Here is a 243,793-nt window from a genome sequence, read left to right as displayed (position 1 = left end):
CTGCTGTGGGGAAGATAAAAGAAGAGCTAGAGTACTAAAGGTCCACCCTACAAATTACACCAGGGAAAATTAGAGATCATTTTAGCAGCTCAGCGAGTCTAACATATTCTGGGCCTGTTTCAATTCTGCATTCTCCTCTACTTGTTTGTAGAAACATAGTTTGGTAGGACTTCCACCAATTCCAATTTCAAGATCTGTCACCACTTCCTAGCAGGTAAAACTGGGCAAACCTAAGGAATTTGGAGATGGGTAGAGAAAAATATGTTCCCTCGTACTGAGCCATCCTACCCTTTCTTTGAGGGACATGTGACTCTAACGAGTTGGCCTTAGAAACAAGCTTGAGCCAGGTAAGATGGAAGAAGGAGGTCATCTCAAGAGTTGGCAGCAACGCCTTGACCATCTCTACTGTCCTGGCAGTCTCAATAGTTAAGAATCTGGTTCAGCCAAAGGTCTGGGAAAGAAGCACGAATGAATGACGAATAATTTGAGTCTCCTGGTTCTTGCAAAAGGCTGACCAAAGAGTGACTTTAAGAGCTATGAATCATTTGTAGCACACACTCTCTGCCCCCTAATTTGCAGATGCTCGCTCTTCTGAGATTTCACTTTACACACACCCAGTTTAGCTGCAAAAGCAAGACAGCTTGGGAATCTCAGTTTGCATCTGAAGAAAACTCACACTGCCTTCTTGAATTTCCTCAGGTTCCCCAGTCGACATTGTCCAGGTCTTCTGAGCCTCATAAACCTTTATATAACTCTTATGATCTGTGTGGTAATTCCATCTTTTTTAGGTTATTTCTGCGTGTTCCTTAGGGGCCAGTACACCCTCACTCAACGCGCGCGTCTCCAAAGGCCCCAGCCCCTATATTAGCTGAGGGTGGGAGCATCAGTAATGCAGGTGGAAAGGCACAGGACCCTCTAATAACCTTCTTCAACCTCGGATTTCCGAAGAACTATGCCGCTGGGTCTGCGCGCAGCGCCCCCCAGCGCTGGCCTCCCCAAGGCGAGCTCGGACTCTTGCAGCACGGGGCAGAGAGCCGGGCGCGCATTTCCTGCCGCGAGGCGGCCGGGGGAGGGGCTTCAGCCACTAGCCCCGCCCCCGTCCTGCTCCCACCTCTCCCGCCCTCTTACTCTCCCTCACTCTCCCTCCCCCTCCCGGGCGGCCAGGGTGCCGCGGGGGTGGAGCCGCGAGGGGTGGGCGGCGTGGCGGAGCGGGCGGGGAGCAGCGGCCCGGGTGCCGACGGACCGAGGCGGGCTCGGGCGCGGAGCCGGGGCGCGCGGCGCGGGAAAGCACAGCCTAGCGGGCAGGACGACGAGCCGGCGGGCGGCGGCGGCAGCGGCGGCTCCCACCCGGCCAGTGCAGGGCCTCGGGTCGAGCCGTGCGGGGCCTCGGCGCGGGGCGCGGGCAGCGGGAGGAAGCGGCAGCGTGCGCCATGGCGGGCGGACCCCCCAAGGCCCTGCTGTCCTCGGGGCCCCACTCCCTGCGCGACATGCCGCACCCGCTCGCTGGCTCCAGCAGCGAGGAGGCCGTGGGCGGCGATAGCACGCCCAGCCCAGACCTGCTGGTGGCCCGCAGCTTCGGTGACAAGGTAGGGCGCCCGGGGCTGGGCACGGGCAGGCTTCTGTCGCCCGGAGGTGGGAGGGTGCTGGATCCAGAGCCGCGCGAGGCCGGGCGCCGCGCCCACCCTGGCGGCTATTCCCGGGGTACGGACGCGCCGTCGCCCCCGGAGCGCTCGGCGAAAGCATCTCTTCTGTGTGGCCCCCGCGGGGTCGCAGCGCAGGGGAGCGGCCCGGGGACCGCAGTCTCCGGCTGTGACTGGTTGCGAGCGCGAGGGTGACAGCTGGTGGGGAGGGGTCCTGTTTGCAGGCTGCGGCCAGAGTGGAGCGTGCTGCGCCCCGTGCGTGTGTCCTAGACTGGGGGCCCCGGGTTTTTGTAGGTGCACCCCTGCAGGCAGAGCCATCGAGTAACTTGTAGCGCCTGGCGTTCCCTGGGACTGCACGGACGCGAGCGAGAGTTAATGGCTTTGTGGGTTAGGACTGGGCAGCTTCGTCTTGCGGGCGAGAGCTGTCTTCTCAGTCATGTGGGGAGTGATCTTTGTTTAGGTTTGCTGTTTGTCCTAAGTAGTCACCTGACTTAGACCCCAGCCAGGCAGGAGGAGTGTCTTACTGTGGTTTTCTGTCTGGGGCTTCATTCATCTCTGATGGCCTACCACACTGTTTAGGTTTGGCAGAGGCAGACTTTGTGGCTGATGGAAAGAAGGCTCGCCCTTTGACCTTCTTTGTGCAGTGGGAGGCTCCTGATTTTCTTAGAATGACACAACCTTCTTGCTTTGAGAGACAGAAGAGTCCAGAGAGGGGAAGAAGCGCCATCTCCCCTGCCCCCATCACAATTTCTGCTGTGATCAGGATTTTGAGCAGTGATCTGTGCCTCTGTTGCCACTTAGTCATTAATTGTAGACATTTGGATTGTTCTCAGTACTTATCAGAATTTCCTCCTTTTAGTCAAATACTAAATGAATTCCACCCTGTCCTAACATTAGTGGAATAAGGAGAACTTTCTTCTCTGCTTAGATGGGAGGGCACGTGGTATAGTAAAAACGAGTATAAGATGAAACTTGCTGACCTTACAGTCAGAAGGCCCAGAACATTAAAAAAGAAAGCTGGAGAGTGGGGCTGATATATATCTTCTGGAGAAGGTTTGTAAAACATTAGGAAGAAAATTTAAGCTAATGAATGCAGTGGATTGTGCAGCTCGAGATGTGTGTGCATGTGTCTTTGTAGTTATTTCTTTTTATTTTATAGAATATTATAGACTATAAAGGCTCATGTAATTTGAAAGTATCTTTCCCAGATTTGACACTCAAAAAACTAACTTGATGACTAAATGATGAATTTGATGCTTTGTTACGAACAGAGAAATTAGTCTTAAATAAACTTGTGTAGGTTGGGATTGAGGGTTAAACTTTGTGATTTTCTTCTTAGTTTCGTATAGGTTAATGAATTATCTATTGCTGTTAAACAAATACCTCCAAATTTAGCACCTGAAAATAGTGTCTGCTGGTCAGGCATTTGGGAGCAGTTTACCTGGGTGATTCTGAATTAGGACTTTGAGGAGGCTGCTGTCCTCTGAAGGCTGGATTGGGGGAGGGTGGTCTTCCACGTCCACTCGTGGCTATTGGTCAGTCTTAGTTACTGTCCAAAAGCCAGCTGATATGACAGCTGGTTTCTTCTGGAGCAGATGATCCAAGAGTGCCCAAAGACTTGTATGAGCCAGTCTTGTATGAGCTAAACCTCTGCTGTGTTCTGTTGGTCACACAGATCGATACTAGTATAAATGTAGGAAGAGGGTTTGCATATCAGGAAGTGAAGGACATTGGTGTCATCTTGGAGGTTGGCTATTACAGATAGTTTTTAAATTTTATTGTATTTTTTGTTCTTCTGAGACAGGGTCTTGCTATATAGTCCAGGCTGGTCTTGAACTTGTAGCCTGGGCTGGCCTCAAACTTGCAGTCTTCTTGCCTTAGTCTCCAAAGTGCTGGGGATTACAGGTGTGTGCCATCACACCTAGATCAAATAGCTATTTTAAGGTAATTGTCCAGTGATCCATTCTTGGATGATTCCTGACTCAGAAATGAAACCTTGTTACTAATAAATGACCAGTACTGCCATGATCTGGTTAGTTGGCAGAAAGTGAGGCCCAAATTTGATTATTGATGGCTTCCTTTACAGGATTAAGTTCCTTGAGAGAGACAGTGTTGAAGGCATTATTATTAATTATTGAATATTTAATAAGTCTCCTAACAACTGTGGGGAGCATCTAAATGACATCAGTCTCCAGGGCCTGATTTATAATAAGCCACTTTTCCTTAGAGGCTAAACATTGTGATTTGTTTCTCTGACTGGAGTAACATTTTCCTTGAGATTGGCGTACACATGTACTTTTATAAATTTCTATAGTGAGAGGCTAGGCAAATAGCAGAGGGGAGTCAGAACGAGGGAAAAAGCCTTCCCTCTGCTCTGCTTTCTCTTGCCTTAGGAAGCTTGGGGGTCGTTGGATGGTAAGAGGGAGAGCTGAGTATTTTGGTCTGTCTTTGAGAAGAAGTCAGTTTTCTTACCCTTTTGGACATTGGGATTATGATCCTGGATGATAAGGATTTGTTTCTGGGCAAGAACAGTGAAGATTTGATAGGCTGCCCTTAATGCAGGGTTGCTGTGTAGAGGGGACTTGCTTGCTGTGGGCCAGGATATAGGTTTTGTGTCTTGCTCGGGCTGACCCTTCTGATTGGCCTCTACAAGCGCTTGAGTAAGAGAGAATGACTGCATGTGGCTAGCTCTTCACCCATCAGCTTCTAAGTCATTCAGACTCTGGTATGATGGGAGGAATCCTGACCAGTTCGTCTGTTGCCAGCTAAACCCACCAGGCCCTAGATCTCTACATCTTTTCTCTCCACCTAAAATGTAAATAAATCACTTGACCTAATTGCCTTTTTTTTATTTGTACCTGCGAGTTGCCCTGAGCTGTCTCTCCTCCGATTCAGTCTCAACTTCACTCTGCCTCCTGAAGCTGAATAGCTGGCCTCTCTCCTCCTGGTCTGTGGTTAACACCCCTTCCAGCATCCTGACCTTTTCACTGACTCTTCCACTTACTTTCTACCCCTTGGGGCACAACTTTCCTGAAGTCTGGAATGGGAATGTCTTTTTCTCCTCTACTATGTTTGTGTCAGTGTCTCAGGAGGTAGGAATCAGTCTTGTCCTTTCATTCTCAGTTGCCATTTTTTTTTTTTTTTTTGTGGTACAGAGGATTGAACTTAGTATCTTTACACTGAGCTACATCCTCAGGCCTTTTTTATCTTGTATTTTTGAGAGAGTCTTGCTACGTTAAATTGCCCAGCCAGGGCTTGAACTTGGGGTCCTCCTGCCTCACCTTCCCAGAATACTGGATTACAGGAATGTTCCACCATGCCCAGTTTCTCAGTTGGTTTTATACACTAAGTTCTGCACCTTGGAGCTTGTGTCATTATTTTGCTCAGCAAATATTTTGGGCCTCCTCTGACCCAGATGCTGCTTGAGGAACCTGAGATGAATAAACGAGCCAAAGACCTTGCCTTTGTGGGCGTATATTTTAATGATTGTATCCTGTATTATGCAGTAAATGCTGTTTAAGGAAGAAAAAGAAGAGCAGGGCAGGGGTTCAGGATCATTGGCCAGAAGACTAGAGATTCAAACAGGCCTTGGTGAAAACTTCAGGCTGAGCAGACTTGAAGGAATGAAGGAGTTAGACTGGAGAAGACTGTGATGATGGGGAAGAGCTGAAGCACAGGCCTGAGGGTACGGGTCTCCCGTACCGTGTGTGGGGAGCAGCCAGGAGGGCACTGTGGCTGGGGCAGTTTGAGCAATGGAGAGCAGCAAGCTGAGGGAAGCGAGGGGTCTGTTGGTGGGGGCTGGGGGGCCCTGGGGACTTCAGCCTTTGCTTTGAATGCCACAGGAGTTGGGACATACAAGGTCTTGAACAAGTGGAAGGCATGGTTGGATTTATCTGCTGGAAAGGAGCTTGCAAGAATTGAGATTACCTTTATTTGACTACTATCAAATCAGTTAGGATTCTTTTCAAAGGACATAGCCAAAAGCGAACTAGGTTAAAAAAAAAAGTACTGAGTGCAGTCACTGAAAAGCCCTGGGGTATTCTGGCCTGAGCGATGGCTGCAGCCAGGTTGAAGTCCAGAGCCGCGTGTCACTTGCCTTCTCTTGTCTCTGCTTTCTTCAGTGCTGGTTTTAGTCTTAGGTGAGCGAAGGGATGTGTCCGGCCTCACATCTCCAGCAGAAAGAGAGTGCCACTTTCCTGATAGTTACAGCGACGACAGCTCTAGGCTGGTGCCTTGTTGGCCTAAATTGGGTCAGGTGCTGACTGATAGCGCAGACTTGGGTCAGGTGCTTTCCCTTTGCAGTGAGGAGAGGGAATTACAAAAAAAGGGAAGTATATACACGAGGTGGTAGACTTGTGCTGGTATAATTTAGATAATAAAATGTATTTGTGTAGCTTAGAGAATAATAAAATGAACATTCACGCTCCATCCCCCATAGCAAGACATGATTATTACTGGTATGTTGGAAGTCCCCTCTGTGCTGGTGGCAGGAAGGGGATGGTTCTCATAGTAACATCAGGGAACTGTCGCTAGAAGGAGGACTGAATGTTGGGTAAGCAGGAAACAATGAATTTTCATGCAGACTTTTCCATACCTTTTTCTTCCCTTTTATTTTCTGATATCATTACTTTTTACTCTTATTCATTAAAATCTTGAAATCCAGTTTAATGTCTTTTCTTTTTTCAGTACTGGGAATTGAACTCATGACCTTGTGCTTGCCAGGAAGGCACTGTGTTGCTGAGTAATGTCTTTTCCAATCATGTCCTGTGCCCAGTGTGGTGGTAATCCTAGCATTCGGGGGGCTGAGGCAGAAGGATCGCCTAAGTGCAATGCAGGCCTGGCCCACAGAGTTCAAGCCCGGCCCGTAATATACAGCAGTGTCTCTCCCCCACACCCCTTCAACTAGGTCTTCATGTTGGGGAACCTAACCATCTACATGGTTCATCTCTAAGTCTCCACAACTATCAGTACCTTAACCTTTCTGTGTCCAAACACCATCAGTTTTTTGGTAGTTCATCTGCCTTTTCTACTTTAGTTCTTAAATAATGCCATTTGATGCATTAAATTTTTTATCACATATATTTTAGGTATACAACATAATGTTTTATATATATATATATATATATATATGTAGTAAAAAGCTTACTGAATTGAAGCAAAATAACATGTCCTTCTCACATACTTACCCATTTTTTGGTGGGAAAAGCTGCCAACATCTCCTTTATCAAGAATCCCATATACAGCTGGGGATTTAGCTCAGTGGCTTGTGCCTGCCTTGCAGGTGCACAGCCCAGTTGTGAGTTTGATCCCTGGTACCAAAAAAAAAAAAATTCCCATGTACAGTACAGTTTTGTTACTGATTGCCCTCAGTATATGTTAAATTCTAGACTTGTTCATGTCTGTATATCTGCTACTTTGTCTTCTGACCTGTATCTCCTTGTTCCTTCCCCTGGTGTAACCACTATTTTGTTTTCTGTCTCTGTTTATTCAGTTTTGTTTCTTATATATTTTTTTTATATATTAGATTCTATAGCATTTTCTATCTGACTGATGTCATTTAGTATTATATTCTCCATGTTCATCCATGTTGTAGCACTGACTAAATTTTGTCCTTTTTTGTGGATGAATAATATTCCAATGTGTACACATACCATAATTTGTTAGTGTATATTTAGGTTTGTTTGTGTATCTTGAAACTTGTGAATAATGTTGCAATAAACACAGAAGGGCAGATGTCTTTTTGAGGTGGTGGTTTATTTGCTTGGGGTGTCATATATTCTTAGAAGAGGATTTTCTGAGTCATATGATAGTTCAGTGATACATTGGTTCTTAAAACAATTTGGTTCACACAGAGAACATCTGGCAAAGTTTTGCTTTGGTTCGAAACTCTGTATTGGGTGATGTACGCGACCACGGCCATCTTTTCCGGAACCGTAGAACAAATGAAGTTCATGAATCCAAGTAACATTGTATTTTCATTTTCTTCAGAGACCTCTGTGCTGTTTTCTGTGACTGATCCAGACGGCATTCCCATGGATAGTGCACCAGAGTTCCGCTTTCTTCACAGATGCTGTCTGCTCTGGGTTCCCCAGACCTCCTTCCGGTTCCGTAGTTTCTCTCTATTGTTCCTGCTGCCGTCTTTTCCTTAGTACCCTTTCCTTCTTGCTTTTGTGTCCAGCCTGGGCCACTCCTTTGCGTCCACCTGAGCCCAGGGTGTGGAGATGTGTGGAACCTTGCTGCCAGGGTCCAGTCCCGGGTGTCGGGTTTCACACCCAGCTGGGGCAGAAGCAGGCTGGGTGCTGCCTGAATGTCCCCAGGAGGCCCCCATTGCACAGTGACGAGGATCACCAGCTTTTATTTTCTCCTTACACTTCTATTGTCTGCTTTACCCACCTGTTCTGCTTCTACTTTTTTTTTTTTTTTTTTTTAATTTTAATGTTTTTCTGGTCCTGAGAAATGAACTTAGGACCTTGAGCTTGCCAGGTAGGCAGGCGCTGTGCCGCTGAGTTGTGTATACCCCCAGCCCCTGCTTCTGCTTTAGAGAGATAGAAGCCCCCACAAAGAACTTCTTGTTACCAAATTACAAAATAACCTGAATCCACAGGCCTCTTTCCCTTTTTGCCCCCATTTCAGTAGCAGGGATGCTAAGGCTGGCCCTGGGTATAGCCCCTCCTGTCTAGCCAGCCCCTTGGAAACTCTACTTTTGCAGACCCTGTCTGCTATGCTTTGTGTCCCCTCGTGTGCTGGGAATTTGGTGTTTGGGTGGATATTGGGAAGTGGCGTGAGCCTTTAAGAGATGGTGCCTAGTGGAGAGCCCGAGCTCACTGGGGCTCGTCCTTGTGAGGGGCCGTGGGAGCCCAGTCTCTTTCTGCTTCTTGGCTCCCATTTGCTCCTGCCTGTGCTCCCACCAATACCACTTGCCATCAGGTCCTCACCAGAATTGAGCCGACGCAGATGCCATGTCCTTGACCTCTGAAACCTAAGCTAAAAATGCGCTTTCTTTTTGTGGTGTTGGAGAGAGATTGAACCCTGGGCTTTGTGAATGCTAAGTATGTGTTTGCTGTACCACTGAGCCCCACGCTGGCAGCCTAAACCTTTTCTCTATATAAAATGAGTTGCCTCTGGTGTTTCATTATAGTAATGAAAGCAAATATACATATCCTCTCCCATGGCTCAGTACCATCCACATTTAAACACACTCGGATTAAGAGGGAAGACAACTCTGTTGTAGCGCTCTGTCCCTCCATCTTGGACCCAATTTTATGACTCCTCTTCATAAACAAACTTCAAAAGGGAGGTTTGCTGCTCTCCCAGCTTTTGGCTCAGTCTCAGCCTCCCTCATGCTCCCTGGTTTCTGGTTCTCCTAACTTCCTTATTGCAAATGCAGTAAGTAGATGCTTCTAGTTCTCACCTGGCCTCTTGGTAGGCGTCACCTGATCCTGTTTAGAGCGCTCCTGCTTTAAGCATTTTCTTTGGCTTCCTGTTCTGGAGTGTGTACTCGGGTTAGGTGGTCTGGATTTGAATCTCAGCTCTACCACTTACAGTCTACAGTCTTGGTGATAGCAAATTACCATTGTTAGTTTTTCAGACGTGTACAGAGACCTGTTAGACAGAATTAAAAGCCTATTTGTTTTTAGTGTTTTATTTTTTTGTGACAGGGTCTTGCTATGTAGTTTAGGCTCACTTTGAACTGGAGGTGATCCTCTTGTCTCAGTCTCCTGAATGCTAGCTTTGTAGGTGTGTGCCACCACACGTAGCAGTTTCTGGTTTTTTGAGACAAGATCTTGCTTTGTGTTTCAGGCTGACTTGGATTCACTATGTAGCCCAGGCTGGCCTCAAATTTGTGATCCTACTTCAGCCTCACTAGTGCTGGGAGTATAGGTGTGTGCCACCACACCTGGCTTGGACAGAATTAAAAATACAAAGGTGTCAACAATACATTATTTAGCCTTTTTGAGCCTCACTTTCCTCATCTGTGGAAAAGAGGGAATCAGATGTACTTGCATTACTGAGTCAATAGAAATATCCAGTGAGTTCACAGAGTAAGCATATTGCCTGAAACAGGGAGCCTTTAGTGGATGGAAGGTGGTTATTATTCCTTAGTATTGCGCTCTCCACCTTTTCTTACTACATTTGTGTCTATTCTTTGTCAATTTCTGTATCCATTGTGGGCCTATCAGGGAATAAAAACCCCCGAAGCTGCTTCAAACTAAGAGACTGTAGTTCAGGGAATTAGTTACCTAGGTGACCTGAGAAACTACTTGGAGAATGGTGCAGTAGGGAGCTGCTCTCACCTGGGCCAGAGGGTCAGTGGAGAGGTGGTATTAGCAGAATAGGGAGCTTCTGTAGGAACCAACATGGCCAGAGGCCACTCCCAGCTCAAGGGAGAGTGCCCTGCTTTCTGCGCTCATCCTGCCTGCTGGTCTTTAAGCACGTTCTGCTTTGCCCAAAATATGGTCCTTAGTGGACCTGTGACTGTGGCAGAGCCAGTCTGTCTTTCCTGAGATTTGTTAGATACATGCTAGGGGGAAATCTCTGTAGATCATAGGCAGTTGTTTCCTGCATTATGGTGAATGCTTGCTCAGGAATGAAGCCAGAAGCCAGTTGTGATGGCACATGCCTGTAATCCCAGCATTCACAAGTCGGAGATAGGAGGATGTCTCCAGTGCAAAGCCAGCCTGGCCACATAGTGAGACCAGCCTGAACTGCATAGTGAGTCCCAGTCTCAAAAAAGAGAAACATTTACAAAGGTTAACCTTAAAATACAAAATTGAGTTTCACTTTGGGAGTTTTGAGAAGGGATCTTTAATAACTTGCAGGTGGCCCTGCCGCTGCGGTGCAAGCCTGCAGGTCAGCTCAGGTGGTGTCTTCACTGGGTCCTTGAAGTGAGAGGCATGGGTTGGGAAAGGCATCAAGCTGTGGGAGGGGTTGAACTCAGCTTCCAAAGTGGAGAGGCTGTGCTCACAGGAGGAGGATTGAGCTGGGTCAGTTTGAGGAGTGGGTTCTGTGCATGTTGGCAGGAGGTTAGTGAGAAAAGTCGGGGCAGACAGGTCAGAAGAGGGCTGAAGACTGCTCTGAAGGCTGTGATGGGCAGGTAACTTTTTGCTTTAGGCAATAATCAGTCTTAGAGGGTTGTTGAGGATGGGGAGTTTGTGTTCAGTGCTTGTGTTGGAAAAAACTGGCAGAGAAAGAATTAAGGGAGTAAGGGGTTAGCCTGGCTGAGGTTAGTTTTTGCCTGGGAGGGAAAAGATTAGGAAATCAAAGATGACTTGTTCTGGAATAGTGGGTATGACTTTTCCTAATCCAGGAGCTCAGCACTCCCTGAGAAGAGAGGCACAGAGATTGGGAAGCAAGTGTGTGAGTTACGTGTAGATGACGCAAATGTGGTTTTATAAAATCAGAAGTTTGGGAAAGGTTGTCCAAAGTTTGCTATGGAAAGGCTGCTCAGAGGCTGGCTCAGTGAACTTGGCACAGTGGAGCATGCACGGAGTTCTAGCACTCTGGGGGGCTGAGGCAGGAGGATTGTAAGTTTGAGACTTAGACTCGGTCTGAAAATTAAAAAAGAAAAAAAAAAAAGCTGGGATGGTAGCTCAGTGTAAAAGGCCTGGCTTCAATCCCAGTCCCAAGCCCCTTCAAACAAATGCTGTCTGTGGGGTGCTCTACTATTAAATGGATATGTAATCATTGTAGATCCAAATTTAGAGATGGGAGTGAAAGATGTAGAAATTGAGGTTGGAAGTGGTCATTGACCATAGAGAGGGCGAGATGTTGTAGCAGTTTGGGACCTGAGTGTTAATGGAAGCTACTTGGAAGAAGGCAGATGTTCTGTGATACATAAGTGCCTCTCAAAGCAAAATAACTAAAACATCAGCTTGGCCAAGGGGCACTGATTCATACATGAACAAACCACAGTAGTAAACATCAGAGGGATCATCTGCCTTGCCCCACAGAATTCTTCAAGAGTTAAGGTTGTTTGTGTGGATTTGTGTGTGTGTAGATGGAAAGGAGGGATATTCAGGAGTGGCTTTCAGGGATCCTGTTTGAGGGAAGGCACAGAGGTCAGAAGAGCATGCAGCATGCTTGGTAGATCCTTTTTAGAACCCCTGTCCCCTGGCTGCATGCTGCATGCTGGCTGTGTGCTAGATCTTGGGGTGTAGAGAAAGATTAAAAGGAAAACAAGGTCTTTCCCTTGAGAGTTCATGGGCCAGTGAAGCAGAGAGGCACGTTAGCAGATGGCTGCAGTAGAAAGTGAAAAATGCTGTGGCCCTGGGAAAGTCCTTGACTTCAGAACACCTCCATTGTCCCCATCTAAAATTTGAATTATTTTACAGAGGTGCTGTGAAACTCAACTGAGTGTTTAGAATAATAGGAGCTGCCTCACAGTAATTGCTACAAATTAAGTGTCCCTAATATGAAAATCTGAAATCCAAAATGCTCCAAAGCCTGAATGGTCTGAAATCTGAAACTTTTAACAGTTTGGAACTTTGGAGCATTTCAGATTTTGGATTTCTGGATTAGAGTTGCCCAATTGGTATATAATTTATGCAAATCTTCCAAAACAGGAAGTACTCTTACATCTGAAACACTTCTGATCCCAAACATGTAGGGTAAGGGCTACTCAAGCTGCATGCCGGTGCTTGGTGGTGTTGCCTTACAGGCAGACCCCGAGAAGGGATGCGGCTGCCTGTGGTTTATGTGAGAAGTGAAGAAACAGCATTAAAAGAGCATTTAGGGAGGTGAGAAAGTGAAGGGAAGGTAAGTACAGGCTGTGTTCCTGCCATTATCTGTTATCCACTGGATCTAGCTCCTGCTTTACCCCACAGAGGGAGTCTCTCGAGAGCAAGGGAGCTGGGGTCTTTAGCAGCAACTCTGTGCTACTGCTAGACAGCTGCTTGGGTGGTGTGTTCGGGTTTGCATTCCCAAGTGTTTTCCAGTGTGTCCCATGGTGAGCAGAGGGAGGTTCAGCAGTCAGGGGAAGCGCTGGGGCTGGGGATCCAGAGTCACGCCAGCCCGTGCTGCAGTGGTCAGGAGGAGGTGGGGGGTGGTGGGGGGACAATAGCATCTGCTACAGTGATGGTGAAGGTTATGTATAGGAGATAAAGCGAGGGGTGCTCTTACGTAGGAAAATGGAGGTTTTCCCAAAGCAGTCATGTTTGAGCTGGAGACTGAAGTAAATACTTTACAAATAGACACAGGAAGAGCAACTCAGACACCCCTGCTCCCCTAAATAAAACCTAGAATGTGTCAACACTTAAAGGTGTCACTTGATGCATGTGGTATGTGAGGGAGGTGGTGAGTGGTGAAGCTGGAGAGGTTGCAGCCTGCAGCTGTGGTCTGCAGTAGGGGCAGCTTGTAGAGGTTTTACCCTGAGCAGTTGAGAGCCCAGTCAGATATTAAAGAGGGGAGGAGCAGGGTCGGATTTGTGGTTTTAAGAGAGATCATTGTGACCCTGTCCCTAGCAGGGAATGGTGGGAACAACCTGGAGACAAGAGTCCTGGGAGAAGGCTGTTGCGGCAGCAGGAGGTTGGGGGAGGCAGGTTCACAGGCTTTACTCACTGGGTTTAGGGAGTGAACTGATCAGTTCTGTTTGCAAATGATAATAGCTAACTTGCATTAACTCGGGAATAAAGGTGAACCTACTCACAGGCTCTCTAATCATAGGTGAGAGCAGGAACCTCTGAATGCACTGAGGGTCAGTTGTATTCTCCCAGACTAGTTTTGTCGTTGTCCAGCAAGGACAGCAGGCTTGGGTCACGTGGCCTCCTCAGACCAATGGACTTGGTCTTGAGAGTGAGGTGCTGTGATTGGCCCTGCTTGGCCAGGAGCTTATCCTGGGCCATCAGCTATGGCTGGGGAGGAGTCTGAAAGAGTGGCAGCCTTTTTGGAGCCACAGAAGGAGGTCCCAGAAGCATGTAGATGTGCTTGGACAAACAGTAAAAGTGTTACTTACTGTATATAGAACAGGTTGGTTTTAGATGTTCTTTACTCACTGGCCTTGATGACTGACTAAATAATCATGAAACAAGAATTTGGGGAGAAGCAGGTCAAAAGTTAAAGTATATGTTTTCTAAAGCATATACACATTTTTTAAAATGGGATTAAATTGGCATGCCATATATACATTTTTTTTTTTTTTGAGACAGTCTCACATATGGCTCAGGCTGATTCTCTTGCATCAGCTTCTTGAGTAGTTAGGACTAAAGGTCCTTGCTAGTGTACCCAATCACAAAGTCATCATTAAAAAAAATTGAGACAGGGTCTTGATAAATTGCTCAGGCTGGGCTTGAATTTATGGTCCTCCTGCCGCAGCATCTCAGATGCTGAAGACACAGGTGTGCACCACCATGCCTGACTGCACCTTTTTGAAGCATACAGTTGTAGTGGTCTTCAGTATATTCATGTGATTGCATAATTGTCATCCATACCTGATTCCAGAATGTTTTCATCACCTCAAAAAGACAGCCTGTATCCGATAGCAGATACCCGCCACTGTTGGTAACTCCTCATCTACTGTCTGTATGGATTTGCCTGTATTGGCTGTCATGCAAACAATATGTGATCTTTTATGTCAAACTTCTTTACAGGGTCATCCATGTTGCAGTATCTATTTTATGGGTGTCTCACATACATTTATGCACTGACTAGTCAATGGATATTGGGGCATTTTTTAGGCATATGTTTTTTCTATAGTAATTTTGACATTTGAGATTAATGGTAATTTTAATTATTTACCTTTTAATGAATATACAATAAGATGGTTTTCAGTGCCCCCCATTACCATGTTAACCATTTTTAACTATACAGAACAGTAATGTTAAGTATATTCATGTTGTTGTGCAACAGATCCCTAGAGCTATTTTGTCTTGCAAAACTGAAACTCTTAGACCTGTTTCCTCTACCTTTCCTCCTCACAGCCCCTGGTAACCACCATTTTACTCTGTCTCAATGAATTTGACTGCTTTAGATCTCTCATGTAAATAGAAATGAGATGGTCACTCAAACTTACTCAAAGTAAGTTTGGTGACTTACTTTACTTAGTATAATGTCTGCAGGGCTCATTCTTGTGAGGATTTCCTTTTTAGAGGCTGGATAGTTTTCCATTGTGTGCATGTACCACATTTCCATTATCCATCTGCCTAACAGATGTTTAGACTGCTGTGAAGGAAAAAAAAAAACTGCTGCACGCTGGATATGATCGTTCATAGCTGTAGTATCAGCACTCTGAGAGGCTGAGGTAGAATTGCAAGTTCAAGTCCTGACTGGGCAACTTGGCAAGACTCTGTCTCCAAAAATAAAAAGGTCTGGGCATGTAGCTCAGTGCAGAGATCCTGGTTCAATTCCTAGCACACACACACACACACACACACACACACACACAAATCCTTCAGTGATGCAGGTGTGTAAATGTTTCCTTAAGACTGTGTTTTAGAAATATACCTAGAAAAGGATTAGTAGATCAAATGGTGACTCCATTTTAAATTTTTAAACATTTTTTGAGAAATCTTCATCCTGTTTTCCAAAGTGGTTGCACCATTTTATAAATGCATCAAGAATGTGTAACAGTTTTAATTTTTTCACATTCTTGCTAACATTAGTTATTAATTTTTTAAAGAGTTGCCATTGGAGTAGGTTGAGCTTATATTTTACTATGGTTTTGATCTGTATTTCTGTGGTGATATTTGGTATGTTTTCATATGCTTGTTGGCCATTTGTGTATATTCTTTGGAGAAGTGTCTATTCAAATGTTTTTCTCACTTAAAAAATAGATTACTTGATTTTTAATTGTTGAGTTATAGGCCATTATCAGATATATTGCCTACAAAGATTTTGTCCCATTCTGTAGGGTTACTCTGATGATTCTGTCTTTTGCACAAAAGTTTTTGTCTATTTTTGTCCCTGTGCTTTTGGTATTATATAGTAAATTACTGCCAGGTCTAATGTCAAGAAGCCTATCAGCTATGTTTTCTCCTAGGGCTTTATAGTTTTGAGTTCAGTATTAGGTTTACAGTACTTTTTTGTGTGTATGGTATAAGGTGAGGTTCCAGTTTCATCCTTTTGTATGTGGATATCCATTTTTACTAACACTTGTTGAACAAAACTGTCCTGTCTCTCCAGAAAGTATGTATACTTTCTAGCATATGTGCCACTGAAGGGTGTGCTGAAAGTATATACACTTTTTTTTTTTGGTCTTTTTGAGACAGGGTCTCACTATGCAGTTCAGGCTGGCCTTGAGCTCACTTTGGCTCAGGCTGGTCTCAAACTTGCAGTGATCCTCCTGCCTCAGCCTCTCAGTGCTGGGATTCATATATACACTTTTAAAGCTCATTTATTTCTTAGAAAAATTAATACACCTTGTTATGTTATACTTGAAGTGCTAGGATGAATTTATTCTACCAGAGTTTGAATGCTTTTTCTTTACTAAGGCATTATGCTCTTTGGGAATTAAAGCTATCTAAATTCTGAAAATGTCTGGCACAGTTCAAGTCTCAGATATTCCAGGTAAACACTGTCATTTTGTAATTGGGATAAAAATGGTTGTGGAATAGCTGTTGTATCACACAAATGGAAGCCTAGACCTTCCTTAGAACTATTAATTAGGACAGAGGTGATCCTTAGCAGCTGGGCTTGTCATACTGCTGGCATCAGCATTTGTGCTATAAAAATGCATTATAACAGCATTTCTGTACATCATCCGTTCAAGAAAATCTGGTTTATTTTATTACTTGCATCATCAATTGTGAAGTCCACTTCGATTTTTTATTCATTTGTCAAAGACGTCTATGGGCCTAAAATGCGCCATGCCTGGGGATGTATAGGTGCATACCGTAGCATGATCTTACCTTGTAGGCCAGGGGTGGTATATGTTTTGTTAGTGATAAAGCCTGCTGTGACATGCTTGCCATAGGTTTGCTACCATTATATAGGAACTAGGAAGAGAGACAAGAGGCTCTATAAATGAAACGTGGTTTAACATAGTGTTAGGGATATATACAGACTGTCACCATGAAAGGTGATGAGTGATTTTTGGAGAGTTAAAAAAATTCTAAATTGAAGTATATTTGAAGGATCTTTTGGATTACCTACTTCAGGTAATAGTCTTTTAAATTACTGGTCAATTTTGGGGTTTCATTGAGAATTTGAATAGATTTTCTTATGTATATATTCATCTAATTAATGTTTACCAAGGTAGCCAAGATTGACTACAAGAGTTTGTGGGGCTCAATATAAAACCCAAAGGCCTGTCTTTCTTTTAAAAAAAGTATTAAGAATTTGAAGATGGTGATAGCAGAAATCCACTCTGGGATTCTTTGGGGCAGCTGCAGAGTTCACTTGCCCATGATGGAGGCCCACAGTATACCCTGGGAGGTATTATAGAGGGCCCGTTCCCATCCTTGTCGCAGTCCAGGGAGGTTTATATTTGTAATACCAAGAAGTTGTTGGGGTTCTAGTGAGTTGAATTCCAGTCTACCACTTCCAGTGCAACCCAAGGCAAGAATAAAGACATTTAAGACATATATACAGTTGTGGGGAACCAAGGGGTCCTAAATCCAGCCAAGATGTGGTTCACTGGAACAAATGGCTGTACCCAGAGCCTAAGCTGGGTTTTATTGATTCTTCATGAGGGGAGTGACTCAGGGATGAGTGACAGTGAGAATGACGGGAAATATGTGACTGCTGTGATCACCATGAGCTGGGCTAGGTAGGAGGTCTGAGATCACCTTTGCAATATGCAGAGAAATGCAGAGAGCAATCTGCCTGACACAACTGAGATAGTACCTAATAATTTGGGGTTGGTGCTTTTGTCCTGGGAAGTCATAGCCTCTTTCTAGAGGCTTGGTCCCAGCTGACAGTGTGAAGCATGGCTCTTCATCCCCGGCTCAAATGTGTGTTTGGGGAGTCACTGGGCAGGGTAACACTGACCTGTCACTTTGCTTCAGGGATTATATATCAGCTCCTCAGGGAGTCCAACTAATGTTGGTTAAAGCCAGTTGAAGGGACAAGGAAATAGCCTGGCCAACTCTGTACATGTCAATACCTGGAGGCAGGGCCAACTTTATCCAAAATGGAGATAGTTGTTCTTCTTTTTAAGGAGAGTCAAGGAGAGTTGTCTGGGTCGTTCCCACAGATATGATTTCCAGGATCACTGCTTACGCATTGGGTGTCCTTGCCTTCCCCATTTCCCTTCTCTGCTTGCAGAGGAGTTGGGGTGCCCAGGGCTTGCTATTCCAGCCTTGACTGACTGTGGAGCTTGCCCGACTAATCTGTCCACTGTCAGCATTCCTTTTCAGCACTACCTGCTTGCAGAAGATCTTAAAGTGGTACCTCCTTGGCCTAGCTCTTCATGTTCCATGTGTTTGGCACTGCACTTCATTTCTGTAACAGTTGCTTCCACTCTTTTCCCTTTGTTCTTGTCTCTCTTGTGTTAAGGGCATCTGGCTAATGCCCCTCAGTTATCCTCTCCATCTCCCAGAGGTACAGTAATAGTGATGTGTGTTTCTGTGATGGTCACTAACACGTATAGAGCCCTTACTTTGGGAAGGAGCTACCTTGGGTTGTTTCAGTGTCCTATTTCACGATATAGCTTAGTAATCTCATTTCCTTTTGATGATTTCCTCAGCTTTGGGGACATAGCTTTCGGAGATAAAGTACTTTTCCAAAGTTACAGCGCTAGAAGAGAGGGAAGCTAGGGCTTGAGTTCAAGCCTGTCCAACTGGGAGCCTGTTGCTTCACCACCACCTGGCTCTGGCACTATGCTGAATGTGTTGCGTTTCTTGTGGGGAGCAGTTTTCAGGATACCCTCTACTGTGTCTAATCTGTGCCTCTGTTTCTCGCTTTGTAGGCCTCTTTCTTCACACTGTACCTGTTTGGCTTGTTAGAGGAGTTTTCTAAGACCTCTGCCTCCTCTCCAGAACCGCCAAACCTCTCCCTAGCATCACCGAGTGCCCAGGATGGACGGCCTCTGCACTCTTCCATCTGCCTCGCCGTCTGTCTTTCTTGCCTTGTGTCATGCTTGCCAATAGCAGGTCCTACCCCAATCACTCATGGTTTAAAGAAATCCAAAGCTGTTTCCTGCTGTAGAATCCTAGACAGCTTGAACTCCAGAGGCCGCGCAGATCATCTACTCCAAGGCCGCCTTTTTTTCAGTTGCGGAGACTGTGAGAGAGTAGAGAAGACACAGTAATGACTTGTTAGATCAGAGTCACCCAGAGATGGCACTTGCCAGAGCTGAGGTTAGGACCCAGGTTTCCAGATCCCTTGTTCAGTGACTGTTTTCTTTGACTGACCTCTGAACCAATTTCCACCCTTTTTTTCTTGCTGTGTCCTTTCTCAGGGTATCTGTTTTCCTCAGCCTAGTATAGTTGCTTAATAAATATTCCCTGGCTGAGTTAGCTTTTTTTTCTTGGTCCTTTCTGGCTGCTTCTGTGTCTCATCCCTCTTTTTTCTTTGCCTGAGTTTTGTTCACCCTCTCACCCACATTCTTGCCTTTTGCTTCTTTCTTTCTTTTCTTTTTAAAAAGTCTTTTTTTTCTCCTCAAGTCAGGGTTTTGCTTTGTAGTACAGGCTGGCCTTGAACTCGCAGCAGCCCTCCTACCTCAGCACCCACCAAAGTGCTGGAATTACGGACGGGAGTCAGCAAACACCACACATCAGGGTAGAGGATTCGCACAGCTTCATTTCTAGCTCTACATTTGTCTTCCAGGTTTTTCTGTAGTTCTTGTTTTTAGCACCTTCTAATCACTCTGTGTAAGTATATTTCAAAACTGTACCTTTCTTCCCCTCCCCTAAGAATCCCTTCCTGCCTGATACCACTCTCTGGCCTGTCTCTCCTGTTGTTACTGTCCTGATCTCAGTCAGATCTGATACTGGCTCTGGCTCCTGTTTTCATCTGGCCAGGCCCCTGCTCCTGTCCAGTCTTTTCTGACCCCCATGGCGAGTGGTCACCTTCCTCAGGTACTGCCTTGCATGTGTCATCCCCATCTGTAGAGACCTGTTGTGAGCCCCCTTTGCTTCTTCAGTAATGGTCAGAGTTCCTGGCCTGGCCTTCTGTGATCAGGGGCCTGTTTACCTCTCTGATTCTCTCCTAGGAAGTTGTATTGCTGCCAAAAGATTTTCCTCATGAGCTGTCTGGCATGTCATGTGAATTCTTTCAGTTTTGCTAAGCTCATCTCTGTGTGTGTTTTCGGCTGGCTTCTATGTACTACAGCAGTCCCTCCTGTCAGGGGGGGAGGTATAGTCCAAGACCTTATGTGGTGAAGACTGAACCCTGTTTATGGATTGAACCTGGAGCCTTCACACTGAGCTACAACCTCAGCACTTTTTAATTTTTTAATTTTGAGACAGGGTCTTGCCAAATTGCAGTCAGGCTGGGTTAGAATTTGTAATTCTCTTGCCACAGTGTCATGGAATGCTGAGATTATAGCCATGCACCACCAAACCCAGAGATACAGTTTAGTTTTTAAGTGGGGCTCAGTAAGAGATTAACAGTGAAAATTAATAATAAAATAGAACAATTATAATAATATAATAAAAATTCTGTGATTGTGGTCTCTTACTCTTAAAATATCTTATTGTACTCTTAGATTTTTGGATTACTGTTGACAACAAATAGCTAAAACTATGGGTTATGGAAGAATTGCTGGATTGCCTTAGAATCTTGATATTCGGAGTGTAGTCCATGGAGTAGGGGCATTGGTAAACCCCCTGGAGATGATTGGAAATATAGAACCTCAGGCTTCATTCCAGACCTATGGAATGAGAATCTGTATTTTGCATGATTGCTCAGTGATTTGTGTACACATTAGAAATTGAGAAACACTATCTTAGAATAAGGTTATCAGCCATGGCTAAACATTCAGATCATCTGAGGACTTTCAGGATACTTGAGCCCTACTGCAAGAAATTTAGATCTAACTGGGTTTGGTGACACACATCCATAATCCCAGCACTTGGGAGGCTGAGGCAGAGGAATTGCCATGAGTTAGAGGCTAGCTTAGACTGTAGTGAGATCCTGTCTCAAAAAAAAAAAAAGTTGAGATTTAACAGGATGACCATTGGACCCCTATTTTCTTTGTAAAAGTTTCTTTAGATAATTCTAATGGGCAGCCAGGCTTAATGTAACTTATATTAGTATTCTCTGATTCATGCAGGGGAAATTTGTCTTCAGAAAAGCATCTTTCAGTTTTTCTTATTTATCGTTGCCTAGTAAGTGTAGCCTTATATGTGACTGATGGTTCAAATACCTTTGGAGGCAACTTGAAAACATCTTTCAAATTTACAAATAGCTATTTGCTTTGGTTTAATATTTCCTTTCTATTTGTATCTATCTTGCAGGTAAACTAGCACATAAAGAGGAATGACTGCCCTGTCTACCACTAGCTAGCATCATTAAAGACATCTGTATTGAGAACATTTCCCTCTCTCATCCTCCCTTCACTTAGTGCTCTATGCTGTGGGAAGTACACTTGGTGTACTTCCTCTTCACCATAGGGAAATGTCATTAATCTCAACATCATTGGCACTCCATTTCCCACAGTCTCCAGGTCAGGGTCTCCATCAGTAGTGGTGAACCTATGGCACTTGAGCTGCAGTGGGCTGCTTGTATCATTGAAAGCTCTAAAAGGTTCTCAATCATTGGCCTCCACCATTGTAGGTGTAGCTGTTTCCCACGTAGTATTCCTGGGGGGCACAGCTGGAGCATCTCTGTTGTTTTGTGTGGACCGTGTACCACCCTGGCATATGATGAGAGCTGACTTTTTACATGGCTTTTGGAATGTTACTCACTTTTGGTCCTTTTTCTCTCTCTGTTTTTTTTTTTTTTTTTTGACAGGGTCTTGGTTTGTAGTTCAGATTGGGCTTGAACTAGTCCAGGCTGGCCTGAGATTTAGTAGTCCTGCTTCAGCTTCCTGAGTACTGGAATTGAAGTCATGTCCCACCATGCCTGGAAAGCATCAATTTTTGTAGTGTTGGAGATTGAACCCAGAGCCTTGTACAGATTAGGCAAGTGCACTGAACTTTCCTCCCAGCCCACTCACTTTTGGTTCTTTTTGTATAGCTCTGGTGACTGCCCTTCCTTCTGTCTGTCTTGTTTGACTCTCCCTTCACAGTAGTGGTTTAAGACAGGATCTTATTATGTAGCCCAAGCTGGCTTCAAACCCCTCCTGCTTTAGCTTCCTGAGTGCTGAGATGATAGTTGTGCTCTGCTTGTAAATACTGGAACCCTCAGGTCTCAGTCCTGACGTGACTTCTCCACATCTGCACAGTGTCCTGCAGCCATCATGTGCAGCCTCACATCAGTAAATGCCACCCGTGCATTGGTGACTCCAGGCCCAAACCCTGTCCCTGAGTGGTGGACCTCTTGTCTCACTGCTGTCTTGACATCTAGACCTGTAGCTCCCAAAGACATCTCAAGGGAACCTGCCTAGGTTGCTGTTAACCTTCACTCACCGTGGAGATGGGAAAACCACTCCTTCCAGTCTTTCCTAGCTGGTGCCTTTATTACTCTAGGTTCCTGGCCAACAAAAATGAAGAACCCTGGAAATCCCTGGAATTACCTTTTGCTATTTTTTCTTTCTCATCCCACACCCAGTCCATCAACAAACCCTTTGAAATACATCTAGAGTCTGACCATGTCTTACGTCATGCTGCTGCTCTGACCCAGCGTCATTTGCTGGGTGACTGTTACCACCGTTGTAGCCTCTCAACCACCTCAGAAGTCTTCCTGCTTCCATCTGCAGCCAGACAACCAGCGTGAGTTTTTAAAACTTGAGAAACCGGGGCTGGGGATTTAGCTCAGCGGCATAAGCGCCTGCCTTGCAAGCAGGCAGTCGTGAGTTCGATCCCTAGTACCGGTAAAAACGAAAAAGACAAAAAAAAAAAAAAAACAAAACAAAAACTTGAGAAACCAAAAAACAAACAAGCGCAAAACAAAAACCAAACCAAACCAAACCATGGAAAACCCTGGTCTTGTCCTGTCTTTGCTTCACCTTTGTTCACAGCCATCCAGAGACGGAGTGCTCACACAGAGCCCTGGCAGTCCTCCTCAGGACTACACAGTGAGACCCTCCTCAGCCTCCACCCACTGCTCACTCCCTGACCTCAGGGGTCAGTTCCCTCTGCCTGTTATGTTCCATTCCCAGATGCCATTGGGGCTTATTCATGTATTTCCTTTATGTCCCCTCATCACACAGCCTCCCCAAGCCACAGCTTCCACTTGTCAGTTGTTTGCTCTTATCCACGTTTTTGCTTTTCAAGCTTTCAGTTACTTGTGGTCAGCCACAGTCTAAGAATATTAAGAGGAAAATTCCAGAGACGCACAATCGTAAGTTTTAAATTGCATACCATTCTAGGTAGCAGTCTTAAATAATCTCACATCTTCCTGCTCTGACCCTCCCAGGACATAAATCATCTTTTAAGTGGTGTGCCCATACTGTTATCAAACCAGCAGTTTTAAACTGGGCATGGTGGCACACGCCCATAATCCCAGCATTTGAAGCCGGGAGGATTGCCGTACATTAGAGGTCAGTGTGGGCAACATAGGCCAGCCTGAATTGCATAGTGAGACCTGTCTCAAAAAATAAAACAGTTGTGGTATCACAGTGCTTCACCCTTATTTTACTTAAATAGCCCTTATTTTATTTAAAAATGGCCCTAAAGTGCAAAAATAATACTGACAGTTTTATTATTGTATAATGTTATAGTTACATTACATTTACTATATGTATTGTACTTGTTTTTAATAGTTATTGTTGATTTCTTATTAGCCTCATTTCTAAATTAATCTTAATCATAGTTATGTATACATAGGACAAAATATATGTGCACTGGTATCTCAGTTCATGAACTGAATTCCTTTCATGATTCTGGTTGCAGAATTTGTACCATGATTCCAGAACCTGTAACCGAATTACAAGTATCCAGAATCGTGGAGATAATCAAATTCATGAGCTGAGGTACCACTGTGTAGGGTTTGGTGCCACTTGTGGTTTCAGCTGTCTTCTGGGGAGATCTCAGCACCAGTGGCTGTCGGGAAGGGGGACTGCAGTAGTAGGAGGCCCCTCCTTGCTGCCCATTTAGCTCCACCTTTATACTATTTTGTGTTATAGCACTTACACCCTACTTTGTTTATTGTCTTGTACTATGCTGTAAACTCCTTGAGGGCAAGAGGTTTTTATCTGGCTTGCTTACTATATAATTTTAGTTTATGAGCAAAACCTAGGATGGGGTGGACACAGATCCTTGCTGACTCAGAAATGGACATGTGCTAAATTATACATGTACAAGAGTATGTGTTGCATATTACTATTATTATTTTGGCTTTTTTGAGACAGGGTTTCTCTTAATAGTGCAGGCTGGCTTTAAACTCACTACATAGCCCAGGCTGGTTTTGAACTTGCAGCGATCCTCCAGCCTCAGCCTCTGGAGTATTGGGATCACAAGTGTGTACCACCACACCCAGCCTGCATTATTGTTTTTAATAGCAAAAGAAAAGCCCATGACCATCAATAAGGAACTGCTTTGGAAACAATGGCACTTTTTGAAATGCAGTATTAAAAAATAGTAAGACACTACACTATATAGGACTTGTCATACATACCCTCACGCACAGCAGCCACAAAATATAGTAAGTAAAAAATAAAGTAGACTGTGTATTTATTATTTGTGTATATGGAGGAATTCATATGTAAATGTGTGTTCTAGCTTCTCAGAAGGGTCATTTTCTGACTCTTCGGCGGTATGCTTTTCTTTGGAGGCTGTTTGAACGTCTTAGGAAGAAAGACTCCTTCCTCTTCCTAATTTGGTTAATTATGGTTTATAAATGATTATAAAGGAACATGTGAACTACTAAACCAGTCACTAACCCTGGTCATATTTCAAAAAAGAGAGAAAGGCTGTTATTTATTGTTCTGTTGGGTGGATATGCATATTGTCCCTGCTAAAAATTGAATCATACTTCCTGAAAACTCACAAGTCATAAGGCTGCTTTATAGATAAAAGAGACTGTGGCTGTCTTGGTAGTTTTTTTTTTTTTAATCTATCTCTTTAAATACTGGTTTGCGGTGAGTTTCACCTTGCTGTGTCCTCTTAATTTTATGTATTATCTTTTTGTCTTCTGTTAAGAAATTCTTTTGTTTTTGCCAAGTCAGGAGGGGCAGAGCCTTTCACTGGGTCACAGTTGTCTTGACTTTTTTTGGACCTTCATGTGCAGCTCTTGCTTTTGTCCTGGCGTAGATGGCTGTTTTTGTGAAGGAGGAGGAGACATGGCTTTCCAGCCCAGGGACATTAGCTCTTTCCTTTCTGGTTTTCCTCAGAGCATTGGGCTACTCTGGGAGAGAGACAGAGACCATCAGCTTTACAACATATGGAGATGCAAGAATGTTTTCTTGGGGTGGTTTCTTAGTGATTTCTGTGGCACCTCTGTGTAAGATGAGGCAGTGAAGGGCTCTTGACTCTCCAGCTGCAACAACTTCTCTTCTCTGCTGGGAGGCCCAGCACATCATTTTAGGCATTTGTGAAGCTATTTGAGTAACCCAGAAGGTGTTTTATATAGTGTACTAGATTTGACATGGCTTAACTTTTGGATCAAATGAGCCCCGCTGTGGGCTGTGGCACTCACGTGTGCACCTCCAGGTTTCTCGGCACACGATGTAAGTGAAATAGTCGCTTTGCACTGAAGCACAAGGTAGCCAGCTGTTTTGTTTATTAGTTTGATTTTCTCAAGTCATTTTCTTAGACCTCGCTGTATCCAGTGCTGAATGCGAGTGGAAAGGGTAATATTTATGAAAGACACATTGCTGTGTTCTAAGACTGTAAATTACAAAAGCATTGTTTGCATTTCTCATGGACTGATGTTGACATCACAAAGATAAATGTGTTTCCAAGTGTTGACCTTGACCCCATTTGCTTCTTAACCTACTACAAAACACAACATTTTTCCATTTAATCTTTGTGTTTAAATTATGATGAAGCTACTAGCAAAGTCATGATTTATTCAAGAATCAAGGAAACTGTATATCTATAGGTTTATGATGTTGCAATAAATGGGTAAAGAGAATCTGTTGTGAGAGAAATGTTACCAGAAACAAATAATTTGCTATCACATATTTGCTCCATAGCAAGTATGTTGGTAACTTTTCACTTATTGCTGAGACAAGATACCTGATGCCCAAAATGAAGGAAGGAAAGGTTTATTTAGCTCACAGTTTGTGGAGATTTCAGTCTATGTCAGTTGGCTCTAAGGGTGATGTGGCTAAGAGGCAAACTGTTCATGGCAGCCACAGGCAACGAGAGTGAAAGGGCAAAAAGGGAAAAAGCACGCCTCCTTCCCTCATATTGTATGCACCCTGGGCAGGTGCAGCATTGGCACTTCCAATCTCAGCACTAGACAATGAACCAATCATGAAGTCTAGAGTCAGCTGCCTTCAAACCCCCCCACACCCCATGAACTCATGAGGCTTTGAGGCCGGCATGTAGACATAAACCCTAACAGCAGGTATTAGACTGAGTGAAGAATAGTCACATTTAGAGAGGTTACTTAGAGCAGCACAGATCCAAGACACTTGCAGCTGAGTGAGCAAAATGGAGCATTTAGAGCCAGCCAGAGTCACTTCCTGACTGGAAGTCACTTTCCTCCCAACCTCTATTACACATCAGTGCAATGGGGATAATAATACTGTAGTACCTTTCTTGAAAGGTTATCCTGATAACAAGATTATGTATAATAAGGCCTTTAAGACCTGTTCTTATATGATTCTCATAACTCATGTGAACATATTTTAGGTTCACATGAGTTCACAACTATTTTTTGCTTAAAAAAATTAAAAAAAAAAAAAAAGCCAGAGTCTCAGTATGTAGCTTAGGCTGACCTTGAACTTGCAGCAGTCCTCCTGTCTCAACCAGTGCTGGAATTACAGGTGTGGGTACTGCATCCATCTCTTTGCCTTTTTTTTTTGTATTGGGCATCAAACCCAGGGCCTTGTGCTTACCAGGCAGTTGCTATATATCCCCGGCCCTCTTTGCTTATTTTTAATAGATTCTGATAGCAGGGACAGGTGGATCTTCAATGTATAGGGTATTTTAAACATTTAGGAAGTAAGAGATGAAAGAAAGGAAAGGAAAATTGCTTGCTAGAAGAGCAAGGTTGGATAGTGCAGGATTATTACAAAACTAAGTTCATACAAAGAAGAGGAAATACACTCCATTATGCAGAAAAAAATGCATAAATTGTGGGAAGAAAATCCTGAGTCAGCTCTAGGATTCATATACTGTGACTTCAAGGCCAAATTGTAGATAGCCTTCTAAAATGAATAGCCTGCAATAAATATTCAGTTATATTTACATTACCATTGATCTGATTATTATTTTGATCTCATGGTAGACATACTCATTTCCTCTCCTTTATTTGGTTTTCATCTTATTTTAATAAAAGTATATTACCCTTGTCTCATTCAATATGATGATGCTAAGAAACATATTTTTGATATGATAAGGAGAATATAGCTGGGTGTAAGGTGCTGGGTACAGCACCTACTTCATCCCGTCACCCTCCAAAGGCCGCCTCTGAACCCGACAGGTCTTTGGGAACATTCTCTGATTGTAACAACAGGTCATCTGGGCTTTTCAGAGTCCCCTTTTTCTGCTTGAAGATTAAATTACAAGCACATGCTTGTAATCCCAGAACTTGGGAGGCTGAAGCATGAGTGAGGCCAGATGGGCTATATAGTGGGACTCTGTCTGGGGCCAAAAAAAAAAAAAAAAAAAGGTTATATTTTTGATATATGAGCTCAGTACTTCTGGTAGAAAAGTTTTTTTTTCTTTTTTTGTACTGGGGATTAAATATATGATCTCACACTTGCCAGGTAGACGCTTGTGCTGCTGAACTAAATCGCTGGCTCTTGAGCAGAAAGGTTTATTTCAAGTAGCAAGAAAACAAAATTCTCTCCCAAAGAAAATGGATGAGAGAAGCTAGACTTAATCAGGAAGTTCATGTTCCATTCTTCTTTTTTTTTTATTGCTACTGGGATCGAACTCATGACTGCATGCTTGCAAGGCAGGCGCTTATGCTGCTGAGCTAAATCCCCAGCCCCCATGTTTCATTCTTTATTCATCAAATATTTATCAAGTTCTGGGTACTGTGAGAGGTGTGTCTAGCCTACTGTCCTTTTGATGGGTATCTTAGTCACTTTTCTTGTGGCTAGGACAAAATACCTGACACTCGCAACTTAAAGGAGGAGAGTTGTGAGAAGTTGCAGTCCATGGTTGTGGAGTTCCAAAGCAGGCAGGGCATGGTGGAAGGGCCTGCTGTAGAGGAAAGCTGCTTGCTTCATGGTGACCTGGGAGCTGAGAGAAGAGTGGAGCCAGGGAGACAGACATAGCCTTCCACGTCGCCCTCAGTGACCTGCGTCCTGCCAGGGCCACCTCCTAACAGCGCACTGAGCTCTGAACGCATTAATCTCCCAAGGGGTACAGCACCTACTTCATCCCGTCACCCTCCAAAGGCCGCCTCTGAACCCGACAGGTCTTTGGGAACATTCTCTGATTGTAGCAACAGGTCATCCGGGCTTTTCAGAGTCCCCCTTTTCTGCTTGAAGATTAAATGATGGAGGTCTAAATCCCTTATTGTTCTGTGTAGTTTTTCATTGCTTATTGGAAAAGTACTTTCAAAACATTTTATCTTGCATGTAGCCAGTTGACCTCCTGCTTTCCCAGACATATCAAATGATTCATTGTGTATTTAGAAAATCCAAGGAAATCATACTATTTTACAGCCCCTTTCCCTCTTTTTCTTTTCCTTTCCTTTCTTTCTTTCTTTTTTCTTTTTTTGTTACAGGGCCTCACTAGCCCACACCTCTTAATGCTTTCTTTCAAAAGCTTAAAGTTTTTTTTTAATTGGATTGGATTTATTGAAATTCTTTAATAAAATAGTGAGAGCATTCTTATCTTGTTCCTTGTTAAAGGGAATATATTGTTTTCTCATTAGATATAATGTATGCTACTGGGTTATTACCAAATTAAGACCCCCCAAGTAAGCCATTTCTGGCTTACTAGTTTAAAAAATCAAGAATGAGTAGAGTAGAGTAGTTTTAAGGACTTAGCATTAATGCCATATATTTTGTTGTTGTTGTTGTTTGGGGTTTGCTTTTTGCGACAGAGTCTTAGTATGTATTTCAGGATGGCCTTGAACTTGCAATGTAGCCCATCCCGGGCTGTCCTCAAACTCATGGTGGTCCTTCTGCCTCAGCCTCCTGAGTGCTGGGATTATAGGCATGCCCCACTATCTCCAGATGCATTAGTTTTTTGATATAGTTATTGACTTCTTACTGACTTACTCTTACATTATTACTTGGACCAAGTCCTTCTTATGGACAGTTTGCTAATTTTTTAATGAAATTTTGGACTTATTCTTTATTTTCTGTTTATTGTGCTTTCTTTTTCTCTGCCTTTTCTCCATTTCTTGAGTTTAGTTTGACTGATTAGTTTTGTTTGCTTTAATTTTTCCATATTCTATTTCCTATTTCTGCTTGACTAATATGCATAATTATATTTGTCCATTTTAGGAAGATGTTAATGTCTGTAACTTTCTGTAGAACAAAGAGAGATCTTTGGGCTTGGTTTTACTTCCTTTTCTAGGTTTTATTGATATCATTCTGAATTAGAGTTCATTATTGTGACTTATTAAAAGTTAATATTCTTTCTATTATGAATACTTGAATAGTTGTATAACATCAGCTATCTGTTAAACTAATGTGTTTTTTTCCTCCCTTCACTTTTTTTTTCTTTTGTAGTGCAGGGGATTGAACTCAAGGCCTTGTACTTATTTAGTATGCATGTAATCTACCATTGAACTATACTTCCAGCCTAATGCCTTCTTTCTTGAGCAAAGCTTTATTCTAGTTTTTTTTTTATTTTTTTGTCTTTTTCATTTTTATCGGTACCGGGGATCGAACTCACGACCGCCTGGTTGCAAGGCAGGTGCTTATGCCGCTGAGCTAAACTCCCAGCCCCTCTAGTTTATTTTTTAATGTGGTGCATTATGCCTGTATGTTAAGGGGAAGAAAGGAATGCCTAGATGGTATACCTCGTATAAAATGCCAAGATGTGGTATCCATTATTCTTTTTCTTGTCTGGCCCTAGATTCCATAGGCCTCTGCTCAGGCTGCAAAGATTGGGACCGAATGAGATGAGGGAGGGGAGAGGAGAGCATGGAGGCCCCCAGGTAATTGGGTTTGCTTTCTGTGCCTGTAACAAGACTATAGGCTAGTTGACCCTTTTCAATTGAGGAGGTGGGGAAGAGCGTCTCTGCACATGGAGAATCTCACAGCTGCTCCCCAGATTCCTTTCCTCTCTTTTTTTGTGTTGTACCATCAACTCACCCTGACCCCCAATCTTTTGATTGTCCCAGCCTCCTTCCTTCCCATTGCTTCATTCTGGTCTTAATGCTTCTGTACTGTTGTCACTGATTAGGTGCCCCATCCCCCTAACCAGCTGTATATGGAAAATCCCATCTTTGCCTCTTCCAGAATTTTCTACTGTGGCTCATTTAGTTTCTCAGATGCGTGACATTTGATTTTTCTGTGTATTTGATCCCTGTCTGCTGAATCTCTTCCAAAAATAACTAGAAGTTTTTTATTGACTGATGGCATCCATCCCTATTTTCTGGCTTTTTTAAAAAAATGGAATTGTTTGTATTTTTCTTTTTCTTTTGTCATTTCCTGGGAACATAGAGTAACACAAGAGTCAAACACAAAGCTCAGGCTGCTGTTACCATCTTTGTGGACTTAAAGTGTCTTATTACTTTCTCTTGGCAGGGATATAATAACCTCATGAGCCAGTTTCTCTCCTAGTTTTTTCCCTTTTCCTATAATTGAAAAAGACTACTATGCACACAAAAGAGCCGTGCATACTAATGGGATACCACGTAATGGTCAGTACATGCATACATTGTGTAATATTTAAATCAAAAATATATTTTATCTCCTCAAACGTTTACCAGCTCTTTGTGATGGAAACTTTGAAAAATCCTTTCTTCAAGCTTTTTGAAATGTACAGTACATAATTTTTTTTTTTTTGTCTTTTTCATTTTTATCGGTACCGGGGATCGAACTCACGACCGCCTGCTTGCAAGGCAGGTGCTTATGCCGCTGAGCTAAACCCCCAGCCCCCAGTACATAATTATTATCTATAGTTACCCTACTGTGCAGTTGCACATGAGAGCTACTTACTCCTATTTCACTGTAACTTAACACCTACTGATCACATTTTCCCTATCCTCCCTTTCATGTAATTTTAATAGTAGTAGCAGCTATTAATTTGAATGTTTGCTGTGTGCCATGAATCATATTATTGCTAATTCAATTGTTTTTTTTATTTATTCTAGTTGGCCAGGCAGACATTATTCTGATATGTTTTGCTGCTTAACAAGTCACACAAAACTAGATAGGTTGTAATACAAATTTCCTGTTATCTCTCATAATTGTTTTGACTTTAGGTATGTGGTTTTTTTTGGTTGGGGGTATCGCATACAGTTGGAGATAGTTATTGGCTATGGCTGCATTCAACCAAAGGCTGCATTAGGCTGGTTGGGCAAGATACTCATGGCTGGTATTTTATTAGAGTGCCTACATGTGACATTGTCATGTGGCTTGTGCCACTGAAGCATGGTGGATGGGTAGCTGGAGGGCATGTCCCAAAGATAAGCATTCTAAAGGTCAAGAAATGAAAATTCTGGGACACTAAGGTCTTTGCTTAAAATTAGCCCAGCATTACTTCGTCCGTATTCAAAAACACCCAGATTCAGCACTGTCTCTTGGTGAGAAAGCAGCCTGGTCACATTATACCTCAGTGTGTAGGATGGGAAATATTATTATAGCCATACTTTAAAAAATGCAGACTACCACAGACACCATGCTGGAGACACAGATCCTGGGTACCAGGTCCAGGCTGTCACACATCTAATGGCTCAGTGACAGCGGCAGGTAGATAAGTAGTGACAGTGCTGATGGTAAGTGCTGAACAAGTGCTGGTGGGTGGGAAAGTGGTTTGAGAAAAACGGTGTCTTAGAGGGATTATCTTTAGAGCTGGTTTTTTTTTTATTTAAGGAGAAAAAGAAAAACAAAAAGGGTACAAGTAATACAAAACTTAAAAAATAAACAGTAAGTAATCACTAGTTAATAGATTACATATTCTGATCTTAGAAATAGTTGTTCAGGTTACAAAATTGAAGCATATAAAGTGGTCTTTCTTTTTTCTTTTTTGTCTTTTTCATTTTTATTGGTACCAGGGATCGAACTCACAACTGCCTGCTTGCAAGGCAGGTGCTTATGCCGCTGAGCTAAATCCCCAGCCCCTAAAGTGGTCTTTCAAACAGTGAGAGTGCAAACAGTTTTGTTCAGTGATCCAAAAAAACACATACACTTAAACATATATGCAGTTATAACCTTTAGAGCACTTTCTTTTCTTTTCTTTTGTACAATGACAATTATACATTTTGGGTTTTATTACTCCCACAGTTCTTTTTTTTTTTTGTCTTTTTCGTTTTTATCGGTACCAGGGATCGAACTCACGACTGCCTGCCTGCAAGGCAGGTACTTATGCCGCTGAGCTAAATCCCCAGCCCACTCCCACAGTTCTTATTACTTTTTTTGAAGAGAGTAAAACCAAATGCGACATATCACAACAGAGTCAGTCAAAACAAAAGGATGGACATAATAGATAATGTAAAAACAAAATATAAGGTGATCAACAATGGTTACCATACTGCCTCTTGCTATTTTAAGAAGAACTGCCAGTTATAATAAAGTTGAACAAAACAGTAAAGAATAAAACCAAAGCATTGGAGACATTACAGGACTTTAAAAGAAGATAATAGTCAACTGGAATGGGCGTCATAATGATTCTTATTGTCCTCACAGTTTTGCCTATACTTTCGAACTTGGTACTATCAGGCAAAGCAGAATAGGGGAAAATCAGTCAAAACAAGATGGTGAGGGCAATACAGGATTTCAAATCATGTTAATAGGAAATCAAAGTAGGTTACTATAATGTATCCTGCTATTTTTTATTTTTCCCTTAATTAAAAAGATAAAAAGAAAAAAGCAAATAATCTTTTTAAAAAAGGGATTGAGATAAAAGAGGACATAACAACAGAACAGCACAGGTCAAAACATAACCATTTAAGCAAAATAGTGTTTCACTACAAGATACCCTGACCTAAAAATAGCTACCATAGTGTCTCTTTCCTTGAAATCTTTGAGTATAACTTCGTATACTGTAGCACCAAACATATTAAGACACTATAAAACCATTCAAGACAATGACATTATTACAGGGTATTTAGAACCAATTAACAGAAAATGAACAATGGTTTCTGTATAATCTCCTTGTCTATAAAAGTTTTTACTTATATTATCATATATAATAAAATCCAATGAGATACAACCTTTTAAGACCGATGGAGACAGAAGAATACAAGTTTGATGGGACTTCAAAACAAGATGATACTAAATCAGCACTAGCTATTATGATGTCTTGTTTTCTCCAAAATAACTGTTCCTACCATCTGATCTTCTCTGCCTCATTTCTGTTGAGCTCTTTTTCTGTCGTTTATTGTCACTTTGTCTTCTTCATTTTGTTTCTGCTCCATTCATTGTGGCCTTTCTGCCACTATTTCTGGAATCTTGGTATTTTCCTTTTTTAGAATATTCTGCAGTATTCTCTGTAGAGTTGAATTGGTGGTTACAAATTCCCCTATTTCCTCTTTATCCTTGAAGCACCTTGTTTTTCCATCAATTCTTAGGGACAGTTGTGCAAGATATATCAATCTTGGCTGGAGGTTATTATCTTTCAAAGCTTGACTTATTTCCCCCCATGCTCTTCGTGATTTGATGGTTTGTGCCGAGAAGTCTGCTGTAATTCTGATATGTGTTCCCTTGTAAGTTATCTGTTTCTTGTCTCTGGTGGCTTTTAATATTCTGTTCTTCTATTGGATTTCTGGAATTTTGATTATTATATGCTTGGGTATAGCTCTGTTTGGGTTGTAGGTGGCTGGGGTCCTGTATGCCTCTTACATCTGAGTATCTTTACCATTTGCTAAATTAGGGAAATTCTCTTGGATTATTTTTGTGAATAGCTTTTGTAGTCCATTTGTTTGTGTCCCTGCTTCTTCTTTTATGTTCTTAATTCTTAAGTTATAAATCCTTTTATCATCTTCTAGCCTTTGTATTGTTGCTGTTTTTTCTTTGTTATTTTTAAGAAGTTTTTTACTTCATGCTCCCATATTACAAATCTGCCCTCCAGTTCAGATAATCTATCCTTAATTTCTTTCAAGCTGTTGTGTCCGTTTTGGTAGAGTTTTTAGTTTCCTGGTAATCTCTTTGAACCTGCTTCACGTATTCTATGTTTTCTCTATTTTCTCCATCAAACAATTCTCCCCTTTTTTTCTGTTCTTCCATTCCACCATCTGTTTTTTCTTGGGCGGTGCTTAGCATTTCTCTAACTACTCTAGTTATATCTTGCTTCAGGTCATTAATAACTTCATTCCTGAACTCGTCTATGAGGCTCTGGAGATAGCGCTTTATGTCTATTTTTTTTTTTTTATTTTTATTTTTTTTAATTTTATTTAAGGAGAAAAGAAAAAAAAAGCAGGGAAAGGGTACAAGTTATACAGATTTACAGAAAAAAAAATGAACAGTAGGAAATCACTAGTTAATGGATTACATATTGTCATCTTAGAAATAATTGTTCAAGTCACAAAATTAAAGCTTGTAAAGTGGACATTCCATCAATGATACTGCAAACAGTTCTGTTCATTGATCCAATAAAACTCTGTGATATCATTTTCTATCTTATACACTTAAATATACATGCAGTTATATAGTTTGGAGCACTTTCTTTTCCTCTCTTTTGTACCATGACTATTACACATTTTGGGTTTCATTGCTCCCACTGTTCTTATTACTTTTTTGGAAGACAGTAAAACCAAATGTGACATAACAGAACAGAATTGGTCAAGTCAAAAGGGTGGACATAATAGATAATGTAAAAACATAATACAAGGTGATCAACAATGGTTACTATAATGCCTCCCGCTATCTCTAATAGAATTGCCTATATCGTTAGTTATAATACAATTGAACAAAACAGTAAAGAATAAAACCGACAAAACCAAAACATTGGAGACATTGTAGGTCTTCAAAAGTAGATAAAAGTCAACAAGAATGGGCGTCATAATGAATCTCATTATCTTCACAGCTGATGCCTAAACTTTCGAACCTGATACTATCCAGCAAAACAGAATAGGGGAACATCAGTTAAAAACCAGATGGTGAGAGTAATACAGGGCTTTAAATCAAGGTAATGAAAAGTCAAAGTGGGTTACTATAATATATCCTGCTATTTTTTTCCTTTAATTAAAAGGATAAAGATAAAAAAGTAAATAATGGAGTGGAGATTGAGATAAAAGAGGGCATAACAACGAAACAGTGCAGATCAAAACATAACCATTTAAGCAGAATAGTGTTTCACCATCAGATAATCCTAACCTAAAAGTAGTTACCATATTGTCTCTTTCTTTGAAATCCTTGAGTACAACTTCATATACTGTAGCATTAAGTATATCAAAACAATGTAAAACCATTCAAGAGAATGACAGCATTACAGAGTATTTAGAATCGACTAACAGAAAATGAATAATGGTTTCTGTATAATCTCCTTGTCTTTACAAGGTTTTTGCTTATACTATCGTACATAATAAAATCCAGTAAGATACAACCTATTTAGACCATTAGAGACAGAAGGACAAAAGCTAGATGAGACTTCAAAACAAGATAATACTAAATCAGTATTACCTATTAAGATGTCATTTTCTCCAAAATAGCTGTTCCTATCATCCAATCTTCTCTGCCTCATTTCTGTTGAGCTCTTTTTCTGTCAGTAGCTGTCAGTTTGTCTTCTTCATTTTGTTCTCTGCTCCATTCGTTGTGGCCTCTCTGCCATTATTTCTGGATTCTTTGTATTTTTCTTTTTTTAGAATATCCTGCAATACTCTCTGTAGAGTTGAATTGGTGGTTGCAAATTCCCCCAGTTCCTCTTTATCCTGGAAGCACCTTGTTTTTCCATCAATTTCCAGGGACAGTTGTGCAGGATATCTCAATCTTGGCTGGAGATTATTATCTTTCAAAGCTTGAATTATTTCCCCCCACGCTCTTCGTGATTTGATGGTTTGTGCCGAGAAATCTGCTGTAATTCTGATGGGTGTTCCCTTGTAAGTGGTCTGTTTCTTGTCTCTTACAGCTTTTAATATTCTGTTCTTGTATTGAATTTCTGGAATTTTTATTATTATATGCCTGGGTGTTGCTCTGTTTGGGTTGTAGGTAGCTGGGGTCCTGTATGCCTCATACATCTGAGTATCTTTACCTTTTGCTAAATTAGGAAAATTCTCCTGGATTATTTCTGTGAGTAGCTTTTGTAGTTCACTCGTTTGTGTCCCTACTTCTTCTTTTATGTTCTTAATCCTTAAGTTATGGATCCTCTTATCATCTTCTTGTCTTTGTATTATTGCTGTTTGTTTTTTTGTTATTTTTAAGAAGTTTTTCATTTCATTCTCCCATTTTACAAGTCTGCCCTCCAGTTCAGATAGTCTGTCCTTAGTTTCTTTCAAGCTGTTATGCCAGTCTTCTATAGACTTCTTAGTATCTTGGTAGTCCCTTTGAACCTGCTTCACGTATTCTATGCTTTCTCTGTTTTCTCCATCAAACAATTCTCCCCTTTTTTTCTGTTCTTCCATTCCACCGCCTGTTTTTTCTTGGGTGGTACTTAGCATTTCTCTAACTATTCTGCATACTTCTAGCTTCAGGTCTTTGATAACTTCATTCCTGAATTGGTCTATGAGGCTCTCTATATGGTGCCTTATGTATATTGGTGCGGTGTCTGCTGCTTTATGTCTATTGATGCCATGTCTGATATTGCATGTTCTCAGGATTGGGGGCCGAGGACCCTTTTTTGTTGCTCCCTCTTCCCATATTTTTTGTTTCTTATATATAAGCATATATAGGAGGCCCAGTTTCTTTGTCGGTTACAGTTTGTTTGAATTGCACCAGGTTGGTGTTCCCACCCACTGCAGTGTACTAGGGAGACACAGACCTGGGCAGCCTATGCTGGGCTCGCCCCTCCAGGTCAACCTATCGAAGGCTTCACTGCTAGGGTGCACCTCCAGGTGCTGGGACCTGGTTTGGGCTAGCCTACTGGGTCTTAGTCAGCGGTGTCACGCAGGCCAGGCACTCCCCACCAATCCCGCTTGAGAGGGGAATATGTGACTGAAGTCACTGCAGCATCCTGTTCTGGGTAGTCTTCCCGGTCCCAGTATGTCCTTTGCTGAAGCCTCCTACTCTATGGAAGGGTCCCCGATCCGCTCACTCACCGCAGGTCGATGTAGGGCTCCTGGCCAGTCCCACTCTCAACTCCATTCACTGCTTCCCACTCTCAGAGCTTTCCTGCCTCTCTCCTTGCCATGCCAATTGGGACACAGCAGCGGCTGCAGGAAATTCAAATCACAGCTTCCAGTGGCACGGGATCCAGCTTCCGCACTAAGATCTTATCTGTTCTTGTTGTATCACCGGGATTGCATTTCCAGTTGGCTTCTCTTACTTTAATTCGTTCCTGGGTCGGCAAAGTATATCTCCCCTTGCTTAGGGTTTCTCGCTCGGCACCATTCCTGGATTTTAAGTGCGGTTTCTCAGAGAGCCTCCGAAGCTGCTGCTATCTATCCGCCATGTTCTCCTGGAACTCTAGAGCTGGGTTTTGAAGAACAAATGTGTTTTGACCAGTGAACATGGCCAGAGAAGGCATCCTAGGAAGGGGAAACAACTCTCCAAAGTCTTGGTGGGGGTGAGGGAGCTGGTGGCACTTTGAGGGAATTTCTGCGGGACTGAGATAGACAAGAAACTGGTGCTGCTGATGGTTGGGAGTGAAAGCAAAGATCAGTGAGGCCTTGGCCTGGCCTGGCCTGGCTGGTGAGGGGCCCCAGCTGTTCCTGTATCCAGATTATATTAGTGGGACTCCTTGTGAGAGTTTCCTTGTGGGAGATGAATGGGCTGTGTGAGGGGTCTGGTGGAAGAGCAGGTTTCATCACCTTCACTTTGGGAGCTTTTCTTGGCTCTGCATCATTCTCATTCATTTCTCCTTTTGTTCCTTATTCTGTTTTTCCCTTCTGAGTCTGTAACTCCGGTGAGCACGTGGAAGAGGATTCTGTGCAGCACTGAAAGATAAAGGCAGGTGAGGGAGGAGGGGATGTGAGTGCATTGGAGAAGCAGTCCTATGGAAGACTTATGGCTGAGCATTCTGCACATTTTCTCTTGTTCCAGATTACAAGACAGTTGTTATTGTCTCTACTTTACAGGTGAGGAAGTGGAAGCTTTCAGAGGGAGCCTGGAATCTCTCAGCTAGTGAAGATCAAGGGCCTAAGTCATCTTCGTCCTCCCCAAATGTTTTTAGGCACCTGATTATCTTTACCAGCTTATCTTCAAGGAATGTGCCTGGGATTATGATCTTTGCCTACTGCAGGATCTGACACCTGTATTCGCTTTGTATGAATGTAACAAAATACCTGAGAGAAATCCACTTGTAAGAAGGGAAATTGTATTTTGGCTCATAGTTTTAGAGATTTCACTCCATGGTCTGTCAGTCTGTTGGTTTTGGGGCTGTGGCACATGGTGGAAGAAGCTGCTTAGCTCAAGACAATCAGGAAACAAAATGACAGGAAGAGACCAATATTTCAATTTCCTCTTCAAAGCATGCTTCTGGTAATTTAACTTCCTTTCACTAGGCCTCATCCTACCATCTCCATTAAAAATTTAGGCTGGCACCAACCTCCTGACACATGTGCCACATGCTATGATGCAGCTGGCATAGGGCACCAGTTTCAGGTCTGTGAATAATGGAGTTACTACACCATGGGAGGAGAGGCAGCAGGAAACCCATCCTTCTCCAGTTTTGGTGTAAAGGAAACAGTTTCTACAAGTGCAAGTAGACAGCTTAGAGATCCTCTTCCAGCTGCCAGCAGCTTATCCAAACCACACCACTCTTAGACTTAAATACTTTCAGTTCCTAATCCACAACTATGGGCATCTGCTGCTTCTGCTTTTTTGCTAGACTCATTCTCATCCTTGAGCAGTGGGGTTTGTTCTTGTTTTTCTTTTTGGTTCTGGGAGTTGAACTCGGGATCTTGAGCTCCCTGGAGCTATATTCCTGGGGTTTGTTCTTGTAGTGGGGTTTGTTCTTGTAGTTCCATGTTTGTGTGGCCACATGCACATTGACTGTTTGTATGTATAAACATGTACGTGTGTGCACAAGCAGGAGGGGTTGTGGGAAGGGAACAAGCCCGGTATTGGCCTAAAAGGGTTTTAGCTAAAAAGAGAAGAGTACACACAGAAGTTTTAGAGGTTGCTCCTAAGCAATGTGACTGGATTTAAAATTAGCAAGTGAACTGTGCATTTAACAATGGTTAGGATGAGGGGCTGGGGATTTAGCTCAGCAGCATAAGTGCCTGCCTTGCAAGCGCGTGGTCGTGAGTTCCATCCCTGGTACCGATTAAAAAAAAAAAATCTAAAAACAGTTAGGATGGTAAATTTGTTACTAAACTGAGAGAGAAGCAGAGACAGACAGACAAAGAGGGAGAGAGAGACCAAAAGAGAGAGGGAGAGAATTCCTGCTTTACGTAGTCAGAGGAAATCATTCTATAATCCTTAAGAAACTTGTCATGTGGGTTTGCTGATGGCAGCTGGAAGAGCTCTAAGCCATTTACTTGCACTTGTAAAAGCTGTTTCCTTCACACGACAGCTCAAAAGTATGGATTTCCTGCCATCTCACCGTGGGCTCCTCCTTTGGTGTAGTGGCACCGTTATGCACAGAATTGAAACTGGTTCCTTATTCCTAGCTCCAGCGCCACATTTGGCAGACTGCCAGTTGTCCTGTGCTGCCTTGAATGTTTTTTTTTTTTTTCTGGTACTGGGGATTGAACTCACAACTGTGCGCTTGCAATGTTGTGCCTGCTGAGCTAAATCCCCAGCCCCCTGCCTTGAATGATTTTGAGGCCGGTTTGCTTTTCTGGGTCTTGAATGTCATAGTAACATAAAATTCACTAGGAATAAATATTACTGTTTGTCATTAGTCACAGTTGACAGAGTAAAAGTGTGTGGGTTGTTGATCTGAATGGATGCAGTACTGTGTTTTTTGCTGTTGGATTAGGCGTTGGTGACACCCAGCCATGGATGAAATTGGTCTGTTAACACTAGTCCTCTTACCAGCATTTTCTCTTTGGCTCAGATAGTTAACCAGTTAAAGTTCTCTAACTATAATATGATCATCCAGCCCATATTTCCCCTTCCTGTTTGCAAAGTCCTTCTTTTATCTTTTGGCTCTAAACAGGGCTTTGAAAAAGCCATTTTATTTTGAGGGTGTTGTGCTGTGTATGGTGGAGTTGAATAGTCTTGGAGGTAATCTTTTTTTTTGTTTCAGTACAGAGGATTGAACCCAGGACTTGCATTGAGCCACATCTCTATCTCTTATTTTTCACTTTGAGGCAAAGTCTCACTAATTTGCTTAGCTTGCTTGTACACTTACTATTTGCTTCTTTTTTTTTTGTACCAGGGATTGAACTCATGACCTCATGCTTACCAGGCAGGTGCTTAAGCTGCTGAGCTAAATCCCTGGCCTACACTTACTATTCTCTTATCTTAGGTGAGATTACAGGCATGCACCACCATGCCTGACCTATCATTAACTATTAATCTTTACCTATTTGTTGAGAGAAATGATTTCATATTCTCATTTTCATATTTACTATCAATATGAGGAATTATTGTTTATTGGCTGTCTTTACAGTTATTCACTTTTGTATAGACTCTGTATCAGTTTCAAAATCATTAATATGTTAGTAGACAACTTTATTGTTAAATGTGTTCAGATCGCCCCAGTTTGCTATTTATCTTTCAATTTGTAATTGCTTTTATTTTTTAAATTTTTTATTAGTATAGGTTTGCAATGCATAATAATTATGGTCATAGTTGAGGGGATACCTATACATACCACATCTTAATCTTTTTACTTCCTTGTCTTTGACATAAAGGAAAAAATCAAATCTGCTAGTCTTTTTTCTTTATGGATTCTGCTTTTTGGTTGAGGTTTAGAAATTGCCTTCCCCAACCACAAGATTTTATATATTATTCATCTAAGTCAGAAGTTAGTATACCTAGACCAGAAGGCTACATCTGGCCTGCCACCAGTTTTTATGTAGCTCATGAGTTTTATTATTTTGGTTTCATTTAAAAAACTTTTTTTTTTGTATTTTATTTTGAAGTAACTATAATTCACAGAAAGTCACCAAAATTTTTTATAAGGAAGCCTCAGGTACTCTTTACTTAGTAGTTTCTTGTACACTTGGATAATAATAGTAGGAAATTAACATGGTGCAATTCATAGGACTTATTCAGATTTCACCAGTTTTATAGGCATTCTGCATGTATAGGTCTGTGGAGTTCTATCATTGTAGATTTATTTTTCTTTTTTCTTTCTTCTTCTTTTTTTTTTTTTTTGGAACAGGATCTCATTATATAGTTCAGGCTGGCCTTGAGCTCACTTTGTGACCCAGGCTGGCCTCAAACTTGTGATAGTCCTTACGCCTTAGTTTGTGTGTGCTGGGACACAGGCATGAGCCACCACCCCCCACTATCATGTGTAGATTTCTGAAACAGTACCATGATAATGAAGATATAGAACTAGCTGAGTTTGGTGGTACACACCTGTATCTCAATAGTCTGAGATGTTGAAGCAGGAGGATTTTGAGTTGGAGCCCAGCCTACGCTACATAGTGAGTCTGGCCTGAACTATGGTGAGACCTCGGCTCAAAAAAAAAAAAAAAAAATCCCAAAACAATAACAAATACAGAACTGTTCCATCACTGTAAGACTCCTGCTACCCTTTTATTGCAACTTCTACCCCTGTTCCTGTTATCACCATTAATCTTAAAAGTTTTTTACATTTTAAATGGCTGAAAAAAGTACATTTTGAGTCATATGAAAATTATTGAAATCAAAGTTTCAGTGTCCATACCCGGGGTTTATTGGAGCATAGTCACACTCTCCTGTGTAGAGCCACCTTTGTTCTTCTATAAGACCCTATGCAGGTCTTACAGCAGAGACCGTAGGGCCTGAAAAGTTGACAGTACTAAACCCCTAGTACTATCACACACAAAAAAGGGACACCCCTGATATATAAATCATCTATTACTATTTTTTAATTTTTCATTTAGTTCTTTATAAACAACCTGACCTTCATTTTCACATTTAGAGTTAGAGAAGGTGTAACTTGTATCTTCCTGTAACTAGTTAATCAAATTCTTCATCAGCATTTCTTGGGTAATCTATTCTATCTTTACTATTTGAAGTTCCATAATTGTCATGTTTAAATGCAGGTCTGTCCCATCAGTGTGGGGATTACAGGGTGAGTCATTTGATGAGGCAGATGTTGCCCAGGTGTTCTCTGGAGATGAGAATCCTTCTCTCTGGTGTCTGTACTGAATGCTCAAGCCAGATACCCTTGGAAGATATCTGACCACTCCATTTGCTTAAGAGCAGACACTGTCTGGGGGTCTTGTTTTATTCCTGGGGCCCATGGGGATTGATGATGGCCAAATGAGCTGTTTGTTGGTGGTTCTAGTATCTTATGTTGGGTATTCTCTGGAGTTGGCTTGCTCTTAAAAATCCCTTGATAGGAGACGTGTCTTGAGTTGTTTTTCTGATTCTTGTGGGTCAAGAATATGTCCCTTTGTTTTTGAACCACATTTATATAGTTATAAAAATAAAGATTTGTTTTTGGTCTTTTTTTTTTTTTTTAAAGAAAACACCAGCAAAGGATTGAGGATTGGTCACCACCAGGCACTTCTCTAGATGCTGAAGATGTCAAGGTGAACCTGGAGGTAGTTGGGTTCTTGTCCTGTAGGACTTTAATGAAATCCTCTGAGGCAGAGGCAGATGGCGGAGGAATTCCAGCCTCTCTGCTCTGGAGTTCGGAGGCAGGGTCCTTTCCCTTCTTCCTGTTATGTAGGAATGACCTTGGGCTCATCTCTTGCTATAATAAGACAGGAATAGTAAAATTCTGTCTCCTTTCCAACTTATTTTAAGGATTAATTGAGGCCCACTGTGTAGGGTGACTAGTAGAGAATATAAGTTTAAATACTTAATGTCTTTATTTTCCCTTCTCTTAATTTACATGTATAGATTGCTGTGAAAAAGATAGGTTTTCGTTTTCACATCATGTAATCTTTCTTAACCCTAGCCTTTGCTTTCTGTTTGGAGGTTTTATTTTCTTTTTGTTTTTGAGTCAACTCATAGCCCAGGGTTTTGGATGTCAGGTGGCTACCATTTGCTTTCTGCCAAGGATGGGTTTCCATGTTCTAAGAACATCCTGGTCAGGTGTCAGGGCTTGGCTGTGATGACAGTCTGTGGAATGTTTGTGTATATGGCCTTCTTAGGTGGACAGTGGCTCGGATGCCTCTTGTGTGTGCTGGTGATGAGGACTGCTGATCGGTGACAGTGGAAAAATAGTCTAATCAGGTGTTACTAAACCATATTCCCCAAGAGGAGTGACTTGTGGGAGGCAGCTCGCACAGAGATAAGAGAATGTCAGGTGCCGTGTGACCTTGCTTTAAGGCTTTATGGAACACAGTCATTTCAGTGGGACAGGATTCCCCTTGCCCTCTAGTTCTAAAGGTAGAATCTGTACAGGGCTGATGAACTTGGGTCTGCTTGATTTTGCTAGAACTATAGCAGTTTCTAATCTTTAGTGATTTGTTTTTGAAACATAATTTTCCCTGTGTGGCCACAGCCTGGTAAGCAATCACGAGAGTTTCCCAGGCCACCTGACCTTACCTAGCCTGAGGACAGCTCTCATCTGCCCTTGCCACTCTGGCATCTCTACCAGTTCAGGTGCCGCAGGAGGTGAATGATGTGTGCCTGGGCCATTTAAGAGCTCCTGCATTCCCTCTTCTGCCCCTCTTTGTTTGTTTTGCATGTTTTTTTTCTGAGGTATTTCTGTAAAACTTACGTGCCTGGTTGCCACTTCACTGCTTAAAAGCTTAGTCATTGCTTAAGGAGTGCTTATCTAATTCGTAAGCTTGTTAAGATTCACCAGTCTGGAGCTAATCTGCTTTCTAGGTCATGTTTCTTGTTACTCCCCTCTGAGCAGCTCATGTCCATTCACCAGTCCCCAGCTGTGGCTGTCACACTGCACCCTGTGGCAGTTTTGCTAATGCAGTGTTCCATGCTTGGAACCCCTTTCTCTCCCCTTGAGTGGCTCTTCCCTGTCTGTGCAGCCCCAGAGCCAGTAGTAGATCTGGCAAATAAACCAGTCTTCCTGTTATTCTGTCAAGCCAGGTCAAACTGCCCTCTCTGAATTTTTCCTTAGAGTGAATTATTCTCCCTTGTCAGCTCTAGCACAGCCTGCCCTTCCCCACCCCTTCTGGTTCTGGGGATGGAACCAAGGATCTCACTCTGAGCTACATTTGCAGATTTTTATTTTTATTCTGCGCTCTAGAGACAGGGTCCAAGTTTACCTGTGCTGGCTTCGAACTTGTGATCCTCTTGCCTGAGCCTCCCAAGTAGCTGGGATTACAGGCTTAAGCTACCATATTCAGCTTTCGGGCTTATCTTTATCATGTATTTATTGCAGTATATCATATGGCATTTCCCATCCTGCACCCTCAACTGGATTCTTCAGTCATATTCCTTCTCAGCTTGTTTTTCTCTAAATGTGGAATAGCACCTGGAAGTCAGTAAGAACTCAGTGTTTGGATGAATGCATGCATGAATAGATTTTGCTTTCCATATCCTCTAATTTGTGGTTTAGGAGAGTATAACACCCTGGTAATTAGGCTACTTAAAACTTGCATGTGTTGGAAAACACCTATATTTTGGTCTGTAAATAGGGAGTGATAATTATTTTGTTCCACTCCCTCTGCCATTATATAGAGACTAATCAAGTATTCCATTACTCCTAGAAAGGTGCTTTAACATGTTTAATTATATATATTTTAGGAATGTAATCTTTTAGCTAGATTTTTATACAACAGCTGTACCTGGGAGAGGCTTCGAGGAAACTCAGCTCTTCTATAATCTGTCACGACACTTTAAGAGCACAACAAAAATAATATTCTCCAATTTGGGCAGCTGACATTTTCCTCCACCATACATGAAGTGTAATTCAAAGCATCCTCAGAAATTCTGTTACTGATCTCTTGATCTCTTATGTGTTGGGTTCAAGACATGGCTCTACACCCATCTGTAGAGATGGGACCCAGAGCTGTTCCTGGGCTGCTCTGTGGGAACTTTGGTTTATACCTCATAAGATGGACACAAGTAGGTTTGCAAGATTTGTTTCCTCATTCATTCCTTACCTCTCTTCCTTCATCTCTCTCTGCTTCGCTGCCATCCATATGTTGTCAGAAATAAGGATTTCAGGTCACTGACCCTTATTCGCAGAGCTCATTTCTGTGTCTGAGCTAGAAAGCCCCCATGAGAGGACCAGTGTGACCACTGCAGTCCTGTGTTGTTTCCCAATGGAAATACATTTTGAGAAGCACACTGTTCATGATTTTGTCACTATGTGAACATCATAGCGTTAGTACTTACTTGAACCTAGATGTGTAGCCTGCTGTACACTAAGGTACAGCCTGTCATTCCTAGACTACAAACCTGTACAGTGTGTGACTGTATTAGACACTGTACATGCAGCTGTAATACAGTGCTCTTAGTGTGTCTGGATACATTTAAAAGTAGAAAAGGTTCAGTAAAAATAGGGCCTCATGATAAAAAATGGCACACTTCTTTGGGGTACTTACCTTAAAAGGAGCTTGCAGAACTGGAAGTTGCTCTGGGTGAGTCAAAGGTTGACTTTTGCTATGCTAAATGTACACTTTTGCTATGCTAAATGTAATAAAAGTGTTTTTCCCTCTTCACTAATAAATTAATTTTAGATTTCTGTAACTTTGTAAACTTAAATTTTTTAGCCCCCTTTGTAGTAACACTTAACTAGAAAACAAACCTATTGAAGGCAACAGGAATTTTTCAGCTTCATTTTAATCTCAACAAGACCACCGGCATATGTGTCATGGGTTATTGACTGAAACATCGTTGTATAGCACATGTCTGCTTTTTTTCTGAACTGACTTTGGTTAGTTCATTGTGAAGTTCTTGAGAGGTTTTGGTTGACTCTGATGCCTGCTTTTTCTTTCATTCCTTATTGATTCTGTTCAGAGAAATAGTTGAGTACCTTTTTCTTTTCCAGTCACTAAATTCACCGTGAAAATAAAAAGGAATCACCCACAGTCACTGTGAATCATGATAGTAGGAGTGTGGAAATTAGACCTGGCTCTGCAGCTTGGAAATTCATCTGCCCTTTTGGGTTGCACATGAGCACACTTGAGGTGTTTGAAGAAGCTGCTGTGGGGTGAGTGCAGCCTGGAGAGATTCCCCAGAAAGCATTTCTTCTGGCTTTGGCATAGTGAGATAAAGATCTGAATCCATGCAGCATTGTTTAATGCCTCAGAACCAGTAATGAGAAGCTACCAGAGGAGAGAATAATGAAATGAAGTGAAAACTTTTTAAAACGAAGTACAGTTTGTTTGGCTATAATCACAGATCTACTTCTAGTTTAACACATTCTTGTCTTGTCTTGGGTTAGTTTTAGGTTTGAGCTGAGGTTCAAGGACCTCTCATTGCCAAAAGGTAAGGTGTGTGTAATGAATCATTGAGCATGAGATTATTCTAGCTGAAGGTAGTTTGGATTTGGTATCCAACGGAAGTTGAAATATAGTTCTGTATCTAGGTCAGAGAGTTTAGAGTCTATAGTGCCTAACTTTCATTTCCTCATAGGTGTTCTTTTTTTTCCTTTGGAGGCTGGGACTTGCTATTTGGTTCAGGCTGCCCTGGAACTTACTATGTAGCTGAAGCTGGTCTGGAACTCAGAGAGATCCTTTCTCAGGTTCCCAAGTGCTGGGATTAGAGGTGTGTGCCACCATGCCCAGGTTCCTCCATCGTTTAGGAAGCTGTTCTGGACCTTGTATTGGTCCAGAATTGTCCACATTTGTAATTCAAGGAGAAAGTTATTGGAATTCTAATAAGTATTTCCAACCTAGCACTTCCAGTGCAATCCAAGAGAGAATAAAGACACTAAGGCATATTTGTGGTTGTGGGAGCCAAGGCGGGGGAGGAGACCCTAAGTCCAGCTAGAATGTTGGCCAACCTGAACAGAAGCTTTGACCCAGAGCCAAACCTGGGTTTTATTAATTTGTGAAGAGGGGAGTGGCTTGGGGATGAGTGACTGAGAGAAAGGCAGGAAGTTTGTGTGTGCTATGAGCTGGGCTAAGTAGGAGGCCTGAAATCACCTCTGCAATATGCACAAAGAGAGAGAGAGAGGTGTTGAAAGAGTAATCTGCATATCACAAATTGGGACAGTATCTAGTGTTTTGGGACTGGTGCTTCAGCTTTGATGTGTAATCATCATGCCCTGGGATGTCATGGCTTTTTTCTCGCAGCTCAGTGTGAAGCTCAGTCTTAGCTGACCTTGTGGTGGTGTGGGTCACTGGCCTGGCTACTACTTGGGAGCTGTAGGCGGGGCATCACTGACTGACCTGTTACATTGCTTCAAGGGCTGTATGTCAGCACCTTGGCTAGACCCATTTGCATTGCTTGAAGCCATTTGAGGAGACAAGGAGATAACCTTGCCAGTTCTGTACACATCAATTCAGGAAGGTAGGACCAAATGTTCTTCTTTCAAGGAGAGCCGTCCAGGTGGTTCTTCACAAATAGGTATTTTTGAGATTGAAAATTATAAACTCTCTCCCAAGGAAGATTCACTTTTGGGTGTATATTTGCAAAATTTGTCATGCAAGTTTTGGCCCTATGCTGCCTTTGGATTGCAGAGAGAGTCCATGTTGTAAGGAGCATTGAGTTTTTGGTTACTCTGAAGTAGGACTCTTAGAAAGTCTTGTTATGGTACAGATCCTTTAAACACAAACAAGAAGTGTGAGCAGTAAGAGCAAACTTCACAGTTACCATTTGGCAGTTGGCATGGATAGTCAGTCCTGCCCTGTTCTGTTCCTCACTTGAGTGCTTTCGTGCCCTTGAGAGGATCAGGTGTGGGGTGATGATTAATCAAGTACTTGATCACCTATAATATAATTAGCTATGTATAGTGTATTGTTGCTTCTCGGCCTTTGTTCTGAATGCCCAAAATTCTCTTTCCTTTAACTTTCTGGAAGTATCTGGCTTGTTTTGTTAAACAGCAGGGGTGCTCATTCCATCCTTACTGTGTTAGGTGGTAGCACAGTAGTGTGCAACTTAGGACTGTGCTTTGTACGCTGTGAACTGGTTAAGAGGCATTGGGTCGTGGGCAGGAGGAGAGGAGCCAGCATATTAAGGAATTACTCTAGATACTTGTCCCCATCTGAGAGAGAAGAAATAGCACCTGGATTATGGTATAGCACAGCCACCCATGAGAGAGCAAGACCCGGGCTCTGTAGTACCTCTTAAGTGATCTTCTGTATGTTGTAGATAAGCCTTTGCCTGTAACACACACAACCCAGATGATTTCTACTCCCCTAATGTCAGTGGAGGAATGAATTATATTATGTGTAGTATTATTCACATGTTGTGCGATTATCATTACTGTTCAATTCCAGATTATTTTTATTATCAAAAGAAATCCCATGATCATTAATTTAGTTTTATGGGTTCTCAGTTGGCAAGATCCTGAAAATAGCATTGAAGAGGGCAGCAGAGAGAGCAGGTTTATAGGTAGTCTTCTGCCTGAACTGAGCTTTTTGGGAGGTTTAACCTAACTTCTTAGAAGGCTGCCTCTTTGGATTTCAGAGTCATCCACATGGCATGTGTGCACTTGACCAGTAATAGGAATGGAATCTTCATGTTGTGATTCTTAGAGCCAAACTTCTGAAACTACCTCCTTCCTGTTAAGGTAACGATTCCTCAGCCCAGCTCCCCTCAGCCAGTGTTGCCATTTGGCGGTTGTACTCTCTGTTCTGAAGTTGTCTTTGCATGCTTCCCTTTCCCTCTTTGTTGTACTAGGCTCTGTTGTAACCAGTGTTGCGCTGCATCGTCCTTAGAGGTTTGTATGTGCGTACCCCACCTAGACTGGGTTTAAACACAGGTGCTCCCAGTCTGCTTGCCTTTGGTAGCCCCGCGGCTCTTTAGCGCATATCTATTAGGCATTCAGAATATGCTTGAAATAGTAGATTCTTAGAAGAAGTGAACAGGAATCCTGTTTAAATTCGGTTGGGAGTTGGGGGAAATCTTTGTTCCCAAGAATCACAAGAATGTCTGGAGAAGTGCTTGCCAGTCTGGAGAGTTTTAGAAAAAGCCAGTGACAGATACTAGAAGCTTTGCCAAACAAAGAACGTGCACTGGGGCTCTTTCATTTTGAATTTTTTTGTGATCTTGTTAAGGTGATATTCTTTTGCGTTGGACCAATGCATGGGTTTTACCAACAACAGCATTGGTTTTTTTAATAGAAAACCTAGGGAACACATTCAGATGCTAAACATTATCAACCCATTGATAAAATAGGTGGTCTCTGAACCCATGTCTAAAGAAACACCTTTGCCTTATAAAAATGGTCCAGAATTCGAAGTGGGAAACTGTAAACCTATTCAGGGAATGTGCTAGCCCAGCAACTACAGCCTGGCAGCTTTGGCAAGTTGGAGATACTTGTGTGAGCAACTTTAGAGGATTTGGAGAATATCTGATGTGGCAGTTTGGGGGTGGGGGGGTAAGGAGTGAGGGTGGGGACTGAACATTTTACTAATAAAAGGTCCCAGAACTTGGTATATACTTGTTAAGACATGTTTGAATGTCTAGGGAAAAAAGTAAATCTCTGTATCTTAAAATTCCATAGTGTTTGTATCACTGTTTCTTATCTAGATTTTAGAAAACTATGTAGTATTTTTCTAATTACACGTACTAGTCAGCTTTGCTGTGGTAATAAACAACTCCAAAAATCCAATGATATGCAGCAAACATTAATTATACGTCATGTTGTGTGTCAGTGATAGTGAGTCATCTGTGGTGGCTTTTTCTGAGTCTTTCCCATTCTGAAGGAACTGCTACGTGTAGGACATTCTAGTTTCAAGGCAGAGGAGGGGGAGAGGGAGGAAAAGGAAGAGGATGAGAGAGAGAGAGAGAGAAAAAGAGAGAGAGACTGAGACTGAGACTGAGACTGAGACAGAGCCTGCCTGAGACCTGTTGGAAACCCGTGAAGGCTCCCTAGCTTCTGCTCCCCTCTGGCATATTTTGCATTCATTCATGTGGTATTGGCCAGAGGAGGTCATGTGACAAAGACCAAAATCAGCAGGTAGGATGGTTCTTCCTGTAGGACATCACCCGCAATAATAACTATATGGTCCTTGTGATAGAGGGAGGTTAAGCATTGTGAATGTTAGTTCAGTCTACCATGTGGTCTGTGTCTTTTTTTCACTGAGCATTATTTAATAAACATATCACTCCAGAGCTATCCTTTTTAAGTGCTTTAAACATATTTTCTCCCTATGTTATAGGTTAAAGTTTAGATTAAGGAGAATTTGACTTGCTGCTATTAGGTGAGGGGGCAGATCATTGAATGTATTTCGGTATTATTCTGTGTATCACTGCATTGCCTAAAACTTTCAGTAATAATAGATAGCTGGCTCCAGACATGTGTGATACAGGTTTGTGACCATTGACCTAGAATCTCAAGAGTGCTTTTTAGTAATAACAAATTTAGGTATTAGAATCTCACTTCTGAATTTAGTAGGTATGTTTCTAGTGTTTTACATTATTTTGTGTCATTTTATTATTATTGAGTACACATGCCATGAAGTTCACCGTTTTGAAGGCTCTAATTGAGTGGTTTGTAGTAGATTCACAGGTTACGCAATCATCATCACTGTTCAACTCCAGATTATTTTTGTCACCATCAAAACATGTCCCTTTGTCACTCCATTGCCACCCCTTTTCCAGCCTCTGACAACCAAAAGTCTGCTTCCTGTCTCTAGATTTGTCTGTTTACATTTCATATAAATGGAATTACAGGACATATGGCCTGTCTGGCTTCTTTCATTTACAATAATGTTTTCAGGGTCCATGCTGATGTTTGTTGATAGATACTCTTTTTTTTTGTTTTTTTATCGGTACCGGGGATCGAACTCATGACTGCCTGCTTGCAAGGCAGGCGCTTATGCCGCTGAGCTAAATCCCGAGGCCCAATAGATACTCTTTAAACATGTTTACAGATTTTCTTTTGTAAAGCCATAATTTTACTTAGAGATTTTAGTGGCTCCCCTGATATTTACCAGTAAATATTGTTGTGGATATCTTCAACACATTATAGCACAAACTGTTTGATTATATACACAAACTGTTGAGTAGCCTTAGATTTCTTAACATTAAATCATCCTTGTTTTTCTGGAATACATGTGGACTAGATCCTGGTATATTTTTCTTTCTATAAAATTCTTTTAATACACATTAGGTGTTTGTTATTGACATTTACAGTTAGATCTAATTTCCTTTTTGTTTTAATATTTTGATATTGGATATTAGGTAACCTTCATAAATGGTTTTAAAGCTTTCTGCATTTTTAAATATGTCTTAGAATATTTGAATGCAATAGGACTTACTTTTTTAGGATTTGTTTGTTTTATTTTTGCTGTATTTTTATCTTTTTAAAATTTCATTTTAAAGAGAATAAAACCAAACAAAATAAAACAAGCCAATCAAAACAAAACAAAACAAAACAGTGAAAATGATATAGAACTTCCAAACACGATAATAAGAAATCAACAATGGTTACAATAATACTTCTTCTTATCTTCAAAATTGCTGCCCATACCATCAGATGTAATACAATCAAATAAAACAGAATAAAACCAATCAAAAGAGAACACTGAAGAAAACAAAATAGTCAAACAGAACAAAACAAAACAGTGAGACCCAAAAACAAGACAGAAGGAAACCCCTTATAGTTGCTCATTGAGTATTGTTATCTTCTAAATAGATGCTCAGGCCACCAGCATTAGGCTCACAAGGTCAGTCACACTATACAAGCATTAAGTTGTTTTTGTACCTCAGTTACTGTCAACTCAGCCAGTTGCTTATGGAATGGGGCAGGGGGCTTGTCTCCCAGCCTCTGCACTAGCTGGCTCACAGGAAGGGCAAAGTGGCTTCTTGTTTCTTTTCCTGGCCCTGGATGGCTGCTGCTGGCTCATGGAAGGGCGAATTGGCTTCTTGACCTCACATGGCTGTTGCTGGTTCACAAGAATGGCAGGTTGGCTCAGGATTTACTTTTAAAAGTTTATTAGGACTCAACATAAAGCTGTTGGGGCTTTGCTTATCTTTTAGTGCGGTTTCTCTGACATCACAGCTGTGGTTATTTATCTTCAGGTTTTCTGCCTCTACTTAATTTTACTTTGCCCATTTTTTTTTTTTTTTTTTTTTTTGAGAAAACCAATCTGGATTTCCAGATTTATTGGTGTATTCTTAGCACATCCTTATATTTTATAATCACATATGGAGACTATTTAAATAGCTGTATTTCTGCTCTATTTTCATTTTCCTTCATTCTATATTGTGTAGGCTTCCTCAGGTTTATATTCTTAAATTCATCTTTAGAAGAATTAAATTTTGGTGTATAACTCTTGCCCTTTTCTGTTTTCAATTTATGCTTTAAATTTTTTTCTCTCTACTTTTCACTTTTTTGAAAAAAAAAAGACTGGAGCACAAAGTAGATGTGGCTTAAAGTATATTATTTTGTGTAATAAAGCTCTGTCATGTGTGTATTTATCTGCTCTTGAGGACTCTGGATTACTTAATACATGCTTTAGTTTTCTTGGATCCGAATGCTGACATTATGCAGTCTTAGGGTTTTTGTTTACTTTTACTGGATGATGAAATAGCGCAGGCCTGCTTTAGCTTCCTATCAGAGCAAGCAAATTATCGGATCAGCTCTGTTTCTACTTGGCATTATTAGAATTGTCTTCTTGGCAAGTCTCGTGGCACAAACCTGTAATACCAGCACTCAGGAAGCTGAGGCAGGAGGTTTGACACAAGTTGGAAGCCAGTCTGGGCTACATAGTGAAGGCCAGCCTGAACAACATAGCAAAGCCCTGAATCAAAAACAAAAACAAAAGAAAAGCAAAGTCTTAGGGGCTCAGCAGCATAAGTGCCTGCCTGGCAAGCGTGAGGTTGTGAGTTCGATCCCCGATACTGGGGAAACAAAGCAACAAACGAAACGAAAAACAACAACAACAACAAAAAAGTCTTCCTGACCTTAAGTTGTTACGAGTTGAGCTGTCTGTCATTAGAGAAAGGAAGACTGAAGAGTACGGTCAAGTCCTGGTCTTTGCAGTCAGGGAAACACGGGCTGGCTCTGCTCTGTGCGTGGATTCCCTAAAGCCCCAGTTTGTTCTTGCATGAGCAGCTGACCCGTAGTAGTCCTGCCCCTCCAACTCTCTCTTGTTTTTATCTGCTTTGTGCTTGTTGGGCAGATACCAGGCTGCCAGCCCAGGTGCCACCCTCTTCTTCTATTATCTTGCGTTTCTCTCCACCATGTAGTAAGAAGGTCCTGTGAGCAGGACCCTGCTGGTCATCCTCCCTGTTCTTGCTGTCAGGTCTCCATGTCCCCCTCCTCCCTGACAATGGTATTTTCTTTCTTTTAAAAAATTTTTTTTATTTAAAGAAAAAAACAAAGGGTAGAAATAATACATAATTTCAAAAAAATAAACAGTAAGAAATCACTAGTTGATAATTACATATTCTTACAAATAGTTATTCAAATTACATAAGTGAAGCATACAAAGTGGATATTCAAATAGCAAGACTGCAAACAGTTCTGTCCAACTATCCGACAGAAATTTAGTAATATGGTTATCAATCCTATACACTTAAAACATATATGCAGTTATATCCTTTAGAGCATTTTCTGTTCCTCTCTTTTTTACAATAGCAATTACACATTTTGGGTTTTATTACTCCTATATTTCTTATTACTTTTTACACTAGAGATACAATGTGATATTTATAAATATGGTTCTTGCTTATTTCATGAATGAGGATAGCCTCAAGTTGTCTCCATTTTCCTATGAAGGCCTCAAAATCATCCTTTTTATAGCTGAATAATATTCCATTGTAGAAAAATACCACATCTTTTCATCCACTCTGTGTTTGATGGGCATGTTGGTTGTTTCCAAGATTTAGCTATTACAAATTGTGCTGCTATGAACATGGGTGCACATATGTCACTGTGACATAACCTTTTCAGTTTTTCTGAGAAAATACCCAGGAGGGGAATAGCTGGGTTGAATGGAACTTCCAATCCTAGTCTTCTGAGAATTCTCCATACTGATTTCCATAGTGGTTGCACCAGTCTACACTCCCACCAACAGTGGAGCAGTGTTCCTTTTTCCCCACAGCCTTGCCAACATTTGTTATCAGTTGATTTCTTGATGGCAGCCATTCTTTCCGGAGTAAGATGAAATCTCAATGCTGTTTTAATTTGCATTTCTCGAATGAACAGTGATGGTGAACATTTCTTCATATATTTATTTGTCATTTGTGTATCTTCATCTGAGAAAGTGTGTTCATCTCAGATGCCCATTTTTGGAGAGACTCTTTGAATTTGGGGGACTTGATGTTTTTCAATTCTTTATATGTTCTGGATATAAGTCCTTTGTCTGAGGAGTTGCTGGCTATAATTCTTTCCCATTCTGTGGGTTTTCTTTTCACTGTGTTGGTGATTTCTTTTGAAGTGCAGAAACTTTTCAATAATATGAGGTCCTAGTTGTTGATTCTTTGAAGTGTTTCTCGTGCAGTTTGCGTTTTGTTCATGAATTCTCTGCCTACCCCTATGTCTCCAAGATTTCTACCTACCTTGTCTTCCCATAGATTTAGTGTTTCTGTTTTAATATTTAGGTCTTTGATCCATTTAGACTTTAGTTTTGTGCATGGTGATAGGCATGGATCTAGTTTGAGTCTTTGGCATGTGGAGAGCCAAAATTTTTCCAACATTATTTTTTAAGAGGCTGTCGTTTTTCCAGCGAACATGTTTAGCACCCTTGTCAAATATCAAGTGCCTGAGTGTCTTTTTAGTTGTGCTTGCATCTTCTAATCTGTTCCATTAATCCTCAGGTCTATTTCTTTGCCAGTATCATGATGATTTTATTGCTGTGGCTTTGTAGTATAGTTTCAAGTTAGGAACTGAGATGCTTCCTGCTTTGCCTTTGTTGCCCAGAACTGCCTTTGCTATTCCAGGTTTCTTCTGTTTCCCCCAAATGAATTTTAGAAGTGTTGTATCTAGATCTGTGAGGTATGTTAATGGTATTGTATAACAGTCTTGGGAGTATGCCCATTTTCACAATGTTGGTTGTTCCTACCCAAGAGCAGGAAATATCCTTCCATTTTCTAATACCCTCTTCAATCTTCTTTTTAGCATAGCATAATTTTCAGCATATAGATCTTTTACTTTCTTAGTTAGGTTGATTCCTAAGTTTTTCATTTTTTAAGATGCTATTATGAAGGGTGATATTTCCGTATTTTCTCTCTTGGTGAATTTTTTGTTTATGTATAGGAATGCTATTGATTTTTGAGCGTTTACTTTGTATCCATCTACATTGCTGAATTTGTTTATTACTTCTAGTAGTCTTTTAATGGAGTTTTTTGGATCTTCTATATAAAGTATCATGTCATCTGCAAATAGTGATACTTAACTTCTTCCTTTCCTATTTCTATTCCTTTTATTTCTCTCTCTTGTCTATTGCTCTGGCTAGTGTTTCCAGAACTATATTGAATAGGAGTGGTGATAGTCGGCATCCTTGTCTTGTTCCTGTCTTTAAAGTGAAAGCTTTCAGTTTTTGTCCATTTAGTATTGAAACTGTTGGCTGTTGGTTTGTCATAGTTGGCCTTCATAAGATATAGACACTGTGTATTATGAGTTTCTGAAGGATTTTTATCATGAACATGTGTTGGGCTTTATCAAAAGCTTTTTCTGCATCTATGGGGATGACCATGTGGTTTTTGTTTCTGGCTCTATTGATGTGGTGTATTACATTTATTGATTTGCATATGTTAAACCATCTCTGCATTCCTGGGATAAATCCCATTTGGTCATGATGTATAATCTTCTTGATGATTTACTGCATTCTGCTGGCCAGGATTTTATTGAGAATCTTAGCATCAGTGTTTATTAGTGAGATTGGCCTATAGTTCTCCTTTTTTGGTTGGATCTTTCTCTGGTTTTGGTTGGATCTTTCTCTGGTTTTGGTATGAGAGTAATACTTGCCTTCAGGAATGACTTAGGGAGGATTATTTCCTTTTCAATTTCATTGAAAAGTTTAAGGAGTATTGGCATCAAATCTCTAAATTTCTTGTAGAATTCAGCTATGAATTCATCAGGACCTGGGCTTTTCCTTGTTGGTAAGTTTTTAATTACATTTTCAATTTCAATAACCCAATAGATACTGGGTTATTCAAAATTGCTATATCTTCTTGGTTGAGCTTTGGTAGTTCATATGTTTCTAGAAATCTGTCCATTTCCTCTGTGTTTTCCACTCTATGTGAGTAGAGATTTACAAAGTAGGTATTCATGATCTTTTGAATTTCCATGGGATCTGTAGTGATTTCCCCCTTTTCAGTCCTTACAATGTGAATTTGAGTTTTTTCTTTCTTTTTCTTGTTAAGGTTAATTAGAGGTTTGTCAGTTTTGTTTATTCTCTCAATAAACCAGCATTTTGATTCATTAATTATTTGTATTGTTTTATTAGTTTCAATTGCATTGATTTCTGCTCTAATCTTTACAATTTCCTCTCTTTTATGAGCTTTGGATTTAACTTGCTCTTCTTTATCTAGAGGCTTGAGATGAAGCATTAGGTTATTTGTGCTTTTTCTGTTTACTTGATACGACACTTTATTGCTATATATTTCCCTCTTAAGACCGCTTTCATTGCATCTCACAAGTTGCAGTATGTTGTTTCTGCATTTTCATTGAATTATAGGTATTGCTTTATTTCTCCTTTAATTTCATCTGTTCAAAAGGTTATTATTTAATTTCCATGTATTTATGCAGGTTTTGCAATTTCTTTTGCCATTTCCAATTTCAGTGCACTATGATCAGATATTATGCATGGGATAATTTCAATACCTTTGCAGTTACTTAAAGGAATCTTTTATGGGATAATATATGGTCTATTTTGGAAAATGTCCCATGCACAGACAAGAAGAATATGTATTCTGATGTGATGGGTGGAACACTCTGTAAACATCTACTGAGTCCAATTGCTTGCAGGTATGATTCAGTTCTATTTCTTTGCTGACTTTTTGTCTACTTGATCTATCTTTTTGTGATAAGGTCCCCTCTTATAATTGTGTTCTTGTGTATTTGGTTTTTCATGTCCATTCGTATCTGTCTTATATAGTTGGGTGCTCCTGTATTTGGTGCATATATATTTATAATTGTTAGTTCTTCCTCTTGAATTTTTCCACTAACAAGTATGTAGTGACCTTCTTTATCTGTTTTAATTATTTTAGGTTTGAAGTTCTCATGGTCTGCAAATAGAATTGTTACCCCTGCTTTTTTTCCTGAGTCCTGTTGCATGGAATACTCTTTTCTATCCTTTGACTTGTAATTTATGAGTTTCCTTTTTGGTCAGATGTGTTTCTTGTATACAGCATATTGTGGGGTCATGTTTCTTGATCCATTCGGTCAACTTGTTTCTTTTGATAGGTGAATTGAGGCCATTTATATCTATGGATATCACTGATATGTACTGGCTTGACTTTGCCATATTATATTCCAGTTGTTTGCTTTCTGTTTTTCCCCCCTTATTTAATTGCTTGTCCTACCTGGTGGTTTCCTTGTGTTGTTGTTCTGGAGATTGTGCCCCTTTTTATCTCTATCTCGTATGTCTTTCAGTACTCTTTCTAGGGTTGGTATGGTGGACGTGAATTTCTTCAGTTGTTCTTTGTCATGGAAGTATCTTGTTTCTCCATTAAATTTGAAAGACAGTTTTTCTGGGTACATCAGTCTGGGTTGAAAGTTGTTTTCTTCCAGGGCTTGAAATACCTCACTCCAAGCTTGTCTTGACTTGAGGGTTTGTGCTGAAAAGTCTGCTGTGATCCTAATGGGCTTTCCTTGATAGGTGAGTTGTATCTTTTCTTTAACAGCTTTTAGTATTCTGTTTTTATGCTGTATGTCTGAAATCTTAATTATTATATGTCTGGGTGTAGATTTATGTTGGTTGTGACTGTTTGGTGTTCTATATGCCTCACTTAATGTGCATATCAGATTTTCCCCCCATGTTTGGGAAATTTTCTGCTATTACTTCTGTGAATATTTTAGTTGTGTCTTTTGCATTGACCCCTGCATCTTCACTGATGCCTATTAAGCTTACATTGTTGCTCTTGTCATCATCTTGAAGCTGCTGGATTGTCATTTCATGCTGTTTTGTTATTTTTAAAAGTTCTATCCTTTCATGATCACTAATTGCAATCCTGTCCTCAAGGCCCAAAGTCCTACCCTCATTTTCATTAAAACAGTCCTGCCAGCTCTGAATAGAATGTTTTGTTTCTTGGTTGTCTCTTTGAGTTTGTTTCATGAATTCTGCTTGTTTTTTATAGTGTTCATTCAAGGTTTCAATCAGTGTCCCTTGCTCCTGTACTTTTTTCTCTATTTCTTCTTTAGCTGTGCTCAGCAGCTCCTTTACTGTGGTTGTTATTTCTATCTTTACAGGGGAGAGTACTTCTAATTTGATTTGCTCTACAGCCTCATGGAGTTGTTTTTCTATTTCACTTGCTATCTTCTCAGAGATTTCTGGTGTGTTACTTTTGAAGTTCTCTATTTCAATGTCTCCTGTACTTGCTCCTGGTGTACTAGATGTTTGAGATTGCATTTTGCTTTTTCATTTTGCCATTTTTCCCTTTCGAGTTAATATTTGGTCCTTCAATCCCACTATGTCAACTGTAGGTAGTGTGTATCTTGGGGTCCCAATGTAAGGTTGGTGTTTGTCCAGTTGCTGAGTCCCTCACTGAAGAGATGGCCAGTCATCTGACTTCCCCCTGCAGGGCCTGTTGGGTGAGTCCTGTACTCTTCCTGGGCTGACAAGCCTAATAGTATTGATGTAGGTCAGCTTTTAGTTCCTGTTATTACTTTATCTTCAGGTTATTCCAGGTCACCAAATCTCCCTGTCTATAGTATTGACAGCTAAGGCCCTACTGTGTCCCTATTGTGTGCCTGAGTGTCTCGTAAGCCCTTTTGATTTTCTCCAAGTTAGGGGAGTCCTTATTGGCACACTCCTCACCCTGCCTGTTGTTCTCTGTGTGCAGGAAAGGGTCACCCACACTCTTGCCAGACTCACCAAGGTCTTACAGTTAGTTGGAGGGAACTTTACTGCTGGCCCTTTTTACCCACCGCACACCTCTATTTTAGGGGCCTACTTACCAAACTGACTGGAGCCTGCTGAGATCCTCTGTTTGGGTGAGGCGGTTATAGTTACTGAATCTCCCTTCAAGCTAGCACAGTTAATCCGCTGTAGTCCAGGGTTCTGGGAGACAGGGTGGGAGCTGAAGGTCAACAACAGGTCCAGGAGGTAGGGAGTATCCCCGAGGGGCCAGCAGGTGTCCTGAGTCCGGGTGTCTGCTGGGCATGTGCCAAGGTCCCAGGGCAGTGTGGCGTTCCTCAGTGCTGACTGGAGTCACGAAGGAAGTGGGCGACTGTGCAGGCCAAGGTCCGAGGGCACCACCGTTCCCCAGGCCAGCACAGGAAGCTTGTGGCAGCCCAGGCCAAGGTCCCAGAGCAATGTGGCTTTCCTCAGTGCTGGCTCAAGTTGTGCCTATTTTCAGGTTTTGGGCGATGCTTCAAAGCTTCCTCAGTGCACTGGGAATCAGCTGGCCCACTTTTGGCTCCTGAGGCAGACTGCTGGCAACTGTTTGTCACTTGGAGCTCAGTGGGTGTGGGACAGTTGGGCCTGAGGGGACTCCCGGTGTCTTTTCGTGATTTCAGATGCAGGGCATGGTCTTTATCGCTGGGAACAGAATTCCAAGTTTTCCCAGTGGGCTGAAATTCAACCAGCATGCACAGTCAGGGCCCCAGACTGGATTTGACAATGGTATTTTCAAACTAGGAGTTGAGGACATTTTCTTGGATGACTTCTTGGAGAGCCTTGCTAACCTGAAGAGACATGAGGAATTAGGGTAAAGATGCTCTTTAGTTCTGTTTTCATTTTTTGTCCTGGTTATATCCTGTTGTGGTTCACAACTGTGGCACAGTGCAAAGGATGAGAGTATCAAAGTCAGTATCTAGTTCAAACTCCAAGAAGACCCAGAGGGACTGCCCTTAACTGAGACCCCTCAGTGTGAGAGAATCTCTTAAAGACAGCCCCATGCTGAAGATTCCATGGCTTTTTATTAGTAGAATCAGGAAGCACAGGGGAAGGTCAGGGTGGTCTGTTACATGATGGATCTTTGGGCCAATGTAAGTGAAACATTGGAGTATGGGGAGGAAAGGGCTGGAGCATTCATTCTTTAAGGCAGTGTGTTTTGGTCCTGCTTGGACTCATGGCCCTGTGGGCTTTTAATCTCTAACATGCATTCCGGGAGGTTTTAAGAATGTGGCTCCAAAAGGCCCTTAGCTCTGCATATCCCTGTCACACATCCTCTGGCCCAAAGCCCCCCACAGTATCCAGCGGACAATCTTAGCAAGTTTGATATCATAATACCCTTCCTAATTACTACTGTTGGTAGGACTCCTGTCACTATTTTTCTTTTTGTTCTCCTTTTTTTCCTTTCCTCATTGCTTCTTTCTATTTCTATTCTTTAGATTATTTAATTAGCATGGGTAGAAAAGGGAGAAAGCAAATACCAGTGGTCATCTTGCTGAGTTTATATAGAAGTCTCAATTTGCAATTTTTAATGAGTGCATGACATTCTATCTTAATGTAAACACGGTCATATCCTGGTTATTGAGCCTTTGGGATTTTTCCAGGTTTCATTGTGTTCTTTGTTCTCTTATAAACATCTCTGAACAGAACATTTTTGAGGTCTTTCCCTTTGCGTTTATTCTCTAGTGTGGATTTAAATTCAAATTTACAGCAAGATCTGCCCTCAGGAGGATTCTGTAGGACACACTCAGGCATCTGCTGGGTACCTAGCCTGAGAAGGTGAAGTATGGCAGGTGAGGCACAGGAGGTATCAGGAGAGCTGTGCTTCCGCCCTTACTGTGAGGACACCTGGAGGGGCTTTGCCAGACTCTGCCTAAACAAGGTCACGTGGTGCCCGTGGTACCCTCCAGCAGTTATCAATGAGGGAAAGTCCATTAGTTTAGCATGACTTGCTTTTATCACTTACATATTGTATCTTAATAAATGCTACTTTCATAAACCATATGCTTAATGCAATAGAGAATTTCACTAGTGATTTATGTTCATATTCTGTCTTATGGCTGCCTGACCTTGATAATAGATCTTAAAACTAAATTCTTTGTATCAGAATTTTTAAAAGCAACCCAGCTCTGTGTCTGTCTTCCTGGGGTAAAAAAGCAGGCAGGGGAAGGAGTACTGTTGTAGCTGCTGAGAATGAGCATTCGGTAGCAATAGATCTTTTCTTTTTTTTTTCCTTTCTTTTTTTTGAGTCAGGGTCTCACTGTATGGTCCATGCTGACTTTGAACTCACTGTGTAGCCAAGAGTGGTCTTGAACTCATGGAGATCTTCCTGCCTCAGCCTCCCGAATGCTGGGAATTACAGGTGTGTGCCATCATGCCTGGCTTAGTTTCATTTATTTATTAACTGTGTAAATTCTCTCCACAAGGCCTGTTCTACAATACAATCATTAACTAAACATTAAAACACCAACTATGACTCTAATGCAATTTTTGTTTTCAGCAGCATTTATTGTGTACTGTGAACCCAGGCTTAGAGTTTATAAGAAAATGCAAAAATATTTAGCAGACACATCTTCATTTTTTATAATGTGTGTAAATAGTAACATAGCACCTGACGATGTTTCTGCTGCTTATGTATCCCGTTCCATTTACTTCTGTATACTAACTTATGTCATTATAGCAATTCACAAGTGAGGCATCTGGGCTCAGAGAGATGAAGACTCATGCTTAACTCACACTGTTAGTGAATAGTGTCATTGTGGTTAAAGACCAGGCAGTGTGTCTCAGGTTAGCCTTAGTTATGTTGGTTTTCACAGACATTTGTTGAGTACCTTTTGTTGATAAGGGATTGAGTTGAGTCATTTCTAAAATTCATTTGTTCATTTGTTTGTTCATCAAATACTTTTGAGTATCTACTGTCTGCTAGGGGTAGCACAGTTTCTGGTTTATGGGATTCATAGATTAGTAGGGAGTTGGACAATCAAAGCATAGTAAATTTTCAAGTAGTGGAAGGTCTTGTAAAGAAAATAAATCCAGGGAAGGGGCTAGAGAATACTGAAGGGGTAAAGGACTACTTCTAGATTTCATGGTCTGAGAAAACCCCATTAGGTGGTGTTTGAGCAGACACTTACTTGAAAAGAGCTGGACCATCTTGGACGCTGGGGACGAGGCATGTTCTAGGTAGAGCAAGCAGCAGGTACAAAGGCTCTGAAGTCAGGATGAGCCAGGGCAGTGGGAAGGCCATTGTATCTTGAGTAGAAAAAGGCAAGTGCCAATTTTGTCAGCACTTGTGGGCTGTGAGAGGGAGTTTGGACTTTTCTTCTGAATATTATGGAATATGTGAGAGTTTCAAGAGGAGCCCAGCATATTTTTATTATATATATACTTTTTTTTTTTTTGGTACCGGGAATCGAACTCATGACCTTGTGTGCTAGGCAGGCGCTTACGCCGCTGAGCTAAATCCCCAGCTCTTTATTTATATTTTTAGAACAGCATGCCAGCTGTGGTGTGGAGAAGTGACTGTAGAGTAGCCAACATAAGGCAGAAGGCCTTGGCTTGCACTCAGGGATCCCCTCACTCCTTGGTTCAAGAACTCATGTTTGTCCTAGAGGGTCACCACCTCACAGCACCTGCCCGCTCGGTGCTGCCATGCTCGCCCCAGGAGGCCTCTTGTGGGCTGAGAAACCAGGTCATTCAGGTCACCTAACCTGTGTCCCCAAGATTTTCATGGTTCTCCTTCGCTTTTATTTTTCATGAGGACATGTCTTGAGTCATTTGGGGATAAACTAGTATAAACCCTCAAGGAAAAATGTTGTTTCTCCTTGATTGCCTTTAAAAGCAGAAGCATCATGGAAGGGGGAGACGGGAAAGGAGGAAGGATCTAGGTGTGCTGTGTGTATGTTCCAGTTCCCCGGATGAAGTGTTTATTATGTATGACAAGCATGTATGAAAAACGAAACAGAAGCTTTGTGCCTCCCCAGAAGGGTTTGTGATCAGGGCAGTGGTAAGGATGTGAAGCCCCAGTGGAGGGGATTCAGCTGTAAGAAATGTTAAGAACCAGAAACCTGATCAGCCTTTGGTGCAGCAAATACTGACAGTATACTTCTGTGCAAGTGACTTTGTTTTTACCATTTTTTGAGACAGGCTGGCTTTGAACTCAATGGTGATCCTCCTGCCTCAGTCTCCCACATACTGGGATTTTAGGCGTGCACCACCACACCTCACAATGTAGTCTTTTTGAGTCTTCATGGTGGAGGTGATGCTGGTCCTGCTTTTCAAGAGGCCATCATAGAGTACAGTGCCATCAGAATGAGATGTGCCCTGGGAGTCCCAGGAGGCAGCTGTGCTGCTTGGGAGATGACAGGCCTTTGTAGATCCTTGGCTATTTCTGTATGTTCCATTCCCAGGGCACCCTGGGATGAGGGCTGGGGGGGGGGTGCTTTCCCTGGTTGTGTGGGCCCAGGAGGAATCTGGAGCACATGACAATGATATGATTGACTCTTTCCTCCGTTCTGTCTGGCCACGCATTTCAGACCTTAGTAGGCTGTTCCTGAAAGGTCCCCATCCATGGCAAAGGTTAGAGGGGTTGGTTTAATCACTTCCAGGCCTGGGGAGAGACACCAGATAATTATACCAAACCCACGCACATTTACACACTCATACACACGCACACGTGCACAGGCACACATGCACACGTGCACAGGCACACACACATGTACAGATGAATCAGGCATCCATAAATATTTTATTATATATTTCTAAAAGAAGTCTTTGAAATGCTTTTGTTATCACACTTAGTGACTTCATAATACTTAATAATACCAAAATACAATTGGTGAATATTAAAAATACAACTGGTCAGTGTTCAGATTTCCCTGAATCCTGTATATCTTTTACTTTTTATGTTTCATTTTATTGTATTTGGTAATAGTTCTTTTTAGTTTTATGTTTAGGTGCTGCTTCCATGTCCCTTTTTTCCTCCTCTTGGAATGTGTTTGTTGAAGAATCTGGGTCTTGATTCTCTTTCGCTTCACATAGTATGAGTTTTGCTACTTGTATCCCCAGAGTATTATTTACTGTGTTTCTCCTTCCACTGTCTTTCCTGTAAATTGGTGTTGTGTGCAGAGACTAGTTCAGGGTTCAGATACATTATTTATTTTTTTGGCAAGCACAGTCCTTAAGTGGCAAGGTGAACTTCTTTCTTGAGGCACATAAGTTTTAGTTGTTTCTTTGTGATGACTGAGTTGTTAAAATGTCCAGTGCTTAACTGAGCTCAGGCCTTTTAATATTTACCTTGGCCCAGGCGGTGGTCTTTAGAAAGGGCAAAAGAGGGTTGGATTTGGTCTGCTCACACAGTTCTTTCTCTGTTGAAGTTTAACTGTAGGCGGTTCACTGCAACCAGTGTTGCTGGGAGGTAAATCGGCATGAACTTGGTCTTAGGATGCTGCCATCACTTTTCTTCTTTCTTTCTTTCTTTCTTTCTTTCTTTCTTTCTTTCTTTCTTTCTTTCTCTCTCTCTCTCTCTCTCTCTCTCTCTCTCTCTCTCTCTCTTTCTTTCTTTTCTTTCTTTCTTCTTTCTTTCTTTCTTTCTTTCTTTCTTTCTTTCTTTCTTTCTTTCTTTCTACTGGGAATCAAACTCAGGACCTTGTACTTGTGAGGCCATTTATTTCTCTTGGTCTTAAAAGATCTGTTTGCTCAAGGAACTTTGAGTGTGGAGAGGCTCAGATATTTCAAAAATACTTTTGTGTTTTAGAGGTGTGTTTTGGTTTGGCTAACCCAGCTACTTTTACTGAAGTTCTCCATTGTGTGTTTTCACTGAACTGAAAAGGTAATTTTTTTTCTTTCTTTAGGATCTCATTTTGCCCAACGGTGGCACTCCGGCAGGTGCTTCCAGCCCAGCCTCCTCATCGTCCCTTCTGAATAGACTTCAGCTTGACGATGACATTGATGGTGAGACTCGAGATCTCTTTGTCACGGTTGATGACCCCAAGAAGCATGTCTGTACAATGGAGACCTACATCACCTATAGGATCACCACCAAAGTAGGTTGCTTTGTTTTATGATGCCGGGGTTAAGTGGTCTTGCAGAATTGGGGTCCTACCTCCACGACTTCTGCTTTGCTTTCAGTCTCCCTTTGTACAACCCCAGTCACCATTATTACAAATATGGGTGTATCATTTTTGGAAATAGTGGACCCAGTAAAATAATAATGATAATAATAATAATGCCACCACCAACAACAACTATTATTATTTTGGTTTTTGAGACAGGATCTTTCTATATAATTGAGGCTTGCCTTGAACTCACTACGTAGCCCAGGCTAGCCTTGACTCCGCAGCAATCCTCCTGCATCAGCCTCCCAAGAGCTAGGATTATAAGTGTGTACTACCACACTCATCAAGAATAAAAAGGATTATATAAGATTAAAATTCTTATAATGAAGGAGAAATTATTGAAGTATTTTAAATAAAGCATTTAATATCCATACTTTCGTATATTTTCTGTCATGCTGTTTAGCATGTTCATATCATATTGCTCTTAAGATTTATGAATCACCATAGCAGCCTAAATGTCTTTGGTGAGACCCTGGTTATAGTTTGGCCTAATTAGGTCTAATAGTGTGAGGATAAAGGGGTAACAGGACTAGAAATGATATTTATTGATTCTCTGCTGTGTATTAGGGAGGTAGTGAGCATAGTTCTGAGAGTTAATTAACTTTCACAGCATTCCTAAAAGTCTGTTAGTTATAGTTTTGCAGATGAGAAAACTGAATCACAAAGCTTGAGTAAGTTATTTAAGGTTACAGAACTGGTAACCAAGACTTTAACTTGAATTTCTAATACTGTAAAGTCTATATTTGTATTTTGCAACCCTGGTCTTTACATAATTGCATTTATACAAGAATAACTTTAATTCTTTCTCTTTTTGTGCTGCTGAGGATTGAGCTCAGATCCTTGTGCTCTACTCCTGAGCTATACTGTCTGGCCTATATTGTTGTACTGAGCATTAGTTTTTGAGTATTTGAAGTAAAACTTTAGGCTTGTCTTCAGCATGTACTAACATTTTGGTTTTTTTTTTTTTTTGTCTTTTTCCTTTTATCGGTACCGGGGATCGAACTCACGACTGCCTGCTTCCAAGGCAGGCGCTTATGCCGCTGAGCTAAATCCCCAGCCCCAATGTACTAACATTTTGGGCAGAATCATACTTTGTTGAGCACCTGGATGCTGTTAGCGTGTATGCATACACACACAGGGACACACACCCATTTAACAGCCAAAATAGCCTCCAGACGCTGTCAGTCTCAGGGGAGCAGAATTGTCTCTGAGTTGTAAAGCACTTGTCTGCATTATCTATTTTATTAAAAAGAAAATTCACATTGTTGCTTGGTATTTTATAATTAAAAAAAAGTTTTAGTGTTATATTTCTTGTAATTAAAAAAAAGTTTTAGTGTTCTGTTTCTTGTATTTCCCTTACCACAGCCCACATAATGAAGAAGCATTTAGAGATAGATTCAGAACTTTTTTTGTTTGAAACAAATTTATTTTCAGAATAATGCACAGAAGTCCAGGTTAAGGCTACTGTTGGAGGCTTCCTCCCTTCTTCTTCCTCCTCCCCTTCTCTGAATTCAGGAAGAACACTGCTGAAGGAAACATACAATCACAAACAATGATCAACTCTAAAGACAAAAGGTTGGGTCCAAAGGAGCTCAGCATAATTAATCTAGTTACTGTGAACAGCTTTACTGAGTAGGATTAAGATACTGCAGATACAGTGTTTCCTGGGGTGGCTGGCTGGCTCTTCCATGCACCAGCGGGGCCTGCTTGAGGGAGATGAGTACCAAGCATCCTTGTCCTGCTTGCTACGTGCTGGCCACCCTGCCCATTCCCACTGTGTGCCTGGAAAGTCTCATCAATGCCATTACAAAGGCTGCCCTGCTGCCCTGCTGCTTGCTTTTTTTTTTTTTTTCCTTGCTTTTGTTTTTGGTAGCTGCCCGTCCTGCCTTGCTTAACGCTTGTCTTCCTTACTGCTTGCTTTCCACTCTGCTTCTTTCTCCTGAGCATTGGCATCCAGGGGCTTCCAAATGTTCAGCTGCTCTTCTCTCCATTCACAGATACTTTCAGGTTCTGACTGCAATCGATCTGCTTGTGAAGTAGCTGCATAACTGGCTGTTGGACCATTTACTCTCCTGGTGGTGTTCTTCATTCATTATTCCATCAACAGCATTTGTGTTGTACACTGGGCTGGCAGGCTGTGTGACTGAGGCCTGGGGGTGTCCCCATCCAGGGTAGTGAGGCCTCCTCATTCTTAGTGCCTGGGCTCTCGCTCTCCTGCTGCACCAAGAAGGCTGTGGCAGGGCCAGAAGTTTTAGTAGATGGAAGTATGTTTATGGGTGGTATTAAGAAGAGTTTAGATGAACATGTACTCTCTTTTCTTTTACTGTATCTTTTCTCTTTTTCACTGCAGAAAAATTTTATTTAATTGTTTTTCCTGTTATTTATTTATTTAATTTTTGAGATAGGGTCTTGTTATATAGTTCAAGCTGGCCTTGAACTCACTGTGTATCCCTTATTGGACTTAGAATGTACAGAGATCCTCCTGCCTCTGTCTCTCACATACTGGAATTATAGATGCATGCTACCACGCCTGGCTTTAAAAAAAAAAAGCTTTTTTTTTTAATTGTGAAAACTTAGATTTTTTTCTGTTTAAAATCTATAGAAAGACAATGAAATATACTCAAATGTTTCTTTATCTTTTATTGGTTGTGAAAATATTATATTTTAAAAATCATATGAGTGATCTGAGTGCATTGTCTTAAAAAACATAAAAGAAACAATGCCAAAGACCAAATACAGAGTAGAGAACTGTGCCTCTTCCCTGGTCCCACTCAGATGTTTTTCTGCCAAAAGCAACCATTGCTCAAATGTGGTGTGTGTGCCTCCAGTCCTTTTTCATTTACATATATGCATGCAGGAGCAGGTCGATTGCAGTGTACATTGCTCTTTCCCTTCCATTTGATGATATTTTTGAAGCTTTTGCTCATATGTAATTCTGTCTAGCTGATTATTTGTGTGGTGTCTTCACATCTCTTTGCTCTGTGTACGTTTAAACCTTTGTCAGTGTTTTGAAGTTACTGCCCTGTTGGGTCATTCTGTTCCTGGTTCACACTCAAAGCTTTTCTGTACCTGGGTGTCTTTCTCCATTACTGCCTTCGGCAGGTGCTTATGTAGGTAGTCTTTGCTTTCAGCAGAGGTCCTAGTGTGAAGTGGGTAATTCCAGGAAATATTTCCTTTTGTTTTTTCTTAGGGTACACTTTTTTTTTTTTACCCTGTGGTGAGTGAAATGCAAAACCTGTTTTTCTTGAATTGGTACTGTAAACAGCCAGGTGACAAGGTGACTGCCTTGGGACAGCAGCACTGGCCAAATGTAACATTTTCTCTTTGAGCTTGGTCCCATGCCCTGCACTTAACCCTACTCTGACCACAAAGCAAATCTCGTAGGACTGTTGTGAACTGACTCAGAGGCTGATGTACCTGCACAGCTCACCAGTCTTTCTGTGGCATCTTTTTTATTAATTCCCTCTCTGTCCTTATTTCTTATTTAAATCCCTTCTCCAGGGCTTACTTGATTTCCTGTAAGTGAGAAGCTGACTGAGAGTATCGTTTTCCAAGTTCTAGTCCCACATTTTCACTTGGCTGTGATGCCAGTGCCTTCGGATGAACTTGTTGCAGAATTTTTACTCCTGGAATTTGTCTTCCACTTCTGATTCCACACCAGACTCGCCTCTACTTTTCCTGTTTCTAGAAATGAACCAGGTTTAACAGCTTGGTGGTACACTTGGAGCCTTCTTTCTGAAAGCTGTGTTAAAGGATATGTAGGAGTGTGGGGACGAGAGGGAGGACAGGCAGGGATACGAGATTCCACACCTGATCCTGGCCTGGCTGCTTTTGTTCCGGGCAAAGGTAATTGGTCAGAAAATGAAGTTTACAAATGCTTGTTTTATTCCTCTGAGGCTGTAGCTTCTCGATCCTAATTCAAGTTTCCTGATCATCAAAGCTGGACAGAGCATGGAGCTCTGTTTGCCTGAGTTTAAATGAGCCCAAGGCTGAGAGCTCTGTAGGACAGAGGTGAGTGGATAGATTTTAGATTTAGTGACTAAGCCGGATGTGATGGCCTATGCCTGTAATCCCAGCATTTGGCAGGCTGAGGCAGTAGGATCATTGTGAGTTTGAAGCCAGCTTGGACTACATAGTGAGTTCAGGACCAGTTTGAACTACACAGTGAACCCTGTCTCAAAAAAAAATTTTTTTTTTGTTTTTAATGACCAGAAATGCTGTACACATCTATGCTGTAAGTGTCTCTTTCCATGGGAGTACACCAGCCAGGCCTTGCAGGGCAGGCAACTCCTGGCTCTTTTCTCTGTGGCTCTAGAAAGTCACATCATAATTACTGGACATTTATCAGGTGCTTGCCTTTTTTAGAAAAAGCTTAGCTTTCTTTATACAATTCATGTTCATGATAGAAAAGTTAGAAAATGCAAGTTAAAAACATTAATGAAATATCTATAAGCTCAGCAGTCAGAAATAATCATTGCTGTCTTTCTGAGCCATTTTTCCATATTTTGTGTGCACCTGGCTCACTTCATATATTGCAAGTATCTCTCTGTGCTAGTGCCAGTAAGCACACTCATGCATCATTTATAAGGCTACAGTAGCATTGTGTTATATAGATATTCCATTATTTGTGCTAAGTGCTTCCAGTGCATTAATCTTCACACTTCGTGAAATAGATATTGGCAGTTTTCTTTACAGATAAGGAAATTGAGACACGTAGACATTAAGACAGTTGCTGAGACATTCAGCTAGTATGTGGGGAGGCTTGAGTCATGGGCTCTGTGATTCCATTCATTGTGTCTCACTTCTGAGGACCGTCTTCCCAGAGGCCTTTGGCTCATATGTGGAAGCAGACATGAGGTTGAGAAATACACATCACCAGCTCCTTTAAAAGCCGCCTGTCCTCAGTCAGTCATTACCACCTTTTGCTGCAGCGAATTCTTTGCAGAGGCCTCTGTGGTCAGGACCGTCTAAATATCTCAGAGGTCAGGTTATATATAAGGACCACAAAGTGGACGTTAGATTTAATGACAAGGTTGTGAATGACTGTGGTGAGAGCAATTTTGTTGGTGTGGTGCAGAGCCCAGTTGGCAGCGGGTTAGGACGAATGGGAGGTAAGGGGCAGGACATGTGACTGCTGCAGTTTGGCAGCAGAAACAAGAATAAAACAGAACAACAGCAGTACTTGGAGGAGGGTGTGGCCTTGAGGGAGGGAGAGGCTTGTGTTGTATATGTTTATATTTTGTTTTTGTTTTTGCTTTTTGAGGCAGGGTCTTGCTGTGTAGCCCAAGCTGGTCTCAGAACTCTCTTTTCTCCTGCCTCAGCCTCCTGAGTGCTAGGAATCACAAGTGTGTGCCACCATGCCTGGCTGTGTGTGTTATTTTTAATGGATGAAGGAGACCTGAGTGTCAGCTGGGCAGTATTGGTAGAGAAAGAGACAGTGGACTGAAGATTGGAGAGGAAGGTGGAAACCAGTGTGGAGGTGGAAAAAGAGAGTGTGTTGAATGCAAGTTGAGAGATTGGCTTCTGCTAGGGAAAGGGAAGCACTTTTTCCATCATTCCAGGAAAAGAAAGGAAGCTTCTTCTGTAGCGGGAAGTTGAGGGGCTCTTTGCTGATAGCTGCAGTTTTCTCTATGAATAAATGATGAGATCTTCCACTGAGAGTGAGGGGAAAATTTTGGAGTGGGGTTTAAAAGTCTTCAGAATTTTAACAGACTTTTTAATAAATGATGCAGAGAGGGAGAGAGAGTTGCAGGAAGGAGTATTAAAAGTCTGTTTGACAGTCCAGTTGTAGAATTCATTGTGTCATTGTGTTTGCCTAGTTTGTTTTTCCTCCCGCAGTGTTCTCACATACCCAGGCCTGCTAAAACAAAGAGGGGTGGTGGTGGTTTAGCCTAAACTGGGTAAGTGGACAATGGGAAGGAGCATTAGGTATTGTGGATGGAAGTGATAGGGCATGGAACTGATGCCAAATAGGGAAGGAAGGAAAGGAATGAATGGAGAGAATGCTGAGAAACTCAGCCCCAAGAGACTGAAAAGCAGTGGGAAGTGGAAGGCGGAAGTGTGGGGGCCCTGTTTAGAGAGGGAGAGGCATGCATTTCCACCTGATGGCAGTCTGGAGAGGCCGTGACACTGGTGGACAGGCAGGTGTTGTATGGCGAACCAGCTGGCTCTCAAGGGCAGGAGGGCTTTAGAAAGGAAGCTGGGCGGCCAGGTGCTCCAGTGTTCAGGGTGCCAGGAGAAATGACAGAGTGTCAGTAACTAGGAAAGAATGTGGACTTGAGGGAAGACCAGCCTTTTGTGTATTTTGTTTTGCTTTGTTTTTGGCGGGGAGTGGTGTTTTGCTGTGTAGCTCTAGATGGCCTCAAGCTTGTGATCCTCTTGCCTCAGTCTTCTGAGTGTTGAGAGGTGGGGTAGAGGATGTATACAGCATGAGGCTCAGGTTTGCAGGGCTGTGGAGGAGCAATGTGGAGTGAAGGAGCTATCTGCATCCACTCCTTGCTGTCTGGTGAGGATGCAGAGTAGAGATCATGAGCAGTCCGCAGATGGTGGATGGCCGGGAGGCTGTGTACTCAGGAGAGAACCAGGTTTCAGATTTGACTACATCGCCTGTGAAGTGGATATTCCAGAGAGCCTGGTGGAGAGATCTTTTCTCCAAGGAAAGCAAGCCCAGAAGAGCATGAGGTTGAATGACCAGAAGCCCACCAGGCATCATTCTCAGGGGTTCTCTTAGGTGGTGAGGTTTTGAAGCAGAATGGGATTAGCTGCTATCATTTGGTAATGGAAGAGGTTTTGGTGCTGGGGGACAAGTGCCACTTCAGAGGTGCTAGCTATGCCTAGGGAGCTGGTACTCAAGATGAAGACCAAGTTTCTCTTGAGTGAGTTATAAATATTGGATTGAGTGGACATTCTTTGGCATGGCACTGGGCCACAATTGTTGTGTACATTTGTTCCTGAGGTGGAAGGAGAAGCCTGTTTGGTACGGTGAGGCCCAAGGAGTGGGGTGCCATGTGGAGTGACTGACTAGAATCTGGGTTTGTGACAGGTTTTTTAAAGTTTGGAAGCCCTTCCACAGATTGTCAGGGTTGCCCGGAGATGACCAAGGAGTGTTCAGATAGACTGTTGGTGCTGAACTTTTAGTGCTGTAAAATTAAAGATCCCTTACTGTGGCCTGTGTGTAGTTACCTGTTCTTAAATTGGACTTTAGGTGTCTTTTTTTTGGTCTTTTTCGTTTTTATTGGTACCAGGGATCGAACTCACGACTGCCTGCTTGCAAGGCAGGCGCTTATGCCGCTGAGCTAAACCCCAACCCCTGGACTTTAGGTGTCTAGCCAGGGCCTTGTGATCTTTATTGGACATTTGTGGTTGTAGACACACAGAATGACAAGGACTGAAATGTTGTAATGGTATCTCTAGTTATGCAGTTGTGGCTGTGAATTTTTTTTATTGTTTTGTTAACCATTGATACTAGAAAATAAGAAGTAAGTATACATTTGTTTTCCTGAGATACATGTTTTCCTCAAGCATAACTTCACATAGGAAAGATTTATTACAAACTCGTACTTGGAGTTTTATTATCTGCATATTTTATGAGTACCGTTAGTGTTATAACTGGAGTTCTCCAGAAATTCACAGTGAGATCTGTGGCCCAGTTTTAGCTGGTGTGCCAAGTGGCACTGCAGATGCATTTCCTAGCTTCATTTCTGGTTCTGCCTTTTCTCTGCTCTTGTTTTTCTTTTCTTTTCTTACCTACTTTTAATTTATGTTATTTAATTGTATTTTGTTTGTGTCCGAACAAGCTGTGGTAAAAGTAAGTAAAACTAATACTAGGTGAGAGAGTGTGAACATCTTTCTGTTTCTGATGATTTTTACTTACTGCTTTCCAGAGCACCAGACAAGTTTCATTGTGGATTAAATCCTGAGCATTTTATATGTGTGACTGTAGAAATATTATGAGGATCACATAAGATTTGGAAACAACAATCACAAATGATTGGGAAACAAGGATGAATATGAAGAGGACAGTTCTCATTATCAGTTCTAAATTTTTCTTCTAATTTGTGTGTGTGTGTGTGTGTGTGTGTGTGGTGGTGGTTGTGGTGGTGCTTGTGGTGGTCGTGGTGGTACTGGGATTGAACCCAGGGGTACCCTACCACTAAACCATACTCCCAACCCTTTTACACTTTGAGGCAGAATTTTGCTAAGTTGCCCAGGCTGTCCTTGAAGTTGTAATTCTGCTGCCTAAGCTCCTGAATGACTGGAATTACAGGCATGTAGCACCATCCTGGCTTTCCTACTCTTTTATATTTAGATTTTAGCACAAATAAAATTATAATATACAGTATGCACAAATAATTTGATGTTCTGTTTTCCCTTTAAACTATACTGAAGCATTTTTGTCATTATAAATGTCTTACAAACCTAATTACTAATAATCATGGGATAAATATAATTTTCTTTTTTATTGTTGGACATTTAGGTTGTTTTTTAAATATTGCAGTGCAGATCATGATGAAAATATGTTACTTTTGTTTTGATTCTAAAAATAGGTAACTGAGCATAATAATATTTATTTTTACTATGCTAGAAGTTTAGCATCATCATTCTGTATGAGTATCTCTTAGGTTATCTTTAGGCATCTTTGGCAATATTTTTTAAAGAAAAACACTTGTCATAGCCTGCCTGTGTTGGCCTTAAACTCCAGGGATGAAGTGATCCTGTCTTGTCAGCCTCCCAAATGACTGGGACTGGACTGTAGCCGTGACACCCTGCTTGCTCGCCACTCTAGAAAACATTATTCTCTCAGTGGGATATGCCTAGAAGTAGAGTAACAGTGCTTATAGGCATGAATGTAAAAGAAAACCATAAATAAAGGAGAGGATACCGCAAAGTATGTTGATCAACTTGTAACAGAGGTGGGCTTTTTGTTGATGGTACTAAATGTGTCTGCTTTAATGAGAAAAATGAGTGAAACCTACATATTTAAAATTCTGCATAAAATGCTATATTTGGAAATTATGATAGGTAAATTGTAGTAAAGAGCTTATACAAATGAAAACTGAAAAAAAAGAAAAGTGCATAATTAGCAAACATTTGAAAGAATGTTTTAAATTTAAAAGTAAAAGAAGGATAATATATTACTTTGCAGTTATATATCTGTCAGAGATAACTTGTTCCTAGAAATATGTGAAGAGAACATAAATTGTCATATTTTTGAAAGCAGTATATCAGTTAAAATATATATGTATACTTTCATCCAGCAAGTCTATCACTAAGAATTCATTTTAAGGGGATTATCAGATCGGGACTAATATTGTCTGCTGGAGCATTATTGAAAAAAATTTAAATGAGAATTTGATGTACATTCATCAGGATGCTATGCATGTTAAAAATGATGTCCAGGGCATGTGCCTATAATCCGAGCACTCATGAGACTGGGGTAGGAGGATCAAGGCCCAGGTGTCCAAGATATATTAAAATAATAAAAAACTGAGTGAGATGCACAAAATATGGAAAGAGATAAAATTTAACATGATTGTTTTTCTGTTTAGGTGGATTATGGCTGATCTTGTAGTTTTCATTTCCTTGTTTTTCCTGAAGTTTTAAAATGTCTATATAACTTGAATATATATAGAAGGAAGAACAAGAGCCAGTTTCCCAAATGTGAAACTGGTTACAGCAAAACTGAACTTGTATTTTATAATGTATTTTATGGTTACCAATTGTTGATTTCAGATTTAAGAGCAGAAATGTCAAATAACTGTAATTTATGAAGTGAAGTTGAAAAACATAAGATAATTGATGGGCGGATGAGCATCTAATATTGAGATTGGAAAAAAGGAGAGCACCTCCGGTTGACCATGGAAATCAGTTGCTATCCTTCATCTCCTTTCAAATTCTGCCTTTCACAGGCCTGGAATCATTGTCAGATCCTCTGCTGGAGCCTGGAGGGTCTGTGGGGGACTGAAGGTGTCCCCGTCAATTCTGTTCTTACCTAGAGGAGGCTCTACAGTGAGGCTCCGAGAAGCTTACTCTCTCGGCTGGGATCCACCATCCTGATTCCTTTGGGAATATTCTACTAATTTATAGATAGCTAAGTTGAATGAATTTTCTCACATCTTCCCGCTCTTTCACCCCCAACTTAGGGGAAGCTTGTGTTTCATGGGTGTTTGCAGGTGTGTGGGACTTTGAAAAGAGGAAGCTATGCAGGAAGAGCTAGTTTGGTCACTTCAGACTGGGTCCTTTCCTTCGCAGTTTAGCTCGGGCCATGAGCACAGATTTGGGGGCAGATGAAATCAGTTTTCAATACCAAAGCTGTTCACAGCCTCTCTGATAGATTACTCTTCCTATGTGTTTTTAAGATTTTCTTCATTTCTTGGATTAAAACAGACTTTTGACTTGAAAAAAATACATTTTTATACTGTAGCTTGAGCCATTTATAGCTTGTATTCAAACCCTAAGATCAGTAATTAGTGGCACCCTTTTAGGAGAAAATGGTTTATTGGAGACATGATTGTAACTGAGGAGTCCAAATCTTGTTTTGATGTAGATCAGCTTAGTTTCTTAACACTGGCTTTATTATTAAATGGCTACAATCACATCATAGAAAACAAGGAAAGGGATAAGATTATTAATATTTTTCTGCTATTCAGTGGAATTTTGTTTTTTCCTTTTATTATGCATCTTGAATGCAATATGCTTTCAAGGTCATGGTTCTGAGGTTCTGGTAGAAGATGACAGTAAACAAAATCTTTTCTATTTTCATCTAATCTGCCTTCTAACCGAGCAGGGCTTTGCTACCTTTTTATTACTTTCCCTTTGCTTTCAGCGAAGCTTGTCAGCATATTTAGCAGAAGGTAGAGACTTAATTTCTTTTTGCAAGATTTGTAGTCAGTAGTAATATCCAAAGAGGAATTATTCTGCACAAAGAAATTCCTGGAGTTAAGGTTAGAGGAAATGAATCAAATGTTCTAAACAATTTTGAGAGATAGGTGAATTCCATTTCTTGAGGATCAGGAAAAAACAAACCAAAAACCTGGTGCTTTTGATTCATTTTTGTTCCTCAAATTTTCGACTGTGCCTTGAGGCCCAGGCTAACCATTCCTGATTGGTGCACCCCAACATTTGGTTGGTGTGTTTGGTGGAAAGAGAGTGTTTCTTGCCCAGTTTGGTTATTTGAAAGGAATGATTTTCCTTCCCTTTAGCCAAGATACGCTGCTATTCCTTATGTTTATTTTTTTCCATTCTGTTCTTTTTTGCAGAGTACTCGGGCAGAGTTTGACTTGCCAGAATATTCTGTTCGCCGAAGATACCAGGATTTCGACTGGTTGAGGAGCAAACTGGAAGAATCTCAGCCCACCCATCTCATTCCCGTAGGTAGTAATCACTGCAGCTTGTTTCTCACTTCGCCTGTGTTGTCTTTCTGGCAGCTGCTCGCTCAGCTCGCTCAGCTTCCATGACTGATACACACTGCTGTGCACTTTATACCAGAGGCCCCCCTCAGATGCATGTAAGACATACTGGACAGTGTATTTCACCCTTTGGCTTCTGATTTGCTAGATAGTGAGCCAGTTTTGGGGTGCCATGCGGTGGATTTTTGACCATTTGTAAACAAGGTTTTTGCTGAATGATAAGTCAGCTTTTCTGACGAGCTTTTTGTGGGTTTTTGAGGAATGGGGGAGCCCTAATTTCTCTTTGCTGCCTGTTTTAAAGGTGCAAGCCTGGAAGCGTGAGCCTTGCTGAGGCTGTGCCTTTTCCCCTTTGGTGGACGCTGTTGGGTGGCTGCCACCAGGTGGAGAATGACAACTCAGACTGTGACTGGCTGAGCTGTCTTCGGACAGGAGTAACTCAGGGAGCAGGAATCTGCACACATCATTCATCCAACTCAGTGTTTTATTAAAAAAAAAATAAAACTCACGCGGCCTGTTTATTGCAGCACTATAGCATTTACCTATTAATCACATCTGTACATTTTTGTTTCACAGAACCAGAGCAAAAAAAACCCCATGCATAATATATTAAATACATTTCTGTCTGTGTTTTTTTGAAAATAGAAATAGTGACTGTTTTAGATTCTATGTATTTCTTTGGGCTTTGAGTCCTTTCAGGTAGTTTGGGTCAAAAAAACTCTTCAGATAGGCTGATTTTGTTGCGCAACAGAAGCATTTTGTGAATAATTTCTTAGTGTTGCCAGCCTTTCTGTTGCCACTGCAGCCTCCAGTATTCTTTCCTGCCTGTTCGGAAGAGGCTATATACGTTGAGAACACACAGACAGCTTCTTGGTTTTCAAGGTAAAAAGAGCCAAGCTACTAGTCCTGGGGTAGAAAGGACAGGACTCCTGGGACAGATCTTTCCCAGGGTTTCATCTCCTCTTTCCCAACACATACCCCTCTGTCCCCCTAGCCCATGGCTTTCCTTTCCCTGCTTTCTGATCGCTTATAGAAATGTTTGAAAGGGTAACAGTCATTTTTAAACAGTTGAGACTATTCCTTAAAATAGAGTCTTAATTTGGCAGCATTGGCAGCTAGTGACTAATTTTGTAAAGTACACAATTTACTTCAGAACAGTTTTATAATTACAGAGTCGCTGTGAAGATAGTAGAGAGTTCTTTGTGTATTTTAAACCCAGTTCTTACTAACATTTTACATCAGTATGATACATTTGTCACAATTAATGAACCAATTATCATCATTATAAATGTTAAACATAATTAATAAAAAGCACTTAGCCAGGCCTGGTGGTGCAGCCCTGTAATTCCAGCACTTGGGAGGCTAAGGGAGGAGGATTATTGTGATTTCGAGACCAGCCTGTGCTACAAATGGAGCTCAAGGTGAGCCTGAACTGCATCTTGAGACCTTATGTCAAAAAACAAAAACAAAAACAAAAAACCCAAAACCAAACAAAAACAACAACATCAACAAATTAAAGAGTCCCACAATTTTGCCTCATGTCATTTTTCTGTTCCACGATCCCATCCAGACCATGTTCCATTTTGTAGAGACAGGTTCCCTTTGGCTGTGATAGTTTCTCAGGCTTGCTTTGCTTTTTGATGATGTAGACAGTTGAGAAGAGTAAATTGTCTCTCAACTGAAATGTTTGATATTTTTCTTGTGGTTAGAGTGTAGTAATGTGTCTTAGAGGGGAAAACCACAAAGGTAAAAGTGCCATTCTTATCATACACGTGCATCAGTGTGGGTTTCAACTGGGATCACCTGACACTGACACGAGGTCGTGCTTGTTGAGTTTCTCCACTGCACAGTTCCTTTGGGTGGCGCACTGTCGGTCCTACACTGAAGAGGAAGAAGGATGCTCCTTGTGGTAGCCCACACTGTGTCTCCCCCTCTTGACAGCCAGTGCATTTGTGGCTTGGTGCTTGAGAATCAAAGGGTAGAGAGCGATACCAGCTGGTGAAACAGTGGCTCTCATCCAGAGGTCCACAGATGCACAGATTTTAAAGCTCAACTGACACGAGTGGAAATCTCCATAAGGCCCAGGTGGATCCAGGCATCTTTACGAATGGGTTCATGTACTCTGGATAGGAATAGTGAGTGGAAAAGAACTTTAAACACAGGTGCAAGCTGGGCATGGTGGTGCATGTTTGTATTCCCACAACTCAGGAGGATGAGAGAGGAAGATTGGTATGAGTTTGAGGCTAGCTGGGGCTACATAGTGAGTTCAGAGCCAGTCTGTATTACATGGTCAGACCCTGTCTCACCTGCCTCCACCCCACCCTGCCAAAAGAATAGGTGGAGACTTAAATTTCTTCTTAAATTCTTGATGTTTGTCTGCAGTAGAGATTTAATTTAGGAGAATATATTTGACTTGAATATAAAAGTCAATTTAGAAATGTTTTTCCCTATTAAAATACCATTTCTACAGCAATTTTGCTAGGAAATAGTCTGTAATAAACCTTAACTTTGTGTTCATATTTTTCTAGGTCTATTAGGTGAACTTGGAGAGAGGATCAGAGAGTGAGGTAAAGGTTAAAAGACAAAGGGATTCCAGCCCTGGGAAACTTTACTGTCAGATAGAGACTCAGTAAACATGCGATGGAATTGTTATTTAGATTTTTCTTTCTTCTTTTTAGTTTTAAATTATGTATTTATTTACTTTTGCTGCTGGGAATTGAACTCAGGACCTTGCACTTGCCAGTCAGTCACTTTGCCACTGAGCTTTATCACCAGCCCTTCTTTTTTAAGTTTTAAACCAGCATTAATAATTGAGCTATAATTCAGGCTTTTAGGATATCAGAGTTGTGTAACCATGAGCAAATCAATTTTAGAGCTTTTATCAACCCATAAAGAAACTGAACCCCTTAGCTGTCACATCCATCCCCTGTCTTTACCACTCCCTGGCACATTTACCTACTGTCTGTCTCTATAGATTTCTGAACTTGTCCTGTCAGTGGAATTTGCACCACTGTGTGACCTTTTGTGACTGGATTCATTGACTTCGCATGTTTTCCAGATTCATTCATGTTGTAGCATTTATTAATACTTTGTCTTTTTATTGTCAAGTAACACTCCGTTATATGGGTATAATACATTTTGGCTATCCATTTGTCCTTGAAGTGTTGTGTTTTTCCCTTTTAGAGTGTGGCAATAATGAATAGTACAGATGTGAACATTCATATACAGCATTTTCTGTGGTCATGTGTTTTCATTTTTCTTGAGTGTATGCCTAGGAGTGTAATTGCTGAATCATATATAAACTCTCTATTTAATCTTTTGAGGAGCTGTCAGACTGTTTTGCAAGGTGGCTGTGTTGTTTTACATTCCTATCTTCAGTGTGTAGGAACTCAAGTCTCAGTGTATCTTCACCCATAGTGGTTATTATCAGTCTTTTTATCATAGCCATGCTAGTGGGTGTGGCTTCTCATTGTTTTTATTTGCATTTCCTGGATGGCTCATGATGTTGAGGGTCTTCTGTTCTTTGGACATTAGTATGCTTTTCTTTGAGAACTGTCTGTATTTTAAAAACTAGGTTATCTTTTTATTTTTGAGGGTTTTTTTCCTCAGTTTCCATTTTGAATTATTTTTTGAGAGGAACTCTAGAGCCTTTTTTAAGAGAATGATGGTAGGTTCCTGGGTTTGTTTTGCCATCCAAAGTCAGCTTTGGTGAAAGTGGTTGAGAATCACTGAGCTTTTGGATTATATTGTTTATGTAACAAGTATGGAGATAAAATCTCCCGCTCTCCTTGGGCTCTGTGGGAATCCCATGGATTGGGGTGAACAGCCTGCCAGACTGTAGCTCTGGGGAGGCACCGTGAGGTTCTTTGATTAGCCTTTTGCTAGGGACAGTCATTGGCCTGCCCCATTTCCAGTCTGTGTGGCTCTTAACTTGACTACTTTTTGAGTGCTCTGCTGGAGAAACTCAGCCCCCTAGCGGTGGTTCCTAGAACCGCCTTTCTTTTGCCTGAAAAAAAACCACAAGATAGTGATAAACTTGTCTCTCAATTCAGTCATTTCTGCTTTGTCTTAACAAGCTCTGGCATACTGCACATCTGTCCAGGATCGGACGCAGGGCCTTGCAGTGTCCTGCCAGGAGCTACACCTCACACTCCCGACAGCACCCTTTTATGTTTTGCAGTGCTGTGATAGATTTTTTTCTTTGTTCTTACTGGTACATGTTTGTGATACATATTAAGTTTATACAGTGTGGGGAGTTGACACATATCCATATCACATTTAAATCCTTTTTACTTCCCTTTATCCTCTCTCTCCTGTCTGAAATTTTAAAAGCAAGAAGAAATAACCCTATGTTCTTCAGATGCCATCTTAGAGCTAGAAGTGTGTAGAATGCTTGTCATTTTGTGAGGTGTAATAGTTGGAGCCACCAGAAAGTCTTTATTGTGATTGTTTTCCTCTCAGTGTTTCCTTTAAAGCTTTATCCAGTTATAATTGATATTGTAAAAGCCTGTACAGATTTAATGTACACAATTTAACTAGTGAGTGTGCACCTATGATATCACCGCGGTGAAGGCAGTAAATGTATTCATCACCTCAAGTTTCCTTGTGTACCGTGGCTTGTGTGTGTAGTAAGAACAATGTGAGATCTATCCTCCGAGGTATGTAAGTGCACAGCATATTGTTCATTTTAGGCACCACTGTCTTACAGCAGATATCTCAAACTTGCTCATCTTGTGGGACAGTAACTCTGTACTCTGTCCTAAACTTCGGTGACTAGCATTTTGCTGTTTGCATCTGTATTTGCTCAATGATTTTAACACTGCTTCATTTAACACTGCTGGTTGCACGACAGAGCAATTTCACTTTAGCTGGACATGTATGGATTTGAAAGATGAAGCAGATAAATCTGTGACACATTTGGGTACTTAATTTCACTTAGAAGTTTATATTTGCTTCACTTTTTATAAAGGAAGTTTAGTAAGAAGGATGTGTTTGTGTTTACCGTGCATGTGCTTTTCTTCTGGATAGCAGTAAACTCACATGAGTTAATGAGAAGAAATTTGTCATGCAACAACTATTTATCTCAATGTGAAGTAAGTAAAACTTCAGTTTTCTAGTTGCTTCCTTATTTTTGGTGTTAAACGTACATACTGTTAGCTTACCTCATAGATAAGTTAATAAGCAGTGAAATATTGATTGAACTTTTAAACACTCTGAATTAAACTAGACTTGGTGTGGTGATTTATGTAGTGTGGTGGGGGTAGTGGTGATGATGGTGAGGATGATTTATGGTAGTGATACTTGAACTCAGGGTCTCAGGCGTGCAAGTCAAGTGGTCTACAGCTGAGCTGTACCCCTAAAGCGTTAAGAAGATTTTTGTTTTGAGCATATGCCTCTTTGTCCTGCTATATTTAGTTTTAAAATATTTTTTCATTGGGAAAAGTAGTGGCTATACTAATGTAGTGAGAAACCCCATCATGCAATTTATCAGCTCATGGACTGTATTTTTTCTTTTCTGTTCTTTCATCCCCATCCTGGGTGATATTTTTATTTTTTAATGTATTTTTTAAAAAGTTTAAACAACACATACTTATTCTCTTAAAGCTGAGGTCAGGTGTTCAAAATCAGTCTTATTGGAATAATACTGAGGCGAAGGCCAGGCTACATTCCTATAGTAGTCTGTAGGGGAGAATCTGTCTCTGTCTTTTCCTTACACCTAGAAATGGAATTGCTATTCTGGTTTAACCATTTTAGGAGCTGCCCAACTGTTTTTCACAGTGGCTGTACTGTTCTCTGTTCACACCAGCAGTGTATGAAAATACATTTTTTAAGGTATTTACCAACACTTATTTTCCATGTTTTAATAATCATCCTTGTAGGGCCTGGGGATTTAGCTCAGCGTCATAAGCGCCTGCCTTGCAAGCAGGCAGTCGTGAGTTCAATCCCCAGTACCGATAGAAACAAAAAAGACAAAAAAAAAATCATCCTTGTACATATGAAGTGGTGGCCTAGATGACTTAAAAGGTCTTATTGCCTACAAGATATATGAAGTTCGACCCCAAGTCCACTTCCCCTTTTGCATTTTGTTCTTGGTGTTTACAGATTGCTATAAATGCCTAGCATGTTAACATACATTGTTAACAGGTTGATACATTGTGTCATCTTGAGTTTAGAAGTTTAACTAGGAGACTCAGCAGGGTTCTTACTTTTTTTACATTCTCATCCTGTCAAGAGGAGAACAAGGAGATTTTGTGAGTGCTGAACCTGCCCTGGGCAGGGGGAGTGACCTGTGTACAGTATAAAGGAGAAGAAGACTTGTTCTCCCTACTTTGGCTATGGCTGCTGCCTTGCAGTGTTGCCCGGTGCCATGCCACCCTGCCTTGCAGCCAGCTGGAGTGAAACCTCCAAAAACTATAAGCTAAATAAGCCTTTCTCCTTCATTTTGAATGTTGATATTTTGTCCCAGCAATGAGAGAGAAGTAACCAAGATAACATCTACTGTGTGCTTAGAATTGTGTTGAACCCTTCAGGATAGGCTCTCATTGCCCTTGATTTCACCAGCAACCCAAATCTTTTGCGTAAACAACCCAGAAAATAATAAAAGGTGAGGCTGACCGTAAGTGTCCCATTAAAAAAGCTTGAAAGAGGAAGAAAGAAATTTCCAAAGCAATGCACATTTGGGAATAATAATTCTTATTACATAAGTAAGTTCTGTTTGGAGGATTCACTCTAAGTTTCCTTTGAATAGCACATTCAGTATGCTAAATCTGAAGGGCAGCTATTTGGTAAGGTTATCTGTTTTGTTAGACAAGGCACACCTAACCAGTTACAGGTCAAACTGCCTCCTAAATCCTACTTAGCAAAAGTAAATGTCAATTTTCCCAGCAGACTCATGAGGTAAGAACAGAAAAACAGCCGCTGGTTTGGTAATCACAGTGTCATTAGTTGGTAATCATCTCAAGGAGCAGTTTCTGCGTTAGGTGGGGATAGGGCAGACAAACTGCCTCAAAAGCAGTACTAGAACCCATCTTGTTTTGGAGTGGGGGAAGTTGTTGGCTGAGAGATCAGTGGAAAAAATGGAAGTCAAGTGATTCTTTCAAAAAAAAAATTAAATGAGACAAAAGAAAGTTGAAGAGATGTAAGGACAAGCGGTGGCTGGGTTTCTTTTTCCATGTAGTCAACCAATCATATTTTGGTAGACTCTAAGAGTAGAGGTGGATGTTCAGGGGACACTGAAGATACAGGGAAGAGAAGGCACTGTTAATTGATGCCAGCAGGTGCACTTTGGTGAACTAATGGGTCAAGGATATGGGTGGAATACATGTTAGCTTTGGAGAAAGTATCTTTGCAGACATGAGTGGAGATGAGGGTGGTACCCAGTAGATGAGTTTCTGTGGATGAAGCAAAATGCTCAGAAAATCACTACTTAATGCTTCTGACCTGTCTCCTTTCAGAGAAATAGTAATCCGCTTAGTGTGGTAAGTGGGATGAGAATGGATGCCTAGAAGAATGGGAGGACTGGCTAGAATAAAGGAATTATCCTAAAGGATAACCATATTCTGTTCAGACAGCTGCTCTGCCTGGGCCAGAACATCTGACAGAGTGTTGTATTTCTAGGTTCTACCGTAGTCTAAGTTCCATGGGTGTTAGACATGGACATGCATTCCCGTGGGGTCTGTCATTCTGTCCCATGGACTTGCCCTGTCTTTCATTTGCAGACCTTCCGCTGTGCTCTGTAGAACACCTGCTTTGTTGTAAAGACACCCCCCACCCCCCCGCTGCTTCTTAGCTTCTCCTCTGAGTGCTCCCATGATCTCAAGGTAAACCTTGAGATGAACACCAGAGGTCCCCGGAGATTGAGAGAACCCTGAAACTCTGTCCCTGCTGCAAACCCAGACTTTCAGTGAGTGTTTCCTCTGTGGTAGGAATCAAAGTGCTTTTAGCGTGTTAGCTCATTTTAATCCTCATACCACAACCCTCTGCGGTTGGCACCATGGTTATCTATATATTGGTTTTGCTGTGGAGAAACTGAGATACCAAGAAATTATGGAACTTGACCAGAGACAAACAGCTGGTAAGTGACACAGTAAGAAAATGAACCAGAAAAGTGGCAGCAGAGTCCTTACGCTTCAGAACTGAGACATCCTTAGGTTCCCATGCAAAGTGCTAGACTATTCCACTTGTTAGGGTTGCTAAGTACACTAGTCCTTGTTTCAGTTTTTGGTCTCTTTTGTCCTCGAGGGTTTATAACTTTTAAGTTATAACTCTTATCATTTTATGGAGTTTCAAGGTATTTTGAATCTAAATGGTTGTATTTAATCTCCTAACACTTTGACCTTAAACTGCTAGGTCGGTTTAACATTAGAAAAATATATTATCTTACTAATGAACATATTAAAAAAAACCATGCAGTTATCCTCATAGAATTAAGAAAGCACATACTCTGACTTGACTGTCCTTGGCATGATTTATTCCCTCTAGGGACTTGCATATGTACCCAGACACATCGTACGTGTTCACACCAGCATTGTTAATAGTCTTAGAAATCTATAAAGCATTCGCATGTGATTGGTCAGGAGAGTAGATGGACAGATTGTTATATATTCAGATATTTATGAAAAACTATGCAACTATAAAATGATTCTCTTGCAGCTTAGCATATATCAATAGAAATGAGTCCTGGAAAGACAGTGTTGAATGACAAAAGCAAAGTGTAGCTGTATTTTTGTGAAGCTTAAAAACAAGTAAGACATACTATAAAATATAGGAACAGTGAACAAAAGGTTTGGGATTATGCTTCCCTCAGAGAGGACAGGGAGAATTAGATTTCGGATCAGGGATTGGCTGACAGGGAATTTTGTCAGTAGTGTTTGTTCTGTTTGTCATCTTGAGTAGGAGATTAATGGATCAGAGAATTATTGCTATGCTTTATGATTTAGAGATTTGTAATATACTTTTTTGTAATGGTGGCAACAAAGTAAAATGTACTTTTTTTTGATGACTTTAAAGTTTACAGTTCACTGGCATCAAGTATGTTCACAATGTGTTGTAACCATTATCACCTTCTGAAAAGTTTTGGAAAAATTGTATCACCTTAGAAGGGAACTTTGTAACCATGAAGCAGCCAATCCCATTCTCCATTCTCTAGACCTGGCAACCACTAATTTCCTGTGTTACGGGTTTGTCCATCACTGACATTTCACCAAAGTGAATCATAATGTATGACATTTTATATCTGGATTCTTTCACTTCCATCCTGTTTTCAAGATTCTTCTATGATATCCCTGCTTCAGTACTTCATTCCCTTTTAAATCCCAGTGTATAGATATATGTATTCTGTTTATTTTGAATAGGGCTGCTGTGACTCCTTACTAAACCTTTTTCCAGTTTTTTCAGGAATGTATCTGCAAGTGGAACTGCTAGGTGCTATGATAACTATATCAAACCTTTCTCACTATGATATACTATTTTACAGTCCCAGCAGCAATAAGAATTCCAATTGTCCATTCTGTCACCAACGCTTCTGTTTTTCGCTTTAAAATTTTTTTCTTTATTCTTTGATATTTCTAGGGATCTAACCAGACCCTTGTATGTAAATAGGCAGGTACTCTACCGCTGGGCTATACCCCTAGTCTTTTTCTTTTTTAAAGAAATTACAGGTATCCTACTATAAAATGGTATGTCATTATGGTTTTGGTTTGTACTAATGATGTTGAGCCTGTTTTCATGTGAGTATTGACCATCTGAATGTATTCTTGGGAAAAGTATCAATTAGATCATTTACTCATTTTTTAAAATGTAAATTTTGTTATCAATATTTCAAAGTGCAAACATTTAGAAATTGTGCTTACTGTATATAATATTTTCCCTGAGATAGTAGCATGAAGAAGACCTTTCATTCAAGCATTTGAGTAAGCTGCTGGGGAAACAGAGTAAAGCTCAGAGATCCCTTTGTGTAGGGCAGGTCGTTTTAAATTGCCTACAATGTTGGTGCAAAGAAGTATGATAGAAAAGTTTGTTTGAGCATGAGAACCAAAGAAATTACATTTTGAGTGTTTAAGTCTAAAGTAAAAAGTATTGCCTTGGCAAAGATAGTTTTCAGCAGTATGAGTTTGTTTACCGTCTTATTCTTTTATTCACCAAGTTCTTTTACCCCTTGAACTGGAAGTAGAATCTTCAGTATTTAAGTAAGTTTTTGTGTGGTTGGTATTGTCTGTCTTCCTTCCTTATCATTGTATATTAAACAGTATAACGATAACTATATTACACTTACTGGGTAAATCTTAACTTTTCTTGTTCAAAGGACTATGCTATAGAGGTCTCTGTATTATAGAATTGACAGTAGTTGTGATTTGCTCCATTTGTATTTCCACAACTTTTTATATAATCCAAAACTTTTTACATAATCAGTGATTATATAAAGATATAGCTTATATAAAGATATAGCTGAATAAGAAATACTGTTCTTGGACAGATGTGATAGGAATTTCTTGCTAGCCTGGTGGTTTTGCTTTGCAGTTTTTCACCAATTACTCTGAAATTTTCTTCATGTTTTCATAGCCACTTCCTGAGAAGTTTGTGGTGAAAGGTGTTGTGGATCGTTTTTCAGAAGAGTTTGTGGAGACCAGAAGAAAAGCTTTGGATAAATTCCTGAAAAGAATTACAGATCATCCCGTGCTGTCTTTCAATGAACATTTTAATGTTTTCCTTACTGCTAAGGTAAGCATAGAATTCTGTAGATTTCTTTTCAGAATTATCATTCTTAGAACTCTTTCTTGATGTCTTACAAGTCAACTGCATGAATGGTCCTCTGTTGTAGGTGGCGTGAAATTGTTCCAGCTGGGCATGGTGGGGCACACATATAGTCTCAGCTATTCAGGAGACAGAGGCAAGAGGATTGCCACTTTGAGCCCAGCCTGCCGATTAAGTAACTTGGCAACACCCTGTCACAAAATAAAAAGGGTTGGGGGAAATAAGTCAGTGCAGAGGCTCTGGGCTCAGTCCCCAGTACCTTTTTAAAAAAATGCTGTCTAATTATTTTGGTGCAGATTGCATTACCATGGTTTCTCTGTTAGAATTTAGGAGGAAACCATATCTCCTTTCCTGTCTTTTGTAATAGCAATGGATTTTGGAATATCTTTATTTGCCCAAAACAAGGTAAATGTTTCCATAAACACCTTAAGCATATCTTGGAATTATTTCTGGGTTGAGCCAGTCTCATCAACAAAAGGGAAAGAATATTTATCGAATGTTTCATAAGGGTGTTCTTCACCCTGTAAGTAATTACTCATAACCTCATTTTATAGACAAGGAAACTGAAGTTCAGAGAGTTTGCATTTGTTCAGGTGACATCACTGGGACTCTAAGTTGGGTCTTCGTGGCTCCTACACTGCACTTTTGCTCTGTGTCACACCGCCTGACCATTGCTTGCCCCCACCTCTGTTCCTGCCAGAAGCCCATTTTCCATGCATTTTCCAGAGAAACACGCAAACCCTGGCTGTTATTCATCAGCTTTTCTGTGTGCTTCCCTGTTGGCAGAATGAGCCAGAAAGCTGGTGACACCACACTGTCACCATCTGCAGAGTGTGTGTGTGTTGTATGTGTGAGACACACTATTTCATGCTGGCTTCCTCCCAGCCCTGAGTGTCAAGTGTCAGGTATCAAGGTCCCTATTCAGGCCTTTGGTAGTGCATTGTTGACAAGGGCACTGAGGCCCAGATAATACCCATTTAGAAATTTAGGAATATTTACAGATAACATTGGTTGATGTTTAAGGTTTTCGAGAAGGTTTCACGTTCACTAAATGGAAGCCACTTGGCAGTTTTTTGGTTTTGTTTTTAGCCTCAGTTGCTGTTTAACTTGGATGATAATCCTTTCATCATTGTTCTCCCCGCCAAAGCCTTTCCTAGGTTGAACTCACATACTTTTAAGAAGTAGCATTTAGAGTTGAACCGATCCTCAAATATGTTTTTTTCAGCTTATATTCAAAAAAGTTTATCCTGTTTTCTAGAACTGCATTTTCTCATCCAAGTTGTCCAGAAGACCCTCATGCTGTCATCTTTATTCAGCAAAAGAGAAAAGTGTGTTTGTGGGTGGGTACAGCTTGGACCCTGGTTATTAGGAATCTGCGTGAAGAGTAGGTAGGAAACAGTGTGTGTGAGATTGATTGATTGACTGACTGATGGACCAACCAGTATGAAAATGATTCTTAAAAATATGTAGGACCCTTTACTGACTCAAACTCCAGCTTCGTATGAGTGAATACAGGAAAGATGCCTTTAAAGAGAGAATATTCTAGCCCTAGTTCAGTATTATTTTTGCTTGTGTGGATGATGGAGAAGATAAACAGACCTCTGCATCTTCCATAAAAACTATTGTTTTTATTTTTTGGTTTTTTTGAAGACAGGGTCTCACTGTCTGGCCTTGTACTAACAGTGATCCTCCTGCCTCAGCCTTCCAAGAGAAAGGATCACAGGCATATGCCACCACCACACCTGGACTATAAAAGCTATTGTTGAAGGGACACACTCAAGACAACTGTACATTCTTCTTAAACAGATTAGTGTCAAGAAGAGGTTGGTTTTACCTGGCAGCCTCATAATATGCTTTTTAAACTTAGATCCAGTGCGTTCTAACACTCAGCATATTTCCTGCTTTTGCCTTGACCTACAAGAAATTCAGAGTTAAAATATCTTCTCATTAGCGCCATCTGTCCTTGCCAAGTTTGCTGGCAGTGCTTCCTGGGTCCCTGGTTTCTGCTTTCCATCTTGTACTCTCCTTCAAGGCTTTAGTTGGTGTGTAGATAAGTTAATGGAATGAATCTTAGAATCTCAGCGCCTTAATTTTGCTCCTAAAGTGTAGGGTGGGTCCCCCTCTCCCTTCCTTCCTTGTCAGAGATTTTTAAACTTGTGTTAGAAGCAGCACTGTGTTTTAGGGACTGAGTCCTGAGGTGAGTGAACCTAGGGGAGGGATCAGAACCCAGCTCTGTCCACAGGGATAAGGACGTGAGCACATGGCATGTGGGTCTGGAGGTCATGATGTCAAGGAGGGGACACTTGTGTGAGGGTGGCCTGGGCTTCTAACTCGGCTTCTGGTTTCTAAGTCGTCTTCTCTCCATTTCCAAATAGAAGCGGCTCTCAGTTCATCTTGGCTGTGCGAGTGACTGGGTGCTTTGTTCACGTGTTGTCCTTAGGACCTGAACGCCTACAGGAAGCAGGGGATGGCACTGCTGACCAGAGTGGGTGAGTCGGTCAAGCACGTCACTGGAGGCTACAAGCTGAGGAGTCGGCCTTTGGAGTTTGCAGCCATCGGCGAATACTTAGATACTTTTGCACTCAAGCTGGGAACCATTGATCGGATAGCGCAGCGGATCATCAAAGAAGAAATAGGTGAGCTCTTTGTTGAGGCTCTTGATCCTGCCCAGGGACCACAGTGGTAGGGGTGGCGTTCATCAAGCTAAGCAAATTCAAACTGCAGAAACATGACAGTGACAGAACTAGGCCATATTTCTCGTGTAATACAAATGCAGGAAGGGGAAGATGAGGCTGTGATTCTTCCTTCCATCCTTTGTCTTACATTTCAACTTTGTGTGGCTTTTCCCATATCAAGCAAATACTTCTGAGCTTTCAGGTCTTTCTTCCTTTTATTCTTCTTGACTTTAGCTTAAAAAGTAGAAATGTGGACTCAGTTGCCCCTCACCCATAGGATTGTAATTTTTAAAAGCAAATCTAGTTACCTTTTCTGGCAGAAGGATGGTTCAAAAGCAGAGCATGGTGACCTGTGTTTGCCAAGGTAATGGCCCTGATGAACTTTTAAGTTTACGTCTGCTCACCCTTCCTGCACCTCTTTCCTTTCATACTCCCTCTCCTGAGTTTGGGGAGTTGCCAGAGGCTGTGTTCACCCGTCCTTCTTGTTGCTGCCACTGCCTTCCCACTCCTGTCATGGCCACTTGTTCTGAATGTTGGGGTCCTTTGTCTCACTACACAGATACAGGCCAGGAAAACCTGAATAGTGATTTTTTTTTTTTTTGGTGGTCTGTTTGAGACAAGGTTTTATTGTGCAGCCTTAAGGCTGGCCTTGAAACTCACTATGTAGCCGAGGCTGGCCTTGAACTCACAGCAGTCCTCTGGCCTCAGTCTTTTGAGTGCTGGGATTACAAAGGTGTGCCACCATGCCTGACCTGAACAGTGTTAATGATCAGGCTGACAGGAGACACATTGCAAAGGATTCTTCAGCAGTTTCATTTGTTGGAAATTACACACTGACAAGACCATTTAATTCTAATAATAAGAATCCAAGGGACAAATGAAGGGTCAGATTATTCCTTGTAAGCGGGAGAAAGCAATATTTTTTTCTTGTTCCCTGTACTTTCTCCCATTCTTTATCCAGTGGTGACACTCTACAGGACCTACAAAGATAGCTCTGAGTGCCACCCACACCTTAGCATCATGCGGAGGAAATGCTGGCAGGACCATGGTGTGGACTAGCCACTGAGTGAGCCTGCTTGCGGAAGACTCTACATCTTCTAGCAGAACATTTCCTGAAATCCCATTGTTTACCACTGTGATTGATTTTTCTGCCTCTAAAAATGCCTCCTAAACTAACATGAAGGTTTCTTCCCAGTGCCAATGAAAACATGGTTTCACAGTATGGGTGAACAAATGCTTATTTTTGAAGATAATTCTCACCGTTCTCCTCCATAAGGCACTGTGGTTCGTGGTATCCAGAGGCCTGGGTGTTCTGATGTCAGTTGTAACATCAGCTTTCAGAAGATTTAAAAGTTATGTTAGAAACAGTGTTGTATTCTGTTTTCAGCTGAGTTAATGGCCAAGAATAATATCTTAGATAGGAAGTTCTTGGCTGTGGTGATTCCCAGGTCAGTAATACCTGATTCGTTCCCCAGGCATGTCTTGATAGTTTCTCTTCCCCCATCAGACTACCTTGTAGAGCTGAAAGAATACGGGCCTGTGTATTCCACGTGGAGCGCTCTAGAGGGTGAGCTGGCAGAGCCCCTGGAGGGTGTGTCAGCTTGCATCGGAAACTGCTCTGCAGCCTTGGAAGAGCTGACAGACGACATGACAGAAGACTTTCTACCTGTGCTCAGGGAATACATTTTATACTCTGACTCCATGAAGGTAAGCTGGCTTGTTTCTTAGGTACTTTCTTTTAATAGTCATTGTCAGCCTGGTGTGGTGGCACATGCCTGTAATCCCAGCACTTGGGAGGCTGAAGCAGGAGAATCCCTACAAATTTGAGGCCAACCTGGGCTACATAGTGAGTTTAAGGACAAATTGGGCTACACAGTGAGACCTTGTCTCAAACAAACCAAACCAAATCAAACCAAACCAAACCAAACCAGCTGACCCAAATCTAGTGAGAAACCTGTCAATTCACACATAGAATACCAGAAAAATCATAAAACTATAAAGATATTCTACAGATAAAGGGGAAGGATGAAAAATGAATCAAGAAGTAATAAAAACTTTTTAAAAACTTTCTTATGGCAATTTTCAAGCATACCCAAGAGCAGAGAGTAATAGTACGACCATTGCCCGTCCACACCAGCCTCATTCTTCCTCACTTCTTCAGCTTTGAGTGTGCTGCAGCTCTCGATCCATTTTAAGGTGCTGGTGGTGAACAGTGGGTGCTGTTCCAGGTGTAATCACAGTGTGACATATGCCCTGTACAGGTGCTAGTGAAATTCTTCCAGAGACAGACAGGCTTGTGTCTAGATCTCCCGTGAGTAGGACGATAGTATGAATTTCCTTATCTGTAGGGCAGAACAGGAATGGTGACAGGAAAAGCTCAGAGGCGAGATTTTAAGCTGGAGGTAGCTTTGGTGGTAATTATTGGAACTGAGGCTGAAAAATCAAAACTTTTAGTTCCGAATTTGCAGCTTTCCTCTATCATATTGCCTTTAAAAAAACATAGAGAAATACACATTGCATTTTTAAGCCTTTGGCTGAAACAAGTATAGAAAGGCATCCCAACTTGCTTAAAATGAACCAAAATACTCTATTTCACTAACGTAATTAATAGTGTCTTCTATTAATAAAAAATGAAATTTTATAATCTCTGGGTGTCCCCGGGCTTGTCTTTTATATGAAAGACACAACCTTCATCAAAATGTTTCCTAACCTTGCTCAAACTAAAAGTCCAATGCATATACAGCATCTGGATTTTATACTATAGATTACTTTGTTCTATCATGTAGCAACTATGTTAGCGTTTAATATGTATTTGTAATTGAACCAGGATTTTAAAGTGTTGCTTAGGAAGAATTTATCTAGCATCTTTATTAAAACATTATTAAATTGTGTGAGAAGTGTTACAGCTTGTGTGTAGATGTTTCCCCCCAAAGCTTCATTTGGTCATAGGTGAGACTTGTTCAGTGGTGATCAGATCTAGAGTGACACTGTGACTGATTCATGGTGCAGTGCTGGGTTTAAGAGCAATTAGCATGGCTAAGATTTAAGAGGTGGAAAGAGCTGTGGTTGTCTCTTGTTGCTTTGCTACCTTCTGCCTACCATATTTGAGGCCACCTAGTCTTGGAGCCAGCTGATTACAGACTAAAACCTCCACAGACTGAGCTAAATAAACATTTATTCCTTTCACTTTGGGTGTCAAGTATTTTGTTTCAACAGTGAGAAAAGTAACTAAGACAGCAAATTTATTGTGTAATTAAAGTTAAGCATCCAAGAAACATTTGTTTACTCCATGTGTGAGGTAGGTGTAGTCATTACTTTGCTTACTGAGCCTTAAAAAAATGCAGTCAGGTTCATGAGCCTGGGAGGAGGAGATTGCAGACAGTGTTACCTGGGAAAGAGTCTGTGAAGTAGAATTGTTAACCAGTGGTCTCCCAGACCCAAGCCATGCCCCACAGTGAGCTGAGCCAGGTGCAGTTAGTAACAAAAAAGGCCACCCAGTGCCCCTTTTTGCAATAAGGAAACATTTCTGCAGAGTGCTGTGGGCCAGATCCAAAGGACTTCATGGCAAAGCCAAGATTGCATGGGGATTGCCAGGGTTTGTGTGGCCAGGGCAGGACATCGGGACAGTGATAGTGTCTGCAGTGGCTCTCCTACCTTTGAACATTGCTGCTCTTTAAAAATTCTTAATTATATTTTATTTCTTTAAAAGAATTATATAATTTGATTTTCTTTCTTTTTTTTTTTTTTTTTTTGTCTTTTTCCTTTTTATCGGTACCGGGGATCGAACTCACGACTGCCTGCTTTCAAGGCAGGCGCTTATGCCGCTGAGCTAAACCCCCAGCCCCTTATAATTTGATTTTCATAATAGCTCTCTGATGTCTTAAATGTGACTTTGTTATTCATTATGAAAAGTAACATTAGAATAAAGGACTTGCTGATGGCCTGGCTGTGACATACTCCTCCTCATCAGTGGCCAGATGGATTTTAGAACGGAGGAAATCCTGGTGGTGTTTTGGAGGGGAGTTGTGTGGTGATGTTTTGTCAGTCTCCTCCTTTATCTTGGTGTGGAAAAAGCCAGGTGAGAATTTCTCTCTCTCCTTTGGAGGCAGCAGCCTCTGCCTTAGGAATTTCCCCAGTTGGTCCATCCAGGGGTGGGGACATTGCAGAGGCTCCTTGAAGCCCTTTCCTCATGGGACTGTCATTGGGGTTCCTCTAAGCATGAAAGGGCTTTTGGGGTCATTTTGTTTTATTCGCTCATGTGATTGAGAAAGAAACAGAACCTATAGGTAAGTCTCTGGCCTGTGACCCCAGACAGTACTCATTGGTGATTCACCACCCAACAGCTATGTGTTTTCTACTTGCCAGGGAAAAACTGGGTGCTCTCTGATTTTCCAAGGTTGGGCTCAAATTGTATCTCTTTAGGGACAATTGTAGTTGGGTACGTTCTGTTTCCCTTGAAGGTAGAGAGAGAGAGAACAAAGAAAAAGTAGGATCATTATCAGGCCACGTGGAACAAATGGGGCAGTGAGACTTTCAGGCAGTGAACATTCAGAACAGTTTGTACAAGAAGAATGGTTGAAGGCTTGTATCTTACTAAGGATGTAGGGAGGGATAGTGCACAGAGCATGGAGGGGAGGACACTCTAGTTAAATATCTGTAAGATGTGAGCCCTTGTGAGCCCTTGTATGGAATTTCACCTCCTATGGACTCTGTTGGAGTAGACCGTCTTATTAGAGTCCTTCCACCAGATGCCTCCATGCCTTTTGAGGATTGGAGTCATTAGGACCAGGCCAAGAGGTGGAAAAGCTTTATTTAAGAATGTTAGATCATGGGGCTGGGGATTTAGCTCAGCGGCCTAAGTGCCTGCCTTGCAAGCAGGCAGTCGTGAGTTCGGTTCGATCCCTGGTACCAATGAAAAGGAAAAAGACAAAAAAAAAAAAAAAAAAAAAAAAAAGAATGTTAGATCAGAATTGTCCTATTTCTCACACTGCCTTATATATAGAAGGTGATCAGCACATACTTGATCAAATTTGATATTCAGTGAATTTGGAACGTGTATGTAGAAAGTCCTTCAGGACCTTGTTGTGATCCAGAGGAGTCCACATTTGTAATCCCAGGGAAAAGTTACTGGAATTGCAGTAATTCCAGTCTACCACTTCACTGCGTTCCACGAGAGAATAAACACACTAAGGCATATTTGTAGTTGTGGGAAGTAAAGGGGGTCCTAAGTCCAGCTAGAATGATGGCTAACAAAGGCTTCGACCCAGAGCCCAACGTGGGTTTTATTAATTTGTGAAGAGGGGAGTGGCTTATGGATGAATGACTGAGAGAAAGGCAGGAAATTTGTGGGTGCTGTGACCTGGGCTAAGTAGGAGCCCTGAAATCATCTCTGTAATATGCAGAGAGAGAGGTGTAATCTGCATATCACAAATTGGGGCAGTATCTAGTCTTTTGGGACTGGTGCTTCCATTTTGATGTGTAATCCTCATGCCTGGATGTCATGGCTTTTTTCTCAAAGCTCAGCGTGAAACTCAGTCTTAGCAGACATTGTGGTGGTGTGGGTCACTGGCCTGGCTACTACTTGGGAGCTGTAGGCGGGGCATCACTGACTGACCTATTGCACTGTTTCAGGGACTACATATCAGCACCTTGGTTATACTCATGTACATTGCTTAAAGCCAGTTGAGATAAGGAAATAACCTAGCTAGTTCTGTACGTATCAGTGCAGGGAGGTAGGGCCAAATGCTCTTCTTTCAAGGAGAACCGTCCAGGTGGTCCTCCACAGTTTATAGCTGTAGAACTACTGCATGTTGAACATCTTGTTATTTTTAAGAGATAGATTTATTGTGAGTGAACATACTAATCTCAGAGGTTGTGGAGGTTACTGGTGAGTTGAGGGTCTGATGAAAGCTTGGGTTGTAAAGGAAAACCACATGGGGAAAGTGGATTGGCTGGCACTGGAGTAACAGAGGAGTTAGCAGTGCAGGGATTGGATGATGGAGTATTTTAGGTAAAATAAGTGCCTATTGCAAAGCTTCTCAGGCAAAAATGAGTTTGATGGCTGCAGATATCTAAGGAGAAAAGGCATGGTAAATAGTGACCATTGGATTTAATAATACAGATGTTGACAATCACGATTAGAGATGTGAGATATGGAAGACATAGTTGTGATCCAAAGATAAAGTTTACCTTGGAGCTGGAGAAGCCTTAGCAACATTTCAAGATGATTCCTTTCCAACAGCTGCTTCCTTCAGCCTACCCACTTTTCCCCTAATGAGACACAAGGAGGAGCCACTGAGTCAACAGGGACATCAACAGCTTTTGCTTTAGGTTGGCTATTTCAGTGCCTCTCAAAAGCTGAAATGGAGATTTTTCTGGAAGATTGAGTTTCCAAGAAAAAAAATCCCCCTTCCTAACAAAAGTGATTATAGATGTAGGGACTGATTTCTTATAATTTAAAGTGAAAGGATAAAGAAGCAGGATGTGAAATATACATGATGATGTCAAAGATTTTTAAAAGTAAGGAAAATATAAAAATTTAAAACTCTGAGATTCCCAGTGATGGCAAAATGAATACATATTTAAATTTCCTCTCCTTTGTGAAACCCCACCACAGTGACACTACAAGGATTTTTTTTTAAATGATACATTAAGTCCACAAAGATAATAAAGCAACAAACAGGGAAATAATAGCAATATAATTTGGGGAACTAGAAAATATATTGATAAGTGAGAAGTGATTTAGATGACTCAAAAAAGCTAACATGGGAAAAAACCCCTGACAGTTTCTGTTTTGTACCACAGAACTTTCTAAGTACCAGCCCCTCTAGGATGGAGGCTGGAGGGAGGATATGGAGCTGAGCGAATGAAGCCAAGCGTGTGTATAAGAATCAGCAAGAGCTTCTGGCTCTCTCCTCCCACCTTACACAGAGGTCACAGTCCCTTCTCCATGCTCTGCAAAATGAGGGAGGCAGGAGGCGGGAAGCAGGAGGCGTATTGATTGTGTGGTGTTACAGCTTATATTATTACATCTAAGTAATAGAAGGGCAGGAGGAGACCACAGAGAAATAAGAAACATCAAAGAAGTTGTGCAAGAGAGACTGGTGATAAAGTCATAAAGTATTGCTAGTTATGTTTCAGAGAAGAGAGATAGATGCTTTCCCCCTGTCCTTTCTATTTTTCTGTAACAGCTCTTTTAAAATTAGTTAACATTAGAGGGGAAATGTGTGGTTTCACTATTACCAACATTGCCCAAGAACATTTAACTCACAGTTGGTCTCATTTTCAACAGCATGAATGTGGAGAAGGAGCATATCAGAAGGAGTGGCCTGAACTGAGTCATTGATTAAGAAATGTGGTACCACCAGGGCTAAGTCATGCATTTTGCTACCTACAGGAAGATGCTCTCCCAGATAGGCCACAGGGCTTTGTTGGGTGTTTTAGTTTTATTCTCATTGGTGCTTTTGTTTTGTTACTGTGAACATCCATTGTCCTACACAAATTGCTCTGGGATCTTTGTTTGGGGTTGTCAGCTTCGGGTATATGGACGTGTGAATCCTTGTGTTCTTCCGCCATCTGCATTTGGTTCAGTTGTCCCTGCTGCTTTCAGAGTCTCGCACAGCCCCGCTTACATAAAGATTGCAAGCTTACAAGCTTTACAGACCCATTTGTGTCAGGCACTCTTTAGGCTGCCTTTCCCCCTCCACAGTCTGCGAGCCCACAGCTGTGCCAGGGGAAGACATGGGTGTGAGCTCTGGGAGGGAACACTGAGCTTTCCTGTAGCTACTGACCACTGTGGTATTTTTCTGAAAAAAATAATCCAGTGATGTTGTTGGGAGCTGAGCCACAGAATATCAGTTCTCTTAACTCAACCAGACAGTTTTACCATTGTGAAGTTAAGGCTGTTTGCCATAAATATGTCATGATGACATCGTTACAGACTTCCTCATGGCCACTCTATGATCACTGTAAGCATTTCAGATGACAAGGGTTATACTTCCATTGTTTAACCTTTTGTTATAGAAAAATTCAGATATGTCAGAAGTTGAGTGAAAGTCTGGCAAACCTCCATGCACCACAGCCAACTTTTTAAGAGCCATCTACTGAAGGAAAGTTGGTGTATGTACATAACACATCTTAGTTATTTTTTATCTTTTTCCACTCCCTTACTTCCTCCATTTCCCTCCATTTCTTGGCCCCCTATCATTTACAAAATGCCTATCTCCCTATTTCTTATGGTCTGTCTTTTATTTATAAATAAAAGTTTATTGTATAATAGAAAGCAGGTGATATTTGAGCTTGTGTGTCTGATTTACTTCACGTACCATTATAGTCCCAAGGGGCATCCGTTTTCCTACAGATTAATCAAGTTTATTCTTCTTTATGTCAGACTAGTACTCTGTTATGTAATAATCCTGTAATTTCGTTATCCATTTATCTATTGATGGACATATAGGCTGCTTCCAACTTTTAGCTATTATGAATTGTGCTACACAGTACTAATACAATAAAAAAATAAAAGTTGAAAAAATAGAGAAAAAAGGGGTTGTCTAGTCGTGATCCATCTTGTTATCTCTGCTCCTACCCACTCCCAACTCCTGCCCATTTTATTATCTTAAACCAAATGCCTTTTTTTTTTTCTTTCTGTCATTCTGAGATAGGGTTTCACTATGCAGTTCAGGCTGGCCTTGAACTCACTTTGTAGCTAGGCTGGCCTCAAACTCATGGAAATCCTCCTGCTTCAGCCTCCCAAGTGCTGAGATTACAGGCATTGGCCACCATACCTAGCTTAAGCAAATTTTGAACATCACTTCATCTTATACAAAAATATTTAGTACATATCTGTAAAATACCAGTGTTCTTTCAACAATGAAGAAGAACCACATTGTCATCACACCTAGGTGTAAAAGCAAGTTCCTTACTATGGTCGTATATCCAGTTAGTGCTCACATTGTCTCAGACCCTGTTTCCCTATTCATTTTGTTGATTGATTGATTGTACTGGGGATCAAACTCACAACTTTGTATTAGTACAGACAGTGGAATCTTTGCATCATAGCAAAGCATTTTCTTGAACGGCACTGTAGGTAATGCTATTTGCAGATTAATGAGTGTAAGGAGCAGAGGTTAGAGCCCTTAGGAGAAGGATGAGTGACACGTCATAAAAAGTAAATGACTATCGCTTTTAATTCATGCTCTTTTGTGGCAGAACACTCCTCACAGTAGATTCTTATTTCAAGGGAAGACTTGGGTTCCCAGGATTCCCTTCTACATTCTGTTAAAAAGTTGGCCTCAGACTACTCTCAACTGGCCAGTCACTCATCAGCTTGGAGACCCAGGGTGCGCCCTGCTAGCCCAGGAATGGCTCCATCCTGTGACTGTGCTCTGTGAGAAGATCTTGCTTGCTGAGGGAAAATTCACATTTAAAAACTTTCATAGCAACCTGTGACTTCTGAGTTAGTGGGGAAGAAATTTTCTTCCCATTCTTGATTTGCCATTTGTGATTCTACTAGAAGAAAAGATTTACTAAAATGAGCCACATTTCGATAAAATGAGTAACCTTTTTGATGGTGTCTGCTGCAAGCTTTTCCATTTTGCTTGGTGGGTCTTAGTAGCAGAGCTGAGACTAGGTGAGGTAAAAGGCGGGCCCAGGCACCAATGTAAGGTGACAGTCACTGGAACATGCTGACCTGCTAGCATGAGCCTGTGAGTGAAGGTCGTCTTGTATTTTGCACCTTGAGTACCTGTCTTGGCTCACCTTGCTCTTACCTGGGCTGGGCCTGGGCCTGGGCCTGTTTTTGCTCACTTTCCACTCACTTGTGCAGGCTGACTCTGTCGAACTAGGATACTAGACTCATACACGCGTAACTCTTGTAGCACATCCAGCCTCACAACTATGTGTGCGCCTCTCTCAGGTTGAACCCTTCAGTAAAGACTGTTCCTTTTTGCTCTTTGTATATTTTATCCAGAGGAGAAGACAGAGAAGCAGTTAATGTGTCAATGAATAAATCAGTTCATCAGGGGTCAACTCAATGCATTAAGGAGTCAAAATTTCTCACTTCTGTTGTATGCAGCAGTGACTATAATTAGTGTATCCTATTCTTAAAATCACTGAGAGCATTGATTTTACATATTCTTACCACTAAACAATGAATTTTTGAGGTGATTCATGTTAATTAGCTCAATTTAGCCATACTGTAATGTTATATATATTTCAGAAAAAAACTTCTTGACTTAAACTTTTCCACTGAGTTCAGAGAATGTAGTGTGTCATCAGCTGTGAGGCCCCAGCTTCATACACAGCTGAGTTTTATGTGCATGGTGAGACTGAATCCTGCTGTCAGTGTGACAGTAGGTGGACACTGTTTCTTCTCATTCTCTTCTCAAGTATTTTACTCTCAGTATTGGGGAGTTACTGCCCAGAAAAGCTTCATCTCCAAGAATGAGTCTCCTTCCCTCCTTTCCCTTGCTTCCTCCAGTCTGTCACATCACATCACAGCTTCTGTCCCATGAGAAGACTGGCCTGGGAGCGTGTGGCTGGGCCTGGCTGGTGCTGGGATTTGGGAAGGGCTGGGCTAGCAAAGCTACTGCCTGGGCTTTGCAGACTCCCTGTTACATGTTTCTTCTCTGCCTCCCACAGAGTGTACTGAAGAAGAGAGATCAAGTTCAAGCAGAATATGAAGCCAAACTGGAAGCCGTGGCTCTGAGGAAGGAAGACCGCCCCAAGGTCAGGGGCCAAGGGCTGGGCTGCTTCAGGCTGAAAGCTGTCATTTCCCTGTTGGTCTCAGTAATTCTCATCCTCAATCTGTGCAATTAAGGTGATCGGCACCAGTTGGGTTGAGTTGATGTTATTACTTTCCTCATTTGCTCCCTTTTATTTTTGTGAGTTCCTAATGTGTACTTAGAGTTGAGTTTTCCTGGGATATTTTTAAAATAAGTCGTGCAGTCCTGACATTTATTGATGCTTTTTGACTCCACAAAATGGCACTGCAGATAGGAGGAAGAACAGTCCAGATCATTGCACTCCAGGTGAGGTTTGTGGATGGGCCCACACACTGTTGCCAACCCATGAGGAGAAAGGCATGGAAACGGGAGAGAGAAAGAGATGGGAGAGGGAGGGAGACAGGGAGACAGAAGACAGACAGAAAACATTTAGAAAACTTCTGTAGCAACTTGATAGTGCTGCAGCAGCAGTTCAACACCTTGTCAAACACTGATGCATGTGGTCACCTGCTTGCAGAACTGCATACAGGGTGAGTTTCTATGCTGATCATTTGCAGTGGGATTACAGCTTTGTTGGATTTAGGGAAAAAACTAACAGAAATGGTCCTTTACCCTACTGGGTTTGAGAGACAGTAGTCTAGCTAGGGTGTGCTGCCTTCTGGCTCCAGAGTTCTGTGTTGAAATAGAGGGTCATAAGTGTAAAATGCATCTATTGTACAGCCATTCCATTCATTGCTTTTCTTTCCATCCATCCATGATTAAAAATGAGTAATGGTAGCCAGTGTGTAAGTACTTATAGTGTGCTAAACTATGTGTAAATGTAGAGTTTCCTTTTTCCCTATAACAGTGTATGTTTTTAGGTGTCATTTTTCCCGTTTGAGAGATGAACAAAGCAGGGCACAGATCACATAATTAGCAACTGAGTGCTAGGAGCATATCCTATGGTCCAGCAATAGACTCTGTCATTACCACTTTGCTGTTCTACTTCTTTTTTGTTTATAACTGGAAGGTGTATTTATTTTCACAGAAAGGGTGGAGGTAGCATGTTATTTAAAAGATAGTAATAGGGACCCAACTTTCTGGGAAGTAGTTTGACATCAGAACTTTTCTTCCCTCTTTCTCCCTCCCTCCCTTGTTCTTTCTGTCCATCCCACTGTCTTTCCTCTGCCTTGGTTCTTGCTCCTGCTACCCTGTTGACAGGTACCTAGAGAGGAACCAGCTTTGGGACCTCAGAAATGGCACGGCTTGGCATTATGTAGTGCTTTTTAATATTACTGCATCACATGATCAGCTTGCTAGTCATCTGAGGCCCAGAGGGAAGATTTGTCCTTTCCCATTTCATGGATAACAGAATGAGTCAAAAAGCTGCTCAATAAATTACGTAGCTTTTCTGATGCTGTACACACAGTAGGGACATTATCCGTGTTTGTTGTATTGATCCACATGTCATCCATGGTGATCCACACCAGTGGGACAGAGAGCAGGTGCAGAATGAGACTCCACTCATGGAAAGGGGGCTAAGACTAAGACTTTGGCATTGACCCACTGCAGGTGGCTGGGACACTCTACCTTTTGCTCCTCTTACTGTAGGCTGTCAGCCCTCAGTCCTGTGTGTCATGAGGGACACCATAGTAGGAATCTAGCCAGGTGTGCAACTGTATGACCCATTGGAAGATTTATAGCTGTCCCTGTGTTATTCTGGAACACAATGCTATCTGCTGAGCCCATGCCTTAAACTCACTGAAAAGAATGTCATAGAATGCTTTTTTGATGTTTGGCAATTTCCTTGCATCCTCTAGATTTCCTGCTTCCCACCTGCCCCACACTTCCTTCCTGACAGCTCATACACATGTTGACAGATGTTTTAGGAAATGAGTAGCTTCATATTTTTTTGTGCTTAAGTGGTTTTGCACTTATAAAACCAGAGCAGCTGTCAATGAGATAAAGGCCAGGGTATCAGGAAGAAGGTTAGAGCAGAGCCAAGGACTCTACCAGTTCTATTGTTGGAAAACAGCAGTGGGAGGGACACTGCTCACAGGTGTGAAGCAGGGATGCCAGGGAGGAGAGGACCCCAGGCATGACTGTATTAATAGAAGAGCCGAGGGGATCTGGGAGCCTTGTTTTGAAGTGAAATGTTGGTAAGTTGGCCCAAACAGTGAGGGAGTATTGATTTTTGTGAAACTGCAGAATAGAATGGGAATCTGATTGCTTTTCTATAACTCACAGGAAGTGGCCTCACAGCACTGCATGACTCGTGTCTCAGATTTCAAATTGGGGTGGTGGTTTGCGATAGAAGAGTTCTAGGATGATGTTTCTTTAGGATGAAGGAGCAAACCCCGTGACTCCAGCTGTTGGGTCGGGAGCAGGAGCTGAGTGAAATATTAGATAATAGAATTTTAAGGTTTGTTTTGTTTTTAGGCTTAAGGAAACTCAGCAAATAGTAAGATGGTTTATTTTCAGGCAAATGTAGCTGTACATTATGTAGATTTAGCTTTCCTTACTTCAATTTTTATTTTTAAGTTTTTGGTTTTTTGACACAAGGTCTTGCTCATCAGAAGTGAGATGTGTCATGGGGAGGTGAGTGGACATGGCAGGGTGGAGAACAGTGGGAGTGTGTGGAGATGAGCAGGCCTGGCATATATGGAGGTGGGCAGGTGTCTTGTGGAAGTAAGTGAGCATGGCAGGTGTGTTACGGGGGTGGTGAGCAAGCATGGCTGATGTGTTACTGTAGAGATACGAGTGGTATGTGGAGGTGAGTGGGTATGTTGTGCGAAGATGAATGGGAACAGAAACTAGGATATAGCTTCTTCGGTTAAGCGGGGATAGGGAAGGAGAGTAGGAATTGGCCATACTTAGTCAAGCCTCTTAGCAGCTTACAGCTTTAAAAGCTCTTAGACTCATGCGAATGGCCCGTGCTCCGTAATGTGGGGGGTGTGGCAGACAGCAAGCGCACTGGCTCTGAGACACACCAGGGAGAGTGCTCCATACTGGCCTTCATTGTGCCAGAGCACTAACTAGGCTACCAAGTGAGGAGAGAGAGGCCTGGTGTTACCCACTTCTGTCTACAGCGGCTGTGACCTCAGCCTGGTTAGAAAGCCAGATGCATTCAGCCAAAGGAGAGCAGAATTCTATCACCTTCTTCCTTTGTCCTCTCTAACTCCAGCCTTCTGTCAGTGTGGTTGCTCCCAGTTTATAGACAGGAGCCATAGTTCAGGAATTATATAATTTATATGCCAAAGTTCACAGATGCTGAAGCTAGTGGTCTTTCCTCCTTACACAGCAGGCTCCCAACAGACTGCTCTGGTGAGGGGAGGAGTCTTGCTTGTTTTTTTCTTGGTGAGGCTGGTGATTGAAGCATGGTCCTTCACATTGAGCTACATCCCATCTTTTTAAAAAATAATTAATTACTTTTTTGAGACCAGGGTCTCCCTGAATTGCCCAGACTGGCCTTGAACTTGTGATCTTTCTATGTCAGCCTCTGAGTGTGCCATACTGGGCTCTGGCTTTGTAGGCATGCAGAGATGGGCCCTCGAGAGAGACCAGACCAGTCTTTGAGTTTCCCAGCTTCTCTGAGTTGTGGTTCTGGTTGCTGGTTGCTGTCCAGTTCTCACTGTGTGGGCTCCTGCCTCATGGTAAGCACTCACTTCTCTGCTGTTGCTCATCTGCCATGCTCCTAAATTTCTGTTTTGTTTAACCCTATGCCAGGATTTTCTCCCATAGAAACTGAAAATATTTGCATGGCACACTGTGCTAAGCAGACCAGCTTATTTGAAGGTGGCGGTCACTGGCCTGGGGGATTTGGCCTCCCTGAGAGCATGGGTATCAGTGTCACTGCCATTCCTGTTCACTGGGGAAGCTCTGCTCCCCTTGCTTGCTCAGCAGCCTCTGCTGAGGAGGCCAGTGTCTTAAATTGGTCCTGTCACACACCTGAGAACCTGCCCCACAGAAGCCATGTGTTCCCTTCTCCCAGGTCTTGGAGTTTTGTCTGCTTGTATAGTCATGGGGGATTGTATTAACTTGCTGTTTTCACGGGGGTTTGTGATGTGATGTCCTAGTTTCGGGAAAGAAAGTGAGGTAAGAGATTTATATGTCAGGCTTGGAAATGCCCTGGGTAGGGAAAGAGCTCGAGCATACTTTTTAAATGAATGTTGTAAATGTTGTTTATCGCCCTGCTCCCTAACACACAAAAATGTACAGTGTCATCTCACCTTTCCCAACACCGAACCAACTCGTGTTTTGTAATGGGAATTTTCATGAGAGACAGGGGATCCTAAATTTAGAAATTTTTAACTTTTGCAATTTTACGTGATATTGTGTTTTGTTTTGTTTTTTGGTGTCTTATAATAAATAACAGTTAACTGTTAGCATGGGATATTACCACCTCAGTATCCTTCAGACCCAGGATATGGGACTCTTGAACACTGCCACAGTTATGAAAACAGAAACATTAAGAAACAATGCTGGATGCTACTGGTCAGTAAACCGATTGTCACAGGACATTATTCACAAGGAAAACAAGGGGAAAGAATGCAGGCTGAGTGTCAGCTCCTGCAGTCCTCTTCTGCTTACAGTGGGGCACCCCACGCTGCTCACCTCACACAGGGCAGCCACTTCCTTTGCGTAAACCCTCCGGCTGCTCCGACCTCTGACTCCCTCTCTCCTCGGGCTTCTCTGGCTCTGTTCTCTTTGATTCACTTGTGTGCCCACCTTTCATACTGACCTTTGCCTAGGCCTTTATTAATTCTAAAGAACGTAGTTCTTTATGGTTCTACCCTAAGTCCTGCCTTCCTCAGTCCCATCTATTTTCTTCTTCATATATTTTAAATGGTTTTAGTTAGAGTGAAATACATATAACAGAAAACTATGAATCGTTTTATGTGTACAGTTCAGTGGTATTAAATACATTCACAGGGTTTTATAGCCGGTCTGTAGAAAGCTTCACTTTGCAGAATTGAAACCCTGCATTCATTTCCTCCTTCTGGCCCCTGGAAGCCATCATTCTGCTTTCTGTTTCTACCAGTCATGTAAGTAAAGTCATATACTATTTGTCCTTCTGTAACTGGCTGGTTTTACATTAGCATTAGATCCTCAGGTTCCTCCATGTTGTAGCCTGTGTCAGAATTTCCTTCCTCTTTGAGGCTAATACCCTATAACACGAGTGTAAACAGGGGCGTGCAGATATCTCTGTGAGATTCCGCTTTCAGTTATTTTGGATCTATACTCACAGGTGGAAACCAGCAGGATCACGTAATTCTGTTAAGTGTGTGTGGGGGTCCTGGAGGGGAGTGCAGCTGCAGCCTCTTTTATTTTTGAGATAGACTTTTCCCTAAATCACTGAGTTGCCTAGCCTAGGTTCAAAATTTAAGTCTTCCTGACTCAGTTTCCTAGGATGCTGGGGTTACAGGTTTGCACCATCATATCTGGCGATTTTTAAGTTTTGAGGAACCTCTAAAGTATAGTCTTACTGTTTTCCATCGTGAGATCCAGTTTCTCTGCATTATTGCCAGCATTTGTTTTGTTCTTTTCTTTTGGTAGTAGCCACCCTCATGGGTGTAAGGTGGCATCTCATTATAGTTTAGTCTTGCGTTTCCCTAATGATTAGCAATAGTGGCTTGCTGGCCATTTGTATAACCTCTATGTCAACTCGAGTCCTCTATATTTTAATTGGGTTGTTTTTCATTTTTCTTGTCTCAGCCTCCTTTGGGGAGGGAAGGTCATCCTTCCTGTGGATACCATGAGTCTTCTCTCTGGTTTGCAGATGTGTCCTTATCCTGAATACCGTGTGGCACTGTCCTCACTTCTTCATCCAGACTAGATACCCACTCTGTGCTGGTGCCCTGTGGCTTTTTTCTCTTTGGCCGCTAGTCACCAACTGTGTCGACTGTCTATGCCACCTTGGTTTAACCCCACCTCTCTTTTGTGTTTGGCCACTGCTCTGGCTCCTGAGTGCCAAGCCATCTCATACCAGTGTACAGCTTGGCGCTGACATTGGCACTGACATCTCTGATGTCTGCTGATAGCTCAGGCAAGGTAGCATGCACAAAGGATGGCATAGCTTTTGAAGGAACATATCAAACCTATATTGGTAAAATGGGAAAGAAACCCTTTTTTGATAATACATGAAATAAAGCACATTAAAATATTCCTTACTTGAGGGACTTGTACAAATGCTCTTTCTTTGTGAACAGTCATTTACAATGTGGATACCTATGTGAACTAACAAACATTGGTCAAGTATTGATTATGGCCAGGCTTTACAAGTATTATCTCATTTAACCTCCTAACAACCTTATAAAGTGTTGGGATTATCCAGAAAAAGAAGGTGAGGCACTGAGAGGCCCTAAGTCACATAACTAGTAAGTGGCGGATATGGCTTTTAAGCCCTGGAAATTTGGCTCTAGAGCTGTCTGCCATGGCCAGGAAAGCATGAGGCCTTTTCTGTTCTCCAGAAAGGGTACAAATTAAATGGGCCTCAGAAACTTGGCCTTCAGGAAGAGTTCCAGGCTGCTCAGCCTCTACCCTGACCCCCAGGTCTCTGGGGGAAGGAGGTTTCTCTGTACACCATTGGACACTGGCCCATGAGCTGTTCCCCAGGTGGTGCAAGGTGTCTTCTCACCTCTGCCCTTCGCGTGTGTTGTCACTCTGCAGTGCCCTTTCCTCCACTGTCATATGTCCCACTTCTGTCGTGAGAGTTGTGCTGTGTCTTGAAGGCAGCCTGATCTTTCCCCCAGACTGGACTCCCTCATCAGTTCTTCCCCAGTGATGGCGCCTGAAACTTGCCTTTTGCATCTGGGCTTCTTCCTCTTTCCTCTCGACTAGATCTTTTGCACCCTGAGACAAAGTTTGCCTGTTGAGATCCACAGGACCTTCGTATTCCTCAGTACCAGACTCGGAGGGCATTGTCAGAGTGATAAGCTAAATGTTTTCCACGTGGAGGCTGCTTTCTCTTTTCGAAGTGCTTTTCTCTTAGGTTGCCAGGAAGCTCCATTGTCTTTCTCTCGACTTCATCTTTGCTCAGTCCTAGGTTGATTCCCATGGTGGACACGTTTGTGCCACCTGCTTTGGCTGTGCTACTCCCTTCCCTTTTGCCTGCATTCTCAGTCACCTCCAGGTGGCCACTGTGGCAGATGGCCAAGTGCCCCTGAGGTGTCCAGTGCTGTCAGGTCCGGCCTTCCCACGTTGATGTATTCTGGCTCCCTCCTTGCCCCACACTCCCAGCACCTTCCTTGATTGGTCAAGATTGGGTCTTAAAGGTGACCCACAGTTTGGAGACATTTGGGTTTATTGTCCCCAATGTAAAACCTATAAGGCCTCATTTGCTGTTGGGAAGTGTCTGACCTAGCTTTGGGCATATGGACCTTCTGGCCACCAGCAAGGGCCAGTGGTGCTCTTGCGTTAAGGGAGAGAGCTGTGATCAGGATGAATAAAACGCTCTTGTCCTGTAGGCTGGACAAAACCCACATAAGCGGAGTGAAAGTTGTGAAATTTAAGTGACAAGATTTGGTGGTGTGGAGTAGAACAAGGAAAAGGCCTTTGCAGTGAGCTACACTCTCAGCCCTTGTTTGATTTTTAAATTTCAAGACAGGGTTTTGCTAAGTCAGTAAGTTTCCCATGCTGGGCTTGAACTTGTGATTCTCCTCCTGTCTCACCCTCCCAGAGTACTGGGATTATAGGTGTGTACACCATGCTCAGTTGACATAGTCCTCTTTGGGGAACATTTTTTGAACTCCTTTAAGAAAAAGTTTGAAATTGCATGCTATGTTTTTCTTCTCTGTATTTCAAATTCTTTCGATACATATAATTTTCCCAGATGTATCTAAGTGTAACTCACCTGTTTTTATTATCTCTATCTACAGGAGCACAAACAAGTGTCCAGTTTATTTGTAATGCAGGGTTCAGAGAAGGAAGCTGGCGAGTAGTCTTGTTGCCATGAATAAGGAAGGGCATTATCCAACATGTAATTAACAGGATCATTTTCGGAATCTGAGAGAACCTATTTCTTTTTTAGTTCAAAATGGGAAACAGGAAATAGCAGGGCAGTACCCGGTACTGCTGTGTGTGTGTGTGCAGTCTGCAGCATTTTGAAGTATGGATGAATTTTCAGCGTTTATCTTCCTGTTTTTCAGGGGGGCTTCCTTGTTTTGCCCAAATGGGTTAGGAGATTTGAGTTATGACTTCTTCTTAGACCCCAAAACTGTGGCTCTGCTCTTGGGTAGAGGCCTGGGAAGAGGGAGTGTGTAAAAGGCACTTACTGTAGCACCTTGGCCTCCCACCAGTGTGTGAGTGGAGGGCGACGTTGAGGCGGGAGGGGCAGTCACACACATGAAGCCCCTGTGTCCCTCTTCCAGGTGCCGGCAGACGTGGAGAAGTGTCAGGATCGTGTGGAGTGTTTCAACGCCGATCTGAAGGCCGACATGGAGAGGTGGCAGAACAATAAGCGGCAGGACTTCCGGCAGCTGCTCATGGGCTTGGCTGACAAGAACATCCAGTATTATGAGAAGGTAAGGGGTGGGCCCATCAGGCTCTAATTTCTGGTAGCCAGAGGCCTTTGTAAGGGCCTGCCAGTCATCAGAGGTGGGCATCCTGCTTGTCACGCCTCCCTTATTTCACCTGCCGGGTCTGGCTCCCCTGCACGCACACACCCAGTGGAGACCTTGGATACTCAGGGGTTTTCCTTGAACTCGTTGGTGCCTGAAGCAGCTTCATCTTCTGTGCTCCTTGGTCCTACAGGTGGCCCAGGCCAGTGGCCATGTGGCTCTGCCAGTTAGTTAATGGAGGTTGGGGATTACTTTATGCCGTCTTGTGGGCCTGCACTCTCGTTGTGCCCTGGATCCCTTTTGTCATCTGGTGATGCTGATGTACCCCTTATCCTTAAAGTACTCTTTGGTTTCAGGGAGCTGGAAGTGTAATTCAGTGGTAGACAGCTTGCCTGGCATGTGCAAGGCCCTGGGTTCAGGCTCCCATACCACAAAAAAGCAAAAACAACAAGACAGTTTTTTTTTTCCCCCAGTACTTGGGATCAAGCTCAGGGGTGTTGTATCATGGAGCTACATCCCCAGCCCTTTTTATTTTTTATTTTGAGACAGGGTCTTACTGAGTTGCCCAGGCTGGCCCAGCCTTGCCATCCTCAGCCACCCAATAGTTGTGTTTACAGCATATGCCATTGGGCCAGCTGTTAGCTTTTTAAAAAATAGACTTCAAAGTACTGTTTTTAAATACCTAAAATGAAAATATATAGGGTTACAAAGGAAAACAATTGTGCTGAAAAAAATACTGTATTCATGGATCCCTTTAATCTACAGCCCCAGTCTCCTTAATCAAGGTTTGCTCTTAGCATATTCAGTTCTAGGTCATTTCTGCCGATGAATTTTGATATTTCTTAGAAGCCTAAAATTTGATGTTCCTTAAAAGCCTAAAGAATGAGCTAGCCACAATTCACTGCTTTCCCTGCTCCCATTTCTGTGGCTGGGATCTTCTAGCAGTGATCCTGGCTGGTGCTAGACAGACGCTTTGCGTGTGTCATCTCGTTAGATTACCCTTCAGATCGCACTGTTGAGGGCTTAGTATTTTCAGGTTAAAACTGAAGAAACTATAGATCAGCAAGGTTTAAAAGCACTGCCGAGGTGACACAGCCCATGAGTGAGTAAATTAGGACTGTACTTAAGTCTGGGTGGTTTCCACACACTTTCACCCTAGGAAATGAGCATGTGATTTTCAGAGCAGCACTGGCTGCCCAAAGGTGGGAAGATCACCCCATATGAATTGAGGGCTTTTTTCTCTATTGACTGCTGTCAGGCAAGATGCCTGTCTGCGTCTCAGTTTCTCTCGAAGATAGGCGTGACCCTTTGACACTGAATGTAAAGATAATGAAATAATGCATGTGTGTATCTAGAACATACCTAGCACATGGTAGGTACTCTATAAATGCTACTTCCTTCCTTGACCCTCTCACCATCCCTTCATTGTTCAGCAGCCTTCCCATTAGTCTAAAACCAACCAGATCCAGTGTCTTCATCACTTCTCTGGGGATGAATCTCAGCATCCCTAAAGCCCCAGCCCTAGGACTCAAAGCCAGGTCTTATGTCTGTGTTTTCCCATTATTCCACAAACAGGGCCACTGTCGGGGCCTTTCCTTGGCTCCTACATGGTATTTGACTAGTGCTTTTTGTGTACTTGGTGTATCAAGGAATTGGGTAGACAAAATTGATAACTCGAATCCCAGGACTACAGCCCTTATGACACCCTTTAGTCGACTGGTGGTTAGGCATTTGTGAAAGAATTCCACAGCTAAAAAAGAAATATTGTAAGGCAAAAGAAAAGGATTCTGGAGGAAAATACTTCGGGGCTGTAATTCAGACCAGGGCAAAAAAACTGGAACTGTGGAAATAACATTTATTCTGTGCCATAGAGAAAAAGACTTGCAGAATGGGTGTTCTAATCAGAAAGAATATCATATTAAAGGTCTCCAAGATAGGAAAGAGCTCAGGACATTCAAGGACCAAAAAGAGAGCTGATAGATGTGGCCTCAGTTCCTCATGCTTATAGAAAAAGATCTTTCCAGATCTGAGGTCATGGCCTAGGGAGTCAGTAGGACTACACTCTGGGTCCCTTGCTGGAAGCAAGCTCCTTGGGGTGCCCAGCCCTCTTTATATGGGACAAGCTTCTGAACCCAATTTCTCTTCACCTCAGAGTCATCAAGAAGGGAGACAGTGAGCAACTTCACCACCCCTCCTCTGTGTGACCTGAGGATGCCGCTCTCTCGCATCCCTGGATGACTCAGAAGCAAATCCTCCTCACCCCCTCCTAAGACAGGCCCAGTACAGTGGACCTCTCCTTCCCTTTGTGCAAGACCTGGCTCTGAGGGAGGATCCTCTACTAAGTAGGCTTCTGTGAGAGGACAGTGCTGGGTTGAGCAGGTTCTTGGCCCATCACAAGGGTCTAGAATGAAAAGGGGATTGACGTGGTGGACAAAGGATCAGTTTGCTCTGTGCTTTATGCGCTGTGGGTCTTGGGCCAGTTATTTAATCCAAGTTTCATTTTCTTCACTGCAAATGTGTGTGTAATAAATAATACTACTTCCTCCTCACTGGTTAGTGATGACGAATGTAAATACCTAACAGTATTTAGACATAATGGAACTCAATTGTTTGGGTCCCATTCCCTTGTTCTCTCTTTTGGGTGACCCAGGAATGGCCCAAACAAGCCAATCTGAAGTTGATGAGGAAGAGCAGGTTTTCCACCCCCTCTTACTCAGATGGCTGGCTCATGCCAGGTGCCTCATGGTTATATTCTTCTGCAGGCCCGACCCTACCCATACCTGAGCAGGGCTCATCAAGGGCTTCCTGCCTGATCTTTGTTTTGCTCTTTCAAGGGAAAGATTTTTCTTCCAGGGAATCCATTTCTTCTCACTGTGTATGGGCTTCATGTACTGCTGTGAATGCATGTAAGCTCTGTAGGGACATTGCTGTTTTTCATAAAGATGGGAGTAACACATTCCAAACAAACACCTGTTACCTCCCTTGTTGATGATAGCTATGGATAATGCATGTAGGTGTCATTAGACGAAGGTGACCTAGCAGGATTGACAATGAAAGGGTAGACCAGAGCCATTGGTTGAAACTGACCCTGAAATCTGAAACTGGATGCTAATTCTATGTGTGTGTTGTCATTTCAGTGCCTCATGGCGTGGGAGTCCATCATTCCACTCCTGCAGGAGAAGCAAGAGGGCAAGTAGCCTCCTTCTTGGGACAGAGACTCTTCTACCTACACGGGGTGTGGCTCGCTGCACCAGAATGTCCCTGCAGTGCCAGAGAGATGGCGCTGGGAACAGAAGCACCTCTCCTTTGTGTACTTTCTTCCTCTCCCCTGCATCCCACAGAAGTTGTTTTCAATTAGTATTTATTCCTTGGTGGAGTCTGTGAGGCTATAATCATCTCTCAGAATAAGAAGCATACCTCTGTGTCATGAAGGAACCTATGAAATGGAACACTACAAAGACTTCAGAGTGAGGAACACAACAGTGCACAGCTGACTTGTGACATCTCACGAGAGAGTTTCCTCTTTGGAAATTGCCTGTTGTGGGAGATAATCCAGGTCCTACTTTTCAAGGACATGAAGGAGTCGAGAAGAGACGTTCTGTGGCTTGCTGTGGTGACACAGCAGCCCTGTCCTTGACCCCTGGGGGCATTGTCTTGGCCCAGCCTATAAGGAGGTGTTGGGACCTCCAAGGAAAGTCCTTAATTTATAGTGGCCTGAAGCTGTGAGTGTGGCCTGCTGCCTGCTTGTGATGAGTGACACGTGTTTTATTGTTTGTGGTCCATGTGGAGCCATTGAAATCAGTGTCCAGATGATCCTGTCCTGGAGTGGGCAAGCCAGTGTCCTCATCCCCATGTGATGCCTTGGGAAGCTGAGGGGTGTGCATGCTCCTCAATCATGTCTCTGACACCAGAATACAATACATTAGCAACTTTTGGTGAAAAATGAAAAAAGGTGCATTTTTTCCTCTGTAAAGGTCTTTAGTGTTTTTCTTTGGTGTCAATACAGTCAAGATAAGATATGTTAAGAAATACCTGTTATTTTGCAGTAAGAGTAGCTCCTCTATTGTTGAGATCAGTGGGCATATACCAGGCCCCACTTTCAATGTCTGCTTTGTGCAATTTGCCTTTACCTCGCCAAAATACCTAGTTGAGTACTTCCTACCATGTCCATAAGATGTTTGGGCAGCCTTTTGGTGAGGGGACTTGTATGTTGCATTGTTATGACACAAAATTTGTGAACTCAGCGTGAATGTTCTACATAAAGTGCTTTAACCCTCCACGCTTCTTGATCGGGTAGAGTCAGTACTGCAGGGGCTTCACGGTAACAAGGGTAACAGTGAACTATTTGCTTCTAGCAAAGCAAAAATCTCAATTAGTAACCAAATTCTTGGAGGCTGTTGGGTGTGTTTAAAATCTTCATTTCAAACTATTACCAGGTTTTCTTTTAAAATCACCATACAATTAATAGTCATAAGGGATCTGTCTTCTGCTTTGTTTTCCTCCCCAAAGAATTGGCATATGTCATATTTGTGTTCTTTCTTCAGTGACTCTTCTCAATAGTACTGTAACTCTAGCATCAAATAAGCAGTAGTTAATTTTGGTTTTGAGACAGGGTCTCACCAAGTCCAGGCTGGGCTCGAACTCACTATGTAGCCCAGGATGCTCTTGAACTCGTAGTGATCCTCCTGCCCAATCCTCCTGTGGATGTGGTTACAGACATGTGCCACCATACCTGGCTTATTTTTGTTTTTAAAATGAAGCAGTTAAAACACTGCTGTGTGTGCAAGTTAAGTTATGGATACCAGTCATCGTGCAGCATGTTCTGAAGTCACCTCATTCCACTCTAATAGCAGGGTTGACCTTGTGTCATCTGCAGCTGGGACACTGTTGTGGGGCCACAGTGGGATAGCATAGAACAGTTTGTTTTATTATGTCAGAGTCACAGAAATGATCATTTTTATATCACTTGGTACTTGCTGTTACTGTTAAACCCCATCTGTGCCATTCTAAAATCCTTTGATGTGAATTTTCAGCTTGGTACAAATAGAAATGATTCACTGAAGCAGAAGGGTAAGAACACTCATCTACCCCATCTCCAGTGACTCAGCGTTTTGTTCTACCTCTAAACCATTGTGTTGGTGCAGGGAGGATATCCAGGTCCAACCTGGGGTGTCCAGGTCCTACCTGGCAGTGTGCTGTTAGAATCAGGGTGTGTATCCAGTATATGGAAGCCTGCTGTTGATATTTGGCAGAAGACACAAGATGGGCCCAGTGGCGAATGTTATCTTTGGAACATGCAAGATTTTACCTTGTGGATTGTGTGCTTTAAAAATGTGCAGTATAATGAATGCTTGGAAAGAACTGAGGAAAGAGTTATAGGGAAACTAGAATCTGATGGCCTGGTTGCTAAAGCTGTCTTTCCCAGGAAATGGTAGTTGGGAAAGAAGCAGTCCTTTATAAACAGCAGTGGGCTCCTCCGTCAGGGGCCACAGTCATTCTCCCACTGGGTGAGAGCACTGGCTCTGAAGGGACTTGGGCATCGCCAGATTTTTGTCTCAACCTGTTTGTTTGGTCCCCACATAGTGCTCCTGTGGTTTGATACACCAGGAAGAACTGGAGCAGTGCAGATGTCCTGCCCCCAGGCAGAGCCACGTATATTAATGACTTCTGTGGAGAATTGACCTTTCTCAAGAAGACACCATCTTCCTGGTTCTCAGGCTGGCATCTGATCGGGTGACAAGGCCGGCCTAGAAGGGTGGGGACAAGGCAGGGAGAGGGCGTCTCCAGCCCTCCCCTCTCGCTTGGCTCCCTTTTGCCACAGAGATTCAACAGCCTTTTTAACCTTGATCGAGCACGCAGGAGATTCCCTGTGTGAAGTGTAACTTGCAAACTTCTGGTGCCAAAGATAGCCTTGGAGAGGTTTCATCACCCTGTCATAGAGTCAAGTCACAGACCAGTTCAGTGGCTCCTCTCATGTCTTTTCCGTGAGATTTTTTTGCTCAAGGGCAATACTCTGCTTCAAGTAGTGTCATAGACAGTTTTTGAGGCTTGAGGACTTGGAATGGAAAGTTGTCCCTTGCAACTGACTGAATTCTGAGGAAGGGAAACATATCCTGTACCTGGGTTAAAAATCCAAATGGCAGGAGAGAGAATTCCTAGAAACTGACAAAGTTTAGAGAGGCAAATGAAGTTGAAGAGAAAGCAGCTGTGATTTGCAGCAGGTGTGTGGCGGCGGGAGGGGGCGGTGTATAAGAAGAGTCTGGTGAGCCTGCTCCAGACAAGATACCACTGCTCCAACGTGAGAAACACATTGCTCAGCCTGGCTCGCAGTTGGGTTTCATCCTTTGATAAGGCTTAATAATGATTGCTGATGAATGGAAGGTAATTAGATCACACTGCTCTGAAACTCACCAGACACCTCTCTGTAGCTCAGTTAAAAGCATGACACTGGGGATCATGGTGAACGTAAGATAAGTGTTTCATGCAAAATTTCAACCTCACAGAGTGTGTTGATGAGAGTGTGTAGATGTGCATTGCACAGGTTTTTCATGACCACTCCCCATGAGGAAGCTCATACCCTCCTGCTCTTCCCAGCTTGTGTGATTGCCTTACAGACCAACCGGAAGTCTGTTTCAGAGATGGGCCTGGTGGCCATGTAGCAGTTGCAAGTGAAGCTTTTCTGTTTTGGCCCAAGGAACACCCACTGAAATGCTGCCACTGGTAGCATTTCATTTCAGCCACAGGCAGCTGTCTCTTTTGCGATGAGGTTCACTGGAGCGCAGAGAGTCCTCTATTCTGAACTGGTGAGAGAGGAGGAATATAAGATCCTCCATAAACAACTTCCAAGGCTATGTTGGGTCTTGGAATGGTTGGAACTGGGTTCTGCTCTGGCTAGATGGGGTTCTTGCCATGGTCAGGACAGGGTACACCCATCTGGACACCTACTTGCAGGAACTGTGGAAACAGAGGAAGCTAATTACCTGCCTGGGGTAGTGTTGTTTTGGCCATCATCATTTACAAAGTTATCTGGGCAATTTGGATTTGACTGCTACACTTTCAAAAGTCCTCAGGATAGCAAGAGATTGGATGCACCCTTCCACTGCTTGTGTTTTGCTGCTTATGCTTATATGGCAAATGGCACTTCTCAGTACATTTGAGGTAAGTGTCCTCTCCTAGGCCAAATTTACTGATGCGTGTGTGTTGAAGTTGCTTTGTCGTCCCCCTTTCCCCCACTCTGGTAGTACTGGGGTGTTTTTTGTTTGTTTGTTTTCTTTTTTCTTTGAGACAGGGTCTCACCATGTAGTTCAGGCTAGTTTTGAACTCAGTATGTAGTCCAGGCTGGCCTCGAACTCTTGGCACTTTTCCTGCCTCAGTCTCCCAAGTGCTGAGATTACAGGTGTGCTGGCTTAGTACTGGGGATTGAACCTAGGGCCTCATGCATGTTAGGCTCTCAACCACTGAGCAGCATCCCCAGCATTGTCTCCTTTTCTTTCTTTCTTTTTTTTAAAAATTATTTTTAAGACAGACTCTCCCTAAATCGTCCAGACTGCTCTTAAACTTATGATCCTCCTCCTCCTTAACCTCCCAAGTTGCTGGGATTACAGGCCAGTTCCACCACAACTGGTATTTCTTTCTTGTTTTAAATTTAATGAATAATCCAGGGATCCAATTTCTCACTAACCCACTCTTTTATTTTAAGGATGTCAGTTCTCCCCAAAGTTGCACATATCAGTGAGAGTGCAGAGCTGTCTGCATTTAAAAAGACCAGGCTGGGGGCTGTTCCTGCTTATGTGTTTGAAATGCATCCTGTCCAGCTTTTTCTTTGTGGCAGAAAAATGTGTTATCCAGGTAGTTTTTACTAAGTCTGTAAATAAGTGCTATGAAAAATAATGTTTGTCTCATATAAATATTCTATGTATTTAGCACTTGAAAATCAATTCCAGAATTAAAAATATCACAGACTGTTAAAAACCTAACTATACTTTTTGAGCATTTTTAAATCTCTAGTAATAATAATAATAATATGCCTTATTCAACTAGTGTTTTTAAAATTCTGGGTAGAAAGAGTTTTAGAAATGTAATCAGTTATTCTGTTGAAATACTAGAGACTTAACATAGTCCTTGATCCCGTTTTTTAAAAAAAAAAAGGCAGAGGCAGAAAGTGAGGTCATGATGAGGGTGGCCTTTTGGGGAGACAGAACTAAGTGTTGCTATTGCCAAATGATGTTTTTAATAATATAAGGGAACATAATACCTTTCATGGATTTAAAGTGTGAAAGATTAATGCAGTGCCTTTTGGCATACTTTTGATTATAGATCTGTGATATCAGCTTTGACAAATCATAGTGATAAAGAGAACTCTGTAGGTTGTGACAGCATTAAAGGTTTACCTATTTCTGCAGATAGCTTTTTAAGATACTGCGGGGACCTCAGAGCACCATGTTTTGACTGGAAATTCTCCACAGACTGAAATGGAGTCTGTTTTAGCAGAGCTTTTAGTTAAAATCAGTGATGAAGAGTATTGCATGCCTCTCCCAGGAGTACTGCCTGGCCACTGAGTGAGTCTGGGCTCTCCGCAGGACAGGTCAGAGCAGCCAGCATCTGTCTGCACCCCTGCTGGACACACTGTTCACAGTCATAGAGCAGCCCTTTGGTCGGAAAGGATCCTGGAAGGGGCAAAATGGAATCACCTTTTCCTCCGTGTGGAAACAGGGAGAGGGGAAGTAGATGGCAGACCAGTGTGAACCGGTTCCGTAGAGCAACGGCCATGTCAGCCAGGCCTTCATCAGATAATGAACCAGCATCTCCTAACAGTCAGCACTGTCCACTTGGATACCCTGAGGTTTCAGTCCTGTCCCATGGCGTCCCTTCTTGTGTTCTCTGTGCCTGTGCCCTCCATCCCTGTGGGTCAGGACTGACATCAGATACACTCCCCTGACACACACTGCCAGCAAACTTTCTAAACTTGTATTTTAACTGTTAAGAGATTAAAACTCTTGCTTAGAACATGTCCAAATTATGGACTACGTTTCTTATTTTTAAAAATCATTCTTTACGTTTAAAAACTGAAAAAAAAAAAAAAAAACCTTTTGTGAGGTATTGGAAAGTCCTCTGTAAATGTGTTACAGTCTCTCCATGCTGCCATTAAGCCAAAACAAAAGCTGTGAAAATAAAAAGTGCTTGAGAAAGTGTGTGCAGAAAGTGATTTTATCTACAGGTTGAAGTCTTTATTTCATGAAGCTACCAAATGTTAAGAGAATGTCACCTCCTTTTCTTTGTTGTGGATCCCAGAGATTATGAAATTAAAGAAAAAGATTTTTGTTGCGTTTTTGATGCTGGCATACGGTTTTTGTCCACTTTTTTTTTTTTTCATATGTCTGTATAAAAAAATCTGTTTACTATGGGATTAGTATTACATTTTGAGGTAAACAAAGAATTTGTACTGCTTGATAAACTATTAGCTTGTAAATTTGAAAAGTTTCTTTACCTCAATTAACTTAAAACAATGGACCAATAAACTGATAAAAGATGCTTTCTTTACCTTGATTCGTGTTCTCTTTTTGTACCTGTCTGTAGGAAGAAAGCATGCGTACCTCTTCTTGTTTTGTTATCTTTGAAAAGGTAGCAATTTGCCTGCAAGAATCAGGAAATACAGAGCAATAGGGGGAAAAAAGTACATATATATACATATGTATATATATATATATATATATATATATATATATATATATATATAATTTAGCTCTATGTATAATTTATCATTTAGCTCTTTATTCTACTTCATTTCTTTATAGATCAAACCCCAGTTTACTCTCTCCTATATCTTACAGATTGTCCCTAATTTGGGGAGATGAAGAACGTACCTATATAATTACCACCATGATTGGCAGGCCTGGTTGACAGCCAGTTCAGGTGACATATAAGAGATTTTTCTTTTGCCTGTACCATCCCACAGTGAAACACATAGTATTCTGGGTCAGAATCTGTCACTTCCTCATATTTTTGTGTTTTACTGTTAGGGTGTTTTTGAAGAATTGGTTAGAAAAGTATCTGTGATTTATTATTGAAATGTAGCCAAATGTTGTATATTGTAGTCCAAATATTGTAATCTTTTTTCAATCCACCTCATAATCTGGAAGTTATATTTGTAACCCCATAGAAACACTGGAATTCCAATGAGTTAATTCCATCCTCCTACCGCCAATGCAACCCACAGCAAGAGTAAAGACATCAAGACATAGTCAAAGTTATGAGCAGCCAAAGAGTCTCACGTCTGATCCAAGCGAGGATATAAGGACAATGGCCCTGATCCAAGGCCTTTCCCAGAATTTATTGTCTTGTGAAGAAGGCAGTGATTCAGGGATGACGGTGAGGATGATGGGAACTATGTGAGTAACTTGGGCTGGCTCGCCAAGTGGGAAGAAAAGCATCTTTGCAATATGCAGGGAGAAGGATATGCAGAAGGATCAGTCTGTATAACTCAGGGTGTTTAGGAGGCTGTTGCTTCAGTTTTTGATATGTAAACTGTTGTGCCCTGGGGACTCATTGCCTCTTACTTTGAGGCTGGTACCCAGCTGACATTCCTGGAGCTGATTGGCTCTGCCATCCAGCTGCACTTGGTCCTTTACAGAGAGCACTATGGGAGGAAACAGGAGACTGTCAGGTAGCTTCAAGGAGTGCGTGTCAGTACCTTAGCTAGCCTTATTTGCATCACTTAGAGCCAATTGAAGGGAGACTGGAATAGCATAGCCTGCTCTGTACACATCAGTATATGAAAATAAGACTCTATTTAACTAATGTTGCAGCAATTGTTCTGCATTCAAGGAGAGGTACCCAGCTCATCTTTACAACTTAAGAAAGTGTAAGAATGTACAGGTATTCCTCATTTGATGACTGATCTGCTTACTGACTGGACTTATGACTGAGGTGCACAGTTTGGATTTACAGTGCACCTTTTTTCCTGTACAGTTCTGTACATCTTGTTTGTAAAGCTTCAGTGTCTTTGTACAGTAGACCTTATTTATACAGTAAATTTATACAGTAAAAAACAGTACTGTAAAATTTGCTCATCATCCCTTATAGCACAGTACTGTAGTTGTATGTTCTTTTATATATTATAGTACAGCATGTAAGAGTTTGCAGATAAAAGCAAAACCATCAAGTTGGAGTCTCTTTGACCATTTCTTTGTTCTGAATATTGTACATAGTATATACAGTTCCTCATTCAGCATCCAATGCACAAATGACCTAGTCACAGGAGCAGAACTCGGTTGTTAAACAAGGAATATCTGTATTGCAAATTAGAGGCCAAAGTGCCAAGGTACCAACCTAATGATGAACTTACAATGATGTTGAACTTGACTGCTTGATAGTAGACATCATTAAAACTGCAGTCATACAACGTGGACAAGTCATACAAAATGGAAAAGAGATTTGAGTTCAAATGTCAGCTTGTGTGGCTTTAAGCAAGTTGCATCTCTGGACCTTTAGTATTGTGATCTTTGGAATGAAGACAAGCCTTACCCGTAGGTGGTTAGCAAAATTAATTATGTATGTAAAGATGTTAAGTTGTGAGTGAATATTTTACCTTATGGAAAATATACCTTATGGAAAAACTCTTCCTATTGTTTAAGTATGGCCAACTTAAATATTAAGAATAGCAAACTTTCCTGGGTGTTTGACTAGCTGAATTTTTTCTTTCTTTCTTTTTTTTCACTACCAAGGGCTTCACATTGAGCTACATCCCAACTCCTTTATTATATTTTTTTATGTAAGAGAGGATCTTGCTAAGTTGCACAGGCTTGTCTTGAATTTGTGATCCTTCCAAAATGCTGAGATTACAGTCCTGTGTCCCCACATTCGACTGAAATTTCTCCTTTTAAAGTAGGATAATACCTTCTCTTTAGAAGGTAAGGATGATTGTGGTCTGTCTGGAGGCCTAGAGAATAGATGGAAACAGACTGTAAAGTCATGGGAAGAAGAGAAGGAGATGGGAATGAGCAGTTGGATTTAGGAAGTTCCCGTGGTAAAGGGAATGAGTCAGAGGTGATTTTGGAAACTTCCATCTTGGGCACTGAAAATGAAATTAATCAGGAGGGAAATACTTTAAAATGTGCTATTCTTAGGTGATAGAGTGGGAGAATCACTTGGTTTCGATTCTTTGGGGAAAACACAGGTGAATGTGTTAACCATTGGAAACAGAGTTGTACTGTCCATAGGAGTCAAACAAATTGCTTGAGAAGAGAACCAAAGATGGCATTTGGGGACCTCAGTAGTTAAGGATGAATGGAGGAGGACTCAGGGAAGGTCTTAGGACAAACAGGCTCCATAGATTACAGTGGTGATTCATAAACTCGAAGACTTCTAACATGTTGTTAGGCCCTATTGCTAGAGTGGATTTGAGTAGGGCCCCACAGTTTGCATTTCTGATAGGTTCTCAGATTAGACTGGTGCTGGTGGCTTAAGAATCACTGGGTTAGAAATCTCTTGGAAGAAATGTGACTCGGGGACAGCTGAAAAGGTTAAAACTCGTACTCTTGAGGACCAGCGAGGTTGAAAAAGAGCCAGTGCCAGGATTTTAAGAGTCCAGTTCAGATTAGGAGCCACTGCCTTGTAGTAGGGTCAATGAGGACATGAAAGTGGATTCTTTGGCCTTTAAGAGCAAGCTTTTTGGGAGCAGGAATGAGGAAGCCAGGGATTCGCTTCATTCATGTTACGGGCTGGAACGCAAGGCAAGGATGAAGAGGAAGGAGCATTATCAGTGAGTTTGGAGGGGTTGACTGTGATCTTGAACTCACCTTTCCCATCCCATTGGCCTTACTCATGCCTGTCTCAGTGAGGGATCCTCTGCCATTCCTGACTGCCTGAACCCCAAATGTGAGTCATTCTTGAGTCCATCTGCCTCACACTCTACAGTGCACCCATCAACTCCTGGCCCGTCTCTCACTTCACCTCCATCTCTTTTCTCCCTGCTCATCGCCTCTTACCCACTGTGCCGGCCATTGGCATCCTTCGCCTAGTTTGCTGCAGGATCCTTAGCCTGTCTCTTCCTTGCTTAACTTGCTTGTTTTTTTCTTCCACGGTGCTTCCAGAGTACTCTAAAATGCAAATGAAGCATTCTGTATTCTAATTACAATCTTCCAACAACTGTGTCTGTTACTCTATCAAGAAACATATTCTGGTAAGCTAACACTCAGCCCCCACCCCTCAAAAAAGAAACATTTTCTTTTGAAAGGCTCTTTTATGCTGGCCTTCCTCTCTGCTCCAGTCTCCTCTCTCTATCCTTTCTTTGACTCCTGTCTTCCTCCCTCCTTTGGTCCCTTCACATTGAATTCCTGTATGTTGGAAAAGGCATCTCCTTTAGGCTTTCCAGAATGTTGTAGCCTTTGCCTGGAATGTTCCCCTCATCTGGCCGTGGTAACTGCTGTTTATCCTTGTGGACTTACCATATCCTGGAAGTTCTCTGTTTCCCAAGGTCTACAAGACATACATGCTCCTTTACATGAGCATTTATCATAGAGGACACCGCTGCCCACTCTTCTGTGCACTCCACTTGTTTACTGTGTTCTGTTAGGGCAGGAATGGTCATTCTTTTTTTGGTACTGGGGATTGAATTCACAACCTTGTGCTTGCCAGGCAAGTGCTTATGCCACTGAGCTAAATCTGGGGCCAGGAATGGTTATTCTTATTTCCTCTGTTTCTCCATACCTAGCATGGCACCTGGACCTTAGTAGACATGTCATAAAATTTTGTTTACTCTTTGACAAAGGATTACAGATAAAACTCTCTAAGTCCAAATGCCTTGACATTTAAATGCTTTCTTCAGCTCTAGCTTTGTGTTCCACCCCAGTTTAAGAATGCTATGTCTGTAGTCATAAGAGGAAAGAATGATTCACACACTCACACTGTGAATGCTGATTTGAGAGGTGAGCCTGTTTTTAATATGTAAGCAAAATAGATAATAAAAATAAATACCTTGAAATTAAATGGTTTTTATAGAGCTTCTTCCTTTACACCACCCACTTTGGAAAGTATTGCTGGTTGAAAGTACTCAACTGACTGTTCTGTTAATGAAACTTTTTGCTCTCAGAAACAACCATGGCAACAACACTACCCAGCAGCTCCATTTCTCTTGGATTTCCATGGCTAATGAGGCCCCAGAAAAGAAGGCTGACATTTTTTTCAAGGTTTTATTTTAATTTCAAAGACCTTGTTCATCCAAAACTGCTGGTTCTTTATAAAACATTCCTTTCCTTCAGGCTGTTAAAAACACAGGCCTTCCATGGAACTTCAGGCACAGCACTCAGGTGACCAATTAGTCCTGTGCTGGAGCCATCAAGACAGTACCTGAAGAAAGGGGGCTGGCAGCTGAGGTTGGAGCCCACGGCCTCTCTAGGGCTGGGACGGCATCCTGTACCCCCAGAACTTAACCTCTGCCTAACAGGGGCATCTGAAAACTGAGAAAGTTCTTCCATCACCCAGAAAGTGTTTTTCCCTTCCACCTGGGACCCTAACCCAGAGTCACTGGAGGCAGATTAGGGCTGGAATGTAGGTTTCTTGAGTAGTAGTTGCTTTGGTCACCAGCTTTCTGGTCCCTTCATTAGTCTTCTGGAAGATCTAGCCTCTGCTGGTGTTTTTAGCTCCTGCAGGTCTGCAGCTTCATTTCTCTGTCCTGTCTTCATGTTGCAAACCTGGGACTTGTTTATAGGCCACAATGCTGTAAGAATTTACAATAGAGAGTTAGAAGAGAAGGGCTGGAGTGGGGCAAAGTGTGTGGCTTTTCCTCTTCACAAAGGCTGGAGATGCCTCTGGTCACTCTTTATCTCAGAATGACAGGCTGTATTGGGGAGATCTCAGGCCACTTTTTATCACTGATAGAGTGAGAAGCTATCCCCATTATGGCATCAGAACGCTATACTAAGTGAGAAGGATGGCCCAGGGGCCTTCTTTTCACTTCCAGTTCCTTCCAGTCCTGTGAAAATGACCTTCTCTGTTTCACACATCATTAGCACTTTGGCTACATTTTCCTGGAATCTCTCTGTATCTGTTCCCCATGATGAGTTCCCATATGTATCTCAAAATCAAGATTAACCTTTGCTAATCTCAAGAATAGGCATCTCACCTTCTCCCTTTCTAATCCCTTTACCTCATAAACCTTGCCCTAAAATAGCAGCAGATAAATGGAGTCATAGCAAGTAGGCACTCTTAGTTAGAGTCTTAGATCTGTGTGATGGATCATGTTCTTCAGAAAACTGAGACCCTCAGTTTTCTCATCTGTGGGAGCTTCAGGATCCTCAGGTTCTAAGCTAGAGCATAGCTCCTGATGGGAACATAACACCTGGAGTCGCAGTGGGTGTGAGCTCAAATAGAAATCTTCTAAAGAAAAGCTTTGTAGAAAGTCCCCAACTCCCATGAGCCCTCAGGCCCTAGTGGGAGGAGCAGTTAACGTACTTCAAATAAAATTCATTGTTTTATAGGACTGGCAAGTGGAGAGGCAAGACTAGGAGGCAGCTAGCACAGGGCTTCATGAACTTGGCTTGCAGCCTTGACTTCTGACTCCTACCATGTGTTTCTGGCCAGCTCCTGACTTCATGTTCAACCAACAGGCAGCTCTGGGATGTGAGTGTAAGTAATACTGGGTTGTAAGTGCCATTCTCATCTTGGAATTCACTCACTAAACAAATCCTTTTGGAGTACTTCTTATATGCCAGGCTCTCTACTGGACACATAGGCACATGGTAAGTCAAACAGCCATTGTCTCTGGCTTCAGAGAGCCTACAATCTGGTGGGAAGCATACTAAAGCGGTAACCATTAAATGGTCATCGACTGTCATTCTAGGAAGGAAAAGCAGGATGCTTTGGGGACATATAATAAAATGATCTAATTTAGATGGAAAAGGATTAGGAAAATCTTTTTTGAGAAAATGATGTTTAGGTTAATACCACAACTCACCGAGTGAATAAAGAGGTGTGGGCGAGGAAAGGAAAGAGCCTGGTGGATCACGAAGGGTAGGGGAGGAGAATTAGTGGCTGGAATCTGAGCCTAGTGAGGTTGGCAAGATGCAATTATGTAGGACCTTGTGGGCCACAGTAAGACACTTGAGTTTTATTCTAAAAGAAATGAAAAAAAAAAAAAAGTGAGAGCTTTGAGTGGATGACAAGATCTGATTTATACTTTAAAGAAATTGTTCCAGCCACCAGGTGGAGAGAGAATGGAAGGAAATAAGAATAAATATACAAAGAATGGTTTCAAGGCTAACTTCATCACTAAGGGCTGCCGACTAGGAATGGCTGCAGGAGAAAGGAAAGCGTGAATGAAAGGCAGACTCTGGAGATAGAATTAATGAGGCCTGGTGGGTTGGAGTTGGGGGGCAGTGAAGAGAAAGCATATGGTGACTCTCAGGTTTCTAGCCATTCAGGTGGGGGCTGGTGCCATGGACTGGCATAGGAGAGGCTAGAGTGGGGGCAGGATTAAAGGAAACCCAGTTTTGGAATTGTAAATGGCAGTTTGAAGTTTAGAAACACTTTACATTGTTTTGAGAAAGAATCTCAAGAGGGAAGATGGCCCAGAGCAGAACCCTACAGGAACCCTCCATTTGGAGGTTATGGAGAAGTGATCAGAGAAATAGGAGAAAGAAACAGAAGAGTAAGAGGTTACGAAGGCCAGGGGTGAAGCCTCCTGAGGGAAGGGAGCTGAAAGTGCTGGGGCTGCTGAGAAATCACAGGAGGGAGAATGGCAGCCACAAAGAAGTCATCTGCGGCCTTGTGAGAGCAGCTCTGGTGGGGTTGGTAAGAAGTCAGCCTGGAGGAGGTTTGCAGGTGAGTGGAGGAGAGGACATTGGACAGCGGTGCAGAGCAGCCTTTGGAGGAACTGGCTCTGAAGAGGAGAGACAGTGGTGGGTCATTTTTTAGATAAGCAGAAGAAAGAGGAGGAGACAGAGAGGGAGAGACAGAAACAGAGCTGGGGGAGAGAGAGAGAGACAGAGAGAGAGGTCAAGCAGTAGAAGAAGCTCTCTGAATTAGGTGGAAGAGATGACTGAGATGACTCCCAGATATTGAGTGACTTTTCTGAGAATCAGTCCCACATAGTGGATAAGAGAGAAAGAGACAGCAGGGCTCAGATCCCTCTCTGTAACCTATTGGCCAGTTATGGCAGGTTACATTTGGCCAGGGTGAGTCGGACGCCCATGGTCTCTGTTCTCAGGGAGCCTGTAGTCTAGCAGGCAAGAATACTGAACAGACAATCATGAAATGTTCATCAACTATCATGCTAGAAAGGACAAATGTAGGAAACTTTGGGAATCTATAATAGAAAAATCTAATATACGTTGAGAAGGGTTAAGATAAATCCTCTAAGAAAATAGCAAGTTTAAGCCTCTGTTTCCTCATCAGCAAAATGGGGATAATAGTAATTACCTCAAAGGATTCTTTAGGAAGATTAATAGTTAAAATATATGGAATATTTAACAAGCTTATTGTTATTTTAAAAGGAAGAAAGGGATGAGTATGAGTGAAAACAGGGTTGTAGATGGGAGAAAGCAAGGTCATTTGTAGGTCTCTATGTAGTGTGAAGCCTTTGCTGAGTGGGGGGAGAGGGCTGGGGATGGATAGAACCACACAGTGATTCTCTCAGCATCTCCCTCCGCAGGCAAAAAAAGAGCTAGCAGGAGAGGGCAGGTCCTCACAGTGGCATAACAATGGCTCACTCGGGTGCCAGGAAGGGGCAGGGCTACAACCACTTGAGATTGCCAACAGGTTGTTGGTATGTCTAGTCTAGAGGCCTCTCCCAGCATCGAGGAGGCGGATTCAGATTGTGACCAGTCCAGCCTCCTGAGTCTGAAGTGCCTCAGGTGTTTTTCTGCCATTGGAAAGCGACTTTGTTTCTATGGTTAGAAAGCTCCACTGGACTTTCCTGTTCCTCTCAGTCACTGATGGCAAAGATTAACCTCCTTTAGTTGGAAGAATTTCTAGGATATAGGAAAGTTAAAGGAAATATTCCTTTTATGCCAGAATGTTTGATGTTGTGTGGTTGTACACTCAAATTACCTGGAGAGCATTAAAAAAAAAAAAAAAAAAAAAAATCCCTGTGCTCAGGCTGTGCCCCAGGTCAGATGAATCACAGTGCCTAGGGCTGGGATCCTGCAGGGAGAATCTGAAAATCTTTCCCAGTCATTCCAGTGTGCAGAGAACTTGGCTTTGTCTGCACATCTGCGCTGCTAAATGTCCACAACAGAGGAATACTTAGCAATTACTTAAGTGCCTTCATCCCATTAGCACCCAATCAGTTACTTACTTCAGTGTTTCCACATTCTGTGCCTGCCTCTGTGACATACGAAGATGCCACAAGGTTAGTTAAGATCCTGTACAGGGATAAATGGCTGAGGGCAGGTATATTTGGGGTGAGGTGTCAAGGGCAGCGCACCTGCCTCATGTACCCTCAAGTCTGTTAATAAGGCAAGACATCCTACGCAGCACAGTGAAAGTGGATGAAACTGCAGAAAGGAACAATTTGTGGATTTTCTATTGCTTTTATTTGTGTGTTTATATCTTTATGATGTACATTAACTAGTTAGACTTGTTTTCTGTTGGTTTTTGGTGTTTGTTTAGGTTAAAGAAACTACTTCATCCAATTGCCAGTGAAACAGGCCTGGATGTTTTTCAAGGAGGCAAAACTACTAATCCATTACTCACTTGGCCAGGGTCCTGGAACTCCAGAGAAATTTGCATTGCATGGTAGCCATAACTGAGTCAGTTCAACCCTTTCAGCCAGCATTTACGTGAAAATGCTAAAGGCTGCACAGCCTGAGGACAGAGCTGGCTCAGTCCCTCACCTTGGGAAATGAGGCCTGATTAAGGCCCTGATTAGTACAAACTCTGTTACCCGATTTTTTTTTTTGTACCAGGAATCAAACTCAGGACCTCAGATTCTTGCCAGGCAGGTGCTGTGCCGCTGAGCTATATTCCTGCCCCTGATCTTCATATCTTATTTTTCTCCATTTTTTTTGATAGTGCTAAGGATTGATCCTAAGGCCGACTGTGTACTAAGTTTATTTTTCACAACTAAGAAAGAAAACCAGGAACTTTAATGATTGATGGCTTCTTTTTCAGGAGACCTATATTATCAAGTAATGTGAAAAAAATTTAAAAATCACATTATTACTGTCCTCTTTTCATTTACCATCAACTGTTTTCTATTCTGTTGCCTATAATGATGTCATTGCCAATATACAAAACTTTCATGTGCTACTAGGCAGTTTTCTTTAAAATGCAATATTTTCTTTCTTTTTTTCTTCCCTTCCTCCCTCCCTCCCTCCCTCCCTTCCTTCCTTCCTTCCTTCCTTCCTTCCTTCCTTCCTTCCTTCCTTCCTTCCTTCCTTCTTTCTTCCTTTCTTCTGGCTAAGCAGCACTGATACACGAGGGAACCTCATTTCTGGAAAGGGCCTGACAGTCTGGAGGAGGACTAAGTCGTCCAGTGTGGGAGCCATAGCCACAACAGGCAATTGAACCCTCGGAATGTGACTGGTCCAGGTTGAAATTTTCTGTGCATGTAAAATACCTAATCAGATTACAAAGACTTAGTTTAAAAAAATAAAATATCTCCTTGGTGAGTTTTGTAAGTTGACGCCATGTTGAAATATTTTGGATACCGCCTACATGATTACAATTACAATTAGTTTCACCTGCCAGTCCTTTAAAATGGGGCTCCGTGGCAAGTGTGAAGCAAACCTGTAGCCAGCCTTTGTGAATCACACTCTTATTTCTGTCGGGCAGGGCTGGCTGAAGACAGACCTGAATTGTGCCCTGTTTCTTCTGTTGGTGATCTTGACCAGGGCTCTCACAATGGGCTGTGGACCAGCCAGGCTCTCCTTTACTCCTCAGCCCTCCTCCTGCCTCTTAACCCCCAGAACTGAGTCAAAGGTATCACCTAACAGTACGTTCACATAGCCCAGTGGCCAGGAGATTTTGTACACTGAGCACAAAGTCCCATTGGGACACAGAGAAAAAATAGCATTCAGAAAAGAGCAGGATCACTCTCACCCAGTGGGAGACAGACAAAAAAGGCCTCAATGGCTCAAGAGAGTTTCTAATACCAGCCTCCAATTATAAGGAAGTATGCAAAGAGTCTATAAATAAATTGTCACTGCAAAACTGCCCGGAAGTGAGTCAGCCCGTTTGGGTTCTATTCATTATTTGTGTTTTGGGGTAATTTCCAGATGGCTAGATTATTGGCTTGAGGGAACAGGAGGACATAAAGTCAGAGTATAAACGTAAATAATCCTGCAATGGTAGAGTAGACATGGGTGTAAATAATCCTGCAATGGTAGGCTAGACATAGTCCTGCAGGCCTTACCCTAAACACCAAGCCCCAGGTCACACAGCCAGGCTGCTCCCTTCTTACCCAATCGGGACAATGGCCAAGAAGGAGATGAAGGAGGAGAGAGCAAAACAGGTGCCGATAAACTTGTCCATGGTGAGCTGATAGATCTTGTTATATATAGTGGATGTCACCACTCCAGTCAGAGCCAAGGACAGCTGCAGTATGACGAACACCTTTCCTGTGAAGGGCACAGAGGTTAATAAGAAATGTCCTGTTGTTTCTCTCTCCTTGTTCTTCCCTGGGGAATCTCTGGAGAGCCTTGGGGAACCTGCTCCCTTTTCCAAGGACTCTTTTTCAGTCTTCGTGACTTAATTTGCCAGGAACTCTGTTTCCATCTAGCTGCATCTTCCCAAGCCTGTGGCTTTTCAGTAACTATCTTTCTGTGGCTTTTCAGTGATTGACTTTTTGAGTCTTTCCCACTCTCCTATCTGCTCTGGCTGGAAACCACATTGTTCCTAATGTACTTGAGGATGCTTCTGGAACTTTCTTGTGGGTCTTCTGCGAATCTGTGCCTCAAGTTCAGTAGCTCTAAAACAGCCTGGGGCAGAAGATCTTAGATTCCTTTCACTTACCATAAGATGAGTCCTTGATGAGCTTGGACATGGCTGACCGGATGGTTGTGATGGGGATGAGCGCAAACAGCATGACTGCTCGTGCTGTAAAAGATCACACAAGATCCCATGTCAGTAAAATCAGAATCGAGACACAGAAAATCAACTTTATACTTCAATATAAGGGCATAATCTACTTTCATTTTCTTCTTAAAACTATTTCTATCTTAGCCCAGTTATGAGTATTGAATATATTTCAGTAATATATCACAAAAACATTGTATATTTTATAATTGTATTTAAAGGCAGGCATTAATTAATTTTTATCACTTGTTTTAGTTAATGTGCATCTTAGAACTAATCTGTATACCAATTCTGGAAAGATAGTTAATCTATGTTTTGTTTTAAAGATTTTCAGTGTCAATAGATACATTAAGAACTGCAGTAGAGACACTGGAATAACAGTAACAAATATAATTTTTGAAAGAAAATAAATCTATTTTTAATAGACAAAAAAAAAGATCACACATTTTGGCTCATGTTTGAAAAGATATCAGAATACAGCAAAAGCCTGGCTCACTTTCCCTAGATGTTGGACCTGGAAGAAGTAACTTCTCTGCTGGCAGACAAGTGCCCTCAACTACACGCTGATTCTCTGAGGTCAGATAAAGCTGTTCGTGTTGGGTATGGCTTTACAAGGTGGTCGGGCACCGCTGATCAGGAGATGGACAGCCCTGGGGGTCTGGTCTGTACTGGCAGAGTGAAGTGGTTCCTGGGGAAGGAGAGCTGCTGCCACCAAAGTGACACAGGTTTCTCTGAAGGAGAGAAGTACTTGCCCTTACTATGCACGAACACCTGGGGGAGACAATCCCAGGAGATTCTTCTGGAAAGCACTTCTGGAAGTATGTCCCCCCACAGCAGCTGCCATACAGCCCTCAGGCCCTGTCAGCCCAATGCAGTTGTCGGGGAGGAGGAGGGGGTTGTGGAGAGAGAGAGGGAGGAAGGAGGGAGAGTGGCGGGAAGGGAAGGGGAGAGGGGTACTCTGTCCTTAGCCCATAGCCTTCCTGAGAACTGTACCATTTTGTTAGGTGTTTTTCTAAGGTGTGCAACAGCCTTCTGGCAACATTTTAGAGTCATTCTTTCCAATATGTTAGCTGTTAGCCATGAGTGACTATTTAAATTAACATGAAATGAACTTTAACATTGTATTCTTAGTTGCATTACTTGCACACCTCAAGCACTTAATACCACATGTGGCAAGTGGCTGCTGTGTGAACCAGACTGAATTACTGGGTGGGCCATGTCCACCATTGTAGAAAGTTCTGCTGGAGCTCTAATCTAAGCTCCCTGCTTGTGCTTGTCTGATCATTATCCCCACATGGAAACTTCATTCTGCTTTCTTGAGGGGATTTATTTTATTAGTTGTAGAATTCATTGTTGGGAATTTTTATGTATTAAAAAGCCCTTAGTCGGTCCCAAATGATTTCAGTTAAAGGACCTTTTCAGCTGGATTACTTATGTTTTATCCCTTTACAACTGGGAGCTGGACAGTGGTGCGTGCCTGTAATCTCAGTGTTTAGGAGGCTGAGGCAGGAGGATTGCCATGAGTTCAAGGCCAACCTGAACTACATAAGACTGTCTTAAAAAAAAAAAAAAAGTGGGTCAGAAGCTGGCACATGCCTGTAATCCAAGCAGCTCAGGAGATGGAGGCAAGATGCAAGCTTGCAGCCAGCTTGGGCAATTTAGCAAGACCTTGTCTTAAAATAAAAATAAAAAGGACTGGGGGTATAGCTCAGTGCTCCTGGGTTTAGTCCCCAACACTGAAAAAAATAGAGAAGAAACTCAACCTTGTCCATTCTGATGTCTCCCCTGCAGACTCTAGGTACCACTGGCTGCACCTCCAGGTCCCCTAGAACCATGGGCACCCAGCTGATAACATTTCAATGTGCAATGCAGATAATACACAACATAACAGAGTCTCCCCGTGCCTGCTTACTGGCAGGTTCAATCCCTGGTACTGAGCTAGGAAACCAAGACCACAGTATTTCTGGTTGTCAGCCCATGATCAGAGAGGGTCAGCAATTCCTGCCTTCCCAAGAACGCCAGACTCACCAATGTAGAACATGTATGTCTCTTTCACAAAGGCCAAGAGGAGGGCTCCTGACCCAAAGGAGACCATGCCAATCATGATCATGGTGGTGTCCCGGAAGTATCGAGAGAAGACCAGGACACCCAGGAAGCTGGTGATGAAGATGGTGTACCCGGAAGCCATACCATAGCCCACCTGCACTTGGTTCCAACTCAGGGGCTCCCTCAGCACAAAAAGGGCCATCACGTCCACTGTGCCAACCACTGCCAGGTCATACATGATGGCACCCACAAAGAGCAGGGTGATGATGGTTTTGGGGGACTTTGCTTTTCCAGGTGATGAAGGGTGCCCCACTATACTCTGCTTATCCAGCTGGTCAGGATCTAGTATGCGGTAAGTGCCCACTGTGCCAGATACAGTGTCCACGCTGGGGAGCTCCTTGCTGGGCTTGGCCACAGCCTCGGGGACCTTCAGCACCAAGAGGCTGTAGAAAAATGCAAAAGAGGCGAAAGACACACTGCAGGCCGTCAGCACCAGGCCCTGCGCGGAGTGCCCGATCATCTTCTTGAAGAGATGTCCCGAGGCCATGCTGCCGCAGAACCCTGCCAAGCCCATGATCAGGTCGATAAGGATGAGGCGGACGGAGCGGCGGCCCTCGGAGGAGCCCAGGGATCCCAGGGCCATGACCCCAGACCAGTAGGCTGAGAAGCCGCCGCCCAGGCCGTTCAGCGCCGCCGCCCCATACAGCATCTCCACCGGCCAGTCCAGCAGCACCTTGAGGAGCAGTCCGAGGCGGGACAGCAGGAAGCCCAGCAGCGACACTGCGATGGAGATCTTGCGGTGGTAACGGTCACTGAGCCAGCCCAGCCCATAGGCGGACAGCAAGGGCGTCAGGCCCACCACGAGGTTGTAGATGATGTAGAAATTGGAGATGGCCATCTGCTGTTGGTCCTCTTGAGCCCCCCGGGGAGAAGGGGTGGTGTTGTGGATGGAGGAGTTCCCGGCCCCGAAGGACGCCTTCACCACCAGGAGTAGCCCTGCGTCGTAGAGGGAGGCGGCCATCTGTGTCGAGGCCACCACCGGCTCGATCCAGGTCCTCACCTGGAGGCGAGACAGGTGGTCCCTCCACGGGCAGGTGACTTCGTGATGGCCCATGTGACCTCTCTAATGGGGGACAGAAGGGCTTGCTGGCGGCAGCTGCACGGAGAGGCACGGAGATGTCCCCCCAAATTCGACCACTACGGAGAGGTCCGGGCTGGGCTCCAGAGCGCCGCGCATCCAGCTGCGCTCTGCTCCGGCGACAGCGATCACAACCCGGCGCACAGCGCGTGTGACACCGGCTGTCAGGGGCCTCCAGGTTTCTGCCACGCCTTCCCAGGCCACAAAAGGCTGTGCTCCGCCCCCTTTCCCGCCCGTGAGGCTGCGGAACTGGGCTGGCGACCGCCCAGGGAAGCCCTAGGCGGGAAGCGCACGGCGAGCCTGGTCCCCGCGGCCCCTCCTGCTGCCCGCCGCGTCACGCGGCTTCTGTGAGCGCGGCCGCCTGACGAAAGCCGAATTTCCCCACAGCCAGGCGTGCCGAGACCTCCCGCGGGTGACTGGCGACCCTCCCTGAGGCTCAGGGGCTGAGGCCGGACTGAGAGGGACCCCTACTTACAAGTGTTTCCAACTGTCCTGGGAAGCAGCTTTGGGCGAAGCTGGAATGCCTAGGGTTCTGCTTGGGATAAGTGCTGGGCTGAAGTCCTGTGTGTTGAGTTTAAGCAACAGGTACCCACGTGCTAGAGAGAGCTAGTCCTGGAGCCACCAGAGGAGTAAAAACCTCTTCCAAGAGAAAGGACTCTGAGAAGATCTGTGCTGATGTGCACAGAGGAGTAAAAACCTCTTCCAAACGCAAGGACTCAGATCTGTGCTGAGCTGTGGTGGTGGCCGGAAGCCAGCACAGACCCTTCACCTATGGGAGACCTGCCGCAAATCCCAGCCTAGATGTTCCTCCAGGTTTCCTTGCAGAGGTGTGAGCACAATGGAGAGGGCAGGGTCACCTCCTCTGGAGTGGACACCGGACCCCTTCTGCTTCTTAGTGGTTGTTCTTTCTCTGTCTCATGGGCTCTTTCTCTGGAGCTGGGCTGAGGTCTCTGCTTCCTAGGCAGCCTCACTTCCTCTTTCGAATGCACACTTCCACAAAGAGAACCAGGGTGGTGCAGGTGTCAAAACACACCCGAGGACCAAGACCTACATTGGGACCACCCCAGGGACTGAGAGTCAGAAACACCCAACCTCTCTCTGTCCCTGCAGCTTCATGCCTGACACAGCTGTGGGTGTGCAGGAACTCGAGTCACAAAAGGGAGACTCAACTCTGGAGGGAGAAGGAAACAAGCTACATGGGTAATGTAGGGAGTAGGAATTGGATTCCAGATGAGCTTTGTGTAGATCCATGCCCCGTAGGCTGTCTTCAGATGTGCTAGGATCTCTTCTCCACCCTCCTCGACACTGCCCAGCCCTTTTATCTCCAGACCCAGAGAACTCCGCCGTCTGCAAAGAAAGATGCACCTCACCTTCCCCTTCAAGATGGGCCTGTGGATCTGGCTCAGCAGCACCTTTCCTCTCCCCCTCTCCTTGGACTGGTTTCACCCACTCTCCCACTTTATTCCTGAGCTATTTTTTTCTAGTGTTTGAAGCAAACATCCCAACCATCCTGTTCCCTTGAGCAGCAGAGGCTCCAGAGATGGTGAATCATGGGGGGGAGGGTGGATTCTGCAATCTGATATCGTCATGAGATCAACTTGTAGTTAACCTGCAGTGGTGGCCTGGAGTCAGCATGGATCCTCCACCAGTGGGGCTTCTGCCTAAAATCCTGCCCTAGATGGAGCAGGAGCATCATTTTGGCCTCTTGATCAAAGAATCTGTGTGGGGGGCTTAGATAGTACAGGACAAGCTTGCTTCTCTCTGGGAAGTCCTATAGTGTCTCTGTTCTTCTCGTTTCGTGAAATTTTCAGGGTCTCTGAGAGATTCACATAAGACCTAGAATAGATCCAGGGGATACTTAAGTCATCAGGGTGCTAGCTGGCCCTGGTACCCTCTACGCGTGAGACTTAAATCCTGTAGCCTGAAATGAACTAGACTCAGGGCAAGTTATCTTTCCCAGCTCAGTTACTCTGGGTTAGATTATTCTTGTTATGTTCCTAACGCCCCCTCCATCTCTAATTGCAGACCCCAACTGAGCAGGTCCTTGGCTGCCCTATGTGGTCCAGGCTACCAGCTAGGGGAGTGAAGACCTGGTTTGGGATCTAGTCTCTAACCTAAGGCTGGCTTCATTCATGTTAGAAGATATAGCCAAGTTAGAAGGCAGAGTCTTCAGGCTGGGTTTCAGCAGTGGGGAGGATTTAGAGAAGGGAGGAAGCTGTGCATCAGGAACTTGTCTCACACCCTAGCAAGGGAAAGGGCAGCGAGAGAACATAAGAGAGAAAAGGGAAGGAAAGGGAGTGGAAGCGTGGGGAGGAGGTGGCTGCTGGCAGGAGCCCTGGCCTCAGGACGGGCAGCAGGGATGTTGGGACAATACTAGTGTTTGGTGGAGACTGTTTACTTAATGCCCGTCTGAATTTCCTTTAAATTTTTTTATTAGTTTATGTTTGCAATATATCATGGTTATATTAAGCTTGGGTTGCTGAAATGTATCTCACCTTGACCATTGTTATGCCCTGTACCTCACTCCTCTTCTCCCTCTTCCCCGGGTCAGACTGCTTGCCTGTTTTTTTTTTTTTCAACACGTCTGTTATTTTTCTCTTTAGATGATGTATATTCTGGGTTTCCCATATTAAAAGAAACCATGATATATTTAATCTTCCATGACTGACTTATTTCATTTAGTGTTGTGGTTTCAAGATCCATTCATTTCCCTACCAGTGACTCAAGTTTATCCTTCTTTATGACTGAGTTTTATATATGTGTGTACTACATTTTCTTAATGAACAGACATGTGTTGGAAGAAAAAATGGCTGATAAACTTAAGATGTTCAGCATCGTTGGTTATTAAAGAAATACAGATTGAAATGACACTGAGATTGTACCTTATCCCACCGAAAATAGCTATTAACAAGTGTTGGAGTTTTCTGGCACAATAGAGAAGCAGAAGAAGAGAGAAAGTGAAAGTGGCCATTTATTTGAGGATGCAGAGAGGAGCCCACAGCCGCGGGGTTTGGCTTTCTTCTTCTGATTGCATACAGAGGGGCAGAGGGTTGTATGACCTCTGACTGAAAGTCATGGGGTAGGCATTGATGATGTTTGAGGAACTGATTGGACTTTTCTTCACGCACAAATGAGAAAGTAACAATTTGGGCTGAATGGGAAGAAGGAGAGAGTGGCCATCAGGGCAGTGTCCCTACTTTGGTCTCTGCCATGTTAGACCATCGCCATAACTGTATAATAATTTATTCTAGGGTAGGAACCTTTCAACAAGGGCTCAAAACCTGACAGATGCTGCTGAGGTTGTGGGGAGAAATGACCCCACCTACATTACTTGTAGCAATGCAGACTAGCACAGCTGAGTGGAGACTGCAGACAGCCCACTCTCAGGAGCATGGGAATCCTTGCTGTACCCTCCCTTCCTGTTGGGTCTCTTTAAGAATCTGCTCATGAGTGTTTGGTGGAAGTGAGGCTCTTTGCTTTTTTTTTTTTGGTGGAAATTGGTGAAAGAGGTGTGATTCATATTGACATAGTGCCAAGAAGAGACCACTGGAAACAAGAGGATGCCATGAGGTCACAAATGTCCCAAGAGTTGTCAGAGGCCAGGGACAGGCTTTAGATTGTCACAGTCTCAGGGACTGGGAGGTAAGGTGCCATCTGATCTGGATCATGAGGGGCAGAGACACTCCTAGCTGATGTGCAAGTGATATCATCAAGGAAAGTGATGTTCTCTTTACAGCTACTATTTTTTTTTTTTTTTTTGAGACAGAGTCTTTCTGTGTAGCTCAGCTTGGCCTTGGACTCACTATGTAGCCCAGGCTGGCCTTGAACTCCTTGAACTCATGGAGATCCCCCTGCCTCAGCTTCCCAAGTGCTGGGATTACAGGTGTGTGCCACTATACCCAGCTATATGCTCCTTATCATATCAAAAATATGATGTTTCTTAGCATCATCGGATTGAATGAGCCAAGGGTAATATATTTTTATTAAAATAAGATGAAAGCCAAATAAAGGAGAGGAAATGAGTATGTCTACCATGAGATCAAAGTAATAATCAGATCAATGGTAATGTAAATATACTGTGAATATTTATTGCAGGCTATTCATTTTAGAAGGCTACCTACAATTCGGCCTTGAAGTCATAGTAAATGAATCCTAGAGCTGACTCAGGATTTTCTTCCCACAATTATGTATTTTTTTCTGCAGAACTGGGTATATTTCGTCTTCCTTGTGTGAAGTTAGTTTTATAATAATCCTGCACTATCCAACCTTGCTCTTCTAGAAAGCAATTTTCCTTTCCTTTCTTTCATTTCTTACTTCCTGAACGTTCAATGTCCCCTATGTACTGAAGATCCTACACCATCTCCAAGGTCATTAACTCAAACCTCCCACTCTCTAACTTTGGCCTCCTCTCTTTCTATGGTGCTTGTCCAGGAATTTTTACTTCAGTGATTCTTTGATCTTATCAGGATCCATGGCCCCTAGATGAATATATAATTTTCTAAACCAGTAGCTTTTTCTTTGCTTTGCTTCCTTTATGATTTAACTTCATAATACATCATGTTAATTTTTCATAGATCTTACTGTCTGGTTTTAGCTTTTTACTATGTGATGGTCTTGGAGGAATCCAATTTTGTGCAGGCATTCAAGTAGCTGGGAACTATTGAGAAGTCTTCCAATAAAGTAGATTATTATCACTGTAAATTTACAGACATGACCTCAAATGAGCCTTCAGAACTACCAGCAATCCTACCAGATTTCTCCAACCAACTTTTGCTCTGTCAGCCTCCAAAATTATTAGTTCAGATTGCCTTCAACCACTCAAACTCTTCTGTTCTTGCCTCTTTCCCTCCTGACATGTAGTATTCATGAGTGCTATTCTGGAGGAAACTTTGAAATAATTTTTAGGTCTCAGGTAACTCCTGCAGGAAAATTTACTTAACCTACAGCCTGTGCTATTTCAACACGATGAATACATTGTGGATATTATAATCTGACAAGACTGTTGGTGCTCTTTTAAGGACAGAATGACATTTGTCTGTTTATTTTGTCCTACAATTGAGCCTCTCCTAATTCTCTCTATCTCTGATAGAAGTGATTGAATAATCAGGAAGTGGATAGAAGAAGCTTCAGGTTTTTTTTTCTTTTTGAATTTTCTACATCAAAACACACAAATGATATAAGTGGGCTTAGCTTTATCAACATTTCTACTTCAAGGAGTATGCTATATGGTACAGGTAAGAGTATTTTCTTGTTTTAGCTGTGGGGTATTTGTCCATATTTCACAGTTTTAAAAATTCTCAAGGAGGGCACATGGCTGTCATCCCAGCACTTGGAAACTGAGACAGGAGGATCACTGCAAATTCAAGGTAGTCTAGGCTACAGAATGAGTCCAAGGTCAGCTTGAGCTACACAGAAGGACCCTGTCTCAAAAAACTAAAATAATAATAATATAAATTCTCACATGAACTTAAAGGTTAACTGTTTTTTGTGAGGTCGTCTAAAATTTTAAAATTTTCATCTCCAAAAGTCTTAAATGCAGCCCCTCTCTTTAAAGAAAGCACTGTCTAGAGACATAAAGATTTCTCTTATTTTTTTTTCTTTAAAAAATGTTTTTTTCTGAGACAGGGTCTTGCCATGTAGCTCATGATGGACTTGAACTTACTGTGTGGCTCAGATGGGCATTGAACTCACAGTAGTACTCCTGCCTCAGTCTCCCATGTGTTGATATTAGAGGTGTACCAGCTAAAAGATTTTTTTGAACAAGAATAGTGGAATTTTGCATGGAGTCAACCATCATATGCATCAGCACAAGTGCCTATGTAGCTCCCTAAGAACATGTTTTTGTTTCTAAACATGCAGACAAGATTCAAAACATATCTTGATCTTAGTTCTTTTTTCATTTTTTCAGGACTGGTAATTGAACCCAAGGAATGCTGAGCTGTAACCTCAGCCCTTTCTATGTTGAAATAGGATCTCACTAAGTTGTCCAGGCTAGCCTTGAATTTTTAATCTTCTTGCTTCAGCCTCCTGAATAACTGGGATTATAAGTATGTACCAAATATAGGTATCCCTTGCACAGGTATGCCTGGCTGGCCTTGCTTTTTAGGCTTTTTCTTTGAAGCATAAAATTTTTTCTTTTAATTTCATCATTAATTATAATTGTTGTTGTTTTGTGGTTCTGGGAATTAAACTTGGCACTTTGCTCATCAGGCAAGTGCCCTGCTGCTGAGTTACATTCCCAATCACTCATTCCTTATTAATCTTACAAATTCTTATTTTTTTGGGTGAGATGGTCTCCTTACACAGTGCAGACTGGCCTTGAACTCACTGTGTAGCCCAGGCTGGCCTCAAACTTGCGGTGATCCTTCTGTCTCAGCCTCTAAAAACGAGGATTGTAGGCATCCATCACCCTGCCTGGCTAATCCTACAAATTCTATAGCATGAAATTTATTGGTGAAACCTTTTCACTCACTAGTCTAGAGAACCTGATGCTTTTCAGTTACTTTCACTAAAAAACATTCAAAGCTGTGCTATGTTGTCAAAACACTATCTTGTATGTCATCTTTTCACTTGGAAAGGAAAACTTTTTAGTTTCTCCACCTGCACCTTCTTCTAGCAATTTGCTCCCCATTAAGTTACATGCTAGTATTAGATTCTCATCACTGTGGCTTTTTATTTCCTCGATGTCTTTCATTTTCTTTTTTTGTAAATTTATAGAAGTTCAAAATATTCATGTTACCTTCTAAATTTTGACTTTGGGTCAAAAAACTCTTTTACAAGTCTGGAGATGGGGACTTATCTGGGACAGTGGAGATGGCAGGTACCTGAGAACCAAAGGGCCCAAAGGCTTGCTTCTCCATGGAAGTCCCTGAGGGCCAATGACAACCCCCCAGCCCTCCCCCATCAGGACCTGGTAGAGACCTGAAGTTTCTAATTCGGGGAATGAGAGTCTGAGCACGGTCCCTCACCCTGCACACAACCAGTTGTCTCAAGATGAACGTCTCTGCAGTGTTTTAAAAGGAAAAAGTGAAGTTTCTGAGCCTTGAAACTTGGTCTCAAAAACTACCTTGCATAATAGGCAGAGCACAGAGGCCCGAGAAGTGAAACTACTCTGTAGGACACACTCATGGTGGATATGCGTGTTAAACCCTGGTCTAAACCCATATTGTACAACACTGAGAGGGAGCCCTAAGGTGATTGTGAGGTGTCACAAGGGCCCTGCCTGGGCTGTGTGTTGCTCGTAGGGCAGGCTGTGCTTGTGTGGGAGCAGGTAGTATGTGGGAAATCACTGGACTCTAAAAAGTAATCTTAAAAAGAAAAATCAACTTCACTGTATAACTCAGGGAACAAAGGAGGCAGGAAAGAAAAAACAAGGCAGCATTCCTGCCATGTAATAACTGAATTCTATTTATGAATCAGATTGACTCAGTTCTTGCTTGTCTAAATGTTCACTTTATCAGTCAAATTTTGCTTTGGGATACCAAAGCTGTAGACCTGGGAGCGATGTGGCTGCCGTACACCTGGAAACACCTCTGTAATAAGCTAAATTAAATGAGGAACATAATCACTACCTGATTTGAGAGCATGACAGGTTCTTGGAACTACAAACCATATCAAAAAGGCTGAAATTAGTCCAAAGGAGTAGTGGGGAATTACTCACTTGTATGTTGACCGACTCGTAGAACTCCATGACAGAAGAGGAAGTCCAACACATTGGCTTCCTGTTCTGAAGTCCAGGTTAATGTTTTGGAGATTTAGGCTGAATCTCATCTATCAGGATTGGTGTTGACACCACACTGCTCCCCAGTAAGCAGGAGCAGAAGGCCATGTCCTCTGCCAGCTTGTTTGGGGTTCTCCGTTCCATGGGTTCTGCTTTCAGTCCAATTTTATCTTACAGCTTCATCTATAAGTCATTGAGGGTCTTGGTTCATGTGGAATCTGTCTCATTTATGTTTGACTTGATGGAGCTGGACTTAGTCAGCTTCCTTACATTTCCTCTGTATTTAATAATTTCTTAAAAGGAAGTTGAAGCAGTACATTCATCTGCCCCCATCTTGAGACAAAAGCCGTAGTCTGTCCTGAACATCTCTAGGCTCTTGTATTGTATTACAAAGGCAGTTTGGGGCTCATTTGACATAAAGCTGTGTTTGTGATTCTAACAGTCAACTTTTCAGTCCAAGATTAAATTAAAAAACAACAGGAAGTTAATGTGATCTATTGTATTGATACTTAGTACATTTTGTATTTTTAGTACAATTTGTATTTTTCTGCTTCACTACTTTAAAAATATAAAGTATATTCTGTTGGTTGTGGGATAAGAAACCTTGTGATGATTATATGCTGCTTGGTTGAGGGCAAGATAAAAGTGTACAAGAATGGAAGACATCTTTTGTACTAAATTTTTTTCTAATAGTAAACATTTGTAAATGCCATTTCCAAGGTGGGAATATGATTTAAGTAAATGAGTCTAAGTAATACCAACAAGGAAGTGAAAAAAAAAATCCACAGAAGGAAAGAAAATATTTGCAAATAACATTTTTGATTAGAATTTTTAAAAATTTAGAATGCATAAAGAATTTAGCATTTTCTAGAGAATATACACAAAAGGCCAATCATAAAAATAAATATTCACCATCATTAGCTATTAGGGAAGCACAACGCACTTCATACCTACTAGGGTGACTGTAATACAAAAGAAATGTAACTAAGGGAAAACCCAAGTCCACCCTCTAGTGCCACTTTAAAAATCACCAACACTGCAGGTCAGCAGGCTGAGCGATCCCTTACCTCTCTCCCTGCAGCCTTCCTGCAGGTGTGGACGCTGCAACCACCTAACAGGTTCAGCTGTTCTGGGAAAAGCTGCATTTCACTGTTTTGTCTGACTGCAGCTGCCTGTCAGTTGTTTTTCCCTGTTCTCCCTTTTGTATCTTAATGATTAACTTGAGGGTTAATTATTCCCTTGGATAAGGAACACAAGGATGTTAAGTCATAAGGCTTTCTAATCAGTAACTTTTCTTTAGATGTATAGAACCCAGAACATCTAGTGACCTACAGATAATAGCAACCATGTATCAGGAATGCAAATCATCCTGGGTTTTTAACTACTCTGGAATTTGTAACTTTTCTCGAATCTGTAACTGCCCTAGTGCCCATCTATCTGATGCTATGTCTTCCAGAAATGCCCATCGTGCCTGATGACTGCAGCCCCTAGACACAGGGCAGTCTTTGTTTTCTTCGGCTTGTTAGCTTACGAGTAAACCCTTTTCCTTGTTCTAATAACTTATGCTCAAGCCATTGACCTTTTGAAATGACGAACAATGAAATTGGATTTGAAGTACAGAGTAACAGAAACAAACATTCCTTTTTACACTGTTGGTGAAATATGAAATCATGCAGACACTTTGGAAAAACAATCAGACAACTCTCAAAAGGTTAAACATAGTTACTGTAGGACTCAGCGATAGGGGTTCTAGGCATGCATTCCTCTAAAATTGAAAACTGATGTCTATACAAAAACCTGAGCATGAATGTTCGTAGAAGTGTTATTCGTAATAGCCAAAAACTGGGGGGAAATCTCTATGGCATTCAGGGGGCGAATGGATAAGCCAAATATGTTATATCTACACAATGAAGGATTATTTCACCATGAAAAGGAATAAAGTACCAGCACACGCTATGATATGCGTAACTTTGACAACATCCTAAGTGCAAATTGCCATACGAAAATGTTCCATATTCTGCAATTCTGTTTTTATAACAACATCCAGGGTAGGCAAATACAGAGATAGAAACTAGATTTGCGGTCACTAGGGGCAATGGGAAGGAAGCCAGGGGCAATGATTGCTAATGGGTCAAGGATTACTTTTTGGGGTGATGGAAATAGACAGTAGTGATGGTTGCACAACTTGGTAACTACAATAAAATCCACTGAATTAAACACTTCAAAAGGATGAATTTTATGATTATGTTTCTAAATAATCAGAGCACATGATTCAGTGTAAAATCACAGTCCAGTAGTGTCATTGTTGTATCCATGATGACTTCCTCACTAGAAATATCCAGGAGGGTAGAGATTATCTCTGTTTTGCTGTCTGTTGACTCTAGTATCCTGGTGCGTATGTGGTGTACAGCAGGTGCTCAAAAATATTTATGAAAAAGTAAATGAATAATTAAGGAACCAGAACATGCAAGCTTTTTCTAAAGCCATTTGGATTTTCAAGGTTAATGATCAAAGGCCTTGATATAGAAGTGAGGTGAATATTCAGATTTATAGACATAAAGTGTATCATGGTGACTGCCAGAAGCTGGGAGGAGGGGGAAATGAATTTACTAATGAACAGGGTTAAAAATCCAGTTAAGTTCAAGATGAATAAGATCTAAGTCCACAGCAATGTGTTATGCATATAAAATTTATGAAGAGGATAGGTCTTATATTACACATTTTTATTCAGAAAGGAGGAGGAGATTAGGGGTAGGGAGGAAGGAGAAGAAAGGAAGACAAAATGGAGAAAACCGAAAAGCACATCAATTATCTAAAATTGATCCTTTCTCTGTTTTGAAAATTTGTCTTAATAATTTGTTGGCCATTTCTAGTTGTCTTCCAATATTTCTTACAAATGATGAGTTGCTATTGGGGGTTTATGTCTGGTTTATATTCTTTCAATGCCTTCAAATATTTTTCATCTGCATGTTAGACTAGAAGTCATCAAACATTTTGGAGTTTTTTGGGTTATCCTCTTGATTTGGAAGCTTTAATTCATTTTCATAATGTTTATCTTCCTTTCAAAGCTTGGAGGATTTTTTTTCCCTGCCCTTGACGGAAGAGTAGGGTTGTGGCTAAGAGGGTGGGCTCTGAATGAGACTAATACTTGGGTCCTGACTCAGATGCCTATTGGTTTGGATACTGTCTTACTTTTTTCATTGCTGGGGCAAGATAGCTGACACGCAAAGTTAAGGGAGGAAAAGTTTATTTGATTCACAGTGCATAGAGATTTCAGTTTACAGTCGCCTGGCTCCAAGGCAGGCTGGCCTGGCAGAGACCGTTTATGGTGGAGAAAAGGTAACAAAGTGAGCAGAGGGCGAGACAAATGTCTTTGTGTCCCTAGTATTGTATCCAGCCTGCTGGGATTAGGGCAGTGCCAAACCTATCAGTGCACTGATTTAGTAATCACTCATTCTTAATCCTAGCACCATTAATCCCAGAATTGCACCATGAATCAATCACACACTTGATGTTCAGCACCCATGAAAAAGCCCCACCTATGGCTGCATGAGACTTTGTGGGGACATCAAGACACAAGTCACAACACATGTTAAATTTTTAGCATACCTTTTTATCTCATCTGCAAAGTTGGAATAATGTTAAGACCTATGTCAAGAGTTTTCAGAACTGTGAAACCAGAAGAGACCTAGAATGGCACAAGCCATTCTCGGCATCAAGGGCAAGGCAGGAGAACCACAATCACTGACTTCAAGTTGTATTTCAAAAGTGCAGTGATAAAAACAGTGTGGTATTGGCAAAAAAAAAAAAAAAAAAAAAAAAAAAAAAAAAAAAAAAAAGAAGCAGAATGTGGATCAGTGAAACAGAAGACACCGAAAAAATTCAGGCACACTCAGCTACCTTATCTTTGACAAAGGGGTCAAACATCTTCACTAGAGGAAAGGCAGACTTTTAACAAATAGTGCTGGACCCAGGAGTGGTGGCACAAACCTGTGATCCCAAGTACTCAGGAGGCTGAGCAGAAGAATTGCTTGGAGTTTGAGGCCTGCCTGGGCTACAGAAGTGAGTTCAAGGCCAGCCTGCACTACAGAGCAAGACCTTGTATCAAAAATAAACAAACCAAAACAAAATAAAACACAAACAAAACATCAAAAGGAACAAAATATGGGTCACAGATTAACTTAAATTGTAATTATTCTGTTTTCTCCTTTTTCTAGTCTGGCGATGCTCATCCAGGAAACACCACGAAACCGGAGGAAACATTGCAGCCCTCACATTGATACTAGAGAGACTTATTAATAAACAAGAAGGAGGAAATGTAGATAATAGATTAACTTAAACTAGTTTGAATTAATCTATGACCATATTAAACAAACAAACAAACAAACAACCAGATGTGCTGGGGAATCTAGCTCTCCCCATGCCAAAGATTGAACCTAAACCAGTATCTTCTATCATGCACAAAACTAAAGTCAGAATGGATCAAAGATCTAAATGTTAAAACAGAAACACTTAATATGCTGGAAGCTAGAATAGGTTAAATTCTTGAAGATATACGTGTATGTAAACTCCCACCATATAGGAAATATTACAGTAAATCAACACATGGGATCACATTAAATTAAAAACTTTTCATGCACCAACAGAATGAAGACATATTATACAGAATGAGAAAAAACTGGCAGCTAGTCCTCAAAGGATTAATATCTAGAAAATATAAGTAACGCAAAAATATTAGACCTCCAACTTTAAAGACCCAATTAAAAAATGGGCATCTAGATAAACAGATGCTTCTCAGATGAAGAAGTATAAAGGTCAATGCATACATGAAAAGTGCTCAATATCACTGCCCATTTGAGAAACGTAAATTAAAACAACGCTGAGATTCCACGGCTATCATCAAGAAATCAACCAGTAACAAAGGTTGGCAAAGCTGAGGGGAAAAAGAAACCCTTTATCATTGTTGGTGGAGTATAAGCTGGTACAACCATGGTGAAAATTATCTTGGAGATTTCTCAAAAAACTAGAATTAGAGGTTCCACCTGTCTCAGCTATTCCCCTTCTAGAACTTTTCATAGAAGTGTTAAAATCACGTCACCATGGAGACACATGCATCTACATGTTTATAGCACCACAGTTCATAATAGTTAAATCTTGAAACAGCCCATGTGCTCACCAAAAGATGAAGAAAAGGTGGTATTTATACACAATGGAGTACTACTCTGCCATAAAGAATGATACACTTCAGACATTTTTAGGTGAATGGATGAACTTCAAGGCTGTAATCTTAGTGAAAAAAATTTGACAAATGACATTAAATATCACATTGTATCTCTTGTATGAAACCTAAATTACAAATAAGGAGCAAAACAGAGGAAGTGGGAAGAAATTGTTCGAATGGGGAGGAAAACAACAGCTGGAAGACAGAGAGGGAAGGAAGCAAAAAGCTGTTTAAAGGAAAACAAAGAATTGAAGGGAGAAATGGAATTAGAGCTTTTATAGATGATGAAGGAAAGAAGGCCTGGAGGGAAAAAAGGGAAAAGGACATAAAAATGTAAGATGTGTTATGTATAATATATAAACTCCCTTGATGACTGTGAACATTATGTGTTACAAATATGTACTAGTAAAAATAAATTTTAAAAAATTTCAGGACTGAATGTGTTAATGCAAGAAGTGTGTCTAGAACAATCTCAGGACATGGTGGCTTCTATTATTATCAGTCTGATGAAGTCAGCTGTTTTTTTTTTTTTTTTTTTTTTTTGGCTTTTTCGTTTTTATCGGTACCAGGGATCGAACTCATGACTGCCTGCTTTCAAGGCAGGCGCTTATGCCGCTGAGCTAAATTCCCAGCCCCGTCAGCTGTTAATCTACATTTTCTAGGCAACAATTCATAACTTGAGATCTTCCTCTTTTGTTTTCATAACAATAGGAAGACATGAAGCCATGAATCTGGACTTTGAAACATCAGTCCTATCTCTGGTTTGCATCTGAATCTCTAGAAAGTTGGACTCTGTGTAGAGGTGAGTCTCTACTGGCCAACTGAGATTGTCCAGGGAGACACATAATACGCAGGTCACCTGGGGACCCGTGGAGAGGCTGCTTTGTACCAGCCTAAGCTGGGGGGACTAAGCAATGGGGCCAGGCAGGTAGTGTGGGACAGATGGTGACACAATCCACTGTCTAAGCTACTGTAGTTACAGGACCACGATGTTGATGTGAAGTGTTCCTTGTGGTCCCAAGAAAAAGCACCAAAGATAAACATTTTGGATGCAGGTTGTGGATAGAAGTTTTGGTAACTATTGATGTAACTACCACATGACACGGGCATAATGATAAGCAGAATGGTGTACTACCAGTGCTGAGAAACTGCTTTCCAGGACAGTTGGATAGAAGTGAGGGTGTAAGCTTTGGTTTGGTATAGGAAGGAATGTCTAATGGAGCTTTCCTAAACTACCTTAGGACAAGCGACCGGCCTCTCTCCTGTCAATGATAATAATCTCCTCACTTGTCTCCCACATCTCTAAGGCCTCCTGCAGGACACAGCTTCATTGCACCTGAGTGACTCTCTAAAAGCACAGATTTGCTTTTCACTCCCTGCTTACGTCTACTTAGTGACTTCTGGCTGCTCTTGGACTGAAACCCGAAATCTGAGTCACAGCCGCGAAGGGGTTAAAAGGACTGCGATCCTCCCTGTGCATCCAGCCTCACTGCATGACAACCCCCTGCTCACAGCGTCCCAGACATCTGCTCTCCATCACTGACTTTCTTAACTGCCCTTCAGGCCTTGGAATGTATTTTTATCTCTCCTTTGTACTTAGTGAGCACCTCCTCTCCCTTCAGGTGTTACCTCAAGCATCTGGTTCTTAAGGAGGCCTTCCGTGAACTTCCCGTCTTGTTTTATTAGATATTCTTTAGCAACTTGTACCATTTTTTCCACTGTGGTAACTTCATGGCATTTTGATCAAACCAGAGCTTTCCCACTGAGCTACATTCCCAACCTCACTCCTTTAAAATTTTATATTTTGAGACAGGATTTCACTAAGTGCCTAAGTGGTCCAGGCTGGGCTCTGACTTGCAATCTTCCTGCCTCAGCCTTCCAGAGTGCAGGCATTACAGCTGTGCCACAGTGCAGGGAATGCAGATGTTTTAAACAGACACTATGCAAACACAAAGCTTCTTTTACAGTTCGAGTCTATAACTCACAGACGCTTTCTACTTGACTAAGAAAATGAAGCAAGCTCACTGAATTGCTGCAGTGGACCTTTGAACCAAGTCCACATCCTGTGGCTGAAAAATGCACGAGCGCCACCTAGTGAGCAGCAGAAATGCTCTTGTCTTGTTCTGGGCTTTTGTGTGCTGTGTGCAGCCCTAAGCAGCATTCACACACACTGTGAGGTCAGTGTGCTCCGGAAAGGGCAAAGCCAGGCATCTCTCCCTTACGGAGGGCACAAGGTTTTGGTGAGCACAGACGTGTGGACAACAGCTGCCAGGTGCATATGAGAGGATACATCTGGAGGTGTGATTTCAAGAGGAAAAGTGCTTAGTGTGTCCTGGGAATGATTTTAGAGAAAAGAGCTAGCAGAAAGGGAGGGACTGTAGAATTAGACAGAGAGGGTAAGGGATACACAGATCAAGATCCTACACGAAGGAGGAGGCATGGAAGCCATGGTCTCCCTCTGAACTGGAGAGGGCAGGGAGGACTGAAATGTGGGCCAGCTACAGAGGACGCGGGAGATGTGATATGCAAAGAGGATACTCTCCTGACCAAGCATTCCTGGATAAAACTATTTTCTGGACAGTTCTGAGCTTTAGAACTACTCACAGATAAATACTTTTCTACTAAACATGTCCTGGGAATATAGTACTTGAAGCAAGGTTCTCAAGTTTATCACTTTTCATCACAAAAGACCTGCTTTACTTGATATCTGAAATCAGAAATCAGAAAATACTTTTTAGTTCTGGAATCAAGACCAGGATTTCTGGATGGTAGGCAAATGCTCTACTGAAGAGCCACACCATGGTCCTGAAATACTTGATGGTTTTCCTCTGAAAAGCCCAGCCAAGAACAGGCCTAAAACAGTTTTTAAGATTTGGCCGTAGGGGAAGATCATTAGCTCATCATTACCCCCCGTGGTCTGTTCATCTCTCTGCTTGGATATGGTCTCTCCTTCTCCAAAACCCTCCATGTTCTGCCACCTTGTTTTGGTACCCTTAGTCCTCAGTGCTTCTTGTCCAGTTTTTCTGCAGGGGCAGCAGGATGGGCTCAGGCCCAATGTCTCACAGCTTGAGAGGACAGAGACACTGGAGGACCTTGAGCCTGACCTCACAAGAGGAAGAGCTATGACCTCTGGGAAAGCTAAGGCCAGCTGGCCAGCTAAGGTGCCTGCATACCACTGTGGATGGAGGCCATAGAAAGAATCACTCTGTGTGTGTGTGTGTGTGTGTGTGTGTGTGTGTGTGTGTGTGACAGAGTGTATGACATGCTGAGTCTAAGATTTAAAGTGAGTCTGTGTAGGTCTCAGGCATTGTGGATTCCTGTAGGTAAAGGTTGAGGGCCCTAAGGCCCTAGGGCCCTGGAGACAGTGCCCCAAGATTCAGGTGGGACAGGCTGTGTGTCCATGGAATGAAATCTGCATGATCCCATTGCACAGAGGATTTGTATCACTGCCTTCAGAGCAGCCCACCATGGTGCAACAAATTCAGATCTCATTAAAAGCACAACTCTAACTTTTTGTGCACAATCTGTCCAGAGTTTATTGCAAGTGCAGAATGGGGCTTGCCCATTGGCACCTCCCCAGGGCACCCATCCCGGGTAGACTAGTCTTAAATTCACCTGATTAGGGCAGAATACATTTATTAGGCATTATATCATAAATCTTCCAGTTCAAGGGAAATTGTGGATAGCTAGTCCAAGATCAGCAAAGTGCATAGCTTTGTTATTCAATCTCTTCCCCGTAAATCACCCTCTGTGTGGCCAGGTAAACCACCTCATGCAGTTGTCAGAGTAGTGCTGTGTAACTTGTTTTGCAGATGGTAAAATTGGAAGCTGGGCCTGGTAGCCCATGCTTGTAATTTTAGCCCTCCAGAAGCTGAAGGAGGAGGATTGAGGCAAGTTCCAGGCTAGCTGGTCTCCATATGACTGCTTGTCACCAAACAACAAAAGCAAAACCAAAGAACACGTTTCCTGAGTGTGTTTCCCCATGAAGAATACTCTGTGTTAGAAATGTGGGGCAGTCATGGAGAGCTCTGAGGAACCACACCCAGAGGAAATGGAGGGAAGGGGACAGTCAGAGGAGGAGCTGAGTTACACTATAGCTGCAGGAACATCCTCAGCTGGTTTTATGGGGAGCTGAGATGAGATCTCGGTGTTGTGTCATTAGGAGGCCATGGGCCCAAGCCTGCGTGTCCTAGAGTACTGGTCAGCCACTAGGTTCAGATTGCCCTCGAGAGAGGTGTGGTTCGGGGCCAGGCAGCCCTTTTTCCTTGGTACTAGTTCCCAGAGAGTAATCAAGCAAACAGGCGTGAACAATCAAGACAGAGAATTAATTCTTCATCACTGAAAACAGAGACCTGGGTGTCTCCACTACCGCGGACAAATGAGAAGTGACAATTCCTAGGAAGTAAGCATTTTTACAGTATGAATGTGAAACATATATTTAACTTCTTTAGTCAATAAAAAGCAAAGTTAAACAATTTATCACTCTTAGGACATCCGACTCATGATTTAAATAATACTTCCCAAGGATAGAGAAGATATTACCAGGATACAGTGTTTTTAGGGATTGTGGTGGTGGTGGGTGATTGAATTAAATTTTGGAATACTTGGAGTTGAAGCCCCAGGGACAGATGTGAAAGTTCATGAGAGAGCCAAGCTGCTCTGGGGAAGAGGAATAGGAGTGGACTTCTGTGGAATGAGAACTTTGTTTCACGAATGTTATAGCACATGAAGGTACATTAATGAAAAGGTGTTTTCCGACCAGGGTAGACCAGGTGATTCAGTCAACTGACATAACTTGCATCCTTTTTCAGGCACCCACTTGTTGCTACAGTGAGTGCACTAAGAAAGCAGCCCTGGTGGTTGGGACAGAGACTGTGCTTGGGTCCAACAGCTGATTACGTTATTGTTTCTGCTGCAAGTCCAGCTATCAGCAGCACAGACCAACACTGAGCCGTGGGTGTAGCATCACCTCCAAAGGAAATTAACCAGCCTTTAGTGGCAGGTTCATTACATGGGTCATTTAGAAAACAGACTGTGTAGCTGCCAGTAGACTGGGCTCAACTCATATTCTCTATATTGGTTTCTCTTTCCTAATTTTGCATTAGAAACAGTTTGAGATTGAATGGAAGACTCTTTGTACTGAGGAATCCAGAAGGCAACTTTATTGATACTATGTCAGTGGGCTGGGCAACTATAATAGCCATGAGTCATCTTAGAGTTCAGTTTCAATACAGTTTGCAAGCAGGAAATATGACACAAATAGCAGGTTATTGCATCATTGGTTGCATGAACTGAATTCAGTCCCATATTGTCAGGCAAGCTAATTCTAAATAGGTTTATTCTAAAGGAGTTGTGTACCAGTGTAAGAACATCCTGGGGACAATGAGAGGGGAGTTCAAGGGGCATTAGCAATGTTGAGGATGTCCTTGACTTCGTCACTTTGTCAAAACAATGACCTTGAAAAAGCTAGAAACAATACATAGTCTAACTAAGTAAACACAGGCCTGACCTAGTGCCTTACCAGAAGAAAAGCGACTGGGCTCAGTCAGCCTGACTGGATTTAGCAGGGTGCTTAGGTAACAAACAGCAGGAGCACAGGAAGGGGCCACTATTTGATTTTTACTGTACTATAAGAAGTCTGTAAGTTTGCTATTTTATGACTATGCCTTTCCTATATTTGCAGCTGTGCCCTCACACTAATGTTGGAACTCATCCAGTATCATAATCTGAGACCTTGATATCAGCAAGGGAACAAAACTAAAGATTCACAGAGAAAAGAGACCATGACCGCCACTAAAATCATCCCATACTTATTCACCCAGAAGCTGCCAGCCCAAAAGAGGGGTAGAAACACCTTTGTAACAGCAGCCATGGTCTCAGCTATTAGGACCCCTATTAGGATGGGGTACGTCACCCAAGGCACCATAAATGAGGAACTTGTGCTTGGCTCTCCTGGAGTGTGCTAACCCTGTGGGTATAGACAGGGCCACTTCTGCCCAGAGACACACTAAGGAGCCCACTGAAGTGTCCTCTGTGGCCATTGCTGGGACACTTTTGGTTCTGTCAACAGAATAGCAGGCAGAAAAGGACACACAGGCACTGCTGGAGCTGCTGCTACTCAATGCGGGCAGGAAAGAACACTTTTGGTGTTCAGGACAGGAGCACTGGGGCGCACCTCTTGCTGTTCTTGTTTGTTTGGCACAGGGTCTTGCTATGTAGTCCAGGGTGGCTTTAAACTCACTAAGCAGCTGAGGCTGGCTTCAAATACACAGCGATTCTTTTGCCTCTCCCTTCCAACTGCTGCTATTGTAGACCTGCACCATTGGACCTGGATTCTTGTGCCTAGTTTTAATGGTAACAGTGGGCACATAGTTAATTGAAGCTCAGATCTCTCAGGGATGAGACTCTGTGAACCTCACCAGCTAAGGCTCCAGGAACAGCAGAGACACTAACTAAGACTGAGAGGAGTACAGAGTGGGAAGTGGAGGAGGATTGATGTGCATCCTTTATGGCCTGAAGATACCTATTAATCTATCCCTTATAAGTTTCACCCCAGAAAATCAAGCCAACCATTTTTGTAAAAAAGCCATTTCCTGATGGATCTGAGAGATGTGAGAAGTGAACTTCTATGGACATTGTGGTTTCCATGCAGAGCCCTTCCTATGGGTCTAGTTTTAAACTTCTGCATCTAGAAAGTCAGTTTTTCTAACAGTGTTTACTAAAGAGGCTTTCTTCCAGTAAAGATGTTAGGCAGCTTAGTAAAAGATAAGGTGACTGAGTATATCTGGAATTGTTTCTGCATCTTCTAATCTGCTCCAGTGATCCTTGGGTCTGTTTGTGGGGTATTTTTTTTTTTTTTGGTAAGTACCATGCTGTTTTTACACAATAGTTTTGTAGAGTGGTTTCAAGTCAGGGATTGTGGTGCTCTCTGCCTTGCATTGGTTGCCTAGAATTGCTTTTGCTATTATAGGTCTCTTCTGGTTCCAAATAAATTATAGACTTGTTTCCTCTAAGTCTTAGAGACAATCTATTGGCATTTTGATTGGAATTACATTAAATCTGTATAACAATTTTGGAAGTATGTTCATTTTCACTGTGTTGTTTCTTTCTACTCTAGAACAGGATATATTTTCCATTTTCTGATAAACTCTTTGGTCTTTCTCAGATTACTATAATTTTCAACATAAAAGTCTCTTACTTCCTTTGCTAGATTGACTCCTAGCTATTTCATTTCTTTGGATGCTATTGTGAAAAGCATTCTTTTCCTAATTTCTCTCTCAGTGAGTTTGTTACTTGTGTACAGGAATGCTATTGACTTTTGAGTTGTGACTCTGTGACTCTGTATCCAGCTACTGGACTGAAATTGTTTATTAAATCTAGAACAGTTTTGATGGAGTTTTGGGGTCTTCTGTGTAGAGTATCATGTCATCCACAAGTGATAATTTGACCTCTTCCTTTCCTATCCTTATCCCTTTATTTCTTTCTCTTGTATACTTGCTCTGGCTAATGTTTCCAGAGCTATACTGAATAAGAGTGACAACACTGGACATCCTTATCTTGTTGATTTTAGTGTGAAAGCCTTCAGTTTTAATCCATTTTGTATGATAATGCCTGTTGTCACAGACAGTGTTTATCACATTGAGAGAAAGACCATCTATTTCAATTTTCTGTAGGGTTTTTATCATGAAAACACTTTGTCAAAAGCTTTTTTCTACATCTATTGAGATGATCATATGTTTTTTTTCTCCTTGACTTTGTTTATACGGTACATTGCATTTCATTGCTCTATGGTCTTATAATATGCATAGGATAATTTCAATTCTTTTGTATTTATGTAAGCATGTCATATAAACTAGTGTGTGGTCTCCAAAACAGACCACATACTCGCTCGTAGAACACTGTCCTATGGGTGCTTTTGGTGAACTGGAAGTCTGAGGTTGTAACTTGTTTAAGTGATTTCTCATTTTCTTTCCTTAAAGTTTCATTCCTGGGTCAATGCTTGTAAACTGTCTATGGCAAGTAACTTTATTGCTAGTACTTAGAGCCCTTAGGAAATGACTACTTCTCACAGGTATCCTCCAAATGTAGTTGGCTTTGGGTTTTGAGTCTGTTGCAAGATCTTACAACATCAACTTATTGGGGATTAGAAATTCCTGCCTACTTGACCCAGCACTTGGTTCTTTAGCACCAGCTTATAGTATTGTTTATGACCCCTTAGGCAATCTTAGTCTTGGGGTACCAGGAAGAACAACTGATTAGAACAATTATGTCCCTTTGGCTAAAGTAATACTACCAGCAATAAGAAAACCATGAAAGGCAACCTAGAAAATGAAAAACTCTGGTCCATCATCTCTGCAGATTCCTGAGGTCAGAATTGCATCATGGGAGAAAACTCAGTTATAGATCAGCAAGAAGCTGAATCGTTTCAGGGATATGAAGTTCTTTCCAGTGCATTTGGGCCTCATTGTGGTACTCAAATTCTGTTCTCTGCTAATGACCCAGTGGCAGCTGCCTCACAATTATTTCTCAGGTAATGGGGGCATAACTCCCTCCTTTGGGTCAGAAATATCATGAGCAGAGAAAGGATATTCTATTCTACTGGTTATTTAAATTTGGTTCCACAGACGGTTGAAGCCAGAACATCAAAGAGGAAATTGTCCCTCTTACACATGAAGGCATTCATGTCAGAACCACATGACACAGCTGCTGGAGATGGTACACACCTCTGGATTTCAGCTGTGTAACTGAGGTTTGGTGTCCAAGAATACAGAGATAGGGGAGGTAGAGCAATAGGGGCTGGGGGACAGTGGTCTTTTTATGTGAGGACTATTTATATGACCAGAGTTCAATTCACTTTTACGTCACTAAAATTTATTTAGCTATTCATCTGAATATTCTTGCAGAAACCTATTTTGATACGTAGCAAAATGTTGGGGAGCAGTTTGCAGGCTGACTACCCTCACTCCTATCATAAATTACAGCTTTGGGGAAGTTTCCAAGTGTGGGAGGCTAATCAGACCCCTGGAGACCTGTGGGGGGATGACAGAGAATAAAGAAAACACAGCCTTGCCAGAGTTTAAAAACTTTCTCTTTAATACTTTCCTTCTTATTTTTTGGAGATAGGCCTTGCTATGTAAAGTACACATATATACTGTAAAAGTACATACTGACAACTTGTTATTTTCAAATATTTGGTTGAAAAAGTGGCACTTATGTTTATCACTTACACTTAAGAGCACTCATGGCATGTAACAGTGATTTTGAGAAGCTAAATTATGTGCCATTTTAACTGGACAGACAACATCTGGACCAATCAATACACTGACAAATTTCTAGTAAGGCCTTGCACGAAGGAAGCACGAATGTCAATGATGGGTTCCGCTCCTATGAGACTCTGCTAGGCTCAGTATGGCGCTGATCCCTAAAACAGCAGTGTAGCAGAGTCCTACACTAACTCCCCTGCTTGTCTTCTGGTTCCAAGACAAAACGCTTTCTGTCTCTCTTTTGTGCACAAGTCAGAGGTCCTCCAGCCTCCCTCCTGATGCACTCAGGTAGTCTCCACCCCTATCCCGTTCCCATAAAAATGACCCCCCAGCTTTGTCTCCTTGGAGGGTCCTCAGAATCTCCAGAAGCCCTCCTGCCCCAGCAGCAAAGGCTTTCTTTGATCTCAGTCTCTGTCTCTCAACTGTGCCCAAAAGCCTAACAGTTAATAAGTGCATGTTTCCCACTTACAGCACCTATTCCCCAAATAAAATGGATTTTCATGGGACATTGCCCAGGCTGAAAGCAGACAAGGCTGGTGGGATGCACCTGGCTGATCACACTGAGCCCACTTGTCCAGAACTTCAAAAGCGCGTCCATACCAGGGTGGCTGCAGGCCAAGAAGGATAAGATCAAAACATCAGGCAAGGTTGAAGAAGAGAAGCAAGTCTCTCCCCCTTTACTGTCTGTGCGTGGTGCCCTCATTAAACAACAGATAATTTAATAAAAAACATCTTTATATACCAGAGGCCTAGAGTTTAGCAGCTGTGGAAATGAGAGAGCTGAATGCAAAACAATGAATTCTGTCACCAGAGACCCAGCAGCTCGGTACCGGGGGTCCCTTCTGTAGGAACCTGTAGCAAGTGTTCTGATCACCTACCAAAAAACAAAACAAAATGAAGCAAGAACAAAACAAAATACTCTATTCTTTCTTTTTATTCTTTATCTTTTTTTTTTTTTTTTTTGGTACTGGGAATTAAATTCACGACTGCGAGCTTGTAAAGTAGGTGCTTATGCTGCTGAGCGAAATCCTCAACCCCCTTATGCTTTATCTTGTCTTTCTTTTATTTCTTTATTTTCTTTTTCTTATTTCCTTTTTTCTTTATTTCTTTTTCTTTTTGTTTCTTTCTTCTTATAATACATTTCATTTACTAGTGCCTTATAGTAAGGGTTTACAAGGGAATGGATTTAATAGAGGGCACATTATAGGATTATTTTTATAATATCCATCAAAAAATCCAGTGCAGAAGAGTGCAAGAGATCTGTCCATGCAATAGAGACCCAAAGAATCCATCTGAGGGCCTGAACTCAATTACATGTCTATCTGAAGACTCAGAGCTTATGGGAATGTCCTCCATGAGTCCAACTTGAGATTTTGAGCCCACAACAATGTCTCATGCAAATCTGTATAATGAATCTGTACTGGGAAGGCCCAAAGGTCAGTGGCGGAAGCTATAAAATCTGCACCAGTGGGATGAAATATCTGTCCCAGCAGCCTGAGGGATCTGCACTGGAGCCAGGAAGTGATGCTTAAGGTAAAGACCAGAACTTTCTTGAAAAGAACAGTAGCCATCCTCAGAGACAGCAAGGACCTGAGCTTCTCTGACGAGAACAACTGAGTTCATATTAGAAAAACCAGTGCAGCTTCCGGGAGAACATGGCGGACAGATAGCAGCAGCTACGGAGGCTCTCTGAAAGACCCAGCTTAGAATCCAGGAATGGTGTGAAGTAAGGAATCATAAGCAAGTGGAGATATGCCCTGCTGACCCAAGAATGAACTGGCTGAGAGAAGCCAACTGTGAATGCAATCCTGGTGCTATAAAAGGAGCAGAAAAGCCTCAGTGTGGAAGTTGGAGCCTGTGCTATTGGAAGCCGCGATTTGGGTTTCCCGCTGCCGCTGCTGCGTCTGCATCGACTTGGCAGGGAGAGAGACGCGCGAAAGCTGAGAACGGGAATCAGTGAACGGAGTTGAGAGCAGGACGGGCGGGGGGCTGTGCATTGACCTGCAGTGAGTGAGAGAAACTGGGACTCTTCCACAGTCTAGGAGACTCCAACAGAGGACATTCTGGGACTGGGCAGACTTGCGGGAACAGGGCACTGCAGTGACTTCAGTCACATATCCCCCTCTCAAGCGGGACTGGTGAGCAGTGCCTAGCTTATGTGACGCTGCTGGCTGAGACCCAGTAGGCTAGCACAGCCCAGGTCCCAGCGCCTGAAAGTGACCTGGAGGGGTGAGCCCCACATAGGCTGCCTGGTCCATAACTCCCTGGTGTGCTACCATGGGCGGAAACACCTAGCCAGCGCAATTCAACCAGACTGTGGCCAACAGGGAAGGGAGCTGGGCCTCCTATATATGCTTGCATATATAAGGAACAAAGAATATGGGAAGAGGGATCAACAAGAAAGGCCCCTTGGCCCCCAATCCTGAGAAACAGGCAATAGCAGACACGGCACCAATAGACATAAAGCGCTATCTCCAGAGCCTCATAGATGAGTTCAGGAAAGAAGTTATTAATGACCTGAAGCTAGAAATAAGCAGAATAGTTAGAGAAATGCTAAGCACCACCCAAGAAAAAACAGATGTTGGAATGGAAGAACAGAAAAAGAGGGGAGAATTGTTTGATGGAGAAAATAGAGAAAGCATAGAATACGTGAAGCAGGTTCAAAGAGATTACCAGGAAACTAAAAACTCTACCGAAAACGGACACAACAGCTTGAAAGAAACTAAGGACAGATTATCTGAACTGGAGGGCAGATTTGTAATATGGGAGAATGAAATGAAAAACTTCTTAAAAATAACAAAGAAACAAACAGCAATAATACAAAGACTAGAAGATGATAAGAGGATCTATAACTTAAGAATTAAGAACATAAAAGAAGAAGCAGGGACACAAACAAATGAACTACAAAAGCTACTCACAGAAATAATTCAGGAGAATTTTCCTAATTTAGCAAAAGGTAAAGATACTCAGTTGTATGAAGCATACAGGACCCCAGCCACCTACAACCCAAACAGAGCAACACCCAGGCATATAATAATTAAAATTCTAGAAATCCAATACAAAAACAGAATATTAAAAGCTGTCAGAGACAAGAAGCAGACCACTTACAAGGGAACACCCATCAGAATTACAGCAGATTTCTTGGCACAAACCATCAAATCACGAAGAGCGTGGGGGGAAATAATTCAAGCTTTGAAAGATAATCATCTCCAGCCAAGATTGATATATCCTGCACAACTATCCCTGGAAATTTATGGAAAAACAAGGTGCTTCCAGGATAAAGAGGAACTAGGGGAATATGCAACCACTAATTCAACTCTACAGAGAATACTGCAGGATATTCTAAAAAAGAAAAATACGAAGAATCCAGAAATAGTGGCAGAGAAGCCACAATGAATGGAGCAGAAAACAAAATGAAGAAGACAAACTGACAACTAATGACAGAAAAAGAGCTCAACAGAAATGAGGCAGAGAAGATTGGATGATAGGAACAGCTATTTTGGAGAAAATGATGTCTTAATAGGTAATACTGATTTAGTATCATCTTGTTTTGAAGTCTCATCAAGCTTTTGTTCTTCTGTCTCCATTGGTCTAAACAGGTTGTATCTTACTGGATTTTTTTATGTATGATAGTATAAGCAAAAACTTTTATAGACAAGGAGATTATACAGAAACCATTGTTCATTTTTTGTTAGTTGATTCTAAACACCCTGTAATACTGTCATTCTCTTAAATGGTTTTACATTGTTTGATATATTTGATGCTACAGTATATGAAGTTATACTCAAAGATTTCAAGGAAAGAGACAATATGGTAACTACTTTTATGTCGGGATTATCTTGTGGTGAAACACTATTTTACTTAAATGGTTATGTTTTGATTTGCGCTGTTTTGCTGTTATGCCCTCTTTTATCTCAATCTCCATTTTATTATTTACTTTTTTATTTTTATCCTTTTAATTAAGGGAAAAATAAATAAATAAACAGCAGGATATATTATAGTAACCCACTTTGACTCTCCATTAACTTGATTTAAAGCCCTGTATTGCTCTCACCATCTTGTTTTGACTGATGTCCCTCTATTCTGTTGTGCTTGATAGTACCAGGTTCGAAAGTTTAGGCAACAGCTGTGAAGATAGTGGGATTCATTATGACGCCCATTCTGGTCGACTATTACCTACTTTTGAAGACCTATAATGTCTCAAATGTTTTGGTTTTGCCGGTTTTGTTCTTTACTGTTTTGTTCAATTTTATTATAACTGATAATATAGGCAATTCTATTAGAGATAGCGGGAGGCATTCTGGTAACCATTGTTGATCACCTTGTATTATGCTTTTACATTATCTATTATGTCCACCCTTTTGATTTGACTGACTCTGTTCTGTTATGTCACATTTGGTTCTACTCTCTTCCAAAAAAGTAATAAGAACTGTGGAAGCAACAAAACCCAAAATGAGTAATTGTCATTGTACAAAAGAGAGGAAAAGAAAGTGCTCTAAACGATATCACTCCATGTGTATTTAAGTATATAAGATAGATAATGATATTACTGAGTTTTGTTGGATCATTGAACAGAACTGTTTACAGTCTCACTGTTGGAATGTCCACTTCATAAGCTTTAATTTTGTAACTTGAACAATTATTTCTAAGATGACAATATGTAATCCATTAACTAGTGATTTCCTGTTTATTTTTTTCTGTAAATCTGTATAACTTGTACCCTTTCTCTGCTTTTTTTTCTTTTTTCTCCTTAAATAAAATTAAAAAAAAAAAAAAAAAAGAAAAACCAGTGCAACAAGCTTCTCCAGAAGAATCAATAGCACACCATCTTCCCCTCCAATTTTGCTTTTATGCTATTGACAACAATACTCAGGTGGGCTAACCACACCTAGAATCGTGCTGATTCAATTTGGCTGGGCATTACAAGTTGATCATTAGTTAACTCACCTCATATTGCTTAATAGAGGTTGAATCCAGGCCCTCACACTGAGCATCACTCCCAGCCCTTTTTATTTTTTGAGACAAGGTCTCTCTAAGTCACCAAGTTACCCAGGCTGGGCTCAAACTTGCCATCCTCCTGCCTTAGCCTCCCAAGTGCTGAAATTACAAGTGTGCACTGCTATACCTGGCTTATCTCTATTCTTAAGCTCAAAACTATGAGAAAATAAGTGTTCCTAATATGAGTAATATTTGGGTTATATTTGTAACAGTCCCTGAAAATGTCTAAAACCATCTGTAGAGCTGCTCTTGGGAAAATAATTTACTTCAGGCCAATTAGCCAGAAGGGGGCTTCGAGTATGCAAATATGGAGCAGTTGTTCTAGAGGTGACAGTGGGGTCTCCAGGAGGACAAAGGTTTGTGTCTGTTTTGCTGACTGCTGTATCACCAGACCCTGGAACATATTTGTGTAACAAAGTTTAATCTTGCCCAAAAAGAAGTCTGGCCTCTGTCCTCAGTTATGGGATTGTTCTCCAGGCCCTTAGAATGTTGTGTCTGATAAGTTAAGGAATAGAATCATTCTGTAAAGCAAACATGTTCTGGATAAAACTGGTTCAAAAGAAAATGTCATGTGATTGATGTGATCCCTACACACACACACACACACACACACACACACACACACACAATGCTTTCGTTGACTTACTACAGGCCTTAGGCCACAATAGAGAAGATGGGCATTTGGTGCTCTTGCACTGCAGTGCAATCTTGACCTGTAGAAGGGCTTGAGACTAAAGGCCAGCCATACAGGCCATCAGCCTTACCCTCCTGATGAAACCCCAATAAAACTCGACACAAGCTCAGGGGTGCTTCCTTACTTGGTGACACTCTCCATGTATTGTAGCCAAGAGAACTGTGCAATCCTTGATTCCACTGGGAGAGAACATGTCCGATTCTGCTCTGAGAGGTTTCCTGGGCTCTACCCTCTCTTCCTTTGGCTGACTTTCATGCATAACCTTTAGCTATAATAAACCATAACTGCTTCCAGTGAGTTGAGTGAGTGCTTCCAGTGAAACAGTAAAGTCGCGGATGGTCTTGGGAACTCCTCCAAAACTGTGGTTCATGTTAGAGGTGAAGGTTGTCCGCCTGTGAATAGTTTCCCCAACCTTGCAGGTACCTTGAACAAGCAAATGTGCAACAAGTCCCTATCAGATGAAAGGATACGTGAGAGGATTTATACATGTAGCCGACAAAGCCATATCTATTACCTAAGGGTAGTGTTTTCTTAAATATAGTGTAATCAAATTTTATGTTCATGTGGTTTACATGACAAAATCGTATTTCATGCTCTTGTTACCTTTTTCTAATTACCCTTTGGAATTTTCTGGTTACATGCAGGTCACATTTTAAACATATCTCAATAACCAGACTATTTCAAACATCAATCAGACTTTTACTAAAAAGGTGGGAATAATAGCAATATCATAAATCACTTTACATAGGTTAGGTGAGGTCTGGCCTGGAAGGAAGGTGAGTTGCCTAGGCTTCCTGTACAGCTGCTCCAGTGTGAGCATCAAGAGTGTAGCTGGTCATAAAAGAGACAAAGTTTCCATTCGTAGTCAGCAAAAGTTCCACAGATCAGGAATGACCACTCTAAGAAACCTTAGAAGCTGAGATACTCTAAACTGCTACCATGTGGGCCAAATCAGGTCTCTTATATATAAGTGATCGTGTTATTTGTGATCTAGAAGAGGGCAAAGCTTATGGATTTGATTTAGAGCCACCCTCCCCACTCCGGAGATACCAAGGAAGGTGTTTTTCCTTATCGTGCTTTTGTATCTTTGACTCAGGGACAGTTATAGTTATGGTCCCATTACCTGAGGCATAACTGTGAGGCAGCCGCCACAGGGTCATTAGCAGAGAACAGAGTGTGGGTAGCACAAGGAGGTCCCAGTGCACTGGAAAGAGCTTCAGATCCCTGATGTGTTTCAGCTTTTTGCTGATCTGTGACTGACTTTTCTCCCATGATGCAATTCTGGCCTTAGGAATCTCCAGAGCTGATGGGCTACAGTGTCCAGGCCTGGCATCACTGCCCTTTCAACTTTTCAGCCTGCAACAGAATGATGCAGTTTTGATCAGATGTGCTCGAGGGATGCAAAAATGTGCCATGGATATTTATGTTCTTTTTCCAATATCAGAAATTTAAAGTCAACTTTCATTTTCACATTCTCATGCTGGGTGAATTCTGTGTTGGCAACCCACTTATTAGGAGAGGTCTCCAAGTCCAGGCCTTGTTGTTTTAGGGAACAATGACTTAAATTTGACAACTATGGAAATTTCAATGTTTCTCAGTATTTCCTAGAACTTTCCCAGAAGAATGCTCTCATGTTTGCTCAGCTTCCATGTTCCAGGCTCCTTATGAGCTGCCTTTGGTTCCTTCTTCAATTTTTCAGAAAATCTCATTTACATAAATCCTGTGAGACTATTTCCTCAGATATGAGGAACAACTTCAGGAATGAAAGCAACCTTACATTGAACTTGAGAAGTCCCTATTCTTAAATTTACATTTCTTTTTATTTAGTTATTTGTTTATTTCTTAGATTTATCTTTAACTACCAGCTACTGACTTATTCTCCCACTTGAAACACCCCGTGGGATCATGCTCCTTCTCCCTATCACCTCCTCTGGAATCTTCCTGAATAGATTTCATTCTTTATTATAGGACAATAATGTAATCATCCTACTTTGGAGCAATTTGCTCATGTGTCCCATCCTATATCATTTAATGAATCTATTTTCTTAAAAAGCAGCTCTTTCCCTGAAAGAAATTCTGGGATAGCTTGTCATGGTAGCTCATAGATGTAATCCCAGTGCTCAGGAGGCTGAGACAGGAGGATTGCTACTAGTTCGAGCTCAACCTGAGCTACATAATGAGTTTGAGAAGGCCAGTCTAAACTGTACAGAGAAACTATATGTCAAAAGAAGGAAGAGAGAGGGAGAGGAAGAGAAGGAGAATGAGAGTGAGAGGAAGAGCGAGAGAGAGTGAGAGAGCAGAAGGAAGGAAGGAAAAAAGAAGAAAGAAAGGAAGGAATGAGGAAGGAAAAGAAAATTCTGAGATAAACTGTTGAAGAGGCTTTTTTTTATTTCACAAAGAGCTGTTGCATTATTGGGTTTAATATACAGGATCATTGCTGCCATACCATTCATCCATGGAGTTAGACACTGACTTATACTTGGTTTACTGAATACAGATCCAGAAAGAGTATTTCTTGTAGGCCATTTATTGAGGAGTGTTCCTGCAAGTAGTGTTGCAAAAAAGTGGAACTGAGTCAGATGAAGATACTTGGCACTGAGAAATTTGGAAGGCACCTTTATTACACTGGGGGACTGATGGTAATCTCAGTTCCAAATCACCAGCCCCATCTTGGAGTTAATAAAACACTTTTATATATTGGCAGAAAATGCAAAAGAACTAGCAGGAAGTACTAAAAAGGCTGATAACAGGACTTTCTGTAGTTGGTTATATATTGTCTTACCATATGTTGCTAGGCAGTTGGGTTCAGACAAGTTTATTGGGTTTTTTTTTTTAGAATTCCTTCTATAGCAGGAAGGTCAAAGCTTGGGTAAGTGGGAGGAACCGATCACAGTCAGACTGATCTGAGCTGTTTCAGGTGATATCACTCTGAAAACTTGGAATGGGTTAGCATAACAAGATGCACTTTGTCTGAGTTAATCTAATACGCTGCACCTGGTGTTGTAATTGCCACTCTATGTGAACAGGCCTGTGCCTGCATTTTCTCATCCTTGAATACAGTGGCAGACTTACAAATTTTACAATTTTCTTTACATTCCCCCCTTTTCTTATGGGGAAGACTCCTCTTCCATGGTGTTAAGAACCTGATAGGAGGAAGTAACCTTTAAAAGAAGTTAGTGATGTATGACCTCAAATCATTTAGACAGAAAACAGGTCAGAAAATGAATCACACAGGGACCTAAAAGAAGAACTGACAGGAAGCCTGAGCAAGGGAGACAATCCAGAGATCCTCATCAGGAAGAGCTTCCCATGGTATTCTGAGCCCTGTGTTTGAGACATTCCTACCGCTGATGGGAGTTTTATTGTTGGTGACTTGCTGGCATAGTAAAAGCATTCTTCTCCTAGGAAAAGGCAAGTTCCCCCATACTGGGCTGTTAGGAAATCTAAAGCTCTGTAATTTTGGAGAATGACTGCAGCCCAAGAATCTATTTGGCCTTGTAGCAGGCCTATTGAGGTTTGCATGTTGGCAAAATCTCCTGCTATCTGGGCACTTGTGAATATTGCTGCTGGCATACCCATGGCTGTGGCACTGAGGGTCAAGATTCCTGTTACTGCTGTTCCAGCCATAGCAGGCAGCATTATGGGGCCGTGCTTTTGATGTGACTGATCAGCGTGTGCAGGTTCTCGTTGGCCTCAGCAAAAAGAGAGGTCAGGTACCAGAAAAGTGAGAGCAGAAAGAATCCTTGTAGCACCATTAAACCCTTGGTGAGCCCCACTGAAACAAACAAAGTTCATTCCATCTTCCACACTCTGAGGAGTAGTGACGGTTTTCCAAATTTGGAGAGTTAGCCTGAACTGGGAATCCATCAAAAGAAAGGTATACTTTAGGCTGACAAGGGTCCTATTTTGTCTGATAAAGAGTTATGATAGGGTTCAAACCACAAGTTGGAATTTGGAATTCCCAATGCCCTGAATTTCCATATGCTCCTAGGATGCTTAGGCATACCATCCATCGGAGAATCATGTTAGTTTAGGTGTAGGCAGCTAAAAGTAAGCCACCCAAAGATTATATTTATATATGTGAGAACAAAGGCGTTTTTTAAAAAACAGGATTCCCAATTCATCAGAGTTGCAATCCGGAGAGTGAAAGTGAACACTGAAACTTAACAGGAGTTAAGGAACTAGGACTCTGACAGAGTAAAAATGCATTGAAATTAGAGCTGGCAAAACAATAGTTACACTAACCTAACACAGAGCAAAGGTGATTTTGTGGGGGATTTTCCAGTCCTTTGGGGATACAGCCCAGGTTGATGTACTAAGATAAACAAGAGAAGGGGAACTAATATCCAAACTGGGTAACAGAGCATGAGTCAATCTAGACAGATACTCTGGGTACAATGTTCATTCAATCTTTAGCCATGCATTGAGTCATCAGCTTCCAAGGGTGGTGAGAGCGGGGCTTTGAGTGTGCTGTCTCCTCAGGGTGGTCTTCAGGGGGCCTGACTTGTGGTAGGCCTTCAGCAATTGTCAGGATGGGCTTTCTTGATCCCAGAGTGCTGAATTCAGGGATGGATTTCTGATACTCTTACTGCAAGGGGAGTAGTCAAAATAATTATTTATGAGCCCTTCCACTCAGACTATGTCACCTGGAATATGGGTATGAGCTGGGGATCAGTAGGAGGAGGTGCCCTTTCTGCTGTTTCAATGCATCTGAGAAAAGTTTTTTCTAACTGGAAAAAGTTGCTCCTTCAAGGTGATATTTCCCAAGTGGTGTAAGTCTCACTGGGAGCCCTTTATTAAAGGTAGGGGTCTCCCAAACAGGACTTCTAAAAGGACATATCCAGTGGGTCCTGGTGATGTCCTGACCTTCAGAAGGGCCATGAATATAAAATCTACCCATGATGCCTGAGTCTCTTGGTGATATTTAGTTAGTATTGTCTTTAGGATTCATCTATTCTACTTTTCCAGAATTTTGGGGTCTGTAGGGAGTGGGAAGATTCCACTTGATTTTTAATGTTTTGGGCAGCCTCTAGTCTATTTCCTTTACAATAACGGCCTATAGGTATTGTCTATAATCAAGGAGAGCCTATATCTAGGAATAATTTATTTTAACAGCACTCTGCATACTTCAGAGGCCTTTTCTTTCAGTCCTAGTGGGGGATGTCTGTGTCATTTAGAATGAGTACAGACAAGGACCAATAAGCAATTGTATCTATTGTAAACCCAAATATTGAGTTCAGTCATCCAAGTATTGTAATCCTCTTCCTAGTTTTCCTCACAATCCAAACAGTTATATTTATAATCCCATTGAGACGTTATTGGAATCACAGCATGTTAGTTCCAATGCAACCCATGGTGAGAGCAAAGACACCAAGACATATTCCAAGTTAAGGGCAGCCAAGGAGTCCTAAGTCCAATCTCCGTGAGGACATGTGGACAAAGGCCTTGATTCTAGGCCTCTCCCAGAATTTATTATCTTGTGAAGAAGGGGAGTGGCTCAGGGATGAGTGATAGTGAGGATGGCAGGAATTTCATGAGTAACTTGAGCTGGCTGGCCAGGTGCAAGATTGGCGTCTCTGTAGATTGCAGAGATAAAGAGATGCAGAAGGATCACTTTACATAATCCAATTAAGGTAGCAGTGGAATTGTTTTGGGGGCTGTCCCTTTGGTTTCTGATATGCAGACTCTTGTGCCCTGGGGAGTCATAGCCTCTTATCTTGAGGCTTGAACCCAGCTGACATTCCGGAGCTGTTTGCTCTAACACCTCGTGCTCATATCTATATTGTATGAGAACACTATCTGAGGAAACAGGACTGTCTGTTGGCTACAGAGATTGCATATCAGCACCTCCACCAGCCATGCTTAGAGCCAATTGAAGAGAGAAGGAAATACCCTAGTCAACTTTTTACATATCAGTATAAGGAAATGAGTCTCCAAATAATTAAAGTCACAGTAATTGTTTTGGCTTCAAAGGGAGTCACTGGAGTTGTCTCCCACAGTACCTCTGACGTAGTTTAACTTCAGTAAAGTCTACTTGGAAGTCCTCAAAAGGAGAGAGTTCTGCTGAACTCCAGGTGGTGGTTGTGGGCCCATTGAGACCTCAATCCTCACACAAATTTATCATCTTTGGCTGAAGGCTGAATAAATTGATGTTGATTTTGGGATATAATAGCAGTAGCTCAGAAGCTGGGCCATAGCAGTCTCACCTCTGTGGGTGATGTCATGATGATGTTTTACCCAGGAGTAGGCTTTCTCTTTTGGTATGATCATTAAATCATCTGGTAGAGCCTACACTCCATTTGGATCTACATTTGCTCCTTCCTGTTGAACTCACTTTACTTCTTCAGTGTAATGGAGGAGACCTCAGTGCAGACTGAGAACAATCTTTGGTGGAATCTCACGTTGTGCCTCTAAGTTTTGAACTAAATCATTGTCTTCCCAAGTTGAGACTTCTACAGTCAGTTTGGCAGCCTTGCCTGCCTTCTGGTCTCCAAGGGTGATGATGTCTTTTACCCTTTGATGATGCTTGCAATGTATTACAACCACCTTTTTCGGTTCCCATATAGCATCCAGAAGGTGTAGGATTTCATCTTTACTGTTTTTTAAAAGCCTTTATTCTGAATTTGTTTTCCTTCAGCTATCAGAAGGCCATGATCCTTGTCCAGCATCCCATGAACATGAATTGCGGCATATCTGGAATCTGTACCTATATTTACCTCTTTAGCTTTTGCCCAGATGAGAACTTGTATAAGTGCCCAGAGTTTGGCTTCTAAGCAGACCAATGTTGGGGAAGAGGCTCTACTAGATGGACTTCTTTGTGGTGACAATGGCATAGCCAACCCTACGTTGCCTCTTTTAATAGAGCTATTTCCATCGGTGAGCAGGGTACACTCAGCATCTGTTAAGGCCTCCATTTTAAGACCAAGCCAACTTAAAAAGAGCATATCTGTCACCAGATGGCAATTGTGGCTGTCTGAGCTCTGTGGGCAAATAGGTGGCTACATTCAGTGATTTAACTGGCTGGAAAGTGAGTCCAACAAACAGCGCCTGGCACTGAGTGATGTGGCCATTCAGGAGCCAACAATGTCCCCAGCTGTTGAGAAGCTCAAGAATAGCATGGGGCACCTGAGCAGTCAGATTCTGTCCCGAAGTCAATTTGTCTGCCTGTTGTGGGTTTCTTTAGCATCTCATAGAGTGTGCTTGCCTTTTCAGCAAACCTAGGTATCCATATTGTATAAAATCTGGCTTCTCTGAGGAATTCTCTGAGTTCCTTCTTGCAATCAGGCCATGGAAGGAGCAGATGGCTTTTTTGCTCTCTGAGCCTAAGCTCTTGGAGTCCCTGTTTTAAGTCAAATCCTAAATATCTCACTTTCTGTTTACAGATTTGAGTCTTTTCCCTTTATAGTTAGTGACCAGCAGGTGATGGGGGAGGACTTTAGCTCCTTTCCAATAATGTTTGTAAGACTAGGACCCTCTATTAAGATATCGTCAACATACTGCAATAACGTGCAGTTATGTCATTCGTGAGTGAACTTGGCCAGGTCTGCTGCTGGAGCTTCCCCAAACAGTGTAGGAGAATTCTCAAAACCTTGTAGAAGGTGAGTCCATGTTAGTTGTCCCTTTTGCCCTATGTTAGGGTCCGTTTCAAATGCAAACAAAAGCTGGCTGGCAGAGGCCACACGGAGGCCTAAGAAAGTATCCTTTAAGTCCAAGCAGGCAGTGTCAAGCAGGAGCAGGCTCAAGAGAGGTTTGGGACTGTTGGGGTGGAAGGTAACGGTGGCTGCATTGACAGAGATCCTACACTGGGCAGAAGTCTCCAGTCATTTTCCCTAGCAGGAGAAGGTGAGTGTTCCATGGGCACTGCCTGCTTCTCGTGACATCAGGTATTGTATTGTCTGACAGCAACAGGAATGGCACTCGGTCCGAGTTCTGTTATCAGAGGACATGGTTAACAGCCCCAGTGGGGAATCTTTTGCTCACACATCTGGAAACAAAGTTTTTAAAATCTCAAGATTACAGTTTCTGGGTGTTTCTACCTGATATATTTATCACTTCTCTTCTCAGGGCACAAAGTCAGTATCAAGTCTGGAGCTGTGAGCCTAAGCATGAGAGATGCTGGCTGGTTTGGGGCAAAAGACAGATGCTGGCTGGTTTTTCCCTAGTTTTGAGAGGAGGTCACATCCCAAGAGGAATAAGACATTCTGGCATGTACAGCAATTCATGTTTGACCAAATGTCAATCTCACAGGTTCTGCTCTGGCAGAACTTTTTCTCAGTGGGAGCCTCTGTGGCACCCATTCCTTGAATCTTCTGGGAGGTCAAAGGAGCAATGGGCTGAGTCACAACAGAAAGTTCTGTCCCACTGTCCACCATGAAGGACACTGGTTCCCCCAACTGTAGCAGTGATGGTGAGCTCTTGGGAGCCCTGTGTTATGGAGCCCACTCTGGCCGATTCATTATCATTTAAAAGTGAGAGCATGGTTCAGGCTGTGGTAGGCTCAGTTCTTCAGGAACTTGTTGATCCTTTAGGCAGAGGGAGCATTTGTCTTTCCAATGTCCCAGCTGTTTACATCAGGCACACTGGTTTGGAACCAAGGCATAGGGATGACTGCCTGTTTTGAACTGGGGGCCCTGTAGGAAGATTAATTCATCTGGGGTTTCTCTGGGAGTGACTTTCTATGATCATGGCCAAGACAGCTGACTGGTGATGCTTATGTTCCTCCCCACCCCCCTTTCCCTGTTTACAAAAATTCTCTGGGCTATCTGAAGCAGCTGGGAGGCATTCATGCTGGAAAATTCATCAATTTTCAGAATCTTCTTGCAGATGTCAGGGGCACTTTGTGTCACAAAGACTGAATTTATCTCTGCTGATTTTCTGGAGCTTCAGGGTCAAATGGGGAATATAGCTTCAGGATGCTTCGCATAGTCTCTCATAAAATTTAACAGGGCTTTCACTAGGTTCTTGGATAATTTCTTGGACATGATAATCAGCTTTTTCCTCACCCTCCTTTATCCTTGCTAGAAGTCTTCTCAGGTGGGTTGATGTGTCCAAAAGATCAAAGTCAGCCGATCGGTCACGGCTTGGGGCTTTTCTGAGTAGGACAGAGTGTGATGCTTCCAGTTAAGTGGGTGGTTGGTGGCTGACCGGGAGCTACTCCTGAGGCAACAGTAGCCCTGGCAGATTCAGGCTGTTTGCCACATATGGCAGAGGAAAGTTTTCATCAAAATTATCAGGTGCGATGGAATACACCCTTTTAGCCTTTTTGGTTATCATCTGTCTAGGAGACCTGGAATTTTGTCAGTCTGCTTTTGTTATCAAGAGAATTTCTTTTTACCTGGTTGGCACAGTCCCAGAGTCAGTGTGGTAGATTTCGACATAAATTCAGCCAGGAATTGATGTTTGTGAATTGGTCGGGTAGCTTTCTGAACTCAGTTCTGTGACTCAATTCCAAACCTGGAGAATTTCTGTATTCAGAGCGCCCTCTGGTGGTCGAGCGGGGCATAGGCATTGCCATTCAGTTTGATACAAGATGTGAAGGCATCGAGGTTTCATTTTCATCTCAGTGATTTGAAAAGACTTTTTTTTTTGAAATTCTTCAGCACACACTTAAGAGAAGTCACTTATTCTGGCTTTCATTCATACCGATTGGCTTCCTATAGTGTGTGTTTGTGTGCCCTTGAATGGAGTTGCAACAGACAAAGGATGGGGTGCCTTTCTCAGGGAAAACAACCATAGGCGTTTCAGCTCTGGCTGCTTCCCTTGCGCCCTTTGGCGTCCATGTGGGTCCTAGGCACGTGCATATATCTTTGTGCTAGGTCAGTTCCCAGTATGCGATGGCACTGATTCAGACCCCCATTACAGAGGTTGAGCCACCACTTAGCCCATTAGAGGGACATACGGAACCACAGAAATCCAACCCAACCAAGCTCTGCAGATCCAGGCCCCACCTTCTCCATGGAGCACAGATGATCTATTGCTTAGATCATCATTTAGACAATCATTCAACAGGCATTCAGCGGTTAATATATTTTGCCCCCAACCTCAGTGTGAAGTCTAACTGAATTCAAAACAGAGACTGGTTGTCCTGATTAACACAGGCTGCTAGCATAGATTCAAGGGTAGATTAGGTCTTCATTTCATCCACAAAGGAGATGCAACTGACAAGCTGAAACTGACATGCTAAATGAGCAAAGTACCCGGAGCAAACTTATCTTATTCAACAGCCCAACCTTGTTTTGTTTTATATCCTTTTACAGTTTGATGAGGTCACTGCTGTTGCATAAGGGCCCCATTCCTGCATCACTGGGGAGACTCCGACTAAAGGATCAGAGGCTGTGCCTTCTCACCTGCAGGTGGGGAGCTGAGTTTCTGCCATGATCAGCGGGCCTCCGTCAGTGCCCTAAATGGTCAGCATGGTGTATCCTGGAAGAGGACCCAAGAAATGTGGTAGGAATTTGGCTGAGCCAGATGGAAGACAGCACTGAGGAACCTGGAAAGCAAACAGCTTTATTACACTGGTGGTCTGGTGGAAATCTCAGTTTCAAATCATTGGCCCCATCTTGGGGTTAATAAAACACTTATATATGTTGTTGAAAGGAAATATGTAAATCTAGCAGGAAATACTAAGAAGTTTGATAACAGAATATTCTGAAGTTGGTTACATATTGTCTTGTTATACATTGCTAGGCAGATTTGGAGTAAGCAAATTAATTAGATTTTTTTAATCCTATAGTGGGACAGTCAAAGCTAGGTAAATGAGAGGAGACAATCACAATCTTAGACTGAGCTGAGCTGTCTCTGAGTAATATCTCCCTGAAATTGAGGAATAAGGGAGCATAACAAGATGTACTTTTGCCTGAGTTACACTTACACACTGCAGTGTTGGAGTGCCAAGTCTAGCTGAGCTTTGCTACTCTCAAATTATGGGGATGGGCTGCACTTGCATGTAGTGGGAGACTGACAAATTTTAAAATTTCCATTACATTTACAATTTCCTTGACAGTAGGAGATTTAAAAGAATAGAAATGCGAGATTGAGCAAGAGGAAGCAGCTGATCTGCATTGTGACTGTGGGTCAGCAATTTCTGATATTCCCAGAACCTGGGGATTGAGTTTGATGACGCTGAGGAAGGGCTCTGAGTGGAGACCACAATATCCATAGAAGTTCACTTCTTACATCTCTCAGATACATCAGGAAGTGGCTTTTTCTTTTTCTTTTTTCTTTTTTTTTTTTTTAATTTTATTTAAGGAGAAAAGAAAAAAAAGCAGAGAAAGGGTACAAGTTATACAGATTTGCAGAAAAAAAAATGAACAGTAGGAAATTACTAGTTAATGGATTACATATTGTCATCTTAGAAATAATTGTTCAAGTCACAAAATTAAAGCTTGTAAAGTGGACATTCCATCAATGATACTGCAAACAGTTCTGTTCAATGATCCAATAAAACTCTGTGATATCATTTTCTATCTTATACACTTAAATATACATGCAGTTATATAGTACAGAGCACTTTCTTTTCCTCTCTTTTGTACAATGACTATTACACATTTTGGGTTTCATTGCTCCCATGGTTCTTATTACTTTTTTGGAAGAGAGTAAAACCAAATGTGACATAACAGAACAGAATCGGTCAAGTCAAAAGGGTGGACATAATAGATAATGTGAAAACATAATACAAGGTGATCAACAATGGTTACCATAATGCCTCCCACTATCTCTAATAGAATTGCCTATATTGTTAGTTACAATACAATTGAACAAAACTGTAAAGAATAAAACCGACAAAACCAAAACATTGGAGACATTGTAGGTCTTCAAAAATAGATAAAAGTCAATGAGAATGGGCGTCATAATGAATCTCATTATCTTCACAGCTGATGCCTAAATTTTCGAACCTGATACTATCCAGCAAAACAGAATGGGGGAACATCAGTTAAAAACCAGATGGTGAGAGTAATACAGGGCTTTAAATCGAGGTAATGGAAAGTCAAAGTGGGTTACTATAATATATCCTGCTATTTTTTTCCTTTAATTAAAAGGATAAAAATAAAAAAGTAAATAATGGAGTGGAGATTGAGATAAAAGAGGGCATAACAACGAAACAGCACAGATCAAAACATAACCATTTAAGCAGAATAGTGTTTCACCACCAGATAATCCTGACCTAAAAGTAGTTACCATATTATCTCTTTCCTTGAAATCCTTGAGTACAACTTCGTATACTGTAGCATTAAGTATATCAAAACAATGTAAAACCATTCAAGAGAATGACAGCATTATAGAGTATTTAGAATCGACTAACAGAAAATGAACAATGGTTTCTGTATAATCTCCTTGTCTTTAAAAGGTTTTTGCTTATACTATCATACATAATAAAATCCAGTAAGATACAACCTATTTGGACCATTGGAGACAGAAGGACAAAAGCTAGATGAGACTTCAAAACAAGATGATACTAAATCAGTATTACCTATTAAGATGTCATTTTCTCCAAAATAGCTGTTCCTATCATCCAATCTTCTCTGCCTCATTTCTGTTGAGCTCTTATTCTGTCAGTAGCTGTCAGTTTGTCTTCTTCACTTTGTTCTCTGCTCCATTCGTTGTGGCCTCCATTATTTCTGGATTCTTTGTATTTTTCTTTTTTTAGAATATCCTGCAATACTCTCTGTAGAGTTGAATTGGTGGTTGCAAATTCCCCCAGTTCCTCTTTATCCTGGAAGCACCTTGTTTTTCCATCAATTTCGAGGGACAGTTGTGCAGGATATCTCAATCTTGGCTGGAGATTATTATCTTTCAAAGCTTGAATTATTTCCCCCCAAGCTCTTCGTGATTTGATGGTTTGTGCAGAGAAATCTGCTGTAATTCTGATGGGTGCTCCCTTGTAAGTGGTCTGCTTCTTGTCTCTGACAGCTTTTAATATTCTGTTCTTGTATTGAATTTCTGGAATTTTTATTATTATATGCCTGGGTGTTGCTCTGTTTGGGTTGTAGGTAGCTGGGGTTCTGTATGCCTCATACATCTGAGTATCTTTACCTTTTGCTAAATTAGGAAAATTCTCCTGGATTATTTCTGTGAGTAGCTTTTGTAGTTCATTTGTTTGTGTCCCTACTTCTTCTTTTATGTTCTTAATCCTTAAGTTATGGCTCCTCTTATCATCTTCTTGTCTTTGTATTATTGCTGTTTGTTTCTTTGTTATTTTTAAGAAGTTTTTCATTTCATTCTCCCATATTACAATTCTGCCCTCCAGTTCAGATAGTCTGTCCTTAGTTTCTTTCAAGCTGTTATGCCAGTCTTCGATAGACTTCTTAGTTTCTTGGTAGTCCCTTTGAACCTGCTTCACGTATTCTATGCTTTCCCTGTTTTCTCCATCAAACACTTCTCCCCTCTTTTTCTGTTCTTCCATTCCACCATCTGTTTTTTCTTGGGTGGTGCTTAGTATTTCTCTAACTATTTTGCATACTTCTAGCTTCAGGTCGTTGATAACTTCATTCCTGAATTGGTCTATGAGGCTCTCTATATGGCGCCTTATGTGTAATGGTGCGGTGTCTGTTATTGCCTGTTTCTCAGAATTGGGGGCCGAGGAGCCTTTCTTGTTGCTGCCTCTTCCCATATTCTCTGTTCCTTATGTATGCAAGCTTATATGAGAGGCCTAGCTTCTCTCTCTGTCAGCCACAGCCTGATCGAATTGCGCCGGTTAGGTGTTTCCACTCACTGCTGCACACCAGGCAGCCTACGCGGGGGCCCGCCCCTCCCGGCCTCCGTCAGGCTCTGGGATCTGGGTTGGGCCAGCCTACGGGGTCCGCCGGCAGCGTCACGCAGGCCAGGCACTTTTCACCAATCCCGCCCGACAGGGGAATGTGTGGCTGGAGTCGCCAGCGCGCCCTGCTCCCGCAGGACTGCCCGGGCCCAGAAAGTCCGCTGGAGTCAAACTGTGGTGGAGTGTCAGTTTCTCTCACTCACCTCGCCACAAGTCAGAACATGCCTCCCTGCCTGTCCTGTTTTCGACTCCGTTCACAGACTCCCGTTCTCAGAGTTTCCGTGCGTCTCTCTCCTTGCCGAGCCGATGTAGAGGCAGCCAGCCACTGTGCGGCGGGAAACCCAAATGGCGTGGGGTCCAGCCTCAGCAGCGAGGCTTTTCTGTTCCTGTTTTAGCACCAGGACTGCATTCCGAGTTGGTTTCTCTCAGCCGAGTTCGTTCCTGAGTCAGCAGAGCATAACTCCACCTGCTTATGTCTCTTTAGTCCGCACCATACCTGGCTTCTGAGCCTAGTTTTCAGAGAGCCTCCGGTAGTTGCTGTTATCTGTCCGCCATGTTCTCCCGGAAGTCAGGAAGTGGCTTTTTCATAAACATGGTTGCTTCGATTTTCTAGCAGGGAACTTATAAAGGAATACTAGTAGGTATCTCCAAGCTAAAAGTGATACACATCAATCCTCCCAGACTTCCCACTCTGTACTCCTCCAGGCTTGGTTAGTGTCTCTGATGGTCCTGGAGCCACTGAGTAGCAGCAGCCCAAGCAGTGCCTGTGTGTCCTTTTCTGCCTGCTATTCTGTTGACAGAACCAAAAGTGTCCCAGCAATGGCCACAGAGGACACTTCAGTGGGCTCCTTAGTGTATCTCTGGGCAGAAGTGGCCCTGTCTACGCCCACAGGGTTAGCACACTCCAGGAGAGCCAAGCACAAGTTCCTCAGTGGCACCACTGAGAGCTACGGGAAGTGGGACCACTGCTGCGGCTGGTCCTTAATTCCTAGCCCCACGTGGTCTATCTTCAGGGGACACGGAATCGCATCATGCAAAGGTCACTGATTTAGGGTGCCTTGGGCAACATACCCCGTCCTAATAGGGTGCTAACCCTAAAGCTGAGACCATGGCTGCTGTTACAAAGGTGTTTCTACCCCTCTGCTGGGCTGGCAGCTTCTGGGTGAAAAAGTACAGGCTGCATTTAGTGACGGTCATGATCATGTCAGCTACCACATCTCTTTTCTATGTGAAGCGGGGTTTTTAGTTTTGATCCCTTGCTGATACCAAGGTTTCAGATTATTGTACCAAGTGAGTTTTGCATTACGAAAGATACAACCATATAGAGAATGTGAGTTGAGCCCAGTCTACTGGCAGCTACACAGTCTGTTTTCTAAATGACCCATGTAATGAACCTGCCACTAAAGGCTGGTTAATTTCCTTTGGGGGTGATGCTACACCCACGCTCAGTGTTGGTCTGTGCTGCTGATAGCTGGACTTGTAGCAGAAGCAATAACGTAACCAGCTGTTGGACCCAAGCACAGGCTCTGTCCCAACCACCAGGGCTGCTTTCTTAGTGCACACACTGTAGCAACAAGTGGGTGCCTGAAAAAGGATGCAAGTTATGTCAGTTGACTGAATCACCTGATCTACCCTGGTTGGAAAATGCCTTTTCAATAATGCACCTTCATGAGCTGTAACATACGTGAAACAAAGTTCTTCCCATCTCCCAGAAGTTCACTCCTATTCCTCTTCCCCAGGGCAGCTTGGCTCTCTCATACACTTTCCTTTTCATATCTATTCCTGGAGCTTCAATTCCAAGTATTCCAAAATTTAATTCAATCATCCACCACCACCCCAGACTCTAAAAATACTGTATCTTAGTAATAATTTGTTTCTCTGTCCATGACATGTAATTTTTAAATCATGAGTCTGATGCCCTAAGAGTGATACATTGTTTAACTTTGCTTTTTATTGACTAATGAGGTTCACATTCTTACTGTGAAAGTGCTTACTTCCTAGGAATTGTCACTTCTCATTTGTTCGCGGTAGTGGAGACACCCAGGTCTTCTCTCAGTGATGAAGAATTAATTCTCTGTCTCGATTGCTCATGCCTGTTTGCTTGATTACTCTCTGGCAACTAGTACCAAGGAAAAAGAGCTGCCTGGCCCCGAACCACACCTCTCTCCAAGGCAGCCTGAATCCAGTGGCTGACCAGTACTCTAGGACACGCAGGCTTGGGCCCATGGCCTCCTGATGACATAACACCGAGATCTCATCTCAGCTCCCCATAAAACAAGCTGAGGATGTTCCTGCAGCTACAGTGTAACTCAGCTCCTCCTCTGACTGTCCCCTTCCCTCCATTTCCTCTGGTGTGGTTCCCCAGAGCTCTCCATGACTGCCCCACATTTCTATCACAGAGTATTCTTCATGGGGAAACACACTCAGGAAACTTGTTCTTTGGTTTTGCTTTGCTTTTGTTTTTTGGTGACATGGAGTCACTGTGGAGGCCAGCTGGCCTGGAACTTGCCTCAATCCTCCTCCTTCAGCCTCTGGAGAACTAGAATTATAAGCATGGACTACCAGGCCCAGCTTCCAATTTTACCTTCTGCAGAACAAGTTACACGGCACTACTCTGACACCTAAATGAGGTGGTTTACCTGGCCACACAGAGGGTGATTTACGGGGAAGAGATTGAATAGCAAGCCATGTGCTTGCTCATCTTGGACTAGCTATCCACATTTTCTCTTGAACTGGAAGATTTATGAAATAATGCTTAATAAATGTATTCTGCCCTAATTGGGTGACTTTAAGACTAGTCTACCGGGGGTGGGTGCCCTGGGGCAAGCCCCATTCTGCACTTGCAGTAAACTCTGGACAGATTGTGCACAAAAAGAGTTGTGCTTTTAATGAGATCTGAATTTGTTTCACCATGGTGGGCTGCTCTGAAGGCAGTGATGCAAATCCTCTGTGCAATGGGACCATGCAGATTTCAGTCCATGGACACACAGCCTGTCCCACCTGAATCTTGGGGCACTGTCTCCAGGGCCCTAGGGCCCTCAACCTTTACCTACAGGAATCCACAATGCCTGAGACCTACACAGACTCACTTTCAATCTTAGACTCAGTACGTCATACACTGTGTCACTCTTACACACACACACACACACACACACACACACACACACACACACACTGATTCTTTGCATGGCCTCCATCCACAGTGGTATGCAGGCACCTTAGCTGGCCAGCTGGCCTTAGCTTTCCCAGAGGTCATGGCTCTTCCTCTTGTGAGGTCAGGCTCAAGGTCCTCCAGTGTCTCTGTCCTCTCAAGCTGTGAGACATTGGGCCTGAGCCCATCCTGCTGCCTCTGCAGAAAAACTGGACAAGAAGCACTGAGGACTAAGGGTACCAAAATAAGGTGGCAGGACATGTTGGGTTTTGGAGAAGGAGAGACCATATCCAAGCAGAGAGATGAACAGGCCACGAGGGGTGATGATGAGCTATTGATCTTCCCCTAGGGCCAAATCTTAAAAACTGTTTAAGACCTATTCTTGGCTGGGCTCTTCAGAGGAAAAGCATCAAGTATTTCAGGACCACGGTGTTGCTCTTCAGTAGAGCATTTGCCTACCATCTGGAAATCCTGGTCTTGATTCCAGCACTAAAAAGTATTTTCTGTTTTCTGATTTCAGATATCAAGTAAAGCAGGTCTTTTTGTGATGAAAAGTGATAAATTTGAGAACCTTGCTTCAAGTACTATATTCCCAGGACATGTTCAGTAGAGAAGTATTTATCTGTGAGTAGTTCTAAAGCTCAGAACTATCCAGAAAATAGTTTCATCCAGGAATGCTTGGTCAGGAGAGTATCCTCTTTGCATATCACATCTCCCGCGTCCTCTGTAGCTGGCCCACATTTCAGTCTTCCCTGCCCTCTCCAGTTCAGAGGGAGACCACGGCTTCCATGCCTCCTCCTTCGTGTAGGATCTTGATCTGTGTATCCCTTACCCTCTCTGTCTAATTCTACAGTCCCTCCCTTTCTGCCAGCTCTTTTCTCTAACCCTAAAATCCTTCCCAGGACACACTAAGCACTTTTCCTCTTGAAATCACACCTCCAGATGTATCCTCTCATATGCACCTGGCAGCTGTTGTCCACACGTCTGTGCTCACCAAAACCTTGTGCCCTCCGTAAGGGAGAGATGCCTGGCTTTGCACTTTCCGGAGCACACTGACCTCACAGTGTGTGTGAATGCTGCTTAGGGCTGCACACAGCACACAAAAGCCCAGAACAAGAAAACAGCATTTCTGCTGCTCACTAGGTGGCGCTCGTGCATTTTTCAGCCACAGGATGTGGACTTGGTTCAAAGGTCCACTGCAGCAATTCACTGAGCTTGCTAATCATTTTCTTAGTCAAGTAGAAAGGGCCTGTGAGTTATACACTCAGACTGTAAAAGAGGCTTTGTGTTTGCATAGCGTTTGTTTAAAACATCTGCATTCCCTACAGTGTGGCACAGCTGTAATCTCTGCACTCTGGAGGGCTGAGGCAGGAAGATTGCAAGTCAGAGCCCAGCCTGGACCATTTAGGCACTTAGTGAAATCCTGTCTCAAAATGTAAGATTTTAAAGGGGTGGGGTTGGGAGTGTAGCTCAGTGGGAAGGCTCTGGTTTGATCAAAATGCCATGAAGTTACCACCGTGGAAAAAATGGTACAAGTTGCTAAAGAATATCTAATAAAACAAGACGGGAAGTTCACGGAAGGTCTCCTTAAGAACCAGATGCTTGAGGTAACACCTGAAGGGAGAGGAGGTGCTCACTAAGTACAAAGGAGAGATAAAAATACATTCCAAGGCCTGAAGGGCAGTTAAGAAAGTCAGTGATGGAGAGCAGATGTCTGGGACGCTGTGAGCAGGGGGTTGTCATGCAGTGAGGCTGGATGCACAGGGAGGATCGCAGTCCTTTTAACCCCTTCACGGCTGTGGCTCAGATTTCGGGTTTCAGTCCAAGAGCAGCCAGAAGTCACTAAGTAGACGTAAGCAGGGAGTGAAAAGCAAATCTGTGCTTTTAGAGAGTCACTTAGGTGCAATGAAGCTGTGTCCTGCAGGAGGCCTTAGAGATGTGGGAGACAAGTGAGGAGATTATTATCATTGACAGGAGAGAGGCCGGTCGCTTGTCCTAAGGTAGTTTAGGAAAGCTCCATTAGAAATTCCTTCCTATACCAAACCAAAGCTTACACCCTCACTTCTATCCAACTGTCCTGGAAAGCAGTTTCTCAACACTGGTAGTACACCATTCTGCTTATCATTATGCCCGTGTCATGTGGTAGTTACATCAATAATTACCAAAACTTCTATCCACAACCTGCATCCAAAATGTTTATCTTTGGTGCTTTTTCTTGGGACCACAAGGAACACTTCACATCAACATTGTGGTCCTGTAAATACGGTAGCTTAGACAGTGGACTGTGTCACCATCTGTCCCACACTACCTGCCTGGCCCCATTGCTTAGTCCCCCCAGCTTAGGCTGGTACAAAGCAGCCTCTCCACGGGTCCCCAGGTGACCTGCGTATTATGTGTCTCCCTGGACAATCTCAGTTGGCCAGTAGAGACTCACCTCTACACAGAGTCCAACTTTCTAGAGATTCAGATGCAAACCAGAGATAGGACTGATGTTTCAAAGTCCAGATTCATGGCTTCATGCCTTCCTATTGTTATGAAAACAAAAGAGGAAGATCTCAAGTTATGAATTGATGCCTATAAAATGTAGATTAACAGCTGACTTCATTAGGCTGATAATAGAAGCCACCATTTCCTTTGACTGTTTTCACACATCTCCTGCACTAATTCATTAGTACTGAAAGTTCTTTTTTTAATTTATTTTTTTGGACATATTTGCATAATGTAATGATCACATTCATCAGGGCAATTTGTACAGGTATTATTGTAGTCACAGATTGCAAGGAAAACAATTATATACAGGACACATAATTTATAGCATTATTTGCAATGGTCACCAAAGAGTCAAATACAAAGAAAGTGCAGGAAATCTGTCCACACATTAAGACCCAAAGAATTCAGCTGAGGGCCTGGATCCCATGACAATGCTACCTGTGAGTCCAACTGGATGCCTAGAGCCCATGACAATGTCTTATGCATGTCTGTTTCACAGATTTGTTCTGGGAAGGCCCAAAGGTCAGTGGTAGAGGCTAGAAAGTCAGTGCCAGTGAGACAAAGGATCCGTGCCCACAGGCTGAAGGTTCTGCATGGGAGCCAGGAAGCAACACTCAAAGTAAAAACCAGAGCTCCCCCCAAAAGTACCTCATCCATCCTCAGGGACAAGGTTACAAACTCCTCCAATAATATCAGGAAGGCAGCGTAACAAGCTTGTCCTGGAGACTGAACATGTTCCCTCTGGAGCTAAGAAGCGATGCTCAAAGTAAGGACCAGAGCTCCCCCAAAGTGAACCACAGCCATTCTCAGCAACAAGAAGGCCCCACACTCCTCTGAGGATCAGCCAAGTTCATATCAGGAAAGAAGCTCCGTAAGTTCCTTCAGCAGAACCCACAGCTACAGGAGAAGAAACAGCACCAAACAACACACTACAGAGAACTGACAACACTTCCTGTCCAGGTCTCCTTTTTATGCTGACAACGATCCTCAGCCGGGCCGTCCACCCTCAGCACTAAGCTGATTCAATTCAGCTGCTATTACAAGTTGACCATCAGTATCAATTCACCACGTGTGCAAAACACATCTTACATTTTTATGTCTCTTCTCATCCCACCCTCTGGTCCTCCTTCCCCTCACCATTTACAGAAGCTCTACTTCCATTTCTTCCTTCAATTCTCTCCCCCAGGTGTTGCTTTCTTCCCCATTTGAACAAGTTCTTTATACTTCCTAATATCTATCCTCCATTTTGCTCCTTATTTACACTTTGGGTTTCTCTCATAAGATAATCAATGTAGTATTTAAAGTCATTTGTTTAATTTCTTTCACTAAAATTTTAGCCTTGAGGTTCATCCACTTACTCAAAAAAAAATCTGAAGTTTATCATTCTTTATGGCAGAGTAATACTCCATTGTATATAAATATCACGTTTTCTCTGTCCATTAATCTGTGGGTGAGCATATGGGCTGTTCTAAGACTTAGCTATTATAACTTTTAGTGCTATAATAAAGGGTATTCATGTGTCTCCATGGTATGGTGATTTTAACTCTTCCAGGAAGAGTTCTAGAAGGGGAATAACTGGGAGAAATGGAACCTCTAGTTTTAGTTTTTTGAGAAATCTCCAAAGTGATTTTCACCATGGTTGTACCAATTTATACTCCCACTAACAATGGTGAATGGTTTCTTTTATTCCTCAGCCTTGCCAGCGTTTGTCATCGGTTGATTTCTTGATGATGGTTATTCTTTCTTGGATGAGATGGAAAGTCAGTGTTGTTTTAATTTGCAGTTTCCAAATGGTCAGTGATAGGGAGCATTTTTTCATGTATGCACTGGCCTTCGTACTTGTTCATCTGAGCAGTGTCCATTCAGATTAGATGCCCATTTTTGAGTTGGGTCTTTAGAGGTCTAATGACCCGGCACGCGGGTCAATCCGGATCCGTGGGGCAGTTTCCTGGGGAAGGAACGGGGATTAACACAGACAGGGCAGGAGATAGAGAGATGGAGACAAGTCGAGAAAGTCCGATCAAGCCTCATTTATTGATAAAATGGTCGTTGCTTTTGGCAGGGGCGGCCGGTGGGACAGGAAGAGGCTATGGGGTGATCTCTGATGGGTCATTGTCACGTCCGTGTACGTGACGTAAGTAGGAGAGGATTATGGTTAATGTAGGCACATTATGTGCCCATATGAGGGAGAGGCAGGGAGACGGCAGCAGGGCGGTCGCTCCGCTCCCTACAGTCTAATATTTTTGCACTACTTATATATTCTAGATATTAATCCTAGGAGGACTAGCTGCCAGTTTTTTCTCTTTCTGTAGAATATGTTTTCACTCTGCTGATGCTGTGAAAAAGTTTTAATTTGATGTGATCCCACCTGTTGATTCATTGTAATACTTCCTGTGTGATCAGGGTTTCCATACACGTATGTCTTTAAGAATTTAACCTATTCTAGCTTCCAGCATATTTAGTGTTTCTGTTTTAACATTTAGATCTTTGATCCATTTTGACTTTAGTTTTGTGCATGATAGGAGATATTGGTTTAGGTTCAATCTTTGGCATGGGGTGAGCTAGATTCCCCAGCACATCTGGTTGTTTGTTTGTTTAATGTGGGTCGTAGATAAACTTAAGTATTTCTCCTTTCTTGTTTATTAGTAAGTCTTACCAGTGTCAGGGCTGCAATGTTTCCTCTGGTTTCATGGTGTTTTCTGGATGAGCATCGCCAGACTAGAAAAAAGGAGAAAACAAAGAATAATTATAATTTAAGTTAACCTATGACCCACATCTTGTTCCTTTTGATGTTTTGTTTGGTTTGACTTGTGTTTTGTTTTGGTTTGTTTATTTTTGAGACAAGGTCTTGCTCTGTATTGTAGGCTGGGCTTGAACTCATGTAGCCCAGGCAGGCCTCAAAACAGTGGTTCTCTTGCCTCAGCTTCCTAAATGCTAGGATCACTGGTTTGTGTCAGCATACCTGGGCCCAGCCCCACTTGTTAAAAGGCTGTCTTTCCTCCACTGAAGATATTTGACCCCTTTGTCAAAGATAAGGTAGCTGAGTGTGCCTGAAGTTGTTTTTTGTATCTTTTATTCTGTTCTACTGATCTACATTCTGGTTTTTTTTTTTTTGCCAGTACCACACTGTTTTTATCACTGTACCTTTGAAATACAACTTGAAGTCCAGGATTGTGATTCTCCTGCCTTGCCCTCACTGCCCAGAATTGCTTGTGTTATTCTAGGTCTCTCCTGGTTTCACAGTTCTGAAAACTCTTGACAGAAGTCTTAATATTATTCCTAGTTTGCAGATGAGATTTCTCACACTTCAATTTCTCACACTAGAGAAACAATGCAGTATTTACACATGTGTGTCTGATTTAGTTCACATTTATTTCACGTGTGTAATCTCATGATGTATCCATTTACCTAGAAATGTCTCAAGCTTTTCCTTCTTTATGGAACAAGAGCTCCATTGTATATTTTAAAAACTCCACATCTTCTCTATCTAATCATTAGTTGATGGGCATTTAGGCTGTTTCCAAGATTTCGCCACTACAAATTGTGTTACTATAAACATGGGTGTGCATATACTACTGTGATAATATGCTTTTAATTCTTTCAGGAAGGTACCAAGAAGAAAACAACTGAGTCAAATGGAATCTCTGTCCTAGTTTTTTGAGTAATCACCACACTGATTTCATAGCACATGCAGCAGTATACACTCCCACCAATTGTGCAGAAGGGTTTCTTTTTGCACAGAGCTCTGCCAGTATTGGTTCTTGGTTGATTTCTTGATAACAGCCATTCTTCCTGAGGTGAGATGGAATCTCAGTGTTGTTTTAAATTTCATTTATCAATTGAACAACTACGTTGAACATTTTTCATATTTATTTGCCATTTCTATCTTTTTTTAATTTTAAATTTTATTTAAAGAAAGACTAAAAAAAAACAGAAAGTAGATAGAAATAATATATACATTCAGAGAAGAAAATAAACAGTAAGAAATCACTAGTTGATGTTTACATATTGTCGGTTTTTTTTTTCCTTTTTTTCCTTTTCATCGGTACCAGGGATCGAACTCACGACTGCCTGCTTGCAAGGCAGGTGCTTATGCCGCTGAGCTAAATCTCCAGCCCCTACATATTGTCGTTTTACAAATATTTTTCAAGATACAAAAGTGGAACATATAAAGTGGTAATTCAAACAGCAAGATTGCAAACAGTTCTGTTCAACTGTCCAACAAAAACCTAGTAACATGGTTGTCAATCCTATACACCTAAACATACATGCAGTTATCCATATCTTCATTTATGTTTGGATTAAACAAACTAAAGCAGGTTAAAATCATTCTGAACAAAGAATAATAATAGTACTGCTGGATTTCACATCATGACACTCTGACTGGGTACTGTAGTGTCTTTTTTTAAAAATTTAATTTAAAGAAAGACTAAATAAAACAGAAAATGGGTAGAAATAATACATAATTTCAAAGAAAAAAACAGTAAGAAATCACTAGTTGATGATTACAGAATGTCTTCTTACAGAAAGTTATTCAAGATACTAAAGTGGAACATATAAAGTGGGGATTAAAACAGTGAGATTGCAACCAGTTCTGTTCAACTATCCAACAAAAACTTAGAAATATGGTTATCAATCCTATACACTTAAACATACATGCAGTTATCCATATCTTCAATTATGTTGAGATTGAACAAACCCAAGCAGGCTAATATCACTCTGAACAAAGAATAATACTATTGCTGGGTGTCACATTATGACATTCCAGAATCAGCACTAGGTATTTTAGTGTCTTTTTCTTTAAAGTATCTGTTCATTTCATTATGTGTCATAAGATCAGTTCTCATAAACTGTTTATAGATTCTACACATGCACGAGTCTTCACATGTATTTCTATTCTTTCTATATTAGAGGGAGAAACAGAACAAGGCAAGACAAAACAAAACATAGTCTTATAAACACATGAAATGAAAAAAAACATATAAGACTGTTGTACAAAGAGTTCTACCATGGTTCCTGTGTTGTCTCTTGTTATGTTCAATAGAATTGGCTATATATCAGACATAGTATAATTGGATATATCAGTACATAATAGCATTAATAAAAAAACAACTTTGTATATAGTATAGAACTTCAAAAACCAGCAGTTATCAAACCAGAATGTGTATTGTAGAGTCTTGTCATCTTCAGTGTAGTTGCCTATACTCTCATACTTGATACTATCAGTCATATCAGTTTTGAATAAAATCTGTCGATACCAAACAAACAATCTAACAAACCAGATTTAACAAAGATCAGTCATGATAAAACAGTATAAGTCATACAGGGATCCAGATAAAGATAATAGGAAATTAAAGATGATTACTGTGCTATATCCTGAATTTTTTGGGATAGCTCTCTGTGCCCTCAAATCTAATGCAAGTACACAGCTGGGGCAGGATAAAATCTATCAGAAAAAAATAGAATAAAATCTAAGCAGAGTGGTGGGAGTAATGTGGGTTTTAAATCCTGATACACTATTAACAATATCTTTTGCCATCTTTTTTAAGACTTTCCCTCCCCTTTCACTTCCCCAGGCACAGTGTGTATTTTTGGGTCTGACTAAGACCCTTGGTTTTAAATCTGCTATTTACCTAAGTGTTTCCCAACCTTCTCTCTCCTGGACTTGATCTCTAATTGTATTCCTTTACTATTAAAGCCTGTCTTTCCAACTTATCCACAAATACTGATCTAGTTTTCCCTATTACACTCTGGTTCTCTGTCACATAGAGCATTGTTTTCTCATATTTGATTTTCAGTCCATGTACTCTTTTTCATGTTAATTATATTTCCTATAAATAGCATGTCAGTGGACTCTGCCTCCTGAGCTACTCCACATGTGGTTCTTTTTTTAAATTTAGTGTATCAAAACCATCTATATTAGACATTATAACCAACCTTCTCTGCCTCATTTCTGTTATGCTCTTTTTTTGTCATCAGTTGTCAGCTTATTTTCATCATTCTGTTTTCTGCTTCATTCACTGAGGCCTCTCTGCCACTGTTCCTGGAATCCTAGTACTTTTCTCTCTCTCTAGGATGCCCTGCAGTATTCTCTGTAGAGTTGGATTGGTGGTTGTGAATTTCCCAAGTTCCTCTTTGTCTTGGAAGCATCTTGATTCTCCATTAATTTCTAGAGACTATTTATCAGGGTATATCAATCTGGGCTGGAGGTTATTTTCTTTCAGGGCTTGGAATATTTTGCTCCAGGCTCTTCTTGACTTGATGGTTTGTGTTGAGAAATCTGCCATTATTCTGATGGTCCTTCCTTTATAGGTGATCTGTTTCTTGTCTCTAACAGCTTTTAATATTCTGTTCTTATATTGAATTTCTGGGATCTTGATTATTATATGCCTGGGTCTAGCTCTGTTTTGGTTGTAGGTGGCTGCAGTTTTGTATGCCTCATATATCAGAATATAATTTCCTTTTCCTATGTTTGGGAAGTTTTCCTTAATTATTTTTGTGAATAGCCTTTGTAGTTCCTTTGTTTGTACCCCTGCTTATTCATTCACATTCTTTATTCTCAAGTTATAGATCCTATTGTCATCTTCTAGCCTTTGTATTGTTACTGCTGGTTTCCTTGTTATTTTTAAAAAGCTTTTCCCTTTCATACTTCCACATTGCAAAACTATGCTCCAGTTTGGATAATCTATCCTTAGTTTTCTTCATGCTGATTTGCCATCTTTCCATAGAGTTTTTAATTTGCTAGTAATGTCTTTGAATAGGCTTCATGTATTCTATATTTTTTATATTCTTCATCAAATGGTTCTCTCCTTTGTTTGAGTTCCTCCCTTCTTCTGTCTGTGTCTGCTTGGGGGTGCTTAGTATCTCTTTTATTAATCTTCTTATATCTTGCTTTACTTAGCTAAATATTTCACTTTTGAAATTGTCTATAAGGTCCCAAAGATATCTCTTTATGTCCACTGGTGCCTTGTCTGATATTGCATATTTGCTGTTCTCATTCTCCTTTGTATTTACCTGTCCTGGGTCAATGTTCTCAGGGCTGGAACCTGGGGACTTTTTGTTGTTGCTTCCTCTTCCCATCTTTTTTGCTTCTTCCAGGAGGCCCCAGTTTCTTTCTTTGTTGGTTACAATCTTTCTGAAGCATGCTTGCTAGATGACCCTTCCCACTGCCCTGTGCTAGTGAGTTGCAGACAGGGACAGTGTATGCTGGCCCCTCCTCTCCCGGTCAATCAAGCTGCTATGACCTGCACTGTATTACTTTGTGCCACCTCCCTTCCGGGTCAGTCAAACTTCTGAGACTTTACTGGGTTAGTGTGCACTCCTGCCATAGGGTCTTGATTTTGGATGACCTACAGGGTCTCAGCCAGGTCATATGACCCAGGCCTAGCTCACTCCACCAATCCTGTTCAGAAAGGGAACAACTGACTGAAGTCACTGCTGCCCTTTGTACTTGCCAGTCCTGTCGGGTCCCAGAATGTCCTGCGCTGGCTCACCTCCTCTGTGGAATGGCTCCACTCCTGTCACTCACCACAGGTTGATGCAGGCACCCTGCCAACTCAGCTCTCCCTTTGGCCCACTGACCCCTGATCCCAGTGCAACTGCACCTCCAGTGAGTCGAAGCGGCAGGACCTTGGACAGCTCAGCAAGTAATGGCAGGACCTCGGAAGTCTTGGCAAGTCGCCCACTGCTGCAGGAACACTGAATCTTTAGCCCTTCCAATAATAGCCTGGGGACTGTATGTTTGGTTGGTTCTTCTTACCTTAATTTCTTCTTGGGACTAGAGAATTCATCTCCCTCTGTTTGGGGCTCCCCCGCTGTATTATGTTGAATTCTAAGTTGACTATCTCAGGGAGACTCTGTAGCCAGTTGTTATCTATCTGTCATCTTTGCTTCTCCCCCCACCATTTCTATTTCTTTATCCAAGAAGTGTATATTCATTTCAGATGCCCATTTTTGGATTGGGTCTTTAAATTTGTGGAATCTGATTTTTTTAGTTCTTTATGTAGTCTAGATATCATTTCTTTTTCTGAGAAGCAGCTGCCAAAATTTCTTGTCCACACTATAGGTTGTCTCTTCACTCTGGTGGAAATTTGTTTTGTAGTACAAAAGCTTTTTAATAAAGTCAGATCCTAGTTGTTGGTTCTCTGTGGTAGTTCCCATGCAACTGGGGTTTGTCCATAAGGCCTTGCCTACACCTGCGTCTTCAAGAGTTCTACCTATTCTATCTTCCAGCTGATTTAGTGTTTCTACTTTTGTGTTTATATCTTTGATCTCTTTCACTTTTTGTTTAGTGTGTAGTGAAAGATATGAGTCTGGTTTTAGTCTTCAACATGTGGAAAAAGTTTTTCCAGCACTGTTTATTAAATAGGCTGTCTTTCTTTTAGTGAAGGAATTTGGCACCTTTGTCAATGAAGGTAGCTGGTTGTATTTAGAGTTGTTTCCACATCTCCTACTCTCTTCCAGAGATCCTTGGGTCTGTTTTTATCAGTACCATGCTGTTTTTATCACAGGAGTTTTGTAGTATAATTTTGAGTCAGGGATATTGATGCCTTCTACTTTGCCTTTTTCCCCCAGATTTGCCTTTGCTGGTCTAGGTGTCTTCTGGCTCCAAATGTATTTTAGAATTCTTTTTCCTAATTCTGTAAGATGTGTTTCAGAATTTGGATTGATATTGCACTAAACCTGTGTAGTAACTTTGGAAATACAGTCATTTTCACTCTCTTGGCCCCTCCTACCACGTAAGCAAGGAATATCATTCCATTTTCTGATATTTTCTTCGATCTCCTTTTTCAGAGCCTTTCAATGTAAAGCTCCTTTACTTCCTTTGCTAGATCAATTGCTAGGTATTTCATTTTTTGGATGCTATTATGAAAAGTGTTGTTTTCCTAATTTCTGTCTCAGTGAGTTTGTTATTCATGAGCAGGAAGGTTATTGATTTTTGAATGTTGATTTTGTATCCATCTCCTCAACTGAATTTGGTTATTAAATCTAGGACTCTTTTGGTGGAGTTTTTGGGACTTTCTGTGTGGAGTATCATGTAATCTTCAAATAATGATAATTTCACTCCTTCCCTTCCTTTCCTATCTTATTCTTTTTATTTCTTTCTCTTGTCTAATTGCTCTGACTAATGCTTCCGGAACTATGCTGAATAAGAGTGGTGACAGTAGGCATCATTCTCCTGTTCCTGAAACATGAAAACTTTCATTTTGTTTGTCCACTTAATATGCTGTTGACTGTTGATTTGTTGTAGATGGGGTATTACCAGATTGAGATAAAGATCATCTACTCCAATTTTCTGTAGAGCTTTTTAAAATTTTGAATGTGTGCTGGACTTTGTCATCTATTTAGGTGATCATTTTGTTTTTTGTCCTTGGCTCCGTTAATATGGCATATTACATTTATTGATTTGTGTATGTTGAGCCATTCCTCTACCTCTGGGATGAATTCTGTGTGGTCATATTGTATAATCTTCTTGATGATTTGCTACATGCTGTTTGCTAGTATCTTATTATGGATTTTTGCATATGTGTTCATTAGGAAGATTGGCCTGTAGTTATCTTTCTTGGTTGGGTCCTTCTCTGTCTAATTTGGTATCAGGGTAATGCTTGCTTCCAGGAATTAATCTGTGAATATTGCTTCTTCTTGAATCTTATGAGAGAGTTTGAGAAGTAGTGGGATTAAGTCTTTAAATTTCTTGTAGAGTTTAGTGGTAAATCCATCAGGGTCTGGGCTTTTCTTCGTTGGTAGGTTTTTAATTGAGCTCTCTATTTCATTGAATGATATTGACTTATTTAGAATTTTGGGGGCCAGGAATTTAGCTCAGTGGCATAAGTGCCTGCCTGGCAAGTGCGAGGTCATGAGTTAGATATCTGGTACAAAAAACAAAAATTTACATCTTCTTAATTCAGCCTTGATAATTTATATATATCTAGGAATCTTCTGTGCTTTCCATCTTATTAGAGAAAAGTTTCTCAAAGTAGATATAGATGGCCTTCTGACTTTCTATAGTATTTGTTGTGATATCACCCTTTTCATTACCAATTCCATGGATTTGAGTCTTTTCCTTGATTTTCTGATGTTTGGTGAAGTGTTGGTTAATCTTATTTAATTTTTCAATGAGCCAAGTCTTCAGCTCATTGATTCTTCGTATTTTCAAAGTCTCCATTGCATTAATTTCTTCTCTGATCTTTATATTTCCTCCTTCATGTAAGTGTTGGGTTTGACTTGCTCTTCTTTTTTTAGAAGCTTGAGGTTCAATAAAAAGTAGTTTATATGGGCTCACTTTGTTTTTTCAATTTACAGGTGAATTCACCATGTGAATTTTCTATGTAAGACTTCTCTCATTGTGTTTCATAAGTTCCAACATATTTGCACTATCATTTAATTGTGAAAATTGTCCAATTCGTTAATTTCACCTGTGACCCATTGGTTGTTCAGGAGAATGCTATTTAATTTCCATTTGTTTATAAAGTTCTTGTGATTTCTTTTGTTATTGATTTTCAGCTTCATTGCACAATGGTCTGATAACATGCACAGGATAATTTCAATCCCTTTGTATTTACTTACACATGTTATGTGAGCTAGTGTGTAGTCTATTTTGGAGGATGCCATATGTGCAGTTGAGTAGAATATATATGCTGATGTTCTGGGTGAAACACTCAGTAGACATCTACTATGTTCATTCGTTCAAAAACTTTGTTCAGTTCTGATATTTTTTTTATTTAAAGAGAAAAACAAAACTAAACGAAGCAAGACAGTAAAAGGCTAGAAACAACACAGAATTTCAAGAGAAAAAACATACAGTAAGAGTTCACCAGTTAATAGATCACACATTGTCATCTTACAAACAGCTGTCCAGATTACAAAATTAAAGCATACAAAGTGGAGATTAATACAGTGAGATTGCAGTCAGTTCTGTTCAATGATCCAAGAAAAACTCAGCAATATGGTTCTCTATCCTACACACTTAAATGAGCTTGCCAGTTATATCCTTTAGATCACTTTCCTTCCTCTCTTTTTTACACTAACAATCACGCATTTTAGTTTCCATTACTTCCACAGTATTTTTAACTTTTTCTTTGAAGAGGAAAAGAAAAAAGATTGGATAAAAGGGCCAAAAAACAACAACAACAAAAAAGACAAGACGGACCAAAGAAAAACCCAATGTGACAAAGCAAAACAGAGTCATTCAGATCAGGAGGATGGACATTGCATAAAATGATAAAAAAGGGGGATTACTAGGTGATCAACAATGGTTACCATTATGCCTCTTGTTATCCTAAAAAGAGTAGCCTATATCAGCTAGTATAAAAGAATTGAACAAAACTGTACATAAGACCAATAAAACCACATTGGAGAGCTTACAGGATTCCAAAGAAGATAATAGTCAAATAATAACGGGCATCATAGAATATCTGGTTGCCTTCCAAATGGTTGCCTATACCCTCAAACTTGATACTATTAAGCGAAACAATATAATAAAATCAGTCAGAACAAGATATGGAGAACACTACAGGGGTTCAAATCAGGTTAATAGGGAAACAAAAAAATTACTATAATCTATCGCACTATTTTTAATTTAGTTTTCCCTTAGTTAAAAGATACTAAGAAATAAATTAATTTTTAAAAAAAAGGAAAGAAAAAGGGGGAAGGAGACTGAGATAAAAAAGAACATATCAATAAAACAACACCGGTCAGAATAAAAAATTTAACCATCATTGTGTTTCACCCCCAGATAGCCTGACATTAATAGTAGTTACCATAGTGACTCTTTCCTTGAAATATTTGAGTCTAACTTCGTATACTATAGCATCAAATTTATCAAGACAGTGTGAGACAATTCAAGAAAATGAAATTATTGCAGGGTATTTAGAACCAGCTAGCAGAAACCAAACATCAATTTCTATATTATCTCTTTGTCTATAAAAATCTTGCTTATACTATCGCATATATTAAGATATAATAAGGTACCACATGTTAGAACCAATGGAAACAAATGAACAACTTGATGGGGCTTCAAAACAGGATGATATTAAATCAGCGCTAGCTATTACTCTCTTATTCTCTTCAAAATAGTTATTTGTAGTATCACAGACAATAAAATAAAACCACCCAAATTAAAACCATTCCAAGTAACGAGTGAAAACATTATATGGCTTCAAACCAGTGTGATTGGGAATCATGATTACCACATACTTTCATGTATTCTTATCGTTTCTTACACTAGGGAAACTATTCGATATTTATACAGGTGAGTTTGATTTATTTCACTTATAAGTATGGTCTCGAGCTGCATCCATTTATTTATAAATGTCTCAATGTGATCATTCTTTATAGCTGAGTAATACTCCATTGTATAAAAATACCACAATGTTTTTATCCATTCCTCAGTTGATGGACACTTAGGTTGTTTCCAAGATCTGGCTATTACAAATTGTACTGCTATAAACATGGGTGCACATATATCACTGTGGTATGATGCTTTCAGTTCTTCTGGGAATATGCCTAGGAGTGGAATAGCTGGGTCAAATGGTGCTTCCAGTCCCAGCTTTATGAGAAATCTCCAGACTGACCTCCACAATGGTTGCACCAGTCTACACTCCCACCAACAGTGCAGGAGAGTTCCTTTTTCCCCACAGCCTCTCCAGCATTTGTTGTTGGTGGTTTTTTTGATCTTGGCCATTCTTTCAGGAGTGAGATGAAATCTCAGTGTGGTTTTAATTTGCATTTCTCTAATGACTAGTGATGTTGAACATTTTTTCATATATTTATTTGCCATTTGTATTTCTTCATCTGAAAATTGTTTATTCATCTCCGATGCCCATTTTTGGATGGGGTCTTTGAATTTTGGGGGTCTGATTTTATTTTAATTCTTTGTATGTTTTAGACAGAAGTCCTTTGTCTGAGGGACAGTTCACTAGGATTTTTTCCCAGTTTGTGGGTTTTTTTCACTATGTTAAAGATTTCTTTCGATGTGCAGAAACTTTTTAATATGATGTGATCCCAATTATTGACTCTGGGAAGTATTTCCCGTGCGGTTTGAGTCTTGTTCATGAATTCTCTCCCTACCCCTATGTCTTCAAGGTTTTTACCCAATTTGTCTTCAAATAGATTTAGTGTTTCTGTTTTAATATTTAGATCTTTGATCCATTTAGATTTTATTTTAGTACATGGTGACAGGCATGGATCTAGTTTTAGTTTTCGGCATATGGAGAGCCAGTTTTTCCAACACCATTTATTAAAGAGACTGTCATTCTTCCAGTGAACCTGTTTGGCCCCTTTATCAAAGATAAGGTGGTTGAGTGTGTTTGTAGTTGTGCTTGTATCTTCCAATCTATTCCATTGGTCTTCGGCTCTGTTTTGATTCCAGTACCATGTTGATTTTACTACAGTTGCTTTGTAGTATAACTTCAAGTCAGGGATTGTGATGCCTCCTGCCTTGCCTTTGCTGCTTAGAACTGTCCTTGCTATTCTAGGTCTCTTCTGGTTCCAGATGAATTTTAGCATTGATTTCTTGAGATCTATGAGGTATGTTGATGGTATTTTTTTTGGGATTGCATTGAATCTGTATAACAGTTTTGGGAGAATGGCCATTTTCACAATATTTATTCTTCCTATCCATGAGCAAGGGATGTCTTTCCATTTCCTGAGATCATCTTCAATTTCATTTTTCAATGTATTATAATTTTCCCTGTATAGGTCTTTCACTTCTTTCGTGAGAGTAATTCCTAAATATTTCATTTTCTTGGTTGCTAGTGTGAAGGGTGTGGCTTCTCTTATTTCTCTCTCTTTGATTTTGTTGTTAGTATATAAGAATGCTATTGATTTTTAAGTATTGATTTGTATCCAGCCACATTGCTGAATTTATTTATTGTATCTAGGAGTCTTTCAATGGAGTTTTGGGGGTCTTCTATGTAGAGTATCATATCATCTGCAAATAGTGATAATTTAACTTCTTCTTTTCCTATCTTTATGGCTTTTATTTTTCTTTCATGTCTAATTGCTCTGGCTAGTATTTCCAGTACTATATTAAATAGGAGCGGTGACAGGGGACATCCTTGTCTTGTGCCTGATTTTAAAGTAAAGGCCTTCAATTTTTGGCCATTTAGTATGATACTGGCTGTTGGTTTGTCATAGATGGCCTTTATTATGTTGAGGGAAAGACCATCTATTCCAATTTTCTGCGAGGTTCTTATCATAAATGAATGTTGTACCTTATCAAATGCTTTTTCTGCATTTGTAGAAATGATGATGTGATTCTTCCTTTTGACTCTATTGATATGGTGGATTACATTTATTGATTTACATATATTGAACCATCCCTGCATACCTGGAATGAATCCTACTTGGTCATGGTATATAATCTTCTTGATGACTTGCTGCATCCTATTTGCCAATATTTTATTGAGGATCTTTGCATCTGTGTTCATTAGGGAGATTGGTCTGTAGTTCTCTTTTTCAGTTGGGTCTTTCTCAGGTTTTGGTACTAGAGTAATATTTGCTTCCAGGAATGACTTAGGAAGGATTGCTTCCCTTTAAATTTCATTGAAGAGTTTGAGGAGTGTCGGCATTAGTTCCTCTTTGTATTTCTTGTAGAATTCTGCAGTGAATCCATCTGGGCCTGGGCTCTTCTTTGTAGGTAATGACTTAATTACATTTTCAATTTTATGAATAGAAATTGGGTTATTCAGCAGGTTTACTTCTTCTTGACTAACTTTGGTACTTCATATGCTTCTAGAAATCTGTCTATTTCTTCTGTGTTACCTAACCTTTGAGAGTAGAGGTTTTTGATATAGGTGTTGATGATCTTCTGTATTTGTATTGGGTATGTAGTGATTTCACCTTTTTCATTTCTTATTGCATGAATTTGAGCTTTTTCTTCCCTTTTTTAAAAAATAAGTTTGGCTAGGGGCTTATCAATTTTATTTATTCTTTCAAAGAACCAACTCTTTGATTCATTGATTCTTTGTATTGTTTTCTTAGTCTCTACTGCATTGATTTCTGCTCTTATTTTTATTATTTCCTCTCTTGTTTTGGCTTTGGGCTTGACTTGCTCTTCTTTTTCTAGCTATTTGAGGTGTAGCATCAAGTTATTTATTTGTATTTGTTCTGTTTTCCTGATGTGGGAACTCAGTGCAATAAATTTCCCTCTGAGGACAGCTTTCATTGCATCCCACAGATTCCAGTAAGTTGTATTTGTGTTTTCATTTGTTTGTAGGTATTGTTTAATTTTTTCTTTAATTTCCTCTGTGACCTACTGATTACTCAAGAGTGTGTTATTCAGTTTCCATGTGTATATGGGATTTTTGCAGTATCTTTTATCATTAATTACTAATTTCATAGCGCTGTGATCTGATAACATGCAGGGGATGATTTCAAATCTTTTGCATTTCTTTAAATATGTTCTGTGAGTTAATATATGGTCTATTTTAGAGAATGACCCATGTACTGCTGAGAAAAATGTGTATTCTGTTGTTGGGCGGAATACTCTATATATGTCTATCAATTCCATTTGTTCACAGGTGTGATTCAGTTCTTTTATCTCTTTGCTGATTTTCTGTCCTGTTGATCTGTCCATTGGTGTCAATGGTGTGTTAAAATCTCCTGTTATAATTGTATTACTGCTAATTTGGTTTTTCATTTTTGTTAGTACTTGTTTTATATAACTGGGTGCTCTGGAATTTGGTGCATATATTTAAGATAGTTATCTCTTCCTCTTGAAGTTTTCCTGTAACCAGTATGTAGTGACCTGCTTTGTCTCTTCTGATCATTATTGGTTTGAAGTTCACATTGCCTGCAAACAAAATAGCTACCCCCACTTTTTTTTTGGGTTCCTGTTGCATGAAGTATTGTTTTTCATCCTTTGACTTTCAGTCTGTGAGTATCCTTTTGGGTTAGATGGGTTTCTTGTAGACAGCATATGGTTGGATTTTGTTTCTTGATCCATTCTGCCAGTCTATTTCTTTTAATTAGTGCATTGAGATCATTTATGTTAATGGTTATAACTGTTATATATTGGTTTATTAGTGACATGTTATATTTCTGCTGTTGCATCTTTATCTTTCTGTTCTATTTAATTGTCTGCTTTGTTAAGTGGTTTTTTCTTAAGTGTATCTAGACTGTCTTTCAGTATTCTTTGCAGGATTGGCTTGGTTATCATGAATTTCTTCAGCTGTTCTTTGTCGTGGAAGTATCTTCTTTCTCCATCAATTTTGAAGGACAGTTTTTCAGGGTACATCAGTCTAGGTTGGAAATCATTTTCCTTTAGGGTCTGAAGTACTTCACTCCATGCTCTTCTTGCCTTTATTGTTTGTGTTGAGAAGTCTGCTGTGATTCTGATAGGTTTTCCTTTATAGGTGATCTGTCTTTTCTCTCTGACAGCTTTTAATATTCTATTCTTTTGTTTGATTTCTGGAATGGTGATTATTATATGTCTGGGTGTAGTTTTATTTTGGTTATGGCTATTTGGAGTTCTATATGCCTCATTGATCCTGATATCAGTTTCCAATTTTATGTTTGGGAAGTTTTCAGCAATTACTTCTCTAAATATCCTCTTGACATGCTTTGTATTGTCTCCTTCTTTTTCATTTATCCCTATCAACCTGATGTTGTTTTTCTTTGTGTCATCTTGCAGGTGTTGTATTGTTATTTCTTTTTTTTTTTTTTTTTTGTCTTTTTCGTTTTTATCAGTACTGGGGATTGAACTCACGACTGACTGCTTGCAAGGCAGGTGCTTGTGCCGCTGAGCTAAATCCCCAGCCCCTTATTGTTATTTCTTGATTTCTTGTTATTTTTAAAAGATCTTTCCTTTCCTGTTCACTGGCTGCAATCTTGTCTTCAAGGTCTGAAATTCTATCTTTGCATTCATTTAGGCAGTTTTTACAACTTTCAATGTTGCTTTTGATTTCCTGTATATCTCTTTGCATCTGTTTTATATATTCTGTTTGTTTCTTATATTGTTTATCCAGAGATTCTATCCCTTTGTTTAGTTCCTCCAATTTTTTAGCTGTGTCTTCTTTAGATATGTTCAGCATGTCCTTCATTTCTTTTATTATTTCTTCTTTTACCTGATAGATTATTTCTAGTTTGAATTCCTTTAAAGCTTCCCAGAGCTGCTTCTTTATTTCGGTTACTATTGTTTCAGGTATTTCAGGTATATGGCTTGTATTTTCTTCTATGTACATGGCTCCTAGGCTTTCTTGGGATGGGTTGGATGTTTGAGATTGCATTTTGGTCTTTCGTTTTGTCATTTTCCTATATTACTGTGTTTCAAGTGTTGTTCCAGAGTTTCCCCTGGTCGTGTTGTAAATTGACTCTTATGTCCTGGGCTCTTGGGGCTCCTCTTGTAGTAGCTCCCTCCTTGGGCAGTGGAGCCCCTGGATTAAAATAGGCTTGCCAGGCTCCTCTCAGGTAGACCTAAAGCTTCCTCAATTTGCACAGTTTCCCCTTTTGGTAGCAAAGCTCCCCTCCTCAGCGGGACTGCTCCTTCCTCCAGGGAGTGGCAGTAGTGCTGGTGCTCTCCAGATCATAAGAAGGTCACAGGCGAGGTCAGAGCAGGTTTCAGCATCTCAGCCCAGCTCCCTCCTTCAAGCCAGCAGCTGTGGTGTGCTCCTTGGTCAGAGGAGGCTGCCGGCGGACCTGAGTTCCCTCCGCTGGGCTGGGCGCTCACCTTCCGGTCCCCAGTGATGATAGTATGGGCCCCAGGCGGGAGAGGCGGCAGCAGGGCCGGCCTCTGCTAGGCTGGACGTGCACCTTCTGGTCCCCAGCGGTGGTAGTATGGGCCTTGGGTGGGAGAGGCCAGTTCTGATATTTTATTGTTGATGTTTTATCTTGTTGATCTGTTGCTTTGTGACAGTGGGGTGTTGAGATACCCCAATAAGATTCTATTAGTGCTTATTTCATTTTTCATGCCTGTTAGTATTTGTTTTATATAGATTGGTGCACTGTATTTGGTGAATATATATTTGTGATTGTTTTCATGTTATGTTTGACTGTTCCCTTTAGAAGTATGTAGTAACCTTCTTTGTCTCTTTTGATCAGTTTTGGCTTAAAATTTTTTTGTCTGCAAATAGAAAAGCTACCTGTGCTTTTTTCTGGGTTCCTGTCACATGGTGTAGTTTTCCATCCTTTGACTTTCAGTGTATGAATTTACTCTTTGGTTAAATGTGTTTCTTGTATGTAGAATGTTGTTGGACCTTGCTTCTTGATCCATTCTGCCAGTCTGTTACTTTCAATTGAGACTATTAATGTTGATGATTTTCACTTACCTGTATTGATTTATGCCTGTGATGTTATTTAAATGTTGTTGGCTCTCCCTCACCCAATTTAATTGTTTTTCTTTCATGGTAGATTCATTCTATGTGGGTTCATGGAGTTGTAATTCTAGTTTCTTTTCAGAATGTCCTTAAGAACATTTTGCAGTGCAGGTCTGAAGGTCATGAATTTCCACGGGTGCTCTTTGTCATGGAAATATCTTCTTTATCTATCAATTTTAAAAGAATTTTTCAGGCTACATCAATCTGGGTTGGAGGTTATTTTCTTTTAGTGTTTGAAATACTTCATTGCAAACCTTCCTTGACTTCAGGTAATGTGTTGAGAAATCTGCCTTCATTCCGATTTTTCTTTGTGTCTGATTTGTTTTTTTCCCTATTTTCCTATTCTATTTTTGTGTTGAATTTCTGGAATCTTGACTATAACATTCCTTTCTGCAGAGTTTTTTTGATCATGGCTAATTGGAGTCCTACATACTTTACTTATCTGTATGTCAAATTCTTTTTCTGTGCCAGGCAAGTTTACAGTCATGATGTCTGTGAATGGGTTTTTATGTCATTTGTGCTATCTCCTGCTTTTTCATTGATTCCATACATTCTTAACTTAATCTTCTTTGAATTGTTTTGCAGCTGCTGAATTGATTTCTTGTAGTTACTTGTTATTTTTAAGAAATCTTTCTTTTCTGGAGCACTAATCTCAACCCTGACTTCTAAATCTGAGATTCTGTACTCAAAAGTACTCATCCTGCTGCATATACTTTATTTATTTATTTATTTATTTGGTACCAGGAATTGAACTCAAGGCCTTGCACTTGCCAGGCAGGCTCTGTGCTGCTGAACCATATTCCCAGGCCCTGCATGTACTTTAGTGGAATTTTTAGGCTCCTGGGTATCTTTTGAATCTATTTTGTGGATTCCATTTCTTTCTTATGTTGGGCCTTCATTGTTTGCATCATTTTCCTAAGCTCGTTTGTCATTTTTAAAATCTGTATCTGCTCTAGAGTCACTAAGTATACCTTTAATTATGGTCACCATCTCTGTAGTAGTCTGATTTGATTTTTTTTCTAGAGCCTCTTTCATTTACCTTTTTGCTACCACTTCAATGAGTTCAGGTGGGTGGCTTTTGGATTTGTGCACCTCATTGCTTCCTGGCTTTGCCTTTTTCAGTTGGAAGTCTGGAGTTGCATCTTGTTTAAGTGTCTTTTCATTTTGTATATCTTTAGGCTTAATTCTTGGGTTTATGTTTGGAAGTTGCCTATGGTGAGTAGCTTCATTGCTAGTATTTAGAACCTTTAGGAAGAGGTTGATTCTCACAGATGTGTTCCAGTAGGTGACTTTTGGGTTTTGTAAGATTCTGCCTCTTCAACTTATTGGGGATGAGAAGTTGCTGCCTAGTTGGCCTAGCCTCTGTTTCTTTGGCACTGGCCTATAGTATTGTTTATGAACCTTAAGAAATCTCAGTTTTGGCATACCAGGAAGAGCAGCTGGTTAGAAAAATTATGTTGCCTGGCTAAATTGATATAATAAATAACAAACAACTGTGTTAAACACAACTTAGAAAATGCCAAACTGAGAACTATTAATATGTAACTTTAATAGGTAACTATTAATATATCATCTTTAAGTGCATGAACTAAATTTTTGGTTATATAACAAAATCTAGAAAATTGCATGCAGCAAATAAACCCTCAAAATGACAATTATACCCTCCAGGGTGAAAATTTAGAAGTGGTTCAGGGAAAAAATAAATAGAAGAAAGGGAAGAAATTAGAAGCAAGTCTGGAAGATAAAAATGCATCTCAGAATCTTCGAGAAAGTGATGTAGAAGGAAGAAATAAGAACAAGAACAAGAACAGAACGATAGTGTCAACAAAACTAGAAGCCATGTTCAGAGTCATCTGAAAACAAGAACAAACAATGTGGAAAAACAAACAAAAAACCAAAACCAAAAACAAACAAAAAAATGAGAGAGATAGAACATGTAGACAGAAAAGAAAAAATTTTACAAATAAAAGAAAAAAATGTGTAATTCAAGGGTTTTCTCTACTGCCATTGGTAAAGTATATGAGCAGAGTCCAGATCTGTGTCAGTCAATCCCAGTGAGCCAGCTGCAGCTCCATGGCTGGGTAGAAGATAATCTCAGCAAGCCTGTACCCCTATTTCCACTGAAGTTCAGGCTGACCTCTGAATGGTGTGCTGGACCCAGACCCAGTCAGTCTGCAGCAGTCCCCATTACCCCTTTGAGCTCATGTGGGAACCACTGGATACAGCCAGAAGCCATTCAGAGTCCTTAGCTCAGTTGGTCCCTCTCCAAGATGACTCCAGCCAACTGTCATCTCTTGGGGCACATCTGATCAGGACAACTCACCAGCACTGCACTGCTGTTCATCACACCACTCCACCTGTATGCTTCTCTGCAGGGGTCTCAGTCATAGTCAGCACTCTGGTTACCAGAAGTCACTGAGCAACTGCAATTTCCAATTGTTCCCCACTCCACAGTGAGTCAAGGCTCAGGAAGAATATGCTGCCTCCTTCCTTGATCCCCATGGGTGTCAGTTCTTGCTTCAGATCCTTCCTGGGTCCAAGGGACCCACTTCTTGTTTTCCTCACATTGCTGTATTTCAGTGTTTGCCCACCAGGTCTCAGAGAGGCGCTTTCTCTGCTGCTTACCACTCTGTAATTTTCCTCTGTCATCTTCTGCCTCATTATTTTATATGCATGATGCATTGTTATGAAATCTCAAGCTTATTCATCTTAACTTAACTGGAACTTTACATCTGTTGATGAGTGACTCCTCATGTCCCCTTCCTTCCATTCTCTGGCAGCCACCATCATACCTTTTGCAACTATAAATTGAATATTCACTTCACTTCTATATCTGTACCTTTGATCATTAACCAGGAAATGCCAAATGGCTTTAGAAAAGGCTTGGGTGGTTTGGTTTTTTAATCATTCATTTGCTTCTTCACAAATATTTTTTGAGTACCTGTTCTGTGCCACATAGATGCCAAGGTGCTAGAGAGTCAGTGGACAGCAGAACAGAGGTAGTCCCTACCCTCCTGGAAATTTCTAGTGAGAAAACTCATGATTGGTACAACACTCAAATATGCTGGATATAGTTATATATTGAATCATGTGCTATGATTGTGTAGAAATATAACTGTAAAATTCATCATTTAAAGTGTGCATCTCAGTGAATTTAATTATAGTTATGAAATTGTGCAACCATCACCACTGTCTAATTCCATACTGATCAACTATAACCTGTAAGAGTGTTTTCAGATCATTAATCCAGAGCTTCTCAGCACACGTATTTAAGTGCAATACTGCAAATTATTGAAAAAATACTATTATAAATCAAAGCCCCACTCCTGATTGATTGACTGTTAGTTTAGGCATTGATATTTTGTCTGGGTTTTCTTTTCTCATGTGCTTACCCTACCTGAATAACATCACATCCCTTGGATGCTTTTCCAGCTTCTCCTGATTGCAGTGTTTACAGGCTGTCCTAGAAGTGCTTAAACTGACTACCAAAAATGAGGTAGATTTTAAATGAGTGTAGACTAGTCAACTCAGGTCTTAAAGATCATCCAAAACATGGCCTTCTGATCATAGATTTTAGTCTTATATTCTCCCTCTACTCTTGTGGTCCAATAATGTAAATCTGGAATATAACCAACACTAGCCAAGAGTATACTCTGAATTACAGAAGGACTTTGTGGATTTCTCTTACTAACTAGAATCTCTAGGGTTATTAAGACAGGATTTACTGGACAAACATTTCTAAGGTGACAATATATATTAGGTGCTATGTTGGCATGAAGGTGAGCAAGAAAGAGCTGTTTACTTTCATAATGGGGTTGATTTTTCTCATAGGGTAAAAAACAGGTAGAAAGTTAAAATGCGGTCCTGTAAGAGTGCAGAGTTAGAATAAGGATGATCATAACCCAGGAACAGTGGGTTCATTTTGAAAACCTGGTAGCTCTTAGGCTATCATGAGTTGTTGGAGAAAATGATAAACTTTGCCCCCATTTGTCAAGCTCAGCGTTTCTACCTCAGGGCCTGGAAAACCTGCGTCCACCTATAATAGCTGAGTGAAAACTGCATCAAAATTCCACTGGTGAGAAAATTGCTTGAGCAGGAACTAGGAATGAGACCAAGAAACCAGCCTACCTCTCTGGTAAGAAGCCAAGGCTGGACAAGTGGTGGCTGCCCCAGGGGGAGAACCACCCAGCGGCTCCCAAGATCCATACTATGGTGGAACTTAGGGTACTGGGAAACCAAGCAACCAGCCTGCCTCTCTGGTAAGCAGCCATGAGCCTACTGGTGTGTGGGCTGAGAATCAAGCATCTCATCTTCCCCCTGTCCCCCATGTTAGCAAATGGGAGCCAGAGGTCTGAGCATCTCTTGGGAGACTGACCATAAGCAATATAGCAAATAGGGGGGATTTCCTTCTACCATCTCTTTGAAGGCAAATATTGTTATCACTGTTTTGCTTTGTTTTGATTAATTGTATTGCTTTATTCAATATTCTGTTTTGACAAGTTCTATAATGTTCTGTATTTGGTTTGATTTTGCTATACCTGATTGAAGGAAAAACTATTGTGAAGATAAAGAGATATACTATTGCAGCTATTACTGTTATCCTGGTAACCTGTTGTGATGTTCTGTACAAATTTCACTGCACTGTCTTAATTGGCTATGTTCTGTCTTGTTCTGTTGTATTTTACTACCTTCAAAATAAAAAAATCACTTTAATATAGTTTGGTTTGCTTATAATAATCTCATAATTTCAAATGGGAAGACTTATTCTGAGGAGTGTCTCTCATTTATAATTTGTGAAACTCCTTTCATTCGGGGTAGGATCAGGTAGGGGACTTGGAACTGAACTGTGCCCATCTTATTTGTTCAGATACCTAAACCTACAAAGCTATATATAGTATATATTTAGATAGATCAGAAAGTTGTTATCTCCTAGAAAAGAGGACAATATTAAGAAAAATAGAATTATTTACAAATGAACAATTTAAATTAATGTTTGTTACAGTAAGTAGTGGGTCAAATTAAGAGAACTTTGAATCAACCCTAGCTAATGAAATATACAGCCATGCTAAATATATCTATTGCAAAACTAAAAGACCCACCTTTTCTAGCTAGATACATTTTATTAATAGAAAAATATCAAACATATACTATAATCTCATTTAAAGCCAAGATCTCAAAACTTACTTTTTTCTGCATTTTGAATTTTGATTTATAACAATTCAATCAGAAGAATGATCTATACAAACAACCCAACCACTCAGACTGTTGCTTCATCTAAATTAACATATAAACAAAGGAGTTGATCTCATCTACATCTCTATGACTACTACAAGCAATCTCCATGACTACTACAAGCTCTCTACCCTGCTACCTTGCTACCTATCAATCCACCAACTTCAAGGATGTCTGAGCCACAGCTTTCACCACAGAATCTTAACACAGAATACTGCTTACTCCTGCAATGCTGTCTCCCCATGATTTCCACATCTCCATACCCTCCCTGACATTCAAGACCCTATTGCATGCCTCACATTGTCCAAGAAACATTGTGTGGGCCCAAGCAATGTGCTAAGGTTTTTGGGCACTGTCCCACTGAATTTCTACAGCCATCTAATAGCCATGTATAATTATCCTCACTAAGAGGTTAAAATCTGTCCACATGGCTTCACAATGACAGATATGAGAATGAAGCCCAGGTCTGCATGACTCCAGAGCCTGTGCCCTGAAGCTGTTTCTATATGAGGCCATGCATTGCCCCATTTACTTGGTACCACTCAGTTGGGTCATTTTGTACACTTCCAGAATTCAGCATATAAGGTATTTTCCCACCTCACTGAAGATTATTGAAGGAAGGGGATGATAGCTTGTTCTCCTGTTCTTTATGAGCCACTGGAATAGACTAATAAATAGTGATTGAGTATTTGTTCATCCAACAGGGAAGACATTAGCGGCTGAGTTGGGAGAATAAGAGAAAGGAATTAAGATGCAGTGAATATCAGTCACTTATTTTAATGACATTATTTTATTCAGCTCCATTTCAGTGTTTTCTGATAGGTGCTACACAGCAGCTTCAGTGGAGAGACTTTGTTAGGATTATGGAAAGTGAGTAACTGAATTAATTCTATACCTTAGGTAAGTCATGAAAAAGATATTCCTCACACTTTCTATAGTTATGCCAGATTTCTGTCACACATAATTGGCTTTCCACTTTCAAATCAAATCCACAGTTCAATCTATTTCCAGATGGCAGTGCTTTAGTGCACCCACTATTTATTTTGTGAATGTGCTTTGAGAAATGTAAGGTCACAAAACATGTCTAAAAGAGGTGGTATTGCCAAGTTTCTAAAGGGCACGAACAGTTCTTGGCCTCACACCAGTGAATGAAAAAAATCATTTCACGGAGAGGGAGGAGGAAAGGAACAAATACTTAATCACTATTCATTAGTCTATTCCAGTGGCTCATAGACCACAAAGCTGGACCCAGAATGGATATAAAATCTGAGGAGCCAAGGAGGGAAAGGCTCACCCTGGCAGCTGTGGGACACAGTTTATCCCATCCCAAGATGAAGCTGCAGCTGCTGTGTCTGGGGCTGATCCTGTTGTGCACCCAAGGGGAAGGAAATAATGTCGTGACAAACAACATTGATCCGAAAAAGGTAGAGTCATGGAGCATGGCAACTGGGACTTTGAGGGGTGATTGGAGAGTCTGAAGCCAGGTGGGTCCTAAGGGAGGGCAGGAGTTCTTAAAGAGAGAAAAGGAGTGGTTTCAGACCTTGAAATAAGAGAAACTGTGCCATATTAAAACACAACAGTGCTTGGGACTTCCATGTCACTGCAGGGATGTGGGGAAGGGTCCCAATGTTATACAAATTAACCCCAGTGCTAACTTGAACATCACACCACCATTATGAGTGCTGCCCATGGGCCAGAGTTCATGGGGAAGCTCTCAGTGTGGTACCTCCTTCCTGTCTTTTTACCTAATCATCTCACTTATTTATTGAAGATTTCAGGGAACTGGTATACTGTTCAACTGGCCTCCGACAAAAGGGAAACACTAGAGGAAGGTGGTAGCATGAGGGGTTTTCTGGAAAGCGTTGAACCCTTGGAGGACTCCGCCTTGTCCTTTAAATTCTGGACATAGTAAGTGTGACATTTTTTAGGTGTAAAAGACAAAATACAGGCCAAGGCATGACCTCAAACCTAGCCAGGTACATATTCACACACACCAACATGTGCACACATAGACAAGTGCATGCGTACACACACAGGTGCTGAGCCTCTATCCAGAGTCAGAGCCCCTCTTCTGATACTAACCGTGAGGATTAGTTAATGGACTTGAGGATTTTCCAGTGTAAGAGTAAAGAGCTGGTTACAGAAATAAATTTATTGGGTCCTGGAGAAAGCAGAGAACAGAAAGCTGCCATAGTCATGATTAATATCCCAACATAGCATAGGTTAACAGCATGGAGTTCAGATCCATCTGCCTTAAACTGAATCTTTCTTCTACAAGTTTGCCAAGGAGCCTCATCACTATGTATCATCACTTTTCCTTCGGTAATAGGCAATGATAACAATTCTCCTTTGTGGTTTTCAGTGAGCAGCATGCCAGGCATTGCATGTAAAGCATTTATTTTGAGAACCTGGCAAATGGTGAGCGCTCAGCTAATGGCCCAGTCAGTGAGGCGAGCCTTTTAGAGATGAGTGCCCCAACTGCAACCTAAAACCTTGTATTCATTGCAAAGTACAAACCCTGCATTAAACCTGATGGCTGAGGTTTTAGTTTAGAGAAAGCAACTCATACATAAACATCTGAGTCTAAGACAAACAACGTTTGTGCCACCGTTTTGCTATCAGTGACCTAGAAAAATGGCTACAGTAGAGAGTAAGTAACCGAGGGGAGAACTGGTGGAAGTAATCATGGGAAGCGGCTGTTGACGTTGTTGTTAAAGTGTCAAATTGGGTGAAATAACTGTAAATAAAAGCTATTTTTTAATTGTGCAAATAAATTTTAAAGTCGTGCATGCTAGTTTATGCCTGTACACCTAGCATTTAGGAGGCTGAGGCAAGAGAATTGCTGCAAATGTGAGGCCAACCTAATCATACAGTGAGTTCAAGGCCAGCCTGAATTACATAGCAAGACTCTGTCTCAGGACAACAACAACAACAACCACAACCACAACCACAACCACAACCACAACCACAACCACCACAACAACAACTTTTTAAAGCTGAGTAGAATCATAAACTGAATTTATAGCTGAAATACAGGGGCAGGGAGCCAGCTTCAGTGATACCTCCTGGGCATCCATTCATCCTCTTTTACAGTGCAAATGGAGAATGTCAGGATGAGGTTTTGATTGCAGACAAAAGAGGTGATGGTGAATATACTTTTGAGTGTAAGTATAATAAGAATATATTCTAAAAATTGTATACCCACCTGCCAAGTACTTCTTAAACCTCACTATTTTCTGGTTTTTGCTTAATTCTTGATTAATATTTATTTTGGTAATCAAATGGGAGTCGTTTCATAACTGATACCCTGAATTTGAGAGACATTCAAAAGGATGCTAGTTGGTCATAGGTACCTTATGTATCAAAAGGAAAAAGCAGAAACAAACAAAGAAAGCAAACTGCTGAGACAGGTTCTCATTTCCTGTCATTTCATCTGGGCACATTGCTCAGGAAGTGGCACCCTATATGTAAGGCCAGGGAACTTTTAACAGAGCACAGAGATGCATCACGGAGGCTGAGGGTGGTGGTTTGGTCTCACAGAGGATGAGAGGAGGTGGGTTGCTGCTGTTGGGTTTTTCTGTACTAGTGGTCAGTCTCTCAGGATCCCCTTTCTTAGATGTCACCTCATGAAGTCCGGGGAATGCAAATGGAAGGCATTTGATGCCTTTACTCATCTCTCTCAGAATATGCATTTGAATTTGTTTTGTGGGATGGAACAGGTAAAAGGTTTCTATTGCTTCCCATGGAAAAGTTCTGAGCTGAATTCTGTTTCCTCTGTAGATGATGGAACCAATACAGTTCGTATAGCTGAGACAGACTATGATAGCTATATGATACTTTATATGAAGAATTTCAAGAATGGGGAAAAACTTCAACTGCTGGAACTTGACGGTATGGTACATTTCTGCTCATACTCATCCTATTTGGGCAGAAAAGCAAAGACAGAAGCCCTACATCCAAAATGGTCTTTGCAGTCTTACCCTGGACTGTCTCTTTCTCACTGAAGTCAGATGCTTACCTTTGGAAATCCCTCATACTCGGTGATGGGAAGATGATGAAATCTCTCTCTGATCCCCTACTGGTGTCAAATTCAGGGCAGGTTGTATCCTACCCCCGAGACTTCTGTCTGGGCACCCAACTATTACTATGCTTCCTCTACTCTGCTGGAACCCTCCTCTTCATTCACTTTGATGACTAATACACAAGACAGGGCAGTCACTCTCACTCTTCTCACAGGCCGAGAACCAGATGTGAGTGCAGAAGTCAAGAAAAGGTTTGAACACTTAAGTAAAAAATATGGAATAGATAAGGAAAACATTATAGACCTGACCAAAGCTGGTAAGTTCAGCTCTCTGGCTTTCTTTTCCTGTATGCCATGTCACAGAAGGGAGAGAGCCAGGGGAGGGAAATCAGTGCCCTGTGTCCCCACTTGAAGACTCATTTGGTTTCTCTTGGATAAAGAACCTGGAGCTGCTGTCTGAGTGTGTTTTCTTCTGCCTCTGCAGATCGCTGTCTCCAGGCCAGAGGTGAAAAGTAACCTAAGCCTCCAGGTTGGTGACCTCTGACCCTGGTGAGGAGGGGATGGACCAGGTGTCAGGGCCTTCCAAGTGCAGTGGGGGTTTGTGCCCAACAGAAATAATTTGGTAAAGAAACTTTGAGGTAGAGTTTGAAGGACTGGATTCAAGACTATTGCTACCATGATGTGTACATTAGAGTTATTGTAATGTATAGGAAAATGTCTCAGAGATGGATAACATGTTTAAAATCATTATGACTCAGTGTGAAACACAGAGAGAGGAATAGAACACTGCACATGAAACTCAGACATAAATGTATGTGAATCTGTGTTGTGGATCAATTTCCAAGCCCAGGGTGTGGTATGTCTCTGTTAACTGATGATAAAATGTCTTCCTTTGAACTCTGCACACCCATGATTTCTCATCTGGGAATGGAGCTGTCGACCTTCTCTTTGTGCTCTGAGCTTCCTCATCTGTCTCTTACATCTGAGTTTTCACGGGACTTCATTCAGAGAATGTATATGAAAGCCTTAGCAACTTTCATAAAATAAGTATTTAATAAAAGTATCTATGGCTTTTGTCATCGTTCCTCAGTTTGTCAAACATTCTTCAAAAACTTCTTATGCTAAGATGATAGAAACAATCCGAGGACTCTTCATTACTTCCTTTCTATTTAACACAGATTCAGTTTAGGGGTTCAGATGACATTAGTAACAGAAGAAAAGTGACTTACTACTTCCTCTATTCTGATAAGTAAGATGGGTTAGAGTGCAAGATGAGATTGTTACCATTTTCCTTTGTATCCAAATTTCTCCTGTTCTCAATTCAATCCCAGAAGGGTTCACTGTGGTTTTTGTGCTCTCTTTGTCCCCTGCTTCTTTAGTGCTGAATGAGTGCTTTCCTGCCTGGACTCCGCATCGTCTCATCTTAGTTCTGTGTGACCTCATGACAGGTTAATGTCCTGTGAAGCATCATGCTCACTTATGGAGGTGTCGTCTCTGAATCTCTAGCTCTTCCCTAATCACCTGGGAAGGTTTATCAACTCATCCACAAGCAAAGTGTTTCTCTAGATTTCTTTTGATTGCCATAGCTATGGTAACTGTATATGAATCAGACCTTCTCTGCTTGTTCAATAAATGATTAGCCTTGCAGTGCTGTGATTTGTCTTTGAATTTGGGAGAAGGTGGGGCCGACAGTGAGTGAATAAAGGCTTTTTCTGGGCCTATACTTATAATCCTCCTCTGGTATCTTAAGAATCTATTCTGGGGGCTGAGGATTTAGCTCAGTGGCATAAGTGCCTGTCTTGCAAGCAGGCAGTCGCGAGTTTGATCCCTGGTACCGATAAAAAAGAAAAAGACAAAAAAAAAAATTAAAAAAAAAGAGAATTTATTCTGAGTTTCAGGCATCTCTTCCTCTTCAGTAATTCTCTGTTATTCCATGTTCCCCAAAGTCTCACATGTCTTTTTTTTTTATTTTGAAGGAAGTAAAATAGAACAGAATGAGACAGAACAAAGCCATTTGAGACAATGCAGTGAAATTGGCACAGAACCCTACAGCAGGCTATCAGGACAATAGCAGTAGGTACCGTAATAAATCTTTCATCCTCACAATAGTTATGCTTTCAATCAGGCATAGCAAAATCAAACCAAATACAGAACATCATAAAACCCATCAAAACAGAATATTGAATAGAGCAATACAATTAATCAGAACAAAGCAAAAAAGTGGTAACAATATTAGCTTTCAAAGAGATGGTAGAAGGAAATTCATCCTATTTGTTATAATGCATACAGTCATCCTCCCAAGAGATGCTCAGACCTCTGGATCCCATTTGTTAACGGGGTGTGCGTGTGGGGGAATGCGATGTTTGAGTCTCAGCCTGTGCTCAGGTAGGCTCACAGCTGCTTACAAGAGAGGTGAGCAGGTTGCTTTGTTGAGCAGCACCCTAAGTTCCAACATGGCGGGATCTTGGGGAATGTTGGCTGGTTCTCTCCCAGGGATACCTGCCACTCGTTCGAGCCACGGCTGCTTACCAGGGAGGAAAGCTGCCCCACATTTCCTTTGATCTGCTTATTCTTCAGGGACCTGATGAGGCCACTGCATATCCCATAGGAACACAAGACTTGCTCCGTAATTTCTGCTCCCTAGTAAGCTCTGTTCCTTGGGGCACTGAGAGACAGATCTGCTGAGGCTGATGCCACACTGACGTGGTTCAGGACAGGTCTCCTGTGAAAAAGAGAATAAAGGCTAATAAAAGAAGATTATCTAGTTATTTGAAGCTACCTATATCTCACTCTGCCCAGATCAGAGCACCAACCTAGTTCAAGATTATCACTCCTGAGTCATATACTTGAACTAGTTTGCCAAAATGTGACAAAAATTTAGGTAGAAAGTGAAGAGGCATGCTAGAAATTTGCTTTCTTTTTTCTTCTTTTTCTCCCTTAAATGAGATATTATTATGCTGTCCAAGCTAGTTTCAAAACCTTAGGCACATTGCCATCCCTCACATGCTCCTTAGACACAGGGACTACAGGTCATGACTCCATATTTGGTACCTATATGCACTTGCGTGCATGTATGTATGTATGTGTGTTTGCGTGTGTGTGACAGAGGATTGAACTCAAAACTGTTACAATGAGCTACATTCCCAGACCTTTTTTATTTTTTAATTTGAGATTGGTTCTCACTAAGCCACTAAATTGTCCAGGCTGGCCTTGAACTTTGGATCCTCCTGCCTTAGCCTCCCAGAGTGCTGAGATTATGGCTGTACATTTTCAGCTTGCCTCCTCATTTTTCAATTTGGCATTGTAGGGATTGAAAAAGCTGCTATCCAGAGGCACTCAGCCTTGGCTATCCATGGGAATACTTAAAAAACAATTGAAAATAACAATCAAGAAGTTATGAAATGTTTGAGTAGTATCATAGGTCAGAGAATAACATCCTAGAAAAAGCACAAAAAGACACACGCCCATTCCCAGATCAAGATGGCAGTTTGCCTCACATGGGCACCTATATCTCCAGTTTTAAATATTGTGCAAATGTGACATAAAATGCTGAGAACATGCAAAGGTGAGGCTTTAAACTGGACATAAGCAACACACTCTATTGTCGCTGTCTCTCATCACCCACAAGTGGGACCAATTAATTGCAGGAAAAGATCTCAGGGCTTCCTCTGATTCTGATTCTGCATGATGGTGAGCTGTGTAACTATTTCATTGTATGTTACAATGCAGTAAAAATACAAATAAAGTATACAGCAAATTAATGTGCTTGAATTGTGTCTAAAGCTCCTCCATCCTCCAATCTGTGGAAAATTCTCTGCCATGAAGCTGGTGTCTGGGGCCACAAAGGTTGCAGATGGATTCTCTACAAGTTCTACGCTATTTCTGACACACATGGCTCCAGCTGGTAATTGTTTTTCTTAGTTGCCATATAGATGTGCTCCATGCATGGGCAGCATCCATGCTGGCTAATTCACAAATGCAAGGCTTGGCTTGATGCTCTGTACCAGATAAGGGCTAGAATGCAGAATGACTTTGGAGATTAGGACATGAACAACTGGGTGGTTGGGATGGCAATTTAATGTAGTCCTTTGGAAGAACAGATTTAATAGTGAAGGAGCAATATCTCAGTTTTCCACATTTCATTAGTTTATCTAGGTAGACTGGTTAAAAAAAAAGATGTGATCATAATCTGGTATGGTCTAATGAAGATAGAATTAATTTCTCCGTTCCACAAACAGTCTCAAGTGACTGTTCCCTGTGATCATTCAGAACAAGTTCTTTCTACCTACTGTCCCTGGGAACAATACCCTCACCTGCAAAGTTAATGATGAGTAAAAAGAGCCATGGCAGACGTGTCTTTGGTCCACTCTACCCTCATCCCTGGGTCTGGGAAGTTCTTTAGTCATTTTCCTCCCTGGCCATTACCCACTCCCTGCTTTTGCAACCTTGGAGAGATTACCTTGAGGATTAAGGAGTCACATGATTTCGCTCCAGCCAGGCATGTTTCTTTTGCCAATACAAATTCCTCAAGAACTTCCTAGTCTTCTATTGTATTTGGCTCTTGGATTCTCCATGCACACATAACCATCTTCTCAACATCCTTGGCAGAGATGGATTTAACCCTATAAATTCTGGTGTTCTCTAGATTAACCTCTATGACCTACCCATCTCATCCTTCCCCCTTAATTTAAAGGTGGCTTCTGGGAGGCCCTGTGAGATAACACGTTCCAGGGAGGTAGAGCCTCAACCCCTTCTTTCCCAGTAGGCTCCCAGACTTCATGGCAGCAACATTACCTTTTACTAAGCCCAGATGCCCACTGCCCCACTTTGCGTACAGAGCAGTGACTCTGAACTTGGTGTGAGGCTGAGGCAGCATGGGCCCCTTTTGTAAAGCTCACGGCTCTCTCTTCTCACAGCTTGGTAGATTTGCATGCCCACCCCTCCTCTTGTAAGTTTTGCTGAAAGCACTAAGTAGTTCCCTTCACTATACCATTATTTCACTACCCCGAATCTGTTTTGTCTGCTGCTCCAGGTCTATATTCTTTGTCAGACAGCAGTTTGTCTTCCAAGGCACAACAGCAATTTCTTTACCAACCGTTTTAGCAGCACACAGGAAGAGGTGTCAGGCTGTGAGAGCTGGGTTCCCGATACCCAGTGACTACCTTCCTCCAGTTAACTGGTCACATAGTTCAAGTTCTGTTAATCGTCTCAACTGCGGGTCTCCACCAAATTGCACATAGTTTGTTCTAACCTTGGCTAAGAAAAAGCTAGACACTGAGCTTTAAATGAGGATTTAGGTGAGAAGAAGACCACTAAAATATGGAGCAATTTTTATTTATAAAGATAAAACCTGGAGATTTTTTTGACTAGTTTCCTTAAAGATATTAATAACATGAATCTCTACCAAAGCTAGAGTCAGCGCTTCCTCAGCTTCCTTACTTTTGCCCTGTTAATGTAACAGCATTATTGCTAGTTTACTTTACTTGAGTAGTTCCATGACACAGGGAAGTCTGGACTTTTTAGACTCATTATTTTCCCCCTGGATACATAACGATCTTATGGCCATTAACAGTAATTGCTTTTCTTCAGGAAGTGTGCTCTCTTTATCACTTTGATGTTCCCAGGAAGTAAACAGATGCATTTATTTTTTAAAAATAGAGAGTGTTTGTACCTGATTGCAGTAAATTTGTGCCACTAAAATATTGATTTAATAACAGATTTTCTGATCAGCAATAAAAAATCACTTTCTTCAACAAGTTAATCTATATCATATTGTTAGATCTCAAAAAGATGCTGTTGGGCAATATGTATATGATACCATATACACATTTTACCTTACACATGAAGTAATGTTTGGGACCAAGCCTTTGACACATGCCTCTAAGGGAACATTACAGATCCAAGCTATAGCAACAAGAATTATATTCTGTTTCTTGGTTTCCTCCATTTTTCAAATTTCTCAAAAAAAAATCCAGAGAAAAAGGAAAAAAGAGAGAGAAAAAAAGAAAAAAGTAGATATAGATATTGAGTGTTGAACTGTATTCATTTTCAAGTTTTCCTTTTACAGCTTCTAGGGACTACAGCATTCCTTGGCTCATGGTGCCTTTCTTCATCTTCATAGCCAGCAACATCCTTCTAAAATGATCATCTCTCTGATTCTTTTCTCTACCTCCTTCTTCTACATATTGACCCTAGTGATTATGTCAAGGCTACCCAGATGGTTTAGTAACCCAAGAAGTGAAGGAGAAAGCAGCTGTCTCCAAGATGTTCATTTGTTCAGATGTTTTAATGCCTCATGATACCATAAAACTACACAAATTTTCTAAACACAAACACACACACACACACACACACACACACACACACACACACACACGGAAGTACAAATGACCCAATTGCAATACCTGGCATTTAATTTTTTTTTTTTTTTTTTTGTCTTTTTCCTTTTTATCGGTACCAGGGATCGAACTCACGACTGCCTGCTTGCAAAGCAGGTGCTTATGCCGCTGAGCTAAATCCCCAGCCCCCTGGCATTTAATTTAAAAATTAACAGGTACCCAAACAAGCAGGAAAATGTGATCTCCGCTGAGCAGGAACTACAAATTAATTGAAATTTACACAGAGGTTAGACTCAATAGATAAAGACATTATAAAAGTGATCATAACTAATTTCTCAGCTGAAAACTGCAATCTGTGGGATCAAACACACACACTACTAGAGGAACTATTAAAGGGAATCTTGGCAAGAAGAAAATGATGAATGTAATGAAGACAACCAGAAACAACAACAGTGTGCGTTTTCCACATTTTTCTTACTTCTTTACATTTTCAAAAGGTAAGTGAATGTTAAAACAACATAATAATAATGTAGTGCGTAATTTCAGCATGTAAAAGAAAAATTCATGCTAAGAATAGCACACAGGCTGTGAAAGGAGAAATGTAAATCCACTGTTGTAAGGTTCTTGTACTATGTATGAAGTAATAAAATATCCCCTAAAGGTAGGCTGCAGTGAATTATGGCTCTTATAGATGTGTACTATAAACCATAAACCAACCATTAAAATAATAGCACAAAGACTTATAGCTAATAGACCAACAAAGGAGATGAAATGAAATAAAAATAAATACCTAATCAAACAAAAGGCAGAAAGGAGAGAAAGAAAATTTGAGACAAGTTGAAAACAAGTTTTAGTTTACTAAAAGCTTTTACTTGCTGGCCAGTACTCACACAAGTGCATCTACCACCTGTTACACACACACACACACACACACACACACACTGGACACTCACATGTTACCTCCAACTCTCTGCTAATCCAGTGATGATGCTATGCACAGAATTATACTTTTCTCCTATCCCTTTTAATCAGAACTGCTTTGGGTCTTTCTTTGACTGTGTGTCCTGGAGCACAGCATTTGTACTAGGAAATGTGTGAAAATATAATTGGATAAAGTATTAAGACATTTTCCAGAAAGATCACACCCATTCCCATGACCACCAGTGGTTCATGAGGATTCTTATATTTCCACATCCCTTCCAATCTGCGTTTATCTGTTTCCCCATTTTTGGAAGTATATTGGGAGTAAATTGATATCTCAAAGGTTAGTTACTGAACATTTCTCTGGATACTAGTGAGTTGGAGAATCTTTTCCTTTATGTGCTAGCCTTGGTGTTCCCTCTTTGTTAAACTGCTCATTCGTATCTATTTCTTTATTGAAATTTCCTTGTTTTTCTTGTGGATATGCAGGAGTTTCCAGAATATTATAGCTTGTCAATTTTAGATACTGTAAATATCTTCTCTCACAATTATTGTTTAATAAATTCATCATGATGTCTTTCATGGATAATTAATTTTCATATAACCAGGTGTATCATTTTACGGGGTAGGCTTATGTTTCATGTTTTTGAAGTTTTGTTTTAGAAGTTCTCTGTGCTTCTGGTATACAAAAATATTCTGCCATATTTTCTCCTTTAACTTTACAGATTTACCTTTCTCATTAGGTCTGTATGAATCAGTTTCATTTCACTATAACTAAATCCCTGAGATTTTAACTTCTAAAGACATGAGGCTTGTCAATTTGCCTCTTAGTTTTGGAGGTCCCAGTCTAGGACCAGATGGCCTGTTCCTTTAGGCCACTGACAAGGGCAGGTCACATGGTGAGCATGCATGGTGGAGTAAACCACTCACCCCCTAAGACAGGAAACAGAAAGAGAACGAGAGAGCACGGTCTCCCAATTTTCTTCAGGGACACACCTCCAATGAACCAAGGACTCCCTTGAGACCTCACCTCCTGAAGCTTCTAAAACTTCCCAGTAACACTGTCTTGGGGAACCTAGACATCATTACATATATCTTTGAGGGATATTCATCACATCTATTCAGAAAAATCTTGTTTTTTTGGTCTTTTTTATTTTACAGAGAATAAAACCAATCAAAACAAAACAGTGTAAGGGATACAGAACTTCAAAACAAGATAATAGGAAATCAGCAATGGTTACCATAATGCTTCTTGTTGTCTTCAAAATAGCTGCACATATCTTCAGACAAAGTAAAAAAAATCAAACAAAACAGAACACAATAGAACCAATAAAAACAAAACAATGAGTGTAATAAAGGCTTCAAAACAAGATAATAGTAAATCCAAAATGGCTAACATAATATATCTTGTCATCTTTGAAAATAGCTGCTGATGCCATCGGATATAATAAAATCAAACAAGACAAAACGAAGTAAACCCAACTCAACAAAACAATTAAAATGATGCAGGACTTCAAAACAAGATAATAGGGCTGGGGATTTAGCTCAGCAGCATAAGTGCCTGCCTGGCAAACGTGAGGTCATGAGTTTGATCCCCGGTACCAAAACAACAACAAAAACCAAGACAATAGGGAATTAACAATGGCTCCCACCTTCAGAAGGAGCTCCTCCCATAGACACTACACTGCATATTGTTATTCACCGAATAGATGATCAGACTACTGGCTTTAGGCCTGCAAAGTCAGTGAAACACTAAACACTAAGAGCATTATATAGTATTTTATCTCAATAGCTATCATTGCAGCCTGTGTTCCTCCAGATCAGCAGGTCACTTATGGCAGGGCAGGGGAAGCTGGCTCTTCTGGTCTCCCAGCCTGCGTGCCAGAAGAAGCTGGCATCTGGTTCTCTTCTCAGCATCTTGCACAGGTTGCCAGTACACTGGGAGGTCTTACTTCACGTTAACTTCTTGGTCTCTTCCCTTGAAGATCACAAATAGTGCTGACTCATGGGCAAATGTTGGCATCTGGTTCTCTCCCCAGTGCCCGTGCATAGCCACAGCAAAGTCTTGAAATACCTGGAAAGTGCCTTTGTAAGTTATATAAAGTAGAAATCTAGTTTTCCCAGGATTATCCACTAAGTAATCTGTATTCACTTACTGATCTTCATAGCTATCTTTGTCGCGAAGTAAGACCACATATACACATATGGTGGTCCCTCCACTCTTCAGTATGCTTCACGGGGCAATTGGTCTGCTTGGCACCAGTGTTGCAGTCCTGTGACATTGTTCCGGTGGGCTCACATTTGTATTAGTATATAAATATCTACATGATAATATAAATATTTACTACTAAAAATATTTTTTGCAAAGCCTAAAATGTTTGCTACCTAGCTCTTTAAAGAAAACTCTTGATTTCTTTTCTGGACTTTAGCCTTAATGCCTGACTGCTCCTCACTGTAGCTCTTTCTGCTGCACCTTCCCCCAAATAAACAAATCTGATGAATTAACAGCTGAATAAAATAAACACTAAACTGTATGACTGTGTAATGAAGAATTGTTACTGTGCCCCTTTAACTATCATGAATAACCTTAGCTTTACTGGAATAAAATTAAATCAATGTCAAATGAACTTTCAGAATAAACATCAAACCAGGACACCTTGACGTAATTTTGGAGTTTCAGGGAACACAGTGAAGAGTAAATCTCTATTTTTGGCTTAGTGGCCTTTGTCATTTGAATCTCTTATCCCAACACAGAACTTTAGTTGAAATGCCTATCCCTGGATTCAGGCCCATCAAAATACTGGCCTAGTTTGCCAAAAATTAACATTTCAGAATCATTGTTATGCCCCACCATCTCACCATTTCAGTGCACCTGCACAGCGCGCTTCAGTCCTCAGTCGCTACAGCCAACTGACTGCCTGTCAGGTCCCTTCTGAGACATGCTTTGCTCTTGGTGTACTCTGCTCACTGTGGTTCTGGTTTGGGTGTGAAGCCTGCAGCCTGTGGATCCACATTCTCTGTGCCCAGGAGCCACTTGCTGGTATCCAGCTGCAGTGGTTTCTCCTAGATTGCCAGATTCCAGGTGGAACCCATGCTCCTTCGCTCCCATGGCTTCTCTCTGGCCTCTTAAACTGAGGAGGTTTCAGAGGCTCCAAGTACCATTACAGCTCCACAGGAATTACTTCCGTTGGGCCCTAGAGAATCCCTTTTAGCCAGGATTACTGTAACACCATCTCTGGGCCTTCACCCATACTCTGTACCTGGGGTCCTGGTTTCCACCAGTGAAGCACTTTGGTGCTTTTTTAAGTCACATGACACCATCTCTTGCCCATCCTTCTCCCTTCCAGTAGCCAAATCCATTAGGTATCAGTTTGTGTTCCGTTCGAGTAAAGTTTCCTGCCTGCCCACACTCACCTCCTTTGATCTCTCACTTCTGTGCACCTTGGCTTAATTTGCTTGTTGTGATTTTTCCTAAACACTTCCTTGTGACGCTTATACTAGTCCTCTGGCTAGAAGAGACAGCATTCCTCACAGTTCAGTGCGTGACAAAAACAACATAAGAAATAAGTTTTCTTATCTTTGCCCCAATGGCAAGTTTGCAAGTCTCTTCTTGACTTAAAATTCTGTGGTTTCCTGCACATGTCCCAAATACTCAACCTGAGTCTCAGTGGTTTAGCAAAGAACATCAACTGTACTGATAGCAGCAACTGAGGACGCAGTTGTACTGTTTCAGTGACCTCAGTAGTGCTGTATTGGTTTAATTTCTAGCCTTTAATAAGATTGCAAGTTTTTTTTTAAGATTTTTTTTTTAAATTTTATTTAAGGAGAAAAGAAAAAAAAAGCAGGGAAAGGGTACAAGTTATACAGATTTACAGAAAAAAAATGAACAGTAGGAAATCACTAGTAATGGATTACATATTGTCATCTTAAAAATAATTGTTCAAGTCACAAAATTAAAGCTTGTAAAGTGCACATTCCATCAATGATACTGCAAACAGTTCTGTTCATTGATCCAATAAAACTCTGTGATATCATTTTCTATCTTATGCACTTAAATATACATGCAGTTATATAGTTTGGAGCACTTTCTTTTCCTCTCTTTTGTACCATGACTATTACACATTTTGGGTTTCATTGCTCCCACGGTTCTTATTACTTTTTTGGAAGAGAGTAAAACCAAATGTGACATAACAGAACAGAACAGAACAGAACAGAATCGGTCAAGTCAAAAGGGTGGACATAATAATGTAATAACATAATACAAGGTGATCAACAATGGTTACCATAATGCCTCCCGCTATCTCTAATAGAATTGCCTATATCGTTAGTTATAATACAATTGAACAAAACAGTAAAGAATAAAAACGACAAAACCAAAACATTGGAGACATTGTAGGTCTTCAAAAGTAGATAAAAGTCAACAAGAATGGGCGTCATAATGAATCTCATTATCTTCACAGCTGATGCCTAAACTTTCGAACCTGATACTATCCAGCAAAATAGAATAGGGGAACATCAGTTAAAAACCAGATGGTGAGAGTAATACAGGGCTTTAAATCAAGGTAATGAAAAGTCAAAGTGGGTTACTATAATATATCCTGCTATTTTTTTCCTTTAATTAAAAGGATAAAGATAAAAAAGTAAATAATGGAGTGGAGATTGAGATAAAAGAGGGCATAACAATGAAACAGCGCAGATCAAAACATAACCATTTAAGCAGAATAGTGTTTTGCCATCAGATAATCCTAACCTAAAAGTAGTTACCATATTGTCTCTTTCTTTGAAATCCTTGAGTACAACTTCGTATACTGTAGCATTAAGTATATCAAAACAATGTAAAACCATTCAAGAGAATGACAGCATTACAGAGTATTTAGAATCGACTAACAGAAAATGAACAATGGTTTCTGTATAATCTCCTTGTCTTTACAAGGTTTTTGCTTATACTATCGTACATAATAAAATCCAATAAGATACAGCCTATTTAGACCATTGGAGACAGAAGGACAAAAGCTAGATGAGACTTCAAAACAAGATGATACTAAATCAGTATTACCTATTAAGATGTCATTTTCTCCAAAATAGCTGTTCTTATCATCCAATCTTCTCTGCCTCATTTCTGTTGAGCTCTTTTTCTGTCAGTAGCTGTCAGTTTGTCTTCTTCATTTTGTTCTCTGCTCCATTCGTTGTGGCCTCTCTGCCATTATTTCTGGATTCTTTGTATTTTTCTTTTTTTAGAATATCCTGCAATACTCTCTGTAGAGTTGAATTGTTGGTTGCAAATTCCCCCAGTTCCTCTTTATCCTGGAAGCACCTTGTTTTTCCATCAATTTCCAGGGACAGTTGTGCAGGATATCTCAATCTTGGCTGGAGATTATTATCTTTCAAAGCTTGAATTATTTCCCCCCACGCTCTTCGTGATTTGATGGTTTGTGCAGAGAAATCTGCTGTAATTCTGATGGGTGTTCCCTTGTAAGTGGTCTGTTTCTTGTCTCTTACAGCTTTTAATATTCTGTTCTTGTATTGAATTTCTGGAATTTTTATTATTATATGCCTGGGTGTTGCTCTGTTTGGGTTGTAGGTAGCTGGGGTCCTGTATGCCTCATACATCTGAGTATCTTTACCTTTTGCTAAATTAGGAAAATTCTCCTGGATTATTTCTGTGAGTAGCTTTTGTAGTTCACTTGTTTGTGTCCCTACTTCTTCTTTTATGTTCTTAATCCTTAAGTTATGGATCCTCTTATCATCTTCTTGTCTTTGTATTATTGCTGTTTGTTTCTTTGTTATTTTTAAGAAGTTTTTCATTTCATTCTCCCATATTACAAGTCTGCCCTCCAGTTCAGATAGTCTGTCCTTAGTTTCTTTCAAGCTGTTATGCCAATCTTCTATAGACTTCTTAGTATCTTGGTAGTCCCTTTGAACCTGCTTCACGTATTCTATGCTTTCTCTGTTTTCTCCATCAAACAATTCTCCCCTTTTTTTCTGTTCTTCCATTCCATCACCTGTTTTTTTCTTGGGTGGTACTTAGCATTTCTCTAACTATTCTGCATACCTTTAGCTTCAGGTCGTTGATAACTTCATTCCTGAATTGGTCTATGAGGCTCTCTATATGGTGCCTTATGTGTATTGGTGCGGTGTCTGCTATTGCCTGTTTCTCAGAATTGGGGGCCGAGGAGCCTTTCTTGTTGCTGCCTCTTCCCATGCTGCCTCTTCTTCTCTGTTCCTTATATATGCAAGCTTATATAAGAGGCCCAGCTTCTCTCCCAGTCAGCCACAGCCTGATCGAATTGCGCCAGTTAGGTGTTCCCGCTCACCGCTGCGCACCAGGGAGTTACGGACCAGGCAGCCTACGCGTCTCCCCTCTGGGCCACCGTCAGGCTCTGGGATCTGGGTTGTGACAGCCTACCAGGTCCGCCGGCAGCGTCATGCAGGCCAAGCACTTTTCACCAATCCCGCCCGAGAGGGGGATGTGTGGCTGGAGTCACCACCGCGCCCTGCTCCCGCAGGACTGCTCAGGCCCAGAAAGTCCTCCGCTGGAGTCAAACTGTGGTAGAGTGTCAGTTTCTCTCACTCACCTCACCACAAGTCATGCATGCCTCCCTGCCATTCGCAGATTGCCGTTCTCAGAGCTTCTGCGCGTCTCTCTCCTTGCGGAGCCACTGTAGAGGCAGCCAGCCGCCGCGCGGCGGGAAACCCAAATCGCGGCTTACAATGGCGCGGGGTCCAGCCTCCACACCGAGGCTTTTCTGTTCCTGCTTTAGCACCAGGAATGCATTCCAAGTTGGTTTCTCTCAGCCCAGTTCGTTCCTGAGTCAGCAGAGCATATCTCCACCTGCTTATGTCTCCTTAGTCCGCACCATTCCTGGCTTCTGAGCCGAGTCTTTCAGAGAGCCTCCAGTAGTTGCTGTTATCTGTCTGCCATGTTCTCCCGGAAGTCCAAGATTGCAAGTTTTAAAGACACTTTATGTGAAGAGGAAGAAACATAGGGTTAATTGAAGCTATTTCTTATTGCAGGAACTATAAAAGTTTTAAAAGTGAAGAGCCTCTTTTAGACTTTGTTTGGAAATAAGCTACCACATGACACAGGGCACAGAGAAGTGTTCTTAAATTCCATTTTCTATTTTCCCTGTTCAAGTCTAAGTTATTAATTATCTTGTTCCAGTTGTTACCTGAAATGTCTAAGATGTCTAAGATGTTGAGGAAGTATAAGTGTGTGGTACTGACACAAACTACATCATTAAACTTTTGAAAAACTTTCTGTGATGTGTGAAATTGGTGAGTCCACAGTTCATGATATTAAAAAGAATAAAGAAAGAATTGTAAACTATACAAACAGTTCAGACCCCAAACATCAATGAAGTCATCAACTTATGAGAAGCTTAATGAAGTGATGACAGAGTGGTTTAAACAGAAGACCGATGGGGTTCCAGTGGCTAGAATTATTTGTGCAAAATAAGCAAGGTTCTTTTTTTGTTGCTTTTGGGATGGAAGGTAATTTTAATGTCTTCTGGATGGCTAACTTGACTCAAATAGAGCCATATCTCAAAGCCTGCTGGTAAAGGAACAAAATTAAAAGGAGATGAAACTGAATTTTGTGTTAACTTTCAGAAACTTGAAGAGAGAGAAACTAAAATCAGCAATGGTGCTGATGAAATGGGCTTGTTCTGGAAATGTGTAATGTCAAGGACATTAGCTCTTGACAGTGAGCAAAATACTTCCAAGTATAGGTCAAGCAGAAAGAGAATCAGTATAATATGTTGTGTAACTGCCACAGGGTTATACAAATTTAATCTTTGTGTTGTGGGAAAAGCAAAAAAATTCCTAATGCATACAAAGGAACTGACCTTTCAGACCTTTCTATCAGTTATTTCAGTCAAAAATGTGGATAACACATTCTGTTTTCAGACGGTGGTTTATTAAATATTTGTGCCTCTAGTACAGAAGCATTTGAGATCCAAAGGTCTTTTAGAAAAAGTAGTGCTTCTTTTATATTTCCCTCCAGCACGTTCAAATGAAGAACTGTTGAATTCAGATTCTTCAGAAAAGTTCTTCAGACAGCAGAATAATTGTGTAACATTTGCCAGCAAATATCACAAGTCTAGTTCAATGGGAATTTTAGCAACAGTAAAATGCTACTACCAAGCAGGACTTCTCCAGAAATAGATGGATGAAGGCCCAAAAAAAGTTTGGAAAAACTTGACAGTGTTGGATGCAATTTATGAGGTATCCAAGGCTTGGAACATGATACAAGGAAGTACTATAACTGAAGCATAGAGAAAACTTTTCCCTGCCAATGAAGAAAATTTAGTCATGAACTTTGATAAAGGAGCCATTTGAGCAGCTAGCATAGCAACTGAGTTATAGAATAAAGAAGACTGTGAACACCTTGGTGCTGAGAATACTGACTGATGGTTTGAAGTAAGGACTGGCAGGTGCTTACACACAGTGAAGTGCTGGGGCCCATGGCCAGGCTGCTGAGCAGAAGCCTTCCATAAAACTAGAAAAGCAGAACCGAATCCTGACATGCATGTTAGCCATAAAGCTTCTCTTGAATGGACTGAAAATTTACTGAGTTTTCTAGAACAACAAGTGACATAAATTGAGATTTCAGAGGCTTCAGATTATAATAAGAAGAAAACAGAAGATCAAAAATAAAAGTCATTCATAGTGTTCTGAAGCAAAACATTTCCTATGTTTTCATCTTTGTGACTTTATCTGTAGTGGAAATTACCTTGTTTGAAGTGCTGTAGATTTGGAGGCCATATACATTTTGTAAGTGGTGTTAGGACTTGATGTCATTTTGGATTACCAAATCACAGCTCTTTAGTGGTGACTCTGATAACTGAGTATTATATGCTACTTTTCTGTCTACTGTTTTTAATCTGTATTTTACTAACTAGATTATAAGGTACCTAAAGCTAGGGATCTCTCTGCTTGTGCATGAATTTCAGTGTGTCAAATAAAATGTCCATGCACATCATAGGCTTCAACAAATTTTATTAAACTTGAAAAAAAAAGGAAACATTGTTACATGGGTTTCCAAAAGTTTCTGGTGGATTTGATTTTGATTGTGAGAGTAATAGGCGATTGTTGATTGGCCACTTGGTTAAGAGAGAGCCGGTGTGTGAGCTTGCATAAAGAACTAGCTGTGCTCATCAGACCTGGTCAGCAGCTTGGAGAGCCATTCCTTAGTTCTCAGGAGTCCTACATCCCAACACAACAACAGTAGCCTCTTCTTACCACCAGAGGTCTTATCACCAAGACCCCTTGGGTGCCTGAAGCCACCCACAGTACCCTATGCTTTCCCTCTGTGCACATACCTGTGCTAAAGTTTAATTTGTAAATTAGCACAGTAAAGATGAACAACAATAAGCAATAAATTTCACAATTGTAACAACACTGCAATAGAAGCTGTATAAAATGTATGAAATGTTTATTCTGGAGTTTTCCATTTAACATTTTCAGACTGCAGTTGACCACAGGTAACTGAAACCAGCGAAAGTAAACCAAATGGTGAGGGAAAACTACTGATCCTTCACTTCCCCAGGTTTTTATTATTGCTGAACTACACATGCACATGATTTTCCTCAAACATTCATGAAAAGTCCTAATGCTGGACCCTTGTTTTTGCTAATACCTTTGTAATACTCATACCCAAACTCTTGGCATGAGGGTCTTCTGACCTCTAGATTCCTCCAACTCCACATGTAACACAACAGCTCACTTTGTGCTTAGGCCTGCCTTCTCCCTCTACAGTGCAAATGCAGTTGCATTAACATATGGGAGCTTCTTTTGTTCACCTCAAATTGTGTCCAGCAGGACAGGGTCATTTGTTAGGGCTATGTTAGCAAGTGGATTTCTATGTCCTGCTATGGAAGGATTAGAAAATCTATCTTCTTTCTTATCTTAGAATAGTACCTAACTCACAGGAGGAGCTATCTAAAGTTTTTGCTTTTATATTTACTTATTTATTTAATCTTTTTGAGACAGTGTCTCTCTATGTAGTTTAGGCTCACCTTGAATTCATTCTGTAGCTCAGGCTGGCCTCGAACTCTGGACAATCCTCCTGCCTCAGCCTCCTGAGTGCTGGGATTACAGGTATGCGCCACCATGCCTGGCTTGTTGTTATTTTTAAAAAATACACTTATGTCTTCATTCTGTTTGCCAGTTATGCAATTATAAATTTGTATCTATCTTCATGATTGAGTTTCATCTTAGAGTCTTTTTGTTATCAAAATTTTAGTTTTCTATTGTTAAGATTGGTGTGCTTGCATTTAGTAGATACTACTATGTGTCAATATTCGGTTTGTATCTGTGTCTATAGTTTTAGACTTCTTTCTATGGTTGCTGGTGGTACAGTAATAGCTTCGATTGCTTTTTATCGTATGTCAATATCCATTTGTCTTTGATTCTATTGTTGTCACTAGTTTTGTTGCTTTTGCCAGTGTGTCATAATTATTGTTATTAATTGATTTATTTTTGTGTCAGAATCAATACTGTGGTTCATTTCCAGGGACTGGATACTGGGCAAATTGCACAGCAGCCTCCCCTCCACAATTAGTGAGGTGACTGTATCTTGGGATAGAGGCAAAGGTCTGTAGTTATCCATGCTCAGAGTATAGCACTATAAAAGCAGGCACTAGAGAGATCTTCACACTACCAAACATATCTTTTCACTATAATTGGTGTGCAAACCTCAGTCACACACACACACACACACACACACACACACACACACACACACACAAACGTGAGAAGACATAGAAGCAAAATGCCTCCCAAAGCTTCCAGTTCTCAAATGTTGAGTTGGGCATTAATGGGAAGGAAATCAAAAGTCAAATAGCCAAACTACATGAAATGATTAAGGAGACAAAAATCATATCAATATAGTGCTCAGCAAGCTCAAAGAAGACAGAACTAAACAAGTAATGAACTTAATAAATGATCAGTGAGCTTACAAAAGACACTCACAAAAAGCCAACTGAGCTAAAAAGATGACACAAAACATGAATGACCAGTTTAGCAAAACATTAAAACCCATCTAAGGGTCCAAACAGGAATCCACCCAGGATATTAATAATTCTAATGAAAGTAATGGGCAACAGAAGTGACCAAAGCAAGGACAGAGAGTCAGAACTAGAAATAGGTCTGACACAGATGACCACATACTCAGGAATACCTTAAAAAGACCAAAGAACATTTAAAAATGAATCCAGGACTGGGGATTTAGCTCAGTGGCATAAGGACCTACCTAGCAAGTGCAAAGTCATGAGTATGATCCCCGGTACCAAACAAACAAACAGACAAAGAGAATCCAACAGTGGATAAATGATGCAAAGAAGACTAAGATTAATTGAATTTAGTAAAGAATTAGAAAGCATCATAAGAAACATTTTCACAGAAATGATAGCAGAAAAATTTCTAGATATGGGGGAATAATTTAACATATAGAGAAGTGAAGTATACAGAACCTCGAATAGCCACAATGAGAAAGAAACTTCTCCACGACACATTCCAGTAGTCCAACACAAGGACAGAATCTTAACAACTGTTAGAGAAAAGTAATGAGTCACTTATAAAGGTAAAGCATTAGACTTACAGCAGACCTCTAACACAAAGTCTTACAGACCAGGAGAGCTTGCAGTCAAGTGTTTCAACACCTGATATAAAACAGCTTGCAACCCAGATTAATATATCTCATAAAACTCTTTCAAAATTGATGGAAAAATATCATCTTTCCATGACAAAAAGCACCATAAAAAATGCATGACCACCAAGTCAGTACTCCTGAAACTTCCAAGGATGTCCTAGAAGGAGACCATGAAGTCAACAATGCCAAAACAAGTCTAATGGACTGAAAACACTAGGCAGGGTGAGCAGTTAGCAGAAGGAAGTGAACAGAGTCAGCAACAGAAAAACAGTGCAAGGGCAGGAATAAGTCAGTACCTCTAGGTGAGAGTGCGCAAGGTCTCAGTTCTCCAGTCAAAAGATACAGGGTGATGGTGTGATGGCTGATGGCTTCATGTTTATATAAATCTCCAAACACACCAAGTTCTACGTAGTACATTAAACATGTAGTTACTTTATGTCAATCATAGCTTAATAAAATGATTTTAAAAAGTGTGCATAATTACATATTTCAGCATGTGTAAATATATGTGATTTGTTAATATAGGTATAGTAATAGCCTACCTATTTAAATACCATATAATAGTATATCTGGGAGGGGTTTTTGGTTTTAATCTTGTTTCTCTGTTATTTACAATCTATATATTCTTTTGTTTGGGAAAAAGCTATGTACATTACTCTTTAAATTCTTTTCTTGAATTTTACTGTCGGGCATAGAGGGAATACGTTAGTCTATAAGAAGTGCCATAGAGCATTATTTTTGATAGCATTAAAGAGAATATGGGGTCGGGGATTTAGCTCAGCAGCACAGTGTCTACCTGGCAAGCATGAGGTCATGAGTTCGATATCCTTTTAGCAAAACAAGACAAAACAAAACACAATCTAAAATCTTAAAAGAAACAAAAAACCTAGAAAAAGTATTTTACCAGAAATCTATGGCTTTATAATGTCGTTTTTGGTTGGAAAATCTTCCTACTCCGCCTCCCCTGATCATCCCTCCTTTTTGTCCAACTATCTAACTTAGATTTCTCTTTTTGGAGACATGATCTTGCCATGTACTTCAGGGAATCTTGGAACTCACTATGTAGCTCAGACTGGCCTCAAATTCTGATGATTCTCCTGTCTCAGCCTCCCAAGTGCTGGAATTACAGGTGTGTGTTCTCAGGTCTGACCAGATTTATTTTTTGAAGGTGAAAATTTACTAGTCACTACGTTAATAGAGGCAGTCTCAGTTATGAAATGTTATCTAGGTCTAATTTGTTTCATTGTTATTTTGTTGGTTATTTATTGACAGAATATTCATAAATTATTAATGTAATGAATAGGCATTATATTAATAAATGTCAGTGGGAAAAGTGTGTTAACAAAAACTGTATCCTTTTGGGTTTACATTTGTTTATCATGAAAGAAGAGCTTCCTAGACCCCTTGTGACCTATGAACTATGGAAAGCAGAGTGGTTTGCAAAGTAACTTGTAAGCAGCTGGAAAGACACTGCAGCAGGTGCAGAGAGCTGACCCGAAGCTCAAGGACGCCCTTGGCCAAGGGTTCAGAACAGCAGTTCCTGCGGCCCACTGCGCAGGCGTGCTCCCCTCTTTGTTCAGAAAGAAGGAAGATTTTATTTCTTTTTTCATTTAATGAATTTCACTGAGGGAGTACATTTTTCTAGGTAATATATCAGGCACTGGGAATAGAGGAGTGAATAACACAAAGTCCATCCCTCCTTCAGCTGGCAGTCTAGGACAGGCACCCAGACAATACGCAAGTGGACACGTAGTGTGTGGGGTAGTGGTTCATGGAGGAACCAGAGTAATGGGCTAGGGAGGCCGCTGCAGCTGTTTCAGACCTGGAGAGAGGAGAAAAGACATCACTGGTGGATGATGTTACAGAGACCTAAGGGTCGGGGAAAGAGCCTTGCAGCTATCTGGTGTTGACGGGAGAGTATTATGTTTCCAGCGTAGGCAGCAGCAAACACCAAGGCACTAAGGTACACATGTGCTTAACCACTATGGGACTTGGCATCAGGGAGGCCACAGTGGACATGGTCGTGTGAGTTACAGTGGTATGGTTTGAGTTGAAAGAGAAAGGGAAGAGGGGTCCAGATCATGCTGGGCCTTATGGTCAGTGTGAGGAGTTTGGCTTTTACACTGATCCAGGAGGGAGGATATAGGAAGGTAGGGATGTTGTCACTGTTATTATTTAATTGAGATATAGTTGACATACAACTTTCCAATTTTCACAGCAGTATTTTGAAGTGAGAAGTGATATGATTAAATTTATTTTAAAGGAACCATGTTAGATGCTTGTTGAAAATAGGTGGTAGGGAACGAAGCATGGCAGAGGGGCGCCGGTGAGAAAGCTAAGGTGATAACCCAGGTGAGAGACAGTGGCTCCTGTTAGTTACTGCTGGGTTGAGTTGGACCTTTGTCAAATGAAGAAAATTAAACTAGCATTTCCTGAGCTGTGGCAGTCTCATAAGGCAACCTGGGTGCTTTCATGGGCTGTGGAAACAGAAAAAAATGGTGACTCAAATTCTGCTCTTTTAACATAGTAGGATTAAAGAAAACGGTGTTATAGGAAAGTGGCCAAGGATCTAGACTGAAGAGTCTTTATTTATATTCTAATTCAGGAACTATTAGATGCAAATGTGGCTAGCTAACTATACAGTAAATGCTTAAATTTTAAAAAGCTGCTGTAAAAGACACATTGCCCCTAATCCTCCTCAGATCACTCTCCTTTACTTTGAACACATTTATCTCATCATTCTTGCTACCAGTATTTTTATTTGTACAGTTACAGCTTCTTCAGTTTCCTGAACTGGTTAAAAACATTTACATTTCATGGTGAGTTTTACTTTGAGGAAGAACCAGAAGTCACCCAGTACCAGATCCAGTGAATAAGGATGTACCACGGTGTTTTTGCTCACCTGCCTTCCTGCTGACTAGCACTCAGCAGCAGTATTACCATATTTTTGTCATATCTCACAAAGACCTGCATGAAGGAGCACTTCCATAACTGCTTCAGAAAGTGACAAGAACAAAGGGATGTATTTGAAGTAAAGCTAGATAATTTGAGGGGCATTAATGGCCATGTGTCTGTTACTGTAATTTTAAAATTTAGACATTCACAATATATTTTGATCATACCTCATATCTGAGGGTAGTGAGCAATTTTACACTACTGAACATTTCAATGTGTGATATCTGAGGCTAATGCCAGGTAGTGTCACAGGACAGAGTATGGACATAGGAACTGTTGTACTCTAAGAAAATAGCTTTGTTATATGTGTATTATAGCAAACCTGTAACGTGGCTTAATAAATGTGTTTTTTTATCCTTTTTCCCTAACTGATATGTTAAGTGACCTAATTGATATGTTGAGAAACACTCTCCTCTGTAAAGAATTGCAAGAATCTCACCTAATTGATATATTAACCATTGTTGCCCTCTACAAACTACAGAAGTTGTGCTAAAACAAGCTAACAAGGGCTGTTAATCACTGTTAGGCACCTCTATTCTCCGCTAAAGAGCTAAAGAAAACTAGAATGTCCCATTAATTTACACTTGTTTAAAGTAACCTGCTTGTGTGCAGAGAGATTTGCGTATGAGTTTATCCCTTTGCCTGACCTTGACACATAACCGCCGTTTTCTGTTCTGTATGGCACCTTATTGCCCCCCTCTCCCCTCACCTATCTATCTAGGCCATAAAGAATTTGGGTTTCTGGTGACCTCTTCCTGACCTGGTGATGATCTCTCATAAAATGAGCCTGCCCCAAATTTTAAGAACTGTTTAGCTTCAAAGAAATTACCGGGAAATACTATGGCCCAAATCCTAATCAATGCTTTCCTTTTGTTCTGTATGCATCAAATGAGTTAGATATCAGATCTTTGTAAAACTTAAGTTTCAGCTTCTTGTAACTCTTGACCCCTTCGCACCCACTAGTGAAAACGAGCTGTCCTGGGATAATTAACTGTCCACTTTCTTCTCCAAATATTGCTGCAGATGTGCCACTCTGAGATAATGTCAGTCTGTAGGGATGGGAGTAATTTGAGAAACACCAGGAACTCCCGAGATTGTCAGAGCTCAGTGGACAGCAATACAGTTTCCAGACTTGGGTCAACAAGTTTGATGGCTCTGCAGGTTTCTTTGTTTCTCCCCCCACCCTTTTCTTCCAGCCTCTTTTTAAAGTCCTCCCTTCAGTCTCTGGGACACAGTCTCCAAATTGGCTCCTGGAGACTTGTCACCAGGCCTGGAAATAAAGCCTTTGCTACCTAAATTTTCAGACTCTTGTTTCCTTGGGTTTTATACTGGGGCCCAAGTTATAACATTTGGGGGCTCGTCTGGGATGGAAGCAAGACCCCAGACTCATTTCTGAACATTTGAAAGTAAGTGCTATGGAGGGTTTGTTTGGGCCACGGTCAATTTGTAATTTTGAGGGGGCGCTCTCAATTTGGGAGTGGGAACCACCTGAGGACAGAGTCAGTTGGTTTGTCGGGCAAATTCTGTCCATTTGTGACTCTGCTCCGGGTGGGGAACCACTCCATTTGGAAGGGGACACCCTTAATTTGGAGAGTGAAACCTCCCGAGGACAGAGTCAGTTGGTTTTTGTCATTTGTGACTCTGCCCTTGGTGGGGAACCACTCCGTTAGTTAAATTTGTTAATTCCTCCAGATCCCAAAATTTGACTAATTTTTGAGCAAAGGCCATTTTGCTGCAGCTTGTCTTGTCTTGTCTTGAATGTCTGTTTGTGTGTCCATTTGTTCTAATTGTTTTCCTTTTGGTTACCCCAAAGCTAACAGAACATTCTCTCCTAGGAACCCCTTCTACAAGCCCAGAACGGACTAAGGGATTTAGATACTTATGTTTAGAGTTTTTGTACTTTAGAATTGTTTGCCTGTTTAAATTTGTTACTAACTTAGGGGCTTGTTGCCCATTTCTGTTGCAGGATCCATATGGCTTATTAGATTCAAGGTTCATAATAAGAAAAATTATTTCCTTGAGCTCACCAAACTATGCAAGAAACACCCTTTGTTTGTGTCTTTAATGTTGTGGCGCCTTGTTTAATATGTAAGTCTTCAATTGATTGCTTGCAACCTCGGCATGCCTTTTAAAAGGAGTATTTTTCTTTCTGGTTAAAATGTAAACATATGTGCACATATATGTGTATATTTTTGGTTTTTAAGAATCATATCAACTTTGCTAAGTAAAAACCAGGTCATACTGTAATTGAGCCAGTTAAAAGGTTATAGTTTTTTTAAAAAAAATTTTTAATGTGGTAAAAAGACATAAAATAATTAAATATGTTTTAGACTACTAGAAGGTGACTTTAAGGGTTTTGTTGAGAGTTTTAATGTTGTCTGAGAAGTGAGAGAAAAGGCAATTGACTGGTAATAGTAAAAAGGAGGGACAAAGAAAGTGGTTTGTCTTCAAGTAAAAATGTCTGCTGTGCCAGAATGTGAAAGAAGATAAAACTTGGAGGTATATTATAAGTTATAGAAAGCTCGAGATGATGTAAATTTTATTTGTCTTGGTTATAGTACTGAAAACAGCAGGTTTGACAAGAAGTAAATGTGTTCAAAATTTGACAGTATTAGATCAGTTTTGGTAGATTTATTTATAAGATCCTAAACCTTTGCTGCAAAGTGTTTCCATTAATATAAGATTATAGATGATAGTAGAGAGAAGATATAGGTTCTTGCATGTGCTGTGGACATCTGAGAGATTATATGGCACAATTTTGTTACCTATGAAAAAGCCTCTTTTTGTTAAGTATGTAATTTCAGTAAAATGATGGCCTGCCACATGGCACCCTGGGACAAAAGGTGGTGTGCCATCCAGAAAAAGCCTGCTCTCTGATCTGGAATGCCAAAATCATGTTTTCCCTTTGTCCCATCCTGATTGGACATCCAGAGGTAAGGAGGTTTCCCCAGTATTGCCAGTTGTTCTCTTTGCAACTCAGTCGGCCCCACATGTTAGAAAAAAAGATTACAAAGGTTTGAGAGTTTTGAAAAAAATGCCCCTCAGCCAGTTGATAGAGATAGCACAAAAGGTCATTTAAAACAGGGAAAAATTACCATCTACTGGGAAATTTGTCTGGTGTACCTGAGTCGTCACAAACTGACTTAGAGTTAAAACTGTTGAGCAAATGGAAACAGGAGATTTCAGAAGTCTGGGCAGAAGACAATCCTCCAAGGCTAGCAATTAACCAGGTTCCCCTTGTGGTGGAATTCTTACCTCAAGCATGCCCCATCTGCTTGTGGCACTACCCGATAAGCCTGCAGGCCCGGAAAGGGATTTAAAGTCCACATGCAGAGGCTAAGAGGCAATGGTATTCTCATTCCTTGCATCTCTCCCTGGAACATGCCCTTGCTTCCAGTCAATGAAGCCAGGAACAAATAACTATTGCCCTGTACAGGATCTCAGAGAGGTTAATAGACGAGTTCTGAGTCTATACCCAACAGTGCCAAATCCTGAGAATACCTGGTACTCTGTTCTGGACCTGAAAGATGCTTTCTTCACTTTGCCTCTGATTCTGGTGAGTCAACTCCTTTTTGCCTTCGAATGGACTGACCCAGATACAGGGGTAAAAAAAACATCTGACCTGGACACATTTACCTCAGGGTTACAAGAACTCTCCCACTCTTTTTGATGAGGCATTAGCAAGAGATCTTTTGAAATTTAGGGAAGAACACCCTGAAATAGTGCTCCTCCAGTTCGTGGATGACTTGTTAATAGCCTCGACCCCCCCACCCCAAAAGCTTGTAAGCTTTTGTTAAGGACTGTTAAGGACTTTGGGGCAATTAGGCTATAAAGTCTCGGCTAAAAAGGCCCAATCGTGCTGTCAGGCTGTGACTTATCTAGGCTACAAATTGCAAAAAAAAAAATGGAGGACTTTGTCTAAAAAAGAGTCCAGGCTATATTTCAGATCCCATTCCCAGAAACTAAGAAACAGGTGCGCAAATTTCTGGGAGCTGTCAGATACTCCAGGCTGTGGATTCTAAATTTTACTGAAACAGCTCACCCCCTATATGGCTCCCTTAAGGGAAAAACTCACTAAACTGGACTGACAAATGTATACGGACCTTGCAGCAGCTCAAGTGGGCCTTGACAGAGGCCCCAGCCCTGGGACTCCCTGATGTTACCAAGCCTTTCACCTTGTTCATAGATAAACTCAAGGGCATTGCAAAGGAGTCCTAACCCAGGACATTGGCCCTTGGAAGAGGCCTATAGCCTATCTTTCCAAAAGGCTCGATCCAGTAACAAGAGGTGGCCTCCATGCCTAAAAATTCTGGCCGCTGTGGCAATGCTACTAAAAGAGGCTAAGAAACTCACTTTTGGACAGAAGATTTCTGTAGTGACCTCCCACAGTTTAGAGACTCTTATCAAAACCCCTCCCGCAAATGTGAATGCTAGAATCTCACACTATTAGGCCCTGTTCCTAGACTCAGAATTGGTAGTTTTCAAGACTTCTTCAGCTTTAAATCCAGCCACCCTTATGCCTGACAACGACCTGAGAAATTTTACAGATGGAAGCAGCTTCATCCAGAATGGCAGAGGCAGATGAGTGGCCGGGGCAGCAGTGACCACCAAAAGGAGGTACTCTGGGTTAAGCGGTTAGAGCCTGGCATCTCTGCCCAAAAGGCGGAGCTTATTGCTTTGACTGAGGCACTAAAACTAGCCACAGGAAAGAGGGTAAACATCTATACTGATAATAGATATGCTTTTGCTACTATACATATACATGGAGCCATCTATTAAGAGTGAGGTCTCTTAACCTCGGCCAGAGCTAAGATTAAAAAAAAAAAAAAGGGCTCCACAGATCCTAGATTTGCTGGCAGCAGTCTGGTTGTCAGCAGATTGCTGCTATTCACCTGAGGAAACAATTTGGCAGATCAGGCCACTCAAAGAGTAGCAATCACATCAGAGGGGCCAGCCGAGAAAGTAACTGCTCTGATGCTAGTCCCTCCGACCTTGTCAGAACCAGTCTACACAAAGAAAGACTGCACTGGTTGTTGTGAGCCATCTAACAGATTCCAGTGTCTGTGACTAAAAGACAAGTGCAAAATTTCTAGGAGCCACAGGACTGATCCAGAGCTTGGGACCCTGGCAGAGGCCTGTTGCCTATCTTTCCAAGAGACTTGATTCTGTGGCAGCCAGATGGCCACCCTGTCTGCGGTGATTTCCTTGGTGGCCCCCTCATAAAGGAGGCTTAAAAATTGACTTTTGGACACAAACTCTTAATCGTTTCCTCCTATTTGCTAGAGACTCTCATCAAGGCCCCACCAGACCGATGGATGTCTAATTCCTGAGCCATACATTATCAGGCACTATTTCTGGAAACAGCAGCTTCAAACTCGGCTACTTTGCTGCCTGAGGACAACCTCTCGTTGGCTCACCACAATTGTACTGAGGTCATTGATCACCTCACGGGACTTCGACCTTATCTAGTGGATAAGCTACTATCTAGAGTTCCATCCTACTTCTCTGATGGAAGCAGTTACGTCTATCAAGAGCCCATTTGTACTTGAAAAGACCAGCATCTGGCAGCTCAACTTCCGAGAGATCCCCGGGGGCTAATATCAAGCTAGCCCAGTTTGTGAGCTTCAGATGCCCTCAGTGCCAATTGGTAAATCCAAAAGTACTGCAACAAATAGAAACCACTGGTTATCGTGGGACTATGCCTAAAAACACTGGAAAATAGATTTTACAAAAATAAAAAGCCTGAACTTCAAGGAGATAAGTGTTTACTTATAATGGTTGATACTTTCACTAGATGGGTAAAAGTGTTTTCTACTTAGTCTGAGTCAGCTCTGATAACAGTTTCCCTGATTTGGCCTCCCTTTTTATCCATGGGGTCTGACAATGGCCTGGCTTTTATAGCCTAGTAACTCAAATTAACCTAAGCTTTGCAGATCAACTAGAAAACTCGATTGGGCTTACCAGCCTCAGAGTTCAGGAGAGGTAAAAAGATAAGTCAGATTTTAAAGTCTATAATTACTAATGGCCTTAAAAATTGGTGAAAACTGGGTGAGTCTCTTTTCCTTTTGCCCTTTTTGCGTGCATGATGCACCCCCTATGTTGCAAATATTTCCTCTTTTGAGGTTTTATGTGAGAGATCTTCCTCTTATCCTTAAAGATTTCTAGAAATTAGCTGATTTAACTAATCAAGATCTTATTAAGTCTCCCCCAGACTTTTCAGCTAGCTCTGACTTCCATCCACTAGTTATTTTGCTGCTGCCCACTGTGAGCTAAAGAGCCTAGGCACCTGGAAAAGTGACCTCACCATGAATCTCTTGAGCCGCAATGGACTGTTAAAATAGCTGAAAGCCTGCCTGGATTCAGGTCCCAGCTCCAAAAGACAATCAGCCTGCGGATAAGTGAACTGTCATTTCTTCCAAGGACACTTTAAAGCTTACGATTGTCTAATATAACTGATAATTTTGTGTTCTCCTCCTTTGTAGAGACCCCAAGGAGGCCTCTGTCTGACTTAAAAATTGTTACTTGTATGATAAAAGAGTAAAGTTAAATGTTGGTTTTCTTTCTCCTTTTGGTTAACAGCTTTAATGAGAGCTGCAAGACCTTTGTTAATCCTCCTATTGGGCCTTGTATTGTAAACAAGTTGATAAACTATGTCAAAGATCTTAAAAGCTTATGATTTTAAAGACACATGCAAGGTTATAAACAGATGCCAATGAGTCAATGATTTGACTCACTGAATAAAATCAGTTGGGAATGTTGTACTCTAAGAAAATAGCTTTGTTATATGTGTATTATAGCAAACCTGTAACGTGGCTTAATAAATGTGTTTTTTTATCCTTTTTCCCTAACTGATATGTTAAGTGACCTAATTGATATGTTGAGAAACACTCTCCTCTGTAAAGAATTGCAAGAATCTCACCTAATTGATATGTTAACCATTGTTGCCCTCTACAAACTACAGAAGTTGTGCTAAAACAAGCTAACAAGGGTTGTTAATCACTGTTAGGTGCCTCTATTCTCCACTAAAGAGCTAAAGAAAACTAGAATGTCCCATTAATTTACACTTGTTTAAAGTAACCTGCTTGTGTGCAGAGAGATTTGCGTATGAGTTTAACCCTTTGCCTGACCTTGACACATAACCGCCGTTTTCTGTTCTGTATGGCACCTTATTGCCCCCCTCTCCCCTCACCTATCTATCTAGGCCATAAAGAATTTGGGTTTCTGGTGACCTCTTCCCGACCTGGTGATGATCTCTCATAAAATGAGCCTGCCCCAAATTTTAAGAACTGTTTAGCTTCAAAGAAATTACCGGGAAATACTATGGCCCAAATCCTAATCGATGCTTTCCTTTTGTTCTGTATGCATCAAATGAGTTAGATATCAGATCTTTGTAAAACTTAAGTTTCAGCTTCTTGTAACTCTTGACCCCTTCGCACCCACTAGTGAAAACGAGCTGTCCTGGGATAATTAACTGTCCACTTTCTTCTCCAAATATTGCTGCAGATGTGCCACTCTGAGATAATGTCAGTCTGTAGGATGGGAGTAATTTGAGAAACACCAGGAACTCCCGAGATTGTCAGAGCTCAGTGGACAGCAATACAGTTTCCAGACTCGGGTCAACAAGTTTGATGGCTCTGCAGGTTTCTTTGTTTCTCCCCCCACCCTTTTCTTCCAGCCTCTTTTTAAAGTCCTCCCTTCAGTCTCTGGGACACAGTCTCCAAATTGGCTCCCGGAGACTTGTCATCAGGCCTGGAAATAAAGCCTTTGCTACCTAAATTTTTGGATTCTTGTTTCCTTGGGTTTTATACCGGGGCCTGAGTTATAACAGAACCTGCAGGTATCTGCATTCCTGTGCAAATACCACACACCTGCTATCTTAAATAGAAATCTGCTGTCTTGCAGTTTGGAAGACCAGAAGTTTGCAATCAGGGAACAGCAGAGCCGCACTCCCTTTGGAGGATTTAGGGAAGAACCTTCCTCACATTTTCCAACCTCGGATATCTGTCAGCTTTCCTTTTGGTCGTATTACTCCAATCTCTGCCTTCTCTCTTATGCATTGACCTGTGATTGAGCATAGGGCACAGTAAGATAATCTAGAATGATCTCATCTGAGGACCCTTCACTTATTTACACTTCAAATGACCATTTTTCCAAATAAGATAACTTCCCCAGGTTTCAGTCCTGTCTTTTGAAGGGTCACCATTCACTAATAATGTGTGAAACTAGGGAAATCCAAGCCACAATTGAAACAATGCAAAGAGGTGAAGACATTCTTAGTGTTAGGTATAAAGATCAGGCAAACTTTGAGGTCAAAACTCCCGAGTGATTACTCATGGAGTAGAAGGGGAAATATAGAGTTGGCCCAGGCTATTGATCTTCACACAGAGGTCCCTGGAGACACATGCATACACAGGCAGTTATGGTTTGAACACAAAGATATGGTATAAAGATAATCAAATTCCAGATCCTGTTTTCTAAAATGTCTTTGTCTAAAAATAAATCCATATTGACACCAACTGTTTTCTAGCTTTTTATAAAAGACCTATATGCTTTGCTTATTCCAAATTTTGCTTTGGGACTACCTAACAAAAAGCCCTCATTAGTGGTTAAGAAATGTAACTTAAAGTCCTATTATTTCTTTCTGTCTATGGTGAACTATGGGATTTGAAATAGAATATTTAGACCAATATTAGGGTGTTCTAAATGGAAGATTCTGGCAAAAGGAGCAGGAATGATGAAAAAATTGAAGAAGTTCACCTCTTCTACTTTCCAAACTGTTGTTAAAGAACGTATGCCTTCATGGAGAGGAAACAAACAAAAACCCAGTAAAATAGAAGTCCTAAAATATAGCCTTTGTGCAAGTAAACATAAGTAATTTTTTGTCTTATTCTTAATCCTGAAATGTGTCTTTAGCTGAGAATGAAGTGTCTTTGAATAACAGCAGTAGAAGTCTAAAGCATTCCACTTCATCATCCATTTTTTGGGAAGGGAGAAGTGGTATGCTGTACAGCTCTGCAAGTATTCCTGTGAGGCTACTGCTGGGGTCTGAATGTTCTTGTCCATTCCAGAACTCTGTTGAAATGTAATCCACAGTGAGGTGGTGTTGGGTGATGGAGACCACATGGAGGCAGCACTGAGCAGGCTTCAGAATCCATCAATTGGCTTTCTACATTAACTTATGAGTCTATCCCAGGCCTACGTGACTGGCCTGCAGAGCCAGCAACTGGCAAGCAGAAGCAGTACTCTGCAAGCCAATGGACAGAGTAGAGCCCTGTAGTAGCCTGTGACACTGTGATGTCTCTGAAGGCAAGATAACCCCACAGCTGAGGACACTGACTCTCAGAATTCTAGGGCAATGGCTGCCAACCTCAGAGATAAAACAGATCTCTCATTAAGCAGTAATTACCGCTTGGAATGTCTTTGTTCCATTTTCACAGGGCCTTGCTCACTCTACTGCTTTTGCCTCAGTTAATTCCTGCTCTTCCCTGCACACCCCCCCAATATGTTATGTACCAACAAATAGTGGCCAGTACAGAGAAGCTTGGTCCTTAGCCAGAAAAGTTTTAACCTTCCCAGACCCATATACCATGTTACTTTTGTCTATTGTCTTTTCTCCTTTGCTATACACTTGCACAGGGAATTGGGAGACTGGCCAGTTCCTGAGAGTTGGGTGGTAGGGCCTCCTGGGAGGACATGAGAACTTTGCGGGTAGGTTAATGCCACCATAAAGGGGACTAGGCTTACTCTCTTCTCCTATGTGAAAATCAGTGTTCTTTCATCTTAGAGGATGTAGCTTTCAAGGTAACATCTTGGTAGCAAAGACTGAGCACCAAAAGACACCAAAACCTATGGGTCCTTGGTCTTGGATTGTCCCCCACTGAATACTGTGAGAAAAACATTCCTGTTCCTTATGTGCTATTCATTCCCAAGTATTCTGATACAGCAGAATATCAGGGTCTTGGCCTAGTCCTAGTCTCCTAAACCAGTGGACAACAAGTGGCTTAAATAAAAGAGACAAGAGGTATGAATTCAGAGTTCCAGGAGGATCAAAACCCTCTAACAGAACTTGAGATTCCCAGGAGTTGAGACTCTGGGGGGTCCATATTTATTTGGTTTTCAAACAAACAAAGGAGATACTGAAGGAAGCCCAGGAACTGAGCAGGACCGTGAGAGCCAGTTCAAAGACTTCTCCAAATAATAACTTTTGCCAATTAAGAGAATGGTCTTATTTGTAAGGTTGGCAGCTTTTGGTCTGCAATAGAAGTATCAGCAGCCCATGTCCCTGGTTGCCTCTCTGTGGTGTTTATTTTTACTTCAGAGCACCTGTGTGTAAGCTCCTGCCATACAGCTAGAGGGCCTGTATTCAGCAGCATAACCCTAAAATCCAAGTCTCCAACAGCAGCACAAAGTGGACTAAGACTGGCAAGTGATTTGACCAATTGGACAGAGGCATAAAAGATCAACACTTGGGGGAGGATATTACAGACAGGGAGACCAACCTTGAGGTTAAAAAAATCCTAGACAATTATTTACAGGTCAGAAAAATTATTATTATTTGGAAGAAATTCCAGGCATGAGACACATGGATGGATCTCTGATATTATGTACAGACTAAATATCTTTGTATCTTAGAAACAAACAAAAATAAATGCACTAAACAACCAGATGCACAAGATGATTCTTGTAAATGTCCCTCTCTGTTTCACTACTATCACAGTGCTTTTTCCGTGGGATTGTGAATTGAGAAACCATGATTATAGGGGTGGACGTGTTACATAGGCCCAAGAACATGAACACCTTCTCCTCAAGACTGATGAACTAACCCTGAATATCTGATGCTTCAGCAGCACAGACTCTAAACCTCTATGTAGCAACATATCTAAGCATATCAGGCACCTACTTGGCAAGCTGATTAGAATGAACACCGTCTAGCCAGGCATGATTGTGTTCACCTATATCCCAGCACATGGGAGACTGAGGCAGAAGGATTGCTGTGAGCTCAAGGCCCTCCTGGGCTAAATACTGAGGTCAAGCCCAGCCTGAATTGTAGAGCAAGACCCTGTCTCAAAAAAACCTGAAAACCAAAAACCAAGCCAATGAATACTGTCTGCCATGGAAGAGGCAATGGCTTGTCCATAACCAGAATGGATGGTTACTCTGGATGTAGGCTTGCCCTCATTGTCTGCAGTGACTCTGGTGCATCACTAATTGAGAGCTTACTGAATGCCTAATCGACGCATGTGAGAATCTACACCACATTGCCTCAGACCAAAGTGCCTATCAAGGGTAAAGGATGTGTGACAATGGGTGTATGATCAGGAGACCCACTGTCCCACTGTTGTTCCCAGTGAGGGGTCTCTCAGTGACTCTGCCTCTCTTCAGGTCCTTGCCCCCCCCCCCCCAACTCCAGCGAAGAATGAAGAAGTGGGGCTTTTACCAGAAGAAAATGGAAGAGTCAAGACTGACACTATTGGGAAGCAAAAGTTTATTTAAAGTGTCACAAATGCAGAACAAGCAGAAGGAGAGCTTTATTAGCAGCAGAGTGGTGTGCAAGATAGGGAGTGTCCTGTCCCCGGTGGCCCAGTGGGTATGAGAGGTGCTTTCTACTCTGGGGGATAAGCTGGTTTCTAAAAGTAGCTGTTTTACTGTTGGTGGGCTAGGCTACTCAGTGTCTCAGCCTTTGTTTCTGGGAAGGGAACAGGTTAGCATAAGTGAACATGAATGGCACTTTCATAAGAATACAGTAGTGTACATTTTCCCTCTTGGGGGCTGGAAATTAACCACACATGCAAGGCTGGAGCATGACTGGCCCAGAACAAAGAGTGCTCAGGGCAAGCCACCTGAAGTAGCCACTTCAGCCCACAGAACACCTAGCCCCAAAGCAATGGGAACAATGGGTTTCCAGGACTACAGGGTGTCATGTGACATTAAGTTGCTAAAAGTATAGATAAATCTGCATGAGGGACCAATTCCTTTTCTCCTGTAGGAGAGTAAGGGCTCCATCTGACCCCACTTTTATCTCTTCTTTATTTTCTCATCCTCTCGCAGTCCTTCATTCAAGAAAGTTCAAGGGCCGCATGGGTCATGGCATTTCTCAAGTACATAGTGATGATCTTACAATGTTCAGCCACAGATAAGCATGTGACAATTTTGCAGTCTTAGTCATTGAGTTTTGTCCTGTGTTTTTCCTATCTCCTGCTACCCCTACGCTATTACATAGCCACATGACCTAAAGGCTATCATGCCAATAGAAGTTCAAAAAAGTCTAAACTCAGCTAAAGCATCTTTACAAAGCACACCTGTTTGGTTTTGAGTGCTGTTGTTCAAGTTTTGACACACTGAAGCTATGCCTGACAAATTGTTCTCTGTTCCCAGTAGCTACTATGCACAGGGCCTAGAACCAGGTTTGAAGTAGACTTGGTTCTTCTCCCTGTCTCTCCCACAGTGCCACTTATGCTTTCCTATGACTGTGCTAGGGTAAAAGTGCTGTTTCCGAGAACAAGAATTCCTCTAAATGTGAAGCTATGGCTACTGTCTGGTCTTCCAGTCCTCTGTATCAAGAGATTGCAATGAAAAAAGAAGATACCACTGAATATAAGCCATTTATCAGGTTAAATATGCTGAGGAATCTCTACCGCTAGTTTGCTGAGAATTTTCACATTAAATTCCCACTGTTTTTTCCTGTATTTGTTGAAACAATAATATGGATAAGTGGATGAGGGAATCAGCACTTAGACTGTTTGGAATTTCCATTAAAATGGAAGCAAATTAAGAAGTTCATTAATACTATAACTTTAAACACCAGGGAAACTGTCAACACAAAAGGAAATAAAAATGAAAGCAGAAATTGGTGATGTGTAAAACAGAAAACCAGTAGAAATGATACAGAAATCAAAATCTTCATTTTGGGGAGAAAATAAACACATATATTCATTAATTAGTCAATTAACTTTTCATATGTAAAGTTATCTTCATACTTGCAAGGGCACAAAAGTCTAGGTTTTAAATATTTGTTTTAGAATTTTAAGGTCATTTATATATTATTTTCTTTCCTCTAGTGTTCCTTTTAAGAATATCATTCTCCTTTTAAAAAGTATCCTATTTTTTCTTGGTAACTCTTTAACTGTTTTATTTTTTGCTGGTGTACTCAACTTTAAGTGTGATATGCCTTGCTTTTCCATTCACTAGCATATAAATCAGTGGTTGCATCTTTTTGTTGATAAAGGGGGTTGAATGCAGGCCTTGCTCATAATAGGCAAGTGTTCTGACCACTGAGATACATCCCTGTCTTTTGTCCTTTTTACTTTTTATTTTGTGATAGCGTCTTTGTGCAGGCTGACCTTTAATTTAAGACTCTCCTGCTTTGACCTCCCAAGTAGCTGGAATCACAGCAGTGTGCCACTGTACCCAAGTTGTGGTTTTATCATTTTTATATTCCACCAACAGCGTGTGAAGATTCTAGCTGCTTCACATTCTTCCAATAGTTCATGTTGTCAAGTCCTTGTTTGTTTGGCATTCTGATCAGTGTGTAAATACTTCTGAGTTTTAATTTAAAAATGTAAATAAACATG

General features: G+C 41.5%; 3 protein-coding genes across 3 annotated transcripts; 2 read left to right on the top strand and 1 right to left on the bottom strand.

Moving 5' to 3' along the window:
* Positions 1–1,206: 1,206 nt before the first annotated feature.
* Snx30 (sorting nexin family member 30) lies at positions 1,207–118,848 on the top strand. The gene is made up of 9 exons (XM_063260716.1): positions 1,207–1,586; positions 64,949–65,140; positions 76,471–76,581; positions 87,178–87,336; positions 89,810–90,005; positions 91,552–91,751; positions 100,683–100,769; positions 109,114–109,266; positions 112,440–118,848. Exons 1-9 carry the CDS (start codon positions 1,431–1,433, stop codon positions 112,497–112,499), a joined length of 1,314 nt encoding a protein of 437 aa, XP_063116786.1. The 5' UTR covers positions 1,207–1,430; the 3' UTR covers positions 112,500–118,848.
* Positions 118,849–123,213: 4,365 nt separating this feature from the next.
* Slc46a2 (solute carrier family 46 member 2) lies at positions 123,214–133,897 on the bottom strand. The gene is made up of 4 exons (XM_003463820.5): positions 132,343–133,897; positions 130,252–130,335; positions 129,701–129,857; positions 123,214–124,018 (listed from the first exon to the last, which is right to left on the bottom strand). The coding sequence occupies exons 1-4, from the start codon at positions 133,472–133,474 to the stop codon at positions 123,961–123,963; spliced, it is 1,431 nt and encodes a 476-aa protein (XP_003463868.1). The 5' UTR covers positions 133,475–133,897; the 3' UTR covers positions 123,214–123,960.
* A 71,771-nt stretch (positions 133,898–205,668) lies between these two features.
* Positions 205,669–208,874, top strand: LOC100718644 (major urinary protein 20-like). Its single transcript, XM_003463821.2, has 6 exons — positions 205,669–205,761; positions 206,109–206,245; positions 207,431–207,501; positions 208,118–208,228; positions 208,574–208,675; positions 208,843–208,874. Exons 1-6 carry the CDS (start codon positions 205,669–205,671, stop codon positions 208,872–208,874), a joined length of 546 nt encoding a protein of 181 aa, XP_003463869.2.
* The last annotated feature ends 34,919 nt before the right edge of the window (positions 208,875–243,793 follow it).

This window comes from Cavia porcellus, unplaced genomic scaffold (genome assembly GCF_034190915.1).
Source record: "Cavia porcellus strain 051 isolate PalLab524CR breed Dunkin Hartley unplaced genomic scaffold, mCavPor4.1 scaffold_1, whole genome shotgun sequence".
Classification (NCBI taxonomy): domain Eukaryota; kingdom Metazoa; phylum Chordata; class Mammalia; order Rodentia; family Caviidae; genus Cavia; species Cavia porcellus.
Note: the sequence above shows the minus strand (reverse complement) of the source record. Positions and strands in the feature narration are given on the sequence as shown.

Excerpts from the sequence above, each read along its gene's own strand:
- Snx30 (XM_063260716.1), top strand. The coding sequence starts at position 1,431 with ATGGCGGGCGGACCCCCCAAGGCCCTGCTGTCCTCGGGGCCCCACTCC. Across the intron at positions 90,006-91,551 it reads GATCATCAAAGAAGAAATAG|ACTACCTTGTAGAGCTGAAA; the intron begins GTGAGCTCTTTG and ends TTCCCCCATCAG. Across the intron at positions 100,770-109,113 it reads GGAAGGAAGACCGCCCCAAG|GTGCCGGCAGACGTGGAGAA; the intron begins GTCAGGGGCCAA and ends TCCCTCTTCCAG.
- Slc46a2 (XM_003463820.5), bottom strand. The coding sequence starts at position 133,474 with ATGGGCCATCACGAAGTCACCTGCCCGTGGAGGGACCACCTGTCTCGC. Across the intron at positions 130,336-132,342 it reads GACATACATGTTCTACATTG|CACGAGCAGTCATGCTGTTT; the intron begins GTGAGTCTGGCG and ends GATCTTTTACAG. Across the intron at positions 129,858-130,251 it reads CATCAAGGACTCATCTTATG|GAAAGGTGTTCGTCATACTG; the intron begins GTAAGTGAAAGG and ends TGCCCTTCACAG.
- LOC100718644 (XM_003463821.2), top strand. The coding sequence starts at position 205,669 with ATGAAGCTGCAGCTGCTGTGTCTGGGGCTGATCCTGTTGTGCACCCAA. Across the intron at positions 207,502-208,117 it reads TGGTGAATATACTTTTGAGT|ATGATGGAACCAATACAGTT; the intron begins GTAAGTATAATA and ends TTTCCTCTGTAG. Across the intron at positions 208,676-208,842 it reads TATAGACCTGACCAAAGCTG|ATCGCTGTCTCCAGGCCAGA; the intron begins GTAAGTTCAGCT and ends CTGCCTCTGCAG.